The sequence below is a fragment of the Sebastes fasciatus genome, chromosome 7 (assembly GCF_043250625.1).
Source record: "Sebastes fasciatus isolate fSebFas1 chromosome 7, fSebFas1.pri, whole genome shotgun sequence".
Lineage (NCBI taxonomy): Eukaryota > Metazoa > Chordata > Actinopteri > Perciformes > Sebastidae > Sebastes > Sebastes fasciatus.
This window is the reverse complement of record NC_133801.1, coordinates 33,741,216-34,029,573: the sequence shown is the minus strand read 5'-3', so window position 1 is coordinate 34,029,573 and position 288,358 is coordinate 33,741,216. Positions and strand designations below refer to the sequence as shown.

The 288,358-nt window shown below is 40.1% G+C and overlaps 3 protein-coding genes across 8 annotated transcripts; 2 read left to right on the top strand and 1 right to left on the bottom strand.

Moving 5' to 3' along the window:
- Positions 1 to 25,217: 25,217 nt before the first annotated feature.
- On the top strand, positions 25,218 to 27,821 carry ttc36 (tetratricopeptide repeat domain 36). The gene is made up of 3 exons (XM_074640431.1): positions 25,218 to 25,377; positions 25,610 to 25,798; positions 27,484 to 27,821. Exons 1-3 carry the CDS (start codon positions 25,272 to 25,274, stop codon positions 27,750 to 27,752), a joined length of 564 nt encoding a protein of 187 aa, XP_074496532.1. The 5' UTR covers positions 25,218 to 25,271; the 3' UTR covers positions 27,753 to 27,821.
- LOC141770663 (F-box only protein 40) lies at positions 27,787 to 35,324 on the bottom strand. The gene is made up of 4 exons (XM_074640429.1): positions 35,075 to 35,324; positions 34,046 to 34,094; positions 32,056 to 33,912; positions 27,787 to 29,373 (listed from the first exon to the last, which is right to left on the bottom strand). Exons 2-4 carry the CDS (start codon positions 34,046 to 34,048, stop codon positions 29,188 to 29,190), a joined length of 2,046 nt encoding a protein of 681 aa, XP_074496530.1. The 5' UTR covers positions 34,049 to 34,094; positions 35,075 to 35,324; the 3' UTR covers positions 27,787 to 29,187.
- Positions 35,325 to 101,110: 65,786 nt separating this feature from the next.
- On the top strand, positions 101,111 to 280,145 carry cntn5 (contactin 5). Of its 6 annotated transcripts, none has more exons than XM_074640435.1 (25): positions 101,111 to 101,209; positions 101,895 to 102,407; positions 145,866 to 145,984; positions 176,436 to 176,642; positions 183,083 to 183,206; positions 183,312 to 183,487; positions 201,263 to 201,358; positions 209,152 to 209,355; positions 218,025 to 218,127; positions 226,306 to 226,487; positions 231,631 to 231,767; positions 231,923 to 232,052; positions 239,059 to 239,203; positions 247,406 to 247,533; positions 247,956 to 248,131; positions 251,659 to 251,776; positions 254,449 to 254,607; positions 258,434 to 258,583; positions 259,555 to 259,625; positions 271,893 to 272,127; positions 272,221 to 272,330; positions 272,464 to 272,650; positions 275,145 to 275,257; positions 276,841 to 277,009; positions 279,134 to 280,145. In XM_074640435.1, exons 3-25 carry the CDS (start codon positions 145,930 to 145,932, stop codon positions 279,235 to 279,237), a joined length of 3,279 nt encoding a protein of 1,092 aa, XP_074496536.1. In that variant the 5' UTR covers positions 101,111 to 101,209; positions 101,895 to 102,407; positions 145,866 to 145,929; the 3' UTR covers positions 279,238 to 280,145. The 6 variants fall into 6 exon arrangements, with proteins under 6 accessions (XP_074496536.1, XP_074496535.1, XP_074496534.1 ...); XM_074640434.1 differs by having other exon boundaries at positions 251,656 to 251,776; XM_074640433.1 differs by having other exon boundaries at positions 247,956 to 248,143; positions 251,656 to 251,776.
- The last annotated feature ends 8,213 nt before the right edge of the window (positions 280,146 to 288,358 follow it).

The window sequence follows — 288,358 nt, the reverse complement described above, 5'->3', positions numbered from 1 at the left end:
AGACCTGAACAGAGGACAAAACAGGGTGAATCCAAAAATCCAAAAACACGAGCATGAGCAAGTCAAAAACCAAGATACAAGGGAGCCTGAATACGTCATGTACCACTGTGAGTGACGGATCGATCTGGCGATGACTGGCAGGAAAACCGGGGTAGATATACTGCAGGTGTGTGTGATTGGTAAATTGCTGTCAGCTGCTCCAGCAGTGCCTGCCCAGGAGAAGGAGGAGGAGGAAGAAGGCCACGCCTCCCAACACACTGACAGACTAGACAAAACAGGGAAAAACACACAGGAAACAAAAGGGCAGGGAAACAGAGGAAACACAAGGAAAACTAGGCTGCCAAAGATATATCATGACATATCTACAATTAAATGATGACTCTTCCTAACTCCAGTAAAAATTTAATTTAACATATCTAAAAAAGGACAATGTAGATATCTTGGATAGAGGGAAATTAAAGATAAAGATGGAATTCTGACTAGTCACAATTAAATTGTAGATATCTGAAACTGGAATTACAACTAGTCATAATTCAGCTGCAGATATCCGTAGTTCACACTGTGGACATCTGCAAGTGAATTGTATATCTGTAATGAGAAACCCGATACACATGAATGGCAAAAGTAGTTTGAATCTTACTAGTCAAAATGTAATTACAGATATCTTGAATTGGAGTTTTGACTGGTCAAAATGACGTTGCAGATATGTGTAATAACTATCCAGTCTAGGTAATAGATGTTAAAATGGCTTTCCATAAACAGCTGCTCACCCATGACTGGCTCACTAACATGTTACTTCTGATTGGCTGAGCCGACTTAAAGGCTCTTGACTCGCAAATCCAACATGCCACCCATGTGCCAGGAACAATTCACAGTAGAATAGCTGCAAAACACAGAAGTAAGGATTAAAAAAATAGCTTCAGGCTATGATGTTAGAACAAACAACAAGAGGTTGCATCTATTTGTAATCCAAAATGTGCACAGTGTGTGGGCGTTTATGTGACATGTATTTAATAAGCAATTCATTCTTAATTTGTGTATTGTCCTCATACAGTAATTAGCCGAAACAGTGTTTTAACACTACAGGATCATACCTGATTTCCACCCTGCATGGAGACAACGCCTGACAAGACACAACTGGCAAATAAATGTTACTTTCTGTGACACACTATTAAAGCACTTTACAAGTGTTGTTTTGACATGGAAACAACCAGACCCAGCCGCTCAGCCCATTTAATCAAAGCCCCCAAACCCTCAGAAGCTTAATAAATGTCTCTGCCAACTTTCATAAATGGGGGGATCAATTATAATTGATTTCACAGTCTGATACATTTATTAATGTGACATCCATTTATTCACATGCTTACCTGTTAACATCAGCCCCTGCTCACAGACAATGAGCTTAGGATCTCATACTTTATTCAAAGTATCACTTTTTTGTTACACTGAAATAATTGCTACACCGCCACGGTGGATTCACTAAATAGAGAGCAACACTTCATTTCTCACGTCGGTCAGCCGATGAGACGTCTCTATAATTCGTTAACTACACGATATGTGCTATTGAGTGTGCAACAGGCAGATGAGAAATGGAATTTCCCTTAAGAGCTGAATAAATTAGTGCCAGGGTGTTACCTCCTGTCACATTACGTGACATCCCCCCCTGCAGATGAAACCTGCCACTCAGCAGAGCAGGAGAGCATCAGAGATGATCTCATCTCACCAACAACGTCGCCAACATGCTGGGACCAGACATGAGTGTAAAGCCTCGGACACACCAGGAACGTCAGGAGCGCGTGGCGGCTGCGTGGCGTGATTGCCGTGTGGTTCATGCGTCGGGCGTTCACACCAGCTGCGTGTCTGCTGCATTTCTGCTGCTGCTGCTGTCAGCCCTTTCTTTCTACATAGAATAAGCCTTTTAATGGCTGTTTCATTCCATTATAAATAGCATTTATATTTATTTTAGACAAAGAAAGGTTAGGAAACGTGTGGTAATTTGTAAATAATAGTAATAATCCACAATTAAAAACCTGTACTATATTCATTCATGGAGCTCTCCAAGTCACTGCATGTTCTAGAACACTGTCCAGCACATATTTCAGAATAAAAGCCTTGTGTTAACAAATGAAGGAATTCTGTCCTCAGAAAAAACGCTTGAGGGCTTTTATTTTGAAATGAAAGCAGGAATTGTTGATTTAAAAATAAGTCTTTACTTTTTTTTCATCTCCGTAACATATTCTACAGATAGACATTGAAACTGTAGTAATCTTGCTGGTATGATGTTAATATACAGTCAATAGATCACCTTCACTGTCCGTGACATATTCTACAGATGTCTAGACATCGAAACTGTAGTAATGTTGCTGATATGATGTTATACAGTCAATAGATCACTTTCACTGTCTGCTGTTGCTGTGAGACAATTATTAAGTTGCTTGCCAAGTTGAGTGACAGGTGGGTGCTGTACCAGGTGGCTAGCTGCTAGCTGTCTGCTCTGCTGCGTCACCCGGGCCTTAGCTCCACCGACGATCCACCTCTTTATCAGCAGCGTAACATATTGTGATTGGCCCCTAGAGCAAATTCTTTTCTTTGGTACTCGCCCCAAACACAAGCACAAGCCTGTGCGCACATACACACATACACACATACACACATACACACACAACTACTCCAGACAATTGCAAAGCAGACAATTGCTATGCCACCATGGAGAGGCTCATCACGCAACTCCCATCCTGCAAACCAGCCTTAGATCAGCACCACGGACGGCAGCCGGAGCGGCAAATTTATCAACTCTAGTTTAACAGCCCGCCCTGGAGTCAGCAGCCAAATGTTATCACAGACACAGATTTCAGAAGGTGTGCATGTTCCAACATATTAGACGTAATAATCACAATGCTATAGATTGAAATCCCTGATCCCACTCCATAATAAGAAGCGTCTTTTGCTCCGCAAAGTCTTTAGCAACACTGCTTAAGAACCGTGTCCCCTTTTATTGGAATGCCCTGGCTGTGAGTGACACAGCGCGACGTGGCACGCTGTTTTGAGCTGAACTTTTGTCAGACACCCAGTTGTTTCTATTCAGTTTCAGTTCTGTTGCTCCCCTTAAAATCACCTCAATGGACCAGGAGCGGCTGATTGGTGAAGTTGAAATGAGGAGTTGTCTATACGATACCTCCTTATTTCACTACAAAAACCTTAACAAGGTGGCAGCTGGCTGGAGGGAGATCGCCAGGGAGCTGAAAGTTTCCTTCTGCTGTTGGCTATATTGTATGTCATTTCCAGTAAATATCACAATATTAAACGTTTGTTTTCGGTTTAAAAAGAACAAACGAAGGAAGATAAGTGAATCTCAAACGCAGATAGGTAGCGTACGTGGTTTGTGTACATGACATAACAGAAGTGCATATAACGGATTAAGTGTGGACACTGCACAGGAAGGTGATTTTTGGGTCCCTGACAGCAGTGCGTCGCACTGGTTGCACCGTCAAAATTTACACCATTAATTTTTATCCATTCTTTGATTAGCCATGAGTTAGGCTGTGCCGTCACTGCCAAGATGGCGATGGCCGGAGCTACCCACTTTGAGCTTCACAACCGCACTTTAGAAACCTATGGGAGACGTCACAGAGACTATGGCGGCATACCACCCAATTAAAGGGCTTCAAACACACATACTGTAGGGTTAAATCTGAATTAATGACTACCGGCCAATAACGATTTTAAAGATGTTTTAAATGTTTGTCTAGATCAGGGATCAGCAACCTGCAGCTCGGGAGCCACATGTGGCTCTTTAGCCCCTCTCCAGTGGCTCCCTGTGGATTTTTAAAAATGGAAATGAATAATTGTTTTTTGGTTACATTTTCATTTTTATTTATCATTGTTGTAGGTCTATGGTACGACGGTATGAGTATTAGGGCCACATTGAGGAAAAAAAATAAATCGGAGATTTCAAGAATAAAGTCATAATATTACGAGAATAAAGTCGTAATATTATGAAAATAAAATCATAAGTTTACGAGAAAAAAAGTAATATTATTATGATTATAAAGTCATAAGTTTACATAATAATATGAGAATAAAGATATGACTTTATTCTCGTAATATTACGACTTTTTTTCTCTTAAAGTAATGACTTTATTCTGGAAATCTCACATTTCTTTTCCACCAATGTGGCCCCAATATTCCATCGTACATTTGCACTTGGGCTCTCACTGCATTAGACTTATATACTATATACTTAGACTATAAACTGTGTTACCTTCATCACAATGCTCAAATGTTTAGCGGCTCCAGACACATCTTTTTTTTCTTTTTTTGCCTATGGCTAATGGCTCTTTTGATAGTAAAGGTTGCTGACCCCTGGTCTACATTATGTGGCTTCTTACAGCTGCACCATGGCCCATGCTATTTTCCCCCTCAGATGGTGAGACAAATGTGGATGTTAGCCCCAAATCAACCAGCCGGCATGAAGTAGCCTACTGGATAAAATAACATAAAGTTATGCCCCAACGACATATTTCCAAGGATAAATGGTGTCCTACAGCCTCTGGTCACCCTACATGACAAACTGTACGGTGATATGACTCAGCTCAGCTGTCAGTCGGATACAATCTGACATCAAATCATCGGTGGTGACACAGAACTTTCTTCATGCTTCCCCTGGAACAGAAGGGACTAAATTGGACTACAGTGAAATAATTTCATTGCTGGCATGCACATCAAATTTTTCATTCCTTGTTTTATTGTTCTATTGTGCTTTCAGCTTTTATGCTGCCGTTCTATGACCCTGTAGGAGTGGATGTGCTTCTGTAGGTGTGTGACTGTGTGGGATTATTTCTCTGTGCCCAACCACAATGTAATTTCTGGCTACGCTGCTGGTGAGTGGTGCTGGTTGAATTCAAGCACTTTTCCCCCAACAAGACTGTGAGAGTAAGACGATGAATTTCCAAGGTTGGAAATTGAGTTTGAATCAGTTCTGCTGCACATGCATTGACTTCCATTATAAATAAAAAGAACCAAAATGACAAGAAGTTAATGAAGAAAATAGCTTGAAATGACAGAATATCAAGCTACCCCTTATTCACATTATATCCAATGAACATTATAATGTTTAACATTTTGTTGTCAGATTTATTTCTGAGACTCTCCAGTAGAAATAACCATCTGCTCCCATATTTTCTCACCTTCTATAAACTTTGATATACAACATATGACTGCTTGATACATAAACAGTGTTCCCACAAAGCAAATTCAAATCAGCGACTACGACTACGCTCCTACAGATAAGCACGCACTGCCAAAGATGGAAAACTGGGTTTTCTCATTATCAAAGAGTGAAGTAGAGCACGAGCTGATGCCTCACTGATTTTCAGCTCAGTTTTTTTCTTTTTTTCTGTAGCTTGACAGTAGACCTTTCTCTGCTCTGCACGTGGCAAGTTGTATTTTCTCTTTCTCCACATCCCCAAATGGAGTACACAAGACAACTGTGAAAGAGATGGTTATTTCTCCCAGAGATTCTCTGACCTTTGAAGAGTAGACTTCTGACTGGAAGGACCATGGTTTGAGTTCAGAAGCAGATTGCAAAGTGAAATTGTCTCCCATTTCTCCATAAAGTGCTGCCTGGGTGCTGAAGAGAAAGACAATGGGCGTCAAACTGCACTAGTGGAGCTTCTTACTGGCAGCTCACAGGTTTGAATGTGCGCACCTACATGGCAGTGTTCGATCTTGAAATGTTTTGTTTTCTGACCATCAATCCAAAACCAAAAAATATTCAGTAATAAATAGATTAAAGCAGCAAATCTTCATATCTGAGAAAACCTGCAATTCTTTTGGCATTCCTGCTTGATAAATGACATTAACAGTCAACTAATCAACTAATCTTTGCAGCTCCGTGTGCATCTAATTATAACAGAGTCAAATCATCCATGATAATAAATGTGATTCAATAAAATAAACAACCCCTCACACCTGTTCCAACATGACTCATACAAGCATTTTACTGATCTGCTGATCTGGCCAATCAGTTAAAAACAAAACACACCAAATTACTTGGTGAATGTTGGGAAAAAGATTGTGGTCTTAAAAAGGCCAAAAAGCTGTTTGCCACACTGTGTGGAAGTGACTGGGATCATTCTTCTATATCAGGTTTGACTCAAACATTGCTTTTCTCACTTTGTAAAACAAAATGAAGCAAATAAATACATAGATATAAATGAACTGAATCGTTATTTATTATTAAAATAATAAATTGTACACCAGTAACTTGGTAAAAAAATCTTAAAAATTAACAGGAAGTGTAAAGCCTTTTAATGCAGAAACAAATTGGTTAAAACTTCAACAGGAATCAAAATTCCAGTATATAATGTATATAGTATATGAATATAGATAAAAAAACTCAAATCCGAAAAGATTGACAGATTAATAGCTCTTTCTCGATTTGTAGGTGGTGGTGCATGGCTGTACTTAGATGGTGGAGCGATTTGTCTGGTTAATTCCAATATCAAACGAGACTCCGGCATGCTAACTAGTTGCGCGGCCCCGTGCGGTCGTCGTCCAACTTCTTAGAGGGACAAGTGGTGTCCAGTGGCGTTCAGCCACACGAGATTGAGCAATAACAGGTCTGTGATGCCCTTAGATGTCCGGGGCTGCACGCGCGCCACACTGAGTAGATCAGCATTTGTCTACCCTTCGCCGAGAATTGTGGGTAACCCACTGAACCCCACTTGTGATAGGAATTAGGGATTGCAATTATTTGGGGCAGAGGTACAGCAGGTCGTCCACCAATCGGAAGGTCGGCGGTTCCTCTGGTCATATGTCGAAGTGTCCTTAACCCCAAATTGCTCCCGAAGGCTGTGCCATCGGTGTGTGAATGAGTATTTAGATAAAATACAGATGGGCAGGTTGGCAACTTGCATGGCAGCCTCTGCCATCAGTGTATGAATGTGTTTGAATTGGTGAATGCTGATATGTAGTGTAAAGCTCTTTGAGTGGTCGGAAGACTAGAAAAGCGCTAAATGCAAGTCCATTTACCATTTACCATTTGAATAGATCGGCCCCACTGTCACCGATACCTGATCCAGCTATTTGACTCAGTAGCGGCCTGATATCTACCAAACACACAGTTGGGATTAGGGAAAGGTTGTCATGGAAAAGAAACCACCACTGAGTGTTGGTAGGAGACAGGGCATCCAATCACCCACCACAACCACCTCTCTTCCTCTCTTAAGGGCAATCCACACCACCAGCAACGAATTGGGGGTCGAGATCGACAGACTAGGGTGTCATATCACGGTACAGATTGTAAAGAGCCCTGAGGCAAATTTGTGGTTTGTGATACTGGGCTATATAAATAAAATTGACTCGACTTGAATCAACCAATTCCATTTTTCTGCCCAGTGAAGCATGGTCTCGATAGGAAGCCACTGAAAATCACACAAATCTCCTACTTTCTGAAAATATCATGGTGTTCATCTTTCAGTGTCTTTCTTGTATACTTCTCTTTGAGCCTATTTGGTTCTGAGGCCAGTAACAAGTTCAGAATGGAGGTCAGAGTCGATGTGGATTGAATGCTTCAATAGCACTTACATGACTATGATGTCTCGCCTTTAGTGGGAATTTTAGATAACACCTTTCAGATTGGTGTAAGAACGTCACTTTGCTTCCTGCTTTGCTACTGAGCTCAAACATATTGTACATTGGTTAAACCTGCTTAATCAAACAACCAAAGCTGTTGCCTCTCAATCCAAAGGTATTAAGTCCATATTGGACGATTCCACACTTCACATTTATGACCAATGCCAAAGTTTAGTGCCAAAGCAGGAGGTAGAGTAATCTCAATGTAACAAAGTGGAAAGGAAGGGAGTGCAGGTGGGCGTGGTATACAGTATGCGTGGTATACGGTATGTATACATGTAGCGTGTCTGACTTTCTTGCAAGAGACTGGAGTTTGTTTCCTGTCACAGACAAGCAATTACTGTATGCATTTCTTATTAAACACAATCTTTCCCTAACCTTAATCATACCATAGCTGTTGTGCAAATATTCTAAAAAAATGAGAATTGGATGTTGACTGTATATATAGGAGGTGGTAGTCACCATAGCATCACCCATTGCTTTGTGGACTACAGTTTTGAATCCTTGAGTTCTGCATTTTGGTGGTCAAACAACCGAAAGTTGAATAAAACATTTTTAGGCGACCAAAATGTTACAATTAACTTACACAGACTGAAAACACACCGTGAAAGGGTTAAAGTTGTAAGACGAAAACACAGAAAACTCAGAGACCGGACAACGCCGTGGTAACTGCCTGTCTGCTAGTCTTGAAACTAGCGATTGAGACCATAAACTCATGTTTACAATGTTTACTGAGGTAATAAATCAAGTGAGAAGTAGGCTCATTTTCTCATAGACTTCTAAACAAACAGACTTCTTTTTGCAACCAGAGGAATCGCCCCCTGGTGGCTGTTAGAAAGAATGCAAGTTAAAGGCACTTCTGCATTGGCTTCACTTTTCAGAACTGGAGGTTGCCGTCTGCATTGAACAATCCATCTAGGGTTTTTGCAGAATTGTCCAATATCAATGCTTTTTATGTGCTGATTAAGTTGCGTTTCTAGATAGGACAATCACCAAAAGATGAGTCATTTTGGGACGTATTAAGTAATAGTTAATAATTAAGTAAACAGGACAGGTGATTTGCTGAAAACGGACTACATTGCTAGCTCTCTGTTGTGATATGTATAGATTACTGCCGACCTAACAGCTAAACTCCAGCAGAGTCTGAGTTCATGAAATCAGTGGGCGTCATCTCGTCGGTCTGGCCTGTGTGCCATTTACGAACCTCTCACTCCTGTAAGGTTAATGGTGTGGGACGCTGCACCGCTCTGATTAATTAGAGCTGGACCGAGGTCAGCGCCTCCAACCTTTAGCTGGAACCATAGCTCATAACAAACAACTGTATTTACATGGGAGCCGTGAGTGGGCGGACAGCTCCAGAAAGACCCGACTGAGCCGCATGAAAACACTGCTGCCTCCAGATATAAATGTGATGAGTCACCAAAGAAAGAGACCAGTATCATACATGTTTTCTCCTTGTTGTTTCTATTAATACCTTGTTGACCTACATTAATGTAAAACTGCCTTGGAGCTTTCAATTTTCACAACAAAATGAAGATCTTGCTCTGAGTGATGAGCCCTTGAAATAGTTGATTGCTAAAAGAAAACAAAATAATAAACTTTGGCCAGACGGCGATGAAATTAGGTCTTCATGTTGTCATATTGCTGAAGGCTGAGGAGAAGCATCATGTTTTATGCAGCCTCCATATCATGAACCTCGCAGGCTGAATCCCCTTGAAGTGACCAGCAACAGGCCTGGAAAGCTCTGTCTTTGGGCTCCATCCATTGGTCAATATGCATAACTGCAACAACAAATATGCTCGATGGGGTTTTGTATGGAATCTGTGAACAGCAGTGAATATCATCTGTTTCATGGCTGCTACTTTTCCCTGTATTTTGTTTAGCTTTTTGACATTTTCATAGATAACCAAGGAGAGTGAACAATATATCTTAGTAATGAGAAGTTTCTTCAAAACAAATTTCAGACTCTTTTACAGCCACACTTAGTCCTTCAGACTATCCAGCCTGACATATTAACCAACCATTTTTGCACCCGGCGGAGTGGCTGACAAAGAAGCAATCTACAAACCATACAATATTGCGGCCGATTAGATCGCACACATCACTCCGAGGGACTTTTCATTTTCCAAATGAGTTATTCCGCCTGCACAAATGATGTAGCCGCATGACATCAAGTGTTAAATAAGCTTTGGACCGAGGCTATCCATTCTACTTTGTGGCTGCATTGTACTGTCTGCTCCACCATAAAAATCTTATTTTCCATCCAATGCAGGTAAACGATCTCCAGGGATATTCATGTGCTCATTTAACTTTCTAATAGCGGACTTTAAAGACATGCAGATGGATTCTCACAAAGACCAGATAGGCTTTTTCATGTGCATCCTGGCATGAGAACAGTTGACTCTAAAAAATGCATGAGAAATGTGATGGCAGGTGGATGCGTACTTTCCAGGAAAGAAATACAAGTGGGACAGCATTTTATATTTCTTTTCTTTTACTACTGGTGAAGGCATGATGTAACATGTTGTGGATAATAATTGATGTTAAATTGTTTGAATATTTATCTAATAATTTGATGCCGATCTGTCACGCAAAAAAGAGACACAATTATGAGCATCTGCACTGTCGCTGAATCCATGCAAACACTCGTGGACTGACAGAATACTCAATTGTACTATAGCTGTTTGAACTGACAGTGTTTATTTCAGCGTGCCTCGAGTTCTGCACCAGCAAATGTTACCCTTTCTACCAAAGATACCCTGAATACTATCCAAAACGTCAGCTAGTCCTTGGAGCACAGTGGGAGACTCTTACTCATGCTTATAAACCCAGACAGAGCTGTCAGACGAGCAGAGGAATAACACTGATTGAATAGCTGCATGTGTGTGTGCACTGTCAATGTGGCGGGAACGGGATAATACCTGCATTATGCAGGCATTCATAAATTCAATAGCAAAATTGAATTTGCCTCATAAATAGGACACCGCTGGTGCATTAACTTTATAGTGCTCAATACATAAAGCATAAAATACAACACATAATCCACCATAAAAATATATTGAGAATAGTACAGCAGAAAAAAATTAAGATAAAGCATCCTTGTTGCCAAATTTAGAGACTGAAAGTGAATGTGTGCATTATTTGTTCATCTATCTTAGTTTCCTATTTCTTCATGGACAAATTGTAATGAGATTCCTCTTTGAGATGCTGCCTCTAACTATGATATACTGTATAATCCCCTGCAGGATGCACAAGCAGGTGCATCATCTGGGATCGATGTTAACAATTTATACAGGGTAAGTGTTGCCAAAGTCTCAACACACTCCTCTGAGTTGCTCAGGAAAGCTAAAGCGCTCTGCAGGGCAGTGACTTTTGGAGAAAAAAAAATAATAGTGGTATATCTCTAGTCCCCAGTGGATGAATTTAGAGAGTTTTCTTCAGTTGGCTTTGAGCTACTTTGGCTTAATCAGGAATAGTTTGGCCTGAATGCCGTGCCTCAGCAGTGCAGTCCCCCTTTTCATGCAGCAGGAGCTGCAGCAGACTCTAATGCATGCAGGTGCTGCATTATTGCACCAAAAGGGAAGTAGTCAAAAGCTCCCCCCATCTGTAGGATTGTACACAATAGTGTTGGCAGTAAGCTGTGTGGTCAGATCATGAAGCGGCTCTGTGACTCAGCCATGGTGTTTTTTATGAGAAACAGTTGTTGGTTTGGCATTGTTTGCCTGGAAATGAAAACAAATCCTTCTCTAACATTTGCAAGACTTCGATTTATGTTGAGATGTGCAAAATTCAATACTAGAAACTTTTTTTCTCACAATCTCCTGCACTTTAAGTTAATTGGAGACTTTAAATTGCCCATACAGTATATGATAATGTGAGTGGGGATTTGTGTTTCTACCAGTGGGCAAACTCTGGGTCTGAAAAGTGAAGCCAATTGGGAAGTGCCTTAAACTTGCTAACGGCCAGCAGGGGGCGACTCCTCTGGTTGCAAAAAGAAGTCAGATTGTATAGAAGTCTATGAGAAAATTATTTGATTTATTACCACAGTAAACATGGGAAACTACTAGGGCATATATATATATATCTATATATATAGATATATATAGATATATATATATATCTATATATATATATATAAGCATAAAGCAGCATATTTGCCCACTCCCATGTTGATAAGAGTACTAAATACTTGACACTCACTTTAAGGTACATTTTGAACAGTTAAAAAATGTGCGATTAATCACGATTAAATATTTTAATCAATTGGAAACATGAGTTTATGGTCTCAATTGCTAGTTTCAAGTCTTCTTCAATACAGCATGATGTTCATTTAGTAAATTATGGTCCCATTTAGAGTCAAATAGACCATAAAGCAGAGGATGCTTTAGGGCGTGACATGTCCCTACCACGGTGTTGTCCTGTCTGGAAGTTGTCCGCATTTTTGTCTTACAACTTTAGTCCTTTCACAGTGCGTTTTCAGTACATAAAAGTTAATAGTAACATATGTGTCACCTAAAAATCTCCAGTTGGACTTAGTTCCACCCTCTTGTGTCTCTTTCGGTTGCAAAAAAACAAGATGGTGACGGCCAAAATGCCAAACTCAAGGCTCCAAAACAGCAGTTCACAAACTAATGGGTGACGTCACGGTGACTACGTCCACTTCTAGTCTATGGTCTCTATAAAGTATGTGAACCAAACAGCTGAGGGTTTATCCTAACAGTGCATGCTGGGATTTTAAACATTTTTAAACATATTCACACATATCACTGAGGAATTTGACTTATTGATAATGTAGAGTGTCATCTATAAATACTAATGAGAGAGACTCAGAAAACATTATTTTATATCAGTAATATTTAGTATTACCAATGTAATCTTAAAACAGACATATTTTTTATTAACATGGTCTGTGTTTGTCAGTCAATCACAGTAGTTTGGCAGTGAGCGGCTTCCACTCGTGTTTTGAATTTTGGTGGCCGGGAGGCCCTTTTACATTCAGATTATAGATTGCACCTTTAATGTGGTAACACTGGATTGATTGTAAGTAACAACACAGCTGCAGTGTTACAAGACCACCCTCCTCTTTCACTGCACATACAAAGACACACAAATGCACACACTATCCCTCTGAACCCACAATCAAATCTCACTCAACATCTGCACAACATTCCCAGCAGGCCTGGAATGTACATCAGCCCGGGGAAATCTATAGGATTGGTTCACCTCACTAGTTTTACTTTTGTACGTGTGTTGTTTTTTATCAGCAGGTGAGAGGTGGCACAACACCTCAGAAAGCAGCCCGCTCCACTTAAAATCCCTCTGTTTCTACCCAAGTAAACCATAAATCATCCATGGGTCGTTATGACAGTTCCGGCTACGCTCCACCACAATACTTTGGGAAAACATTACAGTTACATGTCCACATATCCCAAATCCCAAAATTGCTATTCGGTCTTATTTGTTTCTCCTCTGTGCCTCGGTTGATGCAATCATGGTTTTAATCATGGTTGGCTGCTTGGAAGAGTGGCTGAGTGACTGAGGTGCGTAAGTGTGCATGCTGAGGCCAATTCAGATTTTTGTTGTCAGATTCTGAGGGGCAAAGCTGCTCTTAAGACACAACTCATTTTGGTTTTATTGTTGTTTTATGTCTTGGTCTACACACTGTTATAATGTCATTCAATTTCAGTGTGTAGAACAAAATGTTCTAGGACCACTTTTTAGGCAGATACTGAACTGCTCTTGAATTTGTGTTTTTAAATTAGAATCAAACATGTGCCTTGTATAAGAACTTGCACTCTATATATTTGCCCTCTTTCTGACTTTTCACTGCAACAACTTCCCTCAAGATAAATAAAAAGTTTTATCTTGAAATGCAAGTTTGCAACATGTCATGCAGTTCAGACTGAGGAGGGCAGCATAGTTCAAAAACCAAAAGTATTGACACATATTGTAAATCATTTTGGCACAAACCTGGCTACTTAAAGTGGCAGTAGGCAGAATACTTTTGGCATCATTGGGCAACAAATCCATAATAACTTTTCAGCATTTTGTATCTCAAGTGTTCTGAGAGATAACTAGACTTCTGCACCTCCTCATGGCTCTGTTTTCAGGCTTTAGAACATCTAGCCCGTGATGGGAGACTTTGGCCAATCACAGGTCATTTCAGAAAGAGAGCGTTCCTATTGGCTGTTCATTCAATGGAGGCAGCTGTCAATCACTCCCAAACTCCGATCAAACGGTCAAATTAGGCAGGGCTGATCAAATATGAATTAATATTCTGTTACTGTAATGTCTTTTTCGCCTCAAATGTTTTTAGAAACATCTTGTAGTGTTCTGATCTCAACATGGCTGCCGGGTCACACAAACTTTCTCATTTTACAGCTAAACAGTACACTACGAGATGTTTCTGAAAACATTTTATTGCCAAAAATAGGCATTACAGTAACAGAATATTGATTCATATTTGATCAGCGCTGCCTAGTTTGACCATTTGATCGGGGTTCACCAGTGATTGACAGCTGCTCACAGACGGCAAGGCTCCAGCTCGGCTCTGATTGGTTGTTTTCCTCCGGTCTGTGAAATCTTGCAGATGCCATTAGGAGCACCAGAGAACACAGAGGCACATGATCATACTATACTATGTTTTTTTTCGACATACTATACTATGACTTTTTTTCGACATACTATACTTTACTATGACTTTTAAATTTTTTTCTGACATACTATACCATAACTTTTTAAAGAAGGATTCGACATACTATACTATGAGTTTTTTTCGACATACTATACTATACTATGACTTTTTAAAAATGTTCTGACATACTATACTATTACTTTTTTACGACATACTATACTATGACTTTTTTACGACATACTATACTATGACTTATTTTTTTTCAGATTACCTTTCTCATGCACTACCGTCAGGATATAGTGAGCGTTTTATTAAAATAAAACTTTTTAATCATATTTGCAACAGGTATACCCACTGCTGCTTTAAATCAGGTATCTAAGTGTTAAAATCAACATTGAAACTCACTATTATTAGGCACTACTAATGTTTTTTGGGGGGGGGGTTTTGGCCAATTTGCAGCAAACATCTGTCTGTATCAGTGCATCTCACCACTTTCAACAACTGTAAATCAGATAATATGACGGTGAGCCCATGAATTTGACACTGGCCTATTAAAAACCATAAATACAACTCTTTACTATTTCATAACTCTTTTTCACAAAATCCCCAAAAGATATTTGCGAGGGTGCTCTAATCTCAGTGTCACACTGACCGTATAGAGCCACAGTGGGCTACTGCACGCCATTCAGCAACAAAATACAAATCAATTTTTCTGCATGAAGAAAACCGCTGCTAGAAAACCAATCACACCAGGAATCTGTCATGTTATTGTAAATACATTTAAATACCATTCCATTATTTTACTCCTGAATTAAAACTACAGTCATGTGCAGTGCCTGAACCCTACAACAATGCACTGCACTGAGATTTATGATGCTGGATCCCACCACATGTAACAATGTCTCCCGCAGTAGGAGACATCAGTGGCTCCTGACAGCCTTGCTGCATTCAGCCTGGCTCAACCATAAACTACACAATGCATCTCTACATTCCCTCACAGGGGGTGCCGTAAAACTTGTTTACTAATTAAAAAAATGTCATAAAATACACAATATACAGTGCAAACTGTAGCCTACAGGTTTTGGGGCAAAACTGGGGGGATGTGGACATTACCTATTATAGCACAAAATAAACAGTTTCCCCTTGATATCCATTGCTTTCAGTAAAAATGTGACTAACGTTGCGGCCTGGATCTGAGTAACCAACCATTATACATGAAGCCATCAGGATGAACAGCCCTGCATGTCTACGGCAACAAGAGACAGGAAGTAATGTGTAGCTATTGTGCCGCAGCAACAGAGGGTGTTGCTAAAGATTTCCCATAAAAAGGAGCACATTGTTTATTTGCTTAACCTCTGGTACCTCTGCGGCTATTCCCCGGCTCTCCACAGAGCGGATTACTTTGTTTTAATCCAGCTCAGGGTGCCCCCGCGCAGCACGCGGTAGTCCTTCGTCATCATAACAGGCCAGGTATCGACACGCGTGCCCCCCCTGTTTACCTCCACAGGGCAGAGGGATTAGGAGCACAAGCTTTGATGTCAGATTCACAGACAGAAGTGGAGCAAAGCTAAAGCCTCTCAGGGTTATTATGATATCCAAGTCCATTTCTTTAGCAGACGTTATGGAGCAACGGGAGAGCCGGGATACAGGAGAAGAAAAGGAATATATGGAGGACCATCTGCCGAAGACTTTCTTTTATCATTCTAATTGTATTCATTTCGTAATTTGATTTATTTAGATTTTTGTTGCTCATTTGTACTGTCGAGATTCTCTTTGGTGTGTTCATAAAAGTCCATCAGGAGATTTCAGCCCCTAAAGAAATGTTCACTGTCTGCTAAACAGCTAATGAGTAATAATGTTGTCTCATGCACTATTAGCACTTCAGTAAATGTTGTTCCATTATTTATACTCCACTGTTGCAGTCAGATTTAATCTATCTATTGTCTTTGTAATTGCTTAGAGGAAATACAAAGGATGTGTTCATTGCTATATGCTGGTTTTACAGCAGTAGAGGGTCAGTGTTTTTTGATTATCTGTTAATTTCCCTCTTGGCCTACAGCAAAAGCAGCTCCATTCTCCCAGCTCTTGGTTTAGGAGTCTGTAAACACTGCCGATGTGTTTCCCTATTGCCATAATCATGTTGAGTGGTGCTGATGCAGTGACATTTGCAGTAATAGGAGACTGATAATCCTCACACAATTGCTTCTCCACTTTTTGCACTATAGGGGAGGCCACGGGGGACACGCTGTGCTTCTGCAGAAAATCTGCTGCTTACCGAGTGACCGTGAACACGATAGCCTAGCCCTCACTCTTTAACTCTTATTACCCTGTGGAAAATGGGAGTCCTGCAGGATCAAACTGTCTGTGCTGACTTGGTGAATGGGGAGCCGGAGAACCCAGCAGAAATAAAATCAGCAAGAGCTCTCTCGAGTGGTAAAAAAAAAGAAAACCTCTCTCTGCCCAGCAATCCAGAAGTTCTTTTTTTAATCCCCCTTGGATTTTTATCATCTAGGCAAATAACTATACTGTCTAGGGTTTTTAATTGGCTTTTTAAAACCTTGCAGTAATTTGTCCTGATCAGATTTTTCTTCTCACGGCTAAATTAAGTCTCGGTCTTGCCGCAGAATATAGAATTGCAGCAGTACAGCAGTAGAAGTTTAAATTAGATACTTAGAATTAGAAAGCAGCAGTATTAGTCAAGCAGGTGTCATTAAGGCTTATAATATTTTTGGAAGATGAGTCTCTAAAGTGTCAAATTCACATATCCTGCATTACCCGTTTTCAGTCCCAACTGGTCAAACACTGACGCTTGGTCAGTGCCCCATCAGCGCCTGATACCGATTCTTTCACGTATAAATCATTGCGGGTCGGTGTCCCATGCGTGCTCGCGTGTGGCTACGCTGTTCAGACTCAGACTCCAACACAAACTACACGGAAGCACCAAAACCTCTTGGTTGTATCTAGTGAAGCCCGTCTGTTAAACAGTGTTGCCCGCGGTCGGAGGACGTGGGGGAGACCGTAGCTTTGATCTCCAGGACCGGAGTCTCTGCTGTACTCTGCTCCTCTGCTCCTCTGCCTGCCTTCACTCACACACCGCGATCGTTCTCGCTATTTCACTCTCACGTGCATGCGCGCACACTACAGAAGTAACTGCTGCAGCTCCTCCAGACCAACAGAGGTTTCCCGTGTCTTGTGAAGTGACGGGGCTCCGCAGAGAGAAACGTTATCGTCTCCGACCAAAACTCCGGTGTCTCCCCTGTTCCCTCCGGCCGCGGTCGAGGGGTTGAGGCAGGAAAAGCCAACACTAGGATCAGCATTGATTCTTGGAGAGACCTCCGTCTGGTCAGCTAACATTACTGCCAAGCAGCTGAAATATAGAGTGATATTGTGCTTTTAGCTGACGTGTGTCGCCTCACTGTTTTGAGCGATGCTCGTTCATGTCTATGTAGAGCGAGCAAGCGCGAGCAACAGGATGCTGACTTTTGTTGACTTAACGGCCACAGACATTTCTGATTCTTACAAACAGTCCCTTTAAGGCCATTTAGTTGAGTCATTTGTCCAGTCTTTTATAAGATATGGACAATAATCTATTCCGATTCTGTCTAATTTTTGTATGTAACATTCTTTGTCGAGTAAGGACAAGGACTCTATATAAGACATGGCACTTTTGTACGTAAATTTCTGATATTAAAAAAACAAGCTTTCCGAGCATATCCGGGCGGGTGGAAAGGATTGTTTTCTCTCACGGCGACTCCATCCTATAAACCACGCCCCTAACTATGACACGACACTTACTGTATGTATAAGCATGTAATAATGTGTTGCAACTCTTTCTCTCGAGAACTTGATGAACCTGAATGGTCATTTCCTTACCTCTCCATTATGAAGTCTGGCATTGCCATCTGTTTTATGTGGGGGAAGGAATGATTTTCCCCAATCAATGTCCGCTGTCTGACAGACAATGAAGCTGTACTACCCAGCATATAGTTATCTTATGTTGAGCCAATTTGCAGTTGGTTGATAATGTAATTTATGCAAAATCAATTTGCTGCATTGAGACATTTCCAGCTACTGTATGTCTCTGTATGTATGACAGCTTTTGTGAAAGGAAAGATCTGTCCTTTCAGACAGAATGCTGTCTCACCTAAACTATAATTATAGAAAATGAACATTGCACTCCACATAAAAAAAAAGCCTTTCCCTTGCCTCGAGCCATAATGTGAATCAATATTCTACTAAAAACTATGCATTGTCAACATATGCCGTCATCTATTTCTTAGCCACTCCATCATTTGACACTGTTAGCATTTATAAGGCAACTGACGATAGAAGAGTGTGAGACTGCAAATTCACATTTCCAACAAAGGAAAAAGTACTGACTCACAATGGAGGCTAGGTCATTTTACAGAAAAAACCCACCGCCTTACAGTACATTCATGAGTGAGTCACATCTCTACTGTCGGCATTACAAAGAATGTAGGCGCAATGAATAATGCACTTTATCTGTTACTGTAGCGAATCCCCTACAGGCCTGGAACTTAAAAAACTTGCATTTCCTGAATTTCTACTATATTTGCACTATGCTATGTCTGACAAAAATACTAAATCTAGAACTTAAACAAAATGAGAACACACAAAAAATGACATCTGACAAGTACAAACTAACCAAAAATCAAATCTTTGACAACTGATGACCATTTCTCAACAAACTTTGTGTTTCTACTGCAACACTTCAGCATCAGATCTGCCTCATCCTTTTAAAGGTCCCAAAAGCCCATACCTCCATGAGCTCTCTCTTGTTCCAGATCACTGCTGACAGTAATTGGAAACAACTGAGAAAGGCTTTGAGCTGGAACCATTTTCATCTCTGTGACTCACTTACACATTTGCTGGAGATACTTGCAGTTACTTTCTAAGCCAATGAGAACGATGACAAGCCTCAGTGTTTCCGTGTTCAGTCGTACTGTTTTGATCAATCTCACCTGTAGTCGTATCACTCACTTTGGCTGCTGTCGGTTTCCCCCTTTTTGCCGTTGTTATCTGCCATTTGTTACATGCAACAACACCTCTTTTAGAAACAGTTATTTTCTGCCTCCATAGCCATGTCCGTTGCTGTGGAGATCCCAATAGAGCTGATGTGCTTCATTTCATGTAACTTAATTTATCTTGTTGTCTGCACTGATTTTCTCCTGATTCCGTCATGCTTTTCCTGTCATCTGTCTTTTTTAATTTTCAGAATATTTATTCAATTTTCGAGCCGGATTATGATGGTAAATCCTAATCTGTTTCTAAATACCATGCCTGATTTTAAACCAAAGCAGGCCTCAATTAACACAAGATAGTGGACTAAAGTGTGCCTTTACTCTTTACTCTTTACTCTTTTTTCTGTGCATTGTAATAAAACGCTATGGTTTGAACTAGGGATGCACCGATCCGACTTTTTCAGTCCCAATACCGATAGCAGTACCTGGGCTTTGGGTATCGGCTGATCCTGAGTACCGTTTTGATACTAGTGTTTAATAAATAAACTGTATGCCTCACTGTGTGGAAGTGACTGGATCATTCTTTTATGTGTAATGCCAGGCACACACTACATGACAATCAAAACGAATTTGGTCAATCATCAGCAAAGCCCCGATGTTTTGATGGTTCTAAAGATTATTAGATATTCCTGTGGTGTGAGGTATGTTAAGAGTGCTCTTTACATCCACCAATCGGCCACACCGGTTTCAAATATTAAATATGTTTATGATCGGATATCCTGTTATGTGCAGGGAACCCCGAGGACAGCCGATGACGCAGTCACGTGATAAAGAACGACAGCCAACTGAGAACCAAGCTGACTGAAGCGGAAGGACAACCACCGCCGTCATGGCGGCCGCGGCTAATGCATGATCTTATGCAAAACGCAAAGCATAAAGTCGTAGTAAGATGGAGCTCAGAAATGGAGGACCAACTTGTTGATTTGTGGCAACAACACAAGTGTTTATTTAACATGTCTCCATGACTTCATTTATTATTTATCTTTTATCTTTGTGAATTTTCAGTACTAAGTAGTGGAAAAACTAACATCGCCCCTCATGTTGGTTCCCGTTTGATCACGAGAGATTTTGCGAGATTTACGTTTTTTTTATTGGGGACTCTTGTTGTTCATGAATGGAATCTGTTAGCTTGTGTTGTGCTGTTTTGGCCAAATCATTGCTCCCCACACACTACAGGAACTAAACTGTTACATTTAACAGAACATGTGGTTATGTGTGTGTGGGGTCACATTTGAAAAATCTTTTAAGATTTGAAAAATCTTTTATTGTGGGACAGCCTTAAGGCAACATCAGGCTTGATAAATAAATACTGCACATGGATATACATTTATTGAATTGTTATTTATTGTTTAAATAATAAATGGTACACCAGCAACTTGGTAAAACATCTTTAAAATGAACAGGAATTACGATTCAATTGTAAACCTTTTTAATGCAGCAACATATTGGTCAAAACTTAAACAGAAATCTAAATATCCGTCTATATTGTATATAGTATAAGCATAGAATTGAATTTAATAGATCGGCCCCATTGTCACCAATACCCAATCAAGCTATTTGAGTCAATATATGTGCACCATATATACATTAACTGTGTGTACTGTCAAAATACTCCTGCTGACGCCAGAGACTTGCTGTGTGTACAGTATACATCAGTAGTACCCAGCTGTTTCGGCTTGTGACTTCTTCAATCAAAGCACTATCTATTTGAGATCCCTCACCACAGTGTGAGATGTGAGCAGTTTAACCAAAGAGGGATTTCTCCTCCTCAGACTCTTTCATTTGAATATTTTTTGAACCCAAAGAGAGAGAGCGAGCTATCTCGTATTTCACAGGGAGAAGAAAGATCTGAGAAAAATGTTCAATGTAGTAAGAATTTTCCACATATTAACCCTGTTAATGTTAATAAAAAATGTGTTTCTATGCACTGCTAAATACTTCTGTCCAATATATTTACTGTGTATCATAAAGAGTACAGTAATTTCCCCTGAAGATGTACTGTATTTAGTTAAGTTATAATTTGTACCATAGATCTTTACTATATCTGCTTAATTCAAATTCCACTGTACAGAGACACGAGACACCATCGCATACTAAATGATATGATATGATATGGTGAGACCATAGGATTACGCAAAGGCCTAAAGGCAAAATGGCAGATGAACCTGTAGTGACAATCCTATCCTCTGCAGAGGAAGATAAGCAGCCAAGGCCGGCTTAAGGCATAGGCCATATTAAAGGTGGTTGCCTAGGGCGCCACCTTCTGGGCTGGTCGCCCTCTAAAAAAATAAAATAATATACATATATATATATATATATATATATATATATACATATATGTATATATATATATATATATATATATATATTTTTAAATGCTGGTGAGCGCCCTTCCTCATTTTCTGCATTGATGTAACAAATGAACAAAGCAAGACAGAAAGAACTACACTTTTCACCCTGTAACTCACTCACTCACTCACACACTCACTCACTCACTCACTCACTCACTCACTAACTCACTCACTCACTCACTCACTCACTCACTCACTCACTCACTCACACTTTTCCATCTGTGTGGCTGCACTTGTTTGTTAATAAAAGTGTAAATTGTAGTGAAACTGACTAAACCTTTTTAAGTCAACAATATCAAGGAACAATTGTTTATTTAAATTATAATAAATACAGTTATTTATGAAAATAAAAATCTTCATTTTTGTATTAAAACTATTGCAATGTCTGATGTGTGTTGCGGTTAACGGGGCTAGGGTTAGGGTCCTAAAATCCTAGTCCGAATTTCACCTAGGGCACCAAAAGGGCTAGAGCCGGCCCTGCCGACCACTACTACGGCATCTTGAACAGTGCTAATCTCCTCATAGCATCTAAATACAGACTGTCAAAGGCCAACCACACTACTGTAGACCATTCAGCTACACCACAACACAACAAAATGACAGAACCAGAAAACCACAAACATCCAATCACCAAACTGCATCATACTGCATAAAGTTCATGGAATATGTGTCTTAACTTAAAGGTCCCATATTGTAAAAAGTGAGATTTTCATGTCTTTTATATTATAAAGCAGGTTTAAGCTCTATATAAATACTGTGAAAGTATCAAAACGCTCAATCCACAGAGAAATACACACAGCTCGTATTCAGAAACCATGCGTTTGAAACAAGCCATCAGGATTTCTGCCCATTTGTGATGTCACAAATATATAATATTTAGACCATTTCACAGTTTTAAATGTAAACATTCTAAATGTGTCCCAGTTTATTTCCTGTTACAGTGTATGTGAATGACATCAGCTGACAGGAAGTAAACATGGACCCAGGCTGTTGCCTAGCAACGCAATTCTGTTGCCATTCTGTTGAAATGCGCTTAAAATGGAGCGTTTTTGATAGAGGGTTAATACAGGTATATTCAGACAAACAGTATGAGAAAAATAATGTGTTGTTTGAACATTAAAGCTTATAAACATGTTCTAGTAGAAACCCAAAATACAAGTATGAATCTGAAGATGAGCATGATATGTCCCCTTTAAGAAGAGCTTCTTCTGTATCAAGTCATCACAGTGCATCAGCCTCCAGGTCAGCAGTGACAACAGAAGCCAGGATTTGAGTCACGACAGTTCATCTGAATGTATCCTACAAGGGAATCCGGTTATAAAATTGTTATTCTGATGCCGACAATGTATCAAACCTGGTGTTGGGTGCGTACACCAGCTGTGCTCCGGGTACAGTCTGATTGTTCTGGAGGCAGCAATGCAACAGCTCAGTACTGAGACAGCATTGTTTTCCTCCAAGACCAGTGTCCCACATATCTGGCAGCCTTATTCTGAAAGGCTGCAATGAAGAGCTGCTTCTTTGCTCAGTAATGGTTCCACACATGTTCCACACTTTTTTTTAAGGATGCAAAGCAATATTGAAATCCTGCTGCTGATCATCAGGCTGAGACTGTAGCTTCCATCCACACTGTCTGTATAGCAGACTGCTGGGGCCCTGTTCCTTCCTACATGGGGCTTCTTGTCCTGGCCTGAAGAGTTTCTCTAATGTGTATCTATCTGACCCAGTGTTAGGAGGATGTATTAGCCTAACTCTACTTGGTAGGTTTAAGGGAAAAAAATCAGGTTTAGGGGTTCAAATAAACCCTTTCTGGCAGAAAGTCCTGAAGGCAAACCTCTACCATGTGCAAGCTTGGGTAGGTGGAGAAACCAGTAAGAGTACACTACATTTTAAAACTTATCCAACCGAACAACCCAGCGTTAACGTTATTTCCACTTTGCTTTAGTTTTCTGTGTATTCTGGATCAACAAAGCAGGCATATATTTTGGTGGGTGGTGGACGGGTAAAACCTGAAGGAGGCAGCAGTGCAACACAAAGGATGCCCGCTGCCGTAAAACCCAGAAGAAGAAGAAGATATTTTGACGGGTAGCGAGCCGCCGTGAAATGTTATAAATGTTAAGTTTTATATATATTTTAAATCTAGCGTAGGCTACTCACTCTTGCTGGTTTCTTAGAAGCAAAGAGACGAAGCTCTGGTGCTTTTTTTTTGACAAAACCGCTAAATGGAGCTGTGGTAGCGCTGCCGCCATTTTGGACTGAAAACGCCAATGAGTCCATAGCCATTAATGTATAAAGAGACGTCTGTAAATCAGAGAATATTTTTTTTCGAGGTAAACTGACTTCCCAGTATGAACACTTAAATAGCTCCCATTTAAATCATTATGTCTTAAAAGTTATAATATTCACTAATAGCTGAGTGCAGAGTTATTTTCCTCTAGCCTACATAATAGCCTACTTTAATTGCAAACTACTCATGAATTATACATCCTCAAAATCTCAACTATATATTTGCAATTTCTGTTGCATTTGATTCAGGGTACATATAGAACAGGAGAGTAAGATGTGCATATTGTGTATGTCTAACGGTTATGTTTATTTATTTTCCTAACGTCTGCCTCTGTCCATTTATAAATCATTTTGTGAATCTGAGTTAAAGTAATTTCATACCTTAATTTCTGGCTTCATATTTCATCCACTTAAACCAGCATCTTGTATACTTTGTCTCTTCATTTCTAACTCTATTTAATCTGGGTAATTTCCTACATTAACGCCTTGTCTCATTACTCATCCACTTAGACCAACTCCTCTTATATTCTGTCTCTTCTACATTTTATATTTTAGTGTAAACTAAGTATTAGCTAATGTTGGAGTGAATTGTATGTAGCCCCCATCACTGAGTATGTTTCTCTCAGTTTATGTTTAGTAGGAGAAAGAGAGCACACGTATGTGTTGATATGAGTAAAGCAGATTTGGGGAGGGCACATTCACCAGACCTGTTAAGGGGCCTGAGCCTTTTCTGTCACGAGTGAAGCGCTTCATTAGCATTACAGACAGGCTGTTTACTGGACAAACATTTAGAATACAGAGAAAATAGCCTCCAGAGATGTCGTGGTCCTCCCTTGGAGAGCAGGAAAAACCTCTTCACATGCTTCAACCACTTCTGCCGTTACCCTTCCTCCCGTCGGTAACTGGTTTTCAGATGCAGATGCATAAAGTAAATGTTTACCTTTGTCTGTCTAAACTGAAACGTGTTCTTGAGGTTTTCTGTCCATATTTAGGTAAATGGGTAGGTATCTACTACTGTACAGGGAAATCTCCAGGTTCGGACATTATGCTAAAAATGTTTGAATCACTTTTCACTGAGCAGAAATCATCAGATCCTTTTCCCATTCTAACAGCATCTCTGCAGCGTGCAGGCCCGGCCTGCATTTTTGACTTAACCGACTACAGATGTGCTCGGTGCAGGCAGATCTCAAAGTCCACCTCTGCTTCCGCCCCCTTCTTTGATTGGCTGGTGGAAATGGCTGAAGTTAGGGGAGGACAAATTCTCCACCCAGCTGTAATTTAGGTGTCACGCTTTCTGTCTTTGCTCTCTTTACAGACAACAGTAAGATGGCCTCGGCACATGACAGAGCTGTACTCCAGGCTATATTCAACCCCACCACCCCCTTCGGAGACATCCCTGGCCTGAACCAAGAGGAGGAATTAATTGATGACGGTGAGCATGAGCTTCTGACTTGATGTGTCTCTACATATCATGTCACGGCTTTTTATGTTTATCATTTCGTAGCATATTGAATTTATTTGAACGCATTCCATTCCTCGACTGAAAAAAAACATGACATTTTAATCCAAGTTGAGTTCTGGGTGACATTTCTGTGTTTCCCTTGCCACGGTACCTGTCAATTGAGTTTGAGTGCTTTTTCAACCTGTTTATCTCCCCCTGCCAGACAGTGGCTTTGACACAGAGTTGCTGAAGCAAGTGAAAGAGTTGGAGATGCGGGGCGTCTCGGAAGCAGAGGCTGGGGATTTGCAAGCCGCACTTCAACTGTTCAGCCAGGCAATCCAGATCCTGCCTCAGCGAGCCTCAGCCTATAACAACCGGGCGCAGGCCCTGCGGCTGCAGGGGAACACAGCAGGTACATGTCACACACTCAATAATAATAACCCCTTTCCCGTAGACACCGCAGTGTGCCGACGTATCAGACGGTTGAGTCTGAGGCCAGCATGACATCATATCACAGCTTTGTCTATCTGATGTGCTTTGTCAACAATGTCACTGAGGGCTCTGAGTCGGTTCCTCTTACGTGCTGTCTGTCACAAGGCTGGCAGGGTTGTATACGATGAATGTACAGAATTACAGTGATGTGGGTATTTTGCTCAAATCATGTCTGAAGAATTCCTTGTGTGCTTCAATGAAGTGAACAAAGGTCCGCTGTAGGTTCAATGTATTATAAACCACAACAATGTCATTACAAAATTGACAAATGGGTTATAGCCACTGTTAATGTTATAAATAGGGCTGTCAAAGTTAATAACGCGTCTACGCAAATTTGTTTTAACGCCACTAATTTCTTTGATGCATTAATGCAACTTGCAATTTTTAGGTTGCAGAGTTGTAAAGCTAGAGTGAAGATACTGGATCATATGAAACTAGTAAACCTAAGGAATCCATTGGTAGTTAGGCTAAATTCAGGAAAAACTGGCATGGCCATTTTCAAAGGGGTCCCCTTGACCTCTGACCTCAAGATATGTGAATGTAAATGGGTTCTATGGGTACCCACGAGTCTCCCCTTTACAGACATGCCCACTTTATGATAATCACATGCAGTTTGGGGCAAGGCATAGTCAAGTCAGCACACTGACACACTGACAGCTGTTGTTGCCTGTTGGGCTGCAGTTTGCCATGTTATGATTTGAGCATATTTTTTATGCTAAATGCAGTACCTGTGAGGGTTTCGGGACAATATCTGTCATTGTTTTGTGTTGATAATTGATTTCCAATAATAAATATATACATACCCACTCCCATGTTGATAAGAGTATTAAATACTTGACAAATCTCCCTTTAAGGTATATTTTGAACACATAAGTGTGCGATTAATTTGTGATGAACTGTTTTAATCGATTGGCAGCCCTAGTTATAACCCATATCATTTTTATTTTTGGGGATTATTTAACATCTTTGGCGCATGTTTTGAGTATTGCTGTACTGTTTTTTACACTCACTCCCAGAAGATCACTTTGTCAATCACACCATGCACTCGATACGGTCACATCTTTTACTTGCATCTGTTTCTAAAATTGGAGTTTCTATCTATAAGTGGTGCTTTTCAATTTGTCTGTAACCTGGTGCCAGCTGTTCTTCATGCCGACTAACAAGATCTTATGAATATTCCCAACAAAACACCTACACGTCTATTTAAAATAATGTGCAGAACATGTGAAATGAACTGAGCATAGGCTGAATATTACAGAGATCGCACTGTAGTTCTGTATTCATCTAAAAAATTTCATTGTTTACCACTTTGTCGTACGTGTATAAAGATTACTAATGAGTTTTAGACTGCAGTATTTTTGGGGTTAGTGACAAATATCAAACTGGTTATAGTCATTTTAGTATGATAATATTAGAATTACTGTAAATACGGGTTTTATTTGACTGCATACTCTACAAGATGTGGTAATTCAAAGCAAATTCAGCTGCATTACTCAGAGTGAATATTGCAGTAGACTGACTGAGTAGCCTGTAAGACATTCCAAATTGAAAATCAACTTTCAAGACGTGTGTGCCTCACAGTGCTCTCCTCTCCTCTCCTCTCAGGAGCCCTGGGGGACCTGGACCAAGCCATCTCTCTGAGCGGCGGCACTGGACGGACCGCCTGCCAGGCGCTGGTGCAAAGAGGCCTTTTGCGTAGATTAACATGCCAGGGTGACGGAGCCAGAGCAGATTTCGAGAAAGCAGCTGCACTTGGAAGTGAATTTGCTCGACAGCAGGCTGTGGTTCTTAATCCGTACGCAGCCCTGTGCAACAAAATGCTGTCGGAGGTGATCAACAAACTACGGAACCCTGAGGTGTCTGAGAGGCTGTAGTTGTGTCACTTGTACACCTTTTTCTGTTATGAAGTCTGGGGTTAATAAATTAAATATTTTTGCTTTTAATGTCCTTTTTTTATTGCACTGATTATGATGAAAAAATTAAAATAAACTGCAAGTCAGATTTATCATACAGTTGTCAGTGACACACATAGATATTCCTCTGTTTCCTTAAAGATACAAACAAAGTTGTTAGTGTTTTCATCACCAACCATGCGCTGCTGTGCTTAACCCGATATGACATATAGGAATTGTTATATCCTGCATTCAAATACCAAACTTGATTTATGGTATGTGATGTGTCACCACTTCACACAGACGAGGCACTTCAGCTTCTCTCCAGTAGATGTCAGTCTCGTCATGTTGAAAATGGTCGACAGCAGCAACATCTACTGCCCTCAATTCTTTGAAATAATGCTGTACACCACAATGAATGAAATAAGAAAACAACACCAGTCAGCTCAGTATGCCAAACTGAGGCAAATGATCTGATATTACAGAATATGATGACCCCTATTTAAAGCTGGAGTAGGCAGATTGAAGCAAATATGATTAAAAAAAAAAGGTATTTTTATAAAACGGTCACTATATCCTGTATCCAGTAGTACATGAGACAGGTACTCTGGTAATCCGGTGCTCCTAATGACATCTGCAAGATTTCACAGACCGGAGAAAAACAACCAATCAGAGCCGAGCTGGAGCCTTGCCGTCTCTGAGCAGCTGTCAATCACTCGCAAACTCAGATCAAACGGTCAAACTAGTCAGCGCTGATCAAATATGAATTAATATGCTGTTACTGTAATGCTTATTTCTCACATAAAATGTTTTCAGAATCATCTTTTAGTGTACTGTTTAGCTGTAAAATGAAAAGGTTGGTGATCTGGCAGCCATGTTGAGATCAGTTGAGGAAATACCATGTTTTAAAGCCTGAAAACAGAGCCATGCGGAGGTGCAGAAGTCTAGTTTTCTCTCAGAACACTTGAATTACAATATGATGAAAGGTTATTATGGAATTTTTGCCCAATGATGCCAAAACTATTCTGCCTACTGCAGCTTTAAACACCATATAAATGAGCTGCATTTGTGAATTTAGTGTCCAAGAGGGATTATTTGAGTTTCAATCAAACCTTAAAAACACTCCAGAAATAGATCCATCTTTAAGCATTTTACCTACATATAGGCACAAATGATTTGAGGAAAGGTTACAAGAAAATAAAATAAATAAAATCAAAATCTTCAGAAATTATGCCAAAGTGAATTCCTTAGATGTACGGTGTATGTCTGCAGGGCTTTAGCACACAGCAGCTCTGAACTCCCTTTTTGTTTCTATATAGTAGCCGTATATGCGGAGGATACACATCACGTCTGAGTGATTCTAAACACGGCATTGCTCGTGTTGCCGTCCGCCCACTGAGCTCTGGGACTATGAGCATTATCTTTTATGCTTTACTTCTCCGTGTTTGTCTCTGACCTCTCCCAGGCAGGCTAAAGCCACCGGCTCAGTGCTCAGCTCCTCTCTCTGGTAGAAGGAGCAGGTTTTCAGGTGATCCGACATGGAAGGAGTGTTGCTGAAGCTCCATCTGTCCACCGAGGAAAACAGAGAGCTGAACTCCCAAACCTGTTAAAACACAGAAACAGAGCTGAAGTAGGTGTAGGAGGAGGCTGCTGTCACTGCATCTATCGACTGCACTGCACCAATGACCACGAGGATACATTCATTTCACAGAATCTAGATCACAGAGTGTTTTTTATCAGGTGCCAGGGCATGATATTTCTGTATCCATCCATTACAAATGTATTCAGATGACGCCCTTCATTGGGGAGCGAATACCCAGCTGTCGCCTACACAGTCTTATCAGAATCTTGTTTCCATGAATGATCACATCTGACTTGTTATGGCGGCACTGTGTTTACTGGCAGCGAGGCCTCGGGCCATTCCACATCACTGATATCATCATTGGCACGCTCTTTGTCCCATGATCACTGCAGTATATAGAGACAGTCGATGTAAAAATACACACATTTATACTACTGTATATTTATCCTTTATTACCTCCAGCAGACGGGTGTTTTTCACCACATATGTAGTTTGTATATTTGTCAGCAGGAGATCTGAAAAACGACTTAACAGATAATTTTAAAAGAATCGATGGGAAGTTACAAAGTCCAAACAGCAGAAGAAAAACTGAGTAGTTTAGTGTTACTGTGTGGTATCTACTAGCTTACACTTAAACTGATATTGATTTTTTTAGGTGAGCCTTTTTTTTTTAGTTGGCTAAAATCCATTTTGTGGCCGGCCCCGTCCACAGCAGCACATTGCTTTGCTCCTGTAAAGTAACTCCTGTCTGATCTCCAAACTGGGGGGTGTGCCGAGTCACCGACCGTCATCTACTGTAGGTAATACACCGACTATGGATAAGTACCTCATACAACTCCCACTTCTAAACACCCAAACTATCCCCTTAAAGGAATTCTGCCCTCTGATGGCACTTAAATGACCATCGCTCAATGGTCATCTGAATGACTTTAAATGTCATCCTTATATAGTACACAGCACTTGTAATTCAGGATTTAGATAATCTCCCAAATTCAAGGCAGTTTGTGGCGTCCTCAAGGCTCAGACCACGAGGCGTCCCTGTGGCATAGCATTCTAAGCCATGGGGTCAAAGGTCTAGTTAAATGGTCTACTGTAAACATCACTGGTTTGAATCCCCCCCTCACTCCTAATTTTCCTGAATCTCTATACTAACAACTATCAAATAAAGGAAACAATAAAGTATGGAAGCTACCACCCCGTTAGCATTGGTTGTTTATAACTGGGGTTTTCAACCTTTTTGAGTCGCAACCCCACAGAATAAGCAGGTTGGTGTTCACAACCCCTCAGTTTAGTTTAGTTTGAATGGCTAGTACTTAGGCGTTGTTCATTGTGCTCCAGGCACTGTGGATTTTTAATGCGTTCCGTTCATTTTTCCTCCTCCTGACCTGCCAGAAATCTCCCGTCAGAAACTCATGTGCATGCACACTTTGACTCTCACAACACACTCAATGAAATATATTCTGAGGCTAATAATATTACTGATACAGGCCATGTAATGTGAAAACCATTCCCCCAGTCTAAAATATGTTATTTTTAGGGCTGTCAATTGATTCAAATATTTAAACGTGATTAATCGCACATGTTTTATCTGTTCAAAATGTACCTTAAGGGAGATTTGTCAAGTATTTAATACTCGTATCGACATTGGAGTGGGAAATATGCTGCTTTATGCAAATGTATGTATATATTTATTATTGAAAATAAATTAACAACACAAAACAATGACAAATATTGTCCAGAAACCCTCACAGGTACTGCATTTAGCGTAACAAATTTCCTCAAATCATAACATGGCAACCTGCAGCCCAACAGGAAGGAGATTCCTTAGGTTTTTTAGTTTCATATGATGCTTGTAAACTGAGCCTGCTACAACCTAAGAATCGCAAGTTGCTTTGATGTGTTGTGTCGAATTTGTGTTAACGTGTTATTATCGCGTTAACTTTGACAGCTGTAGTTATTTTATTTTTTTTCTCTACAACCATCTGGCGACCCCAGAAATGATCTTGGGTGTCCTGACCCCCCAGGTTGAGAACTACTGCTCTACTAGTTGTATTATGTACAGTATACTGTATAATGCAGTATAAGTGCTTCCTATGGAGCTGCCATTGATTTTGTTTTGTGAATTTTAGACTGTAAAACTAAATCAGCTCATTACAAAACTAAATGATAGTTTAGCTCAACTGTCGTGTTACTAAACCATTGCTTGGACACCAGAAAAGAAACTGTCCTTTTCCCAAACGTGCCCTCATGGTGCCTGAACCCCACATGCAGCTGGTTTATGATAAGGACTGATAGACTCTTTATATACAGTCTATGATAAGGACACAGGAAAACGCAGTGAATCTCCAGTGTCTGCTTCAGTGGGAACCCATTAACTGTTGCCAACGCGGCTGTGATTCAGTTTGTAATATTGTTAGAGAGGACTATGGAGAGTCTGGAGAGTGTTTACAATGCAGCAGCTGTCATGCTGTATGAATGACTGAACTTTTCCACTGACAGTAAACAGAATGGCGCCAGATACTAAAGGGGAACTGATATAGAAGTTTGGCCTTGTGTTTACTTCCTCTTCACTGCACTACGAGGTTGAGATTAAAATAATATATGAGATGTAATTGTAACACTCATTCAGTAAAACAAATAAGTATAATAATCCTCTACAGTTCAGAAAGACTGATAGAGAAGTAGAATCTTATGGATACTTGCTTTCTTTCGGCATTTCCAGGAGCTTCCCCCGTGGGAATAGGTCTTTTTCTTCCACTTGAGGGAGACCATCCCTCTCTCCTGCAGCAATGTGGCACACACTTCTCTCATCAGATGGGAGACTTGGGACAGCTGAGATAATGTAAAGCTGTCAAGGTAACCAGCAACGTGCTGAAGGATCTCCAGGGGCAGGCTGCTCAGGGGATCCAGATTATGAGCACCATTTCTCTGAGGGCTGAAGGTTTTCCCGCCTTCACAGAGGAATGAAGGGACTTCTGGCTGGAGGACAAGGGCGTTGACATCTTGACAGAATCTGATCGTAGCCCGATGACCCGCAGGGCCAAATCTCGTCTGGGTGAAAGCGCAGCCGAGGTATGCTAAGGGGCAGCGTTGCTGGAACCAGCCGCTCAGAGAGGCCTGTATTTCAGAGTGCACATTTCTGAAGTGAGAGCGGTATTCGTCACGCCGAAAGAAGTGGCCACACATGAAGCTGAAGGCTGAGCTCCTTTTGTTGTGTCTCCTGGTGACGGATTCTGCTTCGACTTGTACGTGAAGACCGCAGGGTTTGCCCGCGATGACGTCGGCAAGCGATGCATCCGTTTTGAACGGAGCAGAAGCAAAGTCATATGTTTGTGTTCCGATATCGACGTAAAGACCATCTCTCCCCGCGCTCTCTGAGATTAAATGTCCTTTCAGCTCCATTTCCAGGGAGTGCAAGAGCGTGGCGCCGACCTCGTCGCACTTTGGAAGATCCTCGACCGACACGCCCAGATCTGCGGTGTCAACGCTAGCGCTGATCTTGACCTTTTGATCCTTCAGATAGTCGCGCTTCGCTCGGTAGCTTGTGGGAACATGAAACGATCGGACGGTTTTAACCTCGATGGGCTCCAGGTTCCCGTAAACAAAATCCTTCTCTCTCGGGGTGCAAGCAGCGAGTTGGCCAAAGTCAATCAACATGGCCCCGTTGTGCGCCAGATACATGTTATATTCAGCGATGTTGACTTCTCGGCTTAACCTCTGAAGGACCCCGTCTTGCCATGGCGCGAGTCCAGTTGCACCATCCGTGCTTGGAGCGGCAGCAGCACTCTCTTGGCTCAGGTGTGAGTCTCTCGCCTCCCCCTGACAGTTTGATGATTCTTGCTCATCCTTTCCCTCCTTCTTATTCAGGTTTTTGACAGTTTGCTTGCATGCCTGCATCTCCTTGTTGAATATTTTCTCCCAGGAGCTGTAGTTCTGAATACCATACACGTCCCTGCTCTTTGCCAAAGCATCCCTCTCCTCTTGGCTCAGTTCTTTTTCCTCCACCGCTGTGCAGCCGTTTTCTGCAAATTCACCGCAATCTGAAGAACAGGTTGCTTCATCCGCAGGACTGTTGACCCCTGTGGAAACATCCTGGAGGGCAGGATCCCCCTCCATCAACTCAGGAAAAATGTTCTTCATTTTGATGGATCGAAACAGCAGCTCTTGGTCCCTGAGAGCCATAGCAACATCGAGGCTTAAGTCAGTTTGAGGGCTTTCTGAGACATGTTTGTAGAAGGTCAGATCAGTTTCTGAAACAGGCCAGCGGTTCCACTCCTGCGAGCAGCAGACCACGCTGGCTGGACATACCTCCAGGTGTTTGGCCAGCCTGTGGCGCAGCATGGTGAGAGGACAGCCGTAGTCGACGTTGAGGCAGGGGACCGTCTCGTTGGGACAGAGGAGCTGGTGCTCCTCCTGCTTGCACATGTGGAAGGTGGCGCCGCAGTGTTTATGACACTTGATGACCAGGCACGAGACGGAGATCTGCACCGGGACTTGACAGCAGACGTTGTAACACTTGTCACAGTGCTCATGATGGCCCACAGGCATCTTCCTCCTCACCTTAAGAGAGAAAGAACGCAACATAGATTTCTAGCTCCATACTGTGGCTTTAATTAGAAGCTATTTTCAAGTAATGTGAGAATCATATTTTATTATGAATCTTAAATGCTGATAACAAACAGTGAACACTTACCATTGTGGCTTATGGACACATTGATCGTCTGAGTTCCACGCCAGGAACACTGTTAGACAACATGATCAGATTTTTCAAGTTTGCATTTTTATACACAGGAAAGATATTAGGATTAGGGCTGTCAAAGTTAAGATAATAAGGTGTTAACGCAAATTTGTTTAAACGCCACCAAATTTCTTTAATGCTTTAATGCAACTTGCTGGCATCATATGAAACTAGAAAACATAAGGAATCCATTGGTACCAATCAAGTACTACCTTATCATGAAGGAGGTAAATAACGCTCTAAACTTGTGCTAAAATTTGGCAAGGAAAAACTGTCATGGCCATTTTCAAAGGGGTCCCTTGACCTCTGACCTCCAGATCAGTGAATGTAAATGGGTTCTATGGGTACCCACGAGTCTCCCCTTTACAGACATGCCCACTTTATGAAAATCACATGCAGTTTGGGGCAAGTCATAGTCAAGTCAGCACACTGACACACTGACAGCTGTTGTTGCCTTTTGTGCTGCAGGTTGCAATGTTATGATTTGAGCATATTTGTTATGCTAAATGCAGTACCTGTGAGGGTTTCTGGACAATCTGTCATTGTTTTGTGTTGTTAATTTATTTTCAATAATAAAGATATACATCTATTTGCATAAAGTAAACATATTTGTCCGCTCCCATGTTGATAAGAGTATTAAATACTTGACAAATCTCCCTTTAAGGTACGTTTTGAACAGATAGAAATGTCAGATTAATTTAATATTGACAGCCATAATCATAATTTAACAAGTCTGACTTATTTTGAATATAAAATTAGAGGACATGGTAACGTGTGTTCTGACATACAAACTTGAAATGATTCATTTAATATGGGTTAATTTAATTTCAAACATTAATTTCAAAATATACAGTAAATTAAATACATTATCATTAATATACAAAGAGGAGTTGCATGTTCAGCTCAACAAAATACTTTCTAAAAACATACATTTTAGAAAATAAAAAAGTGAACAACTGGAACAATAGCAGTAAAATGTCTCACCCTCTTCTCCTCTCCTCCCGTCACCTTGTGTCTGCTGGCACCCCTGAGTAACCTCTGCACTGTGTCTGGACATTATAAATAGACACAACAGCGGGGCAGACAGGCCAGTGGGACGGGGCACCATTGTCCCACAGCCATTAAGAGGCAAGGTCAAGTTACAGCCTCCACCCCTGCTGCACTGTGACAGGGTGGTGATCATAGCAGGTAATCCACGCTCTCAACGGTTTGACTACCGCATGTTCAAAAACATCAATGTCGTGTGTACGCACACTCTGCTGTCAACCTTTATATTCCATTACCAGTTAATAATTGCATGTGTTTACACTTCCTCCAAAGATTATAACAACATTTCAAAATAATAGTTGATTAAACAGCACTTTTTAAAGATATTTTAAAACTAATTTACAGATGCGTTTCTCTGATTATCACATTTATTTTTGCAGTGTATGACATGAATAATTATAGGTCTTTAATTAATCAAAAAATATGAACAGTATAATGTTATACTATAGGCCTATTTTTCCTGATCCATGTCCTCCACTAGATGTCAGTCACACACTTCCAAAAACTCAAGCAACATTTCCCCAGCAGCTGTTTCAACTGTCGGATACAATTCATAACATGGATTGGTTAAATTCTTTGGGGTTACAATATGAGATAAAAAAATCATTTTTCATGATGTTTTGAAAATGATGGTTTAATACATGTTCGTTTAAATTCACATCAAGCCTGTGCAGCTGCTTATGTCCCAGTCTGAATTGAAAATTGATGCAGTTTGAGGACCCTTGTGTACCTTTTTAAGGGCTGGACTGGAAATGTATGTGTGATGCATTCCTAACACCTTCATTTATGGAAGAGGCCCAAATAGCTGCCTCTTTTAATCAGATCGTCATCCAGTGGTGTCATAACATGCACCTCCGCTGCTCAACAACAGCAGCACTTTGATTGTACACATTCGCGGCTCATTATTTGCACACCTGTCATTCTGTGTTACTTGTCATTCATGCCATCTCGTTCATTCACTGGCAGAAATGCTGTGTTGTGCAACGTAATGGGGCATTGATCCAGTCTAACCACCTTCATCTAATTACACTCATTTACATTAAGGCTGGCTGAACCATCGTCCCGTTCACTCCCCCCCATCGCCCTGCAAACACCTACTGACACCCATTTTCCAACCTGTGTAAAAATGTGCTGGATCCACAATCTGCATCTGAAAGTCTTCATGCAACTTTTTTTTTTTTTGTCACCTGGCACAGATTACAATGAACAGCTTATCAGAGGCAGCTGCTTCGCTCTCTATAGGCTCTGCAATCAGCATACATTTCAGAGAGAGAGAGAGAGAGAGAGAGAGAGAGAGAGAGAGAGAGACTGTGGTGTAGAAAAAAAATACTAGCTATTTCAGTGTCTTGTTGCTATCCAACAGCAGCACAGCTGAGACTGGAGAGGTCTATTGTTGAGGTTAGATTAGTCAAGTGCAGTTGTAAAAGTGCTTTAAAGCAGGTGTAGAAATAATGGATTAGTTGCTGCTAAATTTACAAAAGCTATTTTCAATAAGCTCTGGTTTGATTCAAAGTTGAAACTGTATTAATGCACGTCGTTGTTCTTGAACTTCAGCAAAGATGGCGGAGCGTTTACGATAAGCAAATGTCGGCTTTTTGAATTGATTCACTCCCGTTGTTGTTGGTGGTTACCAGACTACAATGTCACAGACTGATCAGGTACTGTAATTTGAAGGTTACATTATTGGTATTGTAGTGTAGTGTTTCAGCCACACAAGTGTGCCAGTTTTAAAGGCATAGCTCGGCATTTTGGGAGCTACGCTTATACTTTCTGGGAGAGAGTTAGATGAGAAAATTGATACCTATCTCGTATTTGTCAGTTAAATATAAGGCTACACCATAGACTGTATAAGAAGTGGACATAGTCACCGTGACATCACCCATTTTCCCGTTTGTGGACTGCTGTTTTGAAACCTCGAGTTCCACATTTTGGCCATCGCCATCTTGTTTTTTGGCCGTTGCCATCTTGTTTTTTCGCAACCAGAAGTGACACGAGAGGGTGGAGCTAAGTAGCTACAACCAAATGCTGAATAAGACATTTTTGGGTCACCAAAATGTTCCAATTGACTTGACTCATGAACTGAAAACACATTGTGAAAAGATTAAAGTTCAAAACACGTACAACTCCCAGATCAGACAACGCCGTGGTAGCGACCTGTCAATCACAATACATGCTGTATTGAAGAAGACTTGAAACTAGCGATTGAGACCATAAACTCATGTTTACAATGTTTACTGAGGTAATAAATCAAGTGAGAAGTAGGCTCATTTTCTCATAGACTTCTATACAATCAGACTTCTTTTAGCAACCAGAGGAGTCGCCCCCTGCTGGCTATTAGAGAGAATGCAGGTTTAAGGCACTTCAGCTTTGGCTTCACTTCTCAGACCCGGAGATTACCCACTGGGCTACACCCAGGAGCTGGTTAGCTTAGCTTAGCTTAGCTTAGCTTAATTTAGCTTAGTTTAATTTAGCGTATAGACTGAAAAAGGGGGAAAAGTTAGCTTGGCTCTGTCCAAAGGAAACAAAATCACTTATCAACCCCTCTCAAGATAAGTTACATATCATCTTGTTCTTGTTTGTTTAATGTGAGTGTAGAACAATAATTCAGAGTTTATGGAGGTTATGTGTGTATAATTTTTGATCTGGTTCTGTACCCAGTTACTAAATAGTCCTGCACATAAACCCCCGGTAGAACGGTAAACACATTTTTACACTGGTTTTTGTACAGATAAACAAACAACCTTTCGAGGTGTTGATAGGTTTACTTTGTTACCTTTGGACAGATAGCTGTTTCCCCCTTTTTTCCACTCTTAAGCTAGCCGGCTTCCAAAATCAATCCTAAAATTGAGTCCTTTTTACTAACAGATCACAAAGTAACAAGATGTTTAACAGAATATAGAAATCTCATTTAATAAAATTCATTTGAACACTCGGCTCGAGCTCTTATGCAACCTGGCAGCTCAAACGGGGATAATTACAACTTGTCCATTTTCTGTAGTGTGGATTTTGAGCAATTCTGAGGCTACGGGTTAATGATTCATGCAAGCTCCATGTCATTTAACTCTAATTTAATGTTCTGAGATGTGACTGGACAGCTTTAGATGGCAGAGAAAAAAAGAGTCAAACTTGATTAATATTCAAGCCATTCAAAAGCTGTCAGCACACAGCAGGACTAATAAAAGCATCACTGGTTTCAAGTTTCGGATTGAAGTTTTTGCCTGCTTCTACCAGCACACCAAGCACAGTGCATCCTCTGCAGAGAGCTTCCTATAAATCTCACCCACTTCTCGAGGTTTTCCCTTCTTATTGCCATTCCTATTAAAGATTGCCCCCATTTTGGGATTTCCATCTAGTTTATTATACCTGGCAAAACACATTAATAAGACCCAACCATTGGGACGACATAGAGAAATATGTGCTACTGCTGAATTTCCAAAGACCCGTGAAACTGTGTTGGTACTGTGTTTATTGCAGAGCTCGGCCCAGCGGAGGCCTATAAATAAGCTGCAGATTGCTATGGAAATGCATAATGAAAATGAAAATGTAACCAACTCAAAGTGGGGCTCAAACACTGTATGAGTTTGAACTTTTAGGCTGAGGAACCAAACACTGCATTTGTAGAACTGATTGAATGTTTTAGCTCATATGAATTCAATTAAAACCTAATAGACTGTTAATCTTGTGACCCTAGGATAATGTTCTTTAAGAGATAAGTCTAGAAGATCACTTGAGGATCATTTCAAGATCTTAACATTATTGATTAGTGTGTTGTTGATATGAGTGTACCACTGTATACTGTAGGTATGCATTTGTATATTATTCATCATTTGAGAGCTGCAACGATTAGTCGTTTAATCCATTAGTCTATTGACCGAAAATGAAAAGTATATTAATCATTTCTCCACCCTTACAACATGTATGTATGTCGACTGTACTGTATAAGCACTGTATATGGTCATGTGTACAGTATGCACGATGTCTGTGTTTGTAATGCTATAAAGTATAGTGTGACTGTGTTGTTGTTGTTTTTTTATTTTAAAGATGCCAAATTCAATATCACCGTCGCCATGTTGAGAGCCATTGAGAGGCAATGGAAATACTCCCAATCTCGCATTTAACACCTCTAAAGGAACAGTGTGTCGGATCTGGGGGTATCAAGCGGTGAGGTTGCAGATCACGGCTACATCCACACTAACACCTCATTGGCTTCCTAATTGTGTAACTTGTTGTAGGTTTTCTTTGTTGCTAAAGATAGATTTCAGTGGTCAGGCTGAACCGCCATCTTTTCTCCCGTTTCTGCTGTATCCTAGGCAGCCAGATTTAGGAACTCATTGTGTTTGCTTGTTTATTTAGTTCAGGGTTAGTCAGATACATTATTTAGTTTGTTGTTTTGGCCTTTGTTCACCCTGAGTTATATTGTTTCATTTTATTGTTTGTTAACTTGTTTTTTAGTAATAAATCTTTTTTACTAAACTTAAAATTTAGTCCTGCGACTGTAGTTTGGGGACTGGGGAGGGAACGTTCTTTATACTTTTATTTTGCTCTCCTACCTCCCCTAGACGGGGGCGTAACAGGCCCGTCGTCACCCTACTGTACCCATAACAAGGCTTACTGGTGGAAGACTCTTGCATCAGGGCATCACATCAGACTGAACTCTTTGTCCCCGCTCAGCTTTGAAAGGGACTATGAAGTCATTTCCGTGTTCAACACCAAGAAGCCCCGTTGTCTCCTGCTGGAATCATTAAAAGTAAGATCATTTACAATTATGGACTAATGGCCTATTTCATTATTATTGTTATGTATTTATGCTGATGTTGCCAACAGCTGTGTGTGTGTGAATATTGTATGTTAATGTAGGTGATCTATCCATACGCTTAATTAAACTGTGTGTGTGAATATGTGGCCGCTATGCTATGCTATGCTATGCTATGCTATGCTATGCTATGCTATGCTATGCCAGGCTATGCTATGCTATGCTTTGCTGTTTCTGTTTGTTGGATCAGAATTGGCTTGATTGTCCAGGTATGAGTAGACCTACACACATCAGGCTACCAGGAGTCTGACTCTGGTTAATTTGCTTTCATTGTACGACGGAAATAGAAATGCAGCTAAAAACAAGATAAATATACATGTCAGGTACCTGTAACATTACCTCTGATGATGATGATGATGAAGGCGTGTAGGATTAAACTGTGGTGCATGGCCTATTTTGGTTAACATCTGCCTTTCAGGATCTTATAAGTAGATGTTTGGTCTTGGACGGGACAGGCCCACCTGATTTTCTCTGTGCCCACCCACACTGTGATTTCTGCCTACGCCACTGGTGCCAAGCATGTAGGATTGCTACAGTGGCCGACAAGAAAACGTGAATGGCCTTCTCTAGAGCCATTTGTTGTCAGAGTAGAGTGCTTAGAGTGGGTGTGTATGTGGGAAGTGAGTAGTGAAGCAAGAGAGAGAGAGAATGTTATTGACTCTGGCACAAGCAGGAAAAGTTAACATTGTTTGGTTTGTCCGTTCTGGGCTAATGTAGAAACATGGTGGTGCAACACGGTGGACTTTTTGGAGAGGACCCGCTCCATATGTAGATATAAACAGCTCATTCTAAGGAAACGAAAACGCAACAATTCTTATTTTCAGGTGATTATACATTAAAGAAAACATACTTATTAATATCATATTCCATTTCTGCCAATAGATCTCCCGAAATGTTACTCACTGGTCCTTTTAATATGGAGTGGAGAGACTAAAGCCTTTGGGTAAAAGAGATCAAAAAGCACAAATAGATAAGTACATTTGAAAAAAAAAGCATGTGTGTACTTATATCATGTGAATTTATCAGATTTGGAATGTTATTTAACATGTGATAAAACCACTTTTTTCCGTTTTTTAGGGGCTTGTTCTCCGTCTCGGAACCTGGCCGGGACTGTATTATTACATGTGTTAATGATTTTTTAACTGAGTTTAAAAAAAAAAAAAGAAGGTCTGTTCAACTCATTAAAACTATAAACCATCTCCATCATAAAGTCTGTTTAACCTGACACTGCAAATTACCTCACAGCTGTAGGTTACATTTAATAGTATATATGCCTTTGGGTGGGTATTATCCTACGAGCCTCTTCTGGACGACATATTGCAGCATATGGTCAGCCAAAAACAGGAGTGAAAATGTAGATAACAACTTCACATGTAATTTTCACCCTCTCATTATACAGCCACCCCTCCTTCCGTCCATTTAATCAAGCAGGTGTCTAACACGCATTCCTTTAAGTCCCTCTGCAGTTCAACTCTCGGCCTCTTGTCGGACCTGACGGAGTCAAAACGAGACGGCTCGCTAACCCTGACCAATGAACATGCAAATGTTTATGGGCATATCAATTTAGCTTCCAGCCCTTTCTGCACCCACTATTCTGCTTTTAATTACAAAGACTAATTAAAAGTACCTTGTAATGAAGTCTGTGTAGGTTCCCCCCAGGGCAGCGCACTTTGTGTCATTTTGCATCATTAATAGAGAATACGCTGAAGAATGACAAAATCTCAAAGAATTGTAAATGACACATTTCACTCCACGTGTTTTCATAATGTCGGCTGCTATGAGAAGGCGGACACAGTGTCGGGGGAAGTTTGCAGCACCGAGCCATTTCATGCTCAATATACAGCCATAATAAATGATAGATCATATAAAATTCATGAAAGTAGTAAAAAAAGCTTGTTGTAGACAAGTTAAATAATAAAGTGCGCTGAAGCCATTTATCAGCTCTGTCCTTTCTTGTTTTATATGTGTAATGTGCACATTCAAAGTTCATATTCACATGGTCTCAGGTGTAATTCTACACAGACATATGAAAAATATCGAATATTAAACTGAATCCTTGCAAAACCACCACGTGCATGCTCCATGTTTGGCCTCTCTGCTTGTGTGATGTCCAGTGTGACTCGCCTGGTTGTATGTGAGTGTGTGTGCAAGTGTGTTTTCATGTGTGTGTTACATTTGTTATCTGTAAGCTTGGCATCTGTCTGGGTTTGACAGTTCTCTGCCATACAAATGTCAGGAGAGCACAAAGCTGCACTCGGGTAGAAATGTGGAGTAAAACTTGTGTTGGTTTTGGTTTTTATATTTTCCCCACATTGGTTATACAAGTACTGCATGTCCTGTACCACAGCATTACACAGCAATGGAACAAGTCTTTCTTATTGTGTGGCTGGCTGAAAGCTACAGTATCTACCAGCTATGCTTATAACCTGCAGCGAATGACAGATCATAATATTTAAAGTCATGTATGTAATTTAACATTTTGGGTAGAGTAAAACCAAGACACAGCTATGTTACAGTTAGAATATGCAAGCTGACAGAAGCACATATCTTCTTCTATTGCCATATAACCTGGTTATTGAGACTGTGTGGTCATTGTGCTCTTGTTGTTGTCATTATGTTTCTGTCCAGCTGACGAATATAAGTCTAGTATTCTTTCTCCTTTCAGCTTTCATTTGGTCTCCAACCAATGGCGTAAATATCGATGATGCAACTGGTGCAACTGCACGGGGGCCCAGAAGCTGTCAGGGGCCCATGGAGGGAGGCAATGTTTTGCCACTTTACTATTGTAGGTGGAACCTCTCGCACATTGACCGTTTCACGCAGTCCTCTTTAGCAGTGTTGTTAATGACCCGTACGATGAAACACTGTTTTTATTGTGCTTTTAACAGTTGAAACTTGTAAAACACAACTCTATATACACACATACACATACATACACACTTACTTTATCACAAAGAATGAAACTGAGTTAAATAAAAAACTAAATAAAATAAATAATAATATAAAAAAGGGGGGATGGATGCCTATTACCCTCGTCAGCAAACTAATTGATGGATCTGTGTATATGTGTCTGAGTTTTGTTTCTATAATCAAGTCTGACTAAAGATTAAGTGGGAATCTCGTAATGAAGATGGTGGTATTCATATTTGTTAATGTTTCAGTTTCTGGTCTGGTTAAAATAATTTATAGAAGGCGACCATATTTTGTAGAACTTACCCTCCTGTCTTTTTGCTGAGAATTATTTTCTCTAAATCTAAATGCGTCATCACTTCTCTCATCCAGTTTGCTTGGGTAGGGGCTGCTGCTTGCTTCCAGTTAAGTAGTATTAATCTGCATACCAGCAGTCTATCAAATGTTATCTGGACTAGTTTTCACCTTAGGATCTATAACACCAAAAACAACCATTAGAGGATCTAAATCAACATTTCAAAAATATTTCTCCAATTGTTCAACAAACTAGGACAGCTCCAGAAACACGTGTGTCAGTGATGCTGGCTCATGCCCACAAAGTTCACATGAGGTATCAATATTTGAGAATATTTTGTGAAGCTTTTGTTTAGACCAGTGCAGCCTATGTAGCACCTTAAATTGTATGAGGCCTTGTCTTGCACAAACAGACAAAGACTGGATTTGGCCAAGTGTCTCCCGTGGGTTGAACTTTGAATAGGTGAGTACTGGTTTCTCTTTGTTACTATGGAGTGGGATCAGGGATTTAAATCTATAGCACTGTAATTGTTACCTCTCACATATTGGTTGGAAAATGCGCACCTACTGTAATCTGTGTCTGATAACATTGTCCGCTGAGTCCAGGGCAGGCTGTTAAATAAGTGTTGATAATTTTGGCTGCTGTCCGTGGCACTGATCTAAGGCTGGTCTGCAATATGGGAGTTGCATGGTGAGCCTCTCCATGATGGCATAGCAATTGTCTGCTTTACAATTGTCTGGAGTGGTTGTGTGTATCCATGTGTGTGTGTGTGTGTGCTTGTGTTTGGGGCAAGGCCCCAAGAAAAATATTTGCACCAGGGCCAATCACAATTGCGTTTCGCTGCTGTCTCCAACTCCTGAGAAAAATATCTTTTGCTGCTACTTTACTTGTCACTATCTTTGCCTGGTTCATCAGAGCATGTTTGCTGTAAACAAGTGCCCACAGGGGGTTGATGAAAGCGGTGAGACTGAACCACAATACCAAAACAATGAGCTAAAAAACTCCACAGAGCTGCAAAATGTGGTAATAGGGGACCCTTCGCTAAGCCCCTCCCTAGAACGGCCACTGTCCAATCCTACGTTAACAACCATATCTAGAAACAGGCCTTTGCTCCAAGACGCTAATACCGTTAGATAGCTTAACACGTTAGCAAAGCAAAGATGGTTGAATATGAATTATCATTAATTTGTGAGATCCAGTGTATGGATCAAGTCTATATGCAAGCAATATCCTGGTGCAGTTTTAACAATTGGAAAAGCAGGATCATTTAATTTCATATTAGATAATGAAAGCTATAGGGAGTCATAACAAAAAGTTAACTTATCTTAAAAAAACAATATGTTGACTTAGCCTGCCATGCAGGAAAATGATTGTTCCTGTATATGTTTGTCCTTCATGTGAGTTGTCAAGACGTGTCTGATGCTTGCATTTGGACCACCGGTGAGCTTTTCCCTTGATTTTAAATGGCCTCTTCATTCACAATAATGCACCGACAAATTAGCCTATATTGTGAATGTAGCTCTCAAATACATCCTGCAGTCCTTTCTGTAGACTTCTCTCTTCTATTTCAGAATGTTTATTCCAGAAACCTGCCATCATTTCCTTTGCAATATCTCTCACTGACATACTGTAATTGAAAACATCATATTGACAGTGAATTCTCTCTAGGTTCATCACTATGTGCAACTCTTCCATGTTGGCATGATTCATTGTTCATGTAATATATTAATGTTTATTAATGGGGAATAAAATGTTTTTCCAAGCCTATAAATTCGTGCATCAGAGTAGTTGTAGCTGGGATTGTTCAAAAAGCTTTCCAATAGACTTTTAGGTTTACAGAGATGTCCTAGTTCAAAGCTCTGTTTGGTGAAGGCGTTGGGTTCGGCACTATTTGTGCCTCACATCCCATTATGACCACGGGTGCATCATTACTGAGTTCAAATTGACGGCACAAAAATAATGTCTGAATATTGTATGAGACGGCCAGACAGAAGAAAAGAGACACAAAAATATGCTGCGGGTGACGATGTTAGGAACGTTGGTGCTGTTGCTGCTGAACAATTTGTAGCAACACTGTACAGCTGCTATATAAGCAACGCTTATTTATCTATTTATTTATTCATACTTATTTATCATATTTTAGTGGTTTTAGTGATCAGTGGAGCCTTGAGCATTTTTTATCATGTTTGTTATTGTCCGTGTTTGTGTACACTATGTATACCTTGTCTTTTTACTGCAAACCAAATGCACCTATGGGTACAAATAAAGTAACCTGAACCTGAACCTGTATGTAAAAATATATACAACAAATAATTTTTCACTTATTTTCTCTCAGTTTCTGCTGCTTGTCTGTGATGCATCATTTTATCTGGGATCCACACACACAAAAAAAAACACAGCAGAATGTCATGCAACAGACATTGATAAAGATAATTTCTTCTCATGTGGTGCAGCTAAAATAGTCTCTGTGTGTTTCTGCTGTTGTGAGGCTGAGTGATAAGGAGCAGACACTGATAAGAGACACCTCAGTGGAACCACGGGATGTCACTCCCATCGCTAACCTTGTACTTTCCCAACAAGTTTAGTAATGCAGCTTAGAGGTGTATGTGTGTGTGTGTGTGTGTTCGCATATACATGTTTTGATGTTATCGAACTGGGAGCACAAATGATATGTTTGCAGCATCTGTGCGCCTGCTGTACTCTATATGCAGTGGTTATGCATATGCATTATATTGTAAGGCTTTTGTCATTTCGTCTCCAACCCCCAACTCCACGGCATAACACATTACAAAAAAAAAAGATGATAACAGCACAAACTATGCATTGGAAATTACCATAAAGTAGGTACATCTCTGTGAAAGAGCCTCAACAACAAAAAACAACATTATGAGCTGCACAAAGGTTTGTTACGGAATTGTGTTATATTGTATTTTTACGCAACCTTTGCTGCCTTTACAGCCCAAACACAAAGAACTAATGCAAAAAGAAGAACACCGGGACAGATAGATGGATTGAAAAGGACTTCCTTAAACTCCTTTAATGGATGACTAATGATATTGATTCAATCTAATTACAAATACAAGACTAATAGCTCCACTGGTGCTCCACTAAATTAGAAAAAGTGATGGACAGCAACAGCTTGGTGTGTTAGCAGCAGCAAACGAGCTCTTTATCAACGTCTGTATTAACATGTACAGCTACAGCATCAACATCTCGACCCAAAGCAGGGCCGGCTCTAGCCCTTTTGGTGCCCAAGGCGAAATTTGGATTAGGAGGTTTTTATTTCTTTAAGTATTAACGCAACTTGCGTTTTTTTAGATTGTAGTGGACTCAGTTTTAAAGCTAGAGTGAAGATACTGGTATCATGAAACTAAAAAACCAAAGGAATCCACTGGTACCAACATGTCATACTAGCTTGTCGAAGGAGGCTAAATAACGCTCCAAACTTGCGTTAAATTTTGTGGAGGAAAAACTGACATGGCTTTTTTCAAAGGGGTCCCTTGACCTCTGACCTCAAGATACGTGAATGAAAATGGGTTCTATGGGTACCCACGAGTCTCCCCTTTACAGACATGCCCACTTTATGATAATCACATGCAGTTTTGGGGGCAAGTCATAGTTAAGTCAGCACACTGACACACTGACAGCTGTTGTTGCCTGTTGGGCTGCAGTTTGCCATGTTATGATTTGAGCATGTTTTTTTATGCTAAATGCAGTACCTGTGAGGGTTTCTGGACAATATTTGTCATTGTTTTGTGTTGTTAATTGATTTCCAATAATAAATATATACATATATTTGCATAAAGCAGCATATTTGTCCACTCCCATGTTGATAAGAGTATTAAATACTTGACAAATCTCCCTTTAAGGTACATTTTGAAGCGATAATAAATGTGCGATTAATCGCACATTCAATATTTTAATCAGTTGACAGCTCTAATTATAATATAAATAAACAATTGGTCCCTGATATTGTTGGCTTAAAAGTGTTACCTCAAAGAAGAAAATGAAGAAGAGTGCCCACCCGAATTTTTTTTCTTTCTTTTTTTAGAGGGCGACCAGCGCCCCCCAGAAGGTGGCGCCCTAGCCGACCGCCTATGCCTTAAGTCGGCCCTGACCCCAAAGAACTCCTCTGAGACAGTGAGTTTTGTGCTTTTTTAATCAATGAAATCTTGACCTATAATAAAAGTGCAGTGTGTATCACGGGGAGCTCAGCAGATTCGGCACAGGAACCGAAAAGACCTTTGGCCGACAGACAATCACTCCTTTTCAACTCCAAAAGTCCACAGTCAGGATATTCTCGACTGAGCCACACGGATCAGAAATGTATGAAATTCCCCGCTGTGTTGTTCTCCAATTACTGCCACCGATGTTTACCCCTGAATTGGCCCAGACTCTCACAGCATGGCCTCTCGGTCTCGGTCTCACACAGCCGTTGCCTGCAGCTCCCCTCCAAACGGGGGCGTGACTCAGCTACACAACTCCGGGGGAACTGCCACTCTCATGCTCCATTAGCCCTCGCGTCCCCAGTGGATGAAGAAAAATGTATTCACTACCAGGATGCTGCTGCCACAGACATCTAAATAGCAACCATTCGTCCTTTCTGTGCTGCGTCTTTGGATGACCTCGTGACTGGAAGCGCGCTCAAATCAGGCACGGAGGAAGTGAGTTTATAATCACAGCGTGTGGAGATCAGGAGGTCGACAGTGATTGCTTTGCCCTGAAATTGCGCTGTAAGATGAGGCGCGGGGGTTATCTCATGCAAACATAAGTGGCTAAAAAGGTGCACCAATTCTAGCTGATTATACAACAAAGCAGCGCAGTGACTTTCAGACAGGGTTTTCAAGGGTTTGGCAGCATTTGGTATCTGGGACTATGGAGATGTAGAAGTGGCCACGTAGAGCGGGTGGATTTGCCATGTCTGAATCCAGAGGGAAATCATGGAGTTGTCTCTGTCAGACAGCCAACCCTGTTGCTCTAAATGGGATGAATCACAGAGCAAACGCTCAGGTCACTGCTGCAGTATTGATTACCAATGGAAGATGTCTGATTCTCTTTCTCAAGTCTCACTCGTCCCACCACACACACAACCGAACTGCACTTTGCTTAGAGTTTGAACTCATTTGCAGTCGGACTGCGGGGTTGGAAATGTTTATGCACAAGCTTTAAAACGTAACCACTCAACAGCACGTAAAGGCTATACTGTACACTGCGATAGCTTCAAAACCCATTTTCCAATTTGCAGCGGAAGTGCTTTGCAATGGCCGTTTGTCGAACATACAGTATCATTCATTGGGCGGACATTAAATTTGAAAGCTTGGTGGGGTGTTTATTGAAGTCCTGACCCCGTCCTCCACTCATTAAATTGATTCATGGATTCAATAAGTGGGGCACAGGCGGCAGGTGTGCGTGTCGGTGTGCGCACAAGGCTCACAGGCATCCATCACACTGATCAGGTGTCTTCAGCTGCTTCTCCATGCGGTGCTCTCGCAAGACCCCTGCAGATGTTGCTGCCGTACAGCCCAGCCTGACCGAAGGCTGGACTGTATGCAAGCACATATATACATGCACACACACATTTACAGAGGCTTGCAGATATACACAAAATGCAAAAAACACACAGGCATCCTCTCAAGCCCAGAGCTTCCTTTTCATTCTACTAACCGTGTGTCATTCAGGCCAAATGCCAAATGAGGTTAAGCTGTCTTCTGGAAGGAGATAATTCATGTTCCACTGGACAGTAAGAGCCTGATCCGAAGCCTCTCAACTGAAGAGAAATACTGCGATTCAGAACATTTGCATTCTTCGCTTTACTGACGCCAGTGAGTTTTTGGTGTTTGGTGAAGCTATCAAAGGTTAGCTCACATCTCGTATCCAATATGGGGGAACGACAAACAGCCTGCGGTTGAACGTCATCTGATGTAATTGCAACATCCGTGGCCAGCTCGTCTGGATTTTGTACAAATGAAATATTTGATCTTAATGACAGAGAAAAGTTGAGACTCTTCATTTTGATATTACTACAAGATGTGATGCTAGAAAACAATATCAGGATTTTCATAGTGAAATTGAATGATAATAACACGGATTTCCTGCCTATTTGCAGAAATAGATGGGGAAAAACATCTAATCTGAGCCGCCAGATGGTTTGTTACACAGAACCATCTGAGAAGCCGTCATTGGAAACTGTTTGGAAAAGAGCAGGCACTTTCAAGAAAATATTGGCAGGTGATTGGATGAACCATCTGTCAATCAAACTCTTGCCGAAGCCAGTCGGGAGAAGAGCTAAAACATGTTTTCCATTGAGAAAAGCCTTCAGTGCCGTTCTTTGCTCTTCTTTGAATGAAGAAATACTCCATTTCTCTCCATGCCACGCTATGGCTGCATCTAACCACTTCAGGAGCTGCTATTGTTGTTGTTTAGAACGAACAGTCGCTTCTCCGTGTCGTCTCGAGCCCGTAACACACCAGGAACGTCAGGAGCGCGTGGCGGCTGCATTACCTGTTGTTTTTTATTTCGGCGTCCATGTTAACAGGTCAGAGCAACCACACCGCGTCTCTTCTAGAGAATAGAGGTCTCGCCTATTTTTGACGCGTGCCGCGCGCGTCTCAAAGCAACAACAGACAATGAAAGTGATCTATTGACAGTATATTAACATCATATCAGCTACATTACTACAGTTTCAATGTCTTGACATCTGTAGAATATGTCATAGACAATGAAGGTGATCTATTGACTGTATATTGACATCATACCAGCAAGATTACTACAGTTTAGATGTGTATCTGCAGAATATGTTACGGACATGAAAAAAAGTAAAGACTTTTTTAAAAAAATCAACACTTCCTGCTTTCATTTCAAAATAAAAGCCCTCAAGCATTTTTTCTGTGGACGGAATTCCTTCATTTGTTAAAACAAGGCTTTTATTCTGAAATATGTGCCGGACAGTGTTGTAGAACATGCAGTTACTTGGAGAGCTCCATGAATGAAAATTATTACTATTATTTACAAAGTACCACACGTTTATTAACCTTTCTCTGTCAAAAATAAATATAAATAATATTTATAATGAAATGAAATGGCCATTAAAAGGCAAACTCTATGTAGAAAGAAAGGGCTGACAGCAGCAGCTGCAGCAACAGAAATGAAGCAGACAAGCAGCTGACACGCAGCTGGTGTGAACACCTGACAAGTGAATCATGAGCCACCACACCATGCAGCCACCACGCGCTCCTGACGTTCCCTGTGTGTTCTGGCCGTGACATACCTAAGCCACTCCCATAGCTGAAATAGCTCCTAACAGGACACCGATTGTTCCACGCTCTGGCTTGCAAGACACAAACGCACTACTTGAAGCCTTACAAGATAGATTTTCATGTGCTATGCGATCCTGTGTGACCTTGTGACGTCGCTAGTACAACTGTACTCTTAACTACCTTTATATAACATGCTGCTTGGTCCAGTGTTCATTAGAGAGGACATGGCCTGAGATCTCACACTGAAAACATTCAGTGATGAGGACTTTAAATGACCTCCAACATTTCCCCATGCTAATGACTAATAAAAACATTCCATGAAAACTTGCTGGTCTTTGGCTCATTAGCTTTTCAAATTTAAACCTTTTTTGCTTGTGTTTACCTGAGGTTCTGACTCATACTCTAGAAAATCAATCAAATCCCAAAGTTGATACTTATTATACTTACTAGTTATATAACATATTTATGTTATATAATGGTAACATTAGGCATACTTAGCGTTGATAAACAAGACAAGCCTTATTAACAGGCTGGCATACAAATTATATTCCAGCCCTTGCAGAAAAGGATTGTTTGAATAGACACTATTTTCAGTGTCACTAATATATTTTAATGTCACAGACTCTGTGCAGCTCGGTCGCACTAAATTGTGTATGAACGACACGGTAAACACAAGTCATTTTGGGTGCAATAAGAACGGCGTTCTTGCGTGTCATTTGTACACCATGTAGTCTTACTGATTGCAATCCACGTGAATATGCTTCACTCAGAGCCAGTGATGTAGAATAAAACGTGAGAAAAACGGATTATGGCATGTGGGGGGAGGTGGATGGGTACAACAAACACAGGACTTTCAACCAGAGGCCTGTACTACGAAGCAGGATTTGGCGTTAGCGAGGTAACTTCAGGGTTAACCCTTCAGGGTTTTCCATCCTAAGAAGGTGGATCACTTCTTACCGGGGTAGATCTCCATGGTAACTGATGCTGAACAGCTAACCTGCTCCCAAGCAGGTTATGTTCCAGATAAGAGATCAACTCGTATGAAAGCACCTCCTACCGACCAATCACAGCTCAGTGCGTGAATCGTATGGTAATATTACACACATATGAAGAAGTTTAAATCATAATCCAGGCTAAAAACAGTTTAAACTGACAAATGCAGGAAGGACAGCTGGCTGTATGTTGTGGGTCTTTACCGCTTTGAATTATATTTTCATACTTATTTTTTAACTTCCTCTTGAGTCTGTTTCACACCGACGGAGACGGGGACGCAGCTGAAAGAAGGTTGAAATCGTCATACACGCCGCATAACTGGGCATGGTTAGGTATAATCCAGTTATCCGTTACACATTTAAAAGCTATTTATATCTAGACGAGTATATCTTACTTTTGAGTGTTCCGTTAAATTAATAAGTCTGTTAATTTACGCATTCACACATCGGGAGTTTTTTCTTTCGCCAGCTGCTCTTCCTACATTTGGCAGCTTCAACTGTGTTACTTTTAGCCTGGATTATGTGTTTAATTTCTTGTATTTGTCTAATATAGTTTACTCTTTGTAAAATGTGCTGCTCTGCCTGTCTGTCTGCAATTCTGTAGACTTGTCCATGTCTGTGATTGGTCAGATACTGCAAACACCGCCCCGTTCATGTGAACACGCTCACAGCCAGACTGAGAAACCCTGGGTTGATTTACCGAGTTGATAACCACCATCGTAAGACCGTTTAGCGTGATCTCGTTTGTTAGGGTTAGTGAAGCCAGATAACGAGAAGATAACCTGGGTATGTTGAACTCACTCCGTAGTACAGGCCTCTGGAAACCTGTGTTTGAGACTGGTGTTTGCGTCCCTAAGTGTTGCTGAGTTATTTTGAAGCTTTTATGGCTTGTTTTTGAAGCATTAGTGAGGTGTTTTCCGTACTTATGTTACATTGTTTCCGTACGTATTTTACTTTTTTTACGTACTTATTTTAAGCCCAGCGATGTTATTTTTCCTAAACCTAACTAAATGGATTTGTCGCATTTTATTTATGTATTTATTTAAAAAGGATCCCCATTAGCTGATACCAATAGCACCAGCTAGTCTTCCTGGGGTCCGAAATCATGTACATTAATTTATCACATACATACTATATACAACATCACATTTGTGTTACACTAATAACACTCAAATTTTCAAACATATATACATTTCAAATTTCAAATTCATACACAAATCTTCCACAATTTTTTTTTTTTTTTTTTTTTTTTTAGCCTCAAGGCCCATCATCAGGGAAAAAGGAACAAAGAGAACAAAGAAAACCATACATGACCAACACTGGACTATCGATCAGCTGTTTAAGTAATGTATTCGTAGATAGTATTTGAATGAGGATTTGTTAGAGGATTGACGGATGTGAAGAGGGCAGCTATTCCAGTGAGTGATGGCGCGGTAAATGACCGTCTTTTTTAAGGCATTAGATTTTGGGTGAGGTAACATGATTTGGCCATCACCTGCTGTTCTAGTGAAATGACTGTGAACGTCCCTGCATCTGGTAATTTGACTGTATAAAAACTTGGGTTTAGTAGAATAAATGCTACTACATAAACCTAACTAAATGGATTTGTCGCATAAACCTAACTGCGGACAAAGTTTTGTTGTGTGGCATAAAAATGACAAGCAAAAGAGGCATACAAATGACACGCAAAAGGCTAAAATGCGTTCTCATGACACGCGGAATGTCTTTGTATGGTCGTGCTATTTATACGCCTTCCCATGAGACTGGGTTGCTCTGTGATATCTGACAGAACCATCTCAGTCGCCCAAAACTAAACGATTATCATCTCACTCAGCATCTTTCTGTTCAGACAGACTGTGAACAAAAGTGTCTCTAATAAATGCAGATGGAAGGTCAACTTGGAGACATTAGATGCAACTACTATGTCAATTATTGTTATTAATGTTTATCAACTATTTTGTACTTAGTGCCTTTTTTTTATTAAATTGGAGCTAGATAGAAAAATACTGCTGAGTAGTATCTGAGTAATCTACCTTCTCATCAATTCTCTTAAAAATAAGTCAAGGATGCCAGCCAAAGCCACTAATCACAGTGGCAGCTTTTTATTACCAAACAGCTAATTCAATTCAACACCGCAGATGTCCCTGATGGCTGCAGATTAGCTTTGGTCGTGCTGTGTTTGCTGTTTCTCTTATTGGACATGCTAGCTAGGTAGCCGGCGAGCTTTACTGCTGGTGTTTACAGTTCAGCTTGTGGGATTGTCCCAAGAACAGCTATCGTGTCACCTCAGCTTCAGACCTCAAACATAAGGAATAAAAGATTTCTCTTTTCATCTCCTGAGTACAAAGACAGACCGAGTCAGTTTAAGGTCTCAGAAGAAGAAAAGTTTATTTATAGCAGCAGCAGGAACAATCACATCAAAAGAGAAAAGAGGACTTAAGAGGAAAATCTCTCTCCTTAACCTCTAAAGGATGATGAAAACGCATGCAGGTTTGTGAGTCTCGTCTACTGTATGTTGGGCCGCTGCTGTCACTGCAGGTCACAGTCAGCTCTTTTGCCACAGGCTCTCCTCACGCTGCTTAGGAAGGGCTGCAGACAGGAAAACCCACTGGTGTCCTCATCAGTGATCCCAAACGCCTACAGAGAACCCAAGCTTTAGGCATGAAACCACAATTAAAGGGAAGTGCACTTTCCCTGGTGTCCTTTGAGTATTACGTCTCTCTCTCTCTCCGACTCTTTGCTTGTACATGCTGGTGCTCCACGACTAAACGTTGGCATAGAGTTCTGCTTAGAGCTGTGTGCACTCTTTTTTTTTAGTCCTAGTTAGAGGTAAGGAGCCACGTCATGCTCCTCACTGTCTCCCACATGCACCTTCAAAACGGACTGTCTGCGCGTCCAAACATCAACGAAGTCAATGGAGCAAGTTTTTGATATTCTGCAGTAATGTCATTGACCGGGTAACGTGAATGTTATTATATTATTTACTGAAGTGATGAAGATGGCATTCAAATTGTCGGTTGGATAGAATTGACTCTATAACATTTCGTAAAATCAGCGGAGGATTGAGAGCATTTTCTGCAACAGTAAATATTAGGGCTGTCAATCGATTCAAATATTTAATCACGATTAATCACACATTTTTTATCTGTTAAAAATGTACCTTAAAGGGAGATTTGTCAAGTATTTAATACTCTTATCAACATGGGAGTGGGCAAATATGCTGCTTCATACAAATGTATGTATATATGTATTATTGGAAATCAATTAACAACACAAAACAAATTACAAATATTGTCCAGAAACCCTCACAGGTACTGCATCTAGCATAGAAAATATGCTCAAATCATAACATGGCAAACTGCATGTGTGTTTAACATTTCAGGGGATCTATTACCAGCGATGGAATATAATATTCATTACTATATAATCATTATTATCATAATCAGAACGGAGTCTGCCATGTTGCTCCTCCGTGTTTTCTACAGTAGCCCAGAACGGATAAACCAAACTCTGGCTCTAGAGAGAGACTTTTACCTGAAGGCCACCGTAGTAACGTGAGCCGCAGAGTGCGAAACCGTGGTACCGCCAGCCGCCGTTTGACTTTCGTTGCTCCTAAAGTAGTGTTATTATGGTAAGGATGGCCTCTGAGCGCGGCCACATCGGTTTTGCACTCAGCGGCTCACGTTACCGCAGTCTTGGAAAGGGAGGAGTGAGCAGACGTTTACTCAGTTGCAATCTGCAACCACACCACTAGACGCCGCCAAATCCTACACACTTTGAGCAGAATACTCCAATTTTCCAACTGATTTCCATGTCTATATTTTATACAGCACTGTATATGTGTTTTTAATTTCTTGTGCATTCAGCTGGGAAATATGTAAAAATGCCAAACTGGATACAAATATCACTTGATTTCTAAGTGCGGTGTTGATTGACACAATTGTCCCACAAAGGAAAAGGAAACAGAAGGCTCTACTCTCTAAGGAAAAGTAAAAAATATCTGATGGTGGAACAACAAAAAATAAAATAATAATTCCGTGGAAATACGTGTTTCTCTCACTCTGTGTGACATCCTTTTATTTCAATTTGGAGATGGTGCTTTGAACTCCTGATTGACATCAGCGCAAGACAATGATGGAGGAGATTCTCAAAGTAGAACATGCGTGTGATTTATGTGTGCAGTTTGAATTTGAAAGTCTATGAGTCACTGCAGGGAGAATGTCTGTGAAGGAGCAGTCTGGGAAGGAAACATGGCATTGGGAGAAACTATAACACTTCAACCTAAGGGTACATGACTCAAGGTACATGACTAACTTCTCTAAACATGTATCAAAGTCCTTGAAATGCTCATGTGCTGTCCAGAAACAGGCTGAGGCACATGCAGAGAAAGCAGCAGAAAATGAAGAACTGGCAGCTGTGATTAAGCTCATATCTGCTCATGCAGGGCTGCTGTGGTCACCCTGCCACAAAGAGGTGATGGCATTACTCCACATGACATCTTCTGGTTTCTGACTGACAACCTCACACAGCTGAAACACCTTCTATCTCAGCTAATATGGGAACTACACTCCCAGCTTGGAGACACTCCACAACCGAAGGTAAAATAGATAAAAGCTCTGCTGTGTTTACTGTGTTTGTTCCTAGCTCCCACCACTGAGGCAGTGTGGTCAAAATCTGCCAGGCATGTACTGTATGTACCTGCTGGATTCTCTGTGGTGGATGGAAAAAAATGACAGTCCTCATTGTTGGAGGCTATATTGTTGGAACATGGAAACCGCTCTGGAAATCACTTTCTTGGGCGCAAAATCTTTATATCTAAATGAAAGCATCCCCATAAAAATGTATTGATTTGTATCTGTTCATGCCATGCTGAGAGTCATCTGACTTTCAGAAGAAGAAGAATTAGATATTAAAGGTGCTAAATTTGATATGCAGAGCATTATTATAGCAGCAAACAACTATTTGCTGTGTAAAGATATAGAGGAGTAATGTCAATGTTTCTCCTTGCTTTGTTGACATAGGCGGGCCGGCCGTGCATGCTTTTGGTGCATGTTCATGCATGTGAGCGTGCCCCACTGGCTAGCTCATGGCTGCCCCTCTGCACTGCTTTCATACAGCACTTACAGCTGATAACACAGCCCAGTCGCACAGCAGTTTGTGAAATAGTGACAAAATTGAATGTATTGATTCGTGTACATAGACATGAAGCACAAAATCAAAACGTATGTAATCCACGTAATTGCGAACCGGGAAGTATAAAGAGGGGTGAATGCCACGTGGGCGGGGGGCTGGGGCAGATGGGTGGGTCAAAAAAACACAGGACTTTCACCCAGGAGACTGCTGTTTTCATCCCGTGTGAAACCACAAGTCAAAGTTGATATATCTGTCACGTAACTTCCGTACTTAAGTAACGGCACTTCCGGAACCCAAACCGTGATCTTTTCCTAAAGCTAACTAAGCAGTTTTTTGCCTAAGCCTAACCAAATCAATCTATTCCTAAACCTAACTAAGTAGTTTTATTTTGAAAAGACTGGAGTGGAAATTGACACGTGCGTCACGGACATTCATACAGAAAAAATTGTAAAAAAAAAAGGGAAATTTATGTCTATGTACTCGAATGAAATAGATTAAATTTCATGACTATTTCACGAACTGCCCTGAGACTGTGTTGGATAACGCCACCCGACCAACGACGTCGTTGTGGAAGCATAGCGCCCACCCTCTGGTCCCCCCCCCCCAGGTTAACATTGTTATCTCAGGCAGCACTTTCACCATTGTTTGCAGTGTTAGCGCTGTTAGCACCATTAGGTCACCATTTGAAAGCCGTTGAAAGGCAGATGGAAATGCTACCAATCCCGTATTTAGCACCTTTAAACAAAATGTGACCCAATCCCAATGTCCCCCCTAAAATCTTAAGCCCTGACCCATCAGGGATTTAAGTGACATCACCTGGTAAATGTTTGAGTGTGAGAGGTTGCAAGGGCTTGAAATGGTGTAAATATGCAACGTATTCTCATACAACGATTTGTATGATATCTTACAAAAAAGTTATTCCTCCTTTTTCATTCTTTTTCCCACGAATGTCCAGCAACATGTGTAATTTTCCGCTCGTGACATGCATAGATTCTTTTCAAAATAAACTTCTGTCTTCACAGGAAATAACTTCCTTAGCTTTAGGCAAGAAAGCTACTTAAGTAGGTTTAGGAAAAGCAACTTGGTCAGGATTAGGCAACAAGGTTTAGGCAAGAAAACAAATTAGTTTGGTTTAGGAAAAGATTGACTCGGTAAGGATTAGGCAACAAAACCACTTACCTCGGTTTAAGCAAGAAAACCATTTAGTTAGGTTTAGGAAAAGATCGTGGTTTGGCTTAAAATAAGTTCCTTAAGCACGTAACTTACGTGACAAATAAATCAACGTTGATTACACAAATTACAGTGCATTGCTTTTCGCAGGTATAGCTACGAACAGTGTATGAGACCAGCATAAAATAAGACAGCAACATATCACGTTACCTTGACTACGCCAATTGTTGGTTTTTATATTACTTTTTTACTGCCTGATTTGAACATCTTCCAGGCCCTTGCCTTACGAGAGGAGAGGTAGCCTTATTAGCAAATAATCAGTTTTACTAATTTTTGTCAACAAAAACTCATCATCATTGATGAATAAACCCGGTGTGTAATAAAGCTTATTCTAGCATTTCTTTTGATTCCATGTGTTTTTAATGTACCATCTTAAATCCTTAATGTTAATGTTTCTGTGTAAATTTAATATGCCAGGCTGAATACCCATGTGCAGTCCTCTTTGTTTAAGTTTTTTTGTGATGCCTCCGGGCTGCCCCTGTTAACCCTGTGTTTAACATCACAATGCTATGAATTGTGGGTAATTACCTCAGGCAAAGTCTGCAGAAATAGAGACTTATGGAAAGTGTTCATAATGGGCTCAAAATGTCTGCGAGAGAGCGCTCATGCACTTGACAGTGGGACAGTCCTAAACCCCTTAAGGGAACGCGCCTTAAAGGGGACATATCGTGCTCATTTTCAGGTTCATGCTTGTATTTTGGGTTTCTACTAGAACATGATTACATGCTTTAATGTTCAAAAAACACATTATTTTCCTCGTGCTTTCCGTCTGAATATACCTGTATTCATGCTCTGTCTGAAACGCTCCGTTTTAGCGCATTTCAACGGAATGACAACAAAATTGCTAGGAAACAGCTTGGGTCCATGTTTACTTCCTGTCAGGTGATGTCATTCACATACACTGCAACAGGAAATAAACTGGGACACATTTAGTATGTTTACATTTAAAACTGTAAAATGGTCTAAATATTGTAGATTTGTGACATCACAAATGGACAGAAATCCTGACGGTTTGTTTCAAAAGCACAATTTCTGAATACGAGCTGTGTGTATTTCTCCATGGATTGAGTGTTTCGATATTTTCACAGTATTTATAAAGCAGTTAAACCTGCTTTATAATATAAAATACATACAAATCTCACTTTTTACAATATGGGACCTTTTAAAGTCTGTGAGTCCATGAGTGTGGACATCGAGAACGGGCCCGTCTCTTTGCTGTGTCTCAGTGGAGCTGTTGCTCTAAATTCTGCTCATCTAATAGGAGACTGCCTTTGAACACCTTTGGGCAGCAGGTGAAAACATTTAAGTGACAGTTAGGAAAGAAATCTGATCTCAGCATGACCCTTTGTGAAGCACTAACTCTACAATATCTAATCACAGTCTCACGGCAGTTCGTGAAATAGTCACGAAATTTAAGTTTTGTAGTTTCATTTGTGTACATAAACACGAATTTCCCTCATTTTCGTGACGTGTAGCACGACTTTCAAAAACATATTTTGTGTGTGTTTTCCTACGAATGTCCAGCAACATGTGACCCACGTGTCAATTTCCGCTCCAGTATTTTCAAAATAAAACTACTTAGCTAGGCTTGGGAAAAGATCAACTTGTTTAGGCTTAGGCAACAAACTACTTAGCCTTATTATGACACACTGTCCCTAGTTTTTCACAAACAGAAAATAATATTTTTACCTCTGAGTGAACAGTTAGAGTGTATGAATATTGCTAATTTGGTGGTTGTCAGGGGGAAAACCTAATGATCTGGGCCATCTTATTATTATCTGAACTGATGTACATTTTCATTAACTGCAGCATGCGGAGCAATTTCTAAAAAATAGTTTTTAATACTTTGGTGTTTTTTTTGTGTCTGAATGTTTAGCTGGATAAAAACTACTGTTTGATTGTAGAAAGCTAGAAAGCAGCCCACACACGTTAACATTAATGAATCTGCTAAAACTGAAAAAGTTTGATGTTAATTTAACTTTTGCGATTAACAAACCTTTTTCATCCATATATCACATTAATGCCATGTTTTATTCAGCAGAGTTCCTGAGGACGAATCGATGAGAATATACATTTTGGATTCTTAAGTTTATCTATATTCATGTACTGCTGCATATACTACGTTATTCACATTAATTATCTCACAGCCAGAATAGAGAGATGTAAGAACGTTACATTGGCTTAGTATAAATTAATTAAAAGAAAAATAATTAGGTGAAAAAAATCAGATAGAAATTAATTTCCAAATGAGTGTGATGAATATGGTATCTGACAGGTTGTTTCAAAATAAGGATATGATATGGATGTTCTTCTTTTTTTTAAGTTTGGGGGGAAAGTAGCAGGTGATTATTCAAAAATCCATATCTTTAAAAATGAAAAACTTTATGTGCATAAATATTTAAACAAAGATGGTCAATGTAGAAAGTAGATTTTTTTTTACTGAGGGGCAACTGAAAGCCAAGCCCAGATACACAGTTTGGCTGCTTTAGTGTTTAAATTCAGAATGATTGCATGATTAAAAAATAATCTTTTTATTAAAGAATGACTGAAATCTTTCCAATCAGGTTAGTTTGAGAGCCGGAGAGCCTCGAGTCAGAAGGTTTGAAACCAGAGGAGCTGCTGTTGCTAACTACATTACATGTCTGCCTGTGAGGAATTTGTCTCTAAATGTACTCATTAAATGTCATTTTCACAAAATTACTGTCATTTGCAAAAGGCCATCACTGTTATCTTTGGCCCATCATTTGGTATTCGATAAGAAAATCACGGAAACTGAACAGGACCTTTTTAAAATCAGTGTGTACAAAGGTTGCCCTCTGACTTAAATGCCTCATTCTTCATTCCAGTAACTCTAACATAAATGTCTGGGTGACCATTATGGTTATTGATGGCCTTGATGGGGGTCATTATACATGCTGTGGGCAGCATATGCTCTTGAAAGTCCTGCGGGGTTTGAAGAACTCTTAAGGACGCGTGTCTAGACCTCAGTATTGACACCAAACCAATTATTACTAATTATTATTATTTTCACAGCAACTACAAGCATGTGCAATCATATGTGTATTTAAAGCCAATACGACTAAATGCTGCTTTGCTCATTATGATGGTGTGAAATTTACTCAACTGAGCTGTGCATGAGGAGGCTGCAGTATATCAAAAAAATTACGGTTATAGTTGACTGAAAGTGAATCAAAAAAATTTATCATATACAGTCCATAATAAAACAAAACCATTTTATACAGTGCAGAAAAATGTATGTTTTTCAAAGTGAAATGAAACATGTGTCTTTGTTTCATGTCAGGCATTAACAGGTGCTTCACTGTAACATCCCAGCCCAGTCGCACAGCAGTTCGTGAAATAGTCACAAAATGTAATGTATTGATTCATGTACGAATTTGACATCTTTTCTTAATGGTCAGTACACAATCAATATGTATGTAATCCACGTAATTGTGACCGGGGAAGTATAGAGAGTGGTGAACGCAGTGTAGGGAAAGAGTACAGGACTTTCAGCCCAAGAGACTGGTGTTCGTGTCCCGAGTGAAACCAGAAGTCAAAGTTGATTTATTTGTCATGTGACTTCCGTACTTACATTAAAGCACTTCTGGTGTTATTTTAACCCAAAAAGGGATCTTTTACTAAACCCAACTTATTAGTTTTGTTGCCTAAGCCTAACCAAGTCGATCTATTCCTAAACCTTACTAAGTAGTTTTGTTGCCTAATACTAACCAAGTCTGGATGCATGAAGCTGGGGGGTGGGAGGAGAACAATATCAAGCGATGAAGGTTGGGGTAGCCTAGTAGTACCGGCAAAAACTTCAATCTACTTTCACCCCTGGCCTCAGCTGTGCTCTGTGTTTAGTGCTAATTAGCAAATGTTAACATGCTGAAACACATTGAACTAAGTTGGTGAACATGGGAAACATTACCTGCTACATCAGCATTTTCAGTCATCGTTCTGACCTTAGCGTTTCACTCAATGTACGACTCATGGCCTAATTTCAACCAAATTGTATTTAAATCTGTTAAGAAAGTTATAGTATTACACAATAAAAAACAAACAAACAACAAAAACAAAGGTAGGTGGAATGCCTTGGCACTTCCTTACGAGGAGATAAATCAGTATCGGCCATAAGAAATGCCCTCTACACTCATATTTTGCTGAAACATGGAAGCAGTAATATGTCATGAAGCCTGTCAGTCATTACTGGATAATATGTCTGTGTCTACTTTCACGGTTGCTGATTTTCAAACACTTGTTCCATTGGGGGGGGGGAAAAAGACATTGCAATTTCAAGCTACATTTATTGCAAGTGACTTAAGAAAGCTGTGATGTTGTTATGAGTGATTGCTGTTTAAGCAGGGATTTGCTGACGTGCCCCTAGCATCTGTTCCACTCCTCTCTCTGTGCAATATCTCCACTTTTGATTGAGATGTCAGAGGTAAGCAATCCACTGCAGACTAATGGATGGAGCTGGAGTGAGGATTCGGAGGGGTATTTCAATCTGAGGTCCATTTGGGGGAAAGGAAAAGGCACGCGTGGTCCAAAAGTTTTGGGGTAATGTGCTTTCCCCATTACAGTGCGAGCCACATGCAGCTGTTGTTTTAGTATACATTTATTCATAGGCCTGCCTCCTCACAGAAACATAGGCTTTATGAAAAAAACATTTTGGGGTGGATTTAATTCACTTTTTCGTTAGAGCAGCAACTTGACTTCCTTTGTTTTTCTTTCCATTTAAATTGTAACATACAATGCTGATCCTTTTCAGAATACAAAAAGGAAATTAATTCATTTTTAATTCACCAAAAATGCACAAGAACATGTCTTGAGGACACTGACTACATCAATGCATATGATACAAGGCCATAAGGAATTGCACTGAATATTTTACATTTTTAGACATTCATTTTAGCACGGTTGCAGCTTTAGCACCTCAGACGTTAACATTTGAGGTTCATTTATTCATCCATAAACTCGTGTAAATTACAGCGCTCACATCCCCTCCTCCAACATGTTTAAAAAAAGAAAATGTCACACATATAAACACAAAGGTCATGCCAACCGCATATACAGTATAGTCCTCATTATGCAGAAGGTGAGAAAATACAGAGGATAACACTCACCCTCCACAGAACTTGGACGGCTGAGTCCAGCACAGTCGGACACTTAACACAGTTGAGAATATTTCAGAGCCGCAGATGAGTGACATTAACCAGCCGTTTCTCTGACACAGGTGCCAGATGTAGCCCTTTAAAGGTTACTTTATTTGTAGCTCTTTATGACAAAAGGTGGGCTAACACACACCTGGACATTGACTCTTTGCTGTGGATCTTAGGGTGGCATCATCTGCAAACATGAGCAGTTTTTTGGTCAATGACCATTAGTGTCCATTAAAACAGCAGACCTTTATGCGACTCACTTAGGATAATAATATGTAACAAATCCATGCAGTTCAACACATCCACCAGCACAACCCTTTAATGTTCTGCTCAACTGTTTGGTTGAGTTTGTCTGCCGCCGTCTTGATTATTTGCAACCAGAAGTGATTGGAGAGGGTGGAGCTAAGAACAACCAAACGCTTCATAAGAAATTTTTAGGCAGCCAAAAAGGCTATAATGAACTTTCATGAAGTGAAAACACACTGTGAAAAGGTTAAAGTTCTAAGATGAAAACACGGACAATTTTACTAAATGAACATCATGCTGTATTGAAGAAGACTTGAAACTAGCGATTGAGACCATAAACTCATGTTTACAATGTTTACTGAGGTAATAAATCAAGTGAGAAGTAGGCTCATTATCCCATAGACTTCTATACAAACTGACTTCTTTTTGTAACCAGTTGAGTCGCCCCCCTGCTGGCTATTAGAAATAATGCAAGTTTAAGGCACTTCCTCATTGGCTTCACTTCTCAGACCGGGAGTTGCCCAATGGGTAAATGTAGTAAAGCTAGTAATGTATATAAAATTGACTGTTTACTACTGAATAAAAAAAGAAACTTCTGATCATTCATTTAATGTCATTCCATTACATATATGCTGAAATAATGTATGGTTAAATTGTAATTTAGTGGTAAAAGTAGTGAGTTAAAGTTAACATTTTTATTAAATAAAAGAAACAACTTATGAATATTAACTTTTTCTATTATCATATATGTAATGTTCTTCCATTATATATTTGATAAATAAATGATATCAGTAGGATTTTTCACCATTTCTGAGATGTTTTCAAAATAGCCTACTGTAAATATGGTAAATATCTAGAATAAATACATGGAAATAATACCAGTACTGGTAATACTAATTTCATTGTAACAAATTGACATATGTTGGTATATTAACCTTTTACTGGCATAATAACAGTACATGGTTTGTGTTTTACTTTTACCAAGCAGCGACATCTCAACCGTTTGGTAAAGGCCTATATTACTTTAAAAAGGTCTGTGTAAAAAAAATCATTGATTGTTTTGCCCCAAGGACATAAAAATGCAAAGAGAAACATGTTCCATTGCTTTTTTTTATTAGTGAGGACATTAAAGGAGAAGTGCTAAATTGCAGAATAGTCACTGCTACAGCAGTTCTGGAAATGACATGTTGAAGGGACCCTGTGGACTGACCACTAGTATCGCTTTGGAGCAATGCTTTTTTACAAGGATGCAAGTGTTTGCACACGCATGCAGGAAAAGACAATGGTTTCAGACTATTCCGCTAATCTGTAGGTGGCGGTAATGAGCTGAGAAATGCAGCAATGCACCAGCGAAGGTCGGGAAGAAGAAGCCAGTAAACATGGATGTAAACAATGCAGGTTTCAATTATGTTTTTAATCGGCTTTGCAAAATGTTTTATGAGGAAGGAAATGAGGCATCATTGTGGTCTATGATGAGGTGTGGGAGGCACCGTAGGAACTAAATTGGTTGACTTTAAGCAAGTAAGGACTTTGCAGGATTCCATGCATTCTGGCACTGCACTCAGGTGAGACTCCATCGGGCCCTGAGGCTTGCCCCGGAAAAGTCTACATGCATTCACGTCTACAAGGAAGCTAGGCCTCCTGTCCTATCCAAGAAAAGAGAAGACAACGTGTCAAAACTAACACCCACACAGACCTCCTGCTCGATCTCTGCTGCTCAGCCAGTCTTTCAACTCCTCAGCTGCCTCAAGTGTCCAGCTTCAGATGCTGATGTGGAAAGGTGAGAGAGCCTTAAGGTTAGTTTACATGAACCATTGCATCAACTCCACGGACCACTGCATGCTCTCTAATGGTAGAATACCAGTGGTTTATCACTAGATAAGAGAGTATAGAGAACATATACTGTACTGTAGTGTACAATATAGTATCAATGTTAAACATTATACATGTTTTAACATTATACCCGCATAGCATTAGCATCATGACCGAAAGAACTAGATCTCGGGTACAAGCGGCCGAAATGGGTTTTCTCAGGAGGGTGGCTGGCGTCTCCCTTAGAGTTAGGGTGAGAAGCTCAGTCATCCGTGAGGGACTCGGAGTAGAGCCGCTACTCCTTTGCGTTGAAAGGAGCCAGCTGAGGTGGTTCGGGCATCTGGTAAGGATGTCCCCCCCTGGGCGCCTCCCTAGGGAGGTGTTCCAGGCACGACAAGCTGGGAGGAGGCCACGGGGAAGACCCAGGAATAGGTGGAGAGATTATATCTCCACACTGGCCTGGGAACGCCTCGGGATCCCCCAGTCAGAGCTGGTTAATGTGGCCTGGGAAAGGGAAGTTTGGGGTCCCCTGATGGAACTGTTTCCCCCGCGACCCGACCCCCGATAAGCGGTTGAAGATGAGTGAGTGAGCATCAGCCTTTTAGCATTGTCATTGTGAGTATATTGCCATGCTGAAGCTAGCATCAAAGCTCAAAGCACCGCTGTGCCGTAGTACAGCCGACCGGACAGTTTGGCCCCAGTCATTAGTTTTAGATGCATCATGTCATGAGCTGAAGTGCTGGACAGGTGGGAATTTTGACCTGTTTGTCATGCTCAATAAGTCAGAAGAATACCCAACTTCATTAGGACTAATCCTCTGTGGACCATGAGTGTCTACAGGCTACTAAATTTTATGGCCACCCCTCCAGTAGTTTTCAGGTACTTCCTCACTCGCACATAAAAAATGCTAGAAAAGCTAAAAAGTTAAATGTTGATACGGTAGATGAAGTTGTGGACCTGTCAAAGGATAGAGTAAAGGAAGTGTTTTTCTATTTGACACACCATCTCACAGTGCTTTTGAAAAGTAACACAAACTTCAGTAATAGAAGTGGACCTTTCTCATGCAGACATTTTGACCTGCCAAACACAGGTACACCTGATGTCATTAATGGCTGCATATCACTTGGGTGTGCCAATGTCAGAACATGCTGGCTTACTGGGACCACTAAATAGAAGGGAGCCTTAAAGCTGCAGTAGGCAGAACATTTTTGGCATCATTGGGCAAAAATTCCATAATAACCTTTCAGTATATTGTAATTCAAGTGTTCTGAGAGAAAACTAGACTTCTGCACCTCCTCATGGCTCTGTTTTCAGGCTTTAAAAAATCTAGCCCGTTACGGGAGACTTTGGCCAATCACAGGTCATTTCAGAAAGAGAGAGCGTTCCTATTGGCCGTTCATTCAACGGAAGAAGCTGGCAATCACTCGCAAACTCCGATCAATCAGTCAAACTATTGAGAGCTGACCAATTATGAATCAATATTCTGTTACTGTAATGCCTATTTCTCACGTAAAATGTGTTCAGAAAAATCTTGTAGTGTACTGTTTAGCTGTAAAATTAGAAAGTTTAATACGGCTGGTGGGCGGTGCTTGGTATTTTCCTCAACTGATCTCAACATGGCTGCCGGGTCACAATCTTTCTCATTTTACAGTGAAACAGTACACTACGAGATGTTTCTGAAAACATTTTACACAAGAAATAGGCATTACAGTAACAGAATATTGATTCATATTTGATCAGCGGTGCCTAGTTTGACCGTTTGATCGGAGTTTGTGAGCGATTGACAGCTGCTCACAGACGGCAAGGCTCCAGCTCGGCCCTGATTGGTTGTTGTCCTCCGGTCTGTGAAATCGTGCAGATGCCATTAGGACCACCGGAGGACACAGAGGCATATGATTTTTTTTCCAGAGTACCTGTCTCAGGCACTACTGTCAGGATATAGTGACCGGTATATAAACATAATAATCATATTTGCTCCAATCTGCCTACTGCTGCTTTAATTTAGATTATGAGTCACACTTGTAACACCATCGCAATATGAATACATGAGCAAGCTGGAGCGTTTTTTCCAACATGTTATATAGCCTCCAGAATAATGTCAGTGTTTTAAAAATGGCCGTTGTTCCCCTTCAACTTCTCAACACTGGTTTTCTCTTTGAATCTCTCTCTAGTATCTTTTTTTGTTTAATAAGCTAAAAGAGATTATAAGTTCTTTGGCAATTAAATGAATGTTTAATGTGTCAATTTCTTCTCCCAGCAAAAGATGGGAGGTTAGTTGGTAACTTCTGATCTAATTATTGCCAGTTTAAAAAACAAATCTAAAAGAAAGCAGCACAAGTACTAAGATGTGATGGATGTGACAGCTTGTGTTATTGAATTTGATGCTGTTTGTGTTGGCCATTATTGGTTTATACACATGCATTTGTTTCCTTAATTGCAATATTGAGATGGTGTGAGTCCAGCGTGATTAATTGTTTTCTAAAAAAGGACCTGTAACACTAGGGAGCCTGCATAGTTTATCTCCACTTTGAACCAGAGAGCCACTTTGATGCAGCACCATTGAACATGAGCTGTGAGGGCGCAAAATGTTAAGAAATCCATTAAAACTGTAGCAATCACAACTGCATGTTTTAACAGTTTGCATAATTTCACAGCACATCAGTGGACTCAGAATAAGTGGAAAACACTTTTAATTTCAGAACACTTTATCAGCCTTGACCCAACAATACTGCTTTAGGCTGGCTATTTCGGAATTGCTCAAGATGTTTCATAACTGAAGAGTTTTTGTTTTTATTATGTTTACAGAAGGCATGATTCATCCATTTGTTCACAGCACTCTTCTCTGATTTCCAAATCTGCCACTGCTGCATTAAGTTCATGCAAAGCAATTATTCTCACATGAAATACACCTCCATAAAACACTGATCCCCTCTTAAAAGGTTTACTAAGAAAAAATGAAAAGTCACTGGCGTGTAAGATCAAAATGTGTGTTATTACACCAACTGATGATTTAACAACATCAAGACACCAAGCAAACAGAAAATGCATCTAGAGTATAACAAACATTTATTTAAAGGGGCTCTATGTAAGAATCAGCAATCGCTTGTTAACAAGTAGGGCTACGACAGTCAGTGTCCTGTAGCCCGCACTACGTAAGTGAGCACTAAGTATAGTGCATGGTCTAAAGTGCATTTAGGGCGTGTCCAACTCCAATTTTGACAGTTAAGCGGCGCATAATCTGGGCACAAAGTAAAGCGTAAGGGGCAAAGGGGTTGTATTTAGTCTCTTAATCAATCATAGGTGTGTTTTGGGGAATTAAACCAATCAGAGTGTCATCTCCCATTCCCTTTAAAAGCCAGGTGTGCCTGCACATTGACGCAGTGCTATTTAAAAGGCGGATTGGGCAAATTGGAGAAGCTGAAGAAATGGATCTGCTTGTGCGCAAAGTCAAAGTGTGCGAGCAGATGTACGTATGTGGTCTTTGGCCGCTGGACTCTCTGCCTCCGCCGTCTCCCAATCTTCTGTCCCAGTCTTCAAGCCCCCCGGCTGCAAGCCACGGGCTGGCACTGCCGGAGAGGCGGTGCGTATCGAGTGGATCCATCAGCCTCAAAACGCCGCTGTTTAAGGGGAACGGGCCCGCCCACTCTGAAGCAGCCTATACATCTACACTCGCACACACAGAGGGATGAGGAGAGGAGACGCCACAGAGGCGTGTGTGCACCGTGATCTCCCTGGTCAATGGGGTCATGCCGGTGACCGAAGGAGTGCCGAGAGCGTGCTCCTGGTTGAGCAACACAGAATGCCTGAGCCTTACTTCATTATATAAGGAGGAGAGCTGCTGCGCTTCCCTGTGTGTGCAACAAGCAGAGTGTGTACGTGTTGTGAACCTGCCTATGTAGACGCATCTTCTTATCTGATTAATGCACCCTTTAAATAGCAGGGAAATACTGCGCCAGACTTTAGACCAGGTTTCGTTGGTCAATGGCACACTCGCTTTCTGCTGCCGCAACATAGCAATGCACCAACAAAGCACCTGACCACACCTCATTTTAAAACCAATGGGTGCACTAATGGGCGCACTAATAGAAGCAAGTACATCTGCTACTTACACAACTGCGTCAGTTTGAAACTAGCAAACAGAGTTGCGCTGCGCTGTGCGCCGTTTTGTGTAAAATAGAGCCCATAATGTTGAATCCTTTGTAGATTCCATCAAACAAAAGTACAGGATTGACACAACTCTGTGAATAACAGCACAAGCACTGTTATAGGATATAGGCTATAAAAATATAATAGTCCCTCATTTTTAAATATCTAAAGAAGTCTTGATTTGTTAGGTTATACAGTATGTGCTCTTTAAATGTTGAAAGCTTTTCATTTCACCCTTTTGAGACCCACTGTTTAAATCTGAAGTCAGACCTTCCTGGTTTAAATTCACCATCAAAAGCAATCCATTTGAACTGTATCATAGAGGGTATAGGCCCAAGGAGTCAAGGAATGTTATAATATAATTTAGAGTTGAAGCAAATGATTGTAGAGATCTTTGTAGTAGTCTCTGAAAATATTTTCAATTCTTTTCAGTTCACATTTCAGTTGATTTGTTTTTGGGTTATGCAGTTTATGCACCATAACTTCTGCCTGTAACTTGGCAGCTTTGGGGCCTAATTCATGATAATTCTGTTTTAAATATCTTGCTTCTGTCTCGGTTTCCTGTTGCAGTAAATCATGACTTTTCTTTATCACCTTTTTCATTTGTTGTTGTATCTTTTGGTCATTTTTTTCTTTATTTCTTTGTTCCAATTGTCTTAGGTTAGTTAAAAGTATATGAAATTGTATTATTTTTATTTTTATTTTTTAAGGTTACTTGTAAATGCAATCAATGTATGACCATTTATATTACATCCTATGGGTCCGTCTCGCCATTGTTATTTCATCAAGATAACGCTGAATATCGGCTTGCAACCAACTTATTGTTCCAATCTCCATATTGTATTTTTCCGTCCGCTACACAAATAAACCTTCGGTTAAATGGCGCTATGATTGGACACGTCAGGTCAGCCACTCCAGTTTGACATCCTTTTATTCTGTTCCTCTTGCAAAATTAAAAAAAATAAAAATAAATTCCTGAGTTTGTTGTTGAATAATGACTAAATTCTCTGCAGAAGATGAAGGTCCCTCCACACATCATTTCCCCCAGTGCATTTTTCACCAACTTTGTGATGGGTTTCCGATTTATCTTAATACTAGTTGTGTTCAGGTCGTAGTCGACAGCCCTCATTATATGTCGACTCTCTTTCTCAGCTAGTAATGAGATGTAACCTGTCCATACTAGACCTTGTAAGCAGCTGTATTTCTATCCCTTTCAAGCCAACAAGCTGATTACCTGTGGCCCTCTAAAGCAAAGCAAATTCTAAACTGAAAGTTTGCCCACGCCTGAGTTACATTTTAAAAATATGTCCTTCTCCTTTTCATTTCATTTCAGGTTGAAGTAGACCTTCGTCTTGCGTTGTTATCCTTGGGCTGGAGTTCTTGCAGCCGCCCTCTCGCCTGCCTACTCGTCTCCGAGCTCCGATCACTGCCGATGCGTTTCCAAGTCGAGGGGAGAGCCTACGATATCGCCTCCCGCCTCTTCCACTTCATATCCTCTTCTCCGAAGGTCGCTGGTTGCCTCTTCTGCACTGCTATAAGTTTTCACTCTGCTAGCCCAGTGGATGTCTGGGAAAGAATGCCTTCCCCCTTTAAAGTCCTCTTGATGTTTGCATGTGCTTTGCGTTGTTGCAGCACCCTGACAGAGTAGTGGTCAAAATAGACAACACAGTCTCAAGGCAGTTTGTGAAAAAGTCACAAAATTGAATCGGTTTGAATCACGTGTCAATTTCCGCACCAGTCTTTTCTAAATAAAACTATTTAGCTAGGTTTAGGAATAGATTGACTTGGTGAGCTTAGGCAAGAAACTATTTAATTAGGTTTAGGAAAATATCGTGGTTTGGGTTAAAATAAATAAGTGGCGTAACTTAAGTACGGAAGTTACGCAACATATAAATCAACTTTGACCTCTGGTTTCACACGGGGTACAAACAGCTGGCTCTGAGTAAAAGAAAGGCATTCGCTACTCTTTATACTTAAAAAGAAAAGAAAATAGATCCTACTTTCACTAAGTTTGACTGTTTTCTTCTCCCACGCTTTTTTCAAAACCATATTCTTCACATTAAACTGCTGGCGTGAAGTAGCTCTCAACTCAAGCATCCATGCTGCTCTATACCATTCCACTGGAAATCTAAAAGCTTTTATTACCTCCGCCAAGGCCGAAGGCCAAGGAAGGAGGTTATGTTTTCCCTGCCGTTGGTTTGTTGGTTTGTTGGTTTGTTGGTTTGTTGGTTTGTTGGTTTGTTGGTTTGTTTGTTTGTCTGTTGGCGTCCGCAATGGATTTGAATAAAAATTTTTCGAGGGGTGGGGTGTGGCACAATGAACAATCCATTGGATTTTGGTGGCGATCCGGATTCAGGAATATTTTTAAGATTTCCGATCAGCCTGAGCATTAAAACCACAGAGTATAACACATGCACAGTGTAACTGATGACGCATTGATGACGCATGACCCCGCCTTCTTCCTTCGGAGAGAGAGACAGAGAGAGAGCGGGAGGGGGGGGCAACTGTAGATTCTGCGTTTTTTCACATTAAACTCTGTGAAATTAGAGTTGAGTTCGACCAAAGCACACTTGGTGATTGTTGGAAAGAGTAACAACGACGGTTTAGGTGAGTTTCATTTTGTTTCTGTCCAGTTTGAATGAAGTGGTTCACGATGATCCGCTACATACAGCTGATCTCAACATAAACAAAAATACACGTGAATGATGGCGCAAGCCTTTTATTTCAAGGTTAACTCTTCGCAATAGTTCTGATTAACTAAAACCAAACTAGCGCTGCCAATAGATTAAAATATTTAATTGCGATTAATTGCAAATTAATCGTGCGTTTTTTATCCGTTCAAAATGTACATTAAAAGGAGATTTGTCAAGTATTTAATAGTCTTATCAACATGGGAGTGGGGAAATATGTTTGCTTCATACAAATGTATGTATATATTTATTATTGGAAATCAGTTAACAATACAAAAAAAATACAAATATTGTCCAGAAACCCTCACAGGTACTGCATTTAGCATAAAACAATATGCTCAAATCATAACATGGCAAACTGCAGCCCAACAGGCAACAACAGCTGTCAGTGTGTCAGTGTGCTGACTTGACTATGACTTTCCCCAAACTGCATGTGATTATCATAAAGTGGGCATGTCTGCAAAGAGGAGACTCGTGGGTACCCATAGAACCCATTTTCATTCACATATCTGGAGGTCAGAGGTCAAGGGACCCCTTTGAAAATGGTCATGTCAGTTATTCCTCGCCAAAATGTAGCATAACTTCGTAGCGTTATTTAACCTCCTTCTCAACAAGCTGGTATGACATGGTTGGTACCGATGGATTCCTTAGGTTTTATAATTTCATATGATGTCAGTATCTTAACTCTAAAACTTTAATACTGAGCCCGCTACAACCTAAAAATCTCACTTTGCGTTAATGCGTTAAAGAGATTAGTGGCGTTAAAACCGATTTGCATTAACACGCTATTACAGCGTTATCTTTGACAGCCCTTAATTAAAGACAAAGATAAAGAAAATGAGGACAAGTTGAATGTCCTCCCAAGAGGAGGTTCTTCATAACAAAAATACATATAAAGTGATATTCCAGTGTATTCAGGTGGCAACAGTTGGTAATTCAGCTGGTAATATTTAGGGTGTCCCATTTTATGGAATCTATTGTCCCTTTGTAGAGACATTTTATTGTCGGTACACAAATATCACGCCTCCTGTGAAGATGACAACAAAATGGTTCATGTTTGTTTGATTGGGCGACATCCTTTGCATGCACCATGCTCGTGGCATTTTGGATGACAGAAAGTCAGAAGGCAAAACGTGTCCACTTATGCTGAATTCAGGAACAACTCTCTTTTCATGGCTTTGTTTGGTTTTGTTAAGTCACTCTGTTCTCTTTCCACCTTATTTTTCTTTAGTGTTTGGAAGCTCTCTAATGGAACACCTTCCTATTCTTCTCTTCTTTTGGCTTCTTTCCCCCCCTCAGTTTTTTTAATCATTTTATTATAAAATAAATGATTACTTTTGGCTGGGTCTGGAGTTGCTGACGCCCTGTTTGAGCCATGCTTTATTGAGGTCGTAACATATGCCATATAGCCTACATCCTTTGCACAAGCTTGAAGCATTATTCTTGTTTTGACAACTCAATTTTGGCAGACGATCAACATAATAGGCTCCCTCTCTACTGTAGCATGAGCAAAAAATAACTATGTGTGTCCGTGAACATAATGTGGATATTATGACAGTTGTTCATCCAACTAACAGCTCTTTGGAAGTAGTCATGAAACGCTCTTTTGATAAGTGCACGTGTGGTAACATTTGCAGTCCAATAGAGGTGTGATGGTTCCCAAGGAGTGGCAGATTTATCCCCCCCTGCCAACATAACTGAAGCCCTATTTTCTTGTTCAGTGAAGTGGAAGTGGGTGGTTCAGCACTGTTTGCCAATGCAATACCAAACAGATCTTATACAAACGCAATTAGAGCAGCGATTGGTTCTGTTGAGCATAAAACTGATTGACAATTCGGAAAGTGAAGTGCATTGTGCAATTCTCTGAGCTATTGCTTTCTTTAGAGGAGAAAAGGAGCCTGCGAAGGTGAAGACTTATCCACAGAGCTGCAGGTTATTATGCTGAAAAAAATAATCTGCAGGCCCCCGGGGACTTTAGATTTACAGAGCCAGTTGGGCCCAACCAAATATTCAACTTTTGCTCAACTCCCACTGAATCATCTCAAAAAGAAAGCAGCGAGGATAATATTAGAATATGAATTCTTGGAGTCTTATGTATGCAAAAAATATCCAAATTCTAAGGCACACAATGGACATGATACAGAGCATTTTCAGAACAGTGCTCTCTGTTACTCACACATCTCCACTTTATTTCCAGCACTGCACAATTTGCATGGCGTGAGGATAGCAGCCCCCTCCAGTCAGTCTTTGAAGTCAGTCAGCAGTTGGAAGTAGCCCACTGATACGTATATTGATTGCTGTGAACCACAAGCATACCTCCCGCTGCTCTGTGTTTCCATGCCTTTCTTTCTTTTCTGAGCTTAATCTCGATATTGATATAGCAGATAAAAACAGCCGCACTACAAATTGTAAAGACATGCTTTTAACAGTCGAATGAAAAGCCATTTCTGTTAGCGCATTTTGTTTTCTTGAAGAAAAGCGCTTTGTTCCCCCGAATATAAAAGGATGGAAGATTGTGGTTTTTCTGTGTGTTTATAATTTGATCTCATCAATTTACTGTCGACACCTGTTTGATGTTTTAGGGCCCTGCTTATTCCACTGAGGAGGTTTTTTTTTTTTGGTCAAGCTATTTTTCATGTCAAATTCATATTAATAAGTTATTAAGCCTTGTCAGAACTTAAACTTCTCTTCCCTGAACAACCTTGGGCTTCATTAACATTTTGAACCCAGGGTGTGTTTTCTTCTCGCTTCGTTGGCTCTCTCCTTCGGTGCCGGCTCAAACTTTTATTTTTGAGCTTCAGTGAGATCCACTGAGAGTTGGACTCAAGTTTGCTGCTTTTTCCCAACAGGTCTAGTAAAGATAGTTCCGCTCCGGTGATTATTAATGCAGCGTGAGAACCAATAAGACGAGCTTTATTGACACATCGGTTACACAGTCTGCACATAGTGTTCGAAATGCTGCCAAGAGAGAACTCGCATGCTGATATGGGGATAATAATCATTTTAAAATGAAAAACTGGATCAATCAACCGACTACATTATGTCTTTATTCCTGAAAAAAGTGTCACCACCCGATGTGCTACAGTGGTTTTCATCGCGCATAAATGAAAACTGATCCGTGAAGTCACATATCAGCGCGTGGTGGTCGCTCGGTCAGTGATGCTTGGATGTTTCAGCTCAATTTCGGCTCCCAAATGAAGAAGGTGGCCGAGCCATTTCCTCCGACAGATTTAGATCTCCTGGTAATGTGAAACTTATCTCAAGTCAAATATTTGCCTGCAGATGCTGTCAAGGAGAGTAAAGAGCCGGGGAATGATGAGAGACAGCTCTGTGCAGGCCACACTGTTTGCTCGATACTCATGGGAAGTCCTGATACACACGAGTCAATAATGGAGGAAGCACCGGAGCAGACGTCTGCTTCACGCACGAGGCTGGCCCTGGCCAAATGTCCTTTGAGAGGCAGTATTTTTAAAATACTTTTCGACTAGTATTAAAGCACTGTGTCGCCCATGTTAAAAATATATACATGTATTTATGTATTAGTTTATTAGAAATAGCTGTATCTGATATTTCAGCTTCCACCTTTGTGTAAAACGTTGCAGGCAGTGAATGAATTGGACCAAAAGAGGTGCCAGTACCTTCAGTTGCATGACATGAGCATTGCATGTGTCTTGGATATATTTATATGTATACGTATATCTTGGTAATATATCCCACTTCAAATGTATTTTTTGTTTTCATTTCATTAAATACATTAGGCTTACATACCACCTACATTTCCACAGTTTATATCATAAATGTACATTTGGTTAATAAAAACTCTTTATGTAGCTATTGTTACAAATCAAATTTCACACCAATACTGTATTATATTGTATATATGCCATGATACTTAAAATATGATATCTGTTGGCCTACAGATGAAATTGGATAATGAGAAAAAAATACCAACTGTCCTTTTTAGCATTAAACCTGCAGTAGGCAGAATGTTTTTGGCATCATTGGGCAAAAAACTCATAATAACCTTTCAGCATATTGTAATTCAAGTGTTCTGAGAGAAAACTAGACTTCTGCTCCTCCTCATGGCTCTGTTTTCAGACTTTAAAAAATCTAGCCCGTGATGGGAGACTTTGGCCAATCACAGGTCATTTCAGAGAGCGAGAGAGCGTTCCTATTGGCTGTTCATTCAACGGAGGCAGCTGTCAATCACTCGCAAAGTCCGATCAAACAGTCAAACTAGGCAGCACTGATCAAATATGAATTAATATTCTGTTACTGTAATGCCTATTACAGGCCTCAAATGTTTTCAGAAACATCTTGTAATGTACTGTTTAGCTGTAAAATGAGAAAGTTTGCTCTGGCTGGTGGGCGGTGCTGGCTGCCGGGTCACAAACTTTCTCATTTTACAGTTAAACAGTAACTAAAAGATCTTCCTGAAAACATGTGAGGCAAGAAATAAGCATTACAGTAACAAAATATTGATTCATATTTGATCAGCGCTGCCTAGTTTGACCGTTTGGTCGGAGTTCGCGAGTGAGTGACAGCTGCTCAGACAGTCCAGATCAGCTCTTACTGCTTGTTTTCGTCCGGTCTGTGAAATCTTACAGATGCCGTTAGGAGCACTGGAGGACACCGGAGGACACAGAGGCACTTGATTTTTTTCAGATTACCTGTCTCATGCACTACTGTCAGGATATAGTGACCGTTTTATAAAAATAACTTTTTTTTTAATCATATTTACTCCAATTATACCTACTGCTCCTTTAATATAAACGTTTTATGTAGATACAAATCAAATTATACACAAATGATAATATTGCATTATATGCTATAAAAAACAACTTAAAATATGATATCTGTTGGCATACAGATTAAATTTGATAATGAGAAGAAATACCAAAAAGGCATTTTCAGCGCTGTTTTATTTTGTTTTTTTGTTTTTTTAAAAGCATTAAGCTAGCTATGTGTTTACATAGAGACACAGTTAGGTGGGTGTTTAGGGGTGCACACCTAGAATCATGAGAAGAAGATGGCAGTACACCAATTTTTCTTTTCCTTGGATGGCGAAGTTATGACCCGCCATACTCTGCTTTTCATTGGCTAGTACCCGTTTTCTTCATTGGTTGGGTGGATCAGGTTTAGGCATGAGGAGTGAGATTGGTTGGGGCAAGAGTATCAAGGTAAGCCAATCAGAAGCAGAGTAGGGCGGGTCATGCCTTCACAATCCTAGGAAAATATATCGTTGGCAGTACGCAATAAGAAGTAAGGGTACTGATGTGGACAAAAACTGAAATACTGGGTACTGGTGAGTACCAGCCCAGTTCAGGCACCAGATACAACACTTCTAAATGATTTTCACTGATTTCTAGGAGGAGTGTAAACACTGTGTCAGTGTCATGCACAATCAGCACAAGAAGGGGATCCATTCATTAGAACTGGTTTGAATGATTTCTTATAACTGTGATGGTATTGATATACCATCACCAAAGAAGCTCAGTGTCCTGCTGCTGCTGGTCAGAAAAAAAGGATGTGTTACCTCCTTTTATGAGCTGTCAATCAATCTGGCTCACAACCCTGCTGCACATGGAGGTTAACCCTTTCTGTGCCACTCTGTTACCACAACAACCGGATAAGAAGGTCAGAATTGACTGGTCAGGTGTTTTTGCATCAGTCTTTCACAATCAAGATATTCTTCAATAACCAGCTGTTGTTGCCTTTTGGGCTGCAGTTTGCCATGTTATGATTTGAGCATGTTGTTTTATGCTAAATGCAGTACCTGTGAGGGTTTCTGGACAATATTCGACATTGTTTTGTGTTGTTAATTGATTTCCAATAATAAATATATACATACGTTTGCATAAAGCAGCATATTTACCCACTACCATGTTAATAAGAGTATTAAATACTTGACAAATCTCCCTTTAAGGTACATTTCAAACAGATAAAAAATGTGTGATTCATTTTCAATTAATCGCGATTAACTATGGACAATCATGGGATTAATCGCGATTAAATATTTTAATCAATATGCCGCCTTAGTTTGCACAAAACGAGAAGGGTGGATTTTGTCATCCATGGATCATGGAAGTGCATAAAGAATGGCCAGTATGAACAGAAGGAATGCGACAACAAGCGAAACCCGTTTCAATGTTCATATTGGCACCTGGCTATTGTTTAAAGACAGACTTGAAAATGTGTGAACCTATTCTTTAAGTTTACTCATTTTCCATAAGTAGGTCAAAAAATGACCTGGATGCATTTCCATTTATAGTGATCTCTCTTGTGGATCGTACTCACTTTCATTATTTTACACAGCGAGACACTTTTACATTTGATGAATGTGTTATATCTTTACCTCAGAAAAAAAATACCACTAAATTGGTAACTGCTTTACAAAACATTTACACGACACATTAGCTTGCCAGCTAATATAACTGTATGAACTGTTGCCATAACTACGTATAGCTCAGCTAGGTCAGTAGCTAAGTAGCATAACTTAGGGAGATGGACTGTGATATTTCCACATTTCATTACAAAACTTTAAATAATTCTATGTATGTAATTCAAATAATTAGTTTTGAGCAAAATAAGACGAACATAGCATATATTACTATTGGTTATAATACAGGTCATTTCTGACCCACTTATGCATATATGGGTTTAAGAATGGCAACAACACAACGTAGTGTCTGTCAACAGTTGATGTTGAGGTTTATGAAATATTCAAGACAATCAGGATATGATTTATATTAAAGGACCAGTGTGTAACAGTTAGGGGAATCTATTGGCAGAAATGGAATATAATATTAATAAGCATGTTTTCTTAAGTGTGTAGTCATCTGATAATGAGATTTGTGTTTTCGTTACCTTAGAATGAGTCGTTTATATCTACATAAAGAGCGGGTCCTCTCCACGGAGTCAGCCATGTTGCACCACCATGTTTCTACGGTAGCCCAGAACGGACAAACCAAACAGCGTTAACTTTTCCTGCTTGGGCCGGAGTCGAAGACGTTACTCGCTCCCGTCGTTGCCACTCTCTCTCTCTTGCTTCACCATTCAATTCCCACGTACACACACTCTACACATTGGCTCTGCTCCAAACGGATCTAGATAGGACCATTCGTGTTTTCTCGTCGGCCACCATAGCTCTCCAACACGCTTGGCACACGGGAGAGGCTTCAGCTGGTAGCAATCTCCTCACCTCACCCCACCGCTAGACACCACCAGATCCTACACACTGGAACTTTTTTTTATATACAAAAAAAAAAAATTTATTTAGTATTCAGGTGGAGGATATGGATATGGGTTAGAGGTAAATGAGAACATGTTTTTTGGTAATTTAGGAGGGAACCAGCCATCTAACTGTTCAGTAAAATACCTCAAACTCTTAATCACAGCTACCCAACGTTGCATACAAAGACGCTCATTTTCATTCTGAAGTTGTCCCTCCAAATGAATATGTATATTACGCTGTATGAATAATGGCAGTGGCAAGGTGTTGCAGACAGTGTATTTATTCAGCAATATGCTGTAGTAAAGAAGAACACTTAATGGGGATGGGATTAATGTTTTCAAATCTTGGCTCGGGAGACACAACAGCTCTAAAATGAGCTGCGAACCATTTGATAAATCATTCATGGAGTCCGACCGATGCATTTAGTGGTAGAGCACTCGGCCCTGGAAGACCCCCCCGAGGGTGACTTCATTTGTTTTGTTTGCTTTTGCTGAAAAGCTATGATATTGTGTGGGAAGAGCTGTTTAGGGGAGTGGAATGGCTAACAGCTGCCCAGAGGTTAGGTCCAGCGGTGTTCCTCCATCATCTTTAAAATAAGACAGGACAAGAAGACGTGTATGGGAGTATCCACCTTAAAAGAGAGGAGGGAAGCAGAGATATTGATTTATGGCCTCCTGCAGCTCTCCTCCCTCATTCATCATGCTGTCCCTGCGCACGCCGCCTTCACTCCGCGGCAGGGAGCTTCTCTTCCTCTCTGTGCAGCCGGCCACTCATCCTCATGTCTGGGTAACAAGCTGTGTGCTCAGACCCCCAGCAACCCCATCCCCCCCTCCTTTCCTCGCCGCTTTGCTGTCACACTCCTACACCCAGAGACGCACCATGACAGGATTACTCACAACACGCTAGGCGCCGAAATATGGCAGAGCCAGATATGTGCGGACGAGTACCTCCTGTCATAGCCCGTCAAATAGCTTCTTAATTCTCAATTCATTAACAGAATGCTCTGTTTGTCAGCTAATTTGTTTCACTCAATGTTTGTCTTTCATAGGCAGAATTGGTTCCAAACACCTGAAAAAATTTAGCCGTGTGAAGATACAACTGATATTTGCATATGTGGCCTTTCAGAGAGCAGGTCTGACTTCCCTGCACCGATCTCGGTACAAGAAGTCAACAAGCCCCCGAAACAAGTGTCAGCTCCTTCATTATTCAACAAAACAAAGTGACAATTGCACCTGTGTGATACCGGCTCATCTCATCACGGCGAGGTAGTTTGATGCTAATTAGCACCATTCCTCGCTGCGGGAGGTCTAAATAATTTAATTGCTCAACTTCGTCGCTACATTCCAAGAGCCATTTCTCTAAAAGGATTTATTATTCCCTCAAATTTTAATGACCTCCTTCAGAAAGTCATACACTTTTATTGCGTTTTTACTGCTGCATTCATTTAAAAAAAACATGTTGTGTTTTATTAATGCATTCAAACACTGAGGTCTACAGTACGCTGTTTATGAATATTCATATCAGGCTTTGCCCTTTAATAAGGAAGAAAAAGATGGCACCGTCTTTAGAGGAATGCTGTCAAGGAAAAAAAGAAAGAAATTTCTCCAGGAATATTATTGGCTACACTCTTTTTTTCACTTATTTTCAAGCTTCTGTTTTGCATCTAGAAAAGACAACATGATGACATGAAGCAAGGTCCAGCTAACTCTTTTTTTTTCTCGGGTCACTGATGAAAAGAGGAGTGTCGACTCAGTTTGACGCCGCCGTTTGAATAAGATCTTCCTCTTGGTTCACGGCGATGCCAGCAGCCGGGGTCATCTGCCCTTCACCCTTGCAAAGGTTCCGTGAAGCTTCGCCGCCTCCTTCACCTAACATTTCCATTGCTTCTCATCTTCCATGAATATCATCCTGCAGCATAGCAACAGCACATTCTCATTCCATTCCCTTTCCTTTCCTTCAAGGCCCTCACAAAGTCAACCCCAATTTATTCGCCAGGGATGGACTCATCATTGCTCTGGCGCTGCCTCTCTCCGAGCCCCACTCTGCATAGGGATAACAGAGCCCCGCTTGCTCATTCACATGCAGCCGTTCATACCGGATTTCACATATCTTGACTCTGAGTCACAATGATCCCTTGGTCAGTCGGAGTAAATTAAAAACAGCAGCTGCATTCAGATGAATGGGCAATTAATAATTTAAACGATACCAAAGAGTTAAATGCCTGCAATTCAGTGGATTATTACATCCCTGCTGTATCATTCTGTATCCAGTCACCTAATAATCCTGCTCTGGGGAAAAGCTTTTTAAGTGTTGCTTCTACCAAATTGTCAGAAAAAAAACATATTTTCCCAGTTGCCTCTATCTAGCGATGCAGATAGTTTTGGTTCTATTTACTCAGGTTTTCTAAAACTTGGGTAAATAAACCAGAAATATCTGCATGGCTACATACTGCTAGGAGTAAGTGAGAAAATGTGTGTGTTTTTTTGGGGGGGGTTTTTTTAATGGTGTGAACTGACCCTTTAAACCTAGGTATGGTAACGTTGAGAAACTAGTAAGAGACCTCATCCAATCTAAAAAACCTAGCCCAATGGTGCCAACTCTTTTCCAATGAAAGTAGCTAGCAGCACTAGCGCCAAAAGTTGCTAAATCTAGCAAGAAAGTCGCCAAGTTGGTAACACTAATGGCCGGTCCCTTCAGGCCTCCCTCCAAAGCCACTCCCCCAAATGATCATTATGAACGTATGGCTATAGAGTGCTACAGGAATCTAGGAGTCCTAAAACCCGGAAATGAGTTCTCATTTTAGCACTTCGGGTTCCCTCGTCTGGAAGTCAATGGGTTGTCATTGGCTTTTTGTCGAGGGAACCCAGAGTGAAGCTAACTTCCTGTTTGGCCTACAAAAATATGTCATCCCAGGACCACTCTGTTGTTAGTACTCACAGCTGTCAGCTGTGGAAGTACTCACAGTAGCTGTGGAAGATTCTGATGGCGCGCAATGAGCGCATGGGCAGAGCGCACGCAGGCAGGCAGGTAGGTAGGCCGTCCAATCATTTCATTCAGACTGCCTTACTACAGTGGTCCAACAAACACAGGACGTTTATCCTGGAGACTGCTGTTCGTGTCCCGTGTTAAAGTTTCACTTTAAATCGTAGTAATTTTAAGCCAAACAATGACCTTTATTACTAAGCCTAACCATGTGGTTTTGTTTCCTAAACCTAAGCAAGTGTATTTGTTTGAACTCAAAAAATTAAGCACGTGTTTACTGCGACTGTAACATAGTTAGAAAGTGACGCCAAGGAGTCCTGACCAGGCTTCAGTACGTGTGACGGGTTTGGATGAGCATTTGATTTATTGATTGCTGTCGGGATGTGCAATACATTTTCAAAAAAATATAACAAAAAAAGTTTTTGAAGAAGATTAACAACCCTAGCTTTAAATGGTTTGTTTTGTGGGAAAATCTGAATATGTCTGAATCAATATATCTTCTGTCTACTTTCAATTTGGAGCTGTGACGGACTTGCCAATGCAAAATATAATAAAGTGTGTTTGTCAAACTGTTTGTGAATAACGTCAGGCGGTGTATGTCTAACAACAGCACCATAGAAAATACCATGGCTTTACTCCTCCTGACTATACAGACAGACAACAGAGGAATGTCAAGCAAGCAGTCAGACCTCTCATCCTTTATTTACCTTGAGAACAAGGTGGAGTTGTTTTCATCTGCTGTGAGAATAGACGAGCCATAGGGATGGAAAAGAAATGCAATTTCTCCCCGGGATCAACCCCCATGGTTAGCATCAAAAAATCCTTTTTTTTTTTTTTTGCTCTCACCTCATGTTGAAAAAAAATCTCTGTGAATCTCCGTACCATCTCCAAAAATCTCGTCACGAACATCATCAGAGAACAGAAATAAACATGTCAAACAAATGTTTTCTAGGGGGAAAAATGTACTTTATATTTGAAGACTGAATTCTTCCATTTTGTGCCTGCGTGGCTCTCACATTGTGAGCATTGTCTGTCTTTGATATTTCAGTCTGAATAGTATCAACCATGGGCCTGCTGCTGCTTCTGGATTTGCTGTGTTGGCTGACTGATTCCAAAGCAGGAAGATCTTCCCCTAGATTTTACTGTACCCACATCATTCTCGCTTCCCAATACCGTGAGTTTTATGTCCTTCAAGAACAATTCTAGTCTGACTAATGAAGCCGAGCTGATTCAGAGGCGCCCGGGCTGCACAAATTGAGCCCAGCATCCTTTTCATTCCATCTCAGGAAAAATGCTCTTGTTAGAATTTACTTTGAGATTTCCTCTGTGCACTAATGTGTGACCGGATGCTCCTCTTTGACAGGCTCCTGAAGCCAAAATGAATATGTTTGCATTTTTTTAGAATGAAAATCTTCATTATAGAAGGATAAAATACCAGACTTTACCCAATCTTTGCCTCTGATACATGATCCGATCTTTTTGAACATGTTAAATCCAAAGTAGCAGCTAAATGGATCTGGTTGTGAACAAGATCTATTTCAAAGGTGTGGTTCATCCCGTCCACGCCATGCTTGTCTCCGGGTGATGGAGAGCATGTGTCTGTGGCCACGCGTGCTGTTGAGTGCTCCAGATCAGCCGCTGCAGGCGTGACCTTCCCTCTCTTGCTGCTTAACCTAATCAATTATGGTTCAGAACAGAAGCCAAGAGAGAAGGGAGACAGAGAGCCCACGACCTTGTCAGAGCCCCGAGGAGACTGTGAATAATTCCCTTTGAGGCCCATAAAGACGGTTTCCATTGCAGGGTGGGGGGGGGGGGCAGTAAATGTAGCTTGTTGAGCAGAAGAGAAGGAAGCAGGACAATAACATGTAAGGTTCAAAGGTAAGATTAGGAGTCGCTCGATGATCGGAGGAGACCACAGACCTGGAGTCAGCTGTTTGGGTCTGGTAGAGTCAAACAAACATTTAAACTACTTGAGGTTTTCTGATTTGACTGCAGCCGGCCTCAACCTGCTTCAAGAAGGTGGAAGAAAAGAGAGAACTAACAGTTCCAGCAACATTCTGACCTGTTGCAAACTCGTTATAATGTTTACAGATCTGCTGTGATATAAAAATGTAAACACAGAAAATGTTCTTTGTGAAATAAAATGTTAATATTTGATTATATTTTCATGGTATGATCATGTTTTTTTATGTTATAGTAAAGTGAAAATTGTACACATTTTGATAAGATATTATCATATATCAAATGTAGCTATCTAGCTACCTCTGTGACAGTCAATGACTGTCCATTGTCCCTATTGAATAAACAAAGAAAATTACTAACGCTACGAATTTATGCTAAATCTTGGCAAGGAAAAACTGGCATGGCGATTTTCAAAGGGGTCCCTTGACCTCTGACCTCAAGATATGTGAATGAAAATGGGTTCTATCGGTACCCACGAGTCTCCCCTTTACAGACATGATCACTTTAATAATCACATGCAGTTTGGGGCAAAACCCAAGCAGTTTCTTGCATGCCGTTTGTGTTATTTTTACCTATTCTACAATGGTGTATTTGAATATTTCTGCATACTGGGTTCCCTAAACCGTCTTTGAATGGCAAAAATTCCAGATGTCAAACGTTTTTGATACAAAATCACAGCATGGCTTTTACTGTGGTGTTCATCAAGGTCTTGGTGTTTTACTGTGGTATTTTGGAGGGATTTTTTTATCATTTTTTATCAATTCTTGAGTGGTAAAAAATGGTTAAATTTAATAGTAAATCTTTGTAACAAATTGTATCAACCCCAGGATTGCTGCAACAATTTATCAGACATAATAGAGCATGGGGATGACCCTCATTTACTTCTATCATAATGTTCTTAGCCCTTATACACTTTCACAATTTATTTGAATTAATTTATTAATTAATTTCAATTTCTTATTAATGACTAGTTTAACTTGACACACAGCACCGAACAGCATCTCAAATTATTCTTCAGGTTCCCAGCTTTCAGATGATGTTCACCACTTCTATGTGACATTTACTGTTGATTATTTATCTACCCCTGAACATCCCCTGGCCCCCACCCCTACCCCTCTAAAAAAGATGGTGGAATCGGAAGGGGTTAAAAATTTGCTTTTTATGTTATATGTTTATTCTGAACTTCTTTTCTTGGCATTTATAATTGAGCCTGGCCCAGGCAGGTTCAAATATGTTGGACCTGAATCTGAAGATCTGTTGGATCTCTGCTCTAATTAGCTAATTACTCTCCTCTATTCAGAAAGAGATGCGACTTCCTTATTTGTGACAATTAGAGGCCAGCGTAAGCTGTGCCAGAGATCTGTAGATATTTACTGCTCAGTGCTCACTGACTGCTTTATGTAATGTATGTGTAAAATAAATATATTAGCCCCCTATTTAGCTTGAGTGGCTGCGCCTCAGAAAAACTGATTTGACACTCTTATAAACACGCAAACACATTGAAGCGATGACAGCATCTCCGGCAAATTATTGTTTATTTATCAATACGGTGAAGTGTTGATGGTGATGCATCTGAAAGCAGAGCGGCCTGGATCTCAGTCAAGTAGAGTAATTAAACAGTCCGTAGTGAGTTGACTGTGTAGTATTTTTATATTTCTTAAAGGGGACATATCCTGAAAAACTCACTTTTTCAGTGCTTGTGCTCATACGTTTGAGTATCTGGAGAAACTACCAACCCACAAACTGTGAAATAAGATAACCCAGTCAGTTTTTTGTGGGCTGTCTTCAGAGACATGTGATTCAACAAGTCACTCAGATTTGGCTCCCCTTCCTATGTCACTTCAACCCTGTATCACGCCAAAGCGCGTTAATAGACCCGCCTGTCCACCAGAGGATAGCGTGTCAGTGTCACAGAGGAGTGAATATTACGTGCGTATGAATGTGCTTTACGCTACCAGCAGGGGGCAACAAAAACACTCTCTTAGGTTTAGGCAAAGAAAACAACTTAGTACATAGAAAATCAAATTGACATCAGTATGGAAAACACGTTACAAATATCATAAAAAAAACATCACAAACGTCACCTTACAAAACTAGTCTCGAACACTGGTCTCCTGTTTAAAGTCTTGTGTTTGTTGGTCCCATCTACCTCCCCTCCCGCCCACCATAAGCAGTCATTATCACTTCTTATTCTACGTCACTAACTGAGCGTAGGATATTTACCCGGATGTGTTTACATTGCAGTCAGTAGTACAGACTACCTGGTGTACAGATGACACGCCAAAAGCAAGAAAGGTGTTCTCATAACACACTTTTGCCTTGCACATTATCTTGTCATTCACGCACCTTTTCATGTAACCGAGCTGGTCACTTGCAGGCTTATTAGAATATACTGCCCACAGCTTGAGAACTATACCTTTGCAAAGATGCACCAATCAGAGCAGACTGGGCTTTTTCGAGAGGGGGTCTAAAGGCCTAGACACACCAAGCCGACATCAAAGCACTAGAGGCGATGAAGGCCGACTGTAACATCGCCTCACGTCGCATTTGTCTTGGCCAACAAGTTGCAATTGAACACACCGCAAAGACTACAGCCGACGGCCAGTTAGCACGTAGGTTCTGCGCCTGCGTGAGAAGAAATAACACTCCACAACTATAGGCGGCTGTAGTCTGTATTCATCATTCAAAAAGAGAAACCAGAAGACCGAGGACTGTTGATGCACAAGCTGTTGTTATGATACGTACATGAAACAAAGTGACGTTTGCCGACCATTTTCACACCACTATCACTCACCATTTAGCTTCATTCCAGACGGCCATGTCATTGGGAAAATATACGCGTATTGAATGATCAGATGAAATGAAGATGAAAAATGAGAAGGGCCATCTGTGTGTCCCATCCCGACTTTACTCGTTTTGATTGCTTTCCTCACGTTTGTTTCTCTTCTCATGCAATGATTAATTTAAGCAGATCCACCAATAAGAGGGATTTCTCTCACCGACGGGCGCCGAACATTTTTCCATTAAAATATTCAAGATTCAAGCTCAAGATACAATTCTGAACAACATGTATTTTAATACACCCCAAATAGTTTTAAATAAACCTTTACTCATTGAGAAAAGGCTTTGTGAACATGCTAGCACTTTGTTCTGCAATGCTTATTTCACACTCAACCAGCTCCACCCACAGTTACATCTGCAGGCTGCCCAGTATACAACCCCAGTCTGTGCTGATATTAGCACTCAGGGCTCAAGGGAGCCATTTGAAAGGACACATCAGTGGTTTGTGTTAGAGGAATTTGTTTGGGGATTGCAAGCAGCAACCTTTACAGTCCTTATGTTCAGCCTGCATCGCCCAGCTTTAACATAATCATCTGTAATGACTGCAGTGCTCTCCTTCACAACATCTCTGCATCCTTTTTTATAAGGCACTTTAAAAAGCAGGCTAGAATTATATGAGTTTATGTTTTACACAGCAGTTATTCATTTGAAATTGTTTCGCTGAAGGGTTGGGTGCAATGCAACTTAGAGCTATTTCAACAGCTTGTCTCTGCATGAATTCTCGTCTTTAGAGCAGCTTATTACCTTTCGCTGCTGTATTATAGCCTGGGGAGGGCAGAATGTCGAGTTTGCAACAACAAGACACGTTTCTAGAATGTTTTCAGATCCCCTACAGTCTAGTGGGTATTTTAAATCACCTAAGTGTCTTTTTAATAGACAAATGCAACAGCAAATCGTGCAGAGTGACACTGAATATAAAGCGTGTTTTCATACATGCGCAAGATTTGTGTCCTGCTACGGCGTCTCTTTCATTTTCTGCTTTGTTTGACAGTTTGCAGCTCAGTGAGCCACGGGCAAAATGTGACCTGATCCCGAGTCAGATCTAAACTTAGGAGATTGGGGTGATAAAGTATGCATGTTCCCCTCACCACCCTGACCTGAAGAGCTGCAAACCACTGAGAGAATTTCATTAGTAAAGTTTCCAGTGGAAGGTTGAAGCCTCCCATCATCTAAGTGCTTTTTTCGGAACCTTTTCCGTGCTGCCAAAAATAAAGCTAGAGAAGGGAACCCTGCTTGTATGGCCTTTAGCCGGCAGAGTGAGCAGGACAACCTTCTGACTTTTATATGTTAATTGCTGATAACAGTAAGGCCCGACTATAAGCAACACTTTTTTCTTTGGATTCTTGTAAAGAAGGCTGCGATCAGAGCAACACAGTCGCACGGCAGTTCTTGAAATCGTCACAAAATTTAATCTATTTGATTCGTGTACATAAACACAAATTTACCTTTTTTTTTGTATCGCATTCAGAGCGATACAAAAAAAAAGGTAAATTTGTGTTTATGTACACGAATCAAATAGATTAAATTTTGGAACAACGTATTTTTTGTGCGTTTTCCTACTAATGTCCAGCAACACATGACGCACGTGTCATTTTCCGCTCCAGTCTTTTCAAAATAAAATTAGTTAGGTTTTGGAAAAGATCGATTTGGTTAGGCTTAGGCAACAAAACTATTTAGGTTGAGGAAAAGATCGTGGTTTGGGTTGAAATAACCCCGGAAGTGGCGTAACTTAAAGGTACTGTTTGTAACGTCTTACACTTACACTCTTATAAATCGCTGTTCCAACACAAACTACATGGAAGCACTAAAACCGCAAAGTTGTATCTAGTGAAGCCCGTCTTGCAAAACAGTGTTGGCCAGGGTCGGAGGACGCGGGGGAGACCGTAGCTTTGGTCTCCAGGACCGGAGTCTCTGCTGTACTCTGCTCCTCTGCCTGCCTTCACTCACACACCGCGCTCGTTCTCGCTATTTTGCCCCACGCTCACTTAGAGGTGCGCACACTACACACTGCAGAAGAGTTAGTTTAACTCTGAGAATAGCTGCAGCTCTTCCAGACCAACAGAGGTTTCCTGTCTTGTGAAGTGACGGGGCTCCGCAGAGAGAAACGTTATCGTCTCCGACCAAAACTCCGGTGTCTCCCCTGTTCCCTCCGACCGCGGTCGGGAGGCTGAAGCAGGAAAAGCCAACACTAGGATCAGCATTGATTCATGGAGAGACCTTCGTCTGGTCAGCTAACATTACATTGAGTTCTTTAAAAGCGCTATATAAGTTTAATTTATTATTATTATATTATTACAGCCAAGCAGGTGAAATATAGAGTGATATTGTGGTTTTAGCTGACGTGTGTCGCCTCACTGTTTTGAGCGATGCTCGTTCATGTCTATGAAGAACGAGCATGAGCAAGAGCAACAGGATGCTGACTTTCGTTGACTTAACGGTCACAGGTGTCGCTGTCCACAAGCATTTCTGATTCTTACAAACAGTCCCTTTAAACATAAAAATTTCAGAAAACTTGTAATACAAAATATAATTGTCTTAATGTAAGTAATCAACTGGGGACGTTTCATAGTGGTATCTATTAGTTAGGGCCGTCAATCTATTGAAATATTTCATCGCGATTAATCTCATGATTGTCCATAGTTAATCTTGATTAATCACAAATTAACTGCGCATTTTTTTGTTTGTACAAAATGTACCTTAAAGGGAGATTTGTCAAGTATTTAATACTCTTATCAACATGGGAGTGGTCAAATATGCTGCTTTACGCAAATGTATGTATATATTTATTATTGGAAATCAATTAACGACACAAAACAATGACAGATATTGTCCAGAAACCCTCACAGCATTTAGCATAAAGAATTTGCTCAAATCATAACATGGCAAACTGCAGCCCAACAGGCAACAACAACTGTCAGTGTGTCAGTGTGCTGACTTGACTATGACTTTCCCCCAGACTGCATGTGATTATCATGAAGTGGACATGTCTGTAAAGGGGAGACTCGTGGGTACCCATAGAACCCATTTTCAAGTTTGGAGCGTTATTTAGCCTCCTTCCCGATAAGCTAGTATGACATGGTTGGTACCAATGGGTTCCTTAAAACCTAAAAACAGCAAGATGCGTTAATGCATAAAATAATTAATGAAACAAATGAACAATTGAAACAATAATTTTTAATCTGGTTTTATCCTATGTTCAGATTTCTGTTCTGGAAATGTATTCAAATTAGCACAAATTTGATAAGATAATGCCTCATTTGCATATTTAAATATACATTTTCGGGAAAACTTGTAATACAAAAAATAATTGTCTTAATGTAAGTAATCAACTGGGGAAGTTTCCTGGCGATATCTATTAGTTAAATTGTTTACCCTATTCACCTGGGGTGTCTCCCCCTTTAAAAAGCAAACCACATACAAGCAGTCTGCAGTCAGGAAGACGATGCACATATGGTGGAATGAACGCCCCGTCTGCTTAATTCTGCTGCTGGTTTACCTGCAGTTTGTCTGGCCTCCACACTGTTTCCGGCAGCAGCCGACGCTAGCTTGTTTGTTTCTAACATATCAATCATAGTCACCTCCTAATGACTTATTCATTAACTTCTCCAAAACACACATCTTGATGATGAGACTGGAAGGAGCATGTTTCAAGACGCACAGTTGCCGAGTCTGCAGTCAGCATTCTGTGGAATTAAAGCCACTATTAATCAATTTTAGCCGAGCTGGAACAGATCCCAGACGTATGATCCTAAGAGCAAAAGACTGAGGAATGTGGGGGTGGAGGGAAGGCACATTCAAATCCTAATGATGCCTTGTAGACCATATTATAAACCGTGATAACAGCAGATAGATCGATAGATACATGTGGAACAATCCGATAATCCGAACATTTGGCTCCGTGTCTGCCTGAAAAGCTTCCCTGATGCTCGCCCTCCACTTCACATCTAAAACAATTATTTTCATATATGTGATCAGGAGCTTATTCCACTGTTAAATCCACTGGAAATCACACTAGATGAAAGCATCTACACTAAAATGTAAGCTAAATGTGAAGTGATCGGCACCATAGGAAGCGTCACGCCTTGTAATTTCTCCGGCAGATATTCCTGTGATCAAGCATGGATTCAAAGCGTGTAGCTCTAGGATACGGAACGCCTTTCCTGAGCTTCCTGCGGGGAAAGGAGGACAACATGTGTCCAGCTGTCAGACACAGCTGCTGGCCTCTGAAGTGATGCCCTGGGTGGGTGCAGTCTGCAGTGGGTGGTTGCACCACAAACTCGTGAGGTGGCCCCATAAATTGGACTATGACAGTGCTGCAAACCCTGTTAAATATCAATGTGTCCTTGGGTTTGTGTGCTGCTATTATTGATCTTACATAATAGAAACATTATGGCTTCGGTATTGTCCTCTTTTGAAGGAATCCATGTCAGTCGGTGTACAATTGCACGCAGTAAAACTGAAGGAGCTCTATGTGGATAAGGACAAGTGATTTGAAAGCAGCAATTATTGTGCTTGTTTGTGTTTTTCTTCACCCCCTGGGAGAAATTGGTCAGTTTACTCATTCATGGCCAAGTGGAATATGTTGGGTTTTTTGTCTGTAGGGACACAATTTTCATTGTTCAGGCTCTCGGCGCAAAACCAATTTTGCGCGAGCTGAGACAACTTGACTTATAATACACTCGCCGCCTCTGTGAAACACTGCCTATCACTCGACTTCGACTGCGGTTGTCACACATTCTTTGGTATATATCATCTGCGATTTGGAATGGAGTCACAGGTGGAGTGAGCGGTGCCTCTCTCATTAAAGAGGCTCTTGGCTGCGCCGTGACACATGGATAATCCAACAAGGAATCAATCATTACATAGTTACTGAGGTAATAGGTGAGCAAATATGTTTCCTGGTGGCTGTCCTTATTATTCTGGGGCTAGCGGGAGCCCCAGGAGACAGTAGAGCCAGATGGAATTGAGGTGTTGTCACCACTGAGTGAACAGGTAATGAATTACTCCAGGACAAATGGGCCGCCACATGAGAGATGAGGAATCCTCCCACAAAGAGTAGAGACAGAGGGTGAATGTCAGCATCCGCTAACACTCTTTTCCTGTATACTGTAGATCAGGAGTGCCCACACTTTTTCAGCATGCGAGCTACTTATAAAATGACCAAGTCAAAATGATCTACCTACTATAAAAATGCAAAACATATATTTATTTATAAATATATTGAGTATTCTTTATATGTACAATATATGTTGGTGTACCTTGCATAACTGCATGAACCCATATTGTACAATATAACTCTGTAAATTTTTTGTCATTACCTTACTCTGATGACTTGCACTGAATGGAATCAGCCAGGGATGCATAGTCCGGACAGTAGCTGCTGATAGCCAGCCTCAAGCACACTTCCAAATGATCATCAGTCAAGGTGGAATGGTATTTGGACTTAATAATCTTCATGTGGGAAAAGGCTGACTCGCATAAATAAGTGGAGCCGAATAATGCAGTCAAGGAGGTAGCACATTTCCTCATGTTGAGGTACTTTTCCTCTGTGAGTAAGTTCCAGAACTGTCCATGAGCCCTGGACTTAAGCTGAATGTCAGCTTGTAGTGTCAAAATCTCATCCTCCACTCCAGATGAGTTCAGGTGAAACAGTGTTGCAATTTGTTGGCTGACGTCTATTTGAAAAAAAAAAAAATTTTTTTTTTTTTTTTTTTTTTTTTTTTTTTAATGCCATGCGATCTACCCACACTACCTTCGCGATCGACCGGTAGATCGCGATCGACGTATTGGGCACCCCTGCTGTAGATGGTGGGGTTTTTTTTTCTCTAAATTGACTGAGAATCATTGAATGGTAGGAGGTGTGAATGGCTAGAAGAATGAATGAATTAGGCAAGAATCTTCTGAGATGGAGGCACAAAACAAATATCTTCCAACCTACTGTGGCATAAACCCAATTTCAGATGCAACCGAAGGGATTCTGACACAGCTTTTTCAGAACTGCTTGAAATTACATGATACATGATACTGAACCTTTCCAATTATAGAGTCCAACCTCCCCTCCCTCTTCTTTATTTCGGGCTCCTGTTTTTGAAATCAGCTGATTTGTTATGACATTAGAGTAATGGTATTTCTCTGGTGACAGTCATTGCTGAGGGATATGATTACGCCGTGGTAATTATGATTGTTATTTCCAATCACAGCTGAATGGAGTCGGAGTGTGTTATTTCAGCAGCACAGACAAGCACCGGAGTGACTATCTACACTAGATGATTCTGATGGGGGCGATTTGAGATACGAGCGTTCTGCTGGCACAAGCACTGACAAACGCATTCTGTATTTCTGCAGGGAGACCGCAGACAATCTAGCGTTCTCTGCAGGTGGATCTACCGGTCGCTGAGGCAGCTGGACGCCTTCGACAACACTTCAGTGAGGAGAGCGAGGTGCACAGAGTGGAGTGGGATCTCATATTCAACATAACTTGGTGTCGTAATCTTTGATTATGTGGCTAAAATGCATTTATGCTACAATGGATGTTACTTTCTATTCAACATTTTAAAGACATGTTTAAATATTTTTTTAATGCTTCAAAATTGTTGTAAATGTGATACATTTTCGCTCAAATAAATTAGAAACGAAGAAGTGTAATTTTAAACATGAACAAACAATACATAATGTTGTGATTTTAGGATTGGACCAAACTATCATCTGTTGAATTATTGGGCTGAAATTAAACTTTAGTTTAAATTTGATATGTTACCTTTTAAAGGGCAACTTTTGTATTTTCCGACCTGGACCTTATTTTGCCATGTTTTGGTGTTTAACTGACTAATAGGGACAACAAATTGGTCCAGCATTGAGGGAGAGCTCTGTAGACGGCAGCTGATCACAGGCTGCAATGTATCCTTTTGGGACAAGCTGGCTCTGTCATTTATCTCCACTGAACGTGCTTGTTTTTGCCATGACAGGCTCTGATTGTTATTATAAGTGTCTGACATTATGGAAAGAGTCACACTCAAGGAGAATTCGATGGATGCCCGTATTTATTTGAGCCAGAGTATACGGATATTCAGATTTCACCTAAAAAACATAGCTCCTCTCCGCCCATCACTCTCCTTCTCTGCTGCGGAAACTTTGCTCCATGCCTTCACCCAGGAGACCGCTGTTTGTGTCCCGTGTGAAACCAGAAGTAAACGTTGACTTATTTCAATTCCCGCAAACTTCAAGCTTACGTAACACACTTAACTTACGTATGTAACACGTGACAAACATAGTAATTATTATTTTTTTTCTCTGCGGCTGTCCACTGACTCCTGGCCGCTGACCTTTGACCCTTCCCACTATCAGTGCATTGAGCGGTTTAGGTCTGGTGTTCACAGACAGCTGATGTTGTCTGTTTCTGGTGTTTATTCAGTTCCTCGCCCAGGGCCCTTAACCAGTTCACCAATGTAATGATCCAAACAGCTGTGATGTCATGATGATGTCATACACCGCTCTCAGGTGTATCAGCAGAGATCTTATCATGCTGAATAGTTTGTAGTAAGTCCTAGATGTTTCAACAGTCCAGCTAAATAGCTTTAGGGAGTCCCATGAAGACCATGAGATGCAGTTAAATGCTCATTAATAAGCTAGTAAGTGGACCTTGAGTTGAGATTATTTTGATCCTAAGGTCAAGAATGAACTTCCATGCCCAAATACTATATTTATTATATATTGGTTATGTTACATACTGCATTCTAAATATTCGCACAAAATATATCTGTGGCATTGGAGCAAAACTTGCTTTCAAGACATGCTGGCTTTACCTTAGTAAAGGGTTTCCTGATGGAAACATAGCGTCCTTTATTAATAATAATAATAATAATACATTTTATTTAATGGTGCCTTTCATGGCACTCAAGGTCACCTTAAATCACATAAAATCAGTAATTTACTTTTTAAGTTACTGTAAATATGTCTCCAACACCTTGCCAGGTTTGATGTCTGTAATTAATCCAAACTGTGATCTGATTTCTGTTGTTCTCTTCCCCCCCCTTCACCACCACTTGCTTTAAATAGACTTTAAATCTTTCATCCCACGGTAGAGGATTCATGCAGCCACTTGCATTAGCACTCTACCCAGCAGATGTTGGTGTTACCAATAATGAAAAGAATCAGTCTACCAACCAAATTATAATTTACCACCTCGATATAGTCAGCATCTGCTGAGCAATAAATATAAATTGCTTAAATTTGCTAAGCATGTTAATGCAAGCCACCATCTGTACTAGTATATCTTTATGCTTTCCTGACGTTTATATGTCCGGCAACTGTGGAAGCCAGGCAGATGCAAGCGAATACATTTTGTAACTTAGAAATATCGTATAATCCAACAGAAATGTACAACATGCATTTCATTAGGTTGCACCAAAAATATATGCTGTCTTCCATGTGTGAATCAGAAGTGTGGTGCAGCAGTGTGTGCAGTATAGTGAAGTGGAGAGCAGCGTAGCACAACACGGCTCTCAGGGTGTGTAATGAAGATAAATTAAGACGTTTTGTTCGTGGATAGTGCTGTGTTTGCTCAAATGCCGAGGATTGCCATCTCCTTAGCCTTTTTCTTGGGAAATTAGGATTCAGTCAGCTGCAACATCACACACCACCTTGCAAGCCGCAGATGTCAGATACTCGCGTCGTTAGAAGTGTGAAAGTGTTCATTCCCCACACTGACAGAGAAAGAGACAGACTTGAGTGAAGGGAGATTATGTAAAGAACAGGTTCTGCCAAGCGGTATGACTGATCAGACAGGTGTTCCGGGCCTGCTGCTGATTCATATAAGACACAGTAACTCATAGGACTGGCTGCTGTCAGAACAGATAGTTTGGATCTTAATTATAAAGGAGAGCAATTTAAACCCTTATACGGCACCATTCAGGGATCTGCTCAGAAATACACAACACAAGTCCACCAGTCAGCCAGCTTCACAAGAGAAAGACCAAACGTGCCCACATAGCATTTAAATTATGGGTTGTGTTGGGGCCTGGGAGGAAATGGGTTTCTGATGGTTTCCTCCGTTCTGCCAGCAGCCTAGAGATTTTACCTGTCAATTTCATATCAAGTTTGGTCAAAGTGGCATTAGGCAGTATATACTGTATTTTTGGCATCATTGGGCAAAAATTCCATAATAACCTTTCAGCATATTGTAATTCAAGTATTCTGAGAGAAAACTAGACTTCTGCTCCTCCTCATGGCTCTGTTTTCAGGCTTTAGAAAATCTAGCCCGTGACAGGAGACTTTGACAAATCACAGGTCATTTCAGAACGAGAGAGCGTTCCTATTGGCTGTGCTCCGGTCATGTGACCGGAACTTGGCGTTCCTTCACCAGATTTCACAATGGCTGCCGCGTCACAAACTCTCTTATTTTACAGCTAAACCGTGCACTACAAGATGATTCTGAAAACATTTGAGGAGAGAAATAGACATTAAAGTAACATAATATTGATTCATATTTGATCAGCGCCGCCTAGTTTGACCGTTTGGTCGGAGTTCGCGAGTGATTGACAGCCGGCTCTCATAGACGGCAGATGGACAGCAGACCTCAGATCAGCTCTTACTGCTTGTTTTCCTCCGGTCTGTGAAATCTTGCAGATGCCGTTAGGAGCACCGGAGGACACAGAGGCACATGATTTTTTTCAGGTTACCTGTTTCATGTACTACTATCACGATAAAGCGACCGTTTTATAAAAATAACTTTTTTTATCGTATTTGCTTCAATTTCGCCTACTTCAGCTTTAACAGTTTGGAAGGTCCTGCATCCTGCCGTGCAACTCATCATGTTGACACTTGTCATGTGCTGTCAGGACCTAATTTCTAATAATTTTCTTGCTGCAAAGCACCACCTCTCTAATTATATGTGGCTGCTGCGTTCTCACCAACAACATGCTGTCATGTTCTGCATCTCTGAGGACAGTTTTATTGAGCACTAATGGTCAACTTCACTAAACTATAACAGTGAAAGTTGAAGCTTTCCTATTTACTACAGTGTTTCGCTGTAATTATGTTTCACATGAAAATTATGTGTTTGCAGTTGGTTAAAAGTTAGAGTGTCTGGAGTTCAAGAGGAGAAAGAAAATCAGACAAAGGGTTAAGGGAAAACATTTTGTAAAATCAGCATGGGAGCTTCGTAATGTTTGGTTAAATGGGTCCTTCACTCCAGTTAGTACTATCATTGTGTATCTGCCATATAGCCTAACATGTTTAAGATGGTGTGTTGGGTCTAATGCAACATTATGCAGACCATTCACATTTGATTCCTTGTGATAAGCGCTTCACTTGTGTTCCCAATATTTCATGCTCTTAGGTATTACATTTTAAAACATAAAGTTATAGTGTGTAGTGTATCCGAGTGTATCCGGTGGTATCTAGACGCAAAAACGCGAATGGCCTTATCTAGAGCCAACCGGGTGCAGAGCCAGTGTGTAGTGTGTGTGTGTGTGTGTGTACGTGGGAAGTGAGTGGTGAAGCAAGAGAGAAGCATTCTAAGGCAATGAAATCACAACGATTCTTATCATCAGGTGATTATACACTAAATAAAACATACTTATTAATATCATATTCACTCACTGGTCCTTTAAACTTTATTAGAATCGCCATATACATACAGGTACATAAATGGAATTTGACCTCTGCATTTAATAATCAATCCTTAGGAGCAGTGGGCTGCTGTGAAACACCCGGGGAGCAACTTGGGGTTCAGTGTCTCGCTCAAGGACTAGGGATGCACCGATCCCACTTTTTCAACCCCGATACCTGGGCTTTGGGTATCGGCCAATACCGAGTACCGATCCGATACCAGTGTTTAATTAATAAGCTCTATGCCTCACTGTGTGGAAGTGACTGGGATTATTCTTTTATGTGTAAGGCAACATCAGGATTTACTTAAACATTATTATTTCAAGTGTAAACCTTTTTAATGCGGCAACAAATTGGTCAAAACTTAAAGAGGAATTAAAATTACAGTATATAATGTATATAGTATATAAACATAGAATTGAATTTATTGGATCGGCTCAATTGTCACAATATCCAATGCAGCTATTTGACACAGTATCGGCCGACATACGCTCCGGTATCAGTGCATCCCTATCAAGGACACTTCGACATGCAGACAGTAGGAACTGGGAATCTAACCACCAACCTTGTGGTTAAAGGATAAACTGCGCAACCCACTGAACAAACTGCTAGGGGGCGCTATCGGGACAATTTGCCACACCAGAGCACGAGACCCATATCAGATATCTATTGTCGCCACGTCGGACAACGACAGTCTAAAGCCTGCAGTGTACTCCAAACAAAACCAACATTGTTCTCACTGGCAGTGGACTCTGAAGTGTGAGCAGGCTTGCCCTTTTATTCCTGTGGCACGGTTAACAAATTCATGTGATTAGTGGTGCTTTTAACATGTGGCTTTAGGGGGCATGTTCCTGGTTTATCTTTAGTTTAATTAAACCTCCCTTATCTTATTTGCACCTTCAGTAGGTGGAGCAGGAAGATGAATCAGCTGCTGAAAACTCTAGAAGAAATCCATCCACTGACTCTGCTCCCTGAATGTGCAAAGACTGTGGGTTATTTTCCCACTTTGTAAAGCGTCTGATACACAGCATACAGTGTTTGAGACAGAACAGGCTGTGTTAATGATTGAGGTTTATTATTAGTGTTTTGACTGCTTGTGATTTCTGCTTCATCACCTTTTTCATGTCATGTCCTTTTTACACATGTAAGAAGGGGACTTCTCTGCTGAATGGATGCCACTGAATTAGACTGTACAGCATTCAGTACATGCATATTCACCGTGGTGAAACAATAACACTGGCTGAACAGTTTCCTGCCGTGGAGTTTTAAAGTGCAAGACAAATTGAATACGCCATATGCTTTGAATGTAAAACATTATTCAGCACTTGGAGGCAGAGTCCAAAACTACTAAGCTGAAGGTAACAGACATGAGAAATAATATTCTTGTCCTCTGAAATATATTTCACTGGGCATACTATAAGCAAAGCTCTCCAAACGATATCAATGCCAACAAGCAAAGCTGTAAAAAGGACCCTTAAGATGCTGCTCTTAAAAAAGATGGCATCTAAGAGCTGATAAGAGCTACAAGCACTGGAATGGATCAATTGTGCAATAGGAAGAGCACTCAGTCATGGGTACTGTTTAATTAATGATGGGGGATAGAGATAGGCTGTTAGCTCCATATTGTCAGTCAAATACTCACAGCAGAGGGTGGCAATGTGAGCTATGTAACTGATACATGAAACAGAAGGAACCGATCTATACTCTCCAGTCTAGTACCATTAATGTCTGTTAAGAGGGCGGCTGCATGACACACATGCACTTTTTAAATTCCTCTGAATGCAGAAGACCAAATTCAATTAATAAAAAAAACATATTAATAAAATATGGAGAGACTTTTTGCTTTGGGTTGTGAGAAAAACATAAAAGAAACAATCACACTGGACTAAACATGTACCTTTATGTCCATCACTATTTAATTTCATTGACAGAAAGCATTAAAGCTTGACATAACTCTTTATAATGTAAATTCAAATTCAAACAAGTAATCCAACAGATTGGAATAATAACAACAATTTCTTTCTCTCATGTTATTTATTCGGTTTTGTTTTGCACATATTCACATTTATCAGAATCTGTCTGGTGCTTCACCTTTTTATTTCTCTAACATTACTCATTGTTCTTTCGTTATAGTCTCTAAATGAAGACAGGATTGAATAAGAGCATAGCAACCCTGAGAGAATGGTTTCAAAACAAACAAATAATTCTATATAGGCCACAAAAAAAAGTCCTTTCCATCATAAAACTCCCCCAATCTGATTTTGAAGCTCAATGAGGTAGTAAATGGGCCTATTGATTAGCGAAGCCTGCATGGATCTACAGCCAATTGTGACCATCAAGAGACTTGTCTTGTCAAAAAATCCTGGGGCAAGACAATAAACCCCCACCTGTCACCCCCCGACTAATACAAGTCAGTTTGTATTGATAATTTGACCAGGACGATTGGAGAAGGGTCAAATTTGTCACACAATGTTCAGTGCCCTCCACTGGTCACAGTACGTAATTACATCTCTATTTATTTATAAAGTTGTATTTTGAAAGAGTTAGCCTGTGTATAAGGGAAGTATACCACCATGTTGTTGTGTCTGCCATGATGCTAGGAATATACATTAGTGCTAATAAGTATCTCCACTGCCACATATTTTAATATTAGCCTAGTTAGAATGGATGTATTACCGAAAATAACCAAAAACTAGCCTACTGACAGTCTCCCGTCTGCCTTTAAGTTAAATGACGGTTAATTTGATTGTGTTTAGCATCATGAGTGTTTACAGCCTCGTTGTCACAGTGATGATTATTTGGCAATTTAGCTATTGTATCATACTATGACTTCCGGTGAATACTTTACAGTAAAATAAATGAACCAAACGCACAATCAGAAGCGAGCTAACAGATAGATGGTGACATGTTAGCGTCTACATCGACACTTTACCTAGTAAGGATAAGTATTAAAGGTCATAGCTCTAATGTAAATAGTGTCGAACACTTTCAAAATAAAACTTTCAAAATCTACAGAGATGTAGTTACGGACTGTGACCACTAGAGGAACACTCGTCATCCTACACTCAACAGTCTATGGGGAGAAGGACTGTGACCACTAGAGGGACACTCGTCATCCTAGACTCAACAGTCTAGTTCAGGGGTCAGCAACCTTTACTATCAAAAGAGCCATTTTAGGCAAAAAAAATAAATAAATAATCTGTCTGGAGCCGCAAAACATTTGAGCATTGTGATGAAGGTAACACAGTTTATATTCTAAGTATATAGTATATAAGTCTAATGCAGTGAGGGCCAAAGAGACAATGTACTACAGAGTATTAGGGTCACATTGAGGGGAAAAACGTCTGAGATTTCCAGAATAAAGTCAACATATCACGAGAATAAAAAATCATAATATAACGAGAATAAAGTCATAACTTTACGAGAAAAAACATCGTAATATTTCGAGAATAAAAAATAAATAAATAACACGTAAAATTACTACTTTATAATATTACGACTTTATTTTTGAAATCTCAGATTTATTATGTTTCCTCTATGTGGCCCTAATACTCCATCATACCGTCGTACCATAGACCTACAAAAATGATAAATAAAAATGAAAATGTAAACAAAAAACGGTTATTCATTTCCACTAATGTTTTTATAAATCCCCAGGGAGCCACTAGAGAGGAGCTGAAGAGCCTCAGGTTGCTTAGAGACCCCTGACCCATGGAGAGAAGACTGTGACAGCGTGATACCGAGAGAATGGATGTTGTTACCAGTAAAGACGGTAAAGACTCGTTTTTTCTATCTCGCTTCAACTCCTCCTGTAATGTTATTGAACCCAACTCCAAACAAAAGAAAATAAGAGCACGGAGTTTAGATTCAATGCTAGCTAGCCTGAAACACGCTAAATGTTAGCTAGCTAGCTGAGTGTTGCCGTTAACAGGTGACACAGTGCTAGCTGGAGCTAAACAGCGCTAAACAACGTGCATTATTAAACCACTATAACGTTAGCCGGATATCTTAAATGCTAGCTAACGTTAGAGCTGATGTGTAGTTGACTTTAGCTAAACAACTTTGTTCAATAAATAATTATAATATAATGTGCTAAAATAAGGACTCACACCCACAGAAGAAGCTCTGCAGGTGAATTAATACCGTTAAAGTCCTTTTAGCTGGCATCTCGTACATGTTGCTAACCTATGAGTCTTATAACCAGCAGCATTAATGTGTGCACCTGTTAGTGGAGATTTTGTGGAAACACTTTGAGCACAGCTCTGGTAACATGATCTGTTGTTTTACTCCTTTCTTACACAATAATAACCTGCTAATAAACAAACAGCCAGATGTTGGATAAGCCTAACCCTAACCCTGACGTTACGCAGTGGCAGACACTGATGCGATGCCACTCCTTAGAACTAACATAGGGACACCTTTTCTTTTCTTTTTCTTTCTCTCCTCAGCACCAGTGAGCCCATGGATGAGTGAGACGGGATGCTGCGCTGCAGAGAGAGAGAGAGAGAGAGAGAAAGAGAGAGAGAGAGAGAGAGAGAGAGAGACTCAGCCTCAGTCAGCCGGCTGCAGCGGTGGAGGCTGACTGAGACTGAGAGGAGACCAAACCACATCTCCGTCCACCACCACGACGCACAGCACCCAGCACCGGCACAAAGCTCCCTGAAGTGGAACAAGAGGTTTGGTTTCGCTGGAGGGGGGAAGAGCTGGCCACCGAGAGAAATCATGTCGATTTGTTTCTGTTTCTTGACTTGAGAGGATGTACTGTTTACTGGCTAACCAGATAGAGCGACAGAAACCAGGAGCCCGGACTTGATATCCTTAATCCCGCTGCTTTCCATTCCTGTGTTTGGGTCGGCCGGTCTGGAGGGAGAGAGAGAGAGACAGCACGGCGGTCACCAGAGCCCGGAGCACCTGGGAGAGAAGAGAAAAAGAGACACGAGGGACCACTTTTTTATATTTCCGTGAGTAAAGTATTTGACTTTAATGTTTCCATTTGTTTCTGTTCATGTTGTAACGTCGCTCCAGCTGTTTATGAGTGAAGGCAGGTTGTTCAGAGAGAGACAAGTTCTGCTGACAATGCTGCTGATAATAATCTCAATACCACTTCAAATGAGCTCAATAGTTTTGGATGGTATCATTTAGAGAGATACCAGAGTTATTGTGCTTTTAACGTACAACCTCCTGCTCTTCAGTCTGGCTTATTATTTCTCCCCATGTTTCAATAACTTCCTGCCTTTTCATAAAGAGTGACTGGTGTCCAAATGAAGCATGTGGGCGATGGAGCTATTGAGTATCAAGATGTCTAAACACACACACAAAATGAATAATTTCTGCTATTTATTATGCCTTGGGAAAATCAGATTTGAGGTCAAATTAAAGGTGTCCTACACTGAACCACCATCAGCCTTGAAAAGAGAGACTTTGAGATGTATTTACACTGAAGTGGGGTTGAGATCTTGCTGCTTTTGATAGCAGCTCAAAGGGATCTTTGAAAATGTTTTATGAAAGAAAAGAGCTCTCCTGCAAGGGCAGAGGCAGGTCCTTTTTTTGTTTTTTTGGGAGTGCATCTTTAGGTTAGCAGAGCAGGAGGCATCTAACACACCACTTACCACACAAGTAGACCCACAGGAATTATCTGATCAGAGATATGCAAATTTCCCAAACTCTAATTTTGCGGCTTCGCTGCGGTTGAATGTTTAGTATAATGCTATCGTCTGACTGTGCTGGTGACAGTCGGGTTGTGCATTGTGGCTCAGGGGCTCACAGACTCTCGTTTGATCTTATTGATTTGGCTTTTTCAGGGCTGTGTTTGGATGATGCACAGAGAGCAAGGGGTGTTATTAAGCCATTATTCAATTAGGAATATTATTTCCATTTTTTTTTCTTGAAATTTGTGTCTTTCTTTTCAATGACAGCAATTAGCCAAGTGGTGACGGATAGAATAGAGTCTGCCAGAGGAAAACACAACCTTTAAAAGTGTGTCTGCTGTCAGTAAATCCCCCTGCTGCTTTGGTGCCTCTTAATTTTTTAATGCAGGTCCATTCAGAGACTCTAAGAAACAACACCATACTATTTTAGGGCCTGTTTCTAATTTAGAGTCACCAAGTATGTCACTTCAATATTCAAGACTACTGAAAAGATTTATACCCTGAACCTTTGGACCAATTTACGTTTCTAAAAATACATAAACTAATTTGTGCATGCTTCAGCCACTCCAGAATTTGACACAGATCAAATATAGTGGTACTGCTGATAGAAACATCACTGATGTAAACAGCATCAGAGCACATGTCTGTGTACAATTCCAAAATGTGACTCCGAGGCTGAAATCCCAAAAGAAAAAGAGAAAAAAAAAATTACAAATAAGAGAAAAAAAAGTGAGAATTTTAGGAAGAAATATGTTTTTGCTATTCCATGAATCGTGATACTCAAAATTCTCTCGTGACGCATGCGGCAGGCCCTGACCCCCAGGTTGAGCTACATACTATGTGGATGTGTGTAAGTGAGAGTGGGATATGCACTGAGAAAAGTAGCCTACTCAGTCTTTTTTTGCTTCAAGCACAATTTACATTCTTTGAAGTATTGTGAGTTGAGCACATCTATTTCCAACTGTTATGCCACATAAACTGAACTGTAGTTGTACTGTATTGTTTGCAACATGGACACAATCAATATTATATTTTTAATTCTAATTCTGGCCATATCAGCAAAATCAGTTGGCTTTTTGTTTTCGTATACACACTGCTCTCTTTACGTTTTGTCAGTGTTTTTTTTTTTTACTGATACCAACCAGTAAATACTTTCCCTGTAAAGGCAGGTATAGTATTTAACTTTAATTAATGTATTGGAGCCTGTTTGACTCAAGGTTGCTTTACATACAGTATGTTACTGTGCAAAAAAAAATTCTAAATGTCCGTTCAAATTTACATCAGTAACTGTATCTTTGAATCTTCCTTGTACGCAGTGTCCGAAATGATCTTTTTGACTCACCGGCCAGGGGGACTGGTAGATGAAAAAATCCACCGGCCAAGCATATTTTTTAGTGGCCAAAATAATAAATTGCCTTTTTGTGTCACATATACATTTCATTGAGATAATGAAGTATATATATACTTAGAGAAGAGGCCAGAGCAAAATTTGCAGCAACATAATTTAAATATATTGACGGTTAATCAATTCAAGCCAGAATACTAGGCTTGGGCGGTACCTATTTTTTCATACCTTCCTGACATTTCACCAGGTATAGGCTACTAAAACAATAAATCCCATGTCCCCTTTCAACATCGACTTCTTTATTACCGTTTGCATACGTTTTTTTGTTATGAAATTAAACAGGTCATAATTCCCTCTCTATTATCTATTGTAAATTGCTGTGGGAACATCCCCTTCAAACAACTGGATTTATTGAAGTTTCTCGCCAAAAACGACATTTTGAAGATTGAATTGAACATGCATCATCATAACATTAGACTTAGCATTTGCTCAATACTAATTTTTACTGAATAGAACATACAAAATGAACGCACCATACTGTCAGTCAATGACACCTCCCGTGATTGAAATCGTCAGGACGAGAGCTATTTAACGGTAGCTATTAGTATTGTCCGATTTCTGGTTTGGACCCACGGTGGGACTCTGGGGTGGTGGCCCGACGTGCTGCTGTACTCCGCACACCTGGGACTGGATCACGGTATGGGCGACGGATTGCTGTACGGGCCGCACAGCAGGGAGGAAGTTCCCACTGTAACATACTCTCGTGGGCTGACAGGCTTCTAGTGACACATTATGCACACACAAGGTTCATTCCCATCCACAATGCAGTGATTGTTTTCAAGAAATCTTGTTGATAGTGAGTTTACAGCATCCCAAACACATTTTTTATCGTCCCCGGAACGACAGGACGCCGTTAGTCTCTAGCCCTGACAGTAGAAAAACGAGTACTGTCACATTTAAAAATGTTGGCATTGACTTGGTAACGAAGTTACATTATCGGTTCTTGTAACATTCCCTGTGTGTGTGTCAGACTCCGACACAGCAGCACGCCTGTAAATGACAGCAAAACGCGGTAGAGACTCAGTGTAACCAAGCATAGTTTTTTATTACATGACTATTTTGGTGCAAACGTTTACTCACCAGTGTGGTGGATAGCCTTCCGAGATGTACTCGCCAAACCTGCATTTGGTGCTTGGTTGGTGTTAGTTTCGGACCCTGCCTGTACAACTATAAATCACTGTTAAAAACATGTAACCTACGTCACAGTCTAATGCTGCCATGGCTTCCTGTTAGTGTTATACAGTACGGCATCCATTAAGACTTAATGATGGAAGTCTAACTTGGAGGCATGCTTGTGATTTTAAATGGGCTATAATTTGCCATAATGTTAATCTAGATATATATTTCATGAGACCTAATGTGCTTAAATGATTTTCATATCAGCCCACTCCACCGCTTAGTTTAATTTCCTGAGATCGTCTGAAAATGGTTCGTCTCACCAAGAGAGGTATAGTTAAAGTCGCCAGACACAGTCCTAATCAAAAGAAGCTTCACCTGGATGCATATCAGGGGAATAGATGGAGGGAATGAACAGCTGGGCCACGTTTTTACTTGGCACGAATCAGAGATACCCCTATCCTTATTGGATGTAAATCAGTTATTTGCTTGCAATACATGCGATAAAATGTTGGTAAATCCACTTGGGGGCAGGTGTGAGATGAAATGCAAATCGGTAGATTGGCCAACCTTGATGGAAATTGAATATGTCTTGAAGTTACAGCTGTCCCATCTTCTTAAATGAAATGATTATTGACATGGGCCAGCAGACATAGATTTATTAGTATAGCTAATTGAAAATGACAACCCCAGTGAAGGCAAGGCCCTTGGGACACTTGAGAAAAATGCATACCAGCAGTGACAAGAGAGAGGCCAGGGATAGAAACCGTCTCACAGAGAATATGGCACCCAAGGGAGTCCTATTTTCCCTGACAAATCTGAGACTAATAAAGGGGAAACGGACAAAAATGTCTCGCAGATCACACTTCGTACTCAACATGTCCCTGTTGTCTGTTTTCCATACAATGTTAGCAAATATATCCGAAGAGATATGGTATCACACAGCAGCACAGGGTGTATAAAGAGTACAGAGTCAGTATACAGAGCACTGTGTTTGTTCCTCTTTGGTGACACAAAAGTGAAGCTAGGAAGTGTTTGGAAATTGCCAGGCATCCTGAAAATCTGTAAACAACATGTTTTTTCTTCCCTTGTCCAGAGAATGCAAGGGTGTAATTTTGCTCTCAAAACACAACAGTGACTAAGAATGTAGGTCCCGGGCATGTTTCCCTGGCAAGATTTGAGATGACATGCATTTGTTAGATTAAAGACATTCTATTTTTTAAGAAATGTTGCTTCTCTTGACGATGGCAAACCTCGTCCTTGGCTGCCTTCCTATCTTGCACTTTGTTTGTAAGGGAGGCCCACTGGTCTTGCAGAGCCTGTAAGACAAACATCCCTCAGGACCCATCTGACAACTTAATTTATATAATTGCTTAGAAGCATCTACGTAGGAAAGACTGACTTTCTGCACCCTCCTCCACTTGTCACTGTTATGAATGACTTGGATTTGACGTCCAATGAGTCAAACAGACAATCTCGTCTCACACTGATGTTGTCTTACTAAAGCATGTGTGAACTACAAAAGATGTTAATTTGATTACAGTGTTTGCATGAGCCTTCTTATGGAAAACAGTTTCAGTCTCATATCTTCATCTTCTTGCATTTTTGTCGGTGCTCTGATCTGGTGATGCAGCCAGCAGATTGTACAATAAATCCTTTTGCCATGACAAATGTGTACATATGTTAAGCAGTAATCTAATTAAGATGAGTGACATGACAGCAGCATCAACAACGTGTGGCCCTTTCTCTCTTGATGTTGGCAGCCTGCGAGTCCTTTGGTAGCAGCCGATCTAAATGGCTGAAATAACTTGTTTTGGTTAGGTAATGTGTCCCACAGCCTCAGGTTGGTTAATTATGCAGCCCCTTTATCTGTTTGTCTTTGTGCTGTCCTCATTGTGTTAACTTTGAGCAAGTCATCTGCAGTTACCTGCAGGCGTCCTCTGTGCCACAGCTTAAATGGGTGGTTGGGAAAATGTTAAAGGTTATTAATTGCATGTATGGAATGAGGCGTTGTGATTTTGATTAGTATTTGAAATAGGGCTGTCAAAATCAACACGATAACACGATAACACGTTAACGCAAATTCGTTTTAACACCAGTGATTTCTTTAATGCATTAACGCAATTGATCTTTCGGAGGTTGTAGCGGGCTCAGTTTTAAAGCTAGAGTGAAGAACATATGAAACTAGAAAAAACCTAAGGAATCCGTTGGTACCATGACATGACCAGCTTGCCACAAAGGAGGTTAAATAACACTCCAAACTAAATTTTGGCGAGGAAAAATGTAAAGATTATCCGTGGGATGCAAATAAAGTGCCAGGAACGTCCCAGTAGCCTCTGCTTTACAGAGCAACGCAACATAAATAACGTTGCGGATAGTTTAAAACCACCTTTCTGATGTTGAATGTTAGCTAAACTAGCTAGCATTAACTAACTAACCTCATGGAGTTTCTCAACTCAGTTACCAGTGGTGGAAAGCTAACAAGCTAGTTTGTAAAGGAATATATAAAATAAATTAAAATGATCTCCACATTTACCAGCTGAAACAATAACGTGATGAACACAACAATGCATCAATATTTATAATCCAATAATGTAATATGTATAATTATGCTATAAAAGTTATTTGTAGGGCTGTCAAAGTTAATGCGATAATGCATTAACGCAAATTAGTTTTTGCGCCACTAATTTCTTTAACGCATTAACGCAACTTGATGTTTTTGTTTGTAGTGGGCTCAGTTTTAAAGCTAGATACTCACATCATATAATCTAAAAAACCTAAGGAATTCATTGGTACCTGCCATGTCATACCAGCCTGTCGTGAGGAGGCTGAATAACACTCCATAATTAAGCTAAATTTTGGCGAGGAAAAACTGTCATGGCCATTTTCAAAGGGGTCCCTTGACCTCTGACCTCCAGATATGTGAATGAAAATGGGTTCTATGGGTACCCACGAGTCTCCCCTTTACAGACATGCCCACTTTATGATAATCACATGCAGTTTGGGGCAAGTCATAGTCAAGTCAGCACACTGACACACTGACAGCTGTTGTTGCCTGTTGGGCTGCAGTTTACCATGTTATGATTTGATCATATTTATTATGCTAAATGCATTACCTGGGAGGGTTTCTGGACAATATTTGTCATTGTTTTGTGTTGTTAATTGATCCAATAATACATATGTTTGCACAAAGCAAGCATATTTGCCCACTCCCATGTTGATAAGAGTATTAAATACTTGACTAATCTCCCTTTAAGGTAAATTTTGAACAGATAAAAAATGTGCGATTAATCATGATTAACTATAGACAATCGTGATTTATCGCAAATAAATATTTTAATTGATTGACAGCCCTAATTTGAAATAACAAAAGCCCCCCCTTGATTGAAAATATTTGGCCGTCATATTTGGCAGTTATTGGGACAACATAGCAAACCTTTCCCCTGTAATATTACAATGTGTGCAGTAGCACCCCTTACACAAGCGGATTTCTACTTTAGTCCCATTACTCATGTGTGGAAATAGGTGGTGGAGGAAGGTTTGATTTGTCTTCTTTGGAAATAGTTTGTCAGTGAAGTGAACACCACGTATTTGTGGAGATGGTATGGAGAGAGTAGTGATGATGGTGATGGTGGGGAATAGCCCGGGGATGGAGTGTTTTTCAGTAGGCAGCTCCTGATTTTATGTGACAGTAAAGGGCCTTATCTTCCAGGGCCATGATGAAGCACAACACTCTTTGATTTTTTATCTTCCAAACGTCTAACAATCTCATGCTCGAGACAGATTAGCGAGATGAAGGTGTAAAAAACGGGCTCTGCGGTTTCAGGGGAGTCGAATACAGTCAAATACAGGGTCTAAGGCTATATCTGCATCGCGCTGATAGTACAAAATGAAAGATTAGCTGAAATTACTGACGTACTTTTGACCTTCAGGTTCAAGAAAGTCAAAAAATAGGATTCGTCTTATGGCGTGATTTGATTATTTTTACGTTAGTAAACAATTTGATGTGTGGCAGACAGTAAATGGGAGAAAAAGGGGATAACGTGGGAGGTTCGTGCATAATCTGTAGTTGAACTTGGTAGCTAATCTTTGAGTAGTCAATCTGTTAAAAAATCAGTAAGTTTGTCCTTGTTTTTTCAGTGCAACGGCACGAGAGAGCATCTTACTCTCAGTCTCTTTTGTGCTCTACATTTATTTCTGTTTCTCATTACCTCAGACAGGGCATTGATCCCCTAAAGAATTATTTTTTTCTTCACCCCTCTTAAAATTCATTGGAGCCCAAACCTTTCTTAACAAGTCTTTCTCTATTTCTGTGGTATCTTAATAAGTCAAACCTCTAAAGACATCGAGAGTAACTCTGGGCCAGCGTACGCAGTGTCGACAGAAATCAAAGGCACCTCGAGAGATCAGTGAAATTTCATGTAACATTTTGTTATTATACCTGATTATGTATAATTACCTTTTTACATTCTGATCTTTAACCCTAATGAAAATGTCTTTCGGCCCCGTTGGTTAACAATCCTCTTTGCTAGCTCATTAATGTGAAATTGCTTCTCGGCTTCTTGTAAAAGCTTGTCCCTAAAACAAAGAACATGCATCCCCCTTTACAGAAACTGTTTTCAATAATTAATTGGATCTTAAATCCTGTGTCGTTGCATCATTCATATGTTTTTATTGGGACTTTGATTTTCACCTGCCATAACACTGATTTTTAATGTTATATGTTCCTGTTAGATTGGAAGTGTTGAAGCTTTTGTTAGGCTTATGTGACAGGCTGTTAAAATGCTTTGCAAAGCTTTTTTGCAATGTGGAGTGTAATGTCAGTCAGGTCTTGAATCCATAACAATATTTTCAATACTTCTCTGTAGGGATGGCTCGATACCACTTTTTCATGTCCGATACCGACAGAGATACCGCAACCATGAGTATCTGCCAATACCAATCTGACTGCATACTGTCTTTTTCCCTCTCTTAAACAGCTAAGCTGTTAATAATACATTTGTATGGATGCACTTTGCATCTAAAGGAAATCATGCTCAAACTATGAAACAAATATTCTACTCCCCTAAAGGAAGAAATGCATAGCCCACAACATGATGCAATACTGTTGCTTCTTTTAATTTACATTTTTCCACACACAAATGTAGGAGAACTTTTAGCAGGGTTTTTTAATTGGTCAGCACTGTTCAAACATTCAAAATGAAAGTCAAAGTGCAACTTTGTGCAAAAGTTTAAATCTGAGTATTCTACTCAGCAGTATATAGAGTAATTAAAATGAGCTCCACCAATACCAGCTGCAACATTAAAGCATCAATGATTATAATCCAATAATATAATATGTGTTATTCTGAAATGGGCCATTCCGCACATTGAGTACTTTTACTTTTGGTACTTATGTTGATGCTAATACTTTTGTACTTTTACTTGTAGTATTTTACACTGTAGTATAACTACTTTTATTTGAAGTAGAGATCTGAGTCCACCGCTGTTGTTAACATTAGAAATATTAAAAGGATTTCCTTTCTCTCGCATACAGTGCAGTGCGTGCTCTGTTTACCTCTTCATCGTCTTCATCTATAGTAAAATCGGTAGTTACCATTTTAGTTTGTTTTGGAGCGACATGAGGTTTTGTCAAACAAAATAAAACGTTCTCTCAAAACATTCGGGGCATTATGGGCAGAAATGACCTGGCAACGCCGACATAGACGAGCATATGTGTCGGGGCTGAACCCGGTTGTTAACAGATAGTTTAGGCTAATGGATCGTATCGGATTACAGCTTTTTTTTATCTCAGATATCCAATCCAGTGATATTAATAACCAGTATTGGACTGATACTGAGTATCGGATCAGTGCATCCCTACTTCTCGGATGTTTTTTGTCAAGGCCTTCTTAGTGTCCACTAACTCACAGTGAAGATGCACAGTGACATCGCTTGCAACCCAGTGGGCATTTTTTTTGGAAAAGAAAGCAGGAATGCTTTTCATTAACAGGAGGAGGAGTGTTTTGTGGTTCACCTTTCTTACAGCACTAAGTCATGCATCCTGCAGGCTCATGATGAGTTGCTACTGTACGTTCCACTCTCATGCCTCCTTTCTCCCGAGAGATGAAATGTGTGCGGTGGTATCTGTCAGAATACAACTAACAGGGCTACTATGCTTAGCTGTGCTTGTGCAGCATACCTCCCTGTTCATCGTCTTGTGACAAACACTGGATTTATTCCACCAAAGTGAGGATGCTGTAGAATAATTTCCTCAATATCCTTCTGTTATGCTATGACATAACTGTACTCATATGAATGGATAATGATTGATGCTGAGTGATTTCATGTTTTTCACCAGTGAATCCCTGATGAAAATCTCGATCTGATACATTAACTATACAAAAAATGAATGACTAACTTGATGTGAAACGGTAATATTAAGCAGAAATCTGCATCATATTCTCCAGGAATACATCAGTATACAGAATGCATGCTGTTATAAATGTAGGACTTAAAACCGGTAAAATGTCCTCCAGATATTAGGATGATGGGAAGCTTCATTAGGCATTGAGATAAGACGGAAGCACTGATGCATTTTACAGGAAAGAAAGCTGCTCTGTGAAGCTTTTATTCAAAGCTCCTATTGTTTTGGGAATGCAGATGTTTGGTTTTACACAGTTTCTTTCTCAGCTCTCAGCTCACTGTGGGTAGCAGGGCTCCAGACTAACGTTTTACATTGGTTTCACTGGTGCGCCTAACCTTTTCATTTAGGTAAATCAGCACATCATTTAGGTGCACCCAAAATTTTTCAACGTGCCTTTTGGCGCGGCATTAATACATTTTAAATGTGTTGTCAGTTCCCATAGGCCTACACTAGGGATGTCACAATACCAGAAACTTGTCGATACCAGTACCAGTGAAATTCCATGATTCTCGATACCAATTTGATACCACGGTAAAAAACTAAATTAAAACAATAAATCCCATGTATTTCAACCTCCACTCCTATATTACCGTTTGCATACTGTTTTTTGTTCTGAAGTTAAACAGCTCATAATTCCCTCTCTATTACAGTATGTATTTTATATTGCTGTGAAAACATCTCCTTCAAACAACTGGATTTATTCAATTTTCTCGCCCAAAACTACATTTTACGAGAGTACATTTGAATACATCATGATAACGTTAGAATTCACCTTCGCCTAATACTCATTTTTCGACTCATCATACTCATCATCTGAATAGAGCCTGAATGCACCAGAATGTAAATCAATGGCGCCTCCCGTTAACCAGCTCTCGTCCTGCCGATTTCAACACGGTTTTGTCGTTCACATTGTAGCATTATCGATAGTGAGTTTACTGCGTCCCGAGCAGTCTTACAGTCCTACGGTACCGTCAGGTATCCACGTGTTTACATATTACGTTGGTATAAGAGTAGCGTAATGTAACGTGTACATAGCGAGTGTGTGGTGTGGTCAAGCGACAGAGAGAGAGAGATGTGCTCAGATCAGATCAGCTGGCTGGTGATTGATCGGAGCAGAGAAGAATTTAGCGTTAAAGTTGTCTTGTGTTATTAAATGTACAGTGTGACACAACACACACACACACACACTTTTTGCACACCCCACTAATGAAATTAATCTGGCACCTCTGATCAAGAATAGGCATATTACAGGTGATCAGGGAGACAGGTGGTGGAGCAGTGCTCCACTGGTGAGCAGCTTTTTTCTTGACGTAAAAGCAATCTCTATTTCTTCATTTTGAATTACCGGTAGGCCTATGTTTTATGGTTGTGATGTCGCTCGAGGACGAGTACAGGGCACGGTTTCACACATACAGAGACAGAAGTGTTAAATGTCAGGAGCACCGGTGCGACCAATGAAAATATTTAGTCACACTCGACAGATTTTCGGTCACATATGTGACCAAAATGGTTGCACTTTGGAGCCCTGGGTAGCATCATGGCTGCAGTGATCCTGAATCCTGAAGTCATAATATGACAAAAACATTGATTTCTGCTGTGATGGTATTTCTCTGGTTTAAACATATTTTTTTCCGCATGTCATGGTTGCTCTGCCATTATTTCAATATGCATAATCATTTATTCACACGCTCGACATTTTAATTCACAAGTCAAAGTTCAACCTTCCTTGTAATGTCTCTCAAAACGATTAGCTCTTAAAACGATAAGATAAGCAACGGGTGAGAGGCTACTGAATTGTCTCATTTCCCAGCAGTGTGGTAGATCAATAAATGTAATAGTTAACATAATGGGAGATTAATGGGAGATGTGACAGCGAGGGATTACGGAACAATATCGTTAGCAGATGTGTAAATTGGAGTAGCGAAATGCAGCCTTACATTATTAAAGTAACAGAAACCTTTTTTCACCGTAGCTTGTTTAAAAAAAAAAAAAAATCCTTTCACTTAACAATGCAGCTTTCAAATTATCCCGCTGACTTCTTGCTGAAGTCTCATGTGAGCCTTTGACAAGCAGCTTCCAATTGGTCAACAACTGAAGGTTTGTAATTAATCAGCTACTACTGCTGCACAGACGGGTATGGTGGTCTGGAACAGACACATGAGTATCTGCTGTATCTAGTTTGTTTAATTAGTTGTGTTTGAAAGAGAGAACTCTTATGGAATGGTCTCAGATGGGAGCATTCTGTTCTTTTGCATGTCTTATCCTATTTGCGTCAAATTGTGCATAATTTGTTTTCAACCATTTTCCATAGTATACAGTGTATCTTTGTGGTTTAGGCCACGTCTACACGTATACCGATATTTTTAAAAATGTATTAAGGTATCGCGAACGCTCAGGTTCAGGCAAGATTGCAAAATAATCATTAGACATGTGTATAAAACAAACGCTTGTATGATAAGAGATGAGTGCGTAAGAGAGAACATTGCATTCTCAGAGAGAATTTGTCAGAATTTCAATCCAAACATATGTCAAATTGCATTGAAGTCTATGGGATCCAAAAGGGGGCGGGGCCTTGACTTTTAGTACCCGTATGTGCCCGTAGTACCCGTATGTGCCGATCTGATGTATGACAATCCCTCCTCCTTCTCCCCAGAGAACAGACAACAACGCTCAACAGAGATGAGAAGGCAGCAGGATGGCTCCCTCCTTAGCTACTTCCATCATCAGCTTCGGAAAAAAACAATGTGTTTAATTCTTTTTTTACAACTTGCCTGATCGGGCAGTTGAGTTGCTTGATTTACTAGCCTGACGTGCCCCGGGCAATTGGGCAATCCTTATTGTTGAGCCCTGGGAGCCCGGACAGTCGAGATTTTAAGAGTCTTGAGAGTGGACTGCATCGCTATTAAAGGTGCCCTGCAGAGTTTTCTTGCAAACAAACAAAGGTTATGTTTACATTCAGTGTTGCTCACCAAAACTGTCTAACAAACGTGCCAAGTGCAGTACTATACTCTATATTCATTTTAACAGACTAAATGAAAATAAAGGCACCGTACAAATATTGCAATGCAGTTAATGGCACGTTATATCCAGGCCCAACTAAAGGTCATTCAGTCCATCAGGCCAATGTTTCTCTCTACTCTGTCTTCATGGGATTTATGTTAATGTCGCTGATGTAGCCTAAACACATTTAAAGTATGAAGAGAGGGATCATTTTAAGAGCCTTGAAGCATTCTGTTGGTGAGCTACAGTTCCAGTTAAGTGTCTTAACAAACTATATGCTTTGGCTACATACTGCACTGGCTTAATAGGCAATTTTAAAGTGAGCCGTTGTGTTAAATACAGCCAGAAGAAGAGTTAAATTTAAGCTATGCTGATTATGTTGTCTTTTCTTCTAATGTAATCGCCCTCATGTTCTGGTCTAATGATTTTTTTTGTCTTAGAGTTTAGGCAAGGCGAGTTTATTTATATAGCACATTTCAGCAGCAATTCAAAGTGATCAACATAAAACATCAAAAGCATCGAGAAAGAAAGTGCACCACAAAAGAACATTCAGATACAATTAAAAACAACCATTAAAGGCAGGTATCATATACAAGAAGAGAAGTTACAGTTAAGTGTAAGAAATGGATAATTATTTGATTTAATAAAAGGCAGCGGCAAACAGAAAAACCTTTCAGCCTTGATTTAAAAGAACTGACACCTGCAGTTTGTCTCAGATATATGGTGCATTAAAACTGAACGCCACTTCTCCAGGTTTAGTTTTGATTCTGGGGACAGGAAGTAGAGCTGTCCCAGAGGCTAGAAGATCAGACACTTATTTTGGCCCTTAACCATTCAGTGCTTTATAAACCAACAGTAGTATTTTATAGGGCTGTCAAAGTTAACGCAATAATAAGGTATTAATGCAAATTCGTTTTTAACACCACTAATTTCCTTAACGCTTTAACCCGATCGATCTTTCGGAGGTCGTAGCGGGCTCAATTTTAAAGCTGATTATAATGGTATCATATAAAGCTAGAAAACGTAAGGGATCCTACTAGCTTGTCGAAGGAGGTGAAATAACGCTCCAAACTTTCATAGCCATTTTCAAAAGGGGTCCCTTGACCTCTGACCTCCAGATATGTGTATGAAAATGGGTTCTATGGGTACCCACGAGTCTCCCCTTTACAGACATGCCCACTTTATGATAATCACATGCAGTTTGGGGCAAGTCACAGTCAAGTCAGCACACTGACACACTGACAGCTGTTGTTGTCTGTTGGGCTGCAGTTTGCCATGTTATGATTTGAGAATATTTTTTATGCTAAATGCAGTACCTGTGAGGGTTTCTGGACAATATCTGTCATTGTTTTATGTTGTTAATTGATTTACAATAATACATATAGTATATACATAAGGGGTGGGCGATATGGCAAAAATATCATATCCCCATTTTTTCAGGCAGGATCACGATCCACGATCTTTTCAAGATTTGTTTTTCATGCTGGTTTTAAAGACAATTTTGCAAGTTACTGAACATTACAACCATACTAATTTCCCCATTTAAAAAAAATCCAGCCCTATAAGCTAATAAAACATAAGGAAAAAGAAAAACAGATCATTAATGCCAAACAGATTTTAATCAAGTGTTCAACAAGAATTCTGACTTGGTTTAGACTTTTGCATAAATCCCATCCCAAAATGAACATTGGATTCAAAAGGTAAACAACAAAACTCATGTAAAGTGCACTCTTGCTACATAACATTAAAGGAACTGAATTGTAAATCAGGTAGCTTATTAGACACAGATCCACAGGTGGAATACAGACAGCCGTAAGAATTACTACTGTCAGCTCTCTCTGCAGATAGAAGGGTCCACACATCACTGACAGAGCCTCTAAATCAGGGGAACAGTGACTGTCAGTGATTCGGCTGTTTGTACACCAGCCAGTATGCACATAAATACAGAGTCCGTCCCCCGTTGCTCTTACTGTACCGCAGCACAGCAGCGTCGGGTATCAGCGGGTGAAGCCAGGTCTCCGTTATTAACATTACGCAGCAGTCCCTGGGGGACTTGTTAGCTGCCATCTGTAGCTCCAATTCGTTCATGTTGTGGACGAAGGATCTGGCGTTCGAAAGAAAGATGCTTGGTAGCGGTGGTTTGTGTTGATGCTTCTTTAGCCTAGCCAGCAGCCCCGCCCGGCATCCTCTCTTTACAACGCTTCTCGGAGGCGATAACAATCCACGTAGACCCGGTGATCGGGACATGTCCGCCGGTATGTTGAGTGTCCTTTGAAAGTCGCTTGTAACGGCGGTACTGTGCTGTAATCCGACGTTGATAAAGTCTTGACGACTACACACACACTTTGCCTGACAAAACTCGACAAGCAAATCCAGCATTCCCACAAATAAGCACCAAACTAGGAAGCGAAGAGCCGCTGCTTGAAACTAACAGCAACGGCAACTGGTAGATTGTACACTGTATCAATCTCGCTGTAAAGGCAGATCGTAGAGACATTTTAATCGTTCACGATCTAATATCGTCATATTGCACACCCCTAATATATATATATATATATATATATTTGCATAAAGCAGCATATTTGTCCACTCCATTGTTGATAAGAGTATTAAATACTTGACATATCTTCCTTTAAGGTACATTTTGAACAGATAAGAAATGTGTGATTAATTTGCAATTAATTGCGATTTACAGCCCTGTTTTTTTTCATATTAGTTCTTTGACAGACATGAAGCCAGTGTAAAGTCCTCAGAGCTGGAGTGATGTGATCTACTTTCTTGGTCTTAGTGAGGACTCGGGCAGCAGCGTTCTGAATCAGCTGCAACTCTTTTTTTATTTTTTTATATATTCTTAAGGTAGTAGTAGGCTGACTTTATAATTGGTTTAATGTAGCTTTTAAAATTCAGATCTGAGTCCATGAGTTTATGATAAACATTTCTATTTGCATTAATCACATTTTTAGTGGTGCATCATAATCACATTTAGCCTTAGCAAATACCAATAATGTGTTCATTACAATTAATTATCATGGACTTAAAAAAATGATGTAAAATGGAAATCCACTATTGAGTTGCTAATGTTAACCAGCAAGTAGCATCACTGTATTCTCCACAGAAGAGATGAAGGCACTTGATCACCTAGGGAGCCAGACAGTGGAGATCGCATTCAAATAAATTGAGAATTAATTAGATCTATATATCATTGCCACAAATGTGCCATGGGACTGTACAGAATTGCACTGGGGATGAGAGTGAGTAACATAGACATTTCAGTGGCTGTTGTGCTCTGCTTTACAGCTCTTAAAAAGTGACCACATGTTAACAATGTCGATCTCCGTCAAAACACTATCACATTTTTATGAAAGCAATTTTTTAGAGGATGACGGGAGATTGCAGGGTTTTCCAAAAGAACATTTACTACTTCACTATACTTTACTGTAGTTACCATAGCAACTTGTGCCCTTTGATTTTAACAGGGGAAATCAGGTGACATGGCTATGTTAGATGTGACCTTTACTTCACCACAAATCTAATAGTCGGTACTCTTCCCAAGCTGTCACTCAGTGTGCATCTCTGCTTCTTACCTTAATTGTCTGCATTCAGTCAGTTATCAACATAATTCAAAGCATGAATTTTAATCAGGATTAAAAGCATCTTGGCTAACTCACAAAGATGATATCATCAAAGCAAGGCCTTTTTAAAAGACCATCTGTGCTTTCACTTTTTTTCCTTGCCGTCAGCGTCTCATCAGGGGATATCTCAGTTTGTACCCCCGCTATTTCATTGTTCGATAGATTTTAAAAAAGACTGATAAGTGGGAGAATATATCATCAGTATATATAATAATACATGTCATATTTTAGACAAGCTTCTGTAACATATGGGGGAGAAAAACTCCAAAACAACTCCAACTGATCAAGTGAATAGCTGACAGTGTTGCTATTGGGGGTGTAAGAAAATATCAGTACACATGAGTATCGCGATATAATGTTTTGCGATACTATATAGATTCTCCAAAACGCTGTATCAATTTTTAATTAACCTCTTAAAATTCTGATGGCCCACAGGCGGACCCGGACGCTATTCTGTCTACCAGAGATTGTAGTGGGCTCAGTTTTAAAGCTAGAGTGAAGCTGCTAACCTAAAAACCCAAAGAAATCCATTGGTACCAACCATGTTATATTTGCATGTCGTGAAAGAAGGCTAAATAATGCTCCAAAATTGTGCAAAATGTGTCATGGTCATTTTCAAAGGGGTCCCTTGACCTCTGACCTCAGAATATGTGAATGTAAATGGGTTCTCACGAGTCTTCCCTTTACCACTTTATGCTAATCCCATACAGTTTGGGCCAAAAACCATGCAGTTTTTTTTGCATGCAGTACAAATGTGTTATTTTCACCTATTCTAAATATTGAATAATAATATTTCTGCATACTGGGGTCCCTAAAAAAATCTTGGAATTGCATAAATTGAGTATGACTGCAAAGCTGAGACTCTTGTGGATCCCTGGAGTCCAATTGTATTCATGTGTAGCCTAATGATGTTCGTCCCCATGTGTCCCCATGTGTCCCCATGTGTCCCCAATTCACATAGAGACTTTTTTAACTCAGATTTTACACATATGGTGATGTGCCTTTATACTATGACAGTCTTCCTAAAATTAGATTTGACTTTGATACTTTCAGTATCACAATATATCACATATATCATGATACCTATCGTATCGCCATTTATACGCAGCGCTGGTTGCTATGTGATAAGTTATGAGTTATTGGAACATGCTGTTACCAGAAAAGCAACCCTGGACATAAAGGCACTGGTAGCTGTGATTCTCTTTAAATTTGTAGTCTGAGTCATGATCGAGTTTTTCAACTCAGCTACACAATCTTCCATTACATTAATGTTTGTAAAAAAAAAATCTCTCCCTGTTTTGTACTAGCACTAACAGGATGTATCAGATACAGTTTATCCTGATACATCCAGTTAGTGCTAGTCTGTTTACTACTTCACAGAATAAAACATTGTTGGTATCTTACCTCAGTTGTCTACAGTCAGATTAATTCATTTTAAACCAGTCCTTTTTTTTATGTTAACAGTGCAGCATTCATGCACAAGTGGGTGTATTAACTGTGCTAACCTGAGCTGTAGAGATCCAACAAAGAGCCTTGAGACAGTCCCCCTCATGTGCCAGAACACATACTCATTAAATCTCAATTTTCATTAGAGCTCATACAATACTAGTGTGACACGCAGGAACCGAGTTGTGCCGCTTCCTTGTGAATAGGGATAGATTCAAGTGATAAGCTTCGGGTGCTCAAAACTGGGATGTGTGCGTGCGTCTGCAGCAGCCTCGGATGGCCAACCTTATGATTCTGTAAAACTGTACAGTGTGTGCACAGATGTGAAGAAGATGCTTGATATTCTGTATGTAAATGTGATCTATATGACGCTTAACATACTATGAATTCAGGTTTGTTGGGGATCCAAACACATCCTTAAAAGAAGGTTTGGCCAACACAGAGAGATTTTGGGGTTGATGGATTGTTTAGTGTGTGCGTGCCACCGCCTGTAGCAAAGCAACATGTTGCCATTGTTTTAAATTGAGAATGAATTGATGAATTCATATATATTCTCCAAGGAAAGAAATTATCCGACACCTTAAAACAACTAGATGCTTTTAGGGGTTGTAGCCTTTGGCAGACTTAGGTGTCATACCGTAAATGTGTTTTGTTTTAATTAAAGCAATTATGCGACTGCAAAATGTAATTCTTATCAGGCTACATTGTATAATCTACAAATTGGGTGTAGCAATTTATTGAGCATGGGTAGATGTAGCCCTGCAAGCCATTTTAGAGCCAGTAAATTCACCACATTGCATGACCTGTCTGCCCCCCCGCCCCCCCTCATCTGATAGGAGACTTGGAATAGAACGGAACCTTTACAGAAGGTTCAGTCAGCTTATTGAAGGATTAGGACCCCAACACACAGAGCCAATAGTCGGCCATCGGGTGCCACTGGGCCATCGATGATTATCTATGGCCGACCACTCTCCTATTCTTTTTTCTTTTTTTTTGAGTTGTGTTTATTGCTATTACCAACTGACATGCGTATTATGAACGAATACATAATTGAACTTGAAATTGTATCTGACATGGTTTCCTTGGAGACGGGTTTATTTGAGTCTTCTGCTGTGTGAGCTGTTTTGTCCAGACGAGTGTGCTGCCCTTTGATTGTCTATACATAACGGCTCTAAACAGCTGAGGTGGCTACTTAAAGTATTCAGGGCAACATAGTCTAGTCTGTGATGTAGTAGTGAGCAGTTTCTTAGGTGCTGATTTCTTTTTTTTTCTTATGAGAAAGGTTACTAGGGCAGTCGCAGTGAAGGAATTTCTCCTGCGGTGATAACGCTTGGCTGAACAGTGTGAAATTCAATATTATTGCAACTTTTTTTTTTTTTTTTGCAAATTACTTTTTTTTAATCCTGATTTTAGTGCTGTATAAATAAGCCTTATTGTTAAGCTATTATTAGATATATTGTTGCTTTTTTAATGACAAAGATGACAGTTTTAAATCAAATGAAATACTTGTTTATTGTTTAATGCAGAACAAAGAAGGGCAATGAGGCACAAGGTAGACTTGCTGTGGTCTATGTGTGTTCATTTCTCCTCCATTGTTGTTGTTGTCCAGCACTTACATATAGGATGTGACGGTTGGTCTTTGTGGAATTTTACCCAAATTTGAACATTTTCAACTCTCGGTTACCAGAAAAAAACAGCAAACATGCAGCGTTTGGCGCAGATTACATGATCAGCACCGCATCACGCTGCTGTCACAAAGTGTAAAAAATGCGGCGCTTCCATTGCAAAGAATTCTAAAAAGAAAAAAACGTGAACATTGTCATCTACTATACGGATAGTATAGGTCGAAATTCTTGGGTGACATGGCCTGTGTTAAACATTAGCAAGAGTTGGTGCAGTGTTAGTTCATTACTTCTTTTACAGCAGAAGATTTTCTCCAAAGAAATACCTACCCAGAATGAGATGTAGCACCTGATGTCGAGAAAAACAAATAGCATAGCCATGCATTCACGTGGAGTTAGGCATAAGTCTGGCTTTTACTGTGAACCAGGTGCAGGAAGTGTTAATGTTGTAGTTTCTACTAACAGCATACTAGCATCACAGCGGGTCAGCCATTAACTCCAACAGCCTTTATTTGCTGGTTTCTGCACACACCTGCTTTCATACCATCGTTTTCTGCTAGCCCTGTTATTTATTAGCACTTTGCTCACAGGATGCTCTGTGTGGGGTCACACTCACCAAGATCGACACCATTGCATCAGTGGTTGTGGGTACTCGGCTGCTGCTTTTTTTTCTAACCGTAATCAATCAGATCGACAATACCCACAAAAATATATCTATAGATAAAACATAGTTTTTGTTTACAGACTTCATAGAAAGCCAAAGAAAGAATGGCGCAACCCTAAGTTCTTCAGCTTACAGCTGTATTTTTGCACAGAAGCAAGAGTTGCATCAGAATATACTATTAGAGTTAAAACAGAAAGATAAACAGAAGACGAGCCTTCAGTTCATCTTCCTGAAACTAGTAAATATCACATGTTCAAAGATCCCTCAGGAAGATGCATCACTCTGAGAAGTGGGAGGCAGCCGACTCTTAAATGACAAATGATAGAAGAGCGAGTGGTGCATCCTCCCTGGGGAACGTTTTTAACTTAACTCAAGAAGGTGAGCATGTACAGAGTGTCGATTTTTTAGAGAGGGTATTAGAGTTTAAATGGAGAACATTTACCTAACAAAATGATCCGGTCTTTCAATTATACTTTTCACATTTTATTTTATAAAGTTAGAAAAGCAATGTTTAAGAATGATCCCAGTCACATCCACCGCGGGCAGCTGTGGCTCAGAGGGTAGAGCAGGTTGTCCACCAATCGGTGGTTTGATCCCCGGCTCCTCCGGTCACATGTTGAAGTGTCCTTGAGCAAGACACTTAACCCCAAACTGCTCCCAAAGGCCTAGCCATCGGTGTGTGAATGACTCTTTAGATCAGATCCTGATGGGCAGCTTGGCACCTTGCATGGCAGCCTCTGCCATCAGTGTATGAATGTGTGGTGTAAAGCGCTTTGAGTGGTCGGTAGACTAGAAACGCGCTATATAAATGCAAGTCCATTTACCTCCACACAATGAGGCATACACCTTAATGACTAAACACCGGTATCGGATCGGTATCGCCCGATAACCAAAGCCCAGGTATCACTATAGGTATCGGGACAGAAAAAGTTGGATCAGTGCATCCCTAGTTTGCACATCTCCGATTGAGCTCTTATTTTAATTTATAGTGGAATAAAATGGTTGATTTAAACCCAGTGGTTGATGAGGTTGATATGAGACTGGTAAGGAAGATGAAATGCCGGTTTGATCTTGGAAAGGGATGGCAAACAATCAAAATGAATCAAATTAATTGCCAGTTTTGTTGGTGATTAATTAAATAAAAAATAATCATGAAAAAATAAATATGTATACAGTATATATATTTACTGATATGTATAAATTATCAAAGAGCAACCTAATAGAATTGAGAATTACTCAAATTTGAACATGCAAAGTACAACGTATCCCAACAAATCACCAGCTGCTCATTTGATCCATTGAACCGGACTAAAGTTGGCTCGTCGACTCAGCTCAGGTGTGTGTAATCAGGCTGTTGCCGGAGGTAAACACGTGTCATCCACAGCATTGAAGATCTTCCAGTGCTCTTTCTTAAGAGCATCTGTGACACCCTTTTTCTGTTGGCTGCATTTGTTCACCGGGCTCACAAATGTCAGCTTTTCTTTACCCTTCCTCGACAGCTTTGTCCAATACGTGGTAGTTAGATCCGTTAGGCTTCTGTATATATGGCAACACAATTTTTATGACCTCCTTGTGGGCAGTACTACTACTACCTTAAAAGATGGGTAGGTATTTCTGTCCAGGTAGCTGCATTTATTCACTTCTGTAACAACATGGCCTCTCCTCAGGTGCCATTCTAACTTAAAGAGTTTTTTAAGCACTATTTACATCAATTATTTAGAAAGTTTCCACTTTGTTTAATGTCATGAAATGTCTGTATTCATTGAAATACTGATCATTACAACTTCTTTTTATCAAGTGTTGAGTAAGATGAAAATCATGGCAGATGTCTGGCGTGCCCACGGCAACCTGGCGTCACTACTGTTTAGGCTTGACTAAATATGGTTTCTTTGCGAAAGAAACAACATCCCCGTCAGTCAGTGAATTTTACAGATTCTTTTTTAGTAAATGCACAAAAGAAGAAGTTTTTCTTCAGTTGTTTCCATAAGTACTGACCAGTTGGTCCAATTTTAAACTGTAGCAGCAAAGATAGTAATTTCTTTCTTTCATTACAAATCTCTACAATAACAGAGCAAGCCCTGATATTCGGTGGGAATGTTGTTATCCAGTTCTCGCTATTAAAGAGGAGATAACTGAGGAAAATGCACCATGTTGCCCTGCCTCAACAAAATGGAGTGGGTTGGGTGTACCAGCATGACTCAGCCACAGTCGGTTCCAAAGAAACTTCTCATCTAAGGCTTATTGATCGGTTTCAGGATTGATTGATTTTTTTTGCACTTTGAGTAGAGATAAAGACTAGATCCACTTACTTGCTTATTTAAATGTCACATTTCCTACAAAGATCATTATAATGTAAAAATATGCTGGGAAGAATGTTAAACTGACAGTGTTGAAATCAAAACTGTCCGAGCTGTATGTTGTATTTTGAAATGAGATTTATACTTGTTACAGTGGCACGGTGTGGTATTTCTTGTTATCAGTTTCTCTACAAAGTTAGCATACTGCTGCCTGCTTTGATGCTTAATTTCTTTAAATCATAAGATTATTACAAATGCTATGATTATTAGTCCTGACCTCACATGCACTATTGAAGCAGCATTGGGTAGAAATGGAGCAAATATGATTAAAAAAAAGTGATTTTTATAAAACGGTCACTATATCCTGACAGTAGTGCATGAGACAGGTAGCTAGATCTTTTAAAGCCTGTAAACAGAGCCCTGAGGAGGTGCAGAAGTCTAGTTTTCTCTCAGAACATTTGAATTACAATATGCTGAAAGGTTATTATAGAATTTTTGCCCTTTGATGCCAAAAACATTCTGCGTACTGCAGGTTTAAGGGCAGACTTTTCTTGTGTATACACCGTGTAAATGCAAACTTGTGGTGCACTGTGAGTAGCCCAATATAATAGGGCAGTCTGGGATCATGAATTTTCTGGCATCATGGGCCTCAAATGTTCATAAACATGAGCATGTATATATGCGTTTACTGCACATAAAACAGAAAGGTTCACCTGCTTACCATTCCCTATATTTTGAAGACAACACTTGGATTTATGAGCCATGGTGAAATAGCTAGATACATCATTTGTATGCCACTTTTCAACCTTTAACAGGCTTCATGATGGCGTGTGCTCCCCTGACAACCATCTCTACCTCAGGTCTGTGTAATTCCCTCGGTGGCCTCTGCAGTGAATCCAACGTTAAAATGACTTGACATCCTACTTATTTCAGGGAAAATAATAGTAGTAGTACATTGTTTGGAAGAGGGGTGAGCAGAAAAGCGCTGAAAGTTTTTTTTTTATGATTTTATATATTTGGCAAGTTACAAATAGTTTTAGTTGTCTCAAAACACTAGATAGAAGAGATGACTGTGTGAATGATGACAAGACATTACTAGTGACATCTTAAAATGTGTCTAACTCAGCAGGAATGCAATTGTTGCTTGATTTTGTTGTTCAGCTGTTTAATTTAGGACAATGTTATATTTCGATGCATTTTGATATTATATCATGGCATGATATTGTGCTAAATTCAACTCTGCACAGTTTTAAATATTATCCAGCATTTCCAAAAATATTTGACTTTTTGGTAACATTTTCTATTGCATTATAAACATGCTTATAATACGTTATAATCTGCTTATAGCACTGTATGATTATAGTTATAAGTCATACTACATATGCATAATGCTTTATATCAATAATCATAACACATTATAAAGCATTTTAAAATGACTTATAAGGTCAAGTATCACACTATTTCATAATTACAGGTCACTCACTGTCTTTTTTTTGCAAGGATCATAGTGTATTATAATTCCTATAGTTAGAATAGATTACAGTATTTTTGTAATGCATTATAATCACTTATAATGCATTACAATATAATAATAAATACAATACAATAATGCAATCTAATGTGATTATAAGTTACTGCTCATTGTTTTATGCAAATTCATTTTACAATGTTTTGTGCCTTGTTATTGCATAGATTTAATGATATATTTTTCACTTTTCTTAAAGCAACAATGACCACTTATAGTCACATTATAATGCATAATAACAGTGATTATAATGCATTACAAAAAGAATTGTGTATGTATTACAACTATGGGAATTATAATACACTACGATCCTTGCAAAAGAAATGTCAGTCCAGCAAATATGATACTTGACCTTATAAGTCATTATACATACTTTATAGTTTATGATTATTGTTTTAAAGCGTTATGAATATGTCTGAATGCTAATAACTAAAATCATACAATGCTAGAAGCAGATTATATGGCATTATAAGTATGTTTATAATGCATTATAGAGATGGGCGTCATGGAAAGTGTTACCAATTTTTTTTGTTTTTGTTTGTGACATGGACTTCTCTTCTCTATCTCTTCATAAATACACAAAATAACTGTTCCCTTCCCATAATCCCCAACAGCTGCACGGATGATGAGCACTTATGTGGCTTACAGTCCAGGAAATGACATGTAACAATGCCATTTCTCCAGCCTCAGTGTGCATCCCTGCATCGATTCTTGAAACAATGATGGATTTTAACAACCCCAGACAATGCATTTCATGATGATTTAGGTTTATGGAATATGCCCCATTTTGACTGCAATGACAATCGGCACAATCAATAATCGGTGGACTGCAAGGTAATGTCCAGAGGATTTCCAAATTCTGAGAAAATTAGTTTCACTTACTTAATAGGAGAGTAGAAATGTCTGTGTGCTTGCAGTCCCTCTTAACCTATTTTCCCACTCATCTGGGTTTGCCCTGAATTCTTCCACATAACTTCATGTATGTGTGCCACTTCAAACGGCAGCACCTTGCTCATTGGGCTTTGAAGTGTCAGTATCTTCTCATATTCCGTCTTCTCTAAGGACACATAAGCATTTCAGGCACATACTTCATGCTCGCTTCTTCATCACGACAGCCATCACCGGCTGCACATGTAATTTTACCACTGTGAAAGGTGCTGGCTCCATTCAGGTGTGCTCTGTCTCGTGTTGAACACAATAATTGCCTGCGCTGCTCTTCTCTTTGGTAATTGCCTTTTGATTGAGGTCATCAGGACAATTAAAACCATTGAGGGGTGAAAAGTGGTAGCAAGAGACTTGAGACAGCTATACTACACGGTAGAAAGGATGAAGAAAACGTACAGAAGAGATAATTGTGCGTCCGGAGACCCACTGTACAGAACGCCTTTGTCTACACCGCTTTATCACAGTGTATTAATTATAGCCTTATTTTAAAAATCTATTGAAGGTAGCAGGAGGGTGTCATCAGTGATCATGGGAGTTTAATTATCCATTTTTAATAAGTTACATGTCTGGTATGTCATGAATTCACTTAGATCTCTGCTCGAATGGCACAATGGATAAATTGTGAGTTCAAATCAGGGTCTGAAATTAGCACTGACCACTCGCCAAATGTGGGTAAATTGTCGGCAGTGGCTGATAAAATCGTCATGCCACTTTGGCAGACAGGGAAAACACTAGAGATGGGAATAGTGAATCTGTTCCCGTTGAGAACCGGTTCCTAGTTGTTCGATTCCGTGGCATGTCGTGCCTCTGTGAGACCATGACTATCGATTCCTCTGTATCGATGCTTTCTGACTGTTACGCATGCACAATGATGCAATAGCACGCAGGGCTCCCCCGGAAGCGACGGTGTAATTCGAACACTGTAATTTACCATGCATATGTTTTTCACAGGAAGTGAAAAAATTTAATTTCAGATCCTGGCCTAATTATCAAGACTTGAATCTGTGATGTATCTCCAAAATACAACAGGGAGCTGCTTTGTTGACCAAAAAACGAACAAACTGAAAATGCTGTCAACCGGCAACATCCACTTTGCTTCTAAAATATGGAAAAAACACACTCGGTTGTGTCGGTATGGAAACATTTCTCGTGATGATTTGCATCTCTACAAACTATCCCGATGGCATGTCAAACAAGACGGGAGATATGACGCTGTGGGGCCCCTTAAGCAAATCATTGTAATTTTGTGAAATGCCGGTTTCTTAAGAATAAGACACATCACTCAGGCAAGTTTTGTCAAAATCGGGTCAGTAGTTTCTGGGATGTCGCTTGTGACGAAGGAGACACAAACGCACAAACTGTTCAAATAATGAATAGGAAACTGTTTCTGAACATTCACACATCGTTTGCCTCAACCGTAGCAGTCAGCTGAATGTCAGGTACGAGGCCAGAGTTAGAAAACACGCACTCATCTCCAGGAATTCCACCTGTTTTGTGTGACAGTCACATTTTATTTTTTTATCTACACTAGCCATTCTCTGTGAATGTGTGCCAGTGAAGCGTGGGCAACAGTTGTCTCTTCTGTCTCTGTGTGGGAGACGCCGGTGGATCTGCACTAATACACACTAAATAGTCTGAGGGTGTAGGAGAAACATTTTTCAGGGCTGACGTTTTGTGGTTTTCTTGTTGTGATGACTTATCGCAAGGCTACCAAAAAGTAGCCTTAATTGTCTCTGTTACAAACAAGTCGCAGTTTACACTTTCACGCCAATTTACCAGGTTTTGGGGCATGATTTGACACAAACTTCGAGACATCCTTTCCAGCTGAATGGACGGTTAAGCATCAAAAAGAAGTAGTGAGCAGATACATGAGTACACCAATTGAAAGCGGCTCACTGAGGCTTGAGGACACAGCACTGATGGTTATTACATTGCGTATTTCTTAAGGACCAAATAATTAACAAAGTGTTTACCCCAATTAGATTTTCATTACCCATTTGGATAACCATCAATGACCCTGTTTTAATAGACATCATCCCTGGAGTTGGACTGAATATTGTTATAAGGGGTACGGTGTGTCTTCACATTCAATGGAGAATTGCTCTGAATAAGTCAAAGGCTTCAAATGGGAAGATGTCATCCCTCCTGGGAATGCTGATAGCCACTATTGTTCCATTCATATGCCTGTAAAGCTCATCAGAGACAATAAGCCACTGATCAGGAACATTCATGGTGCTCTTGTTAGACCAAATGCAGGATCGTGTTATATCTGTCTCATCAATGTCAGACTGTAACTGAGAATGAATAGGGTGTAAATGATTGTTGAAAAGTAGCTATTTGATACAACCTATAAAAAGATACTTGTAAAAGTCTATCTATGTTACTAAAAACATTCTTTAAAGAGAAATTCCACTCGAAACAGAACTTGCATTATGCTATTCAGAATATTTTGAACAGCAAATTCCGTATCTACAAACACAGTGCCCCCCCTAAGCTGTAAAGCTGAGCATCAAGACTTGAATCGTGATGTCATCAGGTGACCTTTTTGGAGCTGATCCAGTGAGACTGAGTTAATGAGTGCCGCTGTGGCCTCAGAGGATTCTTCGTTTTTTAAATATTGCATCCAAATGAGTTTTATTTGAATGTAGGGGCTTTCAGCTGTGATTCAGAAAATGTCCCCGTGTCCCAGTCAGATCACCATGGGTGCTGTCATCGTGTCCCAGGAGTTGTGTCATTATTCACTGTCTGTGAAGCAGCTCCAGGATGTGTCCGTAGATGACATCATCACTACAGTTTGACTCTGCTTTTCAAGGACAGACTAATCAGTTTATTTAGCTTAATAATTAGCAATAGTAAAGTTTACATATATATAAAGTATACAATATGTTTGTTCACAATACACAGAGTGCTACAGGAATGAGTCCTAAAATCCGGAAATGAGTTAGCATTTTAACACTTCGGTTCCCTTGTCTGGAAGTCAATGGGTTTTTAGTTAGAAGCCTGAAATAGGGTCTGTGGTTCACACAAGCTGAAGAGATTTTAATGTTTTGTTCCACAACATGAAATACATCAGAAAATATCCCACTTGTGAATTTTGAAGCCTTTATGTGTCTTAAAGAAGGCGGTTGTTAACAAGTGGCTACGCCATCACGCCGACTCGTCCTCCTTTACGGCCTCGTTGTGTATGCTCATGTGACCGTGGTGTAGTTTGTTTATAGCCTAACGTTAGCTTTTTACTTCTGGCAATTGCATTTACAATTCAAAGATCATAAAAGTGGTAATCATTTGTGGAGATTATCTTGCTGAAAAAAACGTGTAAGTATCATCAACGTGTGTTTGCCACAGAGCTTATTTTCTGCAATAATCTTAAAACCAATGGGAAAATCCTATTAGTTTTTTTTGTCGAGGGAACCCAGGGTGATGCTAACTTCCTGGTTGGTCTTCACAAATACGTCATCCCTGGAGCGCTCTATTTGCAATTGTCTTGTTGGAGATAGAAGAGATGTATTAAAGGGGACATCTATCCACATCTATCTAGCAGAACTATTGCACATTCATCCTCCAGTTAGAGCACTGAGGTCGACCAATCAGATGCTCCTGGATGTCCCCAGAACTAGACTCAAAAACAGGGGCGATCAAGCCTTTGCGGTGGCCGTCCCTAATCTGTGGAATAGCTTACCGTTCCATATTAAAGCAGCACAGACCGCAGAATCAATGACATATAAAAAGCTCACCTGTTCAGTGCTTAAAGAGACAGGCGCTAAAACGGAGTGTTTCAGACAGAGGGTGAATACAGGTATATTCAGACAGACTGGATGAGAAAAATAATGTGTTTTTTGAACATTAAAGCATGTAATCATGTTCTAGTAGAAACCGAAAATATAGTATGAACCTGAAAATGAGTATGATACTGTATATGCCCTTTAATGGCCATTTTTTATGTATAGTTAGTCTGGAAGCTGGTATTGTGTCCCCAAGGTGTTTGGTGTGTTAATGGAGTAGACCTTTTACCTATAGACCTGTTTCGGCTTAGTTTTCTGTTTCAAATACAAGTGCATGTTGCATCCTCTGGGTTTCCCCACACAAAATAGAGATTTTCTAGTTGTGTATGTGTGGGATAGATGCAGACATCCACAGGCTAGGCATTATGCTTAGCAGAGCCATATCAGAGGAAGCAGGGAAATAAGTGAATGTATTTGGTTCACGTTACACTTGTTGACAAGTGACAACTTGCTTTGATGATTTCAAGTTTTCACCATCTGAAACTTTGCATTCAATATAATAAACTATTTTGCTAAAACCTGAACTTCTACAGTTTGTCCTTGTGCTCAGTTACCTCAGTGGAAAATAGACCACTAACCACTTTAGCTATAAATTAGTATTTTCTTTTTTCAATTTTGTCTAAAACACTTTGAAAACCAGTAAATGCTCTTTAAAGATGTTTATATTCAGAAATTCAGCATTTATTGTTATTAGTCCACATGCTTCTTTAGGAGTGCTACTTGACTACTTATTGAAAAGACGAACAATATTTGGCAGAGAACATATCAACCAACAGATCTTTCTATATTCTCATTTTACTGGACATGTTTACAGTAAATTGCTACTTAACCATCATCTGGTTTCCACTTTTCCTCTCTTCTCTAAAAAGAAGCAGTTTCTTTTATTCCTCACTCACACAAACAAATATTTCTAACAATAGCAACATGTAAACATGACATTAAATGTTTAATGAGTCATTCCGGTCACAATACTTAGTTTACTGTACAAGGTGGTTGCAGTAAATTCTCTTCAGATTTTGCTTTCAGAATTAAGTGCATGCTATTAGTAGAGGTTTCTGCATTAATGCAGGATCCCCTCTGGTCTTTCTAGTCCAAATGCAGTTTTGAGTGGCATAATATATTTTAATAGCTGCAGGCGGTGATGTTGGAATGCTTTGGGTGTGAAGAAAAAATAATGAATAGTTGACGTGGAGATTGTTGGTTATTTAATTGATTAGCTGGACCCCAGTCAGACATATGCTGAATGTTGATATGATGGAAAAAACAAAAATCTGTGAATCTATTAAATACTATAAGGTTACAATATGTAAGCTTTTTCAACAACTAAATTATGCAACACATTAATTTCACCTCCCACTGTTTGCCTGAAATTGGCTTTTCAATGATTTTACTTGCATTTCATTTTCTGGCCTATTGGCCACAGCTTATAGGGAACAATGTAAAGCAGACAGGACCCATTGGAAAACAATACGAACATTGACATTGCTCGCAGATTGGCTGCATTCACCACCTGCTTCTACGACACCTTTGATGGCTTTATATATGCTGTTTATCTCACCCCCAGGCTATACATGCCTTTTATAAGCAGACAGTTCATCAAGATGAGTGACAAGTGAAGGAGTGGGAATATGACCAACTGAGGGGGCCGATGGCGGGACAAATGATACACAACCTGCCTCAAAGCATAAAGTTGCATACTATAGCTTTAATTCTATTTTTAACCCTTTTTTAATCGGGTACAGATGTTGTCGCTTTACTGCAGGCAACTGTGTAGTTCCATTTGGTATTTGCCGAGGGAGGGAAGAGCTCAATTTAAGTTGCTGGTCCAGGGACTGAAAATGGAGAAATTCCAATCAAAAGCATTTACCATGATCCCCTCCTGCACCTGGTCCCTGCTATTAGTTGTTTTTAAGAGTTGGCCATGGCTTTAACATGGTTTAGCTAAAGGCTAATCTAGAAAATATGTCCATTTAACAAAGGGCTTGTTTTGGTCAAAGGAGAGAAACTGGTGAGAGTAATCCCCGTATTATCATGTTTTAACTTCATCCCCTTGCACTCGGATTAAAACCTCCAGTCTGTGTAACGAGACTCATCCTAAAGAGCTTAGTAGCTTGTATAGGCTGAAATACACATTATCTCTGAGCAATGCTTGCTGTCTTTTTCAGCTACAATTTACAAATTAGGGATGTTCTTGATGTTTAAAGGGAAGTTTTAACTTGGACTAGTGGACTAGTCTGAAAGTAAGAAAACATTCATGGTACATGTCCACAGGGGCTTTTTTTTATCACAAGGGATCCCCTCGCTTCCCATCATTGGACGCTTGATGGGCTGCCACTAGACAGATTACGAAAATAGTTCACCAAAATGTGTTTCTGAAAACATTTTATCCAAGAAATAAGCCGTGCAGTTGCTGAATCTGTCTTTATTTTGGATCAACAACGGTTAGTTTAAAAGTTGCTGGGGAGTTTCCAGAGTCGGCGAGTCACGTCAGACGCATGTGATTTGCATAAAATTGCCTAGACCTCAACTTTATGCAAATGATGAGCGGCCAACGTGACACTCCGTCACGCTTCCAGAATGCATTGCACGGCTGCTTACATAGACAATGAATGGGAAGCGTGGAAAGGATGGCGGCTGTGGACATGTACCATAAGAAAACAGTCCAAATTGAGCAGAATATAATCTATAAGGTTAAACATTGTCTGAAAAATATTGCGTATATTATAAGAGACATTTGAAATCGTAATCAAAACATTTTTCAACAACTGAAATCAAGTCCTCTGTGTCCACACCGGTGTGTGCCATAACGTTAATTTTTGATGAAGCGCCAGCTTACGCCTGGGCCGCACAGCGCGCTTCAGGCTCGCCTGACGGCAGCGTCACGTCGTGGCCGCGTCATGCCCACCTAGGGTGTTCACACTAGACGCGAGTTACCCACGTCTCGGGAGCGTCTCGGAGCTACCTGTCAGCTGTGTTTTTGCTGTTGCTGAGAGCCCTTTCTTTCTACATAGAGTTTGCCTTTTAATGGCCATTTAACTTCATAATAAATGTGATTTATATTTATTTAAGACAAAAAAGGGTAAGAACTGTGTGGTAATTTGTAAATATTATTAAAAACAAGCAAATAAATTCATACATAAATATTAATATATAGCCCATATAAATCCCTCTTTTCTGTCAGTAAAGAGGGATTTATATATATATAAATCCCTCTTCACTGACAGTGAGGAGGGATTTCTATGGGCTATATATATATATATATATATATATATATATATATATATATATATAAATCCCTCTTCATTGACAGTGAAGAGGGATTTCTGTGGGCTATATATTAATACAAAAAAATAAATAAATACATTAGTAGTAAGAGAGAGCCTACAGCAATCCCTCTTCACTTTGACTGGCACAGTTTTAAACAACATTTCCAGGGGGTTTCGGGTTCCTGTTCTACAGCATTCCAGGTTGCGGCTTTTATCGAAAACGACTTAATTTACATCTGGGGCGGGACAGCAATTTACATTATAAATGCTGATGTTCCGACATCTCAGGCAACTTGGAGCTTTTCACCACCTTGTTGCTGAACTGCGCCTTGATGGAGAAAAACACCTGAAGCATTTCAGAATGATAAATATAAGTAAAGTGGGTTTTTTTTATTATTATAAAACAAAGCAAAATAAACAGTTTCGTTATTTGTTAACCTTTAGAAAACGAAAATTCTTATTAAATATCTTTTAAAAAATTAAATAACACCTCTAAAAGAAAGAACAATAAAGTTACGTGGTGTTTCTTGAGAGAGAGAGAGAGAGAGAGAGAGAGAGAGAGAGAGCGCATCGGGAAAATACTGCCCATCACCTGATGTTCTTATAACCTATTAACCCAGTCTATTATATTTATAGCATATGTAGGGTTTCTGCTATGACTACTACAGTGTTTACAAAATTAAAAGCCTGTACTATATTAACTTGATGGAAACCTGCAAGCAGACAACTGCTTTATTTAGAGTATTTCAGAATAAAAGCATTGTGTTAATGAATGAATGATTCTGTGCACTAAAAACGCTAGAGGCCTTTTATTTTGAAATCTAGATAGGAGGTGTAAAATACTGATGGTCAGTGACATATTCTACAGATGTCTAGACATGGAAACTAGTAATCTTGCTGGTATGATGTTCATATACTGTCAATAGATCACCTTCACTGTCTGTTGCTGCTGGGAGACGCAGCCGAGAGGTAAGCGGCTCGCGTGTAAAATAGGCGAGCCTTCTATTCTATAAAATAGACGCGCGTCTGACGTGCGTCTGACGTGCGTCTCATGCGGGCAGTGTGTCCACTCTAACCTGTTAACATGGACGCCGAAATAAAAAACAACACGCGACGTTGCCGTCACGCGAGCATGAAGCGCGCTGTGTGCTCCAGGCTTTAGACCAACTGTGGTCTAAAAAGACTTTTGGTTTTGCATCACTTCTACATTAGTATTTTAGCCTGCAAGTTTGATTCTTTGAGCTAGCTGGTGTTAGCCTGCTTCGTGGATTTAGTCTGGATTTAGTCTAGCTTTAGTCTGTATTTAGCATATGTGCTAGGCGGCTAGCCGGCAGGTGGCGGCAGGCAGGGCTGGGAGAACGCAGTGTCATGAAAGTGAGTCAGGAGCGGCTGATGAGTTCAGAGCGGAGGAGCGATGGCTCTCCACAGCAATAGCTGAGACAGCATATGAATATGTAATTTAAATGTGTATATTAATAAAATAATAATATGTTTAACCGACTAATATTTCTGGTACCGACCAGGGAGGGCAGCAACGTTTAATCGACTAGGGTCACTAATTGCATCCCTAATCGCAAATTAGGGCTGAACGATTTTGAAAAAAATTCTAATTGCGATTATTTTGACTGATATTGCAATTGAGATATGATTTCCGATATTAGAGGGAATGATCATTTTAACATCATTATTGTCATTTTCATTGAGAAACATTACGATTACCATGGTGTGAGTGAAACAAAGGTGTTTACTTAAGTCTGTAGAATATGATGTGTAGGCCAGGACATCTCTGCAGCACCACAATATTTCATCTAAAATGGTATTTTGACACACATTTTGCCTTTAACAAAGATTGCGCCTGGTGTGATTTGAAACTTGCATATACCTTATTGCTTTATTGATTAATTGTGAAGCTCTAATGCAAATCCTTCTTCTTTTTTTTTTCTGAGAAATACTTGGGTAGATAGGACATGTAAAACAGATGATTAAGTTGTGCAGCATTACTGCTACTGAAAGTTATTTCGACTTAGGATTTATGTTAAAACATTGTGCTTGTTTTTTAATGTTGATTCAAGGTCAAACCAGTTCCAAGGCTTTTTACAATACAATAACAATACAAATATTTTATGAATTACTTCTAATTATACAAAAACTAAATAATTAACTGTCATAATAACTTAAGTGTGACTGATCCCCATTTAGAAATTCTTGTATATATTTTTCACATCACATCGAGATCCCTATCAGGAAGCAGTTGCTACGTAACAAAGACTGCCATATGCCTTGTGTGCTCTACCTTCAAATGTTGCTGCTTTTGTTCACACTATAGAACCATGGAGGAAAAGTTACACAAATCTACTCCGGTCTGGAGTTGGCAGAGTAATTTAAAGGGAAAATCCACTCCAGCTTTTGTTTGTACATGATGACATGTACAATTGCCCTAACACTTACAGATGAAAGAATGTGTGTGTGGAGGTATTGTCCAGGACCAAGTGTCACTTTAAAATGAAGCTTTAGAAACAGGTAAATTGGCTCTTCAAATGAACTCTGCTCCACTGGCATGTGGTGCTTTCTTGTCTGGTTTGTTCCAGATCTGTCTCCACCCAGAATAAAGGCAAATTTATCTCATTTTAGGAAGTTGTATAACTAATTAGCTATACAAATAAAAATATGTACGGCACTACAATGTATTAGATCGACACAAAATGTAAGTCTCATATTCCTATTAGTAGAGCAAATGCTAATAAGGACAAAATGTCTGTAATACACACGCATGTCTTCAAGTGTTCATGTCACAATATCCACAAATCAATGAGCAAGCGCAGCAGAGATGAGTATCATAGACAGCAGTGAAGAGCCATTCACTCACTGCCTCTTGCACATATTTTTAGAATGATTATATTCTGAGGAGAAAGCAGATGTTTGCTGCTGCTAAGTACTTGTTCTGCTGCTATTGGCACCATTAGAGATGCTGCTAGAACTATCCTATTACTATCCCTACCACTACTGTAATCACTACTATCTCTACCACTTATTATTGTCATTAGCACAAATTACATGGTGGGTGTAAGCGCTTGCATTTAGTAATCGGAAAAAGAACCAAAAGCTAACATCATGTTACCCATTGTTTTATCATGTTATTACTTGATGTATCTCATTTAAATACACAAAGTTCCATTCATACTATACAAAAAATAATAAGATAAAAATGTATTGTTGTAAAAATGTATTGTTAAAAATCAACAATACAAAAAAAAGCAAATTTCACACATGACAAAGACAGTTTGTTTTGATAGGTTTTGTCTACTTGTATTTGCTGTAATTTAACACAGTATGTTGGTGTGTGTGTGTGTGTGTGTGTGTGTGTGTGTGTGTGTTACTTGTCAGTAACAAGTGCTGTACTCTACTACAATGGCACTGATTAAATGTCTGGTCTCATCCTTAGATAGACTTACCTTCCTTGATGCACAAGATGCATCTAATTGGAATTGGTGACAAGGTGAGATGAGAGGGTGTGAAGACAATAATTACAATCGGGATCTGTGTATATCTGGGTATGACATTTGTCGTCCTGGCCTCCGCTTGTCTTTATAACTCAACCTTTGTTTGCTCTAATACCTTTGGTGAAAAACAAAAAGGTTAGATCAATGGCATCTAGAGAAACAGGCTAGTTGTTGAATAATCCGTAACAAGTTGGTGAATTTCCCCCAATAATACACAAAATGTTGGTGCTGGCAAACATGGTACATATTAGGGCGGACGACGGAATAATCGACTAATTCCCAGTGATTATCGAATAGTATTTTTGCTTGGAATGTACATACCTACTAGCAGGGTCTGGAATTACCTTTTTTAACTGCCTGCTACTGTGGCAGGCAAGTATTGTTTTTGGCAGCCACTCAGAAATGTTATCTGCCACTTTTGAAATCCATGGGCTAAGTGAAGGAATAACATTTTAGAGCTGACGTCATTCAATGTTTGATATATTTTAGACAAAAACACATTATATACATGGTAAATTACATTGTTCGAATTACACCATGGAGGGAGTGTAGTGTACACAGTACTGTACTGTACTTTGTTATTGTCATCTATAGTGGTTATTTACATAAAAACACACAATTCAAATGATTATGAATATTTGAATATTTGCTTTGATTAAAAAAAATCTTGGAAAGTTGTTAGGAAGTTAAACAGGTCATACTTCCCTCTCTAATATTTATTTTATATTGATGTGAAAAAATCTCCTTCAAACAACTGGATTTATTCAAGTTTTTCGCGAAAACCATAATTTTACGAGATTATATTTGAGCACATCATGATAATACTGTAATTTACCTTCGCCCAGTAGTCCTTTTTCCTGAGCAGACTTCGAACGCCTCATAATAATAACTGAATGGCACCTCTGGTAACGTTAGTAGCTCCGTTACTTAACCAAGCAGGCCTGTGCTGCCCACTTGCTGCTAACAGGTAACGTTACATTGTGTTGCATTATTAGGGAAAAATAGGGTGCGATGTCCTGAAGTCAATTATATCAGTCATTGTCAGGAATTATTAAAAAAAAATGTTTCCCAGCAACCCAAAAATCAAAGAATAAAGACATGTCCTTCACAAATTAGTGGTATTTTCTTTGTATTTATTTATAAAGGGACATATAATGTTTTATACTTCTGGTTAATACAATCTTATTTCCATAAATGTATTTTGTATGCAGTTCCCTTTGTTAACACCTTATTTCAAAAACCGGACATAGCCACACGTGTATACTTCTGTTAACTTCGCCAAGTCCGTCGCTAGCTCTCCCGTCAGCTCGGTTCTCCTTATATATCCATGGTCAGCTCCATCGGGTGTGACGGCTGGCTTGACCGCACGTTACCGCAATACGATAACGTTTCCTGTCCGTGACAGAGTTAGCATGCAGCTTTAGCCGTGATGTCTAGCTCTGCTTTTCCTGGTAATGTGTGAAACCCAAAGTGTTTCCATCCTTTACTGGATGTGTAGTGTTTACCACGCTGGATTTAACATGTGAGGATGCAGGTCGTATCCACGCCGTTTTCTGCTTTGTCGTTTCGACTCACTACGGTTTGTTTTTGTTGACGGATACGGAACAGATATGTTACGTGCTGTTACTCAGACTACAACAATACAAGCGGTAACTTCCTTTTACTTCCGGATAGACTCAAATGAAGCAAATATATCGAATCTGGCATTAAAAAAAATATTTTAAATTTTTTTTTTTTTTTTTTAAATAGCAAAACATAGGTGAATCAATTTATTTTCCCACCCCTTTCACATATACTACGACAGTACTTGTAAAAATACATAGTACAGACTCACTGTAGTGAACAGCTCTTTCATACAATTTCTACAAGGCTGTCAGAGGCACATAATGCTGTCTTGCATTGTCTTGAAATTACACAATAACACTGCTAAAAATGGCTAATGAGAATGCAGCTACTGTGGTTATCATGTGATGTTTGTTACTTGGGTTGTCACACATTAGCCTGGCAAACCAATGTCTGCATTTGTTTCATGTGTAACAAGCCCTCTGTAAACACGGGCATGAGACTAAGTAGATGCATCGCATTCAGAAGCGTCAGTGCACCGTGTTGCACCGTGTTGCACCCTGCACACTACCTCATTAATAACCATCTGGCTGGGCTGAGATCGCCTGGACAGAAGTGTGGCAGTGGCAGAATCCAGCTCCACAGTCCCCCTAACATATATAGCACACACCAGGAAAAGTTGCAGGGTACTATGGAGTGTAGTGTTTTTGAAGACTACTACATGAAAGACCAAAACAGAGAAGATTCCGCTGTCAGGGAAACAGATATGAAATTAATTGGATATATGATTCCTCTCCTGGACCAGTTTCAGTAGTTTAAGCCTGTGTGCATTAGTGAAAAGTGTAGAACAGTGGCCACATAATATAATTTAAAGGATGTTCGAATTAGAATAATTTAGTCTGTATAATTGGTGGATTGTGTATTTGATATGTTTACGCTGTGCTTGTCATCTATTTCATGTTTCGTTGGCAGGTGTTGCTGCCTAATCGAGCCCACTCTTTCATGCCATTATGCTCTAAGCTCTATATGCTTTGCGTCTCTTGTGAATCAAAAACAATTCTACCATTTCTTTCTCCCGTATAAAATATATGGTTGACTGGAAAGTGAAAGCTGAGACCACGAAGGACATGTCTGGCAGAGTTCTGAGAGACACTGAGCAGTCAAGGAGGGTGAACTTTACGTTGCCTGAGTGCAGACCAACTTTATTCGATACACACAAGGGACCCGTGCTCTCTGATAAATACTGACAGTAGACGAGAGAGATTCACATCCCAAACCTCACTTACTGTAAGTCACAGGTAACTAAAGAAGTAGTATTTTCAAGATAACGCATCTTCTCTAAACATTTTGCATCTACTGTACATTTACTGTAATCATGACTTATACTTTACAACTGATATGCAGAAGCAATACAATGTATTTTGTACCTTTGCAATTTTAAATTTGAGAGATTATTTGATAACACTTTTTCTTTTTCGAGACTGATACCATAACAATGAGTATATGATGATACCAATACGAATCTGAAGCTGATTCTTTCCTCTTCTCCTTCTTCCTAAACCGTAAATAAGCCATTGACATGCACCTTGCCTGTGTGTGAGCCATGAAACATTTCAGCTCTGTGTGTCGCTTTTTGTCGGAAAAAACATCAAACTATCCATTGTGCTGTCAGACTGACGGCTAAGCAGTGTAACTGATCACATTGTTAATCGGCAGTGCGTGACAAATATTGTTGATGTACTGTATATACTGTAGGACAATGTAACATGAGGATGTGTTGGGCACTTGAATTTCTGAGAATTTTATCATCAAATGTTAAAAAAATCTCAAAACAAAATTATACTTCTAAACTCAATTGTCAGTGTTCCAGATGGGAAGCTGGTGAGGGATTGTGTCCTTGTTGCAGTACTAGCGTCTCACTCGGCAGCATCATACATTTAGCTGTTTCAAACTGAAAGAAAAGACAAAAAACAATGCAACTAGCTTTTGTATTCCAAAAGGTCCACCTTTACTTATTTTGGATGGATTGATTTCGTACCTGCAAACTCACCGTTTTTATTGTCAACCAGGTCATCCATGTGAATCCGAAGAGCATTAACGTGCATTGTTTCTATTGTGCAGTATTTGCTCAGGCTAAAGTGAATTACGAGGGAGAATGATTATCCGTGGGATGCAAATAAACTGCTTTGCGGAACAATGCAACATAAGTAACATTGCGGATAGTTTAAAACCACCTTCCTGATATTTAATGTTAGCTAAACTAGCTAGCATTAACTAACTAACTTCATGGAGTTTCTCGACTCAGTTACCAGTGGTGGAAAGCTAACAAGCTAGTTTGTAAAGGAATATATAAAATATCTATAAATAAATAATAATCATCTCCACATTTACCAGCTGAAACAATAAAGTGATGAACAGAATAATGTATCAATAATTATAATCCAATAATATAATATGTATAATTATGCTATTAAACTTATTTGTAGGGCTGTCAAAGTTAATGCGATAATGCATTAACGCAAATTAGTTTTGACGCCACTAATTTCTTTAACGCATTAACGCAACTTGAAGTTTTTGGTTGTAGTGGGCTCAGTTTTAAAGCTAGATACTGACATCATATAAACTACAAAACCTAAGGAATCCATTGGTACCAACCATGTCATACTAGTTTGTCTTGAAGGAGGCTAAATAACGCTCCAAACTTACGCTATTTTTTGGTGAGGAAAAACTGCATGGCCATTTTTAAAGGGTGTCCCTTGACCTCTGACCTCCAGATATGTGAATGGAAATGGGTTCTATGGGTACCCACGAGTCTCCCCTTTACAGACATGCCCACTTTATGATAATCACATGCAGTTTGGGGCAAGTCATAGTCAAGTCAGGACACTGACACACTGACAGCTGTTGTTGCCTGTTAGGCGGCTGCAGTTTGCCATGTTATGATTGGAGCACATTTTTTATGCTAAATGCAGTACCTGTGAGGGTTTCTGGACAATATTTGTCATTGTTTTGTGTTGTTACTTGATTTCCAGTAATAAATATATACATACATTTGACAAATTTCCCTTTAAGGTACATTTTGATCAGATACAAAAATGTGTGATTAATCTATTTTAAGCAGTTGACAGTCCTACTTATTTGTTTATCAAAATAAGATGTTTTCCTCATTGTATTCTAATCTCAAAATGCCCCCAAAGGCTTCATTTGCGTATTAAATTCTCTAAAATTCACATACCCCCTACCTGATTTCTGTATCTTGCCACCTTTTCTAGACTCACTCTAGAGTTTGCAGGTCTGTGACTTATTGTAAGCACCTGTCAAAACTGCACCTGCAACTCAATCCATTTTGTCATGTCAGCTTTTGCAACATGGCTGAAATATGTACACAACAATTTTCCTCACTTGAAATGTTTCCTTTTGGAATTGTTTCTTACATTTTTGGGGGGATTGCAGTCTCACTTGAAAAAGACAAATTCAGATTTTCAGGTGATGTCTGTGTGTGTTATAGTACCTGCGGCTGAATAGTTTTGGCTCACCAAACCAAACATGCAGAATGTTAATTTTTATGACAATACTCCAAACGAGAACATGGTCTTGGAAGAACTTTTGTCTTGTATTCTGTAAAAATACCCTACAGGCCTGCCAGGCCAGAGATGATCAAACAGAGAAGCTGCTGGTGGATTTCTGTAGGAAGAGATGTGCTTCTGACTCCAGTTTCCAACTGAGGGCTGATGTGGAAGTTGTTCAGTCCAGCACGTACCCAGGGGTTTGTTTGACAACAAGCTGACCTGTGCAGCCAAGAATAGAGTAAAGTGCTGAAAAGAAAGGGACAAGGAAGACTTCCTTTCCTGAGGTGACTCGTGCGTTTTAATGTATGCAATAGGCATCTGCTCATGTTCTATCACAGAGCTACGGTACGTTTTATTTTTATGCTGCTTTGTGCAAGTGGAAGGTCATAGTGGGGTGAAGGAGGGTGAGAACCTTCTCCAAAATGGAGAGCAGTTTTCACGAGCCTGTGAAGACAGCTGTCTAGACAGCAGATCTTCAGCTGTTTATTTCTCTGCATCGGTGAGCAAAGACAGTGAAAACTAAAAAGTTTGTCAAAGTATTTCCACCCGTAGAGAAAAGACTTAAATTTACAGAGAAGAGTGGCAGATTACACGTGGCGGAAAAACCTGCAAAAAGACAGCACAAACAGCTTTTATTACACGGAAGGGAAATGGATAATTGTTTGTTTATCCCTCTTTCTTTCTTTCTAAATAACAGATAGCCTAAGTCACTAATTGTTTAACCCACCAGTTCTACTGCTGGTGCATTCTGGGAGGGTAGGGGACAAATGAGGTGAGACGAAGACAAGGAGGCATAAATGATGAATGTGAGACGACAACTCCTGCTGGATCTGGACATGCTTCTCTCAACCCACAGAGCTGTCTGTGCCACTGCATTAATGATCTAAATGACAGGCAAGTTAAATGAAGATGAGAGAGCCTGTTAGTGGGATAAGAGAGAGAGAGTATACATTCAAACATGTTGACGTAGAGAAAATATCAGATAGATGGAGAGGTACTGCTCTTTGTGTAGAGATGAATGGCACTGAAGGCGAATAACGAGGTCAGCAGATCTCACTCTCTTTATACACATCAGCAGTGTATGCCATTAGCATTGTTTACAAACAGAATTGCATCCATAAGTCCAGATGCTGCGTTTTACATAGAATTTTTGCCTGAATATCAGTGTTTGTTATTGTGGTCAGGGTTTGATGCTGAACTTACAAAGGTGCTATTGATGCTTGTAGCAGTAAAATATCATGCCTCAACTGTAGGTTGTTGTTTGCATTTTGTTTGGAATGAATTGCAGTGCAGTATTTATATACACTAGGGCTGTCAAAGTTGATGCGCTAATAACACGTTAGCACAAATTTGTGTTAACGCCATTAATTTCTTTAAAGGTCCCATATCGTGCTCATTTTCAGGTTCATACTTGTATTTTGTGTTTCTAATAGAACATGTCTACATGCTGTAATGTTAAAAAAACAACTTTATTTTCCTCATACTGTCGGCCTGAATATGCCTGTATTTACTCTCTGTCTTAAACGCTCCGTTTTGGCGCATTTCGACGGAACTGCGATGGAATTGCAACAGAATTGCATTGCTAGGCAATGGCTTCGGTCCATGTGTACTTCCTGTCAGCTGATGACATTCACATACACTGCATCCAGGAATAAACTGGGACACATTTAAAATGTTTACGTTTAAAACTGTGAAGGGTCTAAATATTGTATGTTTGTTACATCACAAATGGACAGAAATCCAGACAGCTTGTTTCAAATGCAGAGTTTCTGAATACGGCTGTGTGTATTTATCTGTGGGTTGAGCATTCCGATACTTTCACAGTATTTATATAGGACTTAAGCCTGCTTTATAATAAAGAAACATGAAAATCTCACTTTTTTATAATATGGGACCTTTAAAGGGACTATTTGTAACTTTGTACGCGCATAAATGTAGCGGGTCGTCACACATGCGCGCTCGCATATGCGCGTTCGCGTGTAGCCGCTGTACCCTCCTCCTCTGCCTGCTCACCTTCACTCAGACAGCTCAGCTCGCTCCACCTCTAGACGTGAACGCGCGCTCACTACACACTGCAGAAGAGTTAGTTTAGCTCTGAGAATATCTAGTGAATGTACAGGGGACGTTTGTGCAGAAATAACTGCTGCAGCTCCTCCAGACCAACAGAGGTTTTCCGTGTCTTGTGAAGTGACGGAGCTCTACAGAGATTTACGTTGTCTTCTCGTTACCGACCGGGTGCCGGTGTCTCCTCTGCTCTCTCCGGCTGCGGGCGGAGCAATTTTTAGGTTGTAGCAGGCATTTAAGGAATCCATTGGTACCAACCATTTCATACTAGCTTGTAGCGAAGGAGGCTAAATAACGCTCCAAACTTACGCTAAATGTTGGTGATGAAAAACTGGCATGGACATTTTCAAAGGGGTCCCTTGACCTCTACCTCCAGATATGTGAATGAAAATGGGTTCTATGGGTACCCACGAGTCTCCCCTTTACAGACATGCCCACTTTATGATAATCACATGCAGTTTGGGGCAAGTCATAGTCAAGTCAGCACACTGACACACTGACAGCTGTTGTTGCCTGTTGGGCTGCAGTTTGTCATGTTATGATTTGAGCATATTGTTTTATGGAGAACCCATGGAGGGATAGGGACCTACAACATGCATTAACAAACTATATGAAATATTTAGAAATTATGTTTTGAATAGTAATAATGCTTTTGTACCACATCGAGTATGTTCTATAAATAACTAGAAATAGACAGGCGCTGTTTACCTCACAAGCTGCACTTTCTTTTCACATCAATTACTGCAGAGGTAACAACAACTGCTGTTCCATGTTTTGCACAGTGAGGTCATTATTTACATGAAATAGTGGAGTCGCGGGGGTGTCCTTTATGACCCAGCCTTTATTGATCCAAAATGCAAAGATCTCATTTGGTGAGATTAGCACAGTGATTTGGATTGACAGCTCTAGTGTGCTAGAGGAATATCCTCCCACCAATTGGTGTTTTTTTTTCTCTCTCTCTGTTTGTAGGCACAGCTTTAATGAAGAAGCAGACCTGCTAACATTCTTGCAGAAGGGACCCTCTTCAACAAGTATGGGGTCACCATGGAAACCATTTCTCCTCCTGTATGTCATCAGTGGCCTTTCAGGTAAGAAATTCAAAAGGCAGTGTTTAGAGATGATAGTACGAACTAGTTGTACAGAATAATCTTCTCAAGCACTGTTCTTAGAAGAAATTGTACAGTACACACACATACACACAGAAATCTACTGTAATGACCTGGCAATTGTAAATGTGACACAGCTGGAAGATCATCGTTTATGGATGTGAGAGGTATCTTGTCACACTTGGAGAGGAGGAATCCACGTCTTTGGAATGATGAATTTTACATTTATATCTGAGTAGAAGTGAAGATGCCATGGCTCATTGAGCATTCCTATGCTTCTGAGTCTCAGATATATGAGAGGGGGTTCCATACTTTTTCAGTAAAGGCCTATTGTGGCTGTAGATGTAGGGCTCTATTTAAGCGATCTATAGCACATGGTCTAAAGTGTATTTAGGGCGTGTCCAACTCCACTTTTGCTAGTTAAGCAGCGCATAATCTGGTCGCAATGTAAGGTGCAGGGGGCAAAGGGGTTGTATTTAGTCTCTTAATTAATCATAGGTGTCTTTTGGGCGTAGCAGGAATTAAACCAATCAGAGAGTCCTGTTAGTTTTCTACTTCATTATATTCTATTATATTCTGAATTATCATCTGCCGCCTGAATTTTGTGTTTTCCTTAACATTAATTGTTACTGTGTACTTGAGTGCCAGCATGCCCATGGGCGCAAGTACATTTGCTACTTACACAATGTGGGCGCTGGGCGTGAAAATGACAACTGCGTCGGTCTGAAACTAGCAATGATAGTTGCGCTGTGCGCCGCTTTGTGCCGGGTGTAAGATAGGGCCCATAGACTGTATATAAGAAGTGGATGTAGTCACCGTGACGTCAACCATTGGTTTGTGGACTGCAGTTTTGAAGCCTTGAGTTCGGTATTTTGGCTGTTGCCATCTTGGTTTCTGGCCGTCGCCATGTTGTTTTTCTTTGAACCAGAAGTGACACAAGAGGGTAGAGCTAAGTACAACAACAGATTTTTAGATGACAAAAACACACTGTGAAAGGATTAAAGTTCTAAGGCAAAACACAGAGAACTCCCAGACCGGACAACGCTGTGGTAGCGACCTGTCAATCACAAGGTAGCCACGCCCTAAAACTTCCCCTGCTTTATGGTCTATTTGACTCTAAATGGGACCATAATTTACTAAATGGACATCATGCTGTATTGAAGAAGACTTGAAACTAGCGATTAAGACCATAAACTCATGTTTACAATGTTTACTGAGGTAATAAATCAAGTGAGAAGTAGCCTCATTTTCTCATAGACTTCTATACAATCAGACTTCTTTTTGCCCCCTGCTGGCTATTAAAAATAATTCAAGTTTAAAGCACTTCAGCATTGGCTTCACTTTTCAGAACCAGAGGTTGCCGCCTGGCTGTAAAGAGCAGGCGCTCTCAGAAAAAGCAGTGACTAGGGCACATTACTACTGTAGTTTCACAGTCCTAACTATTTGTATGACATCATGAATCATAGTGTGGATTAGCCTGACAAATACTACTCGATAAATACTTTCCTACTTAATAATAATTAAGTATCCTCCGTTAGTTCCTTAGTGGCCCAGTAGGAATCAAAACCTCAACATGGCAGGGCTCTGCTTCGTCCACTGAGCTGAGTTTTCTGGTAGAATATCTTTACTGGTGAAGCACAACTTCACACTCCACATCAAGTGTGTCCGTTAGTCAGTCTAGAGCATGTGTTTGCCGGTCTAATGGGTTCTGACCTTTTAATGGTTCTTTCAACCCACCAGAGGAGGGTTCGTGCACTCGGTGGCTCTATCCGAGCTTCGTTTCTGGGAGTCAAACACACAGCGCTGACCTCACTCTTCTGATCGTTAAACCATACTATTAAACTGAAACGACTGTTTCTTAACTTTTGAGCCTCGTCTCTGGGGACCGTCAGATTCTGAACAAATTGTGGACATTTTTAGAGACTTAGGATTTTTTTTATGTATGTTGGGGTATGATGGTTTAGATAAGCAAATTGCCATAACAATTACTACAAATACAAAGAGGTTAAAGGACCATTATGTAATATATTTACTGTACTAAATCCTAAAATGGCCGACAACAATGCTACAAGAGGTTCTCCTTTGAAATTTACATTCCGGACCGGAACGTCTGTCTTTGGTTTGGTCGGTGTGATCCAGTCCACCGACCATTTCGACACCCCGTTGCCACATATGAAACAAATTGGCACGCAAACACAGCCTTCTGCATGCAAGGAAGCAAGCTATCGAACTCGATCATCAGAGATAACGTTAACAGTAGATTCTACCTGACCTGAAAAGCCACGACACATCTCTCTGTGGTCCCTGTGTGCAGCTGGGTTATCAAGGCAGCGAGTATTTGAGACACACAGCTGGTGAAGTGCTTCCCACTACTGCTGGACAGAGCCTAACACGGTCATGTCTAAGCAGTAAGACCTCAAATTCTGAAAACTACGGTCGCACCGGAGGAGTGGACGGGCCATGGCTCCAATGTTTTGAATTTGGACTGCTGTTATCCATTTTAAACGCAAGCTGTCAGTGCTACATATTGCTTTTTTAACAAGGTCTTACTTTCCTATACCTAACGTGGAAGAGTTTTGAAAGGTGACATTGTGTATGCCACAGGTTTATGGCCTGCTGTGTTGTGTGTCATAGCGATTATCACCTTGGCTCCACTATAGCTTGTAAAGTCTTTTAAAGGGCAAAGTCAGTATGAAGAAGTTATTCATTGTAACACTAGTTCTCTGGTATCTCTAACATTGTCCCACTGCTGCGCTTTAAAGGTCACCTATTATGCAAAATGCACTTTTCCATGTCTTTTAAACATCAATATCTGTCCCCAGTGTGTCTACAAGTCACCATAGTATCATAAAAGACCATCCTCTCTCTTTTTCTCCTGCTCCGTTTGTCCGGAAATGGGTGTCGAAACAACGCTGCGCAGCTTTTCTTTTCTTCTGACGTCATTTGAGAATTAGCCATATAAGGGTTTCCTGGTCGAACCAGAGCAGAACCTTCAGTAGCTGACCCGCCCCACAGCGCGTCACTGTCTCTCCTCCTCAACCGAACTTGAGCAAAGTAGCTCCTACTGTTAGTCTGCAAGAACCAGCAGAACAGGCTTCATGTACTCCCATCATCTAAATATAACATGTTCTTTCACAAAGGCTTTATGTAATTACACTGTTTAAACAGATGATATTTATATATTATATATATTTGATGTCATGCATGTAGCAGAGTACAGGTAGTAAATAGTGACTTGTAAGCAACACAACACATTTCTGTTTCACAGTCAAACTTTATTTGAGTTGACAGATGACAATATTAATTATTCACAGCATTTGTAATCATCTCACCTGCAGTTATGTTAACATGGTACAGGAGAAAGTCTTCAGCTCTGGTAAACTATGGTAAGCTAAGCTCCGGTGGTCTGTAGTCATGGTAACACAGAGACAGCTACTACTGTAAATAATATACCATTACTCTGATCTTCCATACATTTATCTTTTAGCAGAAATAATGAACTGACTACTGTTTCACATCTTCTATTTTCCACCCTGATGGTCGCTGTGTTTACACACCGTGTCATAGCGGTAGCATGTAGCTAACCCGTTAGCATGTAGCTACATGCTAACGGGTTAGCTACATGCTAACGGGTTAGCTCTGTATCTCCATGTAAACAGAGCCATCTGCTCTCAGCTGTCTGCTCTCCTCTGGGATGATTCTGTCGGTCATTTCTCACAGATGGATCTGTAAAGACAGACGTAAAACAGAGTGTATGTTTACGGTTTACAGAGTTGATGCATGAGGTAAACACTGAGCTAACTAACAGAGCTATAAATAGCATTATTTACCTGAGAGAAACCGTCAGGAAAACCTGGAATCTGGACCGCAGATGTTGATCATGTGTCGCTGATTTCTGATCAGATTCCTCCGGTAACGTGCGCTGGGTGAAGTTTCTGGTTTATAAACTTTAAAGTGGTTTATAAACTTTATTCTAGCTGCTATCTCTCCACTCTCCGGGAGGGAGGGGGAGGGTGACGCTGTTGTTGAGGACGTTTGATTGACAGAAAACGCTGACCAATCAGAGCAGAGTGGGAGGAGACAGGCTGTGAATCAGGGGTTTTCAGACAGAGGCTGAATTAGGCTCTGAGGCAGGCAGACTCAGGCTGCAGTATGAGAAGAATAAAGGGTTTTTTGAACATTGCAGCATGTAAACATGTTCTAGTGCAACATTAAAATACATCTATGAACCTGGAAATGAGCATAATATGAGACCTACAGAGCTACAGACACAGAAATCAGCACTTTTGGAAATGGGCTGAAACAGAGGTTATAGAGACATGCTGGAATGCATGATCTGATTGTTTTTTTGAAAAAAAAACTTCAGAGACATGGTTTGGAGGTGTCTGAGACCTGTAATAACTAGTTTAAATGGAGTATAATATGTGACCTTTAAGTCAGTAACCTTGATGATTGCTGGCCTCAGGTTAAGACAACAATTAGTTTTCATAGGACTAATTCTGTTGGGCAAATTGTACATATTGCAATAATTAATTTCCATCTAAGTCTTCTGATTTTCATCGGCATTTCAAAAGGCAATTATTCTCTCAAGAACTGTTTTGAAGGCAAATACGTTATACCTTTGATTGGTGTTTGATCCTTTGATTTAAGGTCTTTTTCATTCAAGACGGTGTAAATAGGCAACACAGTCTCACGACAGTTCGTGAAATAGTCACAAAATTGGATCTATTTCTTTTGTGTAGACATGAATTTACCTTTTTTTTGTGACGCTCAGCTCGACTTTCAACAACATATTTTTTGTGTGTTATCCTACGAATATCCAGCAACACGTGAAGCACGTGTCAATTTCCAGTCCAGTCAAAAGTAAAACTACTTAGTTAGGTTTAGGAATAGATCGACTTGGTTGGGCTTAGCCATCAAAACTATTTAGGTTTAGGAAAAGATAGCGGTTTGGGTTTAAATAACACCGGGAATGGCGTAACTTAACTACGGAAGTTACATCACAAAAACTACTTAGTTAGCTTTAGGAAAAGATCGTGGTTCGGGTTGAAATAACTCTGGAAGTGCTGTAACTGAAGTACGGAATAGGGATGTTTATAATTAACTGTTTTTTTTTTTTAAAGTTATTTTTTTGGAGAGATTTTTCAAGCATTTTATTGATAGAACAGTGGATAGAGTGTTGGAAAGGGGGAGAGAGAGAGAGGAATGACATGCGGAAAGGACCACAGGCCGGATTCGAACCCGGGTCCACCGCTGCTAGGACACAGCCTTGGCAATACATGGGCGCTCGCTCTACCGACTGAGCTAACCAGCCGCCCATAATTAACTGTTTAACCGTTAACCGACATTAAGCATTTTAACCGATTAACGCTATCGGTTAAAACAGTTAAACGAAATATTTATAATTAATTAAAAAGAAAATTTAAAAAATTTAAAATCTGAGCGGCTCGTCACTTTAAGGAGAAAAGCTGGTCAACCTTAACAGCCCACCTTAAGAGGCGGAACCGGAGTTGCAGGATACAGGAAGTCGACTCCGGTCTCTGGCTCGCTTGAGCGGAGTGGAGGAGTTGTAGTTTTGTAGCATTTATTCAGCAATAAATAAACTGTACACACACTGCTACACCTACGTTCACAGCTAGAACGCCACCAACAACCTCACACTCACCGCCAACACACACACGGACACTCGTTAAAGTTACGTCGCGCTGACAGACTGCATGTGCTTGGCGGCGGCGGCGAGCAAGAAGCCTCCAGCAATGCTAGAGCTGCTAAAGTAGCACAAACACACACACTGTTTATCAGGCAATCGCTATCGTTAATCCGGACAGACAGAGTGTCGTTACGCCGGGCAGACACACAGCAGACGCGAGGAACAAATCTTGTCGGTTAACAGTTAATAATCGGTTAACGAGGGTCGGTTATCGGTTAAGAACATTTTTCAAAATGAGCATCCCTAGTACGGAAGTTACATGACAAATGAATCAATGTTGTCTTCTGGTTTCACAAGGGACACAAACACTGGTGTCCTGGGTGAAAGTCCTGTGTTGTTTGACCCACTCATCCACTCCGACCTCCTCCCTACGCGGCGTTTGTCCTCTATACTTCCCAGTTAACAATTCTGTGAATTACATACGGATTGATTTTGTGCTGACCATAACAAAAAAATTCCGTGTCTATGTACATAAATCAGTACATTACATTTTGTGACTATTTCACGAACTGCCGTGCGACTGGGCTGAAATACTTGTATTCTCATACTGTTGCAGCTTGCACCATGGGGTAGTAGTGTTAAAGTAAAAGCCAAAATGTTAAGATAAGTGATTTTTATTTTATTTTATTTTTCATATCTAAGTTGGTCTTTAAATATCATGTGTGTATTGGTAGGTCAATAATGAAATATTGCACAAGACGGCAGCGCTAAGCAGCTGAGTTCACCTGAGATGTAGGAGGCGATGCCAGGTTAATTGATTGCAATTCACACTTCAAGGAATCCAGGTAGGAATCTATAAACATGGTTCAGACCTGCTGGGTCTCTTTCGATATTCCTGCAGGGAAAATGCGTAAAGCTGCAGGAAAATAAGGCTTGCATCAGCGTATAGATGACCTCAGAGACGCTATTGGTATGTATAGTTTTCTTGAGTGATAATGATAATATGTAAACAACATGATATAGAGCTGTGGTGGTGTGCAGGTTCACGGTGATTTTTTGTGCATAGACAGGATAACAATGCACTGAACAAAAAAGCAAAAATGCAGTACAAAACATTCTTCTATCGACATTGATTCTTATTTTCAGATGGTTACACACTAAAATAAAAACATACTTATTAATATTGCATTTCTTTTCTGCCAATAGATCCCCCGAAATGTTACACTGTTCCTTTAAGGGTGACACATCGTTGTTCCAAGATGCAGAGCAGTGTAAGGCTTCTAGAGTGAGAGAAAGAGCTAGCCACTTGTATGAAGGCTGTCAGTGTGAAAGCCAATTCAGCACTATAGCATGATGCATATGGTACTGTGCATATATTCTTTTATAAATGTGCACTAAAGGGAAGACAGGCCCGTGGTTTTGTTTGCATAGGCAACTTGGGATGTTGTTGTAGCCTAATCATATGCATTTGAAACGGTTGTCTTTAAAGTGTAAATCTTACCTCCCCGTGGAGTTTGTGAAAGTGATTCTAGAGAGGCGTGGGCAATGTGTAGGAAAAATGCCGAGGCTACCTGAGGATATCTTTTAAAGATATCTTCACCGGCAATGGACCTCACTGACAAAACAAGAAACTTAAATAACCAAAGAAATTGCTTTAACAACCCTGCTCACACTGTTGTTGTCCATCACCTAGTTTCCTATTCTTTGTTGTCATATCTTGCTTATGTCACCTCTACTAGCGAGGCTCATCTGGCCTCAGAGATATAGCAGCGAACAAGACAGTGTGGTGGATGGTAGTTAAGTAAAGCAGCAGTAGTGACAAATTCAACTTCTGGGTCCCGTGCGGTTTCTTGAAGCAGATCAAGGCATGATAGAGTACAATTAAATTCCTCAAGGGGAAAACAAAAGACTTTAAGACGCCTTTAAGCACACTGTGCTGTCAGACCTCTCCAACTTCCAAGTGTAAGAAAAACTGTTCTCATTTTTTTGGGATCAGCATTCTAGATAGATAAAATGATTAAATTGTTTAGACCACATTATGTGCAGAAAATATTCAGTCATTCCAAGTCAATCAGATTGAAGAATGACCCAGAATGACACACAGTCAAAGACAACAACAAGATAATATTCAACTGCAGTGTGCAAAGTGGAATGGCTATTGCAAGTTTTTCAGACCAACACAGGCACTTAAGAGGTCTCTCAGAAATGTCAGATCTGCCGTGGGTGTCTATCTGATTCATGTGCGATAACAGCAAAGGCCATAGCTGCCACAGCAGAGGACGTGCTGTTGTTGTTGCAAACATCATGAACAGAGAAATGGAAAATCAACACACTCTAGTATACCAATGTCTACTGTTGCACAATGAATAGACCCACAGTACTGTAAAGTAGGGATGCACCAATTGTGAAATTCTGGGCTACCGATACCGATGTGTAAAAAACAATTTGGCCGATAGGCGATACCGATACCGATACCAATGGTTTTGCTTATTCAGTTTTTGCTGTTATTTATACCCCTTTTGTGCCAGGGAAACATTGACCTCTTCATTATATAAAAATGAATAAATAACTGAGCTGTTTTAAAGTCATTCAGCATTTCATGACACTGTCTTTGAATGAGCACAAATTCAATTATAAAAAATTATGAAACAACTTATTAAACCATGAAAAATATATATATTTTTAAATAAATGCTTCAAAAGCCTTTTTAGCTGCTATACAACTACCAACTCAATGAGAAGACTGTTTCAGTACTGGAACAGCCCAACAAAAATATTTGCTTTGTGAAATATAAATTAAATGTAAATGTAAATGCGATTAGAAACATAAGCAGTGTTTCCCACACATAGACTTTACTCGGGCGGGCTGCCCATATTTTAAAGGCCAAGTGTATTTGGCGACCTATTTAAGCATTTTTTCCTTTTTATCCGTCTGAGAGAACGAATTATTGATGTTTGTAACATGATGCGAAAAGTATTGCTTCTGAAATCTCAGTCATCATGTGTTCACGGAAATTATAAGCACTGGACAACCATATTGTTGACCTCACCCCAACCGTATCCTGGCCCTATTTCTAACCTTAATGCACACAATAATCATCTGCTATTCACATTATTGACTATCATCAAAAACTTAATGTACTTTTTTAGAGCTGGAAAACCCGCCTGCTAACAGCCATTCAACGGCATCACCCAGATGTGCCGATCACCGGGATGATAAATGTTTGAGTGCTTTGAATGTTTAAATATAGCCGTGGTGGGACTAGTTGAAACACTCCTCCTGATGCACTAGTTTTATTCTTTATTATTCTTTGTATTTTGGTATTTTCAATTTCATAGCATAAGAGATGCTTTTCAGTTTTATAGCTGTTGCTTTTGGGGGAAGTGTTCAGTATTCGTCATACAGCGTAAAAGTACTGAAGTGTTTGAAATGTTCCTTATTTTCTAATGAAAATAGTTTACCAAAGTTGCCAGGGGGCAAAATGTTACCTCAGTCCCCAGCAAGAGGGTTCAGCCTGTCTTTGACACTTACACGACTGTCTGTTCAAAATAGATGAAAAGGAATGTATCCTTTTTTCCGCGGTACTGAACTCACACCAAAGAGTGACTTCTAAACTCGGGTATGAACTGACTTTTGTTTACCGTTACGTCCCTAAACTAAGCATTCCATTAGAAAAGAAGCCCTTGCAGAAAAGCATTCTATTTATCAAGACTTTAACTAGTTTATCAAACTTATAAACCAGGGACTTAGTGGCTTGTGTAGTTGTTTCAGTTGAGTCAATTCTGTGCATTGATTTTTGATCTCAGGGTTTAGTTCTGTGCTACCTTGAGTGCATAAAGTTGACAGAATTTGCTCCGCTTGTTCATTATAGGTATCTCAGCCCTCTGTTGCTACATTGACTCCTGTTGTCTTACTGCTTTGCGAAATAATTGCCTCTCAGAAAAACAGGTATGGTCTCTCTCGATGGCCTTACAGGGCTTTATTGTGGGATTGATTTTTTCTACCTTTACATTCCATACTTGCGTGGAGAGAAATATGTGATCATTTTAGTCTCCAAAATTTGCACTTAAGCCATCAGAGGTAAAAATATTTAGATTTTCTGGAACCCAAACACAAGTTTCAGACAAACACAATACAAGCTCATGAAATCTGCTTTCTATGTATTACACTGTGTATCCGAATGACATTACAGGAAACTAAAGTGGAGTGCTGTGCATGTTTTTACATTCAATCAAATATGATAATATGATAATTCTTGAACCGCAAGTGATCAACCTTTCAGCAATGATGATGTCACAATAAAATTTCCATTGGATGAACCATTTAATTATAGTCACATTAGCAAACTGTATTTGCATGACCAAGATTGGTTGTTGAGTTTGTCTGCTATTTACAATTATAAAAGACAAAATACATACAGTATACTAGGGATGTCCATAATTAACTGTTGAACTGTAAACCGACATTAAGCATTTAACCGATTAACGCTATCGGTTAAAACGGTTAAAAGAAATGTTAATAATGAACTCAAAAGCTGAGCGGCTCAGAGGAGCGGCTCGTCTCTTTAAGGAGAAAAGCTGGTCCACCTTAACAGCCCACCTTAAGAGGCGGAGCCAGAGTTGCAGGATACAGGAAGTCGGCTCCGGTCTCCGGCTCGCTGGAGCGGAGCGGAGCGGAGGAGAGGAGTTGTAGTTTCGTAGCATTTATTCACCGACAAATAAACTGTACACACACTGCTACACCTACGTTCACAGCTAGAACACCACCAACAACCTCATACTCACCACCAACACACACACACACGGTCTGTTGGGAACTCACTAAAGTTACGCAGACTATGTGTGCGGCGGCGAGCACGAAGCCTCCGGCAATGCTAGAGCTGCTAACGTAGCACAAATACACACACTGTTTGTTGGAAACTCGCTATCGTTACGCCGGGCAGACACACAGCTGACAACCTGCTAAACTAAACTAAATGTGCGGTGAAGACTTTTACTGGGAAAGTGGTAGCTGGTACACCGCTGCATGCGAGGCACGAATCTTGTTGGTTAATGGTTAATAATCTGTTAACGAGGGTCGGTTATCGGTTAAGAACATTTTTCAAAATGAGCATCCCAAACAAAAACACCTACATTTTTAAGCACATAGACTATATGTGTAACACATGCTTAATAGAGCTTGCTGTTTGGATTAAGAATAAAACCACTTCCTCCAAGAGGAATTGTTTTCTCTCTCCACGTGTACAGCTGAAACTGTATGTATAATTGAGATTGTCTGGCCACTGTATGCATGAAGGATGTGAGTTTTAATTGAACTAAACAATTTTCAGTCCTGAACATTTGGTACTTTCAGTAACGATAAAACAATTCCTGTGCAATGATTTCATTTTAATTTGATGGAAAATTGAACTTGAAATTAGAGAAGTGCATTGTAATGTCGCCCACATTGGTGATCACAGTATTTCCAGTACATACTCCATTATCCCATTTTGTCCATTTATACAATTCTGGTCTGCATTTCTTTCTCCAAAAGTGTTGTTGAGTGAGAGAGCCAGGAGAGACATATAACACTGTAGACAAATGAAATTTTATGGGCAAAGCATAAAAAAAACAAAAGAAGATACACACCATACATCAGTATTGTCCTCAGGCATATTGTTGTCTTATAACAAGCAATGACAGGCCTTTACTTGTGTTTGCTGTCTTTGTTCTTTTGCCTTTAGGAGAAATATTCTGAGCTCATTCCTGTTTGGTTATTTTAGAAGGATGACTCTCAGTGGACTTTTATCAGATCTCCTGAAGGAACTTGTATTTCCTGTCATCATCCAGCCATACATGGAGCGTTGCCTTATCAATAACTTAAATCAAATCAGTCAAATTAATGTTGCACATTATGCCTGCAGTGCTGACGCCATCATGGTATCGGTTACAAATAGGGCTGTCGATCGATTAAGATATTTTATCGCGATTAATCGCATGATTGTTCATAATAGATAGTGATTAATTGCAAATTAATCGCACATTTTTTTATCTGTTCAAAATGTACCTTAAAGGTCACCTATTATGCAAAATGCACTTTTCCATGTCTTTTAAACATCAATATCTGTCCCCAGTGTGTCTACAGGCCACCATAGTATCATAAAAGACCATCCTCTCTCTTTTTCTCCTCCTCCGTTTGTCCGGAAATGGGTGCAGAAAAAAAATTCGCTTTTTTCCTTGTATCCTGACGTCATTAGAGAATGCAAGCCACGTGAGGGTTTCCTGGTCGAACCAGAGAGAACCTTCAGTAGCTGACCCCGCCCCACAGCGCGTCACTGTCTCTCCTCCTCAACCGAACTTGAGCAAAGTAGCTCCTACAGTTAGTCTGCAAGAACCAGCAGAACAGGCTTCATGTACTCCCATCATCTAAATATAACATGTTCTTTCACAAAGGCTTTATGTAATTACACTGTTTAAACAGATGATATTTATATATTATATATATTTGATGTCATGCATGTAGCAGAATACAGGTAGTAAATAGTGACTGTAAGCAACACAACACATTTCTGTTTCACAGTCAAACTTTATTTGAGTAGACAGATGACAATATTAATTATTCACAGCATTTGTAATCATCCCACCTGTTAGTTAGTTATGTTAACATGTTACAGGAGAAAGTCTTCAGCTCTGGTAAACTATGGTAAGCTAAGCTCCGGTGGTCTGTAGTCATGGTAACACAGAGACAGCTACTACTGTAAATAATATACCATTACTCTGATCTTCCATACATTTATCTTTTAGCAGAAATAATGAACTGACTACTGTTTCACATCTTCTATTTTCCACCCTGATGGTCGCTGTGTTTACACACCGTGTCATAGCGGTAGCATGTAGCTAACCCGTTAGCATGTAGCTACATGCTAACGGGTTAGCTACATGCTACCGGGTTAGCTCTGTATCTCCATGTAAACAGAGCCATCTGCTCTCAGCTGTCTGCTCTCCTCTGGGATGATTCTGTCGGTCATTTCTCACAGATGGATCTGTAAAGACAGACGTAAAACAGAGTGTATGTTTACGGTTTACAGAGTTGATGCATGAGGTAAACACTGAGCTAACTAACAGAGATATAAATAGTATTATTTACCTGAGAGAAACCGTCAGGAAAACCTGGAATCTGGACCGCAGATGTTCATCATGTGTCGCCGATTTCTGATCAGATTCCTCCGGTAACGTGCGCTGGGTGAAGTTTCTGGTTTCTAAACTTTAAAGTGGTTTATAAGCTCTATTCTAGCTGCTCTCTCTCCCTGCTCTCAGGCCGCGAGGGGGGCGGGGAGGGTGACGCTGTGTTGTTGAGGACGTTTGATTGACAGAAAACGCTGACCAATCAGAGCAGAGTGGGAGGAGACAGAGGCTACAGACACAGAAATCAGCACTTTTGGAAATGGGCTGAAACAGAGTTTATAGAGACATGCTGGAATGCATGATCTGATTGTTTTTTTGAAAAAAAAACTTCAGAGACATGGTTTGGAGGTGTCTGAGACCTATAATAACTAGTTTAAATGGAGTATAATATGTGACCTTTAAAGGGAGATTTGTCAAGTATTTAATACTCTGATCAACATGGGAGTGGGCAAATATGCTGCTTTATGCAAATGCATGTATATATTTATTATTGGAAATCAATTAACAGCACAAAACAATGACACATATTGTCCTTATGCATAAAAAATATGCCCAAATCATAACATGGCAAACATTGGTCCCCGTGGAACCCATTTTCATCTTGAGGTCAGAGGTCAAGGGACCCCTTATAGCCATGCCAGTTTTTCCTTGCCAAAATTTAGTGTATTAGTGCATTATTTAGCCTCCTTCACGACAAGCTAGTGTGACATGGTTGGTGCCGATGGATTTCTTAAGTTTTTCTAGTTTCATATCATGCCAGCATCTTCAGCCCGCTACAACCCCAAATTCGCAAGCTGCGTTAATGCATTAAAGAAGTTAGTGGCATTAAAACAAATTTGTGTTAACACATTATTATTGTGTTAACTTTCACAGCCCTACTAATACTATATTTGATATACTATATACAGTAGTATTTAGCTCTGTATGTCTCCTGGAAAAATGTACATTTGTCGCGTTAAAATTAATTTGCATTAACTCGTTATAATCGCGTTAACTTTGACAGCTCTGGTTACAAAAAAAGAAAAAGACAGTTACATGCACAACAGTACATGTTGACACCACAATGTTGAATGTTAAGTCTGTGGATTCTGTTTTTGAGGGAGAGTTGTTCATTTTACCCAACAATTACATCACTAATGTTGGACCATAGGTAACAAAGAAAATCTATAAAAGTTGTGGTTTTCCCAAAGCAGCGCTTTGAGCGGAGCGTGCCTTTAGAGCAACTGTCAGAAATATGTCACATTTTAGCGAGAGTGCCGCACTTCAAACTGGTTTTCAATATTATCAGCAGCGGGAGCCATGAGCAGCCACTCCCAGGGGTGTGATGCCGTCTTTGTCTATTATGATACTTTTGACATGATGGCTTGTGTAATGGATTATTGACCTACTGTTCTAGCTGAATACTCTGAAAATGGTCACTTTGAAGACAATAGTTCCCCTGTTCTATTTTATTTTCCTCTGTACCTGTCTCACCGCCTAGGCCTTATCCGTTCCAGAGATATTTAAATCATGCAGTAGCAGAGAGGGCAGCACAATTAGATTTCTCTCATGTTTAAAAGAGGCTGGGGCCATTTTCTTTTCCTCCCCCCAGTCTGAGTCTGATAGAAATACACTGTTGCTTGGAGCATTAAGTGTGGCATGGTAATTCAACTGTTTCTCAGCTAACTCTGAGGTATCTCAATATTAAAAGTGGGTTGCGGGGGAATTTAGATGTGTAGTAGTGCTGTATAAGTGATGCATGAAGTCATTTTCACCAAGGGCAAAAGAGTCATGCGCTAGAAATATGGTTGCGTATGGGGGAAATGGATGTGTATTTGCATGCACTACACACGGAGCCGGACCATGCAATGAATAACTTGCTGTGATTGTATACCTTGAAAAATAAACACTGAAATATGGAGTTTTGTTAAAGGTCAATCTCAAACAATAGAGGTTAATTACAATTACCAACATCCCACTAACCCAAATAACATAAGAAATGCCTAAAACAATAATGAGTACAGTGGAAACTGCTTATAGTGATCACAGTTACAGTGATCAACCGCTTATATGGAGCAGGAAGCTTGGGACAGAATCATTCCTATACAAATGCTGTTTAAGTTCTTCACTTAGGGCTGACTCGAATACTTGCCATGATATTTGACCTCCAAATCAGTATGTGAATGCTTTGTTTTTTACATTTTAAATTTTTTTATATATAATAATGTAAATTATATACATTTATACATTATTACATAATCCCTAAATAGCCCACGAAATAAGGAATAGATTATTAATTTTCAACATTATTATTAGTTATTCTCAGACGGATATCGCTGTTTGTTGTGTAAACGGGGGGAGATGGAGACACACAGACGGAACAACCTGCTGTGCAGTGCTGCTCCGCGAAGCTTCTAATACCATTGAATCGTTCTCACCGAAGCTTCGAAGCCCAAAGAATGGTATTCGAGACAGCCCTAGTAAACACGTAGTCCGCTTACATTGTTCATTTAGGGTCTTTTCATACATGAAAACATATGGAAAAACATTTTAAAACTACGTTAGACTAACGTTAATTTAATTTTTGTTTTGTTTTTTTACTTTACTCCCGTGATACTTTGCCTCGCGGACCGTCTGCTTTCCGGCTGGATACTGGCTGGTCATTTTCTCTGAATAAAAACGAATGTGCACAGGTAAAGCACCTGTGGTTGAAGCCGCCCTCATCAAGTGGATTGATAATATCTGGTCACATAATTCCAACCAAAGTGAAACTCTGTCGACCGCAGTGCCGGCAGCTCATGCAGACTGGCGTCTGTCTCCCTCCATGCCTCTACTGGGTGAGCGAGCGAGGAGCCCCAGCAAAGGGGCGCCGTTCTGCATGCACGTTCATGTTGCAGAGCCGGCCAAAAACAGCAACCCTTGGTGAGGGAAAAGGCAGAAGAATTGGCAGGGAGTCACTTTCATTACTTTGTATACTTGCAATAAATATATACATTTAATTTCGATGTTAATCTGCATGAGAAATGATGCCCAACAACAAAAATTTGGTTATAATAATCATCTGCTTATAGTGATCAATTTGACCCGGACAGACGTGATCACTGTAAGCGGTTTCCACTGTAGTTGCAACTCTGAAGGTTATTTTCTTTGTGTGTTACAAATACACAAACTTAAGGGATCTATTTTTGGGTCCCACCATCAGGGACTAATGGATTTCCTCCATCTGGCAGGAGAACCAGAGTTGTGACAGCCTCTCTTACACTCACAACTTGAGCCCAGGAAATGAGATGAAAAAAGGAAATGTTGATTTCTGTGAGCTTGAGAAGTTGGGTTCAACATTCAAGTCTTGGCAGTAAAGCGTCTTTGGTGTGTACGGTGATCAACACTATAATCAGTACCCGGGGATTTTGAATTTGGCATTTCAGAGCACTCAAGTACATACTGTACAATGAGCCTGTGTGCTGACGCCAGAGTTTGTGAAATGGAGTCTTGCTATTGTGTGCCACATAGCCTGAAGCCAATTACAAAAGTTTGTTGTCATTTGCTTAATATTTTAGAGAAACATCTGATTCTGCGTCATGTCACTGTAGAATTATGTTTTACCTCCAATATGGGCATTAAATAAAGAAATACAGAATATCAGTAAATGAGCAGGCTGGGTAGAGACTTCTATACATCTCAATAAACCTGCAGTAAGCAGAATGTTTTTGCCATCATTGGACAAAAGTTCCATAATAACCTTTCAGCATATTGTAATTCAAGAGTTCTGAGAGAAAACTAGATTTCTGCTCCTCCTCATGGCTCTGTTTTAAGACTTTAAAACATCTAGCCCGTGACGGGAGACTTTGACCAATCGCAGGTCATTTCAGAGAGAGAGCGTTCCTATTGGCTGTTCATTTAACGGAGGCAGCTTTCAATCACTCACAAACTCCGATCAAACGGTCAAACTAGGCAGTGCTGATCAAATAACAATCTATATTCTGTTACTGTAATGCCTATTTCTCTCCTCAAATGTTTTCAGAAACATCTTGTAGTGTACTGTTAGTGTGCTCCGGCTAGTGGGCGGTGCTTGGTATTTCCTCAACTGATCTCAACATGGCTGCCGGCTCACAAACTTTTTTTCATTTTACAGCTAAACAGTACACTACAAGATGATTCTGAAAACATTTGAGGAGAAATAGGCATTACAGTAACAGAATATTGATTCATATTTGATCAGCTGTGCCTAGTTTGACCGTTTGATCGGAGTTTGCGAGTGATTGACAGCTGCTCATAGACGGCAGACTCCAGCTTGGCTCTGATTGGTTGGTTTCCTCAGGTTTGTGAAATCTCACAGATGCCATTAGGACCACTGGAGGACACCGTAGGACACATGATTTTTTTCAGATTACCTGTCTCATGCACTACTGTCAGGATATAGTGACCATTTTATAAAAATTACTTTTTTAATCATATTTGCTCCCATCTCGCCTACTGCTGCTCTAAGAGACATGACAACATAATACCATACATCAAACGACATCGTTACTCTGGCAAGGTTGAACCAGCTCATACAATCTCCATAGTACACCGAGGATCAGGAAGAAAGACTGGGTTTTAGCAAGTAGTCCGCTGTGATAGGAGGTGAGGTGAGGTTGCATATGATGTATGGATTGTTCTATCTGTAATGATATTCAGCTGAATAAATGGTCTCAAGGATAATCAGCTTCAGTCAATATAATCTCCCTGTGAAGGTCTTCATTAATCTTACAGGCTATGGCTAATCATGTCCGTCTACTTGAGTCCCCATGAGCATCTCACCTACTTACTGTATGTTATTCTAATTAATTTTTCACACCACAGTCGTCCAGAGGCTGCAGACAAACCCGAAGACTCGCACATTGTCTCCTGTGCTGTGCCAAACCAATGACCTAATACAAGTGGATGAGTTTCTCCCTATTTCCCCAGGTCTCCCCTCTCTCCGCTTAAAACATGTCATCTTCCCTTAGCTTCACCTTCACCTCTGCTGTTAGTTAGTTTGCATGTCCCCTTGTCTCAAAGCCATGCAAGTCTCCCCTCATTTGGTCATGCTTCCTGATAACTTACACTTTATTTAATGCAATTATTTCTCCATAGTACGCCAAAAGGTCATCTCCATTCAAGTAAAGCCACAGTCTAACATATGTATGATAATAAGGACAAGGTAACAGGAACGTTTGGCTTTTTGGTCTTTTGTTCATGTATAAAATGGCCCTCGTCTCCTTTGGTGATGTTATCACGGAGGTGGTGTTAAGACCTGAAACGATCACCGACGGCAATGCTCTAGAGCTCCATAAAATGCAGCAGGTGCAGCCCTTTCAACAACAATGAGTGTTTCTGATTTTGCGCCCTCTGAAAGATAGGGATCAGTGGGATCTGCAAGGGTCATTGCTTTTATCAGATGAAGGTGACAGCTGACAAGACCAAGTGCCTGTCGGCTTCAGTAGTCAAACAAACAAAAGAGGCTTTTTTTTTCAGTATTCTGTATTTGTCGGGGTTTAGCCTCAGTCTGCAATGTTATCTTCCTGGCAAAAAGGAAATGGACCTTTTATAACTTGCATTCAACAGAACAATATGCGACATGTTTAGGCTCTTATTGACAGAATATCCCCGTATGATGTATAACAAGGGTGCAACCGTGTCACCTTTCGACTAAAATAGCCATTTTGAATCCAAAATATGGGTCCTTTAAGGTCTGTATTGTTCAGAAACCCCGTCAGCATCTGGCCGCTTGGGCTTCGGCCTTGCTTGCCCCTGTCTCTCTGTCCCTAGTGCTTCTAGTTGGGGTTTCCTCTATCCAAATATCCCCAGCTACCAGTTTCTTTAGTTGGGGTCAACCTTGTAGACAAGATTTGTTACTGGCTTACCGGTTTGGTTTGGCTACATCAAGTATAATCCAATATAACACCTTCCACCTCCACTGACATTAAGATAAGATAAGATTGATCCCCTGAGGGTAAATTTGGTAATACCATTTATTTATTTTTTTACAAACGCTAACATCCTTTTGTCTAATCTGTAGTCACATTTTCAAAACTCTAAACACAATTAACACAACATCCGTCTGTTGTGGACCATACAATTAACACAATTCATGTTGTTTCCACAGAATATGCAGTCAATTAACATATTTCTAAAATGTTTCAATTTGTTTTACAAACAAGCTTACCCAATACCAAAATTGTGGATCTTTCCTGTCTCATATACAAATGCTTGCTCACAGCTTGCCAGAAATGAAATGTTTAAAACCTTAAATGCAGTGTAGAGCCTCTACTACTACAAAAAAAAGCAGCTAAACAGCTATACTGAAACAGCTGAAAAGCCTTTTTGAATGAAAATGAAGATCATTGAAACATTGAGAAATAGCTGATTTACTGTAAGTCGTGTAAAATAGACCGCCAGAGATGGATAAGGAATGCCAAGTTTATCCATGGTGAATAGCGAGAGACGACATACAGTAAGATGTGATTTGGGCGAGAACATGTGGCCAAATGCTGAAGATCATATACACTCACCGGCCACTTTATTAGGTACACCTTGCTAGTACTGGGTGGTCTTCTGCTGCTGTAGCCCATCTGCTTCAAGGTTCGACGTGTTGTGCGTTCAGAGATGGTATTCTGCATACCTTGGTTGTAACGAGTGGTTATTTGAGTTACTGTTGCCTTTCTATCATCTCGAACCACTCTGCCCATTCTCCTCTGACCTCTGACATCAACAAGGCATTTTCTTCCACACGACTGCCGCTCACTGGATATGTTCTCTTGTTCGGACCATTCCCTGTAAACCCTAGAGATGGTTGTGCGTGAAAATCCCAGTAGATCAGCAGTTTTTGAAATACTCAGACCAGCTCGTCTGGCACCAACAACCATGCCACGTTCAAAGTCACTTAAATCCCCTTTCTTCCCAATTCTGATGCTCGGTTTGAACTTCAGCAAGTCGTCTTCACCACGTCTACAATGCCTAAATGCATTGAGTTGCTGCCATGTGATTGGCTGATTAGCTATTTGTGTTAACAAGCAATTGAACAGGTGTGCCTAATAAAGTGGCCGGTGAGTGTATATTACATATATATTATAACAGGACTTTGCATTTTTGTCATCCCCCCCCTCTGTACCTTTTTTTCTGTATCTTATTTTTACACATTTGGAACCAAAGGCCATGTATGTTGGATTTTTTGTTGATCACTGGCAAAAATGTCATGTTGCTAATACAGCTTTAACTGCAGCAATTCTGTCACTTACTATTTTTTTTCCACTGTACATTCTATACATTAAAGACAACTCATTCACTTTTAGATAGCGTGGTGCCAGAAAGGCACACGTTTGACACTCAATCAAAACATGTAGAGTGGTTTACAGTAAAAGGAAACTGAATTATGAAAACAATGGATTTCATATTATCTATTGTATGCAGGTAGAATTGAAACATGAAACGTGTTGCAGGTTTTGCAATGCCATCAACTGTCAGTATTTTGAAAGCCGGTGTGCTATGATTGAATATATGTTCCTCTTAGAAAGAAAACGTGCTAGTGTTTTGAATTTGATATTGAGCATTGGGGTTTGCCCTGTTTTGATAGAGTTAGTGTAGAATGTTTTTTTACATTTTGAAATGTAGATTTGGTATTTAATGAAGAAATGTAGTTTTGATTATACAATGAACTATTTGGCTAATTGTGTGATGTAGGTGTGTTTAGAAGAGTTTAGAATCTTAAATATAGGTAAAGGCTTGTTAGCAATTGTAAAATACTGTAATAATAAGTGAAAGGGGATCGAAAGAATATATGAAACACCTTTTTAAAATGATGCACACACATGTACAATAAAGCAGCACCGCAAAAAAAATACAGCCTTCAAACTAATCATTGTCAGAATTGTGAGAACCTAATCACAAAGCCATAATCATATTACAGAACATTATAGCTGCTTGGCTCAATCGCTTTGATAATGTCACATACTGTATGCACAGTGATAAAACAGTCCTGGTGAATTCTTTATGGCTTAGGCCGGTCTGAATCAGCAGCAAAAGGGTTGCTTTAGGTCTGGGTATCATCGGATATTCCGTTTTTCCTTTGGAATTCAGAAAGGAAAAAACGTTTTTTTATTTTTTCGTTTTAAACCAAAAACCAGAAAACGGCCGTTTTCTCGTTTTTCGTTTCTGAATCAAAAAATTAAAAACGAACCCAAACCGGGCCGTTTGTTTGTTTTTGCGAATTCCTTTTCTCATTATTCGTTTTGAATTGAAGAACGGAAGTCACGTGGGTTTTTCGTTTTTTCGTTTTAAACCACAAACGAAAAACGGAATCACGTGGTGCTCTGTTTGTTTTTTGTTTCCAAACGAAAAACGAAAAAACCAAATTAAAAAAACGATCCGATTTAGTTTCTTCAAGTTTCTTTCTGTCATTTTCTCTTCTGAATCGAGGAGCGGAGAACGGCAGTCACGTGACCAGGAAGTGAAGGCAAACATGTCAAAATAAAAGCCAAGAAGATAGTTTGGTCATTCTATAAAAGTGTAACATTATTTAAGCACAGGATCAAAGTAACAGTAGAAGATAAATAGGCTAAATAAATACACAAATAAGTACATACATAGATATTTTTTTGTTTTGTTATTTTCATTAACACATGAATGTCTTTTATCCAAAAAGTGTGTGATAAATCACAGGGAGGGTTTCTACAGATGTTATACAACAGGGAGGGTCTCTACAGATGTTATACAGAACTCTCACATAATTGACAATTTTCTCTCACACCCTTACTATGGGCTGTTTCTTTATGTCGGCAGGTGAGAAGCACTATGTGGCTAATTCTTTCAACACACCTGACACTTCCACCTGATCCCTTCACTCCATTAGGAAGGCTGTAGCCGAGTAGTTCTACATCATGATAATGCTGATTTTTCAACCAGCGATTATGAAATTAATGCCAGCTAGACAGAATAAAGCTCTGTCTGTCATGACAATAGTACTGGACTGAAGGCCACTCCATCACTCCAGATACTGTAGATTTAACAGATACCTGCTGTCTTCAGATGGCTGTAAAGAGTCACCCGAGTAAAGGAAAGGCTTTCAGTACAGTTCTATTGTCATGACAGACAGAGCTTTATTCTGTCTAGCTGGCATTAATGTCATAACCACTGGTTGAAAAATCAGCCTTATCATGATGTCGAACAAATTAACTAAATTACATATACTAACAAACAGACTAGAAATGGTTGAAAAGCATCATAAACTACCAAACAGGCTAGAAATGATTGAAAAGCATCATAAACCACCAAACAGAATACAGAAAGTTAGTGATTTCAGTTTTTTAGTGAACTCAGGCTGATTAATCCTCATATTAGACTATGATGTCTGAAGGTTGGCAAACATGCTGATCAACCATACTTCTCTATCATTGACCATGTTTATTGACTTGACTTTTCATCTATAAATGCGTCAAAATTGAAAATTTGACTGAAAAGAAAATCCTTGTGGATTGAGGAGTGGTGACCTCTGACCCCTACGGTGGGTAACGTCACAGAAGGCCCACTCATAAAATGCACTGACTTCACTGGTACCGAATCTCCCTCCAAACTAAATTGTAAAGCTGACGGCCCCTCAATATGAACTGATCAATACAATCAAACTTTATTGTCCACCAGGGTGGATTTTTCTCTTCGGCTCACAAAACACAGAAAACAACAGACAGCAGTTAGTAAAAAACAGAGACAGGTTATGTTACACATTAAAAACAGTTCATGTCAGTGTCTGTGGCTCAGATCTGCTCAGTCACGGTGTTGAGTTAAGAGTATTGATGGCATTTGGGATGAAAGACTTTTTAAACACATGTTTAGTTGCCAGAGGGGCTCTATAGCGCCTCCCGACTGGCTGCAGAGAGGATGGGAGCTATCTGCCAGGATACTCCTCGCTTTCTTCCTCGTCCTTTCTGTAAAAAGTTGAGTCAAGGGCTTTTGGGGTTTACCACCTATTTTGCCTACCATTGACACAATCCTAGACAGTTTATTCTTCTATCTACATTGTAGGTGACCGTACCAGGCAGGAAGGTTAAAGGTTAAAATCCTCTCAACAATAGTTTTGTACACTAATTCTAAAATCTGCTGGCTGACACCGAGGCCACTAAGTTTCCTTAGAAGATAAAGTCGCTGTGAGCATCTCTTGAAGATATACTCTGTATTTTCAGAGAAGCTCACCTGGGTGTCCAGGACTGTACCGAGGTATTTAAAGTGTTCCACAGTTTCAACATGTTGGCCATCAAGTGAAACTAGCTCTGTGATCAGATGTTGTTTTGTGCAGCACATGATTAATTCTTTCGTCTCGGCCACATTGATTTCTAGCTGGCTAGTGTGACACCGTGTCTGAAGGGCTGTAGTGTGGGCCAGATAGGCAGCTTCACCTAGTGGGCCTGTTTCCTGTAAAAGGCCAACTAAGGCCATGTCATCCACATACTTAAACAGTCTAAAATGTTTCTCATTGGTCATAAATTCATTAGTAAAAAGAGAGAATAGCACAGAGGAAAGAACACAGCCTTGTGGGCAGCACGTCTGATATGTTCTCCCTGACACAGACCCTCTGATCCACACAACTAACCCTGTGTTGATGTTGAGATCAAGGAGCCTTTTCAGGAGAATATGCGTCTTCACTGAGTTAAAAGCTGAGCTAAAATCCACAAATAAAGCTCTGGCATAACCTTTAGGATGCATAAGGTGTTTTGTGGACGGTGTTAAGCAGAGTCAGCGTCGTCTGGGACTCTGTCGCTCTTATTTAAGCGAACTGGAGCAGATCTAGCTTAGTAGCCACTGTGCTGGTCAGGTGGCTGGCAAGAACTCGTTCCATGGTTTTACACAATATGGAGGTTATTGCGATGGGCCAAAGATCATTTGGCTTACTTGCGCCTGGCTTTTTTAGCACAGGCCTAATTATTGTGAATTTCCATGATTTTGGCACAGTGTAGGTGTCTAGGATATATAATTAATTAGGCTTTTTTAGGTACAGTATGTATTTATTTAGCCTATTTATCTTCTACTGTTACCTCGATCATGTGCTTAAATAATGTTACACTTTTATAGAATGACCAAACTATCTTCTTGGCTTTTATTTTGACATGTTTGCCTTCACTTCCTGGTCACGTGACTGCCGTTCTCCGCTCCTCGATTCAGAAGAGAAAATGACAGAAAGAAACTTGAAGAAACTAAATCGGATCGTTTTTTTAATTTGGTTTTTTCGTTTTTCGTTTGGAAACAAAAAACAAACAGAGCACCACGTGATTCCGTTTTTCGTTTGTGGTTTAAAACGAAAAAACGAAAAACCCACGTGACTTCCGTTCTTCAATTCAAAACGAATAATGAGAAAAGGAATTCGCAAAAACAAACAAACGGCCCGGTTTGGGTTCGTTTTTCATTTTTTGATTCAGAAACGAAAAATGAGAAAACGGCCGTTTTCTGGTTTTTGGTTTAAAACGAAAAAATAAAAAAACTTTTTTTCCTTTCTGAATTCCAAAGGAAAAACGGAATATCCGATGATACCCAGACCGCTTTAACGCTGCGACCCAGTGTGTTATTGGGAGGGTTTTTGTGTGGTCCTCTACTAGTTTTATCCAATTCACTTCTCCTTGTCCAGTATTGCTTCGGGCTGGGAATCTCCAGGTATCCGTTTGATCTTCAGGGTGCTGTGATTCAGTTAGAAAATGATTTCTTTGTATTGATACATGTCAATCTTTTGTTTCCATTTGTTCGTGTACAGCAGGGGTTCTCAAACTTTTGGGGACCAGGGACCCCTTACAGGGTAGAAAATAGTCCGAGGACCCTCTCATAATCACAACATCGATTGAGATTATATGCTTAGTTCCACTTGTACTCTTAAATGCCATTGGACCCATTTCTTTTTTTTAACCTAAATACTTCTGACTTGTTTGATAGTAATAAACAGAAACACATTTCAATCTGAATCATGTTAATACCACTTTGTTTTGCCCTGATATTCCGGGTGCTTTGTAATCAGATGTCGCTTTAGCTTGGCCGTCTTCACGGCTTCGTTCGCTTGCACCTGAAGACACATGGCGCATTTTGGTCTCCCGTCACTGATGCTTGATATAACGTCATATTTTCTCCTTTTAGCCAGTTTGGGCTAAGCTTCATTTGACGATCTGGACTGATGCAAATATTTCTCCATGCTCGCCAGCTAGCTAGCTAGCTAGGCTAAGCAGCAGCAGCAGCAGCAGCAGGAACGGTTTGTTGCGCCCTGAGCGAAGTGACTGATTCATGACAGATTGTTTTATTTGTCCCGATCTGTAGGTATGCACTTTTTATTATACAGCACAATTTTATAATTTATAGCAAATAATTTCACGGCGCCGCTGGCAGAGAGCCCCGGTCTCCCGGACTCCACTTTGAGAATCATTGCTGTACAGTATAACCACATTCACAATAACATAATCATAATCATCAATCACAAATAAAGTCCGGATGAATTTACTTTATATTATAATTCATCGCCACAGCAGAAGTATGCCAACTGGCATTGCGATGGTGTGGCATGTTTACAGCTCCCATTTAGTACTGTGAGAGAAGTGAGCCTTTTGTCCTGACAGTAGTTTGAAACTTGACTAAATGAAGTCAGTGCAGCTGTCATCTTTTAACAGGATCAACTTATGTTATAACAAGCTGTTTCCTTGTCATCCGCTGCTTTTCTCAACCACACTGCAATTGTCAGAGAGATGCCGGGTTGTGCTGTCAAAAGTCCAGTCTGCTGCTGACAGTTTGGTCTCAGTCAGATAAAACAGCTGTAAATTATGTTCTGAACTCTGCTTTCATTTTAAGAAATATCTATTTTCAGTGTGAGAAACAGGATGATTAGTGTGACTTGAGCCCCACAATCCAGATGTGTATGGCAGCACTGTAAAGGTTTGTGGTTTTGGTTAACAATTAAACGTTCATTTTCCATGATTAATAATTCCTTCTTTGATGATGCACATAGCCAAACCTTCGCCACCAGGGAGTCCCACGCTCACTTCTCAGTATCGGTTAGATGAAGTTAAGATATAGCTTGCATCACATTTATTATTTTTGAATCAATAACCTTGTTATTTCCTCCATTTCCTGCAAAATATGACTGCACCGCAGTATCAGAGGCGACTTGGCAACTAGAATTGTTCTGATACCGATAGCAGTATTAGAAATGCATCAGATACTGCCCAAAATTTGGTATCGGGTATCGGCAGTAACGCCAGTCTTTGCATCGATCCGATACCATAATTTACAGAAAAAATCAACTTGTTTAACCAGAAATTAATTCTGCTTCACTGCACCAAAACAGCAGCCTTCACTGTGCTGTCGCCCTGGATGTATCACGGCTGCCACTGGCAACTACTGATTTAGAGCAGCGAAGAAGAACTGATTGGAGGTAGTTTGTCACGTGACAATGGCAAACAACAACAGTGCAGTTCTAGTGGAGAGTGTAACGGTAGTCAGAGCGAGGAAAATGTCGGCCATTTGGCAACATTTCACAGTGGAAAATCCAACAAGTAAAACTACGATATGTACGGTATGTAAGGCCTCTGTTCTGAGGGGTGGCAGTGCACTAGTAGGATGAGTGACTATTGCAACCTGCAGGATGTTTTAGATCACATTTATTAAGAGTAAGTTCTATTGCATTCATTCTCTGTATGTATTTGTTCATGTTTTACAAAGGTTTTAACCTGAGCCAGGCCATCCAACAAAGACAGTAATCATATCACATCCTTACATGGTCAGCAGTAAACAGCTGTTAAATAATAATAATAATAACAATAATAATAATTACTGTATGTATTTTTTCATCACGCTAGTATCGGATCAGTACTTGGTATCTGCCGATACCGCAAGTTCAGGTATGAGAATCGGTATCGGGAAGGGAAAAATGGTATCGGAACTTCTCTATCGGTTACTGACACTCTGGTTGAATTTGGAGTAGTGTGTGCCAGTGCTGAATTGTTCAGAGGAATTTAGATTTTTATAAGAATATGTCATTTTCATAACCCTAGTGTTGCTGTAATTTAATTTGCCTTTACATTGCCAAAGAAAATTGCAAAAAACATAAATACATAATTTAAAAAAATTGTTTGTAATGTAAAAAGTACATACTGACAAATGACTAAAACATATCCAAAAAAAGAAAAACAGCGAAAATAAAAGAGGAATTAAACCCAGTAATTCCTAGTAAATCAAAACATGGCTTTTGAGAAATGTCATAAATTACTGAATACAGGGACTAATTAGATATTAGGAAACTAATTGTTCAGCAAAACCACTGTTCAGCATCTTTTAAATTTGAGATAATTGGTATGGCATGTTACACGCACAATGTGAGACATAAATGTGCTTATACAGCTACATTTTAGGTGCCATTGCCGTCCACCCAATAGGCTACAACAGGAACAAGTAGTTAGACGTACTGTTAGATTTTGTTTTACTACCTGAAGTTAAGTTTTTTAAGTTTCCCAACTGTCAAAGGAAACGGTGGAAGGCTCTACCTTGTTTAGCCAACCGTGGGCATCAGCCGTGGGAATGTGGTTGACACCTCAATCGAGCAGATTCTTAGCGAGATAAATGATTTTAACCGACTGCCAACCAACTACTAATTGCTTTGCTTATCAATTTTCAAACTCACAATACCTTTAATTTCAAACAGAGTTCCAGATTCTCCCCCTCATAATATGTAACACAGTAATTGCCCGCTCTCCATTTGTAGATAGGAGTATTTTTTGCAGCTGACAAGTCCCCAAGGGCACATAATTATTTCTCAGTTTTGTTCAGTTCTTTTATAGCACTTTATCATGCAGTGCAAAAACACTCCCACCCCCCCTTTGCAGAACTCTGATTAGACTCTTGCTGAGCTTCAAGCTTCTAGGCATTTGCATTTTTCTTTAAGCATTACATCCGAACAGAAATGGCTCCGTATCGTCGGTATTTCCAGCCATTTGTTTTAGCTGTATTGTACAGTTGCTTTGGGAAATATGTATTGATGATCAGCTGTCATGGGTGAACTAATTGTGTGTGTAATCTGGAGTTGTTACATTTATAGTATCATAAAAGACACATTATCCTCAAAAGTAAGTAGCGGAAAAATACGGTGACAGCGATGAGTAGTGACAGCTTCAGTTGTAGTTTACATTTCAGAGAGGATATTATTCTGAACCTCTGTGGACTCTTAGACTTTAAAAGAAGCTGTTTCTCTACTCTTCTGTTACGCCTACACTATTTTATTCAATTTGAGACTTTGATGAGGTGATTTTCAGAATATGCAGTGTGTTTTGTACCTTGTAAGAAGTGCATGTTTTCACCTTATGCCGGGATCAGACTACAGGATATTTTTGTCTTTGCCGATGGTCACCATGTCAGATCTAATGATCACAGCGCCATAAACAGTAACATAAGCAGTGCCTTGACTGGCAAGACTACACGTATGACTATGACCAATCATGGCACGTCGTATTCCACGATCATGTGCGAGTTCAGACGTCATCGGGGAGGCGGTTGAAGCAACTGTCGATCATGGTGACAGAAGCGTTGTGTGTGATGCTGGCGGTCTTGTGTTTGTGAAAAGAAAAAGAAAAGAAAGAGAAAAGGGTTGTGGATGCGCTCCTGGGTGGCACAGAGAGGACGGTACGGGCTGTCCATACTTCAGTCAGTTTCGTTGTCCCACCTGACAGCAGCGAAATCGCCATCCCTCCTCCTTTTCTCCATGTTTGTTTATTACCAAGTGACCTGACTGCGACTGCGAGCTGGAGAGAGCACCTGATTGGTCAATGCAAAGGAACACGTCGTTGGAGATGTCACACTAGACGTGTCAAGATGAAAAATTCTGACAGGCTAGACTTTTCCTCGGGATGTCGTGAGGCGTCCCAGACGTGGCGTCGGTTGTCGTGTACTATGACACGCTACACGAGATAAGAGGATCGATTTTCGTACGCGACACTCATTTATCGTTCCCGATCCCCTACGACGGCCGTGTCGGGCTATAATCGGGCTGATATCGTGTAGTCTGAACTGAGCATTAGGCATCGTAAACACCTTTACATGGTACCTCTATATGCTAGATGCTCCAGAAAAAGAGGAAAGGAAAGGCTCCTCACATTGTTTTCACATCAGAAGTCGGTTTGTGTATTTATTAATTAAATGTAATTTCACTTCTTTATAAAAAGGTGTCTTGATGGTGATTTGGGAAATGATTTTTCCATTAAGTGGATATTTGGCTTAAAGAGGAATTGTTATAGGCTCAGCGAGGCTTCAACGCTCGAAATCTACACCTTGTTGCCTGGATGTGGATTTTTTCTTCAGAAATATAATACATCACAGATACCATGCCCGTGTTTTTTCAACAGTACATGTATTTTTCTGCAGACTGAAGGAAATGCATTCTAGGTTTTTTTTTCCACCTATTCCGCTCAGAACTGTCTCTGAATCGTGACGCCTCCTTATCCTGCTGTCTCTACTTGTTGTTTCTGTTCAGCAGGAGTCCTTCCTTGTAGAATGCTAGTATGTTGTAAATTATTCTTAATATAGTGGCAGTATCCTCTCAGTTCTATAGAGGAGGAGGATAGTACAGAGAATAGTACTAGACTATAGATTACAGAGGTATTTAAATGATTCTTTCTCTCCATTTGGAAATTGATTTCTGATAATCTTCCAAATATACATCAGAGACAATATTATTCAGGACATATTTTTCTCACCTTTGAGTAGTAGTCCAAGAAACAATCCAAGTCATGACTATAGTCAAGTCAAGTTTATTTATATAACCCAATATCACAAAGTTGCCTCAAGGGGCTTTACAATCTGTATAGAATACAACACCGTCTGTACTAGACTTTCCATTTGGGTAGGAATAACTGTTTACTAATTAATAGTAATGCTATAATTTCTGTTATTTTGTCATTAGATTGTGTTATATGAAATAGTTAGTTTAGAAATTCTATATTTAATCATAGCTGATAAGAGATGATAGCAAACACATGAGGATAACATTAGTACACTATTTATTATCAGTTTATTGCTGCACACATTATAACATTTGATATACTATTTTAAGTATTTGTTGGTGATTACCATGTGATTTGTTAACCTTTAAGAAATCGTTTGTAAAACATCTATAAACATTACATAAATAGATGCACCAGAAACCAATTATTAACCATTAACAAAGTATTAACTCTCCATCTAATTGATGTTTTTAGATGCTTTACAAAGTATTTATTAACCATTTAACAAATCATCAGTTGTAACTTTATAATAGCATCCACATAATGTTAATAGATGACCAATTATTAACCATTAACAGTGTTAAAAAATATCTATCTATGTAATGTTTATATATGTTTTAAAAACAATTTCTTTAATGATTACAAATAATATCTTAATCATTAAAATAACATGATTTATTTACTAATAATTAGTAAACATTAATTAATTATAATAATTAGTAAACATTATTAATTATAATTTCTTTGTTAACAGTAAAATAACTAAGTTTAATTATGTATCAATGTACCATTTATAAATGATGGTTATTTTAAAGTGTTACCGATGAACATCATAAAGTGACAGTATATATGATGTAACCCTTCACTGTGTTTCACCTTTTTTTCCCCAGACTTTGCCAGAGCTGTTGCAGCACGGCCTATATCATATGCAGCGGTATTACGAATGAAACCATACAGCTCGTCAGTGCTCAACTCGCGCGGCAGACCTCGACAACACCACGACGGTGGGCCGGTGACTCCTGACTGGCCTCCTTTCTCCAGTCATCCCCTGTCAGCCCTGAGTCTGCTCAACTCTCAGGAGGACTACAGGAGTGAAGGTAAAACTAATGGCGCAGTCAAACCTACAGTTTGTTTGCTCTTGTCTGAACCAAAATGGAAAAGTTTTGGTTTTTTAAAGTTCACATTCACACTTACAAACTGTACATAAAAGTCAAATAACCTCGCAAATAGGTCACTAATAGTGCAATTTGGAGACTTCCTGCATATATTTATTTTGCAGCTTTTGCCAAGGATAATGAACACTTGTGTGCACTTTGGCATATTTTACCCGCTGTGGTGTTCATTAGTTAAGAAAACGGAAAGAGGAAGCTGAATACGATTATCTGTAAAGAGTGGTTTGCCTTCAGTTTATTTTGTTAGGAGTTATTGCTATCAAATGTCAGCATCTGCCTCCTTTTTGCCAAAAGAGCTTTGCATTTTTTGTGTCATTTCCTGTTATTAGTCCTGGATTACATCATCATTCAGTTCTGACCAACTGCTTTGCAGTCACATCATGCAGGACTGAGACCTGCATTTTCAGGAAGCCTTAGCGCGTCACAGATCATTTGACATTGTCCTCACCTGCCAAAATGAACCAAACTAAAACGAGTGGACACTCCAGAGTTGGGGGAAAGAAGAGACATGATTGGTGTGAATGCACTCTGGTGTCTCTGCTCTCTGCCAACACTCTGGCCATCTCGGCTCTCACTTTATGTGTGCAGGCTCCCTGCCTGTTTAGATTTGGTCTGGAAATGAATCTCACCTATCCATCATCACTGTGCATGGTCTGCAGTGACCAGGGTCACGCCCTTTGTGAAATTGAAGTGGGATCATGGCAATATCCAGCTCTCTCTGTGTTCCTGTCAGCATAGAAAACTATATATATGATAGATATCTTTGTCAAAAGGGAAGATTTAATACCCCAAACACAGCATGGAAACACTGACACATATCTACATGGGTCACTTGCTTACATCCTGTATTACTTTTAGAGGACACAATGACACATTGATGCTTTAAAGGTGCTAAATTCAATATTCAGAGCATTAATATAGCAGCAAACAACTGTTTGCTATGTAAATATATAGAGGAGTAATGTCTACCTGAGCAGAGAATGAAGTCACTCTCCTTCTGTGCGTGTTGTAATTCAAGCTTGTCTGTGCTTTGTTGACATAGCCGGGCCGGCTGCACATGCCTTTTAGTGCAGGTTAGTGCATGTGAGCGTGCCCCACTGGCTAGTTCATGGCCGCCACTCTGCACTGCTCTCATACGGCGTTTACAGCTGATAACGTTTCCCAGATCGACGGCGCCGTTGCAGAAGCGCAGCACCCTCCCTCCGGTCCCCCCCCCGCCCCAGGTTAACAATGTCAGCTTTATCGGCATGATGCTGTTGTTTTTACTGTTAGCACCGTTAGCAAAGGGCTCCTTCTTAGGTAACAAAAACAGAATGATTTTTATTATCAGGTGATTATACACTAAATAAAACACACGTATTAATATTATATTCTATCTGCCAATAGATCCCCCTAAATGCTACACACTGCTTTTTTTATAAAACAGGCAGAAAATAGGAATCACAATACAATAAAGTTTTGTCATATTCTCTCAGTCGTTCCCCATTTCTTTCCTTGTGCTTCTCTGCCAGTCTTTTTTTACTTTCTGACGGCATTATCACTACGTAGCCATAAAATGCCTTACATCTCTATAACCAAGGTGAGAGTAATGTCTCTCCATTGTCAGTGGTGACAGGAGCATTATACCATTGCACTGGATTGATGTTCAGCGGATGGAATGCGTGCCAAAAAGTAATACACCTTTGGTGCCTTAGAGGGGATAGTGCTTTTTTGGCTCTGTGACTGGCAGATGGCCATGGCACCTGAAGTTGAGTGATTTAAAAAAAACGTCTGTGCTTGTGTATGTGTTTGTATTTTATATTCACACACAGACCATATGTCCTTAAGCCCTGAAATCTGTTTTGTGTTTTTTTTTCATCCGACTCTTTAATGTGTTGCAGGTGGCCACAGCTCAATAATTAAGCAACTAGGTGTCCTAAAAACAGAAGTACAATTAACTTCAATTGCTATTTTTTAGTAAACGTCAATGACATTTATTTAGATGTTTGGACACCTCCAATTGCATTGACATGCTTATACCACAATCATTTAAATTATAATGAAAATAAGATGCCTGTGCTTCAATTGTCCGTTTATTAAAGGAATACTTCTCCAACAAAACCATCATTTGTATATCAATTACTCACCTCGTGTTGGCTTGAGTTCTTGAAGAAAACTTTGTTTTTCTTGAATGCCTCCACGGTGAACGGAGAATCAAAAAACGGAGAAAAGTCTTGAGATAGTGACGTAAACGGGGGCTACATTTTTCTTCTCTTTTCTCCGTTTTTGATTCTCCGTTCACCCTGGAGGGATGTGAGAAAAACTCCATTTTCTTCAAGAATTCAAGCCAACACAGGGCGGGTAATGTGGTCATTTTGTGGGTGAAGTGTCCCCTTTAACTATTTTGATGTCAATCTAATCCATGGTTAGTTTCACTTGTCCTCTGAAGCAGAAAGCATAGCGTTACTTTTCCTCTGGCTGTCGGCCGTATACTATACTGTACATTACTTACTGATTTAGATCAGATTCAACCGAAAAACAGAAGCACGGTGCAGTCGGGGAAAGACAATGACACTCTCTTTGAGGTTTTGGCTTTGTGCTCCAGCACACTGGATTTCAAATGAAACAATAAGTTTGAGGTTTATTAAAGTGCCAACGTTCAGCTTTAATTTGAGGTTGTTCACATTCACATCAGATCAACATTGTGGGAATTGTTGCCCTTTTTTTTTACGTTTCAACCCATAATTTTAGAGTAAAGAAATGAATTGGAAAATGCGACATAAAGTGGAACCGGAAGTCATCATATTTAATGATATATAATTCTTTGTCGTTAATGACTGTGGTCTGTGACACTCGGTATCGTCCCTAGTGATACTCTGCCGGGCCTTGGTGGTTTAAACTGACATTTTTTTGTTTTTAAAAGAAATAATTTCATCATACTGTACATCATGGCCCACTCCACAAGATAAACGGGGGCAGACGGAGAAAACTGGTATCATTGAATGTATGTTCTGTATGAATGGTTAGACAGAGAGCTGTATAACGAAATATAGAAGTCTAGTGCTATTTGTTAGCACTAGAAAATATGCAAGCACTGAATTGCTTTTGCTTTATATGCACAGCAAGGTTTGTTAATATCAGTTAATTTTCCTCCGCTGATTAGGGTATTATTTCAAAAGCTTTTTATTTCTCTGTGGAGCAGTAAATTGCTGACAAAGGGTTGGTGAGATTATACATACCCTGAGAAAAAAAAGCCATGATTCTGTTTTTGTCATCAGATCATTCTTAAATAGTGAGAAGTATTCAAGACTGGTGACTTGCATTGTTACATCATTTATGTACCAGATGAAATGTAATGCCACCCAAACCCTAAATTCTCAATGTAATGACATCTCTAAACAAACACATGGATATCTACGTACTGTAAGACATTCAGCTGCTGTACTGTGCCGTCACAATGAGCACACATCTGTTTACTGGGCTTATATTCTTCATTAATTAATCACCTCACAGAGAAACAGTTTCTTCTGAAGAACATAAGATTCCGATGTCTTTTGTAGAGTCTGAAATTGTGAGATGCAATATGCTGTACCGAGGAAACCTTCCACAATAAGTGCATCACTTCTGTGTTAACAGAAGGCTAGATCAAAGAGGAGAGCACTCTGAAGGAACAGAAGAGAATTGCAACAGGGACTGTCAAGCTGAAAATATATCGATGTGTGGACGCAGGAGAGTTCAGATCTTACATGAGAACCACTTTAAATCACCAACAAGGAGCAACCTTAGATCAAGAAGCTGCATGCAGCTTAGGTGTAGTTATACTTGTGCTGTAAGTATTAAATAGCATTTCACAAATTCAACATTATGAAAGCAAAGCTTGCAATGAACACATTACTGCAAAAACCCAAAAATATCCCAATGTTAATTTTTATGGTAATTTTATTGCGACAACATTCTTGAACACATCCTCTGGCTGCATGCCAACTTAAATAATGTATTGCTAGGCAGTAAGGAAATCTCATTCTTTAAATTGTTGAATTTTTTCTAAGGCTTTCAATCGATTAAACATTTTAATTAATCACACATTTCTATCTTTTGAAAATGTACCTTGAAGGACGATTTGTAGTATTTACTACTCTTATCAACATGGGAGTAGGCAAATATGCTTGTTTTATGCAAATGTATGTATATATTTATTATTGGAAATCAATTATCAACACAAAACAATGACAAATATTGTCCAGAAACCCTCACAGGTACTGCATTTAGCAATAAAACAATATGCTAAATTGATATAATGGCAAACTGCAGCCCAACAGGCAACAACAGCTGTCAGTGTGTCAGTGTGCTGACTTGACTATGACTTGCCCCCAAACTGCATGTGATTATCATAAAGTGGGCATGTCTGTAAAGGGGAGACTCGTGGGTACCCATAGAACCCATTTACATTCACATATCTGGAGGTCAGAGGTCAAGGGACCCCTTTGAAAATGGCCCTGCCAGTTTTTCCTCGCCAAAATTTAGCGGAAGTTTGGAGCGGTATTTAACCTCCTTCGCGACAAGCTAGTAATACATGGTTGTTACCAATGGATTCCTTCCTTTCTAGTTTCATATGATACCTGTATCTTCAGTCTAGCTTTAAATCTGAGCCCGCTACAACCAAAAAATCGCAAGTTGCGTTAATCGATAAAAGAATTAGTGGTGTTAAAACAACTTTGCATTAATAAGTTATTATTGTATTAACTTTGCCAGCCTTAATCTTTTTTGTTTTTTTAATGCAATTAAAAGATATTTCTTTGGTCATTTAGTCTTGCCTTGGACCTGCTTGCTTGTCTAATCCCAACTGTAGTCTTTATTTTTTTCTGTGCTAACAATATTGTAAAACATCTTTCAATTTACATTTCTGACAGTGATGTTTTAATACATACCAGTGTCACAAACTGATTGATGTTGTCTGTGATACATGTATACCTTTTATCTTTGTTCCTCTGGGTATTTGTATGATTAATCTTCAAAACACTGCCATGAAAGCCTATTTTATAAAGGGTGATCTGATTCCAATGTGCATGTACCTCTCCACTTTCCATAACCACGGTTATTAACAACTCCTGAAAATGTATCACGCTCTATTTCAATCTGCCCCCCCCCCTACATTCCAGGCACAAAAACAACAGAAGTGTGGCAGCACTCCCTTTGCACACTCCATATGACACATGGATTGCAACCCAGTGTCACAAATGACAAATCATCAGTGCTCCAAATGTCAAATTACTTTTGGGGATACCTGCACTGTGCTATGACATGAACGCTATGAGTAATACAATATTAATGCCCGTAGATAAGAACTAGTAGTAACAGTAGTTGCCCAGAATTTAACAATGTCTGAGTCCCAAATGGGGGCATTTTTTTGTTTCTTGTAATTTTGCTTCCAGAGCTTGTTATGAAAAAATAAAAGTCTGCCACAGACTATTAGGAGGATAGTAAACAGTGCTGGAGGACTGACAACAAAAGGAGATGGGGTTGCTGGAACATTCCCTCCTTGACAAATATTTTCAGTGATGGGTCGGTCAAATTATTCTTTAAAAGGATGGAAATATATGAATTAAAAGAAATTATGAATAATATGTTGGTACAAATGTACTAACAGGATCTTACTTATGTTACATATTTACTATCGCATTACTGTTTGAACATATGTGCATTAATGTGAGATGTGAATTCAGGGTCATCGTGGGAAACAAACCAGAGAGACGGCAGATGTGTTCACACCCAAACCTGGCCAAGAAATATTATTGCAAAGCTGGGACACAGTGTGTTAACAGCATTGTTGGCTCATCACTTGGCACCTCAAGGCAGATAAAAGCGAGTCCAAAAGATGTAAAAGTTATTGGATGATAGCTTTAAGGTTGAGTTTTAAGGTGTGACATTTTCTATACACGTGAATCATGTCCAGCCAGGTTAACTGTATCATCACAACACTTCCAACTTAAGAAGTTGTTTTTTCTCCTTTAGAAGAACAACAGCCTCCAGGCTTTCTCACTGAAAACGAATTTAGACTCCGACTTTGAGGATCACTGGAATCCAATCTTGAACAACCAGATCAGTTGTATAATATATCACATAGTGTCATCACCTGTCAAAAAACATCTATTGTCTGCTGCAGAATGTCATGCTAGTTATTGCTACTTTGTTGTTTATAATTCCATCTCAACATGGAGCTGCACATCTTCCTTTTCTCTCGTTTCCTATAATAGATGTTTGGGAGGAAATATGCACTAACCAAACTGGGGGAATAATAGAAAAAGTAATTGGATGTTAAAACTGAGTGGCGCTCCTGATGTGATAATTGCAATCATCCTTGTCTTTATCTCTTTTTCCCCCCATAGAAAGTGAAGAGTTTGGGCCTGTTTTTATCCACGAGCCAGACGATGTTATTTTCCCTTTGGATTCTGATGAAAAGAAAGTGGTGATGCACTGTGAAGCACGGGGGAATCCACCACCCACATACAGGTGTGACATATGTCTCCTAATTGCGGTCCTACTTTCACTGCTCATTAGCGTGCCATTCATCACAAATGTATTAAAATCTCCTATTCTTCTTATGTTTTTTTCCAGGTGGTACATCAATGGGACAGAAGTGGATGCAGAGGCAGACTATCGCTACAGCTTCATCGATGGAAACTTTGTTATAACCAATGCGAGTGAGATCACTGACTATGGAAAGTACCAGTGTAAAGCAGAGAACAGCTTTGGGACCGTCCTAGGTCGAGACGCTCTTTTGCAGTTTGCATGTGAGTAAATTTATTCATTCAAACATTTGTATAATTCTACATACATCAGGGCTACTAATCAGGGCTGTCAGAGTTAACACCATAATAACGCGTTGGCGCAAATTTATTTTAACGGCACTAATTTCTTTAATGCAATAACGCAAACGATCTTTTGGAGGTTGTAGCGGGCTTAGTTTTAAAGCTAGAGTGAGGATACTGGTATATGAAACTAGAAAACCTAATAAATCCATTAGTGCCAATTATGTCATACTATCTTTAGGTTAAATAATGCTGCAATTTTGGAGAGGAAAAACTGGCATGGCCATTTTCACAGGGGTCCCTTGACCTCTGACCTCCAGATATGTGAATGTAAATGGGTTCTATGGGTACCCACGAGTCTCCCCTTTACAGACATTTAGACTTTATGATAATCACATGCAGTTTTGGGCAAGTCATAGTCAAGTCAGCACACTGACACACTGACAGCTGTTGTTGCCTGTTGGGCTGCAGTTTGCCATGTTATGATTTGAGCTAGGGATGCTAATTTTGAAAAATTGTCTTAACCGATAACCGACCCTCGTTAACCGACTATTAACCGTTAACCGACAAGATTTGTGCCTCGCATTCAGCGGTGTACCAGCTGCAGGAGCACAACAGATATTCGTCGACGGGAGTCCTCAGTTCACCGTCCGGGAGCGTTAACTTAGCAGCTACGATGCTGCGTGTAGTGTCGCGGACATGCAGCCACTTTCCCAGTTAAAGTCTCCACCGCACATTTAGTTTAGTTTAGCAGGTTGTCAGCTGTGTGTCTGTCCGGCATAACTTTAGTGATTGTCAAACAGTGTGTGTGTTTGTGCTACGTTAGCAGCTCTAGCATTGCCGGAGGCTTCGTGCTCGCCGCCGCACACGTAGTTTGAGTATCTTTAGGGAGTTTCCAACAGACCTTGTGTGTATGTGTTGGCGGTGAGTGTGAGGTTGTTGGTGGCGTTCTAGCTGTGAACGTAGGTGTAGCAGTGTGTGTACAGTTTATTTGTCGGTGAATAAATGCTACGAAACTACAACTCCTCCGCTCCGCTCAACAAAGCTGAAGAGACCGGAGCCGACTTCCTGTAACCGGCAACTCCGGCTCTGCCTCTTAAGGTGGGCTGTTAAGGTGGACCAGCTTTTCTCCTTAAAGAGACGAGCCGCTCCTCTGAGCCGCTCAGCTTTTGAGTTCATTATTAACATTTCTTTTAACCGTTTTAATAGATAGCGTTAATCGGTTAAAATGCTTAATGTCGGTTAACGGTTAAACGGTTAATTATGGACATCCCTAACTTGAGCATATTTTGTATGCTAAATGCAGTACCTTTGAGGGTTTCTGCACAATATCTTTCATTGTTTTGTGTTGCTAATTGATTTTCAATAATAAATATATACATACATTTGCATAAAGCAGTATATTTGTCCACTCCCATGTTGATAAGAGTATTAAATACTTGATAAAACTCCCTTTAAGGTACATTTTGAACAGCTAAAAAATGTGCGATTATGTATGTGTGTACACATGTATGTATACAAATCACTGAAATGATAACATGGCAAACTGCAGCCCAACGGGCAACATCAGCTGTCAGTGTATCAGTGTGCTGACTTGACTATAACTTAGCGAATTTAGCGTAAGTTTTTTAGCGTTATTTAGCCTATTTTGCAACATGTATGTAGTATGGTACCAATGGATTCCTTTAGTTTTTCTGGTTTCATATGATGCCAGTAACTTCACTCTAGCTTTACAACTGAGCCTGCTACAACCTAAAAATCGCAAGTTGCGTTAATGCGTTAGAAAACGAGTGACATTAAAACAAATTTGCGTTAACGTGTTATTATCGCGTTAACTTTGACAGGCCTACTAATAATATATTTGATATACTCCATACAGTAGCGTGTAGCTCTGTATGTCTCCGTTGAAAAATGTACATTTTAGTCTGTCAGACTTAGAGTGTGAAGAACCTGGCTCTCATATGAAGCAAATAATTAGCTGCAAGCTCTATGTCTCTCCGACTTAAAACGAACCTGTTTGGTTCCAGGGGTAAATAAACACTACGCCGTCTCCAGTATGGTTCTGTTGCTGAGTTTAGTTCCCAACGGCTCCATCTGATACTGTTGAGTTGCACTGCTAACAGGGTATGTGCCCTCAAATGCCATGTCTCAATGGTAAATGAGAGCAAAAAGCACATTTCTTCCCCCGGTAATCCCCTGGCCTTACTCCAAAACGTCATCACAGGCTAAGGCAGCACACACAGAGAGACCAGGGGCACTGTGCTCAGAGGAAAAATACATTGTTGGTTTTCTCTACAGTTTTCTCAGGAGCAATGACCATAATTGCCATATTGGCATGTCTACAGGGAGCTTACCATTCTCACTCTCTGAAATGTTGCTAGAAAGTAGAGTGCAGACATGGTCCCATGTGTTGTTATGGGGACTTACAGTTGTTACAGGAATGACTCAGGAAACAAATGGCGAGAATAGCCTTAAACTATGTAAACGAAAAAAAAGAGTGGAGATCTGTTATATAAGAGCACCTTTTTCTTCAGCTCAACAGAACCAACGTTTTTTATTTTGCTTAATTGTTTTGTTTTATTTCCTTCACAAAGTTTCATATGCATCAGCATGATTAAAAAAAAAATGAGAAGAAGACCTAAATGAAATATAAGCCAGACTGCATTGGCAGGCAGAAATGCCCAGATGGTAAGGCACAGACACATGCTTCAAAAAGGTGCTGCTGGTTTCTGAGGGACAGAAGCTGCACCTCTACAACATGTACACTTATCTGTCCTCTCAACTGTCCAGATCTTTCCTCCCCCTCTCCAGTCCAGCATGAAATCTGTATGTAAAAAAAATTGAGCTTTCCTGAAAAATTTAACTCGCCTGAAAATGAGTAATGTAAGATGTAGGCACTCATTTATTAGTCTGAGCTTCAAGCTGAGACATGGGCAGCTATTTTTAGTTTTGCATAAATGCCGTGCATTTGCTTGACACAATATTATCCATCAGATTCTAAAGCCAGGTTTCCACCAAAAGTTCCCGCGAGTTTTTTAGTCCCTGGAACTGCTTTTCAACTATATTATATTATTATTATATTTGGGCTTTAGAACGTTAAAGCTGTGACACAATCAGAAAACAATTTTTCTTTCTCTCACTCACAGCACCGCCGCGACGTCTCCCTCTTCTACCGTTAAAGCTCGCTCTCGCAATCTCTTTATCTTTTTTCTCTGTCTTTTTTTTTTTTAAGCCTAACCTAACTTTACCGTCAATGTTATCAAACAAAGACACTTGGTCTCCCCTCGTTCTAAAATGGTCCTAAGCGGACCGTCGAATATAGTCGATGTATCGCGGCTTGTCCCAAGCGCGGTGTATAAATGACGATATCGTGAACATCGACTAAAAATTGTCATGTAATGTATTTAAGCCACCCCGCCGGCATGAGACTCGCTTTGGCATTTCCTTCTCTCCCTCTCTTCTACGGCCTATGGCTCCCTCTCACAGACACAGATACGTCACGGACTCCGTGCCAATCCAGACCTCTCTCGTGGGCGAGTAGGTGTGACGTATGCGGCCGGAGTGTTTTTGTCTGGAGGGAAGCAGCGGAGAGAGGAGGAGCTAGCCCGGAGAAAGCGAAAGACACGACTAAAGCAAGCAGAACCAGCCAAGAAGCAAATGACTCTGGCTTCCTCGCTTTCCAAAGCAATCCCACATGACAAAAAAAGTGCAAAAAAAAGAAAGAAATCACGGCCGCTGTAACCAAATACATCTGGTTAGCGTAGTTGAAAAGCCCGGATTCAAAAGACTCATTAAGACACTTGATTCAAAATATGAACTGCCTGGTCGCAAATCTTTTGCGGAGAAAGCTCTATCGGAGTTCTACATTTCACTGAGAGAAAAGTTGACCAACCAGCTAACAGAGGTGACCCACTTCTCCACATCTACCGACCTGTGGTCCAGTAGAATGTGTGAGCCATACCTGGCTGAGTATCACTGTACATTACATCGACAACTGGGAGTTGAAGAGTAATTGCTTTCAAACAAGCTTCTTCCCGTTTGATCACACGGGTGAGAAAATCGCGCAAGGTTTAAAGGATGATCTCATGTCATGGAACTTACAAAAAGCTCGTCAAGTGCTCGCCAAAGCTGTGAGCCTGAATAAGTGGACAAGACTGCTTTGGCTTTAGGCTGCACCTCGCGATTGGTGAGTCTTTCTACACTAGTGGGAAAATAATAATCTGTATTATGAGCAATGTTATAAGAGCTTACTGGTAAACATGACAATAAGTTACTTTACACTTAAGAATGTTTTAATGCAGACATATACTGCAGGGACTACAAGAATCATCATATTGGTGTGATTGTATTGTTGATTGTATGCATCAAAAGGTTAAATCAAGCATTTATGAAGTGCTTAGAGGATATTTGAAAATATCGCGATATATATCGTGTATCGCGATAAAGCCTAAAAATATCGCAATATTATTTTTAGGCCATATCGCCCAGCCCTATTTTCAATTCATCTTCTTTATTGTGCATTTAAAATTGTTGAAGTTAACCAGCTATCATTCACTTCTTTTTTCATTGGACAAAGATGACTGCAGTTGTTCATTCTGTAAAGCGCATCAGACGTGTTTCACTTGCACGTCTTACGCAACAGGTACGCTCTCATTTTAATCTATGCAGCTGTCTCACGGGCATAACTGCGACCTGAAGAGCTTCACGCTTCGAGTCTATTTTTTTCTACAGTACGTGCGTAAACACAGGGTTGATGCCCAATAAAAAGGCACTGAATAAATATATTTATCTATGTTTTGCAACCCAGGCGGAGCAGAGTGTGCTGCTCTCTGGACTCTGCTCCGGTGTGAAATCCCACAGACTCTCTCTGCCTTCTCTTTAGCCCAGCAGCTGGGAAGCAAGACACAGGAACTTTTATATTTTTGTTTTGTTTTTTGCAGTGTTATTCATGGCCAAGCTGTAACCTGAACTGTACATTTACTGCCACTAGACAATAATAATAATAACCATACTCGGCTGCCGATTCAGTATGTATTGCGATTTTTTAAGTATTGCGATTCTACATTACGATTTATTGCGATTGTTGTTAACTTTTTTAACACTAGACCATGGGGAGTATGAGTATGATTTTCAGCATGTATGTAGTCAGAGATGATCAGTCATTGTCAGGATTTTTTTTTTTTTTTCAGCAACCCAAAAATCTAAGAAAAATACATTTTCATCAGTATTGATGGAAAAATAGATATTTCAGGAATACTACTGAACCAACATTCTTGCAAATCTGGATAGCACAATTCCTAATCCCTGGAGGAAACAAGAGTAGTCCAGCCCCTACTGTTCAGTTAAGAGGAGTGAGGAGTGAGGAGTCAGCAGTCAATGACCGTATGCGACAGTCAATAAAATATGTTTCTCAAAAAGTGTAAATCACCGCAACAACGAGAGGTCCTTCAGCACATAGTCATAAATGAGCACAAACAATATCGGGCTGATGGGTCCAGTAGTATGTTAGATAAGCCTTGGACAGACAGAGAGATGCACAGGAACGATTCAACACATAATCTCCTAAAAATCAACGCTTAGTGAATCAGGTAATGTAAAAACGTAAAAGGCTCCCTCTAGAGCCAGTGTTTGGTTTGTCCGTTCTGAGCTACTGTAGAAATATTGTGGAGCAACATGGCGGACTCTGTGAAGAGGACCTGCTCCCTATGTAGATATGAAGGGCTCATTCTAAGCTAACGAAACACAACAACTTTTAGTTTCAGGTGATTATACACTAATGAAAACATAGTTAAGAATATTATATTCCATCTCTGCTAACAGATCTCCTGAAATGTTACACACTGTTCCTTTAAGCAGAGGGTATGTTGGGGATCATGTTCGGTTGATTGGCAGGTGCGTCAGATGAGATGATGGCCACACACATCAGCTTCACCCAAGCCACCTTTGCACAGAATTGGATTTTCTAGTCCTATTAAAAGGTCAGTCAGTATCCTGTTGTTGGGGGCGTGACAGGGCGTAATGTGGAAAGATGCAGCACAGACACTGCGCTAAGCTCAAGGTATTACAGCAAAAAATAGCCTGTAATTATATCATTAATACTCCTCTCTGTTGCTAAATCACATCATCATTTCCTTGCAGTGCGGCACAGTACCAAATTTTCTGTGGCCTGGGGGGTTTGGAGCCACATCCCTGAAATATCACTCACTGAATAAACATGTGTGGCTATCTCAATTCTACTAGTGAGTCAGCAAGAAATCCAACATCTCAACCACCAGTCAGAAATGTCTGTGTGGGAGAATAAATGACTCTTTGTGTAATGGTGGCAAATAGTATCATCACACTGTTAAAGGAACATTGAAAGATTTTTTTAGTGAATATAGTTTAAATACTAGAGATTTTAATACAAACAAATATGTACAGTATGTATCCACCTTATTCCTAGCCCCAATGATGCCTTGCGTGAATAATGCGCGCAACTTCCAGCGCGTCATGTCACTGAACCGGAACCGGCGTTTTCCATGATAGCAGTACACTAGTCCTCTCTCCTAGAGCGATTGTATTAAACAATATAGTAAAACATCTGGAAAAACCACCTATTACACCTCAAACGGGATAATGTGATCATAGCTCTGCCTTCTACTATGGAGGGCTGGGAGGACGATCTGAAGAAGTGGCCTCAGATAACGTACACTATTGACTCTGTTGCTACAGACGGTAAAGCGTTGAACAATCTGAAAAGCTCTGAGACATATCAGTACTTCCATAGTAACAAGGTTTTCTTTTTTCTACACACAGATAACTTTAACTATTTTAGTCTAATGCTGTTCTGGACTCTGTGCCATAAACTGCCTTACATTTTAAACTATAGAAAATAGTAAAAGTAACTGGCTGTCATTAAACCAACGCTGTGTCCTCCCTACACATGAAGTCATACCTGTCTTTCGTAGCCCTACCACAAAGTAGGATACGGGTTTTCCTCCGTTGGCTTTTTGTCCACCAAATGAAATGAGCACACATACAGTACAGGGTTTTGGAAAATGCAAATTTAACATTAGTTAAATATATGTTAAAGGGACTGTTTGTAACTTCTTACACGTAGAAATCATTGCGGGTCGGTGTCCCATGCGCACTCGCGTGTGGCTACGCTGGTCAGACAAGACTCCAACACAAACTACACGGAAGCACCAAAACCGCAAAGTTGTATCTAGTGAAGCCCGTCTGTTAAACAGTGCTGGCCGCGGTCGGAGGACGCGGGGGAGACCGTAGCTTTGGTCTCCAGGGCCGGAGTCTCTGCTGTACTCTGCTCCTCTGTTCCTCTGCCTGCCTTCACTCACACACTGCGCTCGTTCTCACTCTTTCGCTCCACTCTCACATGCTTGCGTGCACACTACACACTGCAGAAGAGTTAGTTTAGCTCTGAGAATATCTAGTGAGTGGACATTTGTGCAGAAATAACTGCTGCAGCTCCTCCAGACCAACAGAGGTTTCCCGTGTCTTGTGAAGTGACGGGGCTCCGCAGAGAGAAACGTTATCGTCTCCGACCAAAACTCCGGCGTCTCCCCTGTTCCCTCCGGCCGCGGTCGGGAGGCTGAAGCAGGAAAAGCCAACACTAGGATCAGCATTGATTCATGGAGAGACCTTCGTCTGGTCAGCTAACATTACTGCCAAGCAGCTGAAATATAGAGTGATATTGTGCTTTTAGCTGACGTGTGTCGCCTCACTGTTTTGAGCGATGCTCGTTCATGTCTATGTAGAGCGAGCGCGAGCAACAGGATGCTGACTTAACGGCCACAGGTGTCGCTGTTAACAAGCAATTTCTGATCTTACAAACTGTTCCTTTAGATAAAGCAAGATTTGCTAAATTGAAGGCAAATTACTTTCCAAAAGAAGCGTCGTTGGCAATTAGCCTCTATGGTTAGCCTATGGGACTAACTAGCTTACTGCTACTTCCGCCACCTCACCGGAAGTTACACCCATAATCAATTCTACAGTAACGCCCTCGAGAATAAGGTGGATAGGAAATATCTGCTTATAAAACAAATCTGCTTATAGTGGTTTATATCACTGATACAACAATGCAAATCTGGAGGTTTTGTAATCAAGTAATACAAATTAAAGCTATAATCACACATTTTCTTCTTTAAAAAAAAATCCTAAATAAGCTTAACTTGACATGAGAGCTCATTAGTCATTGCTGCCTACTGAACTTCAGTAAGCTGTATTCAGAAAACATTTCTAGTCATTTCATCCCATGACCAAATTTATTGTCCTTTAATTTTATCCATGGCTGTTTAGCGTATGAAGTGACACATTTGTGTGACTGTTTCTCCAGCGTTATGCAGTACAAATATTCAACAGCATCAATGTGTAATAGCCTAATACTCGGTCTCCATTTCTTTAAAATGAGACTCTTCAAAAGACTAGCCACAGAAACAAAGAGAGGTGCCCTGCAGCGCACATTTGGATGCAGAACCTTCCCTCTCTCTTTCAGCATAACAAATGGCGGGTATTTATCACTCAGCGTGGAGCTCAACTTTTTCCACCCTTTTCATGTTCGCGCTGCACATTTTCATGCATTGACACAGTCATCGAATGCTTTAACTAGCTCAGACACACACGAGCAATTCCTCTCCTCCTAAACTGTGAGGGTTTTAAAGAAGTAATTATATCCCTTTATATGTTGTTAAGACTTGAAATAGAAAATCTATTTATTTGACTTATGTTCATCACATACAGTCAGCAGGGTGCTTGTAACAGTGTTTTTAGCTGGGGAACATTATAATCCCAATTACAAACAGAACATTCTGTAATTTCAAGCAGAGCATGCTAATTCCTAGAGATCTGCAACTCTGCCAATTTCCATATACATTTTGCAGGTTTCAGGTCAGATTCAGGCCTCATATATACAGCTGAATAAGCTTAATAAGTCTAATATTATAGTTTTAGCCAACCGACCTGAATGTTTAGGTACTGTAAGGGAAAATAATGAGTTAGTTGTGATTCGTTAAGCCATTGCTGGCTGGTCTGCTTTTATGATTGTTGAGTATTGAGTATATTACCAGTTTATTAGTAGAGGTTATAAGATTTTGTCTCTGTGCTTACAATATTTTGGCATACTTAGTACGAGTACGATGGCATATTATGGCCATTATAGGTAAAACGAAATATGATTACAGAGCTGGGGGAGGGGGTAATATTCAGAGAAAGAACTCAAAATTTTCAAGATTAAAGTCACACATTTATGAGAAAAAAACTTGGATATTCTCTGAGATTAAAGTGGCAAATTTAGGAGAAAAAGCTCACAAATTTACGAGAAAAAAAGAAATATTCTCTGAGATTAAAGTCACAAATTGGAAGCAAACTTGAATTTTGTCAAGGGACCACATTGCTTCACTTCGCAAGTTTGGATCAAACTCATCACACCACAGACGCCACCGTTAAACACTGCAGTAACATAAACCGTAGAGTGCAAACATGTTATTATATAGCGTATAATTATTACTACATATTATACTATGTTATACGCTATATAGTATATTATATATTATATATCGTATAATTATCTTTCAGGACCCTTGCCTTGCTCAGACACTACTTAAGGCACAACGATATTCAGATGGTGGCTGGTGTTAACACGGTTTTCACAATGTCAGATTTTTTGACTTTATAATCTCAGAGAATATTAAAATTTTGTCTCGTAAATTTACCACTTCAATCTCAAAGAATATCCTAGTTTTTTTCTTGTAAATTGCCAACTTTAATCTTAAAAATGATGAGTTTAAGGAATATTTCCCCCCTTCCCCAGCTCCTTATTTATTTTAGTTTGTTTGTTTGTTCATCTACAATGGCCCTAATTGACACTGTTGTGTAGGAGATAATTTAGTTTTTCCAATGTTCAAATTTTAGCTTTGGTAGATCTGAGCTGGCCTTATTTAATTGGGGCCGGGTTGGCCTAAAATATTTTTGGGCACTGGTTGAAGTCACGTCCCCGTTGCAGCACTCCACTATACCCTCTAGTCCTCTAGTCCAGCGGGTTAAGTCAAGCTGTCGAACTGAACATGTAGAGAGTCAGTGAAGAGGTAGAGGACAGGTTCAGTCAACGCTCTATATATATATATATATATATATATATATATATATATATATATATTCTATCCACTGGTCGTGTACGCTTCTCCAAAGATGTTTCAGTAGGATGCTTTTTTTCTCACTTTGTTTTTGAAATTCTGAGCTGCTGAACTCACACTTGGGCTGTTTTTCAGCCGTGACTTTGAAGGCAGCAGGCAGAAAGGAGGCCTCTGATCTCTCCCCAAAGACTTCTCTCTCTGCAGACGTGAGCCTGGCTGAGGCTCAGGTATCGAGCCACTCTGAGCAGTACAGTAGTAATGAAATTAATGGCATGCTTTGACTTGAGCATGGAAGACACACACACACACACCCCTCTGAAATGTTCTACAAATCTGAGATGATCGGTAGCTAATACCCATTGATTGAATCCATACGGATCTTGAAATAACTGATTTGAATCGAGCATCTGCTCCGGTGCGTGCTGCAAATTTGATCGCCGCATGTCTCGGTTTTAAAAAATGTATGCAGACATAGGTTAACTTTAATGACCATGCTGTTTTCATATGATTAAAAAGTCATTAATATTGACTCACTTACATAAATGGAGTTTGCAAAGGGAAATCATCTCAATGTTCCATAACACATAAATGCTGCATTGATGACACTGAAAATAAGACATTGATGTCTTGATTTTGAATGAAACCTCCACTTGGCATTTATTTGTATTTTTACATTAAGTGATCATTGCTGTACAATTACACAGTAGGTGTATGTAGTTTTTTTTTGTTATGGCAGCTGTTACTGCTCATGCTAACCATAACTTATTTATTCCCAACAAGCAGTGTTGCTGCTGCCTGAAATGTAAAATGTATAATGTATAATTTCCCGTGTGCCTGGAGATGTTTCCCAGGAAAGTCCTCCCCTATTACTGGGTGTTTTCAACACAAGTGTAATGGGTCTCTTAAACTGGATATACTGTACTGTAGGTTGAATTGTTATCATGCTATAGCAGTTGGTTATAGAGTAGTAAAATGGAAATCCTTAAAGACAAAAATTGCATTCAATATTTATTAGAATAGGCAAGCTTTCTAAGAAGACTCATGTTTCCACCATATGTAGCCTGGTTGAATAATTGAAGGGGAAGGAATATCCACAGAAACACACATCTGGATTAGGGATGCACCGATCCGAACTTCATTCCTAACAGCGATATCTGGGCTTTGGGTATCGGTCCGATACCGAGTACCGATCTGATACCAGTGTTTAATTAATAAGCTGTATGCCTCACTGTGTGGAAGCGACTGGGATCATTCTTTTGGGCTCTTCTTTTGTATAAGGCGACATCGGGCTTGACTTAAACATCACTTCCCTAACTTTGTAAAACAGAATGTAACGAATAAATACATAGATACAAGTTTAGGGAATTGTTATTTATTATCAAATTAATAAATTGTACAGGAATTACACTTCAAGTGTAAACCTTTTTAATGCAGCAACAAATTGGTCAAAACTTAAACAAGAATTAAAATTCCAGTATATAATGTCATAGTATATAAACATAGAATTGTATTGAATAGATCCCATATCACCGATATCCCATCCAGGTATTTGAGTCAGTATTGGCCCGATATCCGATCCGATATCGGTGCAGCCCTCATCTGCTTGCTGCCAAGTACATCAGCCGTGTTGTAGGTCAGTATTTACAGCAGTTGAATGTAAAAACACTTGGTCAATAGTCCGTAGACAGTTGGTGTATCCATCTTTGTGTTTTTTATTCACTTATTTACTCACTCATTCATTTCAGACCTTCCACTTTTTCTCAATAGTTGAAAAGTCTACTTTTCATTTATTTGCTCATTAAAGCTACAGTAGAGAACATTGATCCACGAATTAAAAAGGAAAACGAGGTACAAGGTGGTCACACTGACAAAAAAAATATAGGGTGGTGACTGCTGCTGGTGAATCAATAGTGAACATGGTGACATGGTGACAATCAGTGGCTCTTCATTCCCTGGTTGCAGGTTGTTATCACAAATACATCAACACTAGTCACATAGCAAACGGGCCCAGATGATAGGATTGACAGGGCTCCAGAGTGTGACCCAAAATCTGTCGAGTGCGACTAAATATTTTCATTGGTCGCACCGGTGCACCTGACAGGTCTGTCTATGTGTGTGTGTGTATGGGTCAAACCACACCCTGTACTCCTCCTCAAGCAACATCACAACCATAAAACATACCGATAATCCAAAATGTAGAGAACTAGTGATTGTTTTTCGTCAAGGAAAATGCTGCGATGCTCGTTCCACCTGTTCCCGGCCCTGAAAGGCCCAGACCGACATCACCGGCGGGCGAAGGTAACCGCTCCGCCACCTGTCCCCGGTTAGATGCCTAATCCTGATCAGAGGCGCCAGATTCATTTCACTAGTGGGGAGAGCAAAAAGTGTGTGTGTGTGTGTGCGTGCGTGCGTGCGTGCGTGTGTGCGTGCGTGCGTGCGTGCGTTGGTGCCTTCACATGAAACTCGTGAGCTTGTTTTTACGACATGGGAAGTCGTGTACACGATATGCTTGGCGTTCAAGTGGTTAATTCGTGAGAACTCCGCTGCTAAGCAACAACAATATAAACGTTACTAGAAGCCACAGAGGCTAATGATTTAGCAAGCTAGCAAGTGGGTAACATAATGCAGTAAATGCAAAGATATAATGACAGAGGAAAAAGAAGAGGCCGCTGGAAATATCAACGTTTTCCTCAGACATGTCATAAAATTACGAAGAAAAACAATATACGGCAAAAATTACAATATATTAACTTATTATGCACCGAAAAAATAACTTCCATAACTTCCGCCATTTCGGTCAACATGAAAAAACACATCACAAGTCGGACAACTCAGACTTTTCAGAAACTTTCCACTTCCGAGGTCGTGAATACGACATGAGGGTGCGTTCACATGGGCCCAACTTTTAAACACGGTAAACACGACCCCATTTGAAGGCACCATGTGTCACACTCTACATTTAATAACACGACACAACTTTACCGCTAATTTCTTCTCTGCTCCGATGATCAGCTGATCTGCTCTGAGCACAACTCTCTCTGTCACTTGACCACACACTCGCACGCACACGTTACATTAAGCTGCTCTTATACCAACGTAATATGTAAACGTGGATACCTGACGGTACCGTAGGTAGACTCTTTGGGACGCAGTAAACTCACTATTGATAATGCTACTTTGTCATTATTATGGTGCGTTCAGGGTCAATTCAGTAAAAATTTGTATTGGGCGGAGGTAATTTCTAACGTTATTATGACGCTTTCGAATGTAATCTAGTAAAATGTAGTTTTTGGCGAGAAACTTGAATAAATCCAGTTGTTTGAAGGAGATGTTTTCACAGCAATATAAAATAGATAATAGAGAGGGAATTATGACCCTTTTAACTTCCGAACAAAAACCAGTATGCAAACAGTAATATAGGTGTGGAGGTTGATGCACATGGGATTTATTGTTTTAATTTAGTTTTTTACCAGGGTATCAAATTGGTATCGAGAATCATGGAATTACTCTGGTACTGGTATCGACTGCTAAGTTTCTGGTATCGTGTCCCTAGTGTAGGCCTATGGGAACTGACAAAACCATAAAATATATCATTGCGGCGCCAAAAGGCACAGTGAAATATTTTGGGTGCACCTAGGGATGTTAATAATTAACCGTTTAACCGTTAACCGACGTTAAGAACTTTAACCGATTAACGCTATCGGTTAAAACGGTTAAAATAAATATTAATAATTAATTAAAAAGCTGAGAAAAACTCAGAGGAGCGGCTCGTCTCTTAAAGGAGAAAAGCTGGTCCACCTTAACAGCCCACCTTAAGAGGCGGAGCCGGAGTTACAGATACAGGAAGGTAGCTCCGGTCTCTGGCTCTCTTGAGCGGAGCGGAGGAGTTGTAGCCTCGTGGCATTTATCCACCGACAAATAAACTGTACACACACTGCTACACCTACGTTCACAGCTAGAACGCCACCGACAAACCCGCACTCCCCTCCGCCACACACACACACACACACACTGTCTTACACTCGCAAAAGTCATGACGCAATGACAGAGCGGCGGCGAGCACGAAGCTACCAGCAGAGCTACAGAAGCTAACGTAGCACAAAAACACACTCTGTTTGTCGGACAATTGCTATCGTTAATCTGGGTAGACAGAGTGTCGTTATGCCGGGCAGACACACAGCGGGCAACCTGCTAAACTAAACTAAATGTGCGGTGGAGACTTTTACTGGGAAAGTGGCTGCATGTCCGCGACACTACACGCAGCATCGTAGCTGCTAAGTTAACGCTCCCGGACGGTGAACTGGGGACTCCGTTGTCTGTTGTGCTCATGCGAGGCACTAATCTTGTCGGTTAACGGTTAATAATCGGTTAACGAGGGTCGGTCAACGGTCAAAATTATTTTTCAAAATTAGTATGCCTAGGTGCACCTAAATTATGTGCTGGTCCACCTAAATTATGTGCTGGTCCACCTAAATTAAAAAACTTAGGCGCACCAGTGCAACCAATGTAAGAATTTAGTCTGCAGCCCTGATTGAGTATCACTAGGATAGCAGTCCAAGACAGCAAGTCAGGGGCCAGTATCAAACACATTACAGTACGGATAGACCAGCTGCATCAGTTTGAATGGAGTCACCTAACATTGAATTGACAGACCAATCTGTGGGAAAGCTTAAAGTAAAAGGTTCAATCACTCACATCTCATTTTAAACAGCATTGGGAGAGAGAGAGGATACAGTCATCGGCATTTCAGAAATTTGAGCTTTGTGTGTTGTTGTTCCAACATTGCACTCTATTCCGAGTTGGATATGCCTTTCTTTAAGCACAGGAAGTGTTCTGCATGGCAGATTGATTTGTGATGTGGAATGAATGCTTGTGAATCCAGGTTGTATGACAGGCTACTCTCCTGGTTCATTCTACTGAAGAAGTGCAGTGAACCACATGACATATTTACTCTTCCTCTATTCTTTTTTTTACATGGTTGAGCTATTTCTTCTTACCTTTTTTTTTTTTTTTAAATGGTTCAAATTAACCTTTTGTTTTGTAATTTTTTTTGTAATTATCTTTTATCTTTTTCTTTCAAACTAGAATGTTTTTTTTAAAGTTCAGTGACCAGTACAGAAATATGACAAGAGATCACACACTGATGTTTGGACAGGAAATTGACTTTGTGCTACATTTTAAGATGAAGCCCATGAACTATGATGATTATTTAATGTGCCAGAAAATTTAGAAGTAATGCAGGTTTCACAAGTCGCTGGAAGGCATAATTATCCAACAGTTCCAGGGTAATGGTAAACACTGCCTCTCAAAGTGATGAAATGAAAGTGGTGGAGACACATAGACCCGCCCTGGGTCAGCAGCCTGTCGCTATGTTTGCACACTCTGGCATTGCTTCAGCTGTGAATTAAGCAGGGGGTATCAAGGTCTAGAAGGCTGCTGATCTGGGATTTCAGATTAAACTTGCTTTGTTCTACTTCCACAGAAAAAAACAACAAGGTAAAAACAAAAACTGGCACATTAATACATTCAAATTAATGTTAGCAAATGAGTTTGGTTAAGAAAAATCAATATCTTACGGATGATTTAAAGGTCCCATATTGTGCTAATTTTCAGGTTCATACTTGTATTTTGTGTTTCTAATAGAACATGTTTACATGCTGTAATGTTCAAAAAACACATTATTTTCCTCATACAGTCTGCCTGAATATGCATGTATTTACCCTCTGTCTGAAACACTCCGTTTTAGTGCATTTCAACGGAATTGCAAGAGAATTGCGTTGCTAGGCACTTAAACCTGCTCTATAATATACAAGACATGAAAATCTCACTTTTTACAATATGGGAACTTTAATCTAACAATTCATCTGTTATGAATTGAATTATGATTCATCACATGTCAATTCTAGAGCGTACACTTCCAAACAGCATGAATGTTAATTGAGAAAACATCTAAACTTCTTTCAGCAATAATTCTGTTGTTAACCTTACACTAAGACACCAGTTCAAAGAAGGACTGTTATTACAGGATTGTTTTAACAACTTTAGGGTTTGCTTGTCATCTTGTTGTGGCACAGGCTTCCCTAGATACGTTCATTTTGGAGAATTTTGACGTACATGATATTCGTCCAATGCAGAAGAAGGTAGTATGTCATGTAAAGGAGAGACCCACAATTAATTTCAATTACCATGATGATGATCAGTAGGAGTGGCCTGTGCAGCAACAAGGGCGAGACGTAGGGCTGGGCAATATATCAATAATATTGATATTGTGATATGAGATTAGATTTTGCATATCGTATGGCACTAAGTTTTGTCAAACAATGTAAGGATGTCGCGCACATCCAAAACTGTAATAGGCCGGTGCTGGACCAGCAGAAGACAGCAATGAAAAACATATAAGAAGGTCTGCACACTGTAGCTCCCTTTAAGTGCAATTTATTGTCAGTAAGTGTTGTCTCATCAGTTTATGGAACCAAGGCTGCATTTACAGTAAAGTGGTGTAATTTTCTGACTGTTCTAGCTGTTCTTTTATTTATTATATTTGCCTTAACACAGTCATTATATCCACTGATGATTATGTATTAAAAAATGTCTTTGTGTACATATTTTGTGAAAGCACCAATAGTCAATCCTACACTATCGACTCAATATCGACATCAAGGTATTTGTTCAAAAATTGTGATATTTGATTTTCTCCATATGGCCTAGCCGTAGCAAGAAGCTCTGAACACAACCAACGTGTGTACGAACTAAGGCTGTTAATCGATTAAAATGTGTAATTGCAATTAATGGCATGATTGTCCATAGTCCATTGTCAGGTATTTAGTACACTTATCAACATTGGAGTGCAAATATGCTTGCTTTATGCAAATATGCTTGCTTTATGCAAATATATGTATATATTTATTACTGGAATCAATTAACAACACAAAACAATGACAAGATATTGTCCAGAAACCCTCAACGGTACTGTATTTAGTATAAAAAATATGTTCAAATCATAACACGGCAAACTGCAGCCCAACAGGCAACAACAGCTGTCAGTGAGTCAGTGTGCTGACTTGACTATGACTTGCCCCAAACTGCATGTGATTATCATAAAGTGGGCATGTGTGTAAAGGGGAGACTCGTGGGTACCCATAGAACCCATTTACATTCACGTATCTTGAGGTCAGAGGTCAAGGGACCCCTTTGAAAATGGCCATGACAGTTTTTCCGTCGCAAAAATATTGCATAAGTTTGGAGCGTTATTTAGCCTCTTTCGTGACACCATAGTATGACATGGTTGGTACCGATGGATCCTGAGGTATTCTAGTTTCAGATAATGTAAGTATCTTCACTCTAGATTTAAATCTGAGTCTCTACAACCTAAAAATAGCAAGTTGAGTTAATGCGTTTAATAAATTAGTGGCGTTAAAACAAATTTGCGTTAACTCATTATTGTCACGTTATCTTTGACAGCCCCAGTGTGAACACATATGACCAAGGCAAGCCCGAGGTTCCACCATCAGGAATCAGACGGTGGACGAAAGTTGTCTCCTTGTGCCACCAACTCACCACTTCTGCTGTGTATCATAACTCTTTATATATTTACTGTGTTTGCTGAGAAAGATTGTCTTTGCTGTTCCAGATCTCGGTGCTTTCAGTGGGAAGACCAGAGGTGGGGTTTCTGTGCGTGAAGGCCAAGGTGTGGTACTCATGTGTACCCCTCCTCCCCACTCACCAGGTAAGACGTTAGACCCTTCAGGCACAGCCGGAAGGAAAAAACTATATATTCTACTCTTCACTGCCTCACTGGGATTGTCAATGAACTCATCACTATTCATCACGATTCCAATGACAACAAGTAATATTATTACTGTGCCAAGGTGAATGATGTTTTCATTATTTATTTATTTATTGTATTTCGATGGTTAGTTTTTGTACCCGTCTGCTCTCTTCTTCATCCATCCATGCTATTCAAATGATGAGTACGATAAGTTATGGCGACAACAGAGCCAAAGCACAGATTCTCAGCGATCAAATTTGCTGGGTCATTAGAAATGAAAAGAAATGTTACACAGACAATTATTTCGCATAGCCAGAGCATAGGCACCGCTCTTTAATGGCACATCTTGAACATCCCTCTCTACAGTTGTCCTCTTATGTGAGCCATGAATCATCCAGGCTTTCTGTTTGCATCTGCTCCGTCGTACCGCTGCACTGCACCCGTGGGAATGTTCGCTAAGTGCTCTTCAGCTCAACGTTTTCTGGATGCCATTCTGAATGACATGATAGCAAGCAGACAGTCAGTGACAGAGTAGCCGGTAAAAAACTGAGATAATTAACGATTAATGACGCTTAATGATTGACAGATTAAAGTGTAGTGCGGATGATTCTCATCCTTAAAGTTCCCCATCAATCACAGCACAGGTGTTGTATGTCATTGTTCACACTCCACTTACAGATCAAACTACAGTACATACATGCTTTTATTATTCAACCTTAGCTAAGGTTTTCTCTGGATGTTCAATTGTTTTATTGACACAAAAGGTATAGTTCAAGAGTACAACTATAAAGGGACTGGTATTTTACATAGTTTGAAACAATGTTATCCTAGAGACATATTTCCTAACCCCCCCAAACCCTTTTCCTCTTTGGAGTGATTGAGATAATGTGGTACACATGAAAAATTTGGCATCTTAAACATAGAATTTTATTAAAGCTGCAGTAGGCGAGATTGGAGCAAATATGTTTAAAAAAAAGTTATTTTTATAAAACGGTCGCTATATCCTGACAGTAGTACATGAAACAGGTAACCTGAAAAAAATGATGTTCCTCTGTGTCCTCCGTTGTCCTTCGGTGTCCTTTGGTGCTCCTAACGGCATCTGCAAGATTTCACAGACCAGAGGAAAACAAGCAGTAAGAGCTGATCTGAGGTCTGCTGTCAATCACTTGCGAACTCCGACCAAACGGTCAAACTAGGCAGCGCTGATCAAATATGAATCAATATTATGTTACTGTAATGCATCAAATGTTTTCAGAAATATCTTGTAGTTTATGGTTTACCTGTAAAATGAGAAAGTTTGTGACGCCGCCGCCATTGTGAAATCTGTTGAAGGACTAAAAGTGCAGGGTCTTGGTGTCTTAATGTGGTATTTTTGATGGATTATTGATAATTTTGTATCCATTCTTGAGTGGGAAAAAATGGTTAAATTTAGCACCAAATCTGTGTAACAAATGTTATCAACCCAAAAATCGCTGCAACAAATTATGAGACATAATAGAGCATGGGAATGGTTAATGGCAGGTTCCCAGCTTTCAGATGATGTACACCACTTCTATGTGACATATACTCCTGACTATTTATATATCCCTTATCACTAATCATGATAAATAAATAAAAGAAATAATAATAATAATAATAATAATATATAATAAAAAAGTCATAATAATACAGACACCAAAACAAGCATAAAAATAATTAAATTGTGGTTGTTGACAATCAGGCCGTAATGTTGGACTATTGAAATCTGTAGACAGACACAAGGATCTTATACAGGGGGTCGTGTGGCAGACAGGCAGCAAAACCCGCCCTCAACGCAGCTAGATACAAGACGCATCCTTACTGTGGCACCCTACTATGAGGGAAGCCAACATAATTGATCAATGGTCTCCAGTGAGAGTAAAATCTATCGGAGGAACATCTCAGTGTAAATTGAATTTTTCTCCAATGTTAGGAGAGACAGAATATTGAGTCGCCATGATTTCAATGAAGGTGGCAGGTTGGACTTCCATAGAAGTAAAATTTTCCTGCGGGCAATTAAGGAGGTGAACGCGATAACGTTAGTTTGGATAGTTGTTGGAGTGATTCCGTCTGGATGTCTACCAAACATAGCTACGTAAATGGATGGGGGGATTTTAAGCCATTCAATTTCTGAGACCGCATCAAAAAACGATTGCCAGAATTGGGTCAATTTGGGGCACGACCAGAACATGTGAGTCAGATCACAGGGGGCTTGTGAGCATCTATGACATCTATGAAGGTTTTCTCTCGAACGGTTAAAACAGTGATTGACATAAAATCAAAAACCAACACTGTAGATGACGTTATGGAGTGAGATGAGTATAATGGGAATAGTGATTTTCTGTCATTTAAGTGTGTTACAGTCTTGCTGCAGTAAGCGTTAAATTGACCCTGCTTTTCGGTCCCGATGACACGCTGTAACCCTTGTGTTGCATTGGTTGTATCAGATTGACCCGACCGGATCAATACAGAATATGTTATAGAAATAATCAGTCAACCGCTAAAAGTGCAATTTAGAACAATGAGATTTAACGTCACATATCATCAAATAACCTCAACATCAAAAGCCTAGTGTGACATTGAAACACTGCAGCGAGTCATTTTAATCCTTTAATCTTTGTTTTTATTGTCTGAATGAAGGCGCCAAATAAATTGTGACAGAGGTTGTCATATCGGCATTTATGAAGCAAAGACGGTAAACAAATAAGAAGCGACACTTATGCCACTTAAAGCCCAGGATAACTGAAGTATATTGAATATTACTGCCATGTAATAACATTGTGAAACAAATGCTATCAAAGGCTTTGGAAGGTTTCCTTATTCCCTTCCACTGTGTTTGTGTGATAACAAATGTAGGCTATTTAAAGTGTAGCCGCAGTGGGATACAAAGTCCTTGATAAGGCAACCTTGGCTAATATTGTTGGAAGAAAACATTTATTCATATTTTACAAGCTTAAATGATCCTTCAGCTAAAAACTATTAGAAAATGAGCCTCTTAGCTTTTACAGCTTTAGTTTTGGCTGTATTCATCTCTACAAACAGTGGTCTTATAATAATCATACTACACTCAGCTCTGTCACGTATAAATTAATACGTTACTAGAATATTTACCTCTAAATATTGGTAAATAGCAGGCAAGCCTCAACAGGCTGTCGAGCCGTTATTTTGATGCTTATTTCTCATGTTTACAGATTAGGCTCAAATACACAATACAGGTAAGATTATAATTTATTTGTTCAACGTCGCTGACATGAAATGAAAAACGATCTCCGACAGCAAAACAATAATTAAAAAATAATGCCACAGCCATAACATTTGGCGGTGTGATGAATGCCTCGGTGAGTCAGACCGTGTCACAATAGAAAATTCACCTCGTATAGGGAGTGTTAAACAATGTTTGGGTTAAATTGGTTGTGGGAGGATTCAGAGACATTAAAATGACACTTAAATTAGATAGGACTCATGAGTGAAAATAATTTGGAATCACTGAGATGTGAAACGTTTATTATTTTTCATTTCATGGCTTTGAGCGCTTGGGAATTTTTATGTGAATCTTTGGTAAATAGTGTTTTACTTTTATGAAGCTAAAGTAGTTTGAATAAAACCTTTTGGACCTCCGGTGTCTTTGATAATTCAAATTCGTTGTAGCGTTGTTTATTATTCTATATTCTATATGTTGTCATTCTCTATTTTATAGGGAACAGTTGGACTAGTTTGTGTCGTAGCTGACAATCTGGTTTACGACTCTGTGCCCCATTCCTCTCAGTAGATTAAGCAAGACGATGCTGACATTGCAAATTAATCTGTTGACAATACAGTATTTGAAAAGTGCCACATATTTGAGTCCGTTTTCTACCTTATTGCAGCCACTGACTTTGAACTCACATCGAGTGCTGAATCGACTTCACATCTTTCAGATCTGAGAATCTTTGAAACAGAAGTTATTCATTATTTACTGAGAGGACATTGATAGTCTAAAGAAAATATAGCAGTCAGTTTTTTGCCAGAACAGACACACAATAAATATTGTTAGGCAATATTGACTAGATTAATTTATCCCTGAGTTTGACAGTCATCTTTTTTTTTTAATATAATGATGGATGTGGCTGTGTAGAACTATGATCGTCAGACACAAAGCAAACAGCATGCGGTCAAAGTCTACTCTGTGTTCATCATAGTCATATTGCAGCCATCCATTTTATTACCCGCTTATTCCCATTCAGGGTCACTTTGCCAACTATCACAAGCTCTTTTTTTTCTTTTCGCCTTTTTTTTTTTATGCAAACCCACATTTTGTTCTCAGCAATTGTGTAATCTTTCTTTTTTGCCAACTTAATTTGTGCATCAGCATGCATCGTAAAGAATACTAAATACATAAGCACAGCTGTGCTGCCAAGTCTAGCAGGGATCAGGAGTTTATATTCTACACTATCACACACTGTTATTCATGAATAAAATATAAAAGAGTCAACCTAGATGCAAATACCTTAATAATCTGTCAAAGATTATTAGATATAAAGTCTGAATTTTCTGTGCCCTGTCTTTTTTTGGTCAGATTACATATGCACACACACACACACACACACACACACACACACACACACTCAGCCTAGCTCACTGTTACCAATCCACCCTGGAATCTGAGTTACGCCAGTTTTACCTTTCTGATTGCATCACCAATTAATTAAAATGACCCCGCTGCAAACAACAGGCTCATTAAGGCCCTGATTATTTGTTCACCTTTTAGGGGCCTCTGTATTATTTTTTCTAGACTTGGTATAGAGTGGCAGGCATTTTATGCTGCTGAGCAGGCTGATCCTTTGTTGCTGTACAAATCCCATACTCATTACTTCTTTAAATGAATATTCCTAAGTTTTGAGCAGTGATTAACAGCGTTATCAATGCTGTGCTAGATTGTCAGTGGTTAATAATTTTCTTAATGTTTGTTATTTCACATCAGTTGAAACAGTATATACAGAACTGACATGCATGTGACAAACCCGAACTATCAACCCTATCTCAAGGGAAGGCGTATAAATAGCACAACATTACAAGGACATTCTGCGTGTCATGAGAACGCATTTCATTTTTCCTTTGTGCGCAACACAACTACAGCCACGGCCACAGTTTAACAAAACCACTTAGTGAGGTTTAGGAAAAACATCATGGTTGGGCTTAAAATAAGTACGGAAACTAAGTAAAATATGTACGGAAACAATGTAACATAAGTACAGAAAACACGTCACAAACGTCACCAAACAAGACTCGGTCAAAACCGAGTATATGGCTGGACCGTAGGCTATATGGTCAGTATGTGAATTTGTGGCTAAATTGTTACACAGATAGTCAGTGGTCATGTCTATTGTGTTTTGTGAACAGTTTTTTCCACTTAAATCTTAATATTTGATTCAGTAATAGTAAATGGTAACATTTACTAGTCAGTATATTATAGGCTACATTTTATACAAGGTGAAAAGGTATTAGCATGACATACAGTATGCAAGGTTAACAGAATTTCAGTTTTTTATTAAAGCATGTGTATCAAAAGCATTCATCATATAAATGTCGTGTAACAATATATACATACTATACTCCATTCAGATAAGAAGCATTTTAAAAGTTGTTTGCTTGTCGTCTTGGTAACAGACCCGACAAAGCATGAATTCAGACTTTTTACTACTCAGCATCATTATGTTGTTATTTCGGCTTCACTTTTGATCCGTGTACAACAACGTCGCTGTCATATTTAATGCGTAGATGACGTTATGTTGAGTGTTGATGGAGTAGCTCCAATGTTAGCATAGCCTGGCATTGATCGATCCGAACTCCATTCAGAAAACCAGCATATTAAAAGTTGTTTGCTTGTTGTGTTGCGGACAGACTTGACAAAGCATGAATTCGGTCTTTTTACAAATCAACACCATAATGTCGTTATTTCGGCATCATTTTGATCCGTTTATTGCAATTAAATCACAGCACAGTCTGTTTACTTTGGGTTCATACCGCAGTAGCGATGTGTGGCTTGTTAGATAGTCAGTTCAATGGCGCTGTATATGAATACAGCTCACCGTCGACGAACATAAACGCTGACGGACATAAACAATAGCACATGCACAACAACAGCACCATGACGTTAACAGTCCCGCTATCAGTATTGGAGACATTAAGACATTTGATTTCCTATTTATTTAGGCTATATAAACGTTATCTTTTACTTTGATCTCACAAACTTTCTAATTGTTTTTCTAATTTGTAATAAGATTAAAACATTTGTCAATGATGCATTTTCCAACACAGGGGAGAGATCTCTGTCTCAGCCTGTGCATCTCTCTCCCCCACACACACACACACACACACACACACACACACACACACAGACCAGAGACCTTGCTCTTAGCGACAGTGGCAGAGAGAACAACACGGTCCAAAGTGTGGTTATAATTCAGCCAAGTCGATGCAGACAATGCTCGTTGCCAAACAAGTCTTTTGCTTGTAAGGGCGGAAACACGAGCAATCTGTCATAACATCTGGCCAAAGTGAATCAGATACAGGTGGAGGAATGCACAGTTTTCAACAGACTAGCTCATAGTTCATCCCTCCCTTGCCCCATCCACCATCATCACATCATAGTTTATAGTAGTGATTTGTTCAAACCGTTTCTTATACTATAAATATTTTTTATTTTATTCATTTTGCATGTTAATTATCACATCATAAGTGATTTGGTCAAAACAATACTGTTGCAGTTGCTACTCGAATGTCAATTCATATAGAGTATATTTGACAAAATAAAGCAATGTTAATTCTGTTATTAATCTGTTTAATTTTTTCTCTTAAAAAACTACAACATTAAGATTCCCGTTAAAGTATTCATCGATAAGCAGCATCGGTAAGAGTAGTCGTTCTGTTCAAATATTAACGATACCCATCCCTTGTCAAAATTGACACATTATACTGTTCTGCATAAAGTAGGGCTGTCAAAGTTAACGCGATAACACAAATTTCGTTTTAACGACACTAATTTCTTTAATGTATTAACACAATCGATCTTTCGGATGTTCTAGCTTTTAAAGCTAGAGAGAAGATACTGGATTCATATGAAACTAGAAAACCTAAGGAATCCATTGGTATCAACGGTGTCATATGAGCTCGTCGCGAAGGAGGCTAAAAAGCTCTCCAAACTTGGCGAGGAAAAACTGTCATGGCCATTTTTAAAGCGGTCTGCTTGACAGCTGACCTCAAGATATGTGAATGAAAACGGGTTCTATGGGGACCCACGAGTCCACGAGCAAATTTTGCTATGCTAAATGCAGTACCTGTGAGGGTTTCTGGACAATATGCGTCATTGTTTTGTGTTGTTAAATGATTTTCATAAATAAATATATACATACATTTGCAAAAAGCAAGCATATTTGTCCACTACCATGTTGATAAGAGTATTAAATACTTGACAAATTTCCCTTTAAGGTACATTTTGAACAGATAAAACATGTGCGATTCATTTGCGATTAAATATTTGAATCGATTGACAGCCCTAGTGTTTACCATCTATTATTATTCTAAAAGGATTGACTATTTAGAATATTATTACTAGCTTAAAAGGAGAGACTGAGGCTAGATGTGAAAGAGTGCATACACTGGAGGAGTATTACAAACATAAAGACAGTATAAATGAGCACTAAGACAGGTTCTGCATTTCTTTTAATCTCTGTGTTCTCCACTTGCTCTTACAGAGATCATCTACAGCTGGGTGTTTAATGAGTTCCCTTCATTCGTTGCTGAGGACAGTCGGCGCTTCATCTCCCAGGACACAGGAAACCTGTACATCTCCAAGGTGCAGCCGTCGGACGTAGGAAGCTACATCTGTCTGGTGAAGAACACGGTGACGAATGCGAGGGTGCTGAGCCCTCCGACACCTCTAACGCTGAAAACCGACGGTGAGGCTCTCAGATTTATAGCACCTCTCACACCCGATAGGCCCCTGATTTGTATAAATGCCCCAGGCAGACAAATCTAATGGATTTCATTGGATAAACCACGCAGAAAATATCGCAGGCCTCTCTCTGTTTGAAAGTGTAACATTTATTTATTTATTTATTTTTAGATCTATTACTTCCTCCCTCTGAACTTGTTTAGCGCAGATGAAAATCTAAAAGCTTATTTTATATTCTGCTGGTGCATTTTATTGTATCATAATGCATTTGGATAAAAAAATGTCAGATCAGATAGGTTAATAAAAGTGGGTCGGCCGTCTGCTTTCCACTGAGCCTCATGTTAGCGGAGGGCGTTATGAATTCCATACACACCGTAAATAGATAGTGAGCAATTCTTTAACATTAGTGTGGGGAGCCTTCTTCGCTCACAATGTGCTTTGGTGAAACCGGCCGTCAGGGAAATCATTTTCCAGCATAAAATTAACTGAATCAATGGCCCTTGCTGTGGATGGGATTTCACTCTTTTATACTAGCCTCTCAGGAGCCATGCTGCGGAGCTGTTTGTTGGATTCAGGTGTGGATTTCACCTACAGGCCTTTTTACATCTGACTACACAGAGAAACGTCCATCACTTCACACAGGTGCCTGTCATTGTCAAGGTTTTCAAAGAGCCACTGAGATTACATCCCCAGTGAAGCTCTGTGAAAGGGCCTCTGTGCCTCGGAACCAGGTTTGTTCCAAATGTTGCAACACAAATTCACCTCTTAAGGATTACATCCCTTCCAGCAAGATTCCTACTCTGCATTTGCATAACCTTGTATGAAATGGCCCTCAGAGACGTACATAATACTTAGCACATAGCCGTGCTAATTTGGTTTGTTTCTCCTATTAGCTGAGATGCAAAATACAGTCAGAAAGGCACGTGGTCAGTCTGCTGTCAGAGTTTGAATGTGGTTTATGGTTGGATAGAGAAAGATTTGTTTGTAGGGCTGTTTAAAATTTTTATATTTAAATATTTAATCGCGATCAATCAAATGATTGTCCATAATTAATCATGATTAATTGCAACACATTTTTTATCCGTTCAAAATGTACCTTAAAGGGAGATTTGTCAAGATTTATTGTACTATTGTCGACATGGGAGTGGGCAAATATGCTGCTTTATGCAAATGTATGTATATATTTATTACTGGAAATCAAGTAACAACACAAAACAATGACAAATATTGTCCAGAAACCCTCACAGGTACTGCATTTAGCATAAAACATATGTACAAATCATAACATGGCAAACTGCAGCCAAACAGGCATCAACAGCTGTCAGTGTGTCAGTGTGCTGACTTGACTATGTCTTGTCCCAAACTGCATGTGATTATCATAAAGTGGGCATGTCTGTAAAGGGGAGACTTCTGGGTACCCATAGAACCCATTTTCAGATCAAGGGACCCCTTTGAAAATGTCTATGCCTGGTTTTCCTCACAAAAATGTAGCACAAGTTTGAAGGGTTTAGCCTCCTTCGCGAAAAGAAAGTATGACATGATAAGCTTCAATTGGCAACAATTTTCTGTCATCATTGGGCAAAAATTCCATAATAACCTTTCAGTATATTGTAATTCAAGTGTTCTGAGAGATAACTAGACTTCTGCATCAGTTCATGGCTCTGTTTACAGGCTTTAAAAAATCTTTGACCAATCACAGGTCATTTCAGAAAGAGAGCATTCCTATTGGCGGTGCTTAGTATTTCCTCAACAGATCTCAACATGGCCGCCGGGTCACAAACCTTCTCATTATACAGCTAAACAGTACACTACAAGATGTTTCTGAAAACATTTTAGGCGAGAAATAGGCATTACAATAATAGAATATTGATTCATATTTGATCAGCGCTGCCTAGTTTGACCGTTTGATTCGTGAGTGATTGACTCGTGGCTCTCATAGACGGAAGCTGGACGGCTGACTCCAGCTCAACTCTGATTGGTTGTTTTCCTCCGGTCTGTGAAATCCTGCAGATGCCGTTAGGAGCACCGGAGGACACAGAGGCACATGATTTTTTTCAGATTACCTGTCTCATGCACTACTGTCAGAATATAGTGACCGTTTTATAAATATAACTTTTTTTAATCATATTTGCCCCATTTTTACCCACTGCTGCTTTAAAGAAATGAATTGCGTTGAAAACAAATTTGCATTAACGCATTATTATCACGTCAACTTTGACAGCCCTAATTTTGTCGTGTTAATTTTTTATGGATGAGTGATGGAAGAGTAATCAAGTTTGCAGCATCCATATAGTGTTGTCCATCCATAATGTGGCCATGATAGCCGGGGGCTAAAGGACAGCACTCTCACCTGCAACACAACATGGCCAAATCAAACCCTCTACAGCTGTAGCTCCATTATGCCAAGAAATGCCTTGGCCAGCCTCGCTCTGCACATCTCGTCGTGTTCAGCAGGCTTCTATATTGTGAGTTTGGGGTCTAAAATGCTGAAAATTGCATTGGCACACTTCACAGCAGACACCCAAATGTTCCCCAGGCCGTGTGCACCCCCTCAGTCATTGGAGTCTGACCAATCAGACGCTGCAATCTGTGCCTCAGTAAAAGTGAGCGATTATTACACAGCAGACAGTTCAAGCTGGATCTGTGTGTGCGGCTCACCACTGTCAGCTCCAGCCCCGACTCTCTTAATCAAAACAAGCATCTGGGCTCCATTATACCCCGCTGGAAGCCATTGATCGGCAATTCACAATCCACCTTGAGCAGAGCGGGGCTAAGCACTGAACTCTGCACTAATGCACTGTTTTAAAACAAGATATACAGTTCATCTCAGAAACACACTGCCTTTGATTTATGATTATTTATTTTCTAGTAAGTGCATAATATTACTGTGGATAGCAGCAACTTTGAAATGGCTCTGAATCAGAACACAAGCAGTTGTTCGTTGATCAAAAGGAATGCTATAGCAAAATGATATCACTGTTCATGAAAAAAATCTGATAATTGACATTGTCTATCATGTCATTTTGTAAATGCCAGATTATAAAATAATCCGTATGTCTTATTATTTATTTGACTGTTTAGCATTGAAGCATTGCTTTTGTTAGCAAATGTTTATCATCAACTTATTTTAATGGTTGAATTGTCAAACTATGTGTATTATCTATTCATAACTAAAACTCTTCAATTACTTTCTATGTAAATACCTCAAATTTATATTTGCCAAAAAAATTGGGCTTTTAACCAGGGCTGTCAAAGTTAACAGGATAATAACGCGTTAACACAAATTTGTTTTAACGCCACTAATTTCTTTAACGCATTTTAATAAACCTCTTAAAAATCTGACAGGCCGCCGATCTTTCGGAGGTTGCTGGCTCGGTTTTAAAGCTAAAGTGAAGATACTAGCATCATCAAATCTAATGGATCCATTGATACCAACCATGTCATACTAGCTTGTCGTGAAGGAGGTTAAATAACGCTCCAAAGTTACGCTAAATTTTGGCGAGGAAAAACTGGTATGGCCATTTTCAAAGGGGGCCCATGACCTCTGACCTCAAGATATGTGAATGTAAATGGGTTCTATGGGTACCCACGAGTCTCCCCTTTACAGACATGCCCACTTTATGATAATCACATGCAGTTTGGGGCAAGTCATCTTCAAGTCAGCACACTGACACACTGACAGCTGTTGTTGCCATGTTATGATTTGAGCATATTTTTTTTTACGCTAAATGCAGTACCTGTGAGGGTTTCTGGACAATATGTGTCATTGTTTTGTGTTGTTAATTGATTCCCAATAATAAATATATACATACATTTGCATAAAGCAGCATATTTGTCCACTCCCATGTTGATAAGAGTATTAAATACTTGACAAATCTCCCTTTAAGGTGCATTTTGAACAGATAAAAAATGTGCGATTAATCGCGATTATCTATGAACAATCATGCGATTAATCAAAATATTTTAATCGATTGACTGCCCCACTGTTAACCATTGTTTTTACATCCAGATGAGTGGTAAAGCCTCCAGTTGGACTGCAGTACTCGTGGTGTTATTGTTGTAATGAGACATTTTCTCTCTCCACAGCGACAGTGATATCAATGAAACATAATGTTCGCAGGCACGTGTCCTCTCCATATGGGCATGTTTTCTGTACTGCTCTATAAATTGTTATTGTAGACCATAGGCCCACAGCCATATTGGATGTCAGAATGATCATTTACTAGCCAACATATGCTCAGTGGTGTAGTCAAAACAAGTCCTTGTCCTTTACCCTGAACGTACACATGCTGCTATTAAAAAAGCACCAGCTTACGGTCTTTACTATAAATACACCACTGTTATGGTTAAGAACAGTATCATGGAAATATGAATCTGGAGTGAAAGAACTGCTCCCTTCAATGCTTTTTAAAATTAGAATTCCAAAAAAAGTATTTTGAATGTATTGTGTTTATTGCAAACATGCAGCCATAATGAACATGACATTTTCCTTATTTACTACATTAACCCCAAGAAGAAATCATCAAAAATCAATATTTAAAGTCAAATTGTCAGAAGTTGTCTGGTATATTACAGCATTGTGTGTAATGTTAATGATGTTCCTTACATAAAACATGGCTACATTGCTATTGCAGTGTAGATGGAGGATCGTTGGGGCTACTTCCTCAATGAGTACAACAGTAGTGATGTGACAATTAAAACATATGGAGGTGGAGAAAGTAAGAGGGAATTGTTAGTAAACTATTACAATTTGACTATTGCATGGGGAAGTGTTTTATATATATTTTACAGCCGGTCTAAATTCGTAAAGAATTAAAAGTAATCCTGCGTTAGTGCTTCCGAGCAGCTCGATATCATGCCAAAGCGTGTAATACACCCACCTGTCCACCAGAGGATAGCGTGTCAGTGTCACGTTTTACCTTGCCGAGGTGTGAATATTACACTAGTGCATGAAGGTGCAGTACCAGCAGGGGGCAACAAAACCACTCACTTAGGTTTAGGCAACAAAACCCCTTAGCTAGGTTTAGGAAAAACTTTATGGTTGGCCTTAAAATAGGTATGTAAACTAAGTACAATATGTACAGAAACAACGTGACATAAGTACGGAAAACACGTCACTAAAAAACATTTCCGTGGTTGAAAGTGCTGTGTTTGATGGACCCATCCACCTCCCCTCCCGCCCACCGTAAGCAGTCTTTATCACTTTTTATTCTATGTCACTAGCTCTGAGCGTGTCATATTTACACGGATGCGTTTACACTACAGTCAGTACAGACTCCATGGTGTGCAAATGACATGCCAAAAGCAACAACAGCGTCCTTATTGCACACTTTTGCCTCGAGCATTATTGTGTCATTCTCACGCCTTTTCGTGCGACCGGGCTAGTCTGAGATGAAAGAAGGAAAACTCCTGTGTATGACTGGATCAGAGAGCTAATAAAATGCTTATTCTATGAGCCTGGAGTCCCAGTGAATTCCAGGATAGGTATTTTACTTTAAAATTGGTCCGCAGAAGAACAAAGCACAACAGAAAATGTAATTTTCATCTGATTAATAAATAAAACTGGAACATAAAATATAAAGCTGTACTACAAATGAGGGGCTGTTAATGTTTTAGCACACCGAGCCGAGGCATTATTTCCCTCAGTTCTATCAGGTCCAGCCACTGAGGCTGAATATGATATTGAATGTACCATGGCATGAGCCGATGAAATATTGAAAATTCATTATATGTGAAGGGCTGCTTTGGAGCTATAAATGTTGAGAATGAGATTGAAATTGAAAAGTTCTTTGGAACAAATATCATAAAACTCCTTTACCATACATAGTGGGCCACAATTCAATAACCCCACTCCTTATCACATAAAAAGTGTCAGGTACATGTAGGAGGTGTAATTATGGTTTCTCAAATGTCATGTCGGCCATTTGTCTTACCGGTCGTGTGGCGTAGCGCTGGATATGGTCTGATATGTTTTGTTGTGAATTCAGGAAGGCGCCGGGGTTAGCAGTGTTGCCCGTCAGCGGTGCTCACGCGTAACAATTGTGTGTACATTTAACATTCTTCTGTAAAGAGTAAAATACTCATGCAATATTCATATCGCAAACTCCCATTTAATAAGAGGGATAATAGTAATTAGATCCCAGATGAAGGTGTTTTCCTTTGTTGCTCCAAATTTGCTCAATGCCATCTGACACATCGTTCTGGCAAATGGATATAAATGGCCGCCTCAACATACAGACGAATAAACAAGGAAAACGTGTCCTCTGGCTATGACTTAGAGTGGAGGTGTTAGTCATAGTGGCACTTAGCAAGACTGATAACACGTTATCACTTGTGTGTGTCCTTCACAATGTGGCTCACTAATTCTTGAGGACAATACACTACTTTTCCCTGTTGTCACTGGAGAATATTTGTTAGTACATCATCTTAATGGTTTGTTTTTCTGATACCGTGGCTCATAGAGCTTTTTTTTTTACCATTTTGTATTATGTAGACGTTGTTGTCATGCATACAGTTGATGGCAGTATGCTACCTATGCAGAATTTGGCTCACCTGACTGCATTTTCCAACTGACTTTGAGTACATGAAAATAATAAAAATATATATAAAAATGTAAAATACCATGTGTTAAACTAGGGATGCACAGATTTATCGACCGAACATCGGTATCGTCCGATATTCACATTGTCGGCAGTGGCGGATGTTTAACTGTTGTGATGCATCGATTTTGCGCCGGCTAAATGTTGTGTTGGTTATTTGCGGTCAGTCTCTGACAACAGTAACCAGCTGTTCATTCTGAGAAGAAGCCACCGGCTGTACTCGACATTGGCATGACAGCGGGGGGCCTTGCATACGTGTGAAACTACATACAAAGAAATGAAAGAAAAAGTCGGCCGTGTGGGACTATTTCACCTTTTCAGAAAAAAGATCCACGACAAGAACATTGTTATGTTCACCAAAAAATTAAGCAGTAAAAAAAATGGCCAACAAGATTTATTAAAAATAATCACTATAGTTTTGATGGGAATGAATCTCGTGTGTATGTTTGTGTCACTGGAAGCCTGTCAGTCCAACCACAGCACCCAGTACTTTACAGTGGGGACATCCTCCATGCTGTGCAGCCCGGATCCAGTCCCGGGTGAGCAGAGTGCAGCGGCACATCGGGGCCGCCGCATCGTAGTCCTGCGGCTCTGCCGTGGTTCCGTCCAGCCCGGACAGCTGAGGCAGCGACGCCCGAGGCTGCACCAGCAGAGCGGAGCTCTCCATCCGCTCCCAGGTGGCATCCTGCCGCTACTAGTCCACTAGTTACTCGATCGCGGATGGCGTCGTTCGCTCAGAGGGATAAAAAAAAAGAAAATTAATACAAAAATTGGTTGCTAAATATATTTAGGCCGCCGTTAATATATGGACGGCCCGCCCAAGTGAAGTCTAGGTGTGAGAAATACTGATTATGTTTCTAATCGCTTTTACATTTAATTTATGCTTTACAAAATGGATATTTGTTAGCACTGTCGCCTCAAAGCAAGAGTGTCGCAGGTTCAAAACCCGGCTTGGGGCCCTTCTATGTAGAATTTTCATGTTCTCCCCGTGTTAGCGTGGGTTTTCTCCGGGATCTCCAGCTTCCTCCCACAGTCCAAAGACATGCAGGTTAGGTTCATTGTTGACTCTAAATGTCCCGTAGGTGTGAATGTGAGTGTGAATGGTTGTCTGTCTCTATGTGTCAGCCCTGTGATAGTCTGGCGACCTGTCCAGGGTGTACCCCGCCTTCACCCAATGTCAGCTGGGATCGGCTCCAGCCCCCCCCCCCGTGACCCTGAACAGGATAAGCAGGTTACAGATAATGGATGGATGGATGGAAAATGAATATTTTTGTTAGGCTGTTCAAGTACTGAAACATTCTTCTCTTTGAGTAGGTAGTTGTATAGCAGCTGAAAAGGCTTTTGAAGCAGTTATTTTAAAAAGAAGAATATTTTTTTATTTGAAAGGAGGTTAAGTTAAAGGTTGTTTCATTCAAAGACAGTGTAATGAAATTCTGAATGACTTTAAAACAGCTCAGTTATTCTTTTATAATGAATATGTCTTTGTTTCCCGGCACAAAAGGGGAATGAATAACAGCAAAAATAAAATAAACAAAAACATCGGTATCGGCTATTGACCAAAATTGTCAAATTAAACATTGATATCGGTATCGGCCGAGAATCTTGCAATTGGTGCATTCCTATGTTAAACTTGACTAATCGTATATACTTTATTATTATATATTATGTATTTGAGCTAAATCCGAATCCCTGACCCTATTACAGTGATAAATAGTGTATACAGTAAAGGTGAATAGTTGAAAGATATGCCAGATGGTGTGCATAATCTTGCAGTCCCACACTTGTACACTGCATGATTCAATGTACCATGTGTATCTTGACTGGTCTTTGCATCAGGAATCCTCAGGAAATTTACATTTGCTGCTTCATTTTTTTTTTTTTTCTTCAGTAGTTGCTTATCATAAAACAGGTACCGGGGCAATATGAAGTGAGCCTCCCTATTATTTTGAAATCACCATGCCCAGTCTCCGTGTAGCACACTGCAATATGATGGGGAAAAAAGAGGGGGGGTAAGTAGTGGTTTCAATCTGCTTGGTTCTAATGTCTGCAATTCCTCTTTCTTAACCTGTTCTAGGTGTCATGGGTGAATATGAGCCCAAAATTGAAGTCCATTTCCCTACATCTGTTCTGGCTGCCAAAGGAGTCACTGTCAGGCTGGAGTGCTTCGCCCTGGGGAAGTAAGTAAACACGGACATATTGCACAAATATAGGTAGTTGTTTATTACAGCAGCATCATATTAATCACCAGGAAAAGTAAAGTACATGGCTCCGTTGCTGAGAAATCCTTTAGATAACACTCCTTGTGTTTTCCTCTCTTCTTTAAATTACATTATTCCATTACCTGAAAGGGGACCAGGCATATCTTGTCTTCAGGCGGGATGTTAAGTGAGTGTAGAGAAGTGCAGCATCGTAGCTCGGCTGTTAGATGGCATGTTAGTGCAAGGGGGGGGGGAGACTGAATAGGGAATTCAGCCCTAGGGACCCATGTGTTCTCATAATTGAGAGCCCAAATGTATCTGTGTTTCCTGGCTGCTTTCAGGGTCTGTTATGAATGTAAAAAGCCAAGGTTATGTCTATGGAAAAATGAAATTGGTAATAGTTGTCTGCCAGGAGGGAAAACACACTTTTGTCCACAGAGACTTCAATCCAAACCACTTACCACAGTTACTAAAGTTAGCATCGCAGGCTCTGCGGTTGACAAAGCCATTGCCTTTTTTAAATCAAAATATACATATTTTTTATTCATTTCTTTTTCTCATTTAAATTCATTTCATTCAAAAATAAATTCATACCATTTTCAAAGGGTTCTTCTCCAAAGCGAGGTTGAAGTGGTGTTTGACACTACCAAAAAATATTTTTCGTTGCACAACATAATCTTTTATCATCCCCTACTCCATTTTGTTTATAATTATTCAGCATGAATAATTCATTGCTGAGTCCTATCTTAAGTGCAAACAGTCTCTAATCTACAGATGACTAAGGACCTCATAATTGTTTTCCTTGATTTCAATTAATTATCCACATTATGGTGAGTCATTTCCTAAATATATAGACACTGCGTTATAATCTCACACCCCTTAGTTTTTCCTATCAAGCTATGCAGGAGTTTTGGGATTCTTGTAGGACAGTCTTTGCTCTGTGCTTCCGTAAGTGAAGTAATTTGTGCCTGATGGCTCTCAGTCAGACAGTGATGCCGGTGACTTACCCTTTTACATAGAGATGAATGATTTATCAATGCACCCTATTAAGAAATGCCAGTCTTTATATAGAACCGAAAATGAAGTTAAAATGGCTTTTGTTCTCCTGTTGATCAATATTGATGATGGCACCACTAGCTAAGACGGGGCAGAAAAGCTCTTTGTGTGTGAATGCCAAAGCTCCTTGATATGATTGTCTGTTGTGATATTTACCAGTGACACTACTTTGTGGGCCTCAGTCAAGGGCAAAGAGAACAATGAGGCAATACAAATTGTCTAATAGTTTGGCATTCTAGTCACCTTAAAACGTTGTCATTTTTAGTGCAAGACTGCTTTTTAAAGGTCCTCTATATGACATCCGGAGCATTAATAAAGCACCGAACAACTATTTGCTATGTATAGATATAGTGGAGTAATGTCTACCTGAGCAGAGAATGAAGTCTCTCTTCTCCATGCTTTGTTGACATAACCGGGCCGGCCGCGCATGCTTTGAGTGCATGTGAGCGTGCCCCACTGGCTACCACACGCCCCGTCCCGACCTACGACGCCGTAGCAGAAGCGTAGCACTCACCGTCTGATACCCCTACCCCCCCCTCAGGTAAACACTGTCAGTTGTCAGTTGTAGCTCTGTCTGTTTTCACTGTCAGCGCTGTTAGCAACGTTAGCTGCAAGACGCCAGCTCAGCCGTCACTGAATTGAGAGCCGTGCAGAGGAAATAGAAATGCGTCCAATGGGGCATTAAACACCTTTAATGCTATAAGTACCGTTAGCTGCGAGCCGCCAGCTTAACCGTCGCCATGTTGAGCCGTGCGGAGCCAATAAAAAATGCTCCCAATCTGGCATTTAGCACCTTTAGCGCTGTTAGTACCATTAGCTACAAGACGCCAGCTCAGCCGTCGCCATATTGAGAGCCGTGCAGAGGCAATAGAAATGCTCCCAATCTGGCATTTAGCACCTTTAGTGCTGTTGGTGCCGTTAGCTGCGAGCCGCCAGCTCATCCGTCGCCATATTGAGAGCCGTGCGGAGGCAATAGAAATGCTCCCAATCTGGCATTAAACACCTTTAGCGCTGTTAGTACCGTTAGCTGCGAGCCGCCAGCTCAGCCGTTGCCATATTGAGAACCGTGCAGAGGCAATAGAAATGCTCCCAATCTGGCATTTAGCACCTTTAATCATGATCTGGCTAGCTCACACCTGCCGCTCTGCACTAGTCTCATACGGCGTGTACAGCCTATAACGCTGTCCCGACCTACGGCGTCGTAGCAGAAGCGTAGCACCCACCCTCTGGTACCACCCCAGGTAAACACTGTCAGTTGTCAGTTGTAGCTCTGTCTGTTTTCACTGTTAGCACTGTTAGCCACGTTAGCTGCGAGACGCCATCTCAGCCGTCACTAAGTTGCGAGCTGTGCGGAGGCAATAGAAATGCTCCCAATCTGGCATTTAGCATCTTTAGCACTAGTACCGTTAGCTGCAAGCCGCCACCTCAGCCATCGTCATGTTGAGAGCCGTGCAGAGGCAATAGAAATGCTCCCAATCTGGCATTTAGCACCTTTAATCATGACTTTGTAACTTGTTTGTTTGTGAAATTGGATTCTCAGTAGAATGATAACCATTGTTTCCTATTGTGGAGCATCACTGTGCTTCTAAAGTTTCGAGGTACAAGTTACTTAATATAAATGAAAATATAAATAAAACCAAGTAGTTTGGTGGAAAGGGGCATCATTAGCACTTTCCTATTAGGTTTATCACACCTTTATGTGTTTGTTAATTGAAAATGTAATTGTGGTGTTCTCATATGCATGTTGGTTCTGCTTCCTTATTGCCAGCTGATGCAAAACGGTTATCATTCAGCCAGTTTTTTTGGTGTCTTTTTCAGATAAGTTTATCAGGATTGTTACCATGAATGATTATTGCCATTTATAGGTGATGATATACTACCTATAGATTTCCAAACAACACAAATTCAATTTAAAACCCCAGCTTCATATTCTGATTTACAAGAAACTCTGGGAAGTGCAGTGCTGTTAGCTGCATTCATTTCAAGGGATATTGAAGTATGTAGTTCAAAAGGCCTTGTACATTTGATGGGTTACATATTCTCCCACTCCTTTCCACTTAAAATATAATATGTGGTATGTGGTAGATGCTTTCATCCAAATTGCTTTAGAGTAGTAGATATACTTTTAGCTCCAGTGACCCCAGAGGGAATCAAACTCTTGAAACCCTTGCAGTTATGTTCCTCATTGAGCTATACAGGACCACAAGGACCACAGAAAGTGCCTCTTAATGACAACACATTTTGTACTCTTGGTACTATGGGTAATGTTTCTGAAAAGACAGTTTTTGCTCAGATCATACAGGTAAAATGTGGCTTTAGATTCTCCCTAAAAAATAGTGTAGAATTCCCTAGAGGGCCCGAAACACTGCGAGCTCAGAGCTAAATGGTGGAATAATATCTAGAGTTTAATGATCTGTATCAAACTCCACCATATTTTAGTATTAGATTTAATTTTCAACCTTTATTATGGAACAAGTCCAGATGAGGGCACAGCAATTGTGTGGAATGCTAATTAAGATATAATCTACAGAGCTTGCGGGCACATTCTTAAATTGAAAAACTGTAACACCTTACATAAACTCTGGAGTGTAGTACCTTCACATTCACGATGTTAGGGTATGAAATACTCAGTTTTTACACTTTGATAAAATTGCCATAACCTTCGCCTCAGAGTTCAGGAGTTAATGCCAGCAGTTCCATATATAAAAGACACTGACAGGCGGGGGTTCTCGTTTCTAAACTGAGTGAGCCTATATTCCCCCCTGCCCGCCCCCAGTCCTGTGGACACGTCCAGGCCCGGTGCTCATTATTCAGCCTCCAAAGAGAAACCCTGCCACGGACTCAGGAAGATTCACCCTCATGTTCCAGCCCCTCGAGGTCTCTATAGATTTGTTCTGTTCTCTGGCTAGTCGAGAGTGTAGTCGGAGCAAAGGTCTCTTGCAAAATTCTCCATCAATAACATATAAGGAAGGGCTTCATAACAACTGCATGCCGTATTCATGAGTACTGATTCAATCTCCGTTGTTAGCATATGTTGTTCTTACACCCCACAGGGGCTTGGGAATGAAAATGCCAAGTGCTAACAAATGGAACCACGTTGGACCACAGATATTTGATTTTACCTCAGGCCTCAGATGTAGCCCCTATTGTAACCACACTATTAACATATATAGTTGTCTGAACTGCAGATGGGGAGATGCTAGTGATGACAGTGACTTCATTTCTATATTATTTGACTGGATGGATGGATGACAAATTGAAATAGGTGGGTTATACTTTATACTTTGTGGTTACAGGTTAGTTTTACAATTGCTAACAAGTGTATACCTATACTTGAGATTCTTTCACTTAACTCTTACATGTTCTTACATGCACACGTTTTCCTTCCAAGACGAACATATAGTCAATCATAGCACGACTTTCAAAATACTAACAGTTGATGGCATTACAAAAAACTGCAAAAAGCGTTTCAGGTTTCAGTTCTACCTGCATACAACAGACAATATGAAATCCATTGTTTTTATAATTCAGCTTCCTTTGACTGTAAACCACTCTACATGTTTTGGTTGAGTGTAAGATGTGTGCATTCCTGGCACCACGCTATCTAAAAGTAAATGAGTTGTCTTTATTTTATATAATATACAGTAGAAAAAAATAGTGACAGAATGGCTGCAGTAAAAGCTGTATTAGCAACATGAAATTGCTGCCAGTGATCCACAAAAATCAAACATACATGGCCTTTGGATCCAAATGTGTAAAAAAATAAAATACACAAATACAATAAAAAAGGCAAGGAAGGGCAACAAAAAAACACAAAATGTCCTGGCCCACATCACATCTTACTGTATGTCGTCTCTCACTATGCACCTTGGATAGAAACTCTTGGCCTGCATTATCCACCTCTGGCAGTCTATTTTACACAACTTACAGTAAATCAGCTATTTCTCAATGTTTCAATGATCTTCATTTTCATTCAAAAATGCTTTTCAGCTGTTTCAGTATAGCTGTTGAGCTGCTGCTGTTGCAGAAGTAGAGGCTCTACATTATATTTAAGGTTTTAAACTTTGGGTTTTCATTTCTGGCATGCTGTGTGCAAGCTTTTGTAAATAAAACAGGAAAGAGACATAATTTTGTTATTGGGTAAGTATGTAATGTATGTAATGAAAATGTAAGTATTTTAGAAACTTGAAGTGTTAATTAATGCTGTCAAAGTTAACACTTTCTCTCAATTTTTTTTAAAGCCAATTACTTTAACGCATTAATGCGACTTGTAATTTTTAGGGCTCAGTTTCAAAGCTGAAGATACTTGTATCATATGAAACCAGGAAACCTAAGGAATCCATCGGTACCAACTGTCACACTAGCTTGTCGCGAAGGAGGCTAAATAATGCTCCAAACTTGCACTAAATTGCATGGCATGGCCATTCTCAAAGGGGTCCCTTGACCTCTGATCTCAAGATATGTGAATGACAACGGGTTCTATGGATACCCACGAGTCTTCCCTTTACAGACATGCCCACTTTATGATAATCACATGCAGTTTGGGGCAAGTCATAGTCAAGTCAGCACACTGACACACTGACAGCTGTTGATGCCTGTTGGGCTGCAGTTTGCCATGTTATGTTTTGAGCATATTTTTTATGCTAAATGCAGTACCTGGGAGGGTTTCTGGACAATAATAATTTTTTTGTGTTGTTAATTGATTTCCAATGATAAATATATACATAGATTTGCATAAAGCAGCATATTTGCCCACTCCCATGTTGATAGAGTATTAAGTTCTTGACAGATCTCCCTTTAAGGTACATTTTGAACAGATAAAAAAATATGCAATTAATTAAATCAAGATTAAATATTTTAATTGATTGACATCCCTAGCGGTAATTGACTGCATATTCTGTGAAAACAAAATTAATTGTTTTAATGGTATGGTCCACAGCAGACGGATGTTGTACTAATTGTGTGTTGAGTTTTGAAAATGTGACTACTTGGACAAAGGGATTTTAGCAATTGTAAAAAAAACTGTACCGTTACATAAATATCAATTAAAGTGGCTATCTATTGGGACTATATATGACTGTGGCATCATCATACAGTATATGTTGTGTAATTGCCATGCTGTATTTTTCAAATTTTGGATCAAGACATTCATTTTTAGCGATCAAACTTTGTTCCCAAATTCATGTGCAGAAATGTGGATCTCCACTAACTGATGTCCGTTTGAAACTACTAACTATTACTCAGTATGTTAATTCACAGTCAGTGATGTGAGGAAACCTAAATGCATGCTTTTAGGTAACGAGTTAGCTATTCAAAAACACAAAGCAAAAATTCAAAGCAACAAAAAAAAAATATGTGACACAAAACCCCTGTCCAAAATGAAAGACACTCTTTGTGAAGAAATGCTTTGTTTAATACAAAACATGCTGAGAATCCTAATGTGAGTCCATGCAGCCAAGTGCACTTCAGTGTCCTTGTGAATTTAGAACAGATAAAAAAAAAAGCTCAGGGATGTAACATTTTCATCTTGGCTAAATGATTGATGGGTTCACTGGAGGTTTGTATAGTGTCACATTTCCATCTTTCAGACACCTGTCAAATCTAGTTGTCATACAAGAACACCGCTGATACTGAGCGCATAGTCTCTCTCTGCACACGCAAGACATCTATCATACGGATCTATAGGGGCAATCCTTGAATACACAGGGATAGGTGACATTGCTTGAACACTAATCATAAAAATCGGTGTCGTTAATAGCCTGATTTGAATCTTGTCCCCGTCTCTCTCTGAAACCCGGGCTCTAATGTGTAGGTCGTTCGGTACAGTAAATATATCACGAGTGGTCAAAAGGTTAGTGATTTTACATGTGGAGCACAACCGACATTAAATGCTCATCATGGGGCATCAATACATGATTACAGATGGAGTCTGTAGGTCATTGCCGGTGATTGTTACAGTTAGATGTTATTTTAAAATATCTCTTGTTGGGCAAATAATAATTATTTTCATTATTGAATAACCTGACGATTTTTTTTTTAATTATTATGTAATTGTATTGTAATCAAGAAAAAAATATGAAAATAACCACAACAATTTCCAAAAGCCCAAAGTGATGCCTATAAATTACTTGTTTTTTTATGACTGAGAAAGAGACTCAAAATTGAGTCTAGAGAATATGTATAGATAGAATCTATCAAGGTTATCTTTTTAAAAATGTATCAAGGTGAAGGTACATGAAAATATTTGTAGTCATTTTAATTATTATTACAAGGTCATCGTCAGATGACAGATTCATCATGAGTATGTTTACCCCCCTTAAAGCTGCAGTGGGTAGAAGTGGAGCAAATATTATTAAAACAATTTAATTTTTATAAAACGGTCACACAAAAAATCATGTGCCTCTGTGTCCTTCGATGCTCCTATCGGCACCTGCAAGATTTTACAGACTGGAGGAAAACAACCAATCAGAGCCCAGCTGGAGCCTTGCCGTCTCTGAGCAGCTGTCAATCACTTGCGAACTCCGATCAAACGGTCAAACTAGGCAGCGCTGATCAAATATGAATCAATATTCTGTTACTGTAATGCCTATTTCGCGCCTCAAATGTTTTCAGAATCATCTTGTAGTGTACTGTTTAGCTGTAAAATTCGAAAGTTTGTGACCCGGCAGCCATGTTGAGATCAGTTGAAGAAATACCAAGCACCGCCCATCAGTCGGAGCACACCCAATAGGAATGCTCAATAAGAACGCTCACTCTGAAATGACCTGTGATTGGCCAAAGTCTCCCGTCACGGGCTAGATTTTATAAAGCCTGAAACAGAGCCATGAGGAGGAGCAGAAGTCTAGTTTTCTCTCAGAACACTTGAATTACAATATGCTGAAAGGTTATCAGGGAATTTTTGCCCAATGATGCCAAAATCTTTCTGCCTACTGAAGCTTTAATGGTTATGATCTTATTTAAAAAAAAAAAAAAAAATGACTATCAATAATGCATTGCATCATTGAAGCTCACCTTCTACAGTATATACTGTGTGTTGATGCTGCTTGTTCTTATGTTACATTGTACTGTTGAGTATATAGCCCCACTCTTCTCTCCTCACAGTCCAGTGCCAACAATCACATGGAGGAAGATAAACGGAAACATCCCCAAAAAAGCAAGACTTCGGAAGTCCCAGGCCGTGCTGGAAATTCCCAACATTCAACTGGAGGACTCGGGAACTTACGAATGCAAAGCTGAGAATCCAAGAGGAGGCACTGCTTTCAAAGGACATCTGCAGGTCTACAGTGAGTCTAAGCATGCTCTTATTCTCTGTTCATTTGGTCATCTTTGACTTTAGGTCAGCCATCATACATTATCTACAGTAAGAGCACAAGTGTTGATGTGTGGTATTCCAGGACTATTGGTCCGAACATAGTAGTCTAAGCTATTTTGTTCGTCCTGCACAGTTTCCAAGTATTTGTCATGATATAATCTTTGCCAGTTACACTATTCTCAAATTCAAGGCTGGGGACCAGTCCTGGTCCCTGTGAATTTGCTGAACAGTCCAAATGACTAATTAAACATCATGGCAGATAATCCAAGAACAAATGTTCATCACCTCAACGAAATGAGCTGTTTCTTTGAGTGTAGCTCTCTTAAGCAAGATTTTTTGTTTCAGCTGTCAGGTGTGTTTTGTTCCAAAATGTTCTGAACTACTTCTCTGCTAGTTGTTTTAATAGACTGTTGTGGTTGTTCTATGTCTTTTTTCAAAGACTCGTCATAGTATTGTCAGAAGTTGTTACATCTGTGCCTTTGGTCACTGCTTTCTACAGAGTTTCTGATCATTTTTGTCACTACAAAAACATGAGTTTCAGTTAACATAATGTAATTATGTACAGCTGGCCGGTCATTGTTGTGAAAGAATCCCCTTCAGGGGGATGCTGCACCCCGACGCATCGCCCTGAAGGGGATTCTTTCACAACAATGACCAGCTAGCTGTACATTATCCCGCTTATTACACCGCTACTTACTGAAGAAATCAATATTTTTACCCAAAAACGGTCTGCCAGAGTCCGACATCAGAGCTGCGCCCATAGCAACGGTCGGTAATACAGAATTTACAGACCGCAGAACGCCGTGATTGACCAATCAGAATCGAGTATTCAACACAGCCGTGTAATAAAAATCTATAGTGTTTCGGAGAACCGACACAGTATCGCACAACATAATATCGCGATACTCATATATATTGATATTTTCTGACACCCCTAATAATTATTTATTTGATCAAATCTAGGCTCATCAACTAAAAACATTGAGTTACAGTGATAATATATCAGTTTCAGGACAGACCTTACCTAAAGAACAGTTTTTAGTCTTCTAACCACTGTGAGGTACCAGTAATTGTGCTGAATTACTACCTTTTCCCATTATCATACTGTAGACTTATCTCTGAGGGTGTATGTCCTCCGTTTCCCTCCGTCTGCGTCGTGTGCACAGGACCAAGATAATGGACTCCCTCAGCCTTGGTAGGACACATTTCCAAGGCCCTGCACTTCTTGGCAACCTCCATTCTGTTGACATCACAAGGAGAATAAGGGAGCTAATTTGTAGCAGCCTCACGCTAAATGTAATTTACACAGGTCAGCTGGAAGTTTGAACTTGCATTGTGAGGGAGACCTCCCCGACCTTAATCATTCAATCAAACCGCACACACAAAAAACAGCATTCTACTGAAGGTGCCATATGCAAAGAAAAGCAAGGAACGTGCTTGGCATGTGACTGTAGGAGAAGCAGCTCAATGGCAGGGTTTTTCCTTCTTCACACACTGCACAAGAAATACACCACTATGCAATGCACATCATTGGGTCCGGCAAGGTGCATAATACTAAACGCTAAGCAGGATAGAATATTTTTTTTTTAATTGTTATAGTTAAAAGAAGATAAAGCAAAACATGTGAGAAATATATGTGGAAGCTTTGTCTATAAACGAAAATAAATCCCGTCAGAGCCACATCTACATCTACTGATTTGTGCTAATTTATCACATTCACCCTATAATAATATCATGTCATTATCAACAACTATTTAATTTGTCCCAAGAAATTAAGTCGACACAAATTGGTTATTAAGTTTTGGTTGCACGTGTTATTTTAATATTGTTTACACAGTTCAGTTCAGTATTTCAACTTTATTACAAAATACAACAATTGATGTCGCCATATGCATTTATAAATGTCTCATTAGAGCAAAAAGTATAATTTAAAGGAGATTAAAATAAAAGGGGAAAAAAGCTTGGATGAACTGATTAACATTCCTTCCCCTACACAAGACTGGCAGAAGGTTCCAGCCCCAGTAAAAGGTCCTTGTAAATCTTATATTCTTGTAAATATACAGGAATTGAAAAATATGCACCACCGTATGCAGTATAAGACCCAGTAGATGGAAAGAGACTACAAGATGAAAAGAAAGTACACACAGCCTATACAGTGCTCAGATCTGGAGTTGTGACCGATTCTTTGCAGAATGTGGAGTTGGGCAGGAAGTGTGGATGCAGCCTTGGAAACACAAGCAAGGCTGCAGAGAGAAAACAAAGAAAAGAAAAAAAAACAGCTTCATGGTTGAGGGGCCCCCAGGAAAGGCAGTTGCCTAGTGTGCCTGTGCCATGGGCCAGCCATGCAGTGGAAAGAGAAAATGTTCACCAACATGATACAAAAAAACATAAATGTGATCCACTCTTGGAGAGAACAACGAGAACAATCCAACTCCCCTTTAGTGAACATCTCCACTGCCTTTTCTGTTAATATTCAAAAGAATAAATAAAATAAAAATAGACTTCCTGTTGTTGGAGGTCTGGTTGCTGGTCAATGCTGGTGGGCGGCTTATCAATAAAATGAGATCTTCAAAAACCTCCTTCAGTGCTTCGTGTCATAGATTCTCCAAGTCTCTGAACTAGAGCTGCAACGATTAATCAATTAGTTTCAACTATTAAATGAATCGCCAACTAATTTGATAATTGATTAATCTGTTTGTGTCATTTTTAAGAAGGAAAAAGTCTAAATTCTCTGATTGCAGCTTCTTCAATGTGAATATGTTCTGGTCCACCTTAACAGCCCACCTTGAAGCTGAAGTAGGCGAGATTGGAGCAAGTATGATTTAAAAAAGTTATTTTAATAAAACGGTCGCTATATCGTGACATTAGTACATGAAACAGGTAACCTAAAAGAAATCATGTGCCTCTGTGTCCACCGGTGTCCCCCGGTGCTCCTAACGGCGTCTGCAGGATTTCACAGACCAGAGGAAAACAAGCAGTAAGAGCTGATCTGAGGTCTGCTGTCCAGCTGCCGTCTATGAGAGCTGGCTGTCAATCACTCGCGAACTCCAACCAAACGGTTGAACTAGTCAGCGCTGATAAAATTTGGATCAATATTATGTTACGTAAATGCCTATTTCTCTGATTCAAATGTTTTCAGAATGATCTTGTCGTGTACGGTTCAGCTGTAAAATGCGAAAATTGTGAAATCTGGTGAAGGAACGCCAAGTTCCGGTCACATGACCGAAGCACAGCCAATAGGAACGCTCTCTCAATGAAATTATCTGTGATTGGTCAAAGTCTCCCGTCACGGGCTAGATATTTTAAAGCCTGAAAACAGAGCCATGAGGAGGAGCTGAAGTCTAGTTTTCTCTCAGGATACTTGAATTACAATATGCTGAAAGGTTATTATGGAATTTTTTATGCCAAAAATATACTGCCTACTGAAGCTTTAAGTGAACCTGAGCTGAAGGTGTTGCGAACTTCGGGGCTAACCCCCTTCACTTTAACCAGCAGGTAGGCAAGTGAGACACAGGAACTTGGCTTGGTTCTTGAGGAGCTGTAGCATTTATTCACTGAAAAAAAAGAATTTAACTTACACACCCTGCACTGCTACGTTCATATCACAGCTATAACGGTACTGCTACTCACCGTCACAAACACGCCCTCTCTCTCTCGGCCAACCTCACACTCGCCAGCGTTACGCCACTAGCACCACTCACTAACGCTGCTCGCTAACGCCAATGAATAACGCCAACGCCACTCATTTCCTTGTCATGATTCTACGTTAGCTCATGTACGTGCGTCCATTCTTGTGCAATGCATAACCGAAGCGTCGCTAGCACTGCTTGGATGTTTAGGAATGAGGTTCGCTAAAGATGATGATATGCATCAATGATATTGGATCATTGATCATATACATCGACCCAGAGCGATGCATCATTACACCCCTACTGTATATACGCAATCCTGGTCTCAGAAACAAACCCCGGATGTTTCGGCAACACATTCTCACTCCCACCTCATCAAATAGACGCTTGGTCAATGGCCCCTACGCTTCAAACTATGATGCTCTAGGTACCCATCTAGCATTAGTTGTTGACGTGTCAGGGACAGCGCATTTGTTTTCACTCGTTACATGAATAGTGTTTTTTCAAAATAAACTTCCGTGTTCAGAGGAAAGTACAGTTTCCGCATTGTTACATGCATACAGTCTTTTCAAAATAAACTTCCAACATAGGTTTACTCAGCTTCTAGGTTTACTTACGCAACAAAATTACTTGGTTAGGTTGAGGAAAAGATCGTACATGGCGTTATTTGTCACGTGACAAAACTACAGTAAAATAAGGTTTCGGTTTGCGGTTTCACACGGAACACGAACAGCGGTCTCCTGGGTGAAAGCCGTGTGTTTGTTTGACCCATCCAACCTCCGGTCCTACCCACTCTACGCAGACTTTCTATCTCTTTATACTACATCAGTTGCTCTGACCGTCTATTAATGATACGCATCGGTTTACATTAGAGTTAGTTTAAAGCCCAATGCATCTCATACAGATGCGACAAGTTGGTGAGAACGGGTTGGATTAGTACCGTACGACATTTTCAACCGTTCCCCTCCTTCCTTTGATGTCCGCCAGGGAACCGGCACCTCATTAGAATAGGTGTGCATTTCCCCTTCAGTTCTTCGGGACTAAAGAGCGTAACAGAGGATTGGAAAAAAGGAGATGTCTTATTACTGGATAAAGCTCTGTTAAGTGCGGTGCAAAAGTACAGGAGTAATGAAAGTCAGTGTGTCAAGGGTGGATTCAAGGATATTTATGTAAAGTAGCGAGCATTAAAAGACTGTTAAGAAAGAAAAAAAAAATGTGCGTTATTAAAAAGGCAGCGCACAAAAGAGAAGGCATAAACACTTATCAAGTATACCAAACATGTTTTTGCTTCCTTTGGGACTGCAGCATTAAGGGATTACAAAAACTACATCACTACATCCACTGTCTTAAATCCAACCTCTCACATTGTGTGTTAACGATGTATTTGTGCTTCTTCTCCTCTAAGTACAGGTGACCATACTTGTGCCTTGTATGTGTTTCAAGGATATATTACTTATTCTAAGTCTTTTTTTTTCTATCTTCAAGCCCTCCCTCAGTGGGTCAGAATGATTAATGACACTCAGATGGATAGTGGAGAGAAGCTCCAATGGGAGTGCAAAGCCATGGGGAGGCCCCGGCCCACCTATCACTGGCTTCGTAATGGTTTGCCCTTGACATCCCAGGTACTTACTTTACTACACAGCACCTTCTTCTTTTGTCGATTGTACCGTGAAACATCTGAATTATTCTCATGAAACTACACTATATGCGGCATTATCCTGTATCGTATGTCTATATTTAGATTTGATGTTCTGTAATATTGTCTTCTTTGTTTCAGGGTCGAGTCGAAATAGTGAACGGAGAACTGACCATTCACAAAGTGCAGCAGACGGACTCGGGAATGTACCAGTGTGTCGCAGCAAATAAATATGGTGCCGTCTACTCTAACGCCGAACTCAAGATTTTAGGTAAATAAACCTTATAATTTAGATTAGACAAAACTGTGTTAAAAGAAACATTAGTGTAATTTTCATGAGGCAACCGGTCCTTTCAGCCGAGCATATTTCTTTATACTCCGCAAAGATTAGAATTGCAGACTGAGTATTGACATCTGAATAAGGTAGCGGGTGATAGGTAAGGGAGATTGAAATGCGAGTGGGGAAGGCTGAACTGTGAGATCTGCTGATTGCCAATCAATGGTCCCTGATTTAACCCAGGCAGTGGACGGCATGAATAAAAGAAGGACCCTTATGGTTATATTCAATGAGGTGTCTGCCCGCATCAAGTTGAGGAGAGTCTGGAACAGTTCTTCGTTATGTCTGAGGAGAATGAAAAGCAATGACTTGTAGGTATGGATTTACACTAATGGGAGCAAACACTAAAAGAGAGACATCAATGGTTTCTTTGATGGAGTTTAATGACTCCATTAGAGTCTTATCTCCGCTCTATCGTTTGTCATCAAAGCAAAGCCTACTTCACAATCCTCATTACTTAGAAAAAACAAACCTTCACCGTGGGCTCGACTTTCATCAAGTATTTATTAGTCTGTGTTTGCTATTATTAGTTGATAATCAATTATAATTATCAGCAGTGGTGGAAAGTCGCTAGGTACTTTACTCAAGTAAAAGTACAGATTTGGGGTACTTGGGCTTTACTTGAGTATTTCTTTTCATGCCACATTATATTTCTACTTCACTACATTGCTGAGCAAAGTGTTGTTCTTTTTACTTCACTACTTTATCTGACAGCTAGGCTACTTATTAGACGTACTTGCCAACCCTCCTGATTTACCCAGGAAACTCCCGTTTTTCATTGCCCTCTCTCGATTTTTTTCCTGGGGTCACAATTCTCCCACATTTCTAACGATTTATAGCAATTTGTCACACCTTTTTTTTTTTTTTTTCATTATCTCAACCTGTTTCTAGCAATGTACAGTGTTTTTGAGCTCCACCCGTACGGTATTAGTGCTACACCAAATGTCTTTTCCCAGCGGAGGAGAGCTGCTGCCGACACCAGCGCAGGTTGAGCTTACGTCACTCGCCACACGTCACAGCAAAGCCGGCGTGGCGTGGCGTGGCCGAAGCTATTGGAAATAACGGGTTTCAGAGCGCAGTGGTGCCGTTGTTGTCTGAAAAGACCTTCAGTGAGTGAGTGAGAGAGAAGGAGAGGTAAATGGAGTGTACTAAGAGAAAGAAATACTCAAGCAGGGGCAAAAAAATGTTTGAAAACTGATGAATATTAGCCTAGTTTAAACCAGAGATTGACGCCAGGGAGGCGAATTATTCCATTTTCTTTCCTGAGAATTAAAAGCAAAATTAAAAGTTGGCCTATTTAACAAAAAAAAATTGTTTCAGGGTACTTTTTATTTTGTTATTGTCATTCTTTAAAAGTCACCAGAATGCAGGAAACAAAGTCTCTGAAACTCACATTTTTCTTTGGTTTTGAAATCCTTCCTATTTTTTTTGAGGTCTCAAAGTTGGCATGTATGACTTTAGATACTTTACAAATGTATGAAAATGTACAAGTACACCTGGAACAATTAGTCGATTAACTGATTAATCTTGACAGAAAATTAAGTGGCAACTATTTTGATTGTTTGATTCATTTTTTTAAGGAAAATCATTTCATGGTTCCAGCTTTACAAATTGTGACCATTTACTGCCTTTCTTTTTGATTATTTAATGTATTAATGTGATGATATAATATATAATACTACAATATAACAGTCACAGGGGACATTTTTCTGCGAGTACTTTTACTTTTTATTAGGGCTGTCAAAGTTAACGTGATAATACCGAAAATTCTTTTTAACATCACTCATTTTTTTAACGTATTAATGGACGGTTTTTATGTCAAATTATTGATTTCTTAAGTAGCTATGTAATACGCGGGATAATGTACAGCTACCGGGTCATTGTTGTGAAATAAACCCCTTGAGTGCGATGCAAGATCCCTCCACGTGCCTCATCGCCCTATCGAGGTTTATTTCACAACATTATCCCTGACTAGTTTTGTGTTGTTAATTGATTTCCAATAATACATATATACATACATTTGCATAAAGCAAACATATTTGCCCACTCCCATGTTGATAATCTCCCTTTAAGGTACATTTTGAACAGATAAAAACATGTTTATTTAATTGATTGACAGCTGTACTTTTAATACATCAAAGAACATTGTCCTTATTATTATACTTACATACATACAGTACATACTTACTTAAGTAACATTTTAAATGCAGGCCTTTTACTTGTAACGGAGTATTTTTAGTGTGGTGCTAATACTTTTATTTTAGTAAAGGATCTGAATACTTGATCCACCACCGGTTGTACAGTATTTGTATCCTTTTTTTTTGTAAATGGGGAAAGCAGGAGGGACATGTACTTGAAAATGTAAGGACACTAAAAGCCAAGGAAAGTGTTACATGTAAGGCTTCAGGCTACAAACATAACAGTCGTACTGAATGTCTTCTGCGTTGATGCACTATTTTCTCCTTGTCATCTTCTATACTGGGACACATCTGATGACACCCATTCCCCTTTCATGTTTCCCAGAGGGACAGTTTGATTTAATGTCTGCGTGGCATGCCGTTTTTTGAAGGGGAATCTGTGGCATTTTGAAAATCTTTGCAAATGGACAAAGTATATTTTGTGGATGATCTATAAAATGTTTGTCCCTAAACCCATCAGTTTAAAGTATGTAGTTCATTTAAATTCACAGTGAGAGTGAGAAGTTTTAGATTTTAATCAGCTTTATGTGAGCTGGTGAGGAAGAGCCCTTGCCTACCTTGGAGTCACAGTCACAATGATGATGTTTGGAAGCTTGTGATGAGTGTTTTCATAACTACACCCCCCAGGCATGTCTTCCCAGTGACCTGTGCTCCGCGGAGATGTCCACAAGCAAACACTATCAGGACAGATTACATGGCTAATAACAGCCTGCAGATGAGCGATCACTGGAGGCTACACAGGGGGCAGCGGCTGCCCCCATGCCTGTGATCTTGTCCCAGATCCAGCTCTTCTGGGAGGGTGGCGGGTGAAGCAATAAGGGTACCGCTGCCACCAGCTGCAGGCCTGCTCTTATTTTGATTAAAACAAATACACACAGCAACTGCTCTGTTTTCTGCCGCTTGCCGTGTCTAGAGGGACCTCTGCCACTCAGGCAGCCACTCAGCCTCAAAGACACAAGTGTTACAGGGAGAGGGGTCAGCCCGTAGCTACGGATGGGATTGAATTGTCATTGTGTGTAATGTCACCTTTAAAGCATCATTCAGGATTTGAATAATCACAGTTGACAGAGCCTTGCAGCCTGAAGATGGCCTTGATGTGTAATACAGCTGTATACCCGTACCACATCAGCTTCAGTGCCTGAGGCCTTATTTAGACCATTAGTGCTTAATTCATTCTCTTGAGCAAGCTATTAAAAATATATATATACTGTATATGTATTTATTATTCACTCAGGCAGCCTGGTTAAATATGGGTTAAACATCATTTTCATAAAAGCCGTACAAATCATCCAACCATGTCAACATTAACATGATGACAGCTATTAAGTAATTAGGCTGCACAACACAATGTGTATTCATAGAATTGTAGTGGATACCGGATTAGCACAGAATTAAGACAAAGTACGGTACATTATACAGTATATAAAAGCCAATGATTGTATAGAAGCGTGCTGTAATACCTCAAGTGGAAAATCTAGTCATTACTGTACTTTGAAACAAATTAGCATTTTGATCAAGCATTTTGAGTCATGATGTGTCAGTCTAAACCCTCCAGCATTTTCTGAATAATTACTTTGAAATGCCACAGTTGAAGACGTGTTACGAGCATCACGTTCATAAATGCATTACATTTTAACGAACCGCGCAATTAATTAAAAAGTAAAATTAAGAAAGTTTGTTTTACCACTAGGCCAGGGGTTCTTAAAACCTTTTTGGTGCCAGGGATTCCTCATAGGGGGGAACATTTTCCAAGGACCCCCTCATAACCGTAACTCCGATTAACCATAATGCTTACTACCATTTGTACTCTTAGATGGAACTATTTGTATTTTAAAACATTTCAATCTAAATACTTCAGACCTGTTTCATAGTGATAAACAGAAACACATTTCAATTTGAATCATGATAACATTATAACTAATTAACTAATTAAGATGAGATAATCATTTATGTGTCCAACAGAGGGGGAATTTGCAATTTCACTGAATATTAATACCACTTATATACCTTTAAACAGAGAGGGATTTTGTTCATATTGCATTTGGACTCAACTTCGCGGCATTTATAACCTACATTTCAAACAATTGATGATGATAATAATAAAAATAATAATACATTTTATTTGGTGACGCCTTTAAGGACACCCAAGGACACCTTACAAAGATACAATTTTACATAAACAGATAAAAAACAGCCGGACATGACAGAGACACATTTATGCAGACACATATGATGAACTGATGGACACTACAGAGAGTAGGCCAGTTTGAACAGTTGGGTTTTGAAGAGGGATTTGAATGTTGTGATAGTGTCAGACTGCTGGATGTGTGAGGAGGGAGTTCCAGAGCCTGGGAGCAGTGCAGCTGAACGCCCTAGCTCCCATGGTGCTGAGGCGTGAGGTGGGGGGGGTCAGAAGACCAGCTGATGATGAGCGGAGGGAACGGGAGGGGGTATACTCCTGAAGGAGGTCAGTGAGGTAAGTGAGGGCGAGGTTGTGGAGGGCTTTGTAGGTGAGCAGAACATTTTTGAAGTCAATCCGGTATTGAGCAGGGAGCCAGAGTAGTTGGATGAGGATGGGGGTGATGTGGTCGGAGGATCTGGTGTGGGTGATGATCCGAGTAGCAGAGTTCTGAATGATTTGAAGTCTGTTGAGCAGTTTGGTGAGAAGGCCAGAGAGAACAGCGTTGCAGTAATCAATCCGGGATGTAAAAAATGCGTGGACAAAGATTTCTGTGCTGGAGTGAGACAGGGATGGACGGAGTCTGGAGACAGGGATGGGCGGAGTCTGGAGATGTTGCGGAGGTGGAAGAAAGCAGTCCGGGTGACATTTTGTATGTGGGGTGCAAAGGAGAGGGTGCTGTCTAGGGTGACCCCAAGGCTCTCGAGGTGGGTGGAGAATGGAACAGAGAAGCCATCGATGATGAGGTTTGGGGCAGTGGTGTGTTGTGCTTTGGAGAGGTTGTTTTGGGAGCCGATGAGCAGGGCCTCTGTTTTATTTCCGTTTTTTTATTTGATCTTAAAAGCTTTCAGAAAATGAACAGTAGCAAGACTTTGAATAGTCCTAATAAATCTAGATATTCCAACTCACCAGTCTAAGTGCTGCAACTTTAAAATAATTAACTTATTGCTGTGTGTCACAATCATTTCAGAGTTGCTATTGGCCCAAACCTTCGGTTGGACCCCGTGGGACCTTATTTCAGAAAGAAATATGAACGGTAGTCAACGGAGAGAGAGAGAAATATTTTTTGATCCCGTTTGAAAATATATTTTTTTCAAGTCAAGAAGGTCTCAGTTTGTTGTAGGTTTGTCATAGTATCATTTAGTTTAGTGTGAAACCACCGTGCAGCGGTTAGCACTGGCACCCCACAGCTAGAAGGTCGCAAGTTCAAATCCGGCTTGGGGCCCTTCTGTGTGGAGTTTGCATGTTCTCCCCGTGTTAGCGTGGGTTTTCTCCGGGTACTCCGGTTTCCTCCCACAGTCCAAAGACATGCAGGTTAGGTTCATTGTTGACTCTAAATTGCCCGTAGGTGTGAATTTGAGTGTGAATGGTTGTCTGTCTCTATGTGTCAGCCCTGTGATGGACTGGCGACCTGTCCAGGGTGTAACCCGCCTTCGCCCAATGTCGGCTGGGATAGGCTCCAGCCCCCCCCCCCCCGCGACCCCTAACGGGATAAGCGGTTGCAGATGGATGGATGGTGAAACCGCTCAGTGACAATATCGCACAATATACGTTACCAACACTAGCTAGCTAGCTAACGTAGCTATGTTCCACGTACAAATGAACCGTTATCTGACCTGGTGTTTTTCATCCAGCGACTTCTGGTCTTTTTTTTTATCAGTCGGGAAGAGAAAGAATGAGCGAGACCCGCTGCTGGTGTGAGAACATCCCAGTACGAGACACACAGGCATCGTAGCTTCAGCGAGAGAGACGGCACTTACGTGACTTTTGGGCGTGTCGTCTTTCTAATTACATATTTTCACAGGCTTATACTTCAACCGTTTTACAACAAACCGAGACTTTCTTAACCTGCAGAATCTTTTAAATTGCCAAACATCATATGTGTGATTCATGGCGCAATTCAAACAGGATAAAAAAAACAAAAAAACATTTGTAGCCGTTAGCTACCGTTCATATTTTTTCAGAAGTAAGGTCCCATGGGGTCCACCGGAAGGGGCATGACTTCGGCTCTTTATATGCTTGTTTTATTGGCACAAATAGTCCCCATCTGTAGATATGCAGTTTTAAATGATACAGCACAATTTTCTGATTTATAGCAAATTATTTTGTGAACCCCCCTGCCAGAATGCCATGGACCCCCTGGGGGCCCATTGGTGTCATTTTTCCGTTGAGCAGGTAGCACACAATTCTGTTCTGATAGGCACTGTGCTGAAAACAGCTGCTCACATGTTATACAAGGCAGCATTGTTTTAGTTTTTCTTTGTTTTTGTGACAAAAAAAAGTGATTCATCTTCACAATAAGCTCTTTTATCACAAGTCATTTGATTCAGTGTTTGATCTAAAGATAGATCAATGATTGTACAAATAAAGTACTCAACATAATATCTGTTAACATAACTGATTCAGGGAGTTTAACATGCTTGTTTTGACAAGAGAAAACAAACTTGGGAAACAATAAATTGCATACAATATGAATATTAGTGTGTTAACCATCATCATATGACTACATTATTTTTTGTCTTTCTTTTTAAATGTTTATCTGTTGTGTGTCTGTCTTACACAGCGTCGGCTCCCATCTTTGTCCACAATCCCGTACGGGTCATCGCCACACTTGGAAAAGATGTATCGCTAGAGTGCAAGCCCAGAGCATCGCCCAAACCACGGATAACATGGAAGAGAGGAGACCGAAGGATACAGCAAAGTAGAAGGTACAGCCGCTCTTTAGAGGCATCGTCTTTTACTGTCAAATAGAAGTAGCTTTTTACATGTGTCGGTTAGAATGCTTTGTTAAATGAAATAATAAAAACATTTATTGAGTTTTTGCTCTGTGTGAGAAAATTCTCCATTTAAACGCAGCTGGCGAGAGCCCCACAGCTGACAGGGATCCAGTGTCCTGCTCAAGGATGCTTCAGTAGCGCAGGTGTTTGCACCTGGGTCCACAAGAACAGAGTCCATTTAAAAACCTCTTATTTTATTCAGCGGCGGGCTGGTTGTTGAGCTGAAGGAGTTCCTGGTGAACCTGCATGATTTTGTTTGATTTTTGCTGGAATCGGACCAGTGGCCCTGATGAAAAGCATTAAAGGGGTAGTTTGGGTGTTTTGAAGTGAGGTTGTACGAGGTACCTATCAATAGTCAGTGTATTACCTACAGTAGATGACGGTCGGCACGACCCCAGCTTGGAGAAACAGACAGGAGTTACCGCACGGGAGCAAAGCAATGCACTGCTGTGGACCACGTAAAAAAAAAGGCTCACCTTAAAAAAAATCAATATCAAGTGTGCGCTATATTTAGACTATTTTCCCCGCTTTACCTTGCCGTCAGACAGCCCTTTCCGACAGGGAACTGAAGCCGTTTTATCCATCTATGCTCTCACCAAAGCTACCAGACTTCATTAAAAAAAAACAGGAAACTAACCAAAGTCACACAATAACACAAACAAACTCACTGATCGAGGCAGCGGTAGAGCAGCAACCTTTGTGCTCTGCGAAGCAAAATTACTGTTTGTTTTTTTTCAATGGAGACTTGTTGCTTTGGCGAGAGCGTAGATAACAGCTTCAGCTCCTTGTCCAAAACATAGACTATGTAGCTGTCTGACGGCAATGTAATTCAGTGAAAATGGTACAAATATAGCGTACACTTAAACTGATATTGATTTTTTTCACACAGCAGAACATTGCTTTGCTCCCGTGCGGCAACTCCGGTCTGCTTCTCCAAACTGGGGGCACGCCATTAAGAATATCGGTAGAAATAGCCAATCTTGTCGCTGATGGTATTGTTTACTTATATACAGTAGGTCATATAGAAGCATCAGTATTACATTGAGACTGTTTCATAACCAGTTGAAAGTTCTTCATAGCAACTTTAAATTAACAATTATAGATAAAATATCCAAATGGAAATGCCTATTTTGGGTGAAACCAGTGAATTTAATATCTGACGTACTTCATCATATTGGTGCCATAAAGCTTTCCTGGTCGTTGATTTGCAACATTGTCTGCAGTGGCCTAATATATCCAGAGATATTAAAGAGATAGATAGATACCTCAGTCTAAATAATATAGCAGATTTCTGCTGTTTGACAAATCTTTATAATTGCACAGTATATCGTCATAACATCCAAGCCTCTGTCCTGGTACAATTTGTGATATTGAAAAGTAAGAGAAACGTGTATAAAACTCTGACTAAATCATTCCGTACCATGAAATATCACTAAAGTAATGATCTGCCTCGAGCTCTTAATGTGCATCCATAAAACAGTAGCAATGTTGGAGGTGTGGTTCAGTGTCTGGAATGACACCCTTAAACTATTTGAGACTTTTAGGAAGGGTTAATTTTTTGCTGTTATCGTTTGGATATTTTCTTTGCAGACAGCGGTAGATTTACTGGTGCTCTGTGTTATAAATAGGATCCCATTTATTTCCTCTGCACAGTTTAGAGAATAGAATATTATGAGCGAAAGTTAATTGCCCTGTAAAATATGTATGAATCCATGAAAAGTTTGTCTCCCTCAATATCTTCATATTGTTTTTCATCACGGCATAACTTCAGCCGTTATCGTTCCGGCTCAGGCCCCTTCAGGAATTGTATACATGTCTTGTTGTAACACATCACAGTTTCATTACTGTAACTGAAATTAAGTGTCACTACTAGAATAAAACACCTTAGGTACTGGCAAAGCTCCGGAGACTCATCCTCAACCCCACCTCCTTCTGCGGGATGCCGACAATTTAGACCGCACAATTGCATTTGGAATTCACATGCAGTTTGATGCATCATCTTTTATGAGAAACATCTCTCCGTTTTCCACCTAGAGGGGGGGCTGAGCGGGGCGAGGGTCCATCAATCAAACTGAGCGACACCGCCGAAATTATCAGTCACTGCCGAGCATCCCGAGTTTTGAGCGAGAGAACAGGACCTTTTTGTTTATCAGCCAAGATTCAGCTGTCTGTTCAGCAGCCTCGCAGCAAGGGCAGCCAGTTGATAATCAGATCCTCAGTGTGTTACTCCTTCAAAACAGGCAGCGACAAATCTTCACGCCTCTAACAGGTGAATGGAAACAGAGTGTTCGGGAGTTAGTGCTAATTTCAGAGGTTGGTGCAAAATGAAAGAGAAAAATGGTCCTCAGAGCTAATTTTGGATGTGTATTGTCTATGAAAGAGCTGGCTTCAGTAGAACTGATTAATGGGGATAAGTTAGCGAGTGTGTTGCCCTAAAATGGTGATTAATGACCCTGGCTTGTCTGGATCTGATAAAGCCTTTGAGGTATTTGTCAAACCCTCGCAAATCTATTTTTTTTTTCCGTGTGTGTGTGTGTGTGTGGTTGTTGGCGTACACCGCGGGGAGATTCATACCTGTCCGAAACACCTTCATCTTGTTTTTATCTGACTTTAGATAAATGTGTCATGTCTTAAGAGAGCAGAACATTGTTCACACACAATATTGGCAAAGCCGTTCATTTATCCCCTCAGACTCATTTATCATTCATTATTAAGTGAGGGCATTATATATGTACTAGAGCTGTCAAAGCTAACGCGGTAATAATGCCAAATTTGTTTTAACACCACTAATTTCTTCGATTTTGAGGTTGTAGCGGGCTCAGTTTTAAAGCAAGAGTGAAGATACTGGCATGAAACTAGAAAAACCTCCAACTCTCAATCCGTCCAACTCTCCCTCAAAAACGGAATTCACAGACTTAACATTCAACATTGTGGTGTCAACATGTACCGTTTTTCTTTTTTTTTGTTTGTAGCTAGGGCTGTCAAAGTTAACGCAAATTTGTTTTAATGCCACTAATTTCTTTAACGCATTAACGCAATTGATATTACAGAAGCTGTAGAGGGATCCGTTTTACCGGTATCATATGAAACTAGAACACCTAATGAATCCATCGGTACCATACATGTCATACTAGCTTGTTAGGAAGGAGGCTAAATAACGCTCCAAACTTGCGCTAAATTTTAGGGGGAAAAAACTGGCATGGCCATTTTCAAATGGTTCCCTTGACCTCTGACCTCCAGATATGTGAATGTAAATGGGTTCTATGGGTACCCACGAGTCTCCCCTTTACAGACATGCCATCTTTATGATAATCACATGCAGTTTGGGGCAAGTCATAGTCAAGTCAGCACACTGACACACTGACAGCTGTTGTTGCCTGTTGGGCTGCAGTTTGCCATGTTATGATTTGAGCATGTTTTTTCATGCTAAATGCAGTACCTGTGAGGGTTTCTGGACAATATTTGTCATTGTTTTGTGTTGTTAATTGATTTCCAATAATAAATATATAAATATATTTGCATAAAGGAAGCGTATTTGTCCACTCCCATGTTGATAAGAGTAAAATACTTGACAAATCTCCCTTTAAGGTACAATTTGAACAGATTAAAAAATGTGCGATTAATTTGCGATTAATCGCGATTAACTACGGACGATCATGCAATTAATCGCAATTAAATATTTGAATCGATTGACAGCCCCTAATATGTACACTATGTGATCTATTTTACTCGTAAAGAATTCTCAGATTCAGTAACTTTTCTCACAGCTTCCTCTTAAGCTGTACACACGGTTGCTTTTATTAAACACAAATCCAATTAAGAGTTTGACACTCTAATAGGATGTTTGATGCACCTTACCGGTACTGCTGTACGGTGAGTTAATGAACTGGATGGCACAGTGTTTAGGGGGTCACCGCTCAACTGGAGATCAACCTTGTGAAAAGGGTGATTTCTATCTGAAATAAACAAGAGCCGTGCCTTTTCAGGTCTTGGCCAGGGTGACTCCTGCAAGGATTTTCTGCCGTTACCTATAGTAAAGTAAAGAGTTTATGGACGGAGAGACGTTCTATTCTCGGAAGAACAGAGGGTGGGGGGGTGAGGAATCGAAACAGCTTCACGTTTATCTGGCATTGACAGCTGTGCTGACTTAATGAAGGTTTGTAATTAACATGGATTTCCGCTAATGTTCAGGGCTTTTGTCTCTTAAACAGAAAGTATTAATCCCATTAGTTTGAAAGTATGTGGCAGACTCAGTTGAAGCCCACAGACTCTTTTGTTTAAGAGTCAGACAGTGCATAATTTGGTGTTTTTTTTATAAAAATTGTGAAATGTTTAAAATGTAAGTAATGAGTATTCTGTAGCAGTCTATTTGCTTTTACCTCAAAAAACCCTGCTTTAGATTGAAAATATATATATTTCCAAATGCAATATAGATGTGCTGTCATCTTCTAATGTTTCCTTTAAACGTCCTAAGGTTGAATTTATTTGCATATTCCGTATACCCAGCAGTCCCCATCCTGTCCTTTCTGCCTCGGTGTCCTTGTCGGATGTGAATTCCCTCCCTAATTTGAAAAATGTCTCCTGGCTGCAGATTGCTTCAGAATTGTCTTAAGATTTTGTCACGCCTTCGTGAGTTTCTCTTTGCCAATTCCAATCACCTTGCCCATGATGAGAGAGCTTAGTGTTGTAAATATAAATGCCAAACAATACAAATTAGATTAAAAGACGAGCACCTCACACACACCCCCCCATCATTTTCATTGTTTGATTTTTGGATGAAACTGATTTTCTAATAAAAAAAAAAATCTTCATCTCCACCTCTGTAGGCAATGTGGAAATCAAATTATGATAGATTTCGGTTTGCACAGGACACTGAGAATTAGAATCAGGTTTGTTTTGCCAAGTATTTACATACATGGAATTTGACTCCAGTTTTATGCAGCTCTCTCAATGTACTTACACAGAATATAAATAAATCCTAGGAACAACAATGACCAACAATAAAATAAGAATACAATAATTAAAATAAAGTGCCTATATACAAGTCAAGTGTTCTGGAAGTTATAAACAATACAAATAGTGCTAAGAAATAAATACTGGATGAATACACATGGACTGGATGATTATATATAGTATGTACATGTGAAGATGAAGGATTTTTGTTTATAGTGACAGATATGTACATTTTACAATATGTACATAAAGTGACAGATGATATACATATTACATAAAAATGTGTATTAAAGACTGAATTATAATCTAAGAATGTGCATTTAAGAATGTAAATTATAATCTAAAATGTTCAAAAATGTGCATTAAAGAATGTAAATTGTAATCTAAAAATGTGTAAAAATGAGCATTAAAGACTGTAAATTATAATAAAAAAATGTGCAAAAATGTGCATTTAAGAATGAAAATTATAATCTGCAATGGCAGCAGCGTATATTTGGTGATGAGGGGAGAGTAGAGTCTCAACATCATTCCCAGTACTAAACTGTTCTGTTTCCTGCTCTGAAGCCAGTTTAGTTACATCCTCTACCATCTGACGTCAAGCACTTAATTCTCCAGCTGTTATTTACAACTCACAGCGAAATGTTAATACCATATTGCTCGTGTCCTTCAGCTGGATAAGGGGCTGCTTATGAATGCAGGCGTGGTGTTGTGTGTTTTTCTTCTCTCTATTACACTTGTGCTTCCCAGGAGGACAGCTTGCTGATGTGCACATCTCGGTTTGACAGCCTTTCGCTTTAGATTCATTGAATGCAGCAGTATTAAGGGTTTGTCAGGTGGATCCACGAGCACCGTGCATGATGAATGCACCGTTTATTTAGATTTATGGAGATATTGATGCAAAAGAACAAAAAAATCATAACATCTATTTTATTTCATGTTGTGTAGTGTTCTCCACAAATTGGGTTCTGAAATTTCCTTTTAATGAATTTTAATTTATACTGCAATTACTCAGATGGCAGCCTATATATCAGACCGGCAATACGTCGCCCAGAGTAGGCTTGTGTGACCACGCCCCCTTTTGGGGGAAAACAATCCCAGGTCCCTCATAGACGGCAACAGAGTAAACAGAAGAAGTTGAAACATGTCTCCAAACTTCTACTTTAAACAAACCAGTAATAGTAATATGCAGAAGAGTTGCTGTGTAGTTGGTTGTACAAACAATAAATCCAAAAACACTGATCTCCGATATGTTCCCCTGCCGTGTCCTAAAAAAGATATAATAGAGGAGCCTTATGGCTTCAAGGAAGACCAGACCAGCATGGCTTTATGGCTCCAAGCTATAGACCAGACCAGCATGGCTTTATGGCTCCAAGCTATAGACCAGACCAGCATGGCGTCATCGCCGAGGCTGCGCTCCCTTTTGGAGGAAATAACTCACCGTCACAGGGGAGAAAATGCCGCAACGCCGAAAAGCTGTTGTGTGGCGGGTTAACCGAGGCTTTCACACTGAGATTTGAGGCACATACGATACATGAATATTCACTGTCAGTGTGCTAAATGGCTAAATGATGCTGGTGACAGTGACTAGCATGGCTAGCTAACGTTAGTTTGAGTGGGAGGCTGGTGTCATACATTAACGTTATCAGCAGCATCCAACTAAATCTCAGCCTATAGATCAAACAGTTGTCTGTTAACAAGTCGGTTATGTACAGACAACACTAAGTCTAACGGGATTCAATCAGATATGTAGAGATGTCTGGATCAGCAATATCCGGCCACTGTGTTGGACGGGGGAAGATTGAAGGGGCATGGTGGCGATCATTATTAAAGGTCCCATATCGTGCTCATTTTCAGGTTCATACTTGTATTTTGTGTTTCTACTAGAACATGTTTACATGCTATAATGTTAAAAAAAAAAACTTATTTTCCTCATACTGTTGGCCTGAATATGCCTGTATTTACCCTCTGTCTGAAACGCTCTGTTTTAGCGCAATTCGACGGAACTGCGACAAAATTGCAACAGAATTGCATTGCTAGGCAACAGCTTGGGTCTATGTGTAACTTCTTGTCAGCTGATGACATTCACATACACTGCAACCAGGAATAAACTGGGACAAATTTTGAATGTTTACGTTTAAATCTGTGTAAAGGGTCTAAATATTGTATATTTGTGAAATCACAAATGGACAGAAATCCTGACACCTTGTTTCAAACGCAGAGTGTCTGAATACGGGCTGTGTGTATTTCCCTGTGGATTGAGCGTTTCAATACTTTCACAGTATTTATATAGGACTTAAGCCTGCTTTATAATAAAACAAACATGAAAATCTCACTTTTTTTATAATATGGGACCTTTAAGGTATTGCGAACACTCAGGTTCAGGCAAGGTCGCAAACTAATTGTTAGACATGTGTATAAAACGTTTGGTTAGCAAGGGATGCATACAAATTTGTCTATCCAAATTTACGTCAAATTGAATTGAAGTCTATGGGATCTTCGGTTGTCTTTCACCCAAAAGTATTTGCGAAGTACCCGTATGTGCCGGTCTGATGCATTGTGTTCTTTCAAAGGCACAAGATCAGATATAGTTCATCATTGAACCTAAATTGAAAGTCAGAGGAATACTGTGTTCCTTTGTTCTTGACATCAACACGTTTTTTCTCTTGTACTGAAAATGTGTCCCCATTACCTTAATCTGTATCTCTAATAGCATCTGTGTTTTAATCCTGTTCAAGATAGGGCTACTTAGCGGTATCTGCAAATCAGATTCATTAACACATTTAAATTGCTGATTGATCTTTTACTGAAAAAAGGGTTTATTTTCAAGTTGAAGGTTACACAAATGCAAACACTGCTCTTGACTTCACAGCCCTCCGAGCTTCGTCGTAACACAAACAACTTACTGTCAGACGCTTTTTGTCCTTCAACTCAGTGATAATAATTTGCTCGCTGTAAGCGCTGTTTTATTCTATATTCTCCACTGGAATCTCTAGTGGGTGATTATTTCAAGAATATCCGAGCAGTTGGTTTTATGTCATCCCGAGTGAATATATTGCTATTCTTGTTACCCGACACGACCACAAACACATAGCCTCGTGCCGAAAACTTGTAGAGCAACTGTTCGCACGTGTATTTGTTTCTCATACCAGTATTGATTTTTGTGTCCTTTCTCACTCACAGGATTATGTTGTTACGGAACAATACTCTGAGAATTGTTAACTCCAGCCGAGCGGATGAGGGGAACTATGTGTGCCGGGCGGAGAATCAGCTGGGCTCGGCAGAGATGACTGCCATGCTGTGGGTAAAAGGTAAGTGATGCCCTGGGGGCCTTTATTTTCTGCCAAATTAGCACAAGTCGGCCACCAGTAAACAGTCCCCAATGTCATCCCCCTCACCCCCCCCCCCCACCCCCACCCCCCCCTACACACCTTTGCTCTGGTGCCAGGAAATTTATTGTGCTCGCTCAACCGTGAACCAAAAGGCTTCTCACATTCAAGAATCATATTACAAGGACACAGCGTTAAAGGCCTCGGCCTCACAGATGCACTGCATGCAGGCTAGATCAGAGACAAGCAGGGTATTTATCCGACAAAAGGTGAGTGTGTTTTTGCCCAAGTTGGGCTCTCGCTTCTCATGATCGCTCCGGCAGTGATGTCACAGTCGAATGCAGCTGCTTGACGCTAGCTTTTGGTTAGCCTGAGGTGACAGTGCAGCAGCTTTGTGCTTCCAGAGGCCATGCGTGTGGAGCTGAGCCCGAGCAGAGTGGAAGTGACCGTGGGGGAGAGCGTGGTTCTGAGCTGCAAGGCGACACACGACACGTCGCTGGACGTGGTCTTCCACTGGTTCTTCAACCAGAGACCGATCAACTTTCAGCAGGATGGCGGCCACTTTGAATACATCCAAACAGTAAGAGCAAGAGTAAGAGCAAAAGTAAGACTTAGAGTCAATTTATCATATTGGTTATGGTCCTATTTATTTATTTATCTATCTATCTATCTATCTATCTATCTATCTACCTGTCTGTTTGTCTGTCTCTCTCTGCACGTCCGTCATCCATTGTAGCTCTATTTGTCTGTATAATTGTTTGCCTGCTAAGTGTAAACAGATGGCTGTTTTCTTTATCATTTAATTGACTCCTTGCCCGAGTTTGTTGATCTTCCACGTCGACATATTGAAGTCAAAATTATGTTGCTGTTTCCATTTGCACCTTTTATGTAATGATTTTAAAGTACATATTGCACCAAACATTTGTTACATCTGCAGAAAGAATCCGTTCCGCTGAAGGTCAGACCATCATCAAAGACCTGCATTGAATCACATAATCATGTACATCAGAGTCTAGTCTATTGTTTTGAATTTGCACCTGTGAAATTGTATCTTTTTGTGAAAATGAAAACACAAATAGAGGCTGACTCATGCTGGCTTTGAAAGATTAATAATGGTTGAAACATACACAGCAATGATTATGAATGAGAAATAGGATGGAAAAATAATGACAAATGAAATTATACAAAAATTTTAACTTGAATTTGTTGAATATTTCTGTTAATGTGCATTATTGTTGTAGATATGTAACGTCTACACAGTATGTAGCAGCTGTCACCTTCCTTCATCAAAATATGGCTTTGTAAAAACATGGTCACAGATCCAGTCCCAACAGCTACATACAGTAATAGTCGGGTCCCTCCTGAGTCGTACCCATTCTTCCAGTCTGTCTGTTTGACTTTAGTCATCTAGAATAGGTCGAGGGATACAAGGTCAAGGATCCTCTGAGGAAGATGTCGTATAAATTCTCCCAACAGTGGGGAAAAAAAAAATCGACACAAACAATGAGGCATTCCACATTCGCCTCCCTAAAACATCACGTTTCATTGTTAACCACGTCATTTTAACCTGCACCTTTTAACCTTTTATAGGTGCCGGGCAGCTATGCTGCTAGTCCCTCTTGTTTTTGTCAATATTATTCATCTTCTTCTTCTTCTTCTTCCTTTGAAATCTGCCTTCCCATGAGTTACGTCCCTCCTCCGTTTAGGGTCCAGGGGATAGAGGGAGTAACAAAATCCATTTTAAACCCAGGAATGAGGGGGACTGGGCACAGGATTGCGTGCTAAATAATTATACAATTTACTAACAAAAATATGAAAAGTGTACAAACACCAACTTAAAACTACTTTCTAACAGGAAGTGTGATGTTATTATACAATTAAACAAAGGAGGCAATAACTAATCTTAAAGCACTCAAATTAAAGCTACTGCTCAACAGATGCAGTGAAAAACGACCAGGAAGTACTCAACTTAAAATTACTGCTCCATAGAGGCAGCAAAAACAATCAGGGAGTAGTCAACTTAACACTATAGTGATTAACACACTCTTAAATAACTCAACTTAAATCTACTGAGCCACAGATACAGCGAAAACAATCTTTAACACTATGAAATAACACTGCTGAATCCAGCACACTCTATATAGTCAACCACTAAACACACGGTATGGAATGCTGCCGTTTGGCTCGCTGGCAACTGTATGCTCCTCTCTCCCTCTTATCCTCCCGGCCCTGATTGCCGATTAGCTGCAGGCTGCGTACCTTCATCCACTGCAGCTGCACAGGGCGGCACCTGAGTAGACAGAGAAGAGGGCACAAAAACACAAGATACATGCAACACAGCACGAAACGTAACACCATGCATGAAAACAAACTAAACTTGCACATAGGTCCAGTCCTCAACTGGCTTCTGTGTGGTAATAGTCCTGATGGTGGCGTTACAGCAAACGCCTAAACTATGAAACTTTGAAAATTCATAACAAATCAGTCATACATGCGACAACTTTACAACTTCTATCAAAAATTGTAGGCCCAAATGAGGAGAAATGTTAATATGCTTCAACCTGGCAGGAATCATGAAGTCCATCACTCTGTTTTCCTTACAATCCGTGAAACTAATTAACCCTATCTCCTCCCACATTTTTTTCTTCTCAAAGTCAAACCAAACTTGCTACGCTGCATTGTCAGACTGTCCTCCATAAACCATCCAGCCAGATTTTTAAATGATGAAAAATTAATGATTTTTTTGTGTAAACAGTACTGTACACAGCTGCTGCAAATTCTCGCTAAAAAAAAAAGCTCCATTGTTCATGAAAATGAACGATAACATTTTGAGGTCATGGTTAGGGATGCACCGATACCGATACCAATATCGGGTATCGGGTCCGATTCTGTGCTCATGTACTCGTACTCGTTCTCGCAAAACGGCACCGATACCACTTTACAGCAGCGCGTCGTTAACCCTCGTCACCATCTTTCGGATCCTCACGCTCCACCTCTCCGACGGTGCGGGAGAGACGGGCCGGTGGTGCGCCCGACTCCGCTAGGCCGGGATCCCACCTCAGCCATTGCGCGCCGGCCCTCACTTTCATTGCACCACGGGGTTTTGCTTGCACCCTCTGACTAACGCGTGCGTTAGACTCCTTGGTCCGTGTTTCAAGACGGGTCGGGTGGGTTGCCGACAACGCCACAGGCCCCTGGCGCCTTTTTACGTGGGCCGAGGCACGACGTGGTCGGGGCCCCGGTCGACAGTCGCACCGGGAGCAGGGAGCCCCGTCACGGTGCGGTGAGGTCCTGGCGGGGAGCGCTGTAAAGCTGCGGCCGCAAGCCAACTTCACCTCAACCCTGGCGATTGCCTCAGTCATAGAGTGATGTTATAGTGTGAAGTCGTAGTGTGAAGTGATGGTTTTCCCCGGGCAGTAAGCTCACCAAGATAGTGACTTAGTGTCTGAGGTTGTGAGTTCGAGCCCCCTTTGAGGCATAACGAACATGCTAATGCCTTCAAGGATTTATGATGATGGACCGTCCTGTACTTCTCATTCGTCTTCCTCCTCTTCCGTTTTTCATCTTCCTCCTCCTTCTTCCTCCTCAGCATCATCTTTTCCCCTCTCCATTATACAGAAAAATCATTAGTGACTAAACCATAAAATGAAGTTGAAAACAATTTTTGCAAGAGAGCAGGGAGTCCTCTTTATGTCACTATTCCTTTATCGGCAGTGGATGTTAAAGTCACATCTGTCCTGATGTGTCCTCTGCCACTACCCATGCTCAGGAGGGAACGTATTTGCAGTGACAATCCTTTACAGGCACAACAGATTCCTGGCTGATGCGTGGTTTGTAATTTTAATCAGGTTTCGTACTAAACAGCTGCCTGTGGACCTCGCATTATTCCCAGCCTTGCCTTAGGCGTTTCTCATTTCAGCAGAGAGGAAATACGGCTAGCTGAAGAATGTATTAGCAAAGCAAGCACCTGAATTAAACAGGAATCTCTCAAGCCACATGAGCCTCTACAAGATGTAAAGGAATCACACATTTTCGTGTCAAGCACTTTTAGGCTTGCTTAATACCTAACTTTTTTTTGTATTATTCTTTTCTTTCCAATTGCAGCAGTCTTCCACAGTGGATCTGATGATTAGGAGCATTTTGTTGAAGCATGCTGGGAAGTATGGCTGCCGGGCCCAAACCAGCGCTGATACTGTATTTGCGGAGGCTGAACTTCTTGTCCGAGGTGAGCCTGTTAGGTGTCAGTGCGCCAGTACACTGTGACGTCTCGTACACTCTTTAGCGGAGGCGGTGACTCACTGCCCCCCCCCTCGAACTGAACCACTGTGCTGAATCAGAGTTTGCTTGTTATACAGAATTATTCTTGGCAAGTTTAGTCCAGTGGAAATGGACCCGATGACAATCACTACTGTGAAAGAATGTTAATGTTTCCTGTGAATCTACCGTGGAAAATTGGCTTCAATTTGTTGCAAGTGCAGCAGCTTCGGGAAAGTTCATTACATCAGACATTAGAATTTCGCTCCTGGTTGAGACTATTCCCACGTTATTGCCCCGCTTTTGACCTTTTGATCTTGACTAATTTTTTATGGTCACTGTGAGAATGGCTGGACAGACGGTCTGTCTGCATGAGCAGGTTTAATATGCGCCATAAAACAGATTGGCTGAAATGTCCAGTGATCAGATTCTGTGGCTGTTTTTTTATTGTTGCTGATAGTACTGTAACGATTATTGTCTAAACAGCTCCTGGTCATGTTTTATAGCTGTAGTCGGTAAGTATGAGCAAATATGATAAAAAAAGTTATTTTTTATAAAACTGTCACTATGTTCCTCTGTGTCTTCCTAGTGCTCCTACTGGCATTTGCAAGATTTCATTGCACCCGAACGAAAACAACCAATCAGAGCCGAGGAGCAGCTTTCAATCACTGCTAGCGAACCTCGCGAACTCTGATCAAACTCTTAAACTAGGCAGCGCTGATCAAATAGAGTGCTACTGGAATGAGTCCTTAATACCAGAAATGAGTTAGCATTTTAGCCCTTCAGGTTCCCTCGTCTGGAAGTCAATGGGTTTTTAGTTAGGTGCTTGAAATAAGGTCTGTGGTTAACACAAGCTGAAGAGATTTTAACGTTTTGTTCTACGACATAAAATGCATCAATGAATATCCCGCGCGTGAATTTTGATGCCTTTATTTCTAAAAGGCGGTTGCTAACAAGTAGTGTATACTCACACTCATGTGACCGCAGTGTAGTTCGTTTATAGCCTAACGTTAGCTTTTTACTTCAAAAATTAAAATCATAAAAGTGGTGTTCATTTGTGAAGATTATCTTGCTGAACAAAACGTGTAAGTATCATGAATGTGTGTTTGCCACAGAAATTATTTTCTGCAAAAATCCAAAACCCAATGGAAAATTCCCATTGTTAGCGACGCTAACTTCCTGGTTGGCCGACAAAAATACGTCATCTCTGGAGCCCTCTATATGAATCAACATTCTATTACTGTAATGCCTATTTCTCTCCTCAAATGTTTTCAGAAACATATTTCAGAGTACTGTTTAGCTGTAAAATGAGAAAATTTGTGACCCGACCACCATGTTGAAAACAGTCGAGCCAATACCAAATCACCGCCCACCAGCCAGAGCAAACTTTCTCATTTTACAGCTGAACAGTACACTACAAGATGTTTCTGAAAACATCTGAGGAGAGAAATAGGCATTACAGTAACAGAATCTTGATTGATATTTGATCAGCGATGTTTAGTTTGATAGTTTGATCGGAGTTTGTGAGTTTTGCGAGCAGTGATTGACAGCTGCTGTAGAGACTGCTCGGCTCTGATTGGTTCTTTTCCTTCTGGAACATCAAAATCTTGCAAATGCCATTAAGAGCATTAGGAGGACACAGAGGATTTATTTTGTTCCACAAAGTTACCGACTCCAGCTTTAAAGCTATGACTTCTTATATCCTAGACAAGATCATTTTGATTGACTTTTTATTTTAAGTTTAATGATTGTCTAGTAGGGCTCTGCAATAATTCATATTCATATTCTAGAATTCATGATTCACTGACACAAGTGAAGTTAACACTGATAAAAAACAATGTTTTTTGTTTTGCATGTTCAATATTCCCTAACAAATTGACTATAGTATGAACTTTTTTTTTTACTGAAATCATTTTAGGTTATTTTTATCACAAAATATTCATATTAATATATTGTGACCTTAACTTCGGCCATATAACCCATCTCTAGTATAGTATTTGATGGATTTAATGATTAACATTACAGTAAGCACTAGTATAGAGGAGGATGGCGTTGGGCACACTAAAAAGAGGGCACTGTTCCCATAGTGACACAAAATGCATCTTTAATGTCCCGAAATGCAAATGCACCTTTCAGTACAACCTTCTAATGGGCACTTTTTGGGGACACAGTACATTGCTTTTCATTGAGCTGCACCAGCTGCCAGTTTTTCATTTACAGCTGTTCCCCCTAGAGTCCTTAGACGTTTGCTGCTCTTGCAGATTACATTTACTTCTGAAGACCGAGGTAAACATATGTTCAGCTGTATTACAACACAGGAAGGTCTACCACGCAGTCATGCTCAGCAGAACTAGCAAACTGCCTCCGAAAACCCCAAAAAGAGCGCTTCAATATCCCCGAATCAGCAGGAAACCGTTGGCAGCAGATGTGTCAGCCCGGTTCACATCAGTATGTCGTGTTCTTGTCTGTTGTTTGTTCGTGCAAGGATTACAACAGACAATTGATGTTGTCACCATATGCACACAGCTGCACATCCATTAGTGTATCTAATAGCAACAAAACATGATGACATTCCTGAAGCATCGGTGGTTGAGCCGTTCAACGTTGTAGTTTAATCTGTCTCTTAACCCTGTTTTCCACCAGGTCCTCCTGGACCCCCCGGAGTGGTGATAGTGGAGGAGATCACCGATACCACGGCAACCCTCTCCTGGACTCGTGGCCTTGACAACCACAGCCCTATCAGCACCTATAATTTACAGGCCCGCAGCCCATTTTCATTAGGCTGGCAAACTGTCAAAACAGGTAATCAATAAGGAGCAAATTGCAGCCTCTAGATCTGTGAGGTTAATGTGGGGCCGTATACAAAGGCCTTAATCCTGCCCAAAGTCATGGACGGAGATGGCGAATCAGCCCAATAAAGCACGGTTACCGCTGTCAAGAGACATTATTAAAAATTCTTGTGGCAAGGTGCTTTTACATATCAACACAATCAGACTTTTAAAGGGGACATATCATGATCATTTTCAGGTTCATACTTGTATTTTAGGTTTCTACCAGGGCTGTCAAAGTAAACGCAATAATAACATGTTTACGCAAATGTGTTTTAACCCCACTAATTTCTTTAGCGCATTAACGCAACCTGCAATTTTTAGGTTTCAGTTCTAAAGCTAGAGAGAAGTTGCGAAGGAGGCTAAATAACGCTCCAAACTTACGGCACATTTTGGCGAGGAAAAACTGGCATGGCCATTTTCAAAGGGGTCCCTTGACCTCTGACCTCAAGATATGTGAATGTAAATGGGTTCTATGGGTACCCACGAGTCTCCCCTTTACAGACATGCCCACTTTATGATAATCACATGCAGTTTGGGGGCAAGTCATAGTCAAGTCAGCACACTGACACACTGACAGCTGTTGTTGCCTGTTGGGCTGCAGTTTGCCATGTTATGATTTGAGCATATTGTTTTATGCTAAATGCAGTACCTGTGAGGGTTTCTGGACAATATTTGTCATTGTTTTGTCTTGTTAATTGATTTGCAATAATAAATATATACATACATTTGCAAAAAGCAGCATATTTGTTCACTCCCATGTTGATAAGAGTATTAAATACTTGACAACTCTCCGTTTAGGTACATTTTAAACAGATAAAAACTGTGCTACTAATTTGTGATTAATCTCGATTAAATATTTTAATGGATTGACAGCCCTGGTTTCTACTGTTTGCTTAAATGTTCATAAGACACATTATTTTTCTCATACTGTCTCTGTCTGAATATACGTGTATTCACCCTCTGTCTGAAACGCGTCTGAAAATGTGACATAGGAAGGGGAGCCAAATCTGAACGGCTTGTTAAATCGCATGTTTTCTGATCTAGGCAGCCCACTAAAAACTGACTGGGTTGTCTCATTTCACAGTTTGTTTCCAGATACCCAAATGGATGTGGTATGTGATATGTCCCCTTTAAATCCAGAGAGTAATGGATCAAGTGGCTTACTCAGTTGCTCGGGAACCAATTCTTTTTTTTCTCAGATGCCTGTTTAAGAAGTTGAAATGCAGTTCTCTTCCCAGCTGTCGTTTTATGTTTGAACTTGGCTGTTGTTCAGAAGAGCTTAGCGAAAAAAAGTCATTTGAGCAGAAATCAAATGTCATGGCTTTGAATTTTATTCTGTGTCACACCAGCGGTTGGTGGGAAATTAACCTTTTGGGCTCGAATTATAGGACGTACCCATGTTCATTTAGTATAGATGCACTTTCACTGCTTAAAAATGAATTAGCTTCTTTTTTTTCCTGTACCTTGACAGGAAAACCATCAATTACTATCACTTAGCGTTAAAGGATGAAGGCTTGCTAAGCATTGTGTGTAATCCATCTTAATATGCCGTGTGATAATAATAGCAGAGTTTAAGGTGCGATAATGATTCATCCCCACAGATATATAAATCACACTTTGTATACACTCCTCTCACATCGTGTCTGTTCAACCCACATTTAATTCGATAAAGCACAATTAGGAGTCTGTGATGCATTGTCAGTGTTGAACTTGTTACGATTAGCATGAAGGGGATCGGGCTTTTAGCTTTCCACTCCTTGCAAACATAGTTATCAGCTCATGTTTGAAGAGCGCCATGCTTGACAGAGTGGTCTCATCGTGAGCTGCTTCGGATGATAAGAGCGTAAGCTCCTCAGCTTCCACCCCGAAAGTTGCCTTAGTTAGCATAGAGAGAGACCTCTGGTTCATTTGTGACACGGATATGCTTTCAGTCAATGTTTGTTTGTTGTTGCAGGATCAATATTGACGGAGCTTGATTATGGCAGCTCTGAAGAAGCTAGATTAGTCGTGTTACCTGCTTGTAATTCTGTTCAAAACGCATTCATAAATCTTGACTTTTTTCACTCCCAGGATTGTGATTTATAATTACATAGCTCTCTAAGTCCTCTGTAGATACTGTGAAAATTGATTGAAATCAGCTTCCCTCTATGTAATGAGTTCCACTTCCTAATGTGCTCTAAAGCTGCGAATAAGCTGTTGTTCAGGCATCAAAAGATCATCATACCAGGTTTCAAGTAAATTGTGTATCGTCACCACCTGGTGTAACAATATGCCAAGTCACAGTGAATGTGGAGAGTCAGTGTGATACTGTGCTGTATTTAACAACTCAGACAATGGGCTATATTTTTTTGTTTTCTGGCTCTGTACTCAAGCATACTGGATTTGAAATGAAACAATGGCTATGAGGTGAAAGTGCCAACTCACAGCTTTCGCACACAGGTGTGAACATTGTAGCTGTTATCCCTTAGTTTTAGGGAACAGAAAGTAATTGGACAGTCTTAAAGTCATCGTGCAAAGTCATCATATTTAATCGTATATAATCCTTTGCAGTTAATGACTGCCTGCAGGCTACAGCCCACAGACATCAGCAGATACTTGTGATGCTCTGCCAGCCACGTCCCCTTATTGCTTGTTTCAGTCTGGCCTTAAGCAGTGAAACACCTGCTCGGTTGGTTGATTGAGGTCAGGTGACTGCCTTGGCTGCCGCTGAACTTTTCGAATGTTCTGCCATAAAATGAAAAACTCCCTTGTGAGCGCTAAACACCATTGTCCTGCTGCAGACTTCCTATTTAAAGGTCTATGATTCCTACACTCTTCACTCAAAATGGATCTGAACACTCTCAAACACACTTAAAGGGGTAGTTTGGGTGTTTTGAAGTGGGGTTGTATGAGGTACTTATCCGTAGTCAGTGTATTACCTACAGTAGATGACGGTCTGCACGCCCCAGTTTGGAGAAACAGACAGGAGCACCAGCTGTTGCTGTGGACGGGGCCGGCAGCAAAACTTTTTTTAGCCTCCTTAAATAAATGCTCACCTAAAAAAATCAATATCAGTTTAAGTGTACGCAATATTTAGAATATTTTCACCGCTTTACCTTGCCGTGACACAGTCGTTTCCAACGGGGAACTGAGAAGCTGTTCTATCCATCAATGTTCTTGCCAAAGCCACCAGAATCCATTGAAAAAAACTGTAATTTTCCCTCGCAGAACACGGGGGTTGCTGGTCTACCGCCGCCTCGATCTGTTAGTTTGTTTGTGCCATTGTGTTTTTGGTTTTATATATGCTTTGGTGAATCCAAACTAACCAAAGTCACAAACTAACTGATCGAGGCAGCGGTAGACCAGCAACTCCTGGGTTCTGCGAGGTAAAATTGCAGTTTTTTTCAATGGAGTCTGGCGAGAGCATAGATAACGGCTTATAGCTGCCTCATGGCAAGGTCTACCGGCGAAAGTATTCCTAATATAGCGTACACTTAAACTGATTTTTGAGGTGGCTAAAATATATTCTGCTGCTGCTCCCGTCCACAGCAGTACAATACTTTGCTTCCGTGCGGTAACTCCTGTCTGTTTCTCCAAACTGGGGGCGCGCCGACCGCCATCTACTGTAGGTAATACACTGACTTCGAATAAGTACCTCATGTAACCCCACTTCAAAACATCCAAACTATCCCTTTAAAGCTGTAAATCTGCACTTAAGGCAGTGCATGTCTTGACATAAAGTGAACAGAAGTACAGGAGCTTTTATGTTGTTCTTGTCCTGATTAAATAAATACATACACAACTACTCTTGTCTGCAGACCCAGACCCAGTGACAGGGGACATGGAGTCAGCCATGGCTGTGGAGCTCAACCCCTGGGTGGAATACGAGTTCAGGGTGGTGGCCAGCAATGCGATCGGGACCGGAGATCCTAGTGCACCGTCAAGAGGAGTTAGGACTAAAGAAGCAGGTAAATCATTAAGCCGTCAACACTGGATACACACTACATTCACGTCACATTTTGACAGACAGAAGCAATCAGCCAGAGTCCAGAAACTTAAATAATATACTGATGATTTATTGTAGCTAAGAGAGCTTACAGTAACTGGTGCCTCGATATGACACTTCATGACAATGTTATATTCCCATTGTTAATATACTCAATTTTAATTGGGCAAAAGGGTGGGAAATAAGCTGCTTACATGAATTTTAACAAGTTTAGTGTGTCTGCTAAAGCAGCCTGTCCTTTAATGCCCCGAGGCAAAGACACAGCAGAATGCACCATTTATGGGGAGCAGAAATTGACTGAGACAGTCTGGATCAGGCGTGCCGCTTCGCTAACTGCTCCTTCTCGTCTATAAAATGCAATAATTACAAAGGTCAGTGGTCATTTGGAAGTGGCTTATTTAATCTGTCCTATCTCTTCAGCATAATTAACAGACTAATTACTGTATCTGCACACAGTTGTGGTAAATCATCCTTCAAGTTATAATCTGTGATCCAAATGTCAACAAAAGAGTGCAAAATTCAAAACACAACACAGAAATCTGCTATCATGCTCAGTTTTGATTGACAGGTATTTTAATGCAGACACAAACACCAAATAATATCTGAGTTTTTAATGTTTTCTGATGCTGTTAAAGGTTTGTTTACTTCAGCAATGTAATTGAACACATCACTAAACAGTGTTTTATTTTTCAGTTATGATCTGTTGCCTCAAAAAAATGCATGTTTTATCATTACTTAATTAATAAAATCCAAGTTTAGCACAAATATATTAGGTCATAAATTGAGGTTTGACTCTTAAAGCACATGGGCTACTATCTGAAAAGTATTTTTTTCTGTATTTTCATCTTTTCTTTCTTTCAAAAACACATTGAAGTGAGTTTTTTTTTAAGTGTTGGGTCAGTGATGCATTGTTAACCTTTCTGCTTCACACAGTCCCGTCAGTGGCACCAGCGAACGTTAGCGGAGGGAACGGCCGCAGGCACGAACTGGTCATCTCGTGGGAGGTAAGGGTCCTCTGCCAAACTGCCTCTGTAGCACAAGCGTGACAACATACAGACTTAGGCAAAGTTGTTGGTAACGTTCCGTTAAAGAGAGAAAAACCCACAAAGGTCACTGAAATAACTTGAAACTGACAAAAGTAATAATAAATAAAAATTCACTGAAAATTAACTAATGAAAATCAGATATTGTTTTTGAATTATGGTTCAGCAGAATCATTTAAAAAAACAAACTAATGAAACTGGCCTAGACAAAAATGATGGTAACATTAACTTAATGTTTTGTTGCACAACCTTTTGAGGCAATCACTGCAATCAAGTGATTTCTGTAACTCTCAATGAGACTTCTGCACCTGTTGACAGGTATGTTGGCCCACTCCTCGTGAGCAAACTGCTCCAGCTGTCTCAGGTTTGAAGGGTGCCTTCTCCAGACTGCATGTTTCAGCTCCTTCCACAGATGTTCAATAGGATTTAGATCCGGGCTCATAGAAGGCCACTTCAGAATAGTCCAATGTTTTGTTCTTAGCCATTCTTGGGTGTTTTTAGCTGTGTTTTGGGTCATTATCCTGTTTGAGGACCCATGACCTGCAACTGAGACCAAGCTTTCTGACACTGGGCAGCACATTTCGCTCCAGAATGCCTTGATAGTCTTGAGATTTCATTGCACCCTGCACAGATTCAAGACACCCTGTGCCAGATGCAACAAAGCAGCCCCATAACATAACCGAGCCTCCTCCATGTTTCACATTAGGTACAGTGTTCTTTTCTTTGGATGCTTCATTTTTGCGTCTGTGAACATAGAGCTGATGTGACTTGCCAAAAAGCTCCAGTTTTGTCTCATCTGTCCAAAGGACATTCTCCCAGAAGCTTTGTGGCTTGTCAATATGCATTTTGGAAAATTCCAGTCCAATGATTTGGTGTCCTCCTCGGTTGTCTTCCATTAAGTCCACTTTGGCTCAAACAGTGACGGATGGTGCGATCTGACACTGATGTACCTTGACCTTGGAGTTCACCTCTAATCTCTTTGGAAGTTGTTCTGGGCTCTTTGGTTACCATTCGTATTATCCGTCTCTTCAATATGTCATCAATTTTCCTCTTGCGGCCACGTCCAGGGAGGTTGGCTACAGTCCCATGGACCTTAAACTTCTGAATAATATGTGCAGCTGTAGTCACAGGAACATCAAGCTGCTTGGAGATGGTCTTATAGCCTTTACCTTTAACATGAAGGTCTATAATGTTCTTTCTGATCTCCTGAGACAACTCTCTCCTTAGCTTTCTGTGGTCCATGTTCAGTGTGGTACACACCATGATGCCAAACAGCACAGTGACTACTTTTCACCCTTTAAATAGGCAGACTGACTGATTACAAGTTTGAAGATACCTGTGATGCTAATTACAGGACACACCTTAGTTTAACATGTCCCTATGGTCACATTATTTTACATCTTTTCTAGGGGTACCATCATTTTTGTCCTGGCCAGTTTCATTAGTTTGTTTTTTAAAATGATTCTGTTGAACCACAATTCAAAAACAATATCTGATTTTCATTAGTTCATTTTCAGTAAATTTTTATTTATTATTACTTTTGTCAGTTTCAAGTTATTTCAGTGACCATTGTGGGTTTTTCTCTCTTTAACGGAACGTTACCAACAACTTTGCCTACGTCTGTAGGTGCAAGAACATAAATGTCACAGTGGGTCTGGTGTTTCCGTTAAGCAAACTCAGATGTTTGTTGAATAAACAGGAGTTAATGGAAGCTTTTATTTAGTCTACTCACTTTAGAATAATCTTTGCAGTTTCCTGTTGTATCTAGGAATGTCAACAACATGACATTCAAACTGGAATGTTTTCAAAGCTCCTCAGCGAGGATATAGTGATGATATACGTACATTATATCTACATGCTGTATGAGAGGGGCTTCAAGGTCCTTGAAATTCAAGATGCTTACTTTACAGAACACGCTTTCTCTGGTTTCTAAAGAAACTGATGCAGAAACTGCCACAGGTCAGGCATTAATTATACTGGAATGATAATTATTAGGAAGAGTTCACCCAAGATTCCAGTATAATTTGAAGACCCAGAATGTGAAACTTTGCCATCTGTACTCTAATTAAAATGCAAAAATCAATGCCATCCCAGTCAATAGATTAGATCAACAATTCCAGTGCTAAAGATGCCTGCTTATAATACACCCGCCTTGAATGTCAATGTGTTGCATTATGTAGACAGAACCGTAGTAAAGCAATCTAAAGATGTCACTAGTTCTCAGAGGGAATGCTGTTGCTTTCAACTAATCCACAGGTACACAGACATGGGTTTTGGTTTTTTTGCTAACTGATTTGTAAATAGGAGACAAAGTTTGAAATGTATCTTTTTTTTAAAGGTCACCTATTATGCAAAATGCACTTTTCCATGTCTTTTAAACATCAATATCTGTCCCCAGTGTGTCTACAGGCCACCATAGTATCATAAAAGACCATCCTCTCTCTTTTTCTCCTCCTCCGTTTGTCCGGAAATGGGTGCAGAAAAAAATCGCTTTTTTTCCTTCTCTTCTGACGTCATTAGAGAAATGCAAGCCATGTAAGGGTTTCCTGGTCGAACCAGAGAGAACCTTCAGTAGCTGACCCCGCCCCACAGCGCGTCACTGTCTCTCCTCCTCAACCTAACTTGAGCAAAGTCTGCAAGAACCAGCAGAACAGGCTTCATGTACTCCCATCATCTAAATATAACATGTTCTTTCACAAAGGCTTTATGTAATTACACTGTTTAAACAGATGATATTTATATATTATATATATTTGATGTCATGCATGTAGCAGAATACAGGTAGTAAATAGTGACTTGTAAGCAACACAACACATTTCTGTTTCACAGTCAAACTTTATTTGAGTTGACAGATGACAATATTAATTATTCACAGCATTTGTAATCATCTCACCTGTTAGTTATGTTAACATGGTACAGGAGAAAGTCTTCAGCTCTGGTAAACTATGGTAAGCTAAGCTCCGGTGGTCTGTAGTCATGGTAACACAGAGACAGCTACTATTGTAAATAATATACCATTACTCTGATCTTCCATACATTTATCTTTTAGCAGAAATAATGAACTGACTACTGTTTCACATCTTCTATTTTCCACCCTGATGGTCGCTGTGTTTACACACCGTCTCATAGCGGTAGCATGTAGCTAACCCGTTAGCATGTAGCTACATGCTAACGGGTTAGCTCTGTATCTCCCATCTGCTTTCAGCTATTTGCTCTCCTCTGGGATGATTCTGTCGGTCATTTCTCACAGATGGATCTGTAAAGACAGACGTAAAACAGAGTGTATGTTTACGGTTTACAGAGTTGATGCATGAGGTAAACACTGAGTTAACTAACAGAGCTATAAATAGTATTATTTACCTGAGAGAAACCGTCAGGAAAACCTGGAATCTGGACCGCAGATGTTCATCATGTGTCGCCGATTTCTGATCAGATTCCTCCGGTAACGTGCGCTGGGTGAAGTTTCTGGTTTATAAACTTTAAAGTGGTTTATAAACTTTATTCTAGCTGCTATCTCTCCACTCGTCTCTCTCCACTCGTCGCTCTCTCTCTCTCTCAGAGAGAGAAAGAGAGAGAGAGAGAGCTGCTCCGGGAGGGAGGGGGAGGGTGACGCTGTTGTTGTTGAGGAAGTTTGATTGACAGAAAACGCTGACCAATCAGAGCAGAGTGGGAGGAGACAGGCTGTGAATCAGTGGTTTTCAGACAGAGGCTGAATTAGGCTCTGAGGCAGGCAGACTCAGGCTGCAGTATGAGAAGAATAAAGGGTTTTTTGAACATTGCAGCATGTAAACATGTTCTAGTGCAACATTAAAATACATCTATGAACCTGGAAATGAGCATAATATGTGACCTTTAAGTCTGGGTAAAGTAAAATCAGAGATTTGTTTCTAAACACATTATACATGTTAGAAAATAATTCCTGAAAAATGTGTAAAGACTGAACTTTATAGTACTGAATTGTGGAGTTAGACTACTTTAGTGTTCAGGGAGTTTTGGGTGGGCCTGAAATAGTGGCTCGATGGAGCCATTCTTAGCATTACTCCTCCCCTAATACTATATAAAAACTAGAGCGCATACAGTAGCATCAGTGATTCTCCTACTCAAGCACGAGTTACAACACTTATTTCCAACAGCCCATGTGAACGTGCTGCGTGCGTGTTCCAGGACTGGGTTCACTGGCCAATAACAGCCAAGTTAGTTAACTTGTGCTTACATCATAGGCTCCGCTGCCTACTCCTTCACTACTGTTGAAGCTGTAAAACGGTGGATAAATAGTTCTGAGTGTCACTCACAACCCCGGCAGAATGACTCCTTTAAATATCAGAATTTGATGAATTTGGTCCGTTAACATTTGGAAAGTCTAGAAGAGCCGCATGATTGCATTATTTTGTCCCCATTCAAGTTAGCATAGGGGCTAAACCGGAAGTTAGCCGGATGTCTCCAGTGCTCATGCTCTGCCCATAAAGCATGCGCATTAACATTCTGCAGAAGCAGCAGTGGGATGTAGGGCTGTCGCAATAACCACAATATTGCAATACCACGCTTTAGACAAGCCAGCCGCAGGGGATGGCAATCAACCGCTATGTTCACATTTTTTTCTTTTTTGATTTCTTTGCATTTTTACACTATGCTGCAAACGGCAGCAGCATGATGAGGCACATAGCCTCTATTCTGCGAGTGTCGCCGAGAGTTGAAAAATGTTGCCAAGAGTTGAAAAATGTTCAACTTTGTATAACACTATGCTCGTCAAAGTGCTGAAAACAACAACAACGAAGGAGAAATGAACAGACATAGACCGGGAGGTCTATCCTCTCTCCCTACATGTTTCAGCCTTCCTTTCATCCAGAGCAAGCGCTCTACATTGTGCCAACGTGTTTATTTCTGCGGATATTCTGTATCATAGCAAGCAGACGCAACCAAAGCATCTCAGCTGGAAAAAAACGCTGCGCTTCATTGCTCTTCTGTTCTCTGCATTTAACAAGTATTTAATTAGGTTTGAAATTGTCATAATCAACAATATACCTAATAATAGCACAACAACAAAGCTTATTTATATAGCACTAAAATCAGGATAAATTAAATAATTTGCAAAAATAAAAAAATGCAATAATATTGCATATCGCCCTATAGAGCCAATCATTATAACCGCAGGGGAAATTCCTTCACCGCGACAGCCCTAGTGGGATGGCCCAAATGAAGTGTTGTATGTACTGTAATCGTACATATGTAATCAACTGTACATATGTAATCAACCCTCATGATTGGCCGTGGTTTCAGAGTCTTCAGCGGACACGACTCCAGCATTTCAGAGCGGAGAATATACTGCTTATTTTCTTTACAATTTTGAAACCTAATTTTATATACTTGGCGGTGGTGTGACAAACTCAGAACACATATTTATTTTGGGCTTTTCCCAGACTCAATATTTCATGGAGTCACCTCTGTCCTTAACCTTTGGCTCAACAAAATCCCCCTGTGCAGTGTAGTTCACAGTCCCTGTTATCTGAAACAAATAAACTCACCCACCTATAAAGCCGGTTTACAGTCATCTGTAGCATCACAATAATGATAATAATACACATGCTGAAGTCCTGCAGGCCAGACTGAAGAGAGATAATATATATACAGAACATTATTCACATAAATGCTGATTTTGCATTGTGTGATTTATGAGTTTATTTTGTATAAATGTTGATCCTGTAAGCCAGTGATTCTCAACCTTTCCTGCTCGTGACCCTCTGAAACAGAGCCGTGCCTGTGGTATTGAAAAAACCCAGGCACAGAATGATGACTATTTTTAGGATTTTTACATAATTAAATATGAGCTGAAACCTATAGTTTGTAAACATTCATCATTTAACTTGAGAAAATGTTACTCTACAAAAGAAATGTGAGAATAAATGTGTATGTTAAGGGAATTCATCACCACCCGCCCGCTGCTATGAACCCGCAGGTTGAGAATCAGTGTTATAATCCAAGAGTGCAAAACAAGGTTCCCTGTAAACGTCCGTGCTGAAACAGCTCTGCCAATGTTCCCTTAGGAGTTTAACTGTCACCAAGTAATAAATCCTGCATGTGAATGTGACTTAATAATCATGTAAAGGTTGTTACTGCATGTGCCATTCATTAAAAACCTTCACTTTTTGTTGCCTGGGAATACTTGTCAAGCATTATTAAGGGGGATAAAGCACGGTTGATGGACGACGCGAGTCCTTGTGGTTCCTAAGCTTGAAGGAAATGCTTTAATGATTGTAAGATATACAGATGATTGCATTAGTTTACAGTCAGTTGCATTCACTTGAGGTGAGATATGACGTTTCGCTCAGTGTGTGCTGGGGACCCGTGTTTGCTTGCAGTCCTATTCCCAGAACCATCAAAGTGGGATCTAATTAAAACATAGAGGAAAGTTTCAGACGCTCAAGTGGGAGAATGATGACAAGAGTCTGGAGATGTTCTTAAAGGAAGGATGACAGATGTATTGAGGGATTTACTGGAGTATTTAAAGCAGAGTTGAGCATAGGAGGTTGACATCATCTGAGCTCAGACAACTTCTATCCTGTTGATAAAATCTTTTACATTTCCTTAAGAGTTGAGGCTGAAAATTCAGCAGTTTTTCATTGAAATCAATTTGATTTCAATGAAAAACACATTGATAAATTAAGATAGTATTTCGTTCATGTGTCAAAACCAAACAAACAGCCAAAAGTAACTCCCAACAGTAAACAAAAATGTTTGTACAAAGAGTCCATAAATGATAGTCCATAAACAGTATAGTAGGTAAGAGTCAAGGCGGTCATTTTCCATAGGAAATGTTAAAGGAACAGTGTGTACGATCTGACGGTATCTAGCAGTGAGGTTGCAGAATACAACTACTCCCGTGTGCCAAGCGTGTAGGATTGCTACGGTGGCTGACGCAAAAACGCGAACGGTCCTCTCTAGAGCCAGGTGTTTTAAGAGTAGCATGCTTACAGTGTGTGTGTACGTGGGAAGTGAGTGGTTAAGCAAGAGAGAGAGCGGCAGCAATGGGAGCGAGTAACGTTATCGACTCCAGCCCAAGCAGTAAAAGTTAACAGAGTTCGGTTTGTCCATTCTGGGCTACTATAGAAACATGGCGGTGCAACATGGACTCTGAGGAGAGGACCCGCTCCCTATGTAGCTATAAACGGCTCATTCTAAGCTAACGAAAACACAACAATTCTTATTTTCAGGTGATTATACACTACAGAAAACATACTTATTAATATTATATTCCATTTCTGCCAATAGATCGCCCTGATTGTTACACACTGGTCCTTTAAACTAGAAACTGTCTAGTTTGTTGCACTGAGCACAACTTGGTGGTTGAGATACAAGCTTCAGTCTGATCAAAGTAGATACTGTATGCAGTGATTGAATTTGGCTTTTGTTCCATTGTCTTAAAGGTCCCATATTGTGAAAAGTGAGATTTTCATGTCTTTTATATTATAAAGCAGGTTTCAGTGCTTTATAAATACTGTTAAACTATCAAAATGCTCAATATACGGAGAAATACACACAGCCCATATCCAGATATTGTGCGTTTGAAACAAGCCATTAGGATTTCTGTCCATTTGTGATGTCACAAATATACAATATTTAGACCAAATGTAAACATTCTAAATGTGTCCCAGTTTATTTTGTGGTTGCAGTGTATGTAAATAACATCAGCTGACAGGAAGTAAACATGGACCCAAACTGCTGCCTAACAACGCAATTCCGTTGCAATCTGTTGAAACGCACTAAAACGGAGTGTTTCAGACAGAGGGTAAATACAGGTATATTCAGGCAGACAGTATGAGGAAAATAAAGTGGTTTTTTTAGAAACACAAAATACAAGTATGAACCTGAAAATGAGCATGATTTGGGACCTTTAATATCTTAATGCGTTGCTGAATGATTGCTTTAGTGTTGGAAAAGCATACACGCAGCTAATAAAGGGAGCGCACACACAGTTGTTTCACACTGTTACGTCACTTCTGTAGCAGACACACGTGTCAGCAGCACCACGGCTGTAGAATCAACGGTAAAATAGCCCAGGTGTGGAAGCTCTGAACTCCCAGGAAGCTGTGACCCCTTCTGTTAGAAAAGGGCGAGAGAGATGCACATTATATCCGGTGGGATAACACAAAGGTGGAGGTTGTAGTCTTCACAGCTATCTGAAACCAGGAGAGAAGCTCTTGTGAGCTGTGAGGGGGGCTTAGGTGAGTGCCCATCATTAGGGCAAAGTGACCTTTTTTTCCATTTGAGAGGGAAGACGTGGTAGACCCATCTGCTGCGGTATTCTACATGGTTTTTCTCTCACTTACTTTCACTGAATTTTAATTCCACATTGGATGGTTTGAGCATGTTGAGCCTGGAAGACCGTTCTAAACCAGACAGGGAAAGTGCTTTAGTCCACTAGGGCAGGATGCTTTTCCACAAGATCAGAGGTTGAAGTGGTTATTGTAAAGAGGAAGCACATGTCTGAGATAAAGATTTAACTCTATTGGTCCCAAGGGAAATAAAGGCAAGGCAGCAGCAAAGAATACAATGCAAGCATTAGAGGCTATTGTGTACTGTAGTGCTACAACGAATACAACAAAAACAATATGTCGGTTACAACAAACCTCACATTGACTTGAAATATGACTATTAGCAGATTATCTGTAGATGCAATTTACGGACATATTTCCAGCACATGTGCATGGTGTTTTCTTGTCTGTCATTGGCTCCTGATTTTAAGACTGTATGTCTGAGTTGTTAGTTTTCCAGATTGTCATTACAAGCAGGGCAAAATCTCCCGCTTTATCACGAGCAATAGCACAACCCTGGGATCACAGCTCATTGCATTTTGAACAGGGTCCCACTTTATTCTGTTGTAAATGTGTTTAACCATCCAGGGTCTCAGAGTTTGAGGGCACAACTTGGTCACGATTTGCAGAAATGTGCTGACAGAGCTCAAAGAAGGCCAGCTGGGCCGTGTATTACACAGAGCGGCAGTGATTAAGATGTTGTGAATTTTAAATTCGGTCCCACCAGAGAGAGAGAGGTGCGGCGATGATTAACCTTGAGTCTGCCGAGTCGTTCCCAATAAATCCAGGGGTGTTTATGAATATCTGTTTGTAATTTCCAATCTTGACAATGGTTGGACGAAAACGCAATAACTCTCACCACACCAAGTAAAGAGGATATTAGTGCGGACTGTTTCCAAGTGGACAGCTTGGCTCTCAGCCAGGGTTCAGGGCACAGCATGTGCAGAATTACTATGAGCAACGCAGAGAATTTGCAATTGAGATCAGTTGAAGGATATATTAACAGGGGAACAGTGAACAGATGTGGAAGCAACTGACAGTTATTCTTGTAGTTATTAAGTATGGGAGCCCAACTGCCACTGGGAAGATAACCTTCACATGAGGAGAAGTGCCCCTCAGTGGCACATTATGGGGGATAATGTCCATTCCAGATGGGATGGTGTTTTGTGGTAGACCATTTCCTGTTTATAAATGAGAGTTATGCTATATAAAGAGTGTCATTAGAGTAGCTAGTAGAACACAATGACGACCTCCTTATAAATAAATGCAGGACCCCATGCTGGAGGAACAATCAAGGGATACTTAAAGTTACACAGAGCCATGATTGGTTCTTGGTTGGACATAAAACCCTAACACAGAGTCCTTTCAAGTCATGCATGCATCTGAGTAATTACAAAGTTAGTGAAACAGCTTCTTTTCTGAAGGATTCTCTTGATGAGACTCGAGAAATTGCGTAGCTGCAGCTTTTCGGTTACAAACCTCTATGATTGGAACAATTTGTTTCTTCAACAAGTGCCTCGTAATGTGTGAGCATTATTTAGTCTGTTCATTTGTTTTTGTTCAGACATTTTTGCAGATCAAATCACTTCTGAAGTGCAGAGTGTACAATAGTGAAAAATTGAAGTACTTCTTTGAAGATGGCGTTTCCTCTCTGGTCATTGTCTGGTAGAGTACATCAAACCGGCACATACGGGTACATCGCAAATTGACAAGTTTGTATGCATTGATACGGTCATCTGGGTCGGCGATGACGCCATGCTTGTCTGGTCTATGGCTTGGAGCCATAAAGCTCCTCTATTATATCTTTTTTAGGACATGGCACAAATCGGAGATCAGTGTTTTTGGATTGTTGGTTCAACCAACTACACAGCAACTCTTCAGTATAGCGTTATTACTGTTACCGGTTTGTTTAAAGTAGAAGTTTGGAGACATGTTTCAGCTTCTTCTGTTTACTCTGTTACCGTCTATGAGGGACACACATTGTCCACATCGTTGTCGCCATGAGGGGCCTACTCTAGATGACTTATTGCCGGTCTGATGTAGAATCTGTCACCCATCAATAAGTCTGTCAGTTTCCAAGAGTGTCACAGGACAATGGTGAGACGCTCCACTTTAGATGCAATGTCTTTCTTTTGGAACTTGCCATTATAAGTTGTTTCAGCTCTGCCCTATTTCTTCTGGTTTCTGCTAAATGCTCTTGGAAATAAATCAGGACTTCGTCAGTGATCAATGGAGATGGATATTAAAGGAGACGGAGCAGGGATGTTAGCCCCTTTTTGGCAGTCCAGGCATGCGAGCGCATGGCAGTTCTGCCTCTCCAATCATCTGTGGAGAGTTGTCAGAGCCCGGACGGCCATGGTGGGCAGGGTTATTAAGCAGGATGAATGACTAAACAGTCTCTGCAGCTTCATTCAGCCGTCTCATTAGAGCCGACGGTGAGAGACTGGTTTTTTTTCTCGGGGAGCCATTGGGAGGACCATTAGTGATGCCCCCACAGTCGTCGTCACTGAGCCCAGCAGGCCCCACGTTTTCATCCACAAGACTTACCTCGGTTACATCAGCCCTCTCACACTGTGGCCACACTTATCTGTGACTATCACAATTCCCAAACCCGCGAGTGTTTCTAGACTTTAACTAGCTAATTTGTACATGCTGTTCTTTTAAAGACCCATATTCCTTGGCTCGTCTTTAAAAGCATTGCCAGCTCTGATAATAACTTTGATGGAAGCTAATTCATTTCCACTGATCATCCCTGTAATTAGGCAGTCACGGTGATTGAATGAAATGTGAACTACATCTCCATCCACCACCAATGCCTCTGTAGACTAGATGGCTAATTTGGGTGATGCCTTGGGGGGACAATATCACTTTGAAGCCTCTGCAAATCGACACATTACGGCGTGCAGAGATTTTGTTGCCAAAAACAGGTGTACAGGTGTTTGTCATTTATTAAATTTAGCCAAAGATTTAATCCCTGCAGCTCGCGTTTTAATTAAATTCAAGCTCACTTAATGAATTGGCATTTGATTTGATTAAGCACGGAGCAGCTGTGGAAGACAGCCCCCACTTTCACCACTTCAGGAAAACCACAGATAAAGCATTGAAGCCAGCACACGAAAAACCCGGTGTCCCAAAAAATCCTCCTGTCAGACATGGAAAGATAAATAGCTACATAATGGGCACAAGTGAGCCAGATATGATTTGTTTCCATTACTCAGGACTGGCTGCATCTTTATTAACACTGGCAGACAGTAACAGTAAATGGGGAGGAAATTGAAAGCTGGTTATATGAGACGACCAAAGAGGGAAAAGTCGTGTTTTGTTCAATGAGAGCCTCGCTTGCACTGAAGAGGCTTTTTAAATGAGAAAAACTGTGCAAATAAGGGACCTTCAATCACAGAGCTGTACAGTGCAGGTGATATTACAGTAAGACAGGTTTGCACTACGGCTGTCAATCAATTAAAATATTTAATCCTGATTTTTCATAGTTAATCGCGATTAATTGCAAATTAATCACACAGTTTTTATCTGTTCAAAATGAACCTTAAAGGGAGATTTTTCAAGTATTTAATACTCTTATCAACATGGGAGTGGACAAATATGCTGCTTTATGCAAATGTATGTATATATTTATTATTGGAAATCAATTAACACAAAACAATGACAGATATTATCCAGAAACCCTCACAGGTACTCAATTCATCGTCATGACAAGCTATTATGACGTGGTTGGTAACGATGGATTCTTTAAGTTTTCTAGTTTCAAATGATACCAAAAATAGCAAGTTGTGGTAATGTGTTAAAGAAATTAGTTCCGTTAAAACAAATTTGCGTCAACGTGTTATTATCACGTTAACTTTGACAGCCCGAGTTAGCACTCAGTCTCACTGAATTGTTCCTTTCTCTCTGATATTTCCAGCCTGTATCTGAGGAGTTCCAAAATGGCGAGGGCTTTGGGTATATCGTTGCATTTCGTGCCAACGGAACCAGAGGCTGGAAGGAGAAGATGGTGACTTCAGCGGACTCTACGACGTACAAATACAGAGACGAGACCTTCCCTCCCCTCACCCCGTTCGAAGTGAAGGTCGGAGTGTACAACAATAAGGGAGATGGGCCGTTCAGCAAAGTCGTCATCATCCACTCTGCTGAGGGGGGTGAGTGAGTCACATTTGTGGTTGCATTGATTTTTAAAAAGTACAGGGGAAATGCTTTTCAGCATTTTATGACCATATTAACTCGTTTCACAGAGCCGAGGGAAGCGCCGTCCGATGTGAAAGCTTACAGCATTTCTTCATCGGAAATTAGGGTCACTTGGAAACCGCCCAGTCCTGGTCCCGGAAGACCGAGAGGATACGAGGTGCTCGTGAATTGCGTGCTTTGTGTGCACATTTGCCTGCGGTATCTGACATTTTGCACGAGCATGTGCATACCTGAGTTATAAGGGTTTGAGAACAGTATTTTTTTCAAAGTCATCCGTTTTGTGTAAACAGGTCAGCTACTGGAAAGACATGGAGCAGGAAGAGTCGGGGAAAAAACAAAGAACTGTGAAAAACGAAACATCCATGGTCTTGACAGGACTAGAGGGCAACAGTCTGTATCTCATCACTGTAAGAGGCTTCAACAGCATCGGCCAGGGTCCTGCCACGGCTGCTGTCACCGCTAACACCAGGAAAGCCCGTGAGTACAGCACTGACATGTCATCATGAAGCACTATATATGGAATAGAGGCTACCTGTTAAGTTCCCTCTAAATTCCCCTGTAAAAAGGCTAGTAATTGACCTAGTTGGTTGAAACTCGGTTTAAAGGAACAGTGTGGGGGATCTATTGGCCGTATTGGAATATTATATTAATAAATATGTTTTCATTAGTGTGTAATCACCTGAAACTAAAACTTAGTTACATTAGAATGAGACGTTTATATTAGGCAGTACCTGTGAGGATTTTCTGGACAATATTTGTTATTGTTTTGTTTTGTTAATTGATTTCCAATAATAAATATATACATACATTTGCATAAAGCAAGCTTAATTGCCCACTCCCATGTTGATAACAGTATTAAATACCTGACAAATCTCCCTTTAACCCTCTGAGACCCACAATAGACCCGTTTTTATCTTCTTTAGGGGGAGATAGCAGGTCAGCAGTAGATGTCACATAGAAGTGGTGTACATCATCTGAAAGCTGGGAACCTGAAGATTAATTTGAGATGCAGCTCAGCACTGTGTGACAAGTTGTTCTAGTCATGAATCAGAAATAAACACTAATTAATTAATTAATTAATTAATTAATTAATTAATTAATTAAAATGATTTGTAAAAGTGTATAAGGGTTTGGAACATTATGATCATTGTATATGATGGTCATCCTCATGCTCTATTATGTCTCATAAGTTGTTGCAGCAATTTTTGGATTGATACCATTTGTTACAAAGATTTGGTGCTAAATTTCACCTTTTTTTCCACTGGAGAATTGATAAAAATGATCGATAATCCCTCCATCATACCACATTAAGACACCAAGACCTTGAGGAACACCATAGAAAAAGCCATGCTGTGATTTGGTCGCAAAAACTTTTGACATTTGGAGATTTCTGCAAGAATTGCATTTTTCGGCGATTGGATGGCGAGCACTTCTGTTCTGTAAACTGCTCAGAAACCCCCTTATTGTCAATCTAGCTAGGAAAGCCATCCATCTTCTGAATGCTCTAGGTCTCTAGTTTGGGTTTGTAAAGTTTCATGAGGCTGTTATTATCCTAGAGGTCACCACAGGTCATGTTATACAGTGAGGTCAAGTTTTAAAAAATGGTCTCAATAAAATGAAATGGCTCCTATGGGGACTAACATCATCACACGTGAACACAGTTGAGCTCATTGGATCCACAAGAGTCTCAGCTTTGAATTGATACCCAATTGATGTAATTTCAGGACTGTTTAGAGACCCCAGAATGCAGAAACATTCAAATACACTATTTTAGAATAGGCAAAAATAACACATTTATACTGCATGAAAAAAACTGCATGTGATTATCATAAAGTGGGCATGTCTGTAAAGGGGAGACTCGTGGGTACCCATAGAACCCATTTACATTCACATATCTGGAGGACAGAGGTCAAGGGACCCCTTTGAAAATGACCATGCCAGTTTTTCCTCGCTAAACTTTAGCGTAACTTTGGAGCGTTATTTAGCCTCCTTCCGACATGTTAGTATGAAATGGTTGGTACCAGTAGATTCCTTAGTTTCATATGATATCTATATGATATTTTCCTTCTAGCCCTAAAACTGAACCTGCTAGAGCCTCTGAAAGACAGTAAAGTCAGTTGGGATCTTCCGCAATCCCACGGGTCTCTTGGGGCTAAGGTACATTTTGAACCGATAAAAAAATAAGCGGTTAATTTGCGATTAACTATGGACAATCATACAATTAATTCCGATTACATAAATAAAGCGATTGACAGCCCTAGTTCATATCTGCATAGGGAGCGGGTCCTCCTCATGGCGCCGGCGCCATTATGGATGCACCGATACCGGATCGGATATCGGGCCGATACTGACTCAAATAGCTGGATCGGATATCGGTGACAATGGGGCCGATCTATTAAATTCAATTTATATACTATATTCATTATATACTGACATTTTTTTTAAATGTTTTGACCAATTTGTTACTGTATTGAAAAGGTTTACACCTGAATTGCAACTTCCTGTTAAATTTGAAGATTTTTTTGCCAAGTTGTTGGTGTACGGTTTATTATTTTAATAATAACTAGCAATTCGCTAAATTTATATCTATGTATTTATTTGTTACATTTTGTTTTACAAAGTTAAGAGAGCGATGTTTAAGTCAAGCCTGATGTTGCCTTACACATAAAAGAATGATCTCAGTCACTTCCACACAGTGAGGCATACAGCTTATTAATTAAACACTGGTATTGGATCGGTACTCGGTATCGGCCGATACCCAAAGCCCAGGTATCGCTATCGGGACTGAAATATTAGGATCGGTGCATCCCTAGGTTCTACAGCAGCCCAGAACAGACAAACCACACACTGGCTCTAGAGTTAATTTGGTTGCAATCTGCAACTTCACCGCCTAATGCCGCCAGATCCTACACACTGCACCTTTTAGTGCAACTTGAGTCTGTTTGAATTGAGTGTCACGTTCTCTTCCCAGCTCCTGCTCAGCCTCCGACCAACCTCATGTGGATTCAAGAGGGCAACAACGTGTCTTTAAACTGGGACCCAGTGAAGGCTAAAGACAATGAATCTGATGTCATCGGGTACATGGTAATGATCAATCTCTAAAGTCACATTTCTTCATGTTCATAACATTAAGACACATAAAACATTCATGGAAAGCCTATAGACGTGTTAATTGGGAGGATCAGCTTGTTCCAGAAGTATTTTTTAACCACTATAAATAGAGTCTCCTAGATCAATTTAACAATGCTATAGGTTATCATGGCCAATTATTTTCACTGTGTTTCTGAGAAATCGTGCTTTTACTGCCGACAGTATGTCAGCAAGCTCTAAATGCTTCAACACCCATGGTTTGCAGGCAGTGAGAGTGGCAAATCACAACTGTAGCAAATTCAGAGCCTTTCATCATCACAGTTGGAAACAAAAATATCACACAAACGTTTATGAATCTATCTAACACTGACCCAGAATCCCAAAAGTGAATCAATTTAAACTGCTGAATATATTATGAGGCTACTCTGAAGTGTAAACCGTAGCTTCAGCTCACCGTTAGCGCAACAAAATGAAGCCCAGTGATTGGACATTTTCAACTGAAATGCCCCTCTCAGTAATCACAGTTGACTCTTCTCTCCAAACATTTGCAGGCACACAGTCTTGTAACTTTGACTTTGTATTTAAAGCTTCTATATACAGGATTCAGAACATTAATATAGCAGCAAACAACTATTAACTATGTAAAGATATAGAGGAGTAATGTCTACCTGAGCAGAGAATGAAGTCACTCTCCCGCTCGTGCATTTTAGTGCATGTGAGTCCCTCTGTTGTGCCCCACTGGCTGCGTGGCACACACCCTCCGGTTCCACGGAAGTCGGAAGTTCTCCGACTGCAACTCACCTACACGTAGAGTTGTTCCGATGTTAGAGTACGCCAGTCTATGCTCTGATCTGATACCATAAGTTATTAACCCAGAAAAAAATCAACTTGCTTAACCGGAAATCAATTCTTCTACTGTTTTAGAGCAGTGAAGAAGAACAACTGATTACAGGTATTTTATCATGTGACGATAGCAAACAACAACAGTGTGGTGCTAGTGGAGAGTGTAACGGTATCAGAATCTGAATCAGAATGCCTTTATTGTCATTGCAAGCTCTGCATACAACGAAATTAGCAGTGCCACTCTATTGGTGAAAACTCAAATAAGAATATTAATATAAAACTAAGTATAAGAATGAGTCTCTCAGGGTTTTTTTGTGTTCAGTGTGCAAATGGCCTTGGGAAAGGAACTGTCTCTGAATCTGGAGGTGTGTGTTTTGAGCCGACCTGTAGCACCTGCCAGAGGGCAACAGTTCAAAAAGGTGGTGGCCGGGCGGGAGTCTCTGATGATGGTAGTCAGAACGAGGAAAATGTCAGCCATTTGGCAACATTACACAGTGGAAAATCCAACAAGTGAAACAGCAATATGTATAGTATGTAAGGCTTCCGTTTGGAGGGGGTGGTATTAGTGTTGCCAAGTTCTATTGGATTCATTCTCTTTATGTATTTGTTCATGTTTTACAAAGGGTTTAACCTGAGCGAGGCCATATTACTGTTGAAGGACAACAGAATTATAACGTGGTTTTTAATACCTCTACAAGTATGAGCTAAAATGGCTATGTGCACATGTCCTGCAGGTGTTACTCAAACAGGAGGGCAGAGGCCACAACCAGGTGACCAGAACCATCAACCCTTCCACCATGCTCTCACTGCCAGAGGGAGGCACCTATATCATTGAGGTGCGCGCCCTCAGCGAAGGGGGAGAGGGAGCGGTCAGCTCTCAGGTTCGAGTGGTCACCTCCTCCGGTAAGCTTTAAGCTATAGTCAGTCGCCTCCCACCCTCTCAGCCAACACACACACACACACACACACACACACACACACACACACACACACACACACACACACACACAACCTTACATGACATCCAATCTCTATGCACAGGCTGTTTCCTCTTTGTAGCGATCTTATGTTCTGCCCTTAATTGAGTCACCACAGCTGTTGTGCGAGCCAAGTTTTCTTTGGCTAATACTGTTTTAATTACCTCGCCCACACAAACCTTCCTACTCTTGCATAGCCAATTAACTTCTAAGCAACAGGACGAACAGAAAGTTTGCAGTCCTGTGTGTGACACACCACCAGACAGCTTTTCAGGGCAGCGGCTTTGCTGTTTTCTTCCTCGTCTCTGTTTTCCTTCACCGTCCTTTTTTCTTTGGGAAAAAAAAATTCTTCCCAGCTCCAAACTTCTTAAGACCAATTCATTAAAAAGATCAATGGAGTTATTTAGCATTAAAAATAGGGGCTGTCAAAGTTAACACAATAATAACGTGTTTTAATGCCACTAATTTCTTTAACGCATTAATGCAGCTTGCGATTTTTAGGTTGTAGCGGGCTCAGTGTTAAAGCTGAGTGAAGATATTGGTATCATATGAATCTAGAACACCTGAGCAGCTACTGTAATTTATTTTGACAGTATATGTCTGTATATTGGATAACAGTACACAACAGTTGGATAACTGGGTTTTACAGAATGTTACTGTTTATTTACAAACAGTGATGGGGGGGGTGATGGCAGATCCTGCTGAGGTGGAGACAGTTAGTGAATGTCCTGTAGGAGACAGACTCCAGTCCCTTTAAACAAGCTCCCCGTTCAGCAGCCGGCTCTAGAATAGCAAACGTAAACACAAGATAACGTTACAACTTTGCGTTGTAATTGGCGTTTAACTTTATTAACTTCACTGTTAACTTTACCGGCTGTGCTGTTAGTTAGTTAACCAACACTAATGTTACTACGGCTAACTGAGCTCGAGCTAGCCAACATTACAGAGCTCGCTTCGCCAGCTTTAACCAACCTAATGAAACAGACCTATTAAAACATTATCTGACGTGTCAATAGTTCAATAACCTTGTAGACAAAACAATACTGGACACTGAACATTTGGGGAGATCAGTGCACCGTTGCCTCTGCTCCTTGGTTGAACTCGGCACAGAGCTCCACGTGGACGGCTGCTCTCGTGTTGACGGAGATTGCCGAAGCCCACGCTGTCCAAATGTCACGTTCAAGAACAGTCAGTCAAAAATAAGCAGTAAGCTATGAGCACTTTGATTAATAAAATGTGTTATTAACACAAAACAAAAACATTAGCAATAATCATCAGTACGATGTTGATCAGCACGCGGAGATGTGAAGGAATGATAACGAGTATTTACACCTCTTGACAGGAAATACTGTATTACGCAGATAAATTACAGATAACTGCTGCTACGGTTAACTAACGGCATTAACTGTTAATTTACATACGAATGATGAATATTTAACAGTATCTTACAATTATTATGAAATACTGTAAGATATTGATCGACACTCTTCCAGCCTATAAGCACGATTCAAAACCACGATCACAAACGATCACTGTGCAACTGTTTTAGGTGAATTGAATCTCTTTGTTTTATCGTGTGTTTTATGTGATCTTTTCCCTGTTTTTATCTTTGTTTTATCATGTGTTGTGTGACTTTCCCTGTTTTTATCTTTGGTTTATCGGGTTTGCATGATTTTCTCTGTTTTTATCTTGCGTTTTGTTGTGTAATTGCTTTTGACTTGTCTGTTACTCGTTGGCAACCTCAGTGAATTTTGGAGTTTAAATAAAGGTTAATACTGTAGTAAATCCACCGTAAATTTACAGCAATTCATTACAGTGTTGTTAATTGATTTCCAGTAATAAATGTATACAGACATACTGTACATACCCGTGTTGATAAGAGTATTAAATGCTTGACAAATCTCCCGTAAAAAAATGTGTGATTAATTTGCGATTAATCATGATTAAATATTTTAATTGATAGTTAAAAATGAAGGCTTTTCCAGCATGTTGTTAAGCATCTCCGTTCTCCTCAGTATTGACTCTTCTCCCCCCCCCCCCCTTCTCTCAGGTGTTCGAGCAAAAAGCAACCAGTGCTCAGTGCACTGCCTGCCGCAGGGCCTAATATGGACAGCACTGCTCCTGGTTCTTCTGGTGCCTTCAGCTTCCTGGTGAGGCCACAGTGCCATCCTTATTTCCACGGAGAGGGAGCCACCAGTCTTCCGCTCCCTCATTCCCTCTGACTGCCTACTTGCTTTGGCCTTACCCATCTCAAAGGGCCCGAGGCCTGCCAACGGGGGTCGAGTCTGCCAGCTATCATGCGGCTCTTCAGAGTTCATCCTTTTTTTAAGTTCCCTGTTTCTTTTTTTAGGCCCTGGACAATTTGATTTGCACAGTTCTTTCCAACATCACAATAGTGTTGTACTGTAGTGTACATTGTGTGGAAAGATTTGTTTAATCATTTACTTTAACATCATGTGTTCCTCTCATTGACTGGCATCTAAACCACTTCCAGACGGCTCCTTCAGCTCCGGGGCTCTACAGAGCATGAACAATTCCTCGAAAGCTGCTGTGGTAGTAATACAGGGATCAGCCGGCCTGTTTCTTTTCATTACTTATCTGAGTCAATTTACCCCTTGGCTGCCTAACAAGCAACGCAGCAGAAGCTCAGTAGAGATAAGTGCATTGTTTTCTTATTCACACATTGAGGAGGAAACAGTTTTTTATGGAACCAAGAATCTTACTATTTCCAGACTTGCTTTTTGTACATTGTGTTACCTTTAGAGAAAAAAACACAGTGGTGTGTGTCAGCTATGTCAAACTCTCTGTTTTTTGGTAGTGATTAAGCAATGCTCGGTGATACAGTTTGTTGACTGTTGGATGTATGGAGATAGGAAACAGGTAGTTACCTGTAGTGGCGAGACACATCAATAGACAAAGACGACTCTGTACGGACTCCCGGTGTCAGTACGAATAAATGTGATGTATATTTTTTAAATGGTTCTTGTTTGTATTTTCTAACTTTTAGAACTGAATTATTTCTGACAACACACTATAGGGCTACAAATAATCATTATTTTCATTATTGATCAGCCTGTTGATTATTTTATAATCATCATTTTGTCTTGAGACCATTCCAAACGTGTCCCAGTTTATTTCCTGTCTCAGTGTATGTGAATCAAAGAACGTACTGTATATTGCAAAGAAGTGAAAGTCAATTATTCAAAACTACGCCTCTGCCATTTTGGACTGAAAGCGACTACCGGACTTCAGTAAAACGTCGGCCTAAAAAGTACCCCTCAAAAGTAAAATAAAATGATTTCTATTCTATTGTCATATTCTACCGAAATGGCCTGTGTTGAACAATAAAATATTATAAATATAATTAGCGTTTTCAGTCCAAAATGGCGGCAGCAGCTGTTGGCAAAAAAATCACCGGAGTTTTGTCTCTTTGCTTCTACACTCTTTGTGTGAATGACACCAGCTGACAGGAAGTAAACATGGACCCAAGCTGTTGCCTAGCAATGCAATTCCATTGAAACAGTCTATACAATTTTTCCCAAAGCCCAAGATGACATCTTCAAAATGCTTTTTTTTTTTTGTCCAAATAACAGTCCAGGATCAAAAGATATTCAATAAACAATAAAAAAAAAGCAAAGAAAAGCATCAAATTCCCACTTTTGAGAAGAAGGTGTAGAGAGACGATGTTTGGTATTTTTGCTTAATTAATAGCAAACGATTAAAGCGTCAGTATGTAGAATGTTAAACAAATCTAAAAAAAGAAATATCTTGTAGTGTACTGTTTAGCTGTAAAATGATAAAGTGTGCTTCAGCTGGTGGGCGGTGCTTGGTATTTCCTCAACTGATCTCAACATGGCTGTCGGGTCACAAACTCCCTCATTTTCCAGCTAAACCGTGCACCGCAAGATGATTCTGAAAACATTTGAGGAGAGAAATAGACATTACAGTAACAGAATACTGATTCAAATTTGATCAGCGCTGCCTAGTTTCACCATTTGATCGGAGTTTGCGAGTGATTGACAGCTGCTCAGAGACGGCAAGGCTCCAGCTCTGCTCCGATTGGTGGTTTTCCTCCAGTCTGCGAAATCTCGTAGATGCCGTTAGGAGCACCGGAGGACACAGAGGCACATGATTTTTTTCAGATTACCTGTCTCATACTGTCAGGATATAGTGACCATTTTATAAAAATAACTTTTTTTAATCCTATTTGCTTCAGCCTGCCTACTCCAGCTCTAATGAATAATAAAAAAAATGTTGATCGACTAATTGACAATCAGCATTATAATGCATCTTAAATATGCCCCTACAATACAAATTCACCATGACACTTTCATTCTATATTCGCTGATCTATCAGACAGTTCTGCTCTTTGAGAAGCCTTTTTCCTAAATGTTGTGTAAAATATGGGCAGATTGAATTCCACACACGTGGCATTAGAGGCCACGGAACTTTCAGTGATAAAAAGGACCACTGCAGAGCCAAATAGGGCAGCATCAAAAGTATCTCTCCCTCCTCTCGGGCTCCTCTCTTGCCTTGTCTGCAGTAAAAAGCTTATCTCTCACTGGGCAGAAATCCAAATGTATTTGCCTCAAGTGTAATTAATGTTAGAATGGAGATCTGGAGTCCTAAAACCTGCTTGCTTGAGCAGACCTTTTGCTCGCTCTGCCTCCAGCTCCCTGGACTCTCCATTACCGAGTCAGAGCAGCCTGGCTCGCCCGCTCAGGTTCAGACAAGGGTACTAGCTCAACCACAAGAGATACGCTGTAGGACCACACAGCAAAACAGAGGACGAACAGCGCTCCGAGCGCCGTCTATCCCGTGGATACTCCTCTTCTTTCTCTGTTTCGGTTGCGTTCGGGTTCTTCTCCTCTCTCTAACTTGTACATCGTTTCCGTCTGTAGTGCAAAGCATTAAAGCTGTTTAATGTGGATGGAGTTTTTTTTTTTTTTTGCGTTGCTTTTAGCCTGTTCAATGACGTCTGCTCAAACACATACCACCACACAAGTGCTAATGTACCGACCTTTAATTATTCATGCAGCACCTGTCTGAGTTGGCGCATCTGATTTATGATAATGGATTATGTATCCTGCAAGGGGACCCATTTGGTTCAGAGAGCCAGAAGCTATAGTGTCAGCAATTAAAACGTGAACTCCCCCTAGGTTAATGTCAGTGTCTGTGTCTGTTTGTGTGCACGTGAGTGTGTGCTGGAGATATACTGTAGTTTTTACTTATCTACAGTATGTTATGTTAGATCATTTTAGGGCTAATGTATTCTGCTGGAGTTCAACAAAGGGTTGGTTTCATAGTTTACATTACCCTACTAGCAATTACAAGAAAAATATGTTTTCATTCAAGGTACAGGGTGTAGCATTAGCAGAAATGGAATTACAATCAGGAGAGACCCAAAACAATAATTTATTACATGGTGCATGCTATAAGAATAGTGCAAAGTCTTTGGCGATTAGACTCCATCGTGACATAGTATATCAAAGGGGGTAGTGATGCCGTGATGAGATTAGGATATATTCCCCCCCATGGAGTCTAGACACTGGGGGTGGTGGTGGTGGTGGTGGTGGTGAAGGGACTAGCTTAAGATCCAATGAAGGGATGTAGAGCAGGACTGTGCCCAGAATTGATGAAGCCTGGAGGTGACGGGGTGGAGGCGGGTTGCATGGAGTCGTACTGAAATGACAACTGACAGCAGCAGAGAGGAGCACGGTTTTAAAATTTGATTGCAACGATATGATTGGCTCATGGAGAGCGTTACAGAATCTGTTTGGTAATCTAAAAGTGAACCACCCACAGTCAGCTGATAGAGTAGGATCCAGTAGAGAGAGAGAGAGAGACAGAAAGGTTGTGAATGAGAGAGATTGTAAAGAAGGTCTTCCTGTCTGAACTTTCATATAATATTCATTACTATGTTTTCATTATTGTATAATCAACTGAAACTAAGAATCGTTGTGTTTGTGTTAGTTTAGAACTGTGGTTCTCAAGCTGTGGGGCGAGAGGTATGATAGGTGAACTGGGGGAAAATGTGATGCAATAAATGTTTTGACATCGGAATCTTTTTCACGGTGGAACAGTAAACAAATTGTTCTTTTATACATCCATGGTAGCGATGGTGTTCATTCAGACAGGCAGTCTGTAGGTTTACAGAATGGACAGATATTTGACAAAAAGAAAGACAGACTAGGCTTCGGAGACAAACAAGATAACGTCCAGTCCTCAGTCCAGAAGTCAAAACTTATTGAAAAAAAACAGATTGTATTTCCAAAATGTTTTTATCTGACGAAATATTCTGCTTCAGTCCATATTTTTCTTCGTTAGCCTTTTCTCTCCCACACACACCTGTAACGGGGCGGTCTAGCAGCAATCCGATGAAAATATCACGTGAAAATATTTCTTCCTCCATGGGGGGAATGACGGAAAAGGTTTGAGAACCCCTGGCTTAGAATGAGTCCTTCATATCTACATAGGGAGCGGGTCCACTCTGCCATGTTGCTCCGCCATGTTTCTACAGTAGCCCCGAACAGACAACCAAACTCTGGCTCTAGAGAGAGCCTTTCACGTTTTTAGGTTACCTAAAGGCCACCGTAGTTCTCCGACACGCTGGTGAAACTGCGATAACGTGAGCCACCGAGTGCAAACCTGTGCTATCGCCAGCCGCCGTCTGACTTCCGTTGCTCCTAAAGTAGTGTTTTTACGGTAAGAATGGCTTCTGAGCGAGGCTAACGGCGTTACCATGGTTTTGCATTCGACGGCTCACGTCACCACAGTCTTGGAAAAGGAGGGGTACTCAGTTGGTTGCAATCTGCAACCACACCACTAGATGCCACCAAATCCTACACACTGTACATTTAATCACTCATCATTCAGCCCAGTCACACAGCGGTTTGTGAAATAGTCACGAAATTTGATATATTTATTTGTGTACTCCACGTAATTGTGAACTGGGAAGTACAGACAGCGCCAAAAAAAAAAAAAAAAAACACAGTTATGTCCCGTGTGAAACCACAAGTCAAAGTTGATTTATTTGTAACTTCCGTACTTAAGTTACGCCACTTCCGGAGTTATTTTAACCTAAACCACGATCTAAGTAGTTTGTTGCCTAAGCCTAACCAAGTCTGTCTATTCCTAAACCTAACTAAGTACTTTTATTTTGAAAAGACTGGAGCGGAAATTGACACATGCGTCACGTAAAAAAAGGGAAATCTGTGTCTATGTACTCAAATCAAATAGATTAAATCTCCCGACTATTTCACGAAGTGCCGTGAGACTGTGTTATCATTGATTTGAAATGTTGTTTTAACTGACTTGAATATAAAGGAGGTCCTATTTACTGCCAGTATCTATATTACTCTGATGTTTGAATATCTCCCTTTTATCATGCTGCTCTGTTTGTGAAGGGGGGAAGAGTCACATCAGTATACGCTTCAGGCTGAAGGAGTCATACCACACTGAAATGTAATAAACCTCTTTCCTTGATAGGGTTAGCAACACACATAATCTAACAACAACCCTGAAGCTGAAGGATTCAACAGCTCTGCTCCAAGGACACTCCAACGGGACGGACGGCAGGAACTGCAAGCTGAAGGACATATTATTCTCATATACTTTATTTATAATCTAATGCTGTTGCAGTAAATATTATTCAGCTGACACCACGGTATGTCACGTTTCTCTCCTCGCCTTTCCTCTTCATTCAGACTACACTCTCTCTGAAACCCAAACACCAAAAGAAACCTTCAAATACGATACCCCCAGCCAGTATCAGTTGACGCTACTCCTGTCTCCATCCATCCACAAGCGTCCTTTAGCCTTATAAAACTTACAAAGTCAAGTATTAAATTGTCTCGGTGGCATTGTTGTTGAAGGATGCGCTCCGTGATTGAGAGCTGAGCTGCGACTTGGGTCACAGTTTAATACTCACCCTGAAATTGCCAGAAGACTAGAGCCCTCCAGCAGACGCTGCTCAGTGAGAGCTAAACTGTTATATCATACAGTCAGAGACTTTCTGTGCAACCTGTAATTTTCTGTCTTGCATTTGATGTTTCTGTTTGCACAAGGAATGAGTTAACCAAAACTGTCATATCACACACAGTACTTGAGTGTTGCAACAGCTGATAGAGTAAATGACACTTAAAGCTGAAGTAGGCAAGTTGGAGCAAATATGATTAAAAAAAAGTTATTTTTATAAAATGTCACTATATACTGACAGTAGTGCATGAGTCAGGTAATCTGAAAAAAATCATGTTCCTCTGTGTCCTCTGGTGCTCCTAACGGCATCTGCAGGATTTCACAGACCGGAGGAAAACAACCAATCAGAGCTGAGCTGGAGCCTTGCCGTCTCTGAGCAGCTGTCAATCACTCGCAACCTCAGCTAAACAGTACACTACAGGATGTCTGAAGACAGTTGAGGAGAGAAATAGGCATTACAGTAACAGAATATTGATTCATATTTGATCAGCGCTGCCTAGTTTGACCGTTTGATCAGAGTTCGCCAGTGATTGACAGCTGCCTCTATTGAATGAACAGCCAATAGGAACGCTCTCTCTCTCTGAAAACAGAGCCATGAGGAGGTGCAGAAGTCTAGTTTTTTCTCAGAACACTTGAATTACAATATGCTGAAAGGTTATTATGGAATTTTTTGCCCAATGATACCAACAATATTCTGCCTACTGCCGCTTTAAGTGATTTTCGGGGAATTTGCCAATTTATTGCCACATAAGGAAGATGGGAATCAAAAGGGGAAAAAATGTTTCTCAAATGTTTCTTAAAGACTCGGTAGCGTGTCGGTGTGTGTGAGTCACACTCACAGATTACATTGAATTGGAAAACCATAATTGTGGTTTCACCCTAATTCAATTTCGCCTGCAATTTTTCTCAATAAGCTTTAATTAACTGTTCTCAATTCATCCTTTTCTACCAATGTGAGTCTTGGTAATAGTCTTACAGTATAATTGAAGCCTGTGTGTGATGTTGAAACCTTCTGTGCTAATGAAACATGCTCCAGATGAGATCACTTTCTGAGTGAGATATCAACTGACTTATTCCTTCTTTATATCTTTGCTTATGGTGAAGACATTCTGTGCCTTTTTGCCTTTAGAAAAGTAAAACTATAACCGTCGGGACATCTGATACAGCTAGCTAATTTGTGTTTGCTGTAGGAGGTTTTTCAGTGATGTTTGGATTTCGGTCCCCCCCGGCAGCGGCAGGGATGGCGGAGAATGAGAATTAGGGAAGTGTGCCATGTTCTGTTGAAGACTGTGAACAGAGGGATTAAAGGAGCAGCTTTGCAGAGAGAGTCAACATCCAGCATTGTATTGCACCAGTCCAGTAATTATTGAAGTTATAATTGGAGTTGTCTTTTGACCTCTAAAACCAGCTGTGCTGTCAGGAAGCTACGGTGCACAATGTGTTGTGCTGTTGAGCTTTGCGGGATATAAAAGAATCATTCCTTTTTGGGGGGTTTGTTTGATTGTATAAAGTACTCATTGTACCATCAACAACGTATGACTGTTATTCTCCCTTTCTGCTCCACTAGTTCCCAGACAATGATAGCAGTTGGTTGACCAGTCCATCCAGCACTTTGGTCAAGAGTTCAAGGTAACTTTAAAGGCCCTGACACACCAAGTTGACGGTCATCCGTCAGACAGTTTGGGGCTGTCGGCTGTAGTCCCAATGCAGAGTTTTTTCGGCCAATTCAGCGTGTTACATCAACGGCGGCGCCCATCGGTGGGAGAAATCACTCTGATTGGTGGTTCAGCTTAAAGGAATCAGTGCACGAAAAGAGAAACGGAAGTGAGGCAAGCAAGGCCAACGAGTAAACTCAAGAGAAAAAAACACAGAAGGCTCTTCTCATTGTCATCTTCATCATGACCATCTGGAATGAAGCTAAGTGCTGAGTGAAAGTGGTGTTAAAATGGTCGGCCAGATGCCGCTTCATTTCATGTATGTATCATAATCATGGATGTATAAAGAGAACTGGATACAGCGTTGGAGGCGGGGCGCCCGTTCATTCCCATGACGTTTGCTCAGTGGCGCATGAAGCTAAAATGGCTCGACTGCCGAGTGCTAAAGTATCCGGATCAGCGATCTTCCGCATCCACTGGGCCCACAGAGCAGAAGCAGTAGTTTCCTTTAACCCCACGTCCCAGCCCTCCAGCCTCGGTCTGGGTCTCATTCACATGTACGGAGGAAGGGAAATAACTCTGGATTCAGCTATTAGTGCATTTTACAACTTTTAGGACCTAATGATTTAAATAAGGGCTATTCAAGTGTTCATACTGGGAAGTTGATTAACCTAAAAATATATATATATATTCGCTGATTTATGGACGTCTCTCTCGCAGTGTAAGTCTATGGGGAAAAGTCTATCTCGACTCAATGGCACCACGTGACGGACATGGCAGTTGTAGTACCACCGTTTGGCCGCTACGAAATTTGCTTCACAACCCGGCGTCCTACCTGAGGGCATGATCATGACAACGGCTTGCATATCCGCAGTTCTCAGTCTTCTGGTTTCCCTTTTCTTTGCAATACTATTTGATATATTTGAAAGAAAAGCCATGATTTAAGATGCTACAGTACAGCCATTTGCATGCGCGGGTGGTTTTATTAGAACCAGGAATTTAAATCACAGCCTCCATCAAACATAAAGTTAAACTCAAGATGCACTAGAACTTGGTTATATATAATTTTTTTTCCAAACAAATGCTCTTGCCTGTGATATCAGATGGTGTACTATTAGAGGGGAACTTCTTAAGAAACACCAGCTAATTTGATATACCGTGAACCCTCCCTCATAAGAAATGAAGAGTAAAAGCACCCGCTGAGAGGCCTCATTAGGGAGGCACGTTTAAGAGAAGAAAAGAAGACAAATCCTGTTGATTAAACTTTCAACCCCATGTAGTTCAGGCCTTGTGTTTTTCTACTCCCAAACATTTGCCAAATATAACACTGAAATGTAGTAATGGGATGCATTGAATAGCTCTATTTCCTCAAAGTTTCTATTGAGATAAACAATGTTTTGACTATAAGCCTCAGGAAGCTATATTCATTGCAAAGTTAAGGAATACCAAACTATACCAACATGTTTGGTGGACCACATGAAGTCTAATTGCAGATATTTGTAAAATGATGTGGTGGGTCACGCTATTAAAAAACACATTTCCATGAATTTCTACCGCAGGCGTAAAACCTTTCAGGAAGTAAAAGTCACATATGGTGATCTGTTTATACAGCTCTTGGAATCCAGCCAAATCCCTGCAGATTG

Bases quoted from the DNA above. Each gene is read 5' to 3' on its own strand.
- ttc36 (XM_074640431.1), top strand. From the start codon at position 25,272: ATGGCCTCGGCACATGACAGAGCTGTACTCCAGGCTATATTCAACCCC. The intron at 25,378-25,609 runs GTGAGCATGAGC...TCCCCCTGCCAG, and splicing joins GGAGGAATTAATTGATGACG to ACAGTGGCTTTGACACAGAG. The intron at 25,799-27,483 runs GTACATGTCACA...CTCTCCTCTCAG, and splicing joins GCTGCAGGGGAACACAGCAG to GAGCCCTGGGGGACCTGGAC.
- LOC141770663 (XM_074640429.1), bottom strand. The intron at 29,374-32,055 runs GCAAGTATCCAT...GTGTTTTAACAG, and splicing joins CCTGGAAATGCCGAAAGAAA to GTTTGGGAGTTCAGCTCTCT.
- cntn5 (XM_074640432.1), top strand. From the start codon at position 145,930: ATGGGGTCACCATGGAAACCATTTCTCCTCCTGTATGTCATCAGTGGC. The intron at 176,643-183,082 runs GTAAAACTAATG...TTCCCCCCATAG, and splicing joins GGAGGACTACAGGAGTGAAG to AAAGTGAAGAGTTTGGGCCT. The intron at 232,053-239,058 runs GTAAATAAACCT...TGTCTTACACAG, and splicing joins CGCCGAACTCAAGATTTTAG to CGTCGGCTCCCATCTTTGTC.